Here is a 288,358-nt window from a genome sequence, read left to right on the forward strand (position 1 = left end):
ATATAGATCAACTACATGTTCAGTCACACATGATCCCAGACACAGAAAGATGTGGCACATAGCAGAATCAGGATTCTGGGAAGGCCATAGATCATGATGGTTAAGAGCTTAGGTTCAAATCCTTATTCTGCCATGTTTTTAGACTCATGATCTTAGGAAAGGTGCTAACTACTTCAGGTTTCAATTTCCTCCTTTGTAAAATGGGAATGATTATAGTACCATAAGATTATTGCAATAATGATAATAATCACATAAAACACAGCACCATAGGAAGCTTTCAATAAATGTTAGCCAGTGTTACAGTTAGCACTTAGGGGCCTGGAGTCTAAAGCTTTCAATATCAAATATGCTGCTCTACAGGTTTCCCAGGTGGCACTAGTGGTAAAGAATCTGCCTGCCAATGCAGGAGACATAAGAGACGTGATTTTGATCTCTGGGTAGGGAAGATCCCCTGGAGGAGGAAATGGCAACCCACTCCAGTATTATTGCTTGGAAAATCTCATGGACAAAGAAGCCTGGTGGGCTACAGTCCATAGAGTTGCAAAAAGTTGGACACGACTGAAGCAACTTAGCAGTCTGCATGCTCTAGTACTCCTGCTGCTGCTGCTGCTAAGTCACTTCAGTCGTGTCCGACTCTGTGCGACCCCATAGATGGAAGCCCACCAGGCTCCCCCGTCCCTGGGATTCTCCAGGCAAGAACACTAGTACTCCTAGGCTCCCACTGAATAAAAGAACTGGAGTCAGATTTCCTGGGTTTGAATCCCTGCTCTCCCACATAATAGCTCTGTGACTTTTATCAGATTACTTAAACTCTCTGTGTTTCAGTGTCCTCATTTCTAAAATCAGATCAGAAAGACCCTTACAACGTTATTGTGAGTAGATGCATTAATGTAAGCAAAGCTCTTATAATAGTGCCCTTCCCATACTAAGTAGCCGGTCCCTGAAATGATAAGCGGAGAAGGCAATGGCAAGCCACTCCAGTACTCTTGCCTGGAAAGTCCCATGGATGGAGGAGCCTGGTAGGCTGAGGTCCGAGGGGTCGCTAGGTGTCGGACAGGACTGGGCGACTTCACTTTCACTTTTCACTTTCACACATTGGAGAAGGAAATGGCAACCCACTCCAGTGTTCTTGCCTGGAGAATCCCAGGGACAGGGAGGGGAGCCTGGTGGGCTTCCGTTTATGGGGTCACACAGAGTCAGACACGACTGAAGTGACTCAGCAGCAGCAGCAGCAATGATAAAACTTAAATTTTTGTTAAGGAAACAGACAAAAGCAACAAAGAGACAATTAAACAAAATTACAAATTGTGATAAGTGCTGCTTATCACAGAACAGGAACATAGGAACAGAAGACACAATGGCCAGAAGAGGATTTCAAATTGAATTCCTAATGATATCCACAATCATAACATTGCTTAACATAAATATGTTATGTTTACAGAAACATGATATAAAATTATGTATGATGAGATATGAGAACATGTGCCAAATACACACGACTGAACCTTGCTGGGCACTTCCTTATGTGTGCTACAGTGTGTACTTGAGCTAAGTGTGCCACAGTGCCCTACTAAAGTGCACCATTTTATGTAAGAGAACATGTGTAGATCTGAATTTTTATAAAAGACTGATGCAAACCTAAGCCTGCCTAATTAATAATCATTTAAGACATCCAAATAAAAGTACAGAAGAGGCAGGAGGATTCTTATTCCCAGGTTTTCACAAAACCAGATTTACCTGGCAGCACAAGCTGATGATGATTTGTTTCCAGTGTGTTCACAATTTTGATAGGCAACATGTGTGCCTGTGTGCAAGTTGTATTTTAGCAAAGCCTTTTAAATAGTTAGGAAATATATACATATTTAAATGAAGAAATGTCTGTGGAACCCCTACGTGTCACAGAACAGTTTCAACAATATTCCAGGTGGGAAACACTTTATCACTGCTCTCCACTGTCTACTTTTATTCATTCATTCATTCGCACATTTATTAAGCTCTGTGCTGGTTATTCTTCAACCTCTGCCCCCTTCCTGCTCTAACCTGTTTAGCCTCCACATTCCTCTGTGCTACTCAGGGCTCTGGAAGGTGCATCACTCAGCATCCCTTGCCCTTAGGCTTTGGGTTCCTTGCAGTTGGTGGGAGCGGAGCTGGAGATCAAAGGCGAGTTCTCTCTCTGCTTGGCTCCTGGTTCTGGAGGCAGCTGGGTCCCTCTGTAACTAGCGGTGGTGTTCGTCACTGAGTTGCGTCCAACTCTGTGTGACCCCATGAACTGCAGCCTGCAGGCTCCTCTGTCCATGGAATTCTCCAGCCAAGAATACTGGAGTGGGTAACCATTCTTTTCTCCAGGGGATCTTCCCGACCCAGGGATAGAACCTGGGTCTCCAGCACTGCAGGTGGACTCTTTACTGTCTAAGCCACCAGGGATGCTAAGTGAGCCTAAGAGCACTTCTGGTGATCACCAACTCTAGTAACATCATTTTCTCCCCTTCTTTTGTAGACTGAGTTTTAACTGCTCCCCTCTGTTGCCAGGCTCTTGGTGCTTTGGCCTCTTTTGTGGATTTCTTTAACCTGCCCACACTTTTGTACACTGTCCCTTAACATCTCTTCAAAATCCAAACTGAGTATATCTTCTTCTTTTTCTTGCTAAAACTCTGACTTGAAAAAACCACTGCTATGTTCCAGACCAATGTTCCTGTCCAACTGAAATATAATTTTAAACTTTTTAAAAGTAAAAAGAAACATAAAATTCTAGTAATCTATTTAACTCATATCCAAAATATTATCATTTTAATGGGTAACCAATACAAAAACTTATGAGCTATTTTACATTCTTTTATTCATATGTCAAAGTCTGAAGTGTATTTTACATGTCTCAATTTTAGTTAGCCACATTTTCCATGCTCAACATCCACATGTGGCTAGTGGTCCCTGTACTGGATAATACAATTCGAGATATTGGGTTGGGACTAGAGATACGGATATGAAAATTTTTTAGCCTTCCCATCATGGAGTGCATGGCCCAGCAAGAAAGGTAGACAAGCAAACTGTTACAAAACAATGTAGTAAATCCATAATCTGTGTTATGCACAAGATGCTATGGAAACAGAGCTCTCTCCAGCAGTGGGGTTTAGAGAGAGAAGATAACAGGAGACATGTGAGGGAATCCTGAACACTGATTAGGATTCTACCAAGGAAAGGAGGGTAGAGAAAGCAATGCAGATAGTCCTCACCTTTTCATCTGCCCTGGCTGTGTCTGGTCTTTTTGGACTGACATAGACAGTCCAAAAAAAATGGACCTGAAATAGACATGCTGACCACTCAGGGCACGCTTGAATCTCCATAGTTATTCTGGTACAGATTTGGGTAGACCCCTTAGTCTTAGGCTCTGGGATAAAAAGTTTTCAGAGGAAACTCAACTAGGCAAAAATGGGGAGGGTGCTGGTGAGACATGTGTGTGGGGAGAATGTCTATACACAGACACTGAGAGAACCTGGATCCATTTTCAAAGGTAACAAACCTGGCCACTGATTAGCTTAGTTGGTTCAGGTTCCTGGGCACAGAACCCAGATTTATTTTCCTTATCTGTTCCCTTTGCTGTAAGAGTTGTCACCAGACAGATATTAAAACTCATTGTTTCTATCTTTTGGAGATGCTTTTTTTGCTGTTATTGTTTTTCATTATGAATCTCACTTCTTCTTCAGGACTAAAGGCCCAAAATCAACATGCCTTAAGTCTGTGTCTCATATGAAAATCCTACTGCCTTTTGCTAAACATATCTTTCTTTTTCCATTTCAAAATGCAGACTCCCTTGGAAGTGAAACTGAAAGTCGCTCAGTCCTGTCTGATTCTTTGCAACCCCATGGACTGTAGTCCATCAGTCTCCTCCATCCATGGGAGTTCCCAGGCAAGAATATTGGAATGGGTAGCCATTCCCTTCTCCAGGGGATCTTCCCCAACCAGGGATCAAACTTCTGAGTCACCAGGGAAGCCCAGACTCCCTCTGGGAAAGCTCTGAAAGTTTGTATTTCCTATCTGAGAGACACTGCTGGTTCTTTGCAGTGTCTTTATTCTTTATATCCTTTATTCTTCAAATAAAGGATATAACTTAAGGGACAGTAAGGAATGACCACATCTTTCCTGCCTCAGCATACTTTATCAGATATTTTTGTAAAAGGAGAAAGATTTACACAACCTGAAGAGAAATCAAAATGTGATCATGAGATATTTTTGGAAGACTCACCTGACTCTCCTGAATTCACCAACTTGTTTTCTAGCATAAAAATATCTCAGAGACTTCCTTGGTGGTCCAATGGCTAAGGCTCCATGCTCCCAATACAGGGGGCCTGGGTTTGAGCCCTGGTCAGGGAACTAGATCCACATGCCACAAGTAAGACCTAGTGCAACCAAATAAATAAAAAAGTATTTTACATGTGTAACAATTACAAAATAGAGCTGCTCACCTTTCAAGCCTAGGGCCTCGTGCAATGTTCCTCTGATCCTGTTTGGTAATAAGCACCCCACATATCTCCGGGTGATTCCACAATGCTTAATAGCTGGTAAGGATTCTTAAGGTTACCCAAAGAGTAATGAGAGAGGAAAGGAGGATAACTATTCTTAGATACTAAAAAAGAAGTATCCACTTAACTCAGACAAACATTCTGGCGCCTTTCTGTGTGAGCAGAGCTCTGATTTCCAAGAGGTTGGAGAGCTATGGCTGTTTATACATCCTTTGTCTGCAGCAGTCAGAAGGTATATATACTGTAGCCTTATTTTCCTTGTCTCCTCCTTAAGTCAACCATAAATCATTTTCAATACGGAGTTTTCCACAAAAATTCCCTGTGGTTTCTTTCGTTCTCACACTCCAACTATCATGTTGCGATTTCCTTTGGCAATAATGTCAGCATCTGTTCTCCATATTGGCGCTATTTGCAAATACTTTGAGACCAAGTCCTTGATTACTACTCAAAAGTTCAACTTCTGTCTTCTCAGAGCCAAAACACATACTGTATTATCCAGTTTAAATAGTTTCCAATCCTCATTCGTGCAGTGGGCTTCTTCAGTTCCTCCCACTACTATGTTCCTGTTTTTAAATTTCTCTTTATCCTTTTCTTTCAATTCATTCACTGTGTAGATGATTAACTTGGGTCTTGAACATGGCTAACTCTGCTCTTCTGAGCTCCCTATATCCCTTCTGAATTCCTTCCCTAAGGATTTCTTCCATCCATGCTGTTGTGAACTGAGTTCTCATACTCCCAAAGGCGATTTATTGATGCTGCTTTTTTGTTTTTCCTCTGAGTGGTCTATTTCAGATCTCAGTGTGCCAGGAATCAGGCAATGACTGCACACGGAGAATCAATTACTCTTAAAGAGAAACTTCCATGGCTTACATCTGGCTATTTTCTCTGGCTTAAAACCTTCACAGTTTTATTTGTAATGTGCATGTATTTACATGGCTTGTTTTTGATTTTGGTTTTATAAGTGAGTGTATGTATGCAGTTTGATTTCACTTCTGGTTTTGTTTATTTGTTATTTTTCTAAATGACTTGGTTGAACAGTTCTTCAACTGAGCTGGGTGTGCCATTCTAAGCACTGTCTGCAATCAACATTTTTATGAGCTGTCCCTTTTGCACAGATACTGTGTCTGGATTTGTGAAAAAGTACATTCTCATATGCCTGTGTGTATACACATACACATGTAAAACTAATGCAGAAATTAAAACAAGAAACAGGAAACTACCAAACCCAGCAGGCCAAAAAAGTTACATCAATATTACATAAACAGGTTGCCCATTAATATATCAGAGATAAGTATGCATTTATACAAGGACTAGAATAAATATTTTAATTATTGATATAAATTATAGAGAAAATCACTATATCTATTAGATAACTAATACCAATGCTACTACTAGCTCTAATTCTAACATTTTTTTTTAAAGGTCCTCTATGTATCAGGTACTATTCTATATGCTTTACATTTAGAAACCCATTTAATCCAACATCAACTCTATAGAAAGGTACTATTAATTATTAGTCTGTTTACAAATAAGAAAACAGAGCCACAGAGAGGTTAAGTGACTCATCCACAGTTGCACAGCCAGATAAATGGAAAAAGGTACAATTAGACACTACACAATTCGCTTCTTCTTCAGCTGAAGAAGCTGAAATTGAACGGTTCTATGAAGACCTACAAGACCTTCTAGAATGAACACCAAAAAATGACGTCCTTTTCATTATAGGGGACTGGAATGCAAAAGTAGGAAGTCAAGAAACACCTGGTGTAACAGGCAAATTTGGCCTTGGACTACAGAATGAAGCAGGAAAAAGGCTAATACAGTTCTGCCAAGAGAATGCACTGGTCATAGCAAACACCCTCTTCCAACAACACAAGAGAAGACTCTACACATGGACATCACCGGATGGTCAACACTGAAATCACACTGATTATATTCTTTGCAGCCAACAATGGAGAAGCTGTATACAGTCAGCAAAAACAAGACCGGGAGCTGACTGTGGCTCAGATCATGAACTCCTTATAACCCAATTCAGACTTAAATTGAAGAAAGTGGGGAAAACCACTAGACCATTCAGGTATGACCTAAATCAAATCCCTTATGACTATACAGTGGAAATGATAAATAGATTTAAGGGACTAGATCTGATAGACAGAGTGCCTAATGAACTATGGATGGAGGTTCATGATATTGTACAGGAGACAGGAATCAAGACCATCCCCAAGAAAAAGAAATGCAAAAAAGCAAAATGGCGGTCTGAGGAGGTCTTACAAATAGCTGTGAAGAGAAGAGAAGCAAAAAGCAAAGGAGAAAAGGAAAGATATACCCATTTGAATGCAGAGTTCCAAAGAGTAGCAAGGAGAGATAAGAAAGCTTTTCTCAGTGATCAATGCAAAGAAATAGAGGAAAACAATAGAATGGGAAAGACTAGAGATCTCTTCAAGAAAATTAGAGATACCAAGGGAACATTTCATGCAAAGATGGGCTTAATAAAGGACAGAAACGGTATGGACCTAACAGAAGCAGAAAATATTAAGAAGAGGTGGCAAGAATACACAGAACTCTAGACAAAAAAAGATCTTCACAACCCAGATAATTAGGATGGTGTCATCACTCACACTCACCTAGAGCCAGACATCCTGGAATGTGAAGTCAAATGGGCCTTTAATGGGCCTTAGGAAGCATCACTACAAACAAAGCTAGTGGAGGTGATGGAATTCCAGTTGAGCTGTTTCAAATCCTGAACGATAATGCTGTGAAAATGCTGCACTCAATATGTCAGCAAATTTGGAAAACTCAGCAGTGGCCCCAGGACTGGAAAAGGTCAGTTTTCATTCCAATCCCAAAGAAAGGCAATGCCAAAGAATGCTCAAACTACCGCACAGTTGCACTCATCTCACATGCTAGCAAAGTAATGCTCAAAATTCTCCAAGCCAGGCTTCAGCAGTACCTGTACCGTGAAGTTCCAGATGTTCAAGCTGGTTTTAGGAAACGCAGAGGAACCAGAGATCAAATTGCCAACATCCGCTGGATCATGGAAAAAGCAAGAGAGTTCCAGAAAAACATCTATTTCTGCTTTATTGACTATGCCTAAGTCTTTGACTGTGTGGATCACAATAAACTGTGGAAAATTCTGAAAGAGATGGGAATACCAGACCACCTGACCTGCCTCTTGAGAAATCTGTATGCAGGTCAGGAAGAAACAGTTAGAACTGGACATGGAACAACAGACTGGTTCCAAATAGGAAAAGGAGTACGTCAAGGCTGTATATTGTCACCCTGCTTATTTAACTTATATGCAGAATACATCATGAGAAATGCTAGGCTGGAGGAAGCACAAGCTGGAATCAAGATTGCTGGGAGAAATATCAATAACCTCAGATATGCAGATGACACCACCTTTATGGTAGAAAGTGAAGAACTAAAGAGCCTCTTGATGAAAGAGGACAGTGAAAAAGTTGGCTTAAAGCTCAACTTTCAGAAAACTAAGATCATGGCATCTGGTCCCATCACTTCATGGCAAATAGATGGGGAAACAGCGGAAACAGTGGCTGACTTTATTTTTCTGGGCTCCAGAATCACTGCAGATGGTGGTTGCAGCCATGAAATTAATAGACGCTTACTCCTTGGAAGGAAAGTTATGACCAACCTAGATAGCATATTAAAAAGCAGAGACATTGCTTTGCCAACAAAGGTCCATCTACTCCAGGCTATGGTTTTACCAGTAGTTACATATGGATGTGAGAGTTGGACTGTGAAGAAAGCTGAGCGTCAAAGAATCGATGCTTTTGAACTGTGGTGTTGGACAAGACTTTTGAGAGTCCCTTGGACTGCAAGGAGATCCAACCACTCCATCCTAAAGGAGATCAGTCCTGGGTGTTCATTGGAAGGACTGATGGTGAAGCTGAAACTCTAATATTTGTCCACCTGATGCAAAGAGCTTATTCATTTGAAAAGACCCTGATGCTGGGAAAGAGTGAGGGCAGGAGGAGAAGGGGATGACAAAGGATGAGATGGTTGGATGGCATCACCAACTCAATGGACATGGGTTTGAGTAAACTCCAGGAGTTGGTGATGGACAGGGAGGCCTGGCGTGATACGGTTCATGGGGTCACAGAGTCGGACATGACTGAGAGACTGAACTGAACTGAGACACTTCACAGAAGCTAAAATGCAATCACAAATGGAAAAATGTTCAAGATTGCCTGTAATCAAAGAAATGTACATTGACATTAGTGTCATTTCATACCATACATTTGGTGAGACTTTGGTTAAACTGTCACTCTCAGATATGGTGGAAATAATGTAAATCATTGTAAAGTTTTAGGAAAGCCACTTGTCATTGCTTATAAGCAATTGTAAAGAGACTCTCTTGAACTCAGTACTCATATCTCTAGAATTTATTCTTAGAAAATTATTCAAAAGAAGATTCATATGAATACAAAGTTTGCTTCAGCATTTATCAAACATTAAAAGCAATCTAAATTTACAAATATAGAAATACTTACACTATGGTACATTAATGAAATGAAATATTATGTGGCCACTTAAACTATAATTGTGAGTGATAATGATAATATAATAATGTTAGATAATGTTGAGTAAGGTAAGTCAAATATAAAATTTTACCTATTTGCAATTATATAAAACTATATATCCATATATTCAAGGACCAGAATGGAACATAAGAAAATACTTTCAAATGTTGGGAGAGTAGAATTTTTCTGATTTTTAATTGATTTTATTTCTGTTATTTTCTACATGATGCGAAACCCGGAGCTGGAAAAAATAGAAGGTGTTGTCTTTGCCTTTTGATAATACATACTTTAACTGAGAATTTATAGAATCACTGACATGTAGAGCTGAAAGGGACCTTATTGGACTCTTGGTTCAACATCCTGATTTTACAAATAAATACTTTGAGGCAGAAAAAGATTGACTTGTTCAATTGCTCATATTTAATTAAGAGCTAGAAATTACAACCTCAAAATGACTCACTATAATTTAGGGTACATTTGTTGCAGAGAAATTAAGTTGTTAGGACCCTATCTTGAAATATATCATATCCACAAAAAATGACTATTTTACTAATTCTACTTTCTTATCTGCATTATCAACTGCCTCCTTCCCCACCTGAAATAAGCTTTATGCCAAAGCAAGAGCTCTAATTCTCGACTGTATGGTACATATCATGCATATTTTTGGCATTTCAAAGCATGTCAAAATATTTGTCAAGAAGATGAGTATTTCAATAACAATGGAGAAGCTGCTAGTCATTTTCCCCTGATGGTAACAGCAGGGATTCAATTAAGATTTGATAAATCAATTAAATTGAATTTCACTTTAAAGCACTTAAATATGTTTTCTAACACTGATTTTAAAAAATCTATTTAAATATCTTAAAACTAATTCCTGGGCTAGGAATGAAGAGTATAGGTGAATATATGTTTACATAGCGGAGAAGGCAATGGCAAGCCACTCCAGTACTCTTGCCTAGAAAATCCCATGGACGGAGGAGCCTGGTGGGCTGTAGTTCGTGGGGTTGCTAAGGGTCGGACACGACTGAGCAACTTCACTTTCACTTTTCACTTTCACACATTGGAGAAGGAAATGGCAACCCACTCCAGTATTCTTGCCTGGAGAATCCTAGGGACGGGGGAGACTGCTGGGCTTCCGTCTATGGGGTCACAGAGAGTCGGACACGACTGAAGTGACTTAGCAACAGCATGTTTACATAGGCCTTGCAAAGAGGCCCCCATCTACTTACCCATGACCACAAAAGAAAAGCATATCTTCAGGAAAAGTAGACCCACCTTGCAGGTTAAGTTCTCTGCTCTTAAACCCATTTAGATGATGATCAATTTGGACTGGGCTCTCTGAAAGGACAAATAAAAATCAAAACACATGGGAAGAGGCTAAAGAAATTTTGGAAGCTGTAGGTTGGTGTGGTGACACTAAAATTGTTTGTGTGTATGTGTTGAATGGTTGTGTTGAGCCCCCACAGCTGACTTGCAAGAAGTGTATATGAGGACGTTTGAGGCCACAAGGTCTTCACTGCTGGGATTCTAGGATGCCTGAGCAGTGTGCATTAGTACAGTTTCTGGAGTATTCAAACAAATAGAACCAGCAGCCAAACTGATAGTGCTGACTGCTCCCACCAGTACTTTGTATCTGAGCCCTTGACGGCGGCACCGGCTTTGGTCCCTGGACAGGAGCATGGACTTGGTGGAAAGCCCTGGATGCTGTTTAATGGAAGAAAGCCTTTGAGACACTCTAATGAGAAGACAGTGAGACACAAATAAGGAATAAGTGTGTGTGTGTGCTTAATTGTTCAGTCATGTTCAACTCTCTGCAGCCCAGTGGACTGTGACCTGCCAGTCTCCTCTGTCCATGGAATTTTCCAGGCAAGAATACTGGAGTGAGTTGCCATTTCCTATTCTAGGGGATCTTCCCAACCCAGGGATCGAGCCCATGTCTCTTGTATCTCCTGGATTGGCAAGTGGATTCTTTACCACTAGTGCCACTTGAGAAGCTCAGGAAAAACAGAGAAAGATTTTAAAAGTCGCTTATACATACAATTTCTAATTTCAAGTTAATATTCATATATTTAGATTCAAAACCTATTTACACTTTACAGTCTGACTCTACTGTTTTGCAGCATCAAATCAGTTCAAAAGTGGAACTTTTGGAATTCTCTGTGATATTTTAAGTCATACTCTCAGTGGTTCTCCACCCTGGCTAGGCATCAAAATCTCTGAGAATGGAAAATGAACACCAACGCTCACAGTCCCCATGAATAGATGAAATCAGAATAAAGTTGTAGGACCAAACGATCAATATGTTTTAAGAGCTTTCCAGGTGTGTCTAAGGCACAGCCCATGTGGAGATTCATTGCTCCAATAGGAGCAGCTAGAGGCTTTCTAGAACAGTTGTTCTAATATCCATATGAATTACCTGGAGATCTTATTAAAATATAGATCCTGATTCAAAGCATCTGGGGTGGGGACAAATTTTGTATTTCCAACAGACTCCTCTGGTGGGCAGAGATAGTAACAAAATAATATACATTTTTAATAAAAAAGGGCAAAACAGAAAGTGTATATGGCTCCATTTTATATGACCAAAACTTTTAACTTGGTCACCTAAATATTCTTTAAAGTCAAGAAGATACTGAGTTTGATAGCATGTACATTTCTATATTGCTTCCTCCCTCCCAGGTATGCCATGTATGTCATTTGTGACACTCATTATGACCAAGCCTTAGGGAGCACATTTGAAAGGGATCTTTAGGTTGAAATAGCAGGGAAGCCAAGGTAATGGGTAAGAAGATGAACATGAACTCTGAAGGGAGATGGAAGATCAGGAAAAGGGAAATGAACATTTTGGTCTGAAGGCAGGCGATGGAGAGCTGGAGTAGAGGCAGTGCCTAAAATTCTCATGAAGACCCTCAACAAATGCCAGGGTAGCTTTTTTCCTGTTGTGCCTGCACACTGTGTGGGGAAACTCGATGTAACACCTTTGCTTTAAACGCTCTCTGTTTATCCATTACTTCCAGCCACAAGGGTTGGTGGAAGGTCTGAGATTGTTCCAGGTCTGCTTGGTGAAGGGTTTGATGATTCTAGAGTATTCCAGAGTATTCGGAGAAGGCAATGGCAAGCCACTCCAGTACTATTGCCTAGAAAATCCCATGGAAAGAGGAGCCTGGTAGGCTGCAGTCCATGGGGTTGCTAAGGGTCGGACACGACTGAGCGACTTCACTTTCCCTTTTCACTTTCACACATTGGAGAAGGAAATGGCAACCCACTCCAGTGTTCTTGCCTGGAGAATCCCAGAGATGGGGGAGCCTGGTGGGCTGCCGTCTATGGGGTCACACAGAGTCGGACACAACTGACGTGACTTAGCAGCAGCTTAGCAGCAGCAGAGTATTCTTAGTGGTGGGCATTATGAGAAGGTACTGTGGTGGTGGGAGCCCAGGATCTCTTGTACTTAACTCCTCTCTCCATGGAATGGGCGACGAGAGTGTGTACAAAGTGCCAGGCTGAGTCCAAGAGGGCTGGGAATAGTGAACAACAGTGGTAGACAGGGTGATGTGTGTGGAAAGTGGGTGGGAAGAACAGAGCTAGCGACAGAAGACCACAAATTCATGATTTGGGAAGGCCAGGCTCAGCACAAGGGCTGGTTTTTGTTTTTAACTGCGGTAAAAATACACATAAAATTTACCATCAACCATTTTTAGTGTACAGCTCAGTAGCATTACATACATTCACACTGTATTACCATCACCACCATCCATCTACACAACACTTTGCATCTTGCAAAACTAAAACCCTGGTAGCTCCAGCCTACTTACTGTCTATGTAAATCTGAATATGGTGTCATACTCTAAGAAATCATTGCTGTATCCAGTCATGAAGCTTTTCTGTTTCTATGAATTACATGTACCTGTCAGTGGAATCATACCTTGTCCTTTCGTGACTGGCTTATTTCAGCTAGCATAATGTCCTCAAGGTTTCTCCATGTTGTAGCGTGTGTCAGAATTTTCTTCCTTTTGAAGACTGAATAACATCCCTTTGTATGTAGATACCATGTTTTGTTTACCCACTCATTGCTGATGAATGCTTAGGTTGCTTCCACCTTTCAGTTATTATGAATAATGCTTCTATGAATATATACCACTTTGGGTCCCCACTTCTAATTCTTTTGGATATATATCCAGAAGTGGGGCTGCTGGCTTACATGGTAATTCTACCTTAAACTTTTTGAGGAACCACCATACTGTTTTCCATAGGTGGCTGCGCTGTTTTTCATTCCTACTAACAGGGCACAAATGTTCCAATTTCTCCACATTCTTGCCAACACTTGTTATCTTGTTTTTTAATAGTGCCATCCTAATGGGTGTCAGGTGCTGTGCCATTGTGGTTTTGATTAGTGATGTTGAACATCTTTTCATATGCTAACTGGCCATTTTTCATACCTTCTTTGGAGAAACATCTATTTAATTCCTGTGTTCATTTTTTAAATTGATTTGGTGTTGCTGAGTTGTAGGAGTTCTTGCTATATTCTGGATATTAACCCCTTGTCAAATATAATGATTGCAGATACTTTCTCCTGTTTTGTGGGTTGCACTTTCACTCTGTTGTGTCTTTTGATGTACAAAAGTTTTAAATTTTGATGTGTTCCAGTTGATCATTTTTCTGTTATTGTAGCCTATACTTTTGGTATCATAATCCAAGAAATCATTACTAAATTTAATGTCTTGAAACTTTTCTCATATGTTTTCTTCTAAGAGTTTTATAGTTTTAGGTTTTACACTTGGGCTTTTTAAAAAATTCACCTTGAATTAATTTTTCTGTGTGATCGAAAGTTAGGGTCTAACTTAATTCTTTTGAGTGTGGAAATCCAGTCTTTTCAACATAATTTATTGGAAATACTGTCCTTTCCCCACTGAATGGTCACGACACCCTTTGGAAAAATCACTTAAGCATATATGCAAGGGTTTATTTCTGGCCTCCACAGAGGCTAGTTTTTTCTTAATTTGTGTGATCAGGTGATGACTATAGCAAGAGATGAGTTAAATCAGGTTCTTTGGTTGGATGACCAGCTCAGATGAATCATTTTTTATAAGGTGGGGTTTTGTAGCACTAACAGAGGAATATAGTTCTCTTGAAGGCAGCTCAGACCTCATCCAATTGTGACAGGTTGGATGGATTGAGGTAATGCAGGAATGGTACTGAGAGGTATTTAACTGGAAGCCCTAAACGCTGTGGCAGGAGGAGATCTGTGTAGAGGTATTCAGTTCAGTTCAGTTCAGTTGCTCAGTCGTGTCCGACTCTTTGCGACCCCATGAATCACAGCACGCCAGACCTCCCTGTCCATCACCAACTCCCAGAGTTCACTCAAACTCACGTCCATAGGGTCGGTGATGCCATCCAGCCATCTCATTCTCTGTCGTCCCCGTCTCCTCCCACCCGCAATCCCTCCCAGCATCAGAGTCTTTTCCAGTGAGTCAACTCGTTGTATGAGGTGGCCAAAGTACTGCAGTTTCAGCTTTAGCATCAGTCCTTCCAATGAACACCCAGGATTGATCTCCTTTAGAATGGACTGGTTGGATCTCCTTGCAGTCCAAGGGACTCTCAAGAGTCTTCTCCAGCACCACAGTTCAAAAGCATCAATTCTTCAGTGATCAGCTTTCTTCACAGTCCAAACCTCACATCCATACATGACCACTGGAAAAACCATAGCCTTGACTAGATGGACCTTGGTTGGCAAAGTAATGTGTCTGCTTTTTAATATGCTATCTAGGTTGGTCATAACTTTCCTTCCAAGGAGTAAGCGTCTTTTAATTTCATGGCTGCAACCAGCATCTGCAGTGATTTTGGAGCCCAAAGAAGTAAAGTCTGACACTGTTTCCACTGTTTCCCCATCTATTTCCCATGAAGTGATGGGACCAGATGCCATGATCTTTGTTTTCTGAATGTTGAGCTTCAAGCCAAACTTTTCACTCTCCTCTTTCACTTTCATCAAGAGGCCTTGGAGTTCCTCTTCACTTTCTGCCATAAGAGTGGTGTCATCTGCATATCTGAGGTTATTGATATTTCTCCCAGCAATCTTGATTCCAGCTTCTGCTTCTTCCAGCCCAGCGTTCCTCATGATGTACTCTGCATATAAATTAAATAAGCAGGATGACAATATACAACCTTGATGTACTCCTTTTCCTATTTGGAACCAGTCTATTGTTCCATGTCCACTTCTGACTGTTGCTTCCTGACCTGCATACAGGTTTCTCAAGAGGCAGGTCAGGTGGTCTGGTATTCCCATCTCTTTCAGAATGTTCCATAGTTTATTGTGATCCACACAGTCAAAGGCTTTGGCATAGTCAATGAAGCAGAAATAGATGTTTTTCTGGAACTCTCTTGCTTTTTCCATCATCCAGCGGAAGTTCCTCTGCCTTTTCTAAAACCTGCTTGAACATCTGGGAGTTCACGGTACAGGTACTGCTGAAGCCTGGAGTGTAGAATTTTGAGCATGACTTTACTAGCATGTGAGATGAGTGCAATTGTGCAGTAGTTTGAGCATTCTTTGGCATTGCCTTTCTTTGGGATTGGAATGAAGACTGACCTTTTCCAGTCCTGTGGCCACTGCTGAGTTTTCCAAATTTGCTGGCATATTGAGTGCAGCACTTTCACAGCATCATCTTTCAAGATTTGAAATAGCTCAACTGGAATTCCATCACCTCCACTAGCTTTGTTCGTAGTGATGCCCTCTAAGGCCCACTTGACTTCACATTCCAAGAAGTCTGGTTCCAGGTGAGTGATCACGCCATCGTGATTATCTTCGTCGTGAAGATCTTTTTTGTACAGTTCTTCTGTGTATTCTTGCCACCTCTTCTTAATATTTTCTGCTTCTGTTAGGTCCATACCATTTCTGTCCTTTATCGAGCCCATCTTTGCATGAAATGTTCCCTTGGAATCTCTGATTTTCTTGAAAAGATCTCTTGTTTTTCCTATTCTGTTGTTTTCCTCTATTTCTTTGCATTGATCGCTGAGGAAGGCTTTCTCATCTCTCCTAGCTATTCTTTGGAACTCTGCATTCAGATGCTTATATTTTTCCTTTTCTCCTTTGCTTTTCGCTTCTCTTCTTTTCACAGCTATTTGTAAGGCCTCCTCAGACAGCCATTTTGCTTTTTTGCATTTCTTTTCCATGGGGATGGCCTTGGTCCCTGTCTCCTGTACAATGTCACGAACCTCTGTCCAGAGTTCATCAGGCACTCTATCTATCAGATCTAGTCCCTTAAATCTATTTCTCACTTCCACTGTATAATCATAAGGGATTTGATTTAGGTCATATCTGAATGGTCTAGTAGTTTTCCCTAATTTCTTCAATTTCAGTCTGAATTTGGCAATAAGGAGTTCATGATCTGAGCCACAGTCAGCTCCTGGTCTTGTTTTTGCTAACTGTATAGAGATTCTCCATCTTTGGCTGCAAAGAATATAATCAATCTGATTTCGGTGTTGACCACCTGGTGATGTCCATGTGTAGAGTCTTCTCTTGTATTGTTGGAAGAGGGTGTATGCTATGACCAGTGTGTTCGCTATGACCAGTGTGTTCTCTTGGCAAAACTCTATTAGCCTTTTCCCTGCTTCATTCCGTGCTCCAAGGCCAAATTTGCCTGTTACTCCAGATGTTTCTTGACTTCCTACTTTTGCATTCTGGTCCCCTATAATGAAAAGGACATCTTTTTTGGGTGTTAGTTCTAAAAGGTCTTGTAGGTCTTCATAGAACTGTTCAACTTCGGCTTCTTCAGCATTCCTGGTTGGGGCATGGATTTGTACTACTGTAATATTGAATGGTTTGCCCTGGAAACGAACAGAAATCGTTCTGTTATTTTTAAGACTGCATCCAAGTACTGCATTTCAGACTCTTGTTGACCATGATGGCTACTCCATTTCTTCTAAGGGATTCCTGCCCACAGTAGTAGATATAATGGTCATCTGAGTTAAATTCACCCATTCCAGTCCATTTTAGTTCACTGATTCCTAGAATGTCAATGTTCACTCTTGCCATCTCCTGTTTGACCACGTCCAATTTGCCTTGATTCATGGACCTAACATTCCAGGTTCCTATGCAATATTGCTCTTTACAGCATCGGACCTTGCTTCTATCACCAGTCACATCCACAACTGGGTAGTTGTTTCGCTTTGGCTCCATCCCTTCATTCTTTCTGGAGTTACTTCTCCACTGATCTCCAGCAGCATACTGGGCACCTACCGACCTGGGGAATTCCTCATTCAGTATCCTATCATTTTGCCCTTTGATACTGTTCATGGGGTTCTCAAGGCAAGTATACTGAAGTGGTTTGCCATTCTCTTCTCCAGTGGACCACATTCTATCAGACCTCTCCACCATGACCCGTCCGTCTTGGGTGGCCCCACACGGCATGGCTTAGTTTCATTGAGTTAGACAGGGCTGTGGTAGAGGTATAGGTAGCATTATTAAAAGTGACTTGGAACTTCTCTAGAGATCCAGTTGCTAAGACTCCACTCTCCCAATCCTGGGGGCCTGGGTTCAATCCATGGTCAGGGAACTAGATCCCACATGCTGCAGTTAAAAGATCCTGTATGCTGCAATGAAGAGTGAAGATCCCATGAGCTGCAATGGGAGACCTGACTCAGCCAAATAAATATTAAAAAAATGTTTGTTTTAAAGAACTTGGACAACAGAGGGTATGTGACACAGAGGCTACATCTTGAGGACTTGTTTTACATGCTGTTTGGTTTTTGCTGGGTAGCACATGACTAGATTTATTCATGGAGGGCTTTGAAAAGTGTCTGAAAAATTAGGATGCTAATTGGTATTATTTGGGTTGGGTGGACTATGGTGGTCAAATGGTAGTGGCCAGCTAAAGCCAAGAGACTTTAAGTAGGAGATCCACATCTCAAACAGATGGGCATCCATCCTAAGCTGTGGGCATCTAAAGAGCAAGGGCCAAGTCTTACTCATTCCAGGATGCTGTGTCCAGCAGTTTCTGGCACATGGTGGACAGATGCTTAATACATGCTTGAAATGAACTGAATGTAAGCCAAGGAGACAGCAATAATTTGAAGTAAGAAAACTCAACTCTTTATAGTTCGGAAAAGTTTCTTATGCCTAATTTACAATATTTATATTACAGGAAGAGTACATTTCTCCTCCTTTCAAAAAGATAAAGACTTGATCACCATCCTTTGTTTTAAAAAAATCTATTAATTACCACTATTAAGGACCAATTATCTCCAGGCATCATGCCTTTGACTTGATGTGCATTATATTTAGTCCTTGCAACAGTCTTCAGGTACGCAATATGATCTCCAGTTACTGAGGCTCTTGTTTAAGGTTACACAACCAGCAGGAGCACAGCTAGGATTTATATCTAAACAGGTCCCATGTTTCTTCTCTGAGAACTCTGTTTCTACCTGGGAGCTATCATTCTCATCTTCTACTGTGATATTCTTCCAGGGTTAATAAACACATTTTCTTCAGCCTCTCTAATCATGGCTATTAAAAAAATTATTAATAATATTTTATCTGTCTCTGGCCTTCCCCCAAGTTCTCCATGTTCTTTGAGTTTAGCATCAACCCAGCATTTAAATACTATTGAGTGGGGGGAAAATATCACAGGTTTTGATTTCAACAAAAGAACTGAATCATCTCTCTTTCCATTTTACATCAGCACAGAAAGTACTTTGCACTGATTCACATATTCACAAAAAAGTCAAAAATTTAAAAAGTGAACCAATAAAAACCATATGTAAAATAGATAGCCAACAGGAATTTGCTGTATGGCTCAGGAAACTCAAACAGGGATTCTGTATCAACCCAGAGGGATGGGATGGGGAGGGAGATGGGAAGGAGGTTCAAAAGGAAGGAGATATATGTATACCTAAGGCTGATTCATGTTGAGGTTTGACAGAAAACAGCAAAATTCTGTAAAGCAATTATCCTTCAATAAATTAAAAAAAAAAAAAAAGAACCCTGGTGACAGCAGGGTGGTGAGGTGTGGTTTTGTTTACTTTACACAGACAACTTGATGAGAAAGATAGTAGCAAAAATCACTGAGCACTGGACCAAACATTTCTAGGTGCAGGAGCCTAGGACCTGGCACAGTACACTCTGAGGTAAAGAGAGACAACAGGGTTCAGGAGGCAGAGTCAGACAAATACTCTGACGTAAGTTTTTAGTCTCCCTGTGGCTTATTATTTATTTTTCGGCCATGCCACACGGCATGCAGGATCTTGGTTCCCTGACTAGCGATTGAACCTGCGCCCCCTGCAGAGGAAGCGTGGAATCTTAACCGCTGGACCTCCAGGGAAGTCCCCTCCCTATGGTTTACAGCAGAGCAGGTCAAGGGATGGGTTGTGACGCGGTCCTGATGTTTCCTTCCTGGTTCCTGATGGGGTGGGCAGGGAGATTGAGTAAATTTGTATCTATGGAATCTAATGAAAATCTTGGGCTTTCCTAACTTTACCTTTTCCTGTTCATCCCTTCATTCCCCATACCAAGAGGAATGCCTGACATGTAACCGGTACACATTGGCTATAGTTGTTCTTGGTTGTTCAGTCGCTAAGTCATGTCCAACTCTTTGAGACCCTACAGAGTGCAGCCCGCCAGGCTCCTCTGTCCATGGGACTTCCCAGGCAAGAATACTGGGGTGGGCTGCTACTTCCTTCTCCAGGAGATCGTCCTGACTCAGAGATTGAACCCACAATCTCCTACATTGGCAGGCAGATTCTTCACCACTAAGCAGGGAAGCCCCACACACTGAATGGGATAACAAGGAGATTGTGGGGAGAGGGCAGGAACCAGGAAACAATGCCAGGAACTAGAGTAATTTTCTTTTTCCTATTTACTGTTATTGAGTTTTATGAAACTATTGATCTGGGACATGTGGAAATTGGTAAAATAAAACAAAAAGCAACCAGTGGTACTTCACCTCGAATAGTTTTGAGAAGTGCTGGTGTACAGTGGGTCAGTGTAGTAGTGCTGCTTGGCAGAGTTGTGAGACCTCCTGGCCATTTATTTAGCAAAATCAAGGCAATGGCACCCCATTCCAATACTCTTGCCTGGAAAATCCCATGGACGGAGGAGCCTGGTAGGCTGCAGTCCATGGGATCGCGAAGAGTCAGACACGACTGAGCGACTTCACTTTCACTTTTCACTTTCATGCATTGGAGAAGGAAATGGCAACCCACTCCAGTGTTCTTGCCTAGAGAATCCCAGGGACGGCGGAGCCTGGTGGGCTGCCATCTATGGGGTCGCACAGAGTCGGACACGACTGAAGCGACTTAGCAGCAGCAGTAAAGATTTAAGTGTAGTGGGGTTCTCAGAATAAGTCACTAGTTGTCACTTTGGAAATTCATTTTGTTTGCAGTTCCTAGTATTCTAACCATGTACAGGTGCCAGAGCATACTGTGCAGATTCTACCCATCACTAAGGCAGATGCTTACAGACCAGGTAAGCTGCCACAGGCTTACATGTAAATGCTGAGCAGATGACTCAGCAAGTGACAAAACGACAAAGTAGAGTCCACTCCACACTGTCCTAGTCTCAGTAGATGTGAGGTATGTTTTAACCCAGCACTTAAAAGACGTTGGGGCAATTTCCACTCTTGTTTCTTGCCATGTGGAGGGACAGCTAACTGTATCTTGAGTCCTGTCTTCCTCATTCTTGGGAGAGGTGAAGTGACTTAGATGAAAAGTCAATCTGGAAAGTGAATTAGGCACGTTTAACCTAGTCCTTTTTCACTCTCTTGGAAGCCAGGTACGCTATAAAAGGTTGGGGGCATTCACTCATGGGTAGATTCTCCCGGCCCGGCTGTCCAGCTGCGGGTTTTGATTCTGGGGTTCAGTACTAAGGGAACAACTATTCCCATGCACCCTGAGCCATTCTTTCCAGGATCAGCTTCACGTTTTAATTTTCATCTTTTGGCACCTTGGTCTTTCTCAGTTGGTTTAAAATGTGGGCAAGCAACCCAGGGATACTCTGGGGGCCTCCTGAACTTTCCCAGATGGGGGTGACTACATATTGTGGTGTTGTATCATAGGCTATTCTGGCCTGTATTCACCTGCCCTCATTTCCTTGCAGAAGGCCAACACATCTTAATCATTTGGTGACTCTATTATACTGATACCTAATATGTTCCCTTCTGCAAAGTGGGAGCTAGACTTTCCTCTGTCACACTGGGAAATAAGGACAATCTTCTGGCTTGGCCAACATCCCCTTCTGCCTGCATCTTTCTGGGTGTGTTTATCCTAAAGCTGCACCCCGTCTTTCCAGACTTATGGATATCAATATACTCATACTTTGTGAAAACAAACACAAGGCTCTGAAATCAAAAGTAAGAATCAGATAAAAGCAAGTGTTTGCTCTTCTAAAACATATGAAGAACAAAATGTCTTAATGGCCATTTCAGGTAAACAGAAAAACAGCTCATGGCCTCTGAAGCCTTTGGTTCTTCCTGGGCCAGGCTAGGAGGCATTTGCAGTCTAGTTCTCTAAAGTTCGATTACAAGTCACTCTTGAACAATCTTCCCTGACCTTGCATTTTACTTTGGGTCACTGGAACAGTATTTGGCTACTCTGCCTGTGAACACTGCCTACTTTCTCTAGGCCAGAGTGCCAGCTGCTTCTACTGGTAGCCTTTCACAGTGGTGACTGTATGTGCCTGACCCTAGATTCCTTGTCATCATACTGACGTGGTATGCTTCCTTAACTGCACCTTGTCTAAGCCAATAACTTTATCCGTAACTCCCTCCCCATATGGAGAAGGCAATGGCAACCCACTCTAGTACTCTTGCCTGGAAAATCCCATGGGCGGAGGAGCCTGGTGGGCTGCAGTCCATGAGGTCGCAAAGAGTCGGACACGACTTCACTTTCACTTTCACTTTTCACTTTTATGCATTGGAGAAGGAAATGGCAACCTACTCCAGTGTTCTTGCCTGGAGAATCCCAGGGATGGGGGAGCCTGGTGGGCTGCCGTCTATGGGGTCACACAAAGTCGGACACGACCGAAGCTACTTAGCAGCAGCAGCAGCAGCCCTCCCCATATGGTATTTTATTTGCCATATTATTTTATATTATAGATTAAGTCCTTAAAGACAACACCCACCCAATGTAGTGAAGACCTTTATCAGTCAAGGTTTTCTATTTTTATCATTCAACTATCCTAGTTTAAACATCTTTTAATTTTAAAATGCATCAGTATATTTAAAGTATAGGCTCCAGGTTTAGAAAGTTACTGACACCTCATAACTATGGATAAATTCCCCATGGTAGAATGAATGAAGAGTAACTTATATATAACCGTAACTCTAGTACAGATAAAGATGCACAACTAGAATCAAACTTAACATAAATGCTCCAAGAGAAGAAAGCACAAGATTTACAAAGCTTACATGAAATAAGAAAATGTAACTGGGTGATAACCAAAGCTTCGTTAACTCGGCAATCTTGCGGAGTTAGAAAGGGAGGTGGCTCAAGCCAGATTCTTTGGGTGTCACAGCTGCTTCTTTCCCAGGCCAGGCAGTTGGGTATGGAACTGTATGCAGTAGGGATAAACACTGCATGTGTTGTACATCATTTTCATTGTAGGTAAAAAACCGCAAACAGGGAATTCTTCATTCTTGAGTGTTTCCTTGTACCCATGATCAGCTTCTGAATGCACTTGGAGGAGAAACAATCCTATTAAAATGTCTCTCAAAAGCCAAAGCTAAATGACTAAACATCAAAACTTTGAGGAATGGAAAAAAAATCTATGAGGAAAGCATCAGCTTGCTTATCCAGGGAATGAGTAGAATTTTAATTCTCATTCCAGCATGGGGCCGCTGGGCATCAAGTTCCTTTCACTCTGGGTAGAAAACAAATCCCCAGGTTGCTACTGAGCCAAACTTTAAAGGCCAGTCAGGAAATAAGCAGCACTCCCCCAAATGGGAAAGCCTGGATCAGTGTTTTTTTTCTAAAGTAAACAAAAGATCTGCAGAAGTATTTCCTTGCGCTATTTGGCAAGAGAAAGAAGCACCTGGAGAGTGAGTTAGGAAGAGAAAGCCTGTAAGACATGGGAGTAGAACAAGGATGGTTATAATGAAGCTTTGTCTCACTAATCTCCAGAGTGTTCTATTACGAAACAAAGCAGCAAATGAAGAGACGCTCAGAAAGACTGGTTGATTAAGAATACATTCACGACAGGATAAATAGATGCCTTTCTGGATCCTGAATTTCATCTTTCATTTGGATTTTTAAAAAAAACCTTTAAAAAATATCTTCCAGAGAGTCAAAGTGGAATATATACATTAAAATAAATGAGGGCTGTGAAGGAAGATGTATGAGCAAGGAGAAAAGCTATTATCCTCGGAGGCAGAAATTTCCTTGCTTCAATGCGGCATGTGACGCTGGCAATTTCAGCCATTCTCTTTCAGGCAATTTTCAGGGCAAGTTCCAATGCTGCTTAAGGGGACGCTGTCTCAGTTCACCTGAAGGAGGGGGGCATAACTAAAGATGTATGGAGAGCTATAACATTCTGTTCAGCAGGACAGACTCAGGAGAAAGACAAGTTTCTCTCAAGAGGCTGGAGGTGAGAGAAATGAGGCAGCAACCATAGTTGCTTTTGTTAAGTACACAGCATTAAAACAAAACAAAACACGACTGAGCGACTGAACAACAAACTAATGCAAGAGACTCAACAACGTCTCATTAATGTCAGGAAGTTACACAGTTTTAGAGCTTTTTACCAATGATAAAGACTTGAAGGGTGATTGTCCTTCCCCAAAGTGTTCTGAAACAACCAACAACTGATATCTAAAGATTACGTAAAGAAAAAAATTAACTTCTGCTTTTCCTGCAAAAAACTAGACATCTCATGTAAAGGAGCAATGGGTTGAAAACACTGCCAAAGAATCTGTGTTAAGGATAATAAAACTCAATAGATTTCTTGAGTAGGCCCAAGTAGGAGAGATGTTTGGGCCTTTTGTAGGAGGCAATCAATAGCTCACCTAATTTGGCAGGTAACACCTGATAGAAAAGCATATATTTTCTGGAGTCCAGGCTCTACTTAGTGCCTATCTGCTGAAAAAAATCAAAGAGGACGACACAAACCACAGGGATGCCAAGGACACTGCTAACCAAACACTCTGTGTGACTATTTGACATCTATGTGCTCTTAAATATCCTTTTTTGCTCCTTATGTAATGTTAACATTATTTATCTCTTCACCTGCCTCTAGCTCTTCGTGACTGCAGGTTAAGTGGCTGTGAAACCACATGCACCGTAGAATCCAAAGCACCTGTTTTAAACCCTTGGCTAGTGGTGGTGCCTTGTAGTGTGCTTTTGACGAGCTCTGGGAGCAGCTGAGGGTGGGCTGCTTTGAGCCATCTGGAGGTTTTAATGTGCCCCATGCAGCTCATGCCAACCTGGCTTGCCAGAGTCAGGGTCACTGTGCCCTGAGACACTTCAGAATGGTGCTCAAGGGAGCCCTGCTCTGCCACCACCTGGGCCCTCTCGCAGATGAACTTGCACTTTCAATTTGATGCTGTTTTTCTTACCCTCTGCAGGCACTCACACGCAGAACTATTATTACTTGCTTGTTACTGCATGTTGCTGATTCATACGCAGAGGAAAATGTAATTTTGTCTTAACACCTCTTCCCTGTCATTTAAGGCATATGTTAATGAAAGACAGATTTTGGCATTCACTCTCCTCTGCAGCTTTGAGGCCACAGTATATATTCATTATAAATGAAGATGCAACTGTTATTTTATTTCTATTTATATTTATAACTACACCAAAGCCATCTTGCAGGTATCTTTGTGCCTCTCAAATCCCAAACCATATTCCAAGAAATGCTCAACATTTCATGCTTGAATTGGCATTAATGTGGCATTCATGTACATACAATGTTTTAAATAAAGATGTTTTCACTCATATTTTATTATTGACACTCTCTGATCACATATTTTAGATTATGCTGGAGCTGAGCCCTTGAGGACACTTTAAGAATTTTTCTTTCCACTTGCAGTACAGACTGATTTTTTTTTTTTAAGTGAGGAGTATGCAAGTGATGGGTGCTCTGCTTGTTTGGAGGGGGGCCAAAGAGAAGTCTGAAGCCCCAAGGGGGTGGGGCCAGAGCAGAAGTAAACACATGCAGAATGTTGAAAAGAGCTGACTGCAAGCTTCTGCTTTGTCATTCCTCTCCCTTTCCTTCTCTTCCTTTCCAGTGTGTAACGTGGATAAGTGCTACCTACTTATTTCATAGAATCACTGGATCTAGAAGGAGCTGTCTCCTTGAAGATCGTCTGATCCACACTCCCACCCACTGTGGTAATTCTCCGTTTGATTCAGGAGCTCTGTTTCTTCTCCAGCAGCTTTCCCGAACAGCACTGTAGTCTATCAATTAAAAGTGGACTGGTGAGAGGCAGAGTTTTTGGAATCAAGACAGTTCTGGGTCCACACTGTGTTTCTGCCACTGACTCATGGTGATATCCTAGGCAAATTACCCAATACCTCAGAGTTCTAGTTTTATCTGTTAAATGATTACAATAAAGGTTAATTTGTAGGAGTTTGAGGATCAAATGAAGGAATAATGTGCTATATAAAGGTATAGTATATAAAAGACTTAGCACTCAGAACTAAATTAAGAGCAGCTAAATGGTTCAATAGGAACCAGTACCCATGTTTCCTGTCTGACAGGCAATACTTTTCCACACATTTTACTGTCTTTCTCACAAGGTCTCGTAAAACCATCGAAAACGTTTCTGTTGCTGGAGTACTCTGTATGCTGCCTTGTAGACTGTTGCTGCTGCTGCTGCTGCTAAGTCACTTCAGTCGTGTCCGACTCTGTGTGACCCCATAGACAGAAGCCCAACAGGCTCCCCCATCCCTGGGATTCTCCAGGCAAGAACACTGGAGTAGACTGTAGATGCTGTTATTAGTAACAACATCTCACACATATTCAGCACTTTAGCTTTTACAGTGCACTTTCACAAGCGGGGAGGTGAATAACCATGCCAACACGTCTACTGATGACTAATAGAGGCAGGAAGCAGAAGGAGCAGAGGCTCAGAAAGAAGTTATTAATGACGCAAATGTGAAGTTATCTGCACTTGTGAGAAGCATAATAAACATTAACACCAACTGGAAGTAACAGTGCATGATATATTCTGGCTTCAGAACTTGGCTTTGATGAGTTAGAAAACCAGAGGAATACAGCATAGGAGTTTGGGGGCAAGAATTTAAGTTACCTGAAATTTAATGGTCTAAATGCTTCAGATGTCCAGGTGGGCAGCTCTTCACACATGGGTGAATAATTTTCACGTACAAATGAGTATAGCAATGATTTAGACTGTTGATGGTAGAAACCTCGATGTGTTCATAATTTAGAGACAAAGCATATGGAACTGAGACAAGCAAAACAAATAAGTTCTCAGAAGTCAGCATTAACTGGGTGTTTCAATACTACAAATGTGTCTTACTGAAATGCAAAACTTTTAATAATAGAAACTGTTACCTTGGCTTTCTCACAACCTTCTGAAACAGTACTTCATGTGCGTGAGAATTTTTACATTTGGAAAATGTTCAAAAGTGAATTTTTAGAAATGGAGGAAAATGGAGGGTGCATTTTTAATATAGCATATTTCATTGTTTCTGTATTATAAAATGAATGAATACATCTTTTTGTTAGAAAGAAAATGGTCCTTCTGAAATTCAGCTCCCTGAGCAGATGAATTTTTAAATATCAAACTCTGCCTAACTTGTCCTACCTCTATGGATATGAGGGAAAAATGAGAATTTCATGCAGCTATCAATTATTTTAAACTAATACCCAAGCAGATACATTTGCAACATTTCATGATTTCTTAATATCTATAGGCAATATTCCAAATCAGATATTTCTTTCTTTTTCCCTCTGCCAAAAATCTATATTTTGTCTGGCGGCAAAGGGGGTTGATTCAGGTAGGCTAAGGGAGAGAAAGCAGAAGACACTGATAGAAATGGCCCGATGAGCAGCCATGTGGAATAGGAGGTCTATGCTAGACAGAGCCCGAAAGAGCCCAGTTTGTGTCTCACAGTCCAAATTTGGTTTGATGTATTTTTGAAGTTTCTAAAGGTTAACTACATGCTGTAATACATTATAGAAAGACACGAAGCAGAATTTTACTGTGCCAGTCAAGAAGCTGGCTTGAATCTGCTATTTAGGACTGAGAGAGACAGTACAATTTACATGTGTGAGAATGTGGGAATAATTTTACCTTCTGTTGTTTTTAAAACCACCTTGGGCCATGATTTTTAAATTGAGACACAAGAAGATATGCGGGCGGGTGGGGGAGGGTGGTGGTGGAGGGAGGTTCCCATAGCAACATTAACTTATCTAACTGCCCTTGTTGTATGTAATACTTTCAATACTAGTTTGGCTTTAAAATACATACTTTAATTAGGAGAAACAACTGACTTAAGAGGCTCAGGCAAATTGTGACTTTTACTGCATGTTTAAATGGAAACCTTGATATTGTACTTCTGAGGATTTGCTACCAAGGCAAATGTATGCACATACCTTTCCTGATTTTCCTTGCCCCTATCTCTGACCTCACTGCATTCCATTCTATTGATGACTCCTCGATCAATCTCTCTAAATATATTTAAAGCACGCTGTGGCTAGGATAAAACAGAAACAAACCAACCTTGCATGGCTCCGGTCCAGAGGTGAGAACCCAACGCACCCTCTTATTTAAGGCTGTCTACAAGCTGATGCCCTCTCCATCTTTTTCCCACTATTCTGAATCATGAACAGCCCTATCAAACATAGTTGTCTTCTCACCATCTTCTGAGAACATACATTCTGGGACTAGTCTGAGACCTACCTCCTCCCACAGCCCTAATTCTTTCCTTCCATCCCACAGCTCATCTTTCTCTCTTCAGAACATTATCACTACTGCTACCACCACACGATGTCTGACTGGGCAGCATCCCTCCCCTCTCTTTTGATCACGGTGTCCTTCCTCATTTTCCTTTGAGGAACTTTTCTCTATTCACTATGGTCTGGTGGAACCAGCAAATAACCTGCCCTGACTCAGTCTGTCAAGAGAAGAATCCATGACCCAGCGTGGATTAATCACATCCTGCCAGGAAGCTGAATTTTAAGTGAGTTCAAAAAGGAAAAATAGTTGGAATGATCATTCTAGGTCCTTTCAAGAGACTGTCCATGTCTTTCAGATTTCTGTGGCTCATAATCAAAGTCTTTTAGCTGAAAAGCTCCCTATTTGAGTACTTGCTCATATATTATCTTGGTCATGATTTAGAGGCTTGGGATGCACATATTTTGCTTTGCCAGCTAAAGTCTACTTACGCTCTCAAAAGACAGGGCTGGAACTTTATTTATTGTATTATTCCATACAATTCAGCACAAAGTAAGTACTCAGTATACATTGTGTAACAAATCAAAGACCAGTCTTAGAAACTCCATTTTTACCAGATGCAATTTGCAAGCCAATTTATATATTTTTTGAGGCAAAGTGGTAAATACATTTTTATTTTTCTGGATGCACTGGGTCTCTGATGCAGCCCTTGGGCACTTCACTGCTGTGCGAAGGCTTTCTCTAGTTGCACTGAGCTGGGGCTGCTCTCTAGTTGTGGAGCCTGGGCTTCTCATTGTGGTGGCTTCTTCTTCTTGTGGAGCACTAGGGTGTGCAGGTCTAGTTGCCCCATATCATATGGGATCTTAGTTCCTGGATCAGGGATTGAACTCATGTCCCCTGCATTGGTAGGCAGATTCTTAACTACTGGACCACCAGAAAATAGTAAAAACTTTTTATTTGCTACAATTTAAGAATTTTCCTGGGTAAATAGTCTTCTTAAAGAAGGCTTCCGACTTGTACACCAAAGAATAGCCTGAAAATAATGTTAGCATTAGTCATACTTCCCTAATTTTAGGAAAGGAAAGAGAAATGAAAATTCTTTTCAGACATTAGTCTCTAAATTAAAAAAAAAAATGTTTGGGGATGGACAACAGACAATAACAAAACAAAAAAATAGGCTTTTGCCTTGACTTTCCTTGGAAACAAGGTGAGCTGATTCTGCTATCAGTTAATAATGGAGGAGAATTCAACTGTGTTCAACTAATGTATAAATAAAGAAGATGGTTTTTTTCACTTCTAAAAAATGGCAGGCTTTGGTTTCTTGGAATCATCTGACTTATATCAGTAATTTACTTAAATGCTTTTAAAACTCAGAGAACAAACAAAATGGTTGCTGCTGCTGCTAAGTCACTTCAGTCATGTCCGACTGTGTGACCCCATAGACGGAAGCCCACCAGGCTCCCCCGTCCCTGGGATTCTCCAGGCAAGAACACTGGAGTGGGTTGCCATTTCCTTCTCCAATGTGTGAAAGTGGAAAGTGAAAAGTGAAAGTGAAGTCGCTCAGTCGTGTCCGACCCTTAGCGACCCCACGGACTGCAGCCTACCAGGCTCCCCCATCCATGGGATTTTCTAGGCAATAGTACTGGAGTGGCTTGCCATTGCCTTCTCCAAACAAAATGGTTAAGACATAATAAATCCAAACAAGCTTGAGCATATTAAGTTTTGAAAACACAGAAAGTTGTGCTCTCTTCCAAGTCACTTCTGTGTGCTTAAAATGCACAAAACAGTCCATCCATGATAAACAGCAGGATACATAAATTCTCTTCTTCTGACTGTCTTTTCAAAAATGAAAGATTTACCGCAGACTTTGAATAGTGTAATCCTCCGGTTTGTACTTTGACATGATACACAGTTCAGCCACGAGAAAGGACCGAAAATACCACATTGGAGCTTTTTTGAGTCAAGTGTAATGGCTTCTGGAATTTGCCTTGAACCCACACTCGGTGCATTTTCACTTTTTTTTTCCTATTAACTTGTAAGCGACGATCAACCAGATTTTGCTTCTCATCTAACCCAGCCTTACAGAACATATTGTGCACTTCCCCTGTGAGACAAAAATGGCAATCAAATATACGACACGTGACTTGTGGGGGGAGGGGCAGTCAGGAACAACGGAACATTAATGGAATGATTGACCATATGAATTTCATTTATACCAAGAAACAGTTTCTAGTACACATTGATGAAGGAAACCTATGACACCAAGTAGGTTTCCTCTACTTCACACAAACACATCAAGTATAAACAGCTGAACACAGCAGGTATAAATAGATACACAACACTACTGGTTGCAGCTTTCAATATTTTGAGACATGCCCTAGGTCTGAATTCTTGCCGGTTTGCAGAGATCCCAAATGGCATATTATAAAAGTACTCCCAGGGACGGAGGAACCTGGTGGGCTGCCGTCTATGGGGTCGCACAGAGTCTGACACGACTGAAACGACTTAGCAGCAGCAGCAGCAGCATGTAAGTTTGGGGAAAGTACTTGAATGCAGAATTCATTTTAAATGCTTTTTTTAAAATGAGAAATTGACAAGGGATAAGTAATTTTCTATGGACTCTTAAAATCAAACTCCCTCTTTTGACTGTGGCATGTCATCAATTTTTAAATATCTGGACTAATGGTACCTCCAAAATGGAAACTTCATTTGGGCATGAGCATGAAAACAAGTGATTCCTTTAAGCAGTTTCAGTTGGAAAGAGATTAAAAGGCAAAAGACCATTTTCAAGCTTTTACACACAACAGTTATAATCACTAAAGTGTAAAGACATCTAATGTTTAATCAGCTCCTGAAGCCTCATTTTAGAGCTTTTGAGTTTCTCCCTGCAAATACCCAAGAAAAGTTTCTATAGCTAATTATTTCCTCTTATAGATATGCATACCTTTTGTAAAGAAATATGCTCTGGTGCCATCTCCTCGAACATAAAAATTTTCAGATAAACAATGTCCTAAAAGAAATTGTGACAAGAGAAACTTAGTATTCCTTAAAAAAACCACCACCCACAATAAAACTGACATAAAATGTAAATACAGCATTATTTAAAACACATGAAAATAATTACAAACGGAATATATCATTACCCCTTTTAAAACGAAGCTGGGTCTTATCATATCGTCCATAATCCCGAAATAACAGCATTCCCCCAGGTTTCAGTAACTTGGACAGTCGGTTTATAACACCTTGCATCCTTTGAGAACAAAGCAGGAGACTGTGGAAGTCTTGTTTTCTACACCACATTTAACATTGTTAATGATAAAATAAGCATAGCTTGATAAGGCCAAAGAAATCTAAGCCACAAACATAAGGGCACCAAAAACAAAAGTATTTTGTATAGAAAGAAAAAAGGATACCAATTTGTTCAATAATCAGATTCAAAAAGTCTAGAATATCAAGAAATCACCCAAATGACTAGAATGGCAACTTCACATAGCTTGATGTATGATGTCAAAACTGAACTGCAAAACCAGACAGACATTGCTGATATTTACAGCAAATTAAGGTAGTTATAAGGCAGAAAAAACCAAAGTTGTTTCATTTTCCTTGTGTGACAAAAAATATGCCAGAGCTGTCCCAAAGCTTTTCCTCCTGACTTCTTTATTTAGTTCAAAGGTACCATCATTCACTGAAGTGTAACACCTCAGAAAAATCTTTGACCTCTTTTACTTTTCTCTTTTCCCACTATACTCTTCACAACTATTCAGTCATCAAATTGTATGTCTTTTTATTATCGTTATTACATATTTGGTATTTTCTCTCTCTTTTGTTTCCATTAGTACTCCTTTAGTACAAACTCCAACGTTCTCTGGCTGGAAAGAGAATTGCTTCCTAACTAGCTTTATTATTTTCTCTGCCAATCCTTCCTGTATATTATTGATGAGTTATTCTGCTTAAAATGATGGTTTTCTCAAATCATCCCTTTGCTCAAATTTTCATGATATTAATTCATAGGATAAAAATCTTAGTTCTCTTAGTTTCTTAGTTGAATCCTTAAGATCACCTACAACTGGCCTCAATTAATCTTTCCAACATCTTTTCCACTGCTTCTTAATCTGAAGCATCGCTAGCCAAACTGTTACATGCTTGGTTCTGAGCCGCGCATGCCTGTGCTCACGTGGCTTCCCCTGAAAGAATTCTCTCCTTACTCTCTGCCTATTTAAATTCTAGTCACACTCTAAGCCCCAGCTCAATACTGGGAAGCCTTTTTTTCTTTTACTGTTTATTTTACCCATCTGGCTCCCAATCAGACATGACCTCTTGTGACTGCTCTTGATTTAATGTTTTTTGGTTAAGTGTTTCAAAGCCTTATGTGTGATTATGGTACAGAGATGGCAAAGATTTCAGATCTCATAACAAGCCAAGTGACTGACACTGGCTGCCAACAGAGCTCTATTAAGAAGGACTCAAGACTTGCTGGGAATGACAATCTACAAAATCAGTTATCAATGTCGGCCCTGGGCAGAGAATGGTAAATGGCAGCCTGTGTAGTAAGTCCTTTCTGTCTCTGCTTTATCCAAGCTACTTAAAGCTTCTGAGCATGTCTTATTTTAAAAATGAAAGGTTTGGATCACATAATCTATAAATTCCTTCCAATTAAAACACTGTTCAGTGGAATAACGGGATGAAAGAGTATGCCAGGTAATGAAGCGGGTAGTGAGAAACTGAAAGTAACTATGAAAATAAGAGACAAAAAAAGTGGCAGGACTAGGAGAAAATCTCATTTAAACAAATTGCAACATAAGTACATGAAAAAGAAAACTATTTTTCCTTGTTTATTTTATTACAGGTTATTTTCACACTGTGCTTATATCCTTAGGATCTGACAATTAAAACCATATCTAAAGCTTAAAATATTCACTTTGAGGATAAATGGTTTATGTTACAGAGAAAAATCTCTTTCTGCAATTATTAGCAAGACAAGCATGAAATGAAAACACAGAAAAGCAAAGAGTCAAATACTTCAAAATGTAGCCTCCTTTTGCATACCCTTTGCTCCCAACTGACCTTTAAAGTCTGCAATGTGGGTCAAGGCAAGGGGCGGGGAACTGCTTCTCTTATCAGTCCATCTTGGCTCTTGGTGCAATTCCAGAGCCAGTTCCTGAGAAATGCAGGTGGAAGTGGGTTGGGGATGAGAGGGACAAGACAAGAATAGGGAAAGCCTCTTTTCTCTTTTTTCATCTGACTTGGGCCAACTCTGCTATCCTCACCTATCTTTGGAAGGAGGAAGATGAGAAAGAAAAGAGATTTTTTTAAAAAGTGTTTATTGACAATCTCTGTGTAGATCTTTAGAAAAGATATTATATTTTTATTTCAATGATAAGAATGACAGTTACGTCTTGTTTTGTAGCCTTCTATGGTTTACTCCCATTTAAGCTGGGACCCCCCAGACACAAGGGCTTGCTGAACTGCTTTTCCAAGCTGGCCAGAAGTCACTTTTCTAGAATTTTCCTGGGGCTAAATCTACTATCACAGTGCTAGATGACCTGAAAGATACTGCCTCACTTTTCACTATTATCCAACTTCTACTCACTTACCTCATTTTTAGATCATTTCCATGAAGGTAAGAAAGTAGCTATGTAATGTACTGACATGATACATCTGAATCTATTTTATAATAAACAGAATGAATATATTTACTATAAAAACAATATTTTCAAGACATTTGCTTCCCCTTCTCCTTTCCAGTCAATTCAAATCATGAAGAAACACATAATCGAAACTTACAGCCTTTTTGAGGGTTTATTTTGAATTTAAACATTTCCTATTATACATGTTAGACAGAAAATCTTGTTCATTATCTACCTCCTCTATCTTTTTAGCTGTGAAACAAAATATAGATGACATCTTTATACTAGTACCTAAATAATGCCAATAGCCTAAACAGGTTAGCAGAAATAGGTTACAGAAACTGGGAGGAAGTAACTTCATACATCTCATCAGGTGCAATTACATATTTCATTCATTATTTGGAAATCTAATTTTTTTTTCTACAAGTAATCAAAGTGAACATCTCTGAATGAGAAGTAAAAGGCCTGTAAAGGATCCTAGTTATCTTGTAGCAAAGAAAGAAGTACACAATGATTGATTTCTCTGGGAAAGAGTAACACTCACCAAAGTGGTCGATGTCAAGTCTGCATCTACTAACCAGAAAACCCAATTTTAAGACACATTCTGAAGGGACAACCCCAGACATTTAGCACATATGTGTCTTAATACATACAAAGTGGAAACATTTTAAGAAAAGTGATCATTTTAATTGCTGTAATATCTCTTTGTGCTTCCTCTTTGGAGAAAAGCTATATTTATTATTTCAGAACACTATGTGAACAAAAATATTTGAGTCATAAATACTTAAATGATGGCACTAGACCAACCTTAGATTATAAAGGTCCAAGGTTAATCTGGAAAATCTTGATAAACCCTAATTCCCTAGTGGGCTTCCTTAAAACAAATATTTTAAAGACCTATGTGAAGCCAGATTCACAGCCCACATCATTACAAACATTCAGCAAGAAGCTAAATCAAAGATGTTTGTTTCTGATCACCAAGTACAATTTCCCTCTTGGGAGTCTATTAGGCTGTTCTGAATTTGTAATTTTCTTGAAGCACTGTCACTTTTAATAGGTATGTGTCTTGCCAGAAGATGCTCACTTCTTTCTGACACTGACAGAAAGCTTACTAATGAAACAGTTTGGCCAGTTTCTTTCTAAAAGTCTGAAGAAAGGAAAAACTGCATTTAAAATGCTGCATATTACATGCAATGTAGTTCACTAAATAATAAATTCAAGAATTGTCATTTTTGCTTTGATAGATCTGAAAGCCACTCCTGATAAAGGGGCTGTACATATTCGCTCTGCCCTTTCGTCATCCTTTACCTGTCAGGATGAATAGAAGACAGCACAAAGATGAGGAGAATGACATCCAGGGTCCCATCCGGAAAAGGGTAGGGTAAGCCATGGTCACAAACGTCATGAACAAAGGCACAGCACTGGGCTGCTCTGTATGATGCATGAGACTGTCATGATGAAGGAATGAAAAGACAAAGTTTTCAGCAGACTTCTATTATTTTGTTTTCAAATCAAAAAGGTTAATTTAATTTCTCCCAAAGGCCTTTCTTCTATAAATCTGATTTTCTCATTAGGTGTTCTGTTATCTTATTTCAAGCTGTCATAAAAAATTAAGTCTAGCACTTGGACTTGATAACAAATATTCTTTTGCAACCCTTCTTTAGCTTTAAAAGTGGAGTAGGGCAGTCTTTCTGGGTCAGCAGGCAGCAATGCTGGAAGCTCACCCTATGTTACTTTGCAGGCACTGAGATGGTCCTCTGCGCTCTCTCTCACTGCTTGTTCCATGCCTCCTTTGGCTTTATAAGTAAATATCCTATAGTATGTAATCAACATCAGGCAATGGTGATGACTGTACTACTCTGTAAATATACTGAAAAAAATCACTGGATTGTATACTTTTAAAAGGTGAATTTTATGGTATATGAACTATATCTCTCTAAAGATGCTATTTTTAAAATGCATTAGAGTACACACATACTATTTGCCTAAAAAACAATACTAAAAGAATATATACCAAAATTCTGAGTCACTCTAGGACTCCAGCAAGCATGACTATAGATAAATTTTATTTTTCCCTTTAGGCTTTTCAGTATTTTAGAAAATGTCTACAATGAAAAACTAGTAACCCTTATTACCAGAAATTATGTTCCATGTGTTTACCAAACATTTTTGTTAGCAGAATTTCCATTCTTTTTCCATTTTCTAAAATTACCTCTTTTTGCTATGCTAATGCTTACTAGAATTTGGGGATTGGTCAAATAAGACCAAGTTCCAACTGTTTTCCTTATAGTCAAGGACATTTTAGTTTTGTGATAATGCCTTTTCAGACCTTTTTTTTTTTGCAGAATTTTTAATTTAATGAGTGCCTACCATGTGGCAGCCTATGTATAAAGCTCTAGGGACATAAATATAAATATCACCCTGTAGGAGCCACTCCCCTGAATTCTAAGTTAAGTCCCAAACAACTTCAACTGTTTTGATGATATGATTTGCAAAATAGTAAAAACTCAGTTAAAAATGGTCACAGATGTGCTTCCCTGGTGGTCCAGTGGTTAAGAGTCGGCCTTACAATACGGGTTCAATCCCTGGTCATGGAAGATCCCACGTGCCATGGGGCAACTAAGCCTGTGCACCACACTACTGAACATGTGCTCTAGAGCCTGGGAGCCGCAGCTACTGAAGCCTGTGTAGCCTAGAGCCTGTGTTCTGTAACAAGAGAAACCACCACAATAAGAAGCCCCCGTGCTGCAGCTAGAGTATCCCCCGCTCTCCATAACTAGAGAAAGCACATGTGCACAGCAACAAAGGCCCCGTGCAGCCAAAAATAAACAAATAAATGTAAAAAAAAGTGACACATCTCAAAAAAAAAAATGGTCACAGATAACATTTGATGCAGTTACATTAAAAAAAATCACTTCAACAGTAAATAAATTAGATTTTTTTAAAATACAGCTCTCTTTAAAGAAAATATAAGGCATACCTTTACTAGCTCCACAGCTCCAGAAGCAAAATCACAACAATAAAGAAAGAACTCTGGCACATTCCTATGAAAAAGGAAGAAATATTTAAATCTAGAGTTCAGATAAGCTGAAGCCACACAAGAAAGAAACCGTAAGTTGGAACTTGTTAGTAAGTACTTCTTTAACAGAATTTTGGATGACACTTGGCTTGTTGCTTCTTTTTTCAAGGTACTGTTCTCTATAGTGGTGTGTGAGTGCCTTCATGCTGTTTCTGAACCAACACAGTCTCAAAACACATATCAATTACAGGGTAACTTTCAAGTTCCTGATCTGGTTTTAAGGCCCTCTTTCTTGGGCCTACTTGCCCTATATTCCAGTATACTCTCCCATGAGAAACCTCCAAAGCCATCCAGTTCTATTCTCTCCAAGGACCCTCAACCCCATGTCTGTTGGCACCTCATTCCTTTCCCTGTGTGTACACTCATTTGTTCCTGGGCCTCTCACAGAGGCTCTGATGCTCCGATGATGATGTATATACATATGAAAATATATATACATATATTTTAGAAGTTGTAGTTACATGCTATTAAATATGTTTATATTAATACCACATACACACAACTTCTAAAAATAATAAAACATTCATATATTAATTTTTGTTATCTTTTCAAATGATTTTCAAACTTTTACTGAGCCCCATATACGGACCAAGCATTAGAATACAAAGTAGTAAATGAAACTGTCTAATAAAATAGTAAGAGTAAAGGATTTGGGAGCCAATTACACGTGTTTTTAAATCCTGAATTTGCCACTGATTAACACGAAATTAGACTTAACGTCTCCAAGACTCAGTTGCTTTATTTGCAATGTGCAAAGAAAGTAAGTAAATTAAGGATTTTATTTTTTGAGGGGGGATGTTTATCCATATGAAAATCTTGACTAATTTTAATTGGCCTCCACTGAACTTAGATAAGTCTTTTACCTGAAATTCAGTAACGACAGCTGAGCCATGGTTACTAACAGGTGGCACATATATCTGACCCTTAAACAATGCACGTTTGAACTTCTAGGTCAATTACACATGGATATTGTTCAACAGTAAATACTAAGTACTATATGATCTGTGACTGGCTGAATCTACAGATATGGAGGAACCACAAAGGGTTGACTATAAATTTTTGTGGATTAATCATCTGCAGTGTTCAACAGTCAACTGTACTTTGAATTTTGTGGGTCAGTACTCTTCCTGATCACATCTTACATGCTATTATCAAAAGAATTCTCGAATCATCTTGCTTAGTACTGTGTCTGAATGACAAGAGATTAGTATGTCCTTAAACAGTAATTACAAGTATGTTATTGGTTTTTGTGGATTTTGTAGCCTAGCTGGGGACATAATTTCCATAGAAGTGTGGATAAGGCAGGCACTGTCAGGCCAAAGTTTAAGAATTTTGAAGAGGGAGGATGGCATTGCTAAGTGGGAAGAGGGGAAAGGGTTTACAGGTGGGAGTCACATGCCAGGGATGAGAAGCAGAGGTGATTTAGAATATGAGGAAGGATATATGGGCTTTGAAGGACATAATTAGAACTTCTAATCTGATTCAGGAGGCATATTAGGCAAGGAGGATTTCTAAATAAATATGGAATACAAGCCCAAACATGCATTTAGCAAAATCTCACCCAGACTGGCATTACTCTCTTAAAGGCTACTCACTGATGAATACTATATTAACATATAGCATTCTCATATACAGTACAGTATTCACATACACTGCCACTCTGTGGCACTAGGAATTTTAATTCAAATTAAGATCTGTCCAAATAAATGAACATATGATGAATAGGATTTGGTTATGAAAAGTTAACCAATACTGAATCAAAGTTAAAACTTGTGCTGCTTTTCTTTTTCATTCAACCCATTTAAAAATGCCTCCCTGGTGGCTCAGACAGTAGAGTCTGCCAGCAGTACAGTAGACCCAAGTTCGATTCCTGGGTCAGGAAGATCCCCTGGAGAAGGAAACGACAATCCCCTTCAGTATCCCTGCGTGGAAAATTCCATGGACGAACGAGACTGGCAGGCTACAGTCCACGGTGTTGCAAAGAGTTGAACACGACTGAGTGACTTCACATATAAAATTAGTGCTTTATTGCAGCATGCACCCTTATTGTTTCCAATGAAATCCATATATTTGTGACTCGTAATTTCTTGGGTGGTCACACATGTTTGAAATGTCTCAGTAAACACTCAGATACATATATTATTAGTACTACATGATATGCTGGCTAAGGGCAAGGGCTCTGAAACCAGACTGCCTAGGGTTGAATCCCAGCTCTACCACTTAGTTGGGTAACCATGGATGAGTTTACCTAAGCTCTCTGTAATTGGTGTCCTTATCTTTATTTTTTAAATTATTTTATATTTGAGTATAGTTGATTAACAATGCTGTTAGTTTCAAGTGTATAGCAAGGTGATTCAGCTATACACATACATGTATATATTCTTTTTCAAATTCTTTCCCCATTTAGGTTGTTACAGAACATTGAGCAGAGTTCTTTGCACTATACAGTAAGTCCTTGTTAGCTATTTTAAATATAGTAGTAATACATATGTCAATCCCAAACTCCTAACAGAGATAAAATATGGCATCTAAGTTGGTTGTGAGGATAGAATGGACTCAGATAGGTAAAGTTTATAGAAAAATGCCTGACTCAGAGTAAGCACCTAATAAATGTTAAAAAAATGTAATTTTTATTATTCTTGCTATCATCATCACAGTCTTCATCATCAAAGGAATATCTGTCTCTGCCTTCCAGGAACTTAAAAACGTAAGAACTTAATATGCTTTTGTAAAAACTTCCATATAGCTCAAAATGTTTCTCGGGACACTGGCACATCTAGCTCATTACGAAAGGCACGCAGTCTACCCTTGTGCAGAGATTATTAAACAACCACAAGACACAGAACAGTCTAGTAGCTAAAGGAAAGCTTGTGCCATTTGCCATGCGTCTTACCAGACGGCAACATGACCTCTGAGACTGAATTCCCACTGCATCAGCAGCCCAAGTTGGTCTTGTGACCACTCAATGATTTTCCAGGGCTTTTCTTTAAAATCAGCTGACTGTCTTGGCCCTTCTCCCAGGAAACAGGTGTAAATATCACTACTACTACCACACCATCAAGCACTCTCTTGGCAGGAGGTTTAAGAATTAAATGATCCTTGGAGAATGATATGACCTCTCAATTCCGGAGGTCTAATTATGGTAAAATATTCTGAAAATGTAAAATATTAATTCCATGATCTCCAAAAGTAATAAAACATAATTTCTTTGGTGGGGAAAAAAAGTTTAATCCTCCCTTTGGAAGGCTAATCACTAGTTGCCTTTTAAAGATGAATTAATTATCTCAGGTTACTGAGTTACAGTGATTTCTAAAATGTGAATATGAGGCCAAAAAAAGACCCAGTCAAAAAGAAAGAGTCAGGGGGTGAGGAGACAAGAGCCTACAATTATTAGTCAGATGGAGAAGTAGAAGGGGGAAAAAATACAACAAGTGGGGAATCAGAGATATTAACCAGTCAGTATGAACCGAGCTCTGTCTAACTATCTATATTATATTGTTAGGCTACCTGGAAAACCAAATTAGAATACATTATGCTCTCTACCTCAAGAAATATATAAATAGTAGCTGAAGAAAGAAGATATAAGGAAATGATATGCTAAATAATAATTTGAGATGAGTCATAGAGTAACACATAATCAACTACCAATGTAGTAGATTTACATGTACTACAAGTTCAGAGAACACCAGGGTGAAGGAATCTGGCTATGTGGTATAAGAACAGGAAATTTTGGCCTAGAAATGGGAAAAGGAAAACAAAGAAAATAAATCCTGAAAGAAAAAGGCTATTCAGAACTGCAAATTGGCCAGTATCACTTTTGGCCAGACACTTTAACTGGTAATTTGATGATATTATGGAATTACTTTTTATTATGTTAGGTTTACAATAGCAAGTAGGAATGTCTTGCTTTTTGGAGATCCATCATAAGTTCATAAATATAATGTGTGATGATGGTGGCCTTACCTAAGTAACTGCTGAAACAAGGTGGTGGCTATATGAGAATTTACTGTGTTACTCAAATTTTCTGAATACGTTTACATTTTCACAATGGAAAGTTAAAAAAAAGACTAATAAATTTTAAAATATGCATAGTAAATTCTGTTAACAGCTATGTTTTGATGTTTTGATGGTGGGAATAATAGGTGATTCCTTCCCACCCACTTTTCCTCTAATGGGAAAGCTCTACAATGTGCTTATGTTAATTTTATAATGGAAAAATGACAATTAGAAAGCTATTGTGTAAACTTAAAAAAAAAAGGCACTTGACAGACCAGCCACAGGTAAAAGGTGTAAAAGTTTTGTAAGATGTGTCTTCTTCATCACCTACTAAAACACATTGGTGAGGTGGTGAACAGGAAGGGCAAGTCAGGAGAACATCTCTGCTCCTATCACAGACTTCTCCCTTTATGAATCTTAGGGTTAGGTGTTATAACTCCAAAAATTTCAACTTTAGAGAGTCATTTCAACTCTATAGGAAGGTTTTATCCTGGGTGTGACTCCAGAAGTGATGACAAAATAAAATGAGTTAAAAGCTTACACAAAATAAAAGTGTAAGCTTTAAACTCAATTCTCTATGTGTAAAATGACACCTAAGTAACCTGGAGGAGTAAATAAATCTCTAAAGTTCAGCATTCCAAGCTTAGCAGAAGGATCAAATCTCTTGCTCATTTTTTACTTTCTCATCTACATAAGCACAATCTTAAAAAATTACTTCAACTCATGGTGGACAACCTATGTCTGTGAAACATTATTTCCAGAGTAATTCTCAGTTCACATGAAATTAGATACTAACACCAAGCCACTTCTTTTGAAATTTGGTTTAGTCATTGTTTATATGGGAACAAGAACAGTATTGGTATATATATGACAACATTTTCCAAGAATTTCTCAATATCCCATACATATGCAGAATTTTGTAGGAGAAAATTCTAAAACTCACTGCAAAGTGTTCAGAATTGGAAAAACACTATTCCCAGCACCACAGCCAACCTAAAATCAAAGAATAAACAAGTATTATGAAAATAAAGTTAAATTTTCCTCACCAATGTCAGATTTTACTTAAAAAAAGTAAAAGAAATGTTCTGAATCTTTGTCTATAGAAGAGTTGTCTAAGCTCAAAATGGAATAAATCACAAAAATAATATGTACTGAGAAATTTTATTTAAAATTTTTACATACCAAAACCCCAAATGAACCAAATTAAAAGGTGACAAACACACTGTGAAAAAAATATCTGAATTAAATATGATAAAGGGCAGAGCTCATTAAAAACACACAACCTAATAAATAAAGGAAATAAGTAGATGACAGAAGAAATGGTTTCTAAACATCTGAAGAATTATATGACCTATTTAACAATCAGAGGAATGCAAATTAAAATACAGCTTTTGTCTAACAAAACAGAAAGCACTAAAAATAAGATTATTCCAATCAATGAGGGTGTGACGAGACAGACCTGCATTGCTGTAAACGGGTATTAGTACAACTTCTTAGAAAGCAATTTGGCAATATATTTTAACAATATTAAAAATTTTTAATAAGTTATGAACAAGTCAATTGAACCCAAATAATAAAAGAAAATACAGAAAAATCTATACCTGAAGACACTTGCTGTACAAAACCTGAAAACAATTTAAATGTCCAGTCAAGTGCAAACAGATAAGTAGAATCATAGTATTTCACTTAGTATAGTATTTTTCAGCCATGAAAACGCTTAAAGAGAATTTTTAAAAATAGGGAAAACTGCTTATGTCATAATGTTAAATACAAACAAAGAAAAACCCTAAAATGCAGATATGGTATACTCAACTATATAAAACAGTATGAACAAAAGGAGAAAAAAGTTAAATGTTAACAGTGGTTAAATCCTTTGTTTATGGGATTGTTTATTCTTTCTCTTTACTAAATTCTTTGTAATCAGCATTTACTATGTTTATAATCAGAAGGAAAAGTTTTTTTTTTCTAAAATAGAAAATCAAGGTCTACACCAGATTATAGCAAATTACAAACTTCACTTATTTCTATTTCACCTACAAGTGGGTAATAACACAGAGAAGGAAATTGAGGCTAAACTTCACTGGTATTTAAAACTGCCTTCAAGGTAGAAATTAAAGCAGACAAACTTAAGAAAAGTTTTAAATCACAAACTTAAAACCTGACTGATTAAAGATATGAGTCCCTTAAGTAATTTTTATGCACAAAAGTACACAAATAGTTATTTGATCATTTTCCCTCTAAAGAAGCTGGATCATTAATAAAGTAATATGTGAAGTACATTAAAAAAATTTTCCCCTGTAGTACCCTACCTCAAGGATTCTGAAAGTAGCATTGCTACCAGGAAACAATTCAGTCTTCAGAGGTCTTTTTCTGTATTCTTCAGAGTCCAGTTTAGAAAAGTCAGATCCTGCTTTGCTTTGACCATCTGATGAGCCAGAAATTTCTTTATAATGATTTTTTTCTTCAGGCATAGTAGGGCAGTGCATTTTTGAGAAAAAACTCTCAGCATTAATTTTTACATGATTCCATGCTAATTCTTTCACCTTCTCTTCAGTTTTCTGACCAACTGGAAGAATTTCAGGAAATTCCCTCAATAGCCAATTACGATCTTTGAAAAACTTATTCTTATGAATCTTATAAAACGTGTCCCAATATTTATTGGCTTCACTCTCATACTTAACTAAAATAAAGAGAAAAGAAAAGATTAATTTTATTATGAATTATATGTATTATTAGTTATTATTTTAATAACTAAATATTATTTAATAACTAAATATATTAAGGTTGCTCTGTCGTAACTGACTCTCGGTGGCCCCATGGACTGTGACCCGCCGGGCTCCTTTGTCTATGGAATTTTCCAGGCAGGAGTGGTGGAGTGGGTTGCCATTTCCCCGGGGGGTCTTCCTGACCCAGGGATCGAACCTGCGTCTCTTGCATCTCCTGCACTGGCAGGTGGATTCTTTACCGCGAGCGCCATCTGGGAAGCATTTAATAATTAAATACTATTGAATATATTACATATACTATCCATTTATAACAATTATATTTACTATTGAATAATATTACAGTAATTTTTACTTATCTGATTTTTTTTGAACCTCTTAAAGGTTAAAACTACAGAGTATTAATCCTCTCAAAATGTGTCAATGTGTGGGGTATTTGGGCTTTTCCTGGTAAATCTGCTTCTGGCTCAGTTGTTTAGCTGATAAATTTTTGTGAGGAATATAATAATTGCAAACTGCTTTCTAGAGTCTAATCTTGAAATCTTAATAATCACATTTTTATCAATAACCCTGTTAGTCTCTTTATTTTCTTGGAGAAATGATAACCTCATTTTTATGTCGCTATAAATGTAGTTTCAACATAACAAATGTCTGTGCAAATTGGTAATCAAACAGGAAACTGTGGAATAATAAATGATGTAATCTTGAGCTAGAATGGTGCACCAAAATAATCTACTCCAACCTCTTTGTTTTGCATTTGAAGTAAGGACACATAGAGAGATGAACCCACTTGTCTGGGTCCTGGAGCCCTGTCATAGCAGAACCAGGACCACACGTCCTGACTCCTGGGGTTTAGGGGTCATCCCACAACTCCATTCTTCACCCACCTCCAGAGGCATCTCTTCATATTGACATCTCCTAATATGAATCCTTTGTTGGCAAAGTAATGTCTCTGCTTTTTAATACACTATCTAGGTTGGTCATAACTTTCCTTCCAAGGAGTAAGCGTCTTTTAATTTCACGGCTGCAATCAGCATCCACAGTGATTCTGGAGCCCAAAAAAATAAAGTTTGAGAGTTGGACTGTGAAGAAGGCTGATCGCCGAAGAATTGATGCTTTTGAACTGTGGTGCTGGAGAAGACTCTTGAGAGTCCTTTGGACTGCAAGGAGATCCAACCAGTCCATTCTAAAGGGGATCAGTCCTGGGTGTTCATTGGAAGGACTGACGCTGAAGCTGAAACTCCAATACTTTGGCCACCTCATGCAACGAGTTGACTCACTGGAAAAGACTCTGATGCTGGGAAGGATTGGGGGCGGGAGGAGAAGGGGATGACAGAGAATGAGATGGCTGGATGGCATCACTGACTCGATGGACGCGAGTTTGAGTGAACTCCGGGAGTTGGTTATGGACAGGGAGGCCTGGCGTGCTGTGATTCATGGGGTCGCAAAGAGTCGGACACAACTGAGCAACTGAACTGAACTGAATATGAATCCTTAAAGAGAATTTCTGATGCAATTTAAAAGGAGATATGCATTTTGTGATGTCATTCCTTAGATTAACCTTGGGTCCCAGCATCAGGGTCAGGTCAACAGTCTCAGACCTTCCAGTAATTCTTAGCTTTGTGCCTCTTTCTATCTGTATGTTAAATTAACATAATCACTAATTCACTCACTTTCTCACTCACTCATTCAAGAAACATTTCTTGGATACTATTATGTACCAGACCTAAACCCTGGCTTAAGAATTACTTTCAATCAGTGCAGCAGCCATGAAATTAAAAGACGCTTGCTCCTTGGAAGAAAAGCTATGACCACCCTAGACAGAATATTAAAAAGCAGAGACATTACTTTGCCAACAAAGGTCCATCTAGTCAAGCTATGGTTTTTCAAGTAGTCACATATGGATGTGAGAGTTGGACCATAAAAAAAGCTGAGCACTGAAGAACTGATGCTTTTGAACTGTGGTATTGGAGAAGACTCTTGAGAGTCCCTTGGACTGCAAGGAGATCCAACCAGTCCATCCTAAAGGAAATCAGTCCTGAATATTCATTGGAAGGACTGATGCTGAAGTGGAAACTCCAATACTTTGGCCACCTGATGCAAAGAACCGACTCATTGGAAAAGACCCTGATGCTGGGAAAGATTGAAGGCAGGAGAAGAAGGGGATGACAGAGGATGAGATGGTTGGATGGCATCACTGACTCAATGAACATGAGTTTGAGCAAGCTCCGGGAGTTGGTGATGGTCAGCGAAGCCTGGCATGCTGCAGTCCATGGGGTTGCAGAGTTGGACACAACTGAGCAACTGAACTGAACTGAGACACATGACATTTTTAAAGTGCTTTCAATTTTTTTTTTAAATGTTCCATTGTTATAGAATAATTTCCAAGACTTAATGTTATGCGAGAAAGCAAAATGTAGAACAGTATGTATATGATGCTATTTTTTAGGGGAAAAAAAAACTATTTTTTAGGAAAAAAAGGAGGAAAAACACACGTGTTACATGAACAGAAGTCTTTGGGCAGGATAATCACAACTGGTTGCCTCTCAAGAGTAGAACTGAGTGGTTGGGGACCAGGGTTTCAGAAAGAATTTTCATTTGAATTTTTTTTTAAATTTTTATTTAATAAATGGTACAAAGCACAATGCCAAAAACATTAACAGTTAAAATTTCACCAAATGAAAAAATACTGTAGAACACACAGTTGCAAAAAGCTACATTAAGTTACTTTACAACTGCCTCAAGCTGCAAAAAGAAAAATTTTGATCCATGTAAATTTTTATTATCTATTCCCAACACCCCCCAAAAAGTTAAAACTAAAAACAACACTCTTTTCTTTCTTAATTTTAAAGAAGCCCCTATCCTGAGAACAAGCAGTTGCCTACAGTTTTGTCTTTGTTACAGAACCCTGTCCTGAAACCCTTATAGTTTTCCTTTTCTTTCCACTTTTATCTTTATGGCCTTGTACCATGGACCTCCACCCATTTAGCCACAAGACTTCCTTCCCATCAAGGCTGAATTGTATCTGGCAGCAGGACTGCTTGAAAGACAGAAACTCCTATCTTTATTTAAGGTCTGAGAAATGAAAGTAGATCTCTGTAACAAAAGAATTATGTGATGTTGAAGTCCAAAACATGCTCGCTCACATCTGTACCAACGGGTGGTGGTGGTGGTTTAGTCGCTAATTCGTGTCCGAATAATGGGAGGAAGGCTATTTATGGTCAATCTAAAAATGTTGTGTATTTTTAAAACAGTTCTATCTCAACTCAAAAAAATTGGGAGTGTGCCTAATATACTGTGTAAGAAAACAAAACAACATTCTGAAAATCAGACTCAGGAGGAATTAGGAAACTGTCCAATTCCCCAGTATTCTCACATCTTCTCTTCCTTTTATCTTAGAACCTCTCTCTGTAACTCCCTCTGTGCGGGTAAAAGATTCTTCTGTTTCATAAAAAGCAACCCACCTAAGAAGACCTATATTTAGTCAAATCTCTAGTATCTGAGTTTCTAATACCAAGCTACTTCTGAAATGAGTTTGAACCTAACTATTAGTAACTAGAATGTTAACACTCCAAGTGATTAATCTGTGGCACTCTCCCCCTTGGAATTAACTGGCAGAGGAAGAGACAGACAGCAGGGGAGTAACTGGAAAGAAAAGATGTTCCTAGCAGTACTACTTATAAGCAAAAATGGGAAATAACTCAAACAGCCTCAACACTGGAATGATCAAGCAAACCATGCATGTCAAAACAGAGTAATCTTATGCGGCAATTAAAATTTAAAGGATAATAATATTAAGAGAAAAACTTCACACAGAATGGTCTGCAACTTTAAAATTGCACTGACTACAACTTTAAAATTTATATTCATTAATAACCATCAGATGGAAATCTGGAGTGTTAAACTGTTAAAATAATTTAACAATTATTAGGTAGTTCTTCTTTGGCAAAGGTTTTTTTTTTTTTGGCTTTTTAAATTGGAGTATAGTTGCTTTACACTGCTGTGTCAGTTTCTGTTGTACAGCAAAGTGAATCAGCCATATGAATACATATATCCCCTCTTTTGGATTTCCTTTCCATTTAGGTCACTACAGAACACTGAGTAGAGTTCCCTGTGCTATACAGTAGGTTCTCATTAGCTATCTATTTTATGCATAATAGTATATATATGTCAATCCCAACCTCTCAATTCATCCCATGCCCCCCACCCTTTCCTGCTTGGTATCCATGTCTGTTTCCTATGTCTGTGTCTCCATTTCTGCTTTGCAAGTAAAATTATGTATACCATTTTCTAGATCCCACATATATGCATTAATATATGATATTTTTCTCTTTCTGACTTACTTCACTGTGTATGTCAGTCTCTAGGCCTATCCATGTCTCTACAAATGACACAATTTCATTCCTTTTTATGGCTGAGTAATATGGGCTTCCCTGGTGGCTCAGAGGTTAAAGCGTCTGCCTCCAATGCGGGAGACCCGGGTTCGATCCCTGGGTTGGGAAGATCCCCTGGAGAAGGAAACGGTAACCCACTCCAGTATTCTTGCCTGGAGAATCTCATGGACGAAGAAGCCTGGTAAGCTACAGTCCACGGGGTCGCATAGAGTTGGACGCGACAGAACAGAACGGAATATGTACAAAGTTTTATCTGCATCTTACACAAAGATAAAAAATCTTGGTTGAATTCTTCATTCTACTTTCCTAAAGGATATCTCTATGTTCAAGTTCTAAAAAGTCTATGTACTTTCCTATTAAATCCCATGAATTTATGGAGAACATTAACAAATGGTCACCCACTCCAGTATTCTTGCCTGGAGAATCCCATGGACAGAGGAGCCTGAGGGGGCTACAGGCCGTGGGGTCACACAGAGTTGGACACGACTTAGCAACTAAACAACAAACATTATACAAATGGCAAAATCTTGGATCAGACTGTTGTCATAAATATGAGCTTGTACTACTGTTTAATTTCTACAGTTTATCATGAAAATGAACCTGCAGTGAGGTGACTAGAATCTGGTTCAGATACCAAATATATCAAGCACCTAAATTCAACCCGAGCTTATCCAATCTTTACCAAGGATCTGATTACTATTAAAAGATGATGGTCACGGTCTGCTAATATATACACTTTCAAGCTTTTTCAAGTATTTCCCACTCAGGAATTAAGAGAAAACAAACAATAACATAAATCATTGTACCGATAACAGCAGCATTAAAAATAACAATAGTATATAATGTTTATTTTGTGCCAGGCACTATGTCAAATGCCTTGGATTTTTTTTCCCCATTTAATCCTAACAATACCTCTCAGACATACATATTATTACAGACAAAGTTCAAGGTTAGAGGGGATAAAAAATCTGCCCAAGGTCATCCACCAGAGCTAGGACCTGAACTAAGTCTATCAGACTTTATGCTGTTAACCATTATATTGCCTTCTAACACAAAATCAAGGTTAACCTCCTCCAAAATACCTCTGAAAATAATCTGTTTTCCTGATTTTGTTCTTTCCTCTTATTATGAAGCATCAAGTTGAAGTTAAAACCTCAGTATGACTTATAATCAGTATAACAGAACAGTAAAAATAATGCTGATTGGAGTGAACCTACATAAAGGCAGATCAGAAATACAGAATTAATTAAACTCCATTTGAATTATATAAACAATAAACTATGCAAGGTTGCATGATGAAATTATAATGAGCAACGGGAACATAAAATGTTCTATGAGAATAGATGGGTTTGTGGGACAGCAACAAAACAGAAACAAAACAGAATGGGCTGGGATAAAGGCTAATGGACTGGAACTGGGTTTTTTGGGTGTTGTTTTTTGCTTTCTCAAGTTGTGCTTTCAGCAGTACCTTCAATCAATGCTGACAATTCCACAGTTCCCAGCAATGTATAACAGCTTCTGAGACCCCAAGGAAGCTCAATCAAACTCATAATTATGGCTGTGAGACAAGGTAAACACATCCACCATTTAATTTAATTTTGTGAACTGCGAGAGTATCTGTGCTATCAGGGGAACTGAATGAGCGACTTTTCTGACCATGAGAGAAAAGTTTAGTTTAAAGCTCTGTTTCGCTCACGGTCAATCCAATAATGATGAGAGAATACCATGTGGAGAAATCAGCCCTGTCTTTATCTTGTCCAGCTGACTTTCTAAACAGGTATATCAATTTTTCCTGGAGGAAAAAAATTTCCGTTTACTTTCCTAGGTTACCAACTCAGAGTTAATTGCTCTATGCCAACGGCGATAAAAGGGGTGTAGTGATCTGTTTAACCACAGTCAGATGAAACAACTTCTCAATTGTTCATTTATTAAATTCAATACTGCTGAGGGGAGGAAAGACTATGACACACTAACCATACTTAAATGTCCAGGATTCACTCTGAATCACACTGAATATCACAACTAAAAAACTGAATTAAACCATCTATGTATCTGACATATTAGTACAAATTACGAAAATTTATTCTAAGTTGTAACAAAAGTCATTTTAAAGCTATTTTTGTACATCAATTACACAAACAACTAAGCTCTCAAAGTTGGAAATTAATTGTCTAATAAAATAAAACTCCTTTTTAAAAAGTTATGAAATTTAAAGTCTGCACACAGTATGAAATTAACAACCAAAGCTGACCTATAAACAAGTACTCTAAATTCATCAGCACACAAAACTTTAAGCTACTCTATTTTTTTTCTCACAAAGGACACTCTCAAGTGGCAAGGTATTCACAAAGGAAGGTATAGTGGGATTCTTTTACTATTTTTCTTGACATAGCTAACTCACCCTAGGTAGACAGTTATTTACAAGGGTATTTTAAAGTAAAAATAGCAGCTGCATTTGTTAAGTTTAAAAAACCCATTACATTTGCTAAATTACCAGCCGAGATATAACACACTGGAAATGTTTTTAGGAAATTAAAAATATAATCATATTAACTCAAAAACTGCCAAATGTATCTTTCTCATTTCTCTGAATTAATCTGCTTTAAAAAGAAATCTGAGCTATTACAAAATTTAAAATAAATTACCAAAAGGAAATGTGGAATCACAAATCATTAATCTGAGCACCTAATTGAAAGAAATATTGCTAATGTTAGCCTAGATGCTTTACACTTTAAACACAGGAATGAAAATGTCAGCCACTGTACAGCAAAAGGCTGTCTCACTTGTGACAGATAAGTTCTTATTTTCAGAATTGTGAGGGTGTTTCCGGACTTCAGTTCTCACTAACAGCTGAGACAATAGATGAGAAATGGGAAATGGGAGTGACAGGAGAGACTGACACACACAGAGACCAAAAGGAAGGTGCCAGAGAGCTGGTCAGCATGGGAGAACAACCAGTACCTCCTCCTAGTGGCATTAAAATAAGTAAGAGAAAATCAATAAACAAGGCTCATGCTATATACTATTCTGTAAGCAAAATACTTTGCGATGAGAGAAAATTGACTTTTTCAAAGATTTAGGACCCTCCTGGATAAGAAGAGATGGTAGGGACTTCCCTGGTGGTCCAGTGGCTAAGACTCTGTGCTCCCAATGCAGGGGGCCTGGGTTTGATCTCTGGTTGGGGAATAAGATCCCACATGCCACAACTACGAACCCATGCAGCCAAACAAATAAAAATTAATATATATAAAAAAGAGAGAAACAGTGGTTAACAGGGGCAGTGGGAGCAGAACCAGGTCACAGCTTCCTTTGGGTTTTCACAACGTTTGGGAATAGAGCTTTTAAATGGATCTCTTCACCTTGACCTATATTCATCAGAGACATTAAATATCCAATTAGGAGCCTCACCAAGGGCTTCTACAGACCTGCAGGTTGATGATTCCTGGTGGAGACCGGAGTGGGTGGCTGGGTATGTATCTGGCCTCACTGTAATGTCCTGTCACTCAACATGGTTCCTCAGGACAGCAGTTTTCTTTCTTTGCCACCCTCAGCAGCTGCCTTGGTTGCTGCTCTGTGCAACCTTGCTTAAGTGTGATGTAATGGTCACCCTCTTGGTGGGTTCCTCTCCTTGCATCAATTCTCTGACATGTATAAAGTCCACTGCACTGAGCAGTGTTATGGGGGTAGGGACCCAACAGAAGCCTCGATCACTGGGAGGCATTTTTAAATGAATTCTTTTGTTCTGTGTCTCCACAGCAGCCAGAAAACTTGCTCAGAAAGAGACTGGACATGCTAATAAGCAAACCAAATGCTTCAAAGGAGTATCATCAGTCCTCTCCAGCTTGCTTTTCCTGCTTCTATAGAGAAAGGCCAGTCACCACCTTTCTATTTCAGTCACATTATGGTTCTGTGGGAACTGTCATTTTCCTTTACTGCGGTTTCCAAGGCCCGAAAATAACCTCCTCATTAGCTTCACTCAAGTTCATTGTTAACATAAATAGGCCAAAATAGGCAGCCACATATAGAGCACTTTAAGGGAACATTATCAGCACTGCTCATCTATTTATGTTCTAAACAGAAATACTCAAAAGAGCATGAAAAAAATCCTTGGTTTTTCATATTCTCAGGAAATAAACTATGGATAATTTTTAACTTCCTAGAAAAGAATTAAGATGACTGATATCTTTTAATTCTGTTTAGACTTGATTCCCTCTGTCATATCCAGGTGGCCACTAGCAGAAGCTTGAGTAATGTGGAAAATATGTCTGTGCAGCTGCTGGCAAAGAAGCAAAATTATACTTCCTCAGAAACAGTGTGACAGAGTTCCTGCAAAGGAATGCAATGTTGGCTGATTTGTAAGCAGAACTGCCACTGGTATGCACTCTCAAATCCAACCCCAACACTCCCTGGCCACATCCCATTCTGGGACTGCATGGCTGGAGCTCATAAAAATAGAATGGTTCCACTGTTGATCAGGTGCTCTTCTTTCCTGTTCATCCTTCAGGACACATTCATGCTTACAGTAAGGAAGGAACACTGGCTCTGAGGGACAGCAAATGATACCAGAGGATAAGATAGGGCCACACTGCCCCCTTCACAGGTAAAGGGCAGTTAATGAGGGCTGTTTCACTCGCTCAGTTTCAACAGCACCCTTTGCTTCAAACTTTAGCCTCAAGTGTAGACTAAAGTCACCAGAACAATAGTTAACTACCAGTGGGGTTAGTGATTTTTACTATAATTGGTTTGAACAGAGGAGGAATGCAAACATTTTTCCCTGGGCAGTTTCAGGACAGCTGATCAATGTGGAAACAAAATTCTATCTCAGGGGTTGGCAAACTTTTTCTGTAAAGGGCCAGATAATAAGTAGTCTGTGTGGGCTACATGGAATCTTTTGCAACTATTCAACTCTTGAGATACACCTCTAAAGCAGCCATGGGCAATGTTAACAAATGAGTATGTGCTCCAATAAAACTTTATTTATAAAAACAGGCAGTGGGCTGGATTTGGCCCATGGACAGTTTGCTGCCTCCTGTTCTAACAGGTACACTGACATTGCTACATGAGTGATTGAGAAACGATGATGACCAGAACCAGGCTGCTCTGGAAAAACTAATTTATGATATTAGTAGCCAGAATAGTGGGTGCTCTTTGTGGAGTCTTAGGGGTTTAGGAAAGTAATTGGGACACAGCATGAGGAAGTTTCTGGATTACTGAAAATTTTCTGTTTCTTAAGAAGGGTATTGGGAAAATTCACTGAGTTTTGTGAAAACTCATTTATAAATTGTGTTAATTTCTGTGGGCATTTGGTGTATCAATAAACTGTATTTTTTTTTTTAAGAAAACAAAACAAAACAACCTGTTTTAAAGGAGAAATCATTAAAAAAAAAAAAAAAAAGGCAGAAAATCCTCGCTAGAAGAGTGCAAGGGTTAAGCCGACTGTCTGTGGGTTCCCAGCTACTCAGTGAGAAGGACAGAGGCAAAATTTTTTTAGTATCTTTAAAAAAAAAAGTGGTAAAAAAACACATAACACTCACCATCCTAACCATTTTTAAGTGAACAGTCCAGCAGTGTTAAGTGTATTTACATTGCTGTGAAACAGATGCCCATAACTTTTTCATCCTGCAGATCCAAAACTCTATATTCACTAAACAACAACTCTGTTTCCCATTCTTCTAAGCCCTTGCTAACCACCATGCAACTTTCTGTTTCTATGAACCTGACTACTTTAGATACCTCATATTAGTGGACTCATATAGTATTTGCCTTTTTAGTGACTAGCTTATTTCACCTAACACAGTGTCCTCAAAGTTCATCCAGATTATATGGCATGTGACAGGGATTCCATTTCTTTTTATGGCTGAATAATATTCCATATGAATAGACCACATTTTGTTTATCAATTTATCTGCTGAACATCTGCGCTGTTTCTACCTTTTGCCTACTGTGAATAGTGTTGCTATGAACATAGGTATGCAAATATTCCTTCAAGACCTTTTGGGTATCTCTTCCAATTCTTTAGGCTATATATCCAGAGTTGAGGCTGCCAGATCATATGGTAGTTCCATTTTTAATTTTTGGAGGAACTTAAATACTGTTTTCAGTAGAGGTTGTACCATTTTATAATTACACCAATAGTGCACAAGGGTTTCATTTCTCATCTTCACCCATACTTATTATTTTCTGCCTTGGTGATTACACAATAGGGCAATATTTTAGAGACCATTTTTGAAAGTTGGCAAGGCCTTACCTAAATTAAACTCTAAATATCAAAGGCCTGTAAGAAAAATAGCGTAAATTATTATTGAAACTCTGCATTCATCTTAAAAGACTTTACCTTCTTTGCTCAAAGTTTTTGAATTCACTGAATATTCCCAGCAGTTGAAATGCACAATAGCATACTAAAAGATGCATAACAACAAGGAAAGTTTTTAAATTGTGTTCTCCTATCTTGTTTGAAATGCCACCTTCACCTATCTCCCAGATAAAGCAATAATATGACTATCAAAAGAGCAAGTACGTATAGGGTGAGTACGTAATTTATTTCATTAACTTCAGTTTCACTACACTGAAATGACTCGGCATTCTCCTAAAAGAACAAGTAAATTAGCATAGGCAGAAGCTAAGAACTCTCTAAAATGGTGACACAATTAGAAGGAAAAGAGACTAAGGTGTGAACTGAATCACTGGGAGGTCAAACAGAAAAGCCAGGCTCCAGGAGCTAGATATAGCTGCTTACCTTGTTCTTCCAAAAGGACTCGCACAGCTGAGTTTTCCTCTACTTTTCTTCTGGCTGCTGCTTCTTCTTCTTTTGACCATTGCATGTGATCCCTTTCAAAAAAATAAAGATTATAAAACGGGTTTTATAACTGAAGAAGAGAGAAAAAGAGTGCCAAGGGATACATCTTTCATTCTAGATTAGTCAAAAGATACAAACAAATTCCATATCAAATGAATATATTTTGCGTCAGATGTTCCTTCTGATAGTGCTGGTATAATCCTGTAACTCCTACAGTTCTTCTGTTTAAATTTGGTTGTGTTGCAAGCCCCAGCCACCTTTTGGAAATGATTTGCTGAAGTAATGTCCCAGGAGCACTATGGTGCCTATTTATCTGGGAACTGGTATGGTTTCCTGCGTTTTATTCTAAAGCTTAATCTTTTTGTTAATTTATGAACAGGGCATTCTTTAAAGGTTTTTTTAATATTCCTTTTACACTTTTCTTATTAACTGCTTTAATTTCTGTGTATGGATTTACTTATGTTTAAATGATAGACTACTTGACACAGCATATTAGAAGGTCATCCTTCTAAGATCTGGCACTTTCTAGAAATAAGTATTTTCAGGTTCATAATTTACTCTATATGAGAGAATATTATTTTCTGCTACCAAAATACCTTTCTTGAAATAGAAGTAACTTTATACAAAAAAAGTGATTTTTTGTTTTGTTTTTACAAAATCTGCATTTCTTTTTTTTGGCAATAGGTAGGACTATAAGTTGGAGAAGGAAATGGCAACCCACTCCAGTGTTCTTGCCTGGAGAATCCCAGGGACGGGAGAGCCTGGTGGGCTGCCGTCTATGGGGTCACACAGAGTCGGACACGACTGAAGTGACTTAGCAGCAGCAGCAGGACTATAAGTAAGTGACGCAGTTTCCTGGAATAAACCACTTTTCTAAACAATAAAATTACACACGTAAAATTCAAGTCTGTCGCAGTGTTGGTATAGGAAGAATGAGTCTCAGGACTAAGGTGGTGGCAATGGAAAACAGAAAGGAAGAGCAGAGGGAGTTATGATCTAGAGATTAACTAAACATTGAGGGGAGAGAAGACTGAGAGTCCGGAATGATTCTAAGGTGTTAAAACTGAGTACTGAGGAAAGTGGGGGCAACAATGACAGAATAAGGGGTTGCTTAGGGTGGAATGATGACAAGCTTGGTACTATTTTAAGTCATGCTTATGCAATCAGATATGACAGGGTATATTCTAGTGACCTGGTTATAAATACACCAGGGAATGGTAAGAAATTACTTATTAGACAAATCAGAACCAATATACTGATGTTCCTAGGAAAAGTATATGATAATGTAAAAATCAGAGTTTCACAGATGTTATTTCAAAAACCCAGTTTTTACAAACCAAATAATCAATAAACAGCTTTATCACTTGCCTTAATGAATGAGATTGGAACAAATTTTTCCTTTGACTTATTTTAACATATGTGAGCAATCACATATATAACTTGGAGTTGATAAGTACATTTTATATTCTGTACATAAAAATTACAGAGAATATTATTAGATGACAGTTACGAATTTAAAGGCAAGAAATTATTTGTTGAAAAAAGAGTATTATTAAAGCTGGGGATAAGTTTCTCATCCATAAATTTCTAAAAAAAATATAAGAAGGAAAATAGAACAGTCCATTTTCCTGTTAAAAAAAATCAAGCTCTGAGACAAAGACAGTATATGTGGTTTTTAGCTTTACACATTTGTTTTAAATTGTAAAAGTTGCTTCTTCCTGAGTATTTAATAGATTCAGTTATTTCTTAAATTGCTCTAACTTCCTTACACTGTTTTTTATGTTGCTTCATTTTCTTAACTGCTAAGTGAGGAGAATATTATACCCTAAGCCCCAACAGAACAGATTTTCCACTATATAGTTACAGAATCCCCTCAGAAACCTATAAAATGTTTCTACTGTATTTATGGGGACTTCCTCCAGACCTGCTGCTTTATGGCTGTTCTTATATTAGAAGAGTCTGATTCATGTATACCCAAGCCCAACAGACAGCAGTAAGAATCATTCAGGTTTGTAATAAATACAATTATAATAGAATTTAAGCATAGAGACAGCTAACAAACTAACAAACAAATAAACTGAAAATAATCAGGTATTTAACAACCACCACCACCACCACCACCACAACTGAAGGAAGAAAATGGTTTATACTGTTTGACTTGCAAATTATACTTCTGGGAATTTATTGTAACGAAGCCACTAAAACAGAAAAGTACCTGTACAACAGTATTCACTGGAATACCAAATATAATAGCAAAAAATTGTAAACAACCTCAGTGATAGGATAATGGAAAAATTATTGTAACTCAAAGGAATATTATGTAGACATTTAAAATGATACATATGAAAGTTATTTAACAAAATGGAAAAGTGTATATGAAATAGCATGAGGTTAAAATGCAGGTCCCCAAACTGTATATGTATTATAATCACAAGTATACACACACACACACACACACACACTGGATAAAATAAAAACAATTATAGTAGAATTATGGAATTAAGAGTAACTGGCTTACAGCCTGGATGGGAGGAGAGTTTGGGGGAGAATGGACATATGTATACATATGGGTGAGTTTCTTCACTGTTCACCTGAAATTATCACAACATTGTGCCGGGAGCCAGCGAGGGAATCCTACCCGTGGCAAAGGTCAATTGGGGAAGAGGCCTGACAGGCAAAGGATAATCAGGACTCGAGGAACCCCCTGGACTTACCTGAGCATCTACCCCAAAGAAAACCGGAGTCTGACTGCCTTACTATCTTACACCTCTTACCAAGTCCTCTAATACTTATGGGGGCTTCCCCCCAACCACCTTTCTCTGAAAACATTAATTCAGAGCTGTAGTTTAAAAGTTCTCCTCGGCTTAATAGGAGTGTTCCAATCCAAGCCCCTCTGATAGCTTTCTAACTTGCGTGACAAGTTTGTCCGGCCTCTTACAACTACGAATGTGACTGTTTATAGCCTCCCAGCCATGCAAGGACAGAAAGCCTAATATTCTAAAATACAGAAATCTGTTGAAGAAGTTAAAATCATTAGAAAAGTACTAAAAAAGATTTCATTGTTGAATCAATGCTTGCTGCAAAGTTTCCTCTATCTATTGTATCCTTGGAAATATATTAATCACATATAGAGAATATAAGTAGTAGCCTTTGATTTAACCACATCAGATCTTAATAAATTCCTTTCTTGTAGCTCACTACACCGGTGCCTTATAGGAATGTAACTTTGTTATGTGTCTAGCACCTGGCTTTAGGAAAGTCACCTTAAAAGAATATAAGCCTTTTACTTGCTAACTAACCTATTGTTAGGAGAGAGGGCCATAAACTGTTAGCAGGCCCCCTGGCCAGAAGATGATGTAAACCACCTAAAACTTTTATCACGAGACACACAAAAATAAGCCCTGATCCTGATAAGGGTCAAGACTGCTGACCCCACGTGATTTTGGCGTGACTCTATACCTCCCTTTCTCTGTTTCTTATGCGCATAACTGAGGGTATAAAAGCAGCACTGGAAAATAGTTTTGGGCCTTGCTCACTGAAGCTTGGTCTCCCTGTGTCGTTCTTTCTCTTTTTCCATCCTTTTCTCTATTCTCCTTTTTCTGGTTGAGATCCTTGAAGCGCTGGGCCCTCTGAGTTTACTTATCTGCCTGGGCTTCTAAGACCCACTCGAGGGGGAGCCCTGGTGGGGTGCCTCCAGTGATTCGAGAGGGCGCCTGCGGCCTACGTAAACAGAGCAAACCCCGTGCTGGGGTTTTATTGGTTTCCAGCGTAAACCAAGGAATCATCAGCCCCTGTCTCTCTCTTTCTCTCTCTCTCTCTGACGCCGACGCCGTTCATCCCGAGGATACCCTGGGCCGTATCGAGGCTGGTCCCCAATAACATTGCTATTTGGTTACATCCCAATACAAAATAAAAAGTTAAAAAAAAGAGTAACTGCCTTAAAATTTCCTTAATATTTTAAAGCTGCTTCAATTAGAGATAATTTTTAAAAATCTATAAAAAAAACTATACTGTATGTTTAAGATATATAACAATGGTCATTAAAATTTTACACTATCCTTTGGGGGAAAACCCAGCAATCTTTATAATAAAAAAGAATATATGTTTTCCTAAAAAAGAGAATTGAGAAGAAAATATAAAATACATTGAATATTTTTCCTGAAAACTTGAATTTGAGAAAAAAAATCTTAGAAAGGATTTTTAAAAAGAAAATTTTCACAACATGGCTAGTAGAATAATATCATAATTTTGGAGTAGTCATAAGTCCTATGAGTTCAGTTCATATGTGTGCGATTTTATATTCCTTCTATATACATAGTACAAAGCCTTTGACTATGTGGATCACAACAAACTGCAGAAAATTCTGAAAGAGATGGGAATACCAGACCACTTGACCTGCATCCTGGGAAATCTGTATGCAGGTCAAGAAACAACAGTTAGAACTGGACATGGAACAATGGATTGGTTCCAAATTGGGAAAGGAGTATGTCAAGCCTGTATATTGTCACCCTGCTTATTTAACTTATATGCAGAATGAATCATGCGAAATGCCAGACTGGATGAAGCACAAGCTGGAATCAAGATTGCTGGGAGAAATATCAATAACCTCAGATATGCAGATGACACCACCCTTACCGCAGAAAGCAAAGAAGCACTAAAGAGCCTCTTGATGAAAGTGAAAAAGGAGAGTGAAAAAGTTGGCTTAAAACTCAACATTCAGAAAGCTAAGATCATGGCATCTGGTCACATCACTTCATGGCAAATAGATGGAGAAACAATGGAAACAGTGTCAGACTTTACTTTCTTGGGCTCTAAAATGGTGACTGCAGCCATGAAATTAAAAGATGCTCGCTTCTTGAAAGAAAAGCAATGACCAACCTACACAACATATTAAAAAGCAAGATATTACTTTGCTGACAAAGGTCTATCTCCTCAAAGCTATGGTTTTTCCAGTGGTCATGTATGGATATGAGAGTTGGACTATAAAGAAAGCTGAGTGCCAAAGAATTGATACTTTTGAACTGTGGTGTTGGAGAAGACTTTTGAGAGTCCCCTGGACCGCAAGGAGATTAAACCAGTCAATCCTAAAGGAAATCAACCTTCAATATTCATTGGAAGGACTGATGCTGAAGTGGAAACTCCAATACTTTGGCCACCTGATGCAAAGAACCGACTCACTGGAAAAGACCGAAGGTGGGAAAAGAAGGGGATGACAGAGGATGAGATGGTTGGGTGGTTGGTCCGACTCAGTGGACATGAGTCTGAGTAGGCTCCCTAAGTTGGTGATGGATAGGGAAACCTGGTGTGCTGCAGTCCATCGGGTCGCAAAGAGTTGGACACGACTGAGTGGCTGAACTGAACTGATACATAGTACAAGTGAATGATGGTCCTTGCTTAGCTTTAAGTTGATGGCAATAACAGTCTAAATTATCGTGCATTTGGTTTGGTTTCAAAAAGTTAAAACACACACGCTCTCCATAGTCACTTAGCTTGGGTACTAATGTTTTTGAGGATCCTACTTATAGAAAACTCTGCTGAATGTGGTGCCACTTCCTATTATAATTTTTAACAATCAGTTAGATATAAAACAAAGTACCCAGTGTAAGCTATGCATATAAAATGTTTTTGTCTTTGTCATTTACTGTGTATGTTAAAGTGTTATTACAGAATAGAATTTAAAGATAAATTTAAGGAATGTATTAAGTGCCTAGTGAAATTAAAAATAAAATATTCTAAAGTATAAGGAAGAAATAAAGTTAAATAGTTTCAGCCTAAAACTATTTCAATAATCTTTAATTCCATGACAAAGTCGTTTTTATTACATGGTCACAATTATAGTAACAGAAAAATCTGAAGTCTGACCTTTTGTTTAAATATCCTAATTAACAATTCTTAATTTTTCAAGTTCCCTTCCTGTATGTTTGGATACACACACACAAACACTTTTCTAAATAGCTACAAAATCTTCATAATTATTAACAGGACTTAAAACTGTCATATAGGATCTGTGATTTGGACCATGACAGAGTACCTAGAAATAGGCTTATGTTTCTGCCATAAACTATAATAAATCTGGATAAAATAGTATATAAAGCAACTCTTTTTAGGCACTGGACTACACTTCAGACAGTACAGGACTGTGATCCTTAAAAGAAGAGAAACACAAAAGGTCATTCCCCAATTTACTCTGGCTTTCTGTCTAGGACATATTCTAGACTGTGGTGCAGAGGGGAGTCCAAGAAGAGCCTGGCTGTCTCACTGAGCGACAGCTTTTTGAGTCAAGAAGGCAGAAATCAGGGTTCAGAGCCACTGAGATGGTGAGGCTCTGTGTGGTGGAATACTGAAGAAGAGAGGGCTGGACAAGGAGGAGGGCCACTGAAGTCTGCACAGATTGTGCAGTGCAGTGCTCAGTGCTCAGAGATGCTAGAGTTCTGGCTAAGCCAGAGACCACTCTGAACACACTGGGTACTCAGTTAAGACCCCCAAAATGCCACGCTATAGAAATAAGAACCACACTAGATTCAGAACAGATTTAGAAAACAAACTTTTATGGTTACCGGGGGGGAAAAGGGAGAAGGGATAAACTGGGAGACTGACACATACATACCACTGTATATAAAATAGATATCTAATATATTAGGACCTACTATACAGCACAGGGAACTCTACTCAATACTCTGTAATGACCTATATGGGAAGAACCTAAAAAAGAATGGATATATGTATATGTATAACTGATTCACTTTGCTGTATACCTGAAACTAGCACAAAACTGTAAATCAATTATACTCCAACAAAAAAAAAAGAAAAAAACCTGTCAACCTTGATTTCTATATGCAGTGAAGATACCCTTCAAAATTTAAAAACAGAGATATCTTCAGGTATATAAAACTTGAGAGAATTTGTTACCAGCAGAATCTACATGACAAGAAATTTTTTCAGACTAAAGGAGAATGGTACCACATAGACACTGAGGTAGACTAAAGAGACCACAAGCGATAAATATGTGACTAACTATAAAAGACAATATTTTTAAAAAGTCTTTCTTAATTTCTCTTAAAAATTACTAACTATATACAGCAAAAATAATGAATTACAAAGTTTATAACATGTATAGAAGTAAAAGTATGTGTTAGTTGCTCAGCTGTGTCTGATGCTTTGCGAGCCCATGGACTGTAGCCCCCCAGGCTCCTCTGTCCATAAGATTCTCCAGGCAAGAATACTGGAGTGGGTAGCCATTCCCTTCTTCAGGGGATCTTCCTGACCCAGGGATTGAACCCACATCTCCTGCATGGCAGGCAGATTCTTTACCATCTGAGCCACTTCAGTTCAGTTCAGTTCAGTCGCTTAGTCATGTCCGACTCTTTGCGACCCCATGATTGTCACCCTGCTTATTTAACTTATATGCAGAGTACATCATGAGGAACACTGGGCTGGAAGAAGCACAAGCTGGAATCAAGATTGCCGGGAGAAATATCAATAACCTCAGATCTGAGCCACTGGAGGGCTACAGAAGTAAATTCCGTCCGTCCATCCATCCCGTTGCTCAGTCGTGTCCGACTCTTTGCGACCCCGTGGACTGTAGCCTACCAGGCTTCTCCGTCCATGGGATTCTCCAGGCAAGAATACTGGAGTGGGTTACCGTTTCCTTCTCCAACATAACCACAATAAAGCAAACACTGCATGAATAAGTAGAATCACACTGTCGTAAGGTTTTTACATTTTACTGACATATAATGTTGTAAAAACATTAATTCTGAGTGGACTTGTGTGAAGTTGAGGAAGCACACTGTAATGTCTAGAACTGTGGTTCTCCAAGTGTGATCCATTTTCAGGTAGTTCATTAAGTCAAAACTATTTTCGTAATAATACTGTCATATGCATTTTTCACTGTGCAACATTTGCATTGATGGTATAAGAGCAATGATGGGTAAAACTGCAACTGCTCAAGTATGAAACGAGGCAGTAGCACCAAAGTGTATAGATGATCTCTGATTTATGATGGTTCAATTTGTGATTTTTCAACTTTATGATGGTGCAAAAGTGATATGCATATAGTAGACATCGTACTTGGAATCGTGACCTTTTTCTGGGCTAATCATAGTTGTATAATACTGTCTCATGATGCTAGGCACTGGCAATGACCTGAAGCTCCCAGTCAGCTGTGCGATCACAAAGATAAACAATCAATACACTTACAATCATTCTGTACAAATACAACCTTCTGTTTTTCACTTTCAGTACAGCCTTCAATACATTACACAAGATACTCAACAATTTATTAAAAAATATGTGTTGTATTAGATGATATTGCCCAATTCTAGGCTAATGTAAATGTGCTGAGCATGTTTAAGGTGGGACAGGCTAAATTCTGTTTGGTAGGCTAGATATATTAATTGCATTTTTGACTTACAATATTTTCAACTTATTTGTACATAACCCCATTGTAAGTTAAGGAAGATCTGTACTAGCAGTCATCAATTCTATACCACCAGCCAGTGGATGATAAAGAATGTACCAGTTTTTGTTTTAAAACATTAGATTCACTGGAGAATGTGTTGGGAAGCATGCAAAAAGCTGCACACTGAAGACAGATGACTGAGTTACATAAAAGCACTTGTACGATTGTTTGCATTGTGAACTGTATTAGGTGCTTTTTTCATGGAATGCTATTTTTACTTGAAAGAGCAACTGTAGACAAACTACAGCTATTCGGACTTGAGTATTTGGCATCACAAAAGTAAATGAAATGAGTCTATCTATCACTTTAAGGAAAAAAAAATGACAGTATTTGATGTCAAAGATAAATTTTGTGCTTTCAAACAAAAATTTGAATCTTGGAAAAACTGTGTCCACCACCATGAGTTTGATAGCTTTCAATACTTAAGAGATTTTTCCTGATGGGAATAATGGTATATTAATAAATGTGATTTCTGATTATTAATGAAATGTGTCATTTGGATCTACATAAAACAGGGAACTAAACTTTCCAAATTATCCATGTGTGATATTATAAAATGATACCTAGGTTTAAAAAAAGATTCATTCAAAGTATAAGGTGCAACAATGGTTTATAATATAGCAGAATATAAAAAGTTCCCTGATATGGTTTCATATTCCGTATTTGTAACTAAGAAACTGCTACTAAACTTATAAACTTATAAAAGGCTATTATAAAACTCTTCTCCTTTACAAGTACATATTTGTGTGAGACCAAATTTTCTTTATATAATTCAACCTAAACAGCATGACATAACAGATTGAATGAAGAAGCAGATATAAGAATCCATCTTTTTCCATTGTTAGATATTAAAGAGACTCTCAAATATTTAAAACAATGCCATTTGAACTACATTTTTTGGGAGCACACAGATATTTTCATTAAAATATGTAATTCATACGAACATATAATGAATTTATTATTGTTTTAAAATGAATTAATACTTTTAATGTTCAGTTTCTATCTCTAATATAGAACATATCAATATATACAGTCCACATAAATAAAAAGTTTTGGGGTCCTCAATGATTTACAGTGTACAGGGGTCCTAAGACCACAGTGTTTGAAACTATTGCTCTAAAATAACATCTGAAAAATAATTTTAAGATGTATAGTCAAAAAGTTAGTAGAGAAAAATAAAAGAACAGATGAGTCAAAAAATAAACAGAAATATAACCAGATTGTATTAACTTACAAAGCTACCAGGATTAGGTGTTACCTTAAATTTCTCGCTCTTTTTCTTTCATTTATGGCATTATTTTAGTAGATCTAAAAAGGTACCAAATTGTTTTGATTTGTATTTCTTTTACTGTTGCATATTTTCCCATATGTTCACATGTACTTCTTTCTGGGTCAACTTTCTATTTCTGTTGCCAATTTATCCACATAACAAAAGGTTTTCATGCTTTTCTAACAATATAACAAATACTCAAATGTTAATCTTGATGCATGGCAGTGGAGAGTAATTTAGATTTTCTGTGTCTCTCAGTTTTAGTATTAGTAAAATAAGTGTTCAGTTCAGTTGCTCAGTCATGTCCAACTCTTTGCGACACCATGAATCACAGCACACCAGGCCTCCCTGTCCATCACCAACTCCCAGAGTTCACCCAAACTCATGTCCATCGAGTCAGTGATGCCATCCAGCATCTCAAAACAGTATACAACTAAGATTATGTACTTTGAAATTATAATTATCCTATTTCATCAAATCTAAGATACCATTATTTTCTGTACCAGTAGGAAAGAAAAAAAAAGCACTTCCAATTACAATGGTAAGATGGTATCAATTTTAAGAAATATCTTGATTTTAGAGATGTTAATCGGTGAAAAAAATGTCTCGGGTGGACAAAATATAGCTGTTATAGATATATCAGACAATAACTGAATTAACTTCAATCAAATCTTTTCTACTATTGACACTAATTTATATTTCTGACTCCTGGACTTCTACTTATCTTTTTGGCTGTAATAAACATTTAAATTGATTGCTTTTATTAATAGGTCAGTTTCTCACTTAGGAAGGTATGACTTACAAAAGATATACAAAAGAACCAATGCCTTCCCATTTCTGCATAAAATGTAATAGAGCTCACAGTTGCTGGAAAAAAAAATTCACTTCTCTCATTAAACATTTATTGACAAACTATATCTATTAGCCTGTGAACTGGGGATTTGAAGATGAAGATTTGGTATAATTCAGAATTGTTAAGATGAGGAGCTATAATTGATTAAAGAACAAAGACTATAAGACAGTAAGATGGGAAAAGGTATATGGGGGACATTCTTTTTAAAAAATCAAAATGCAAATAATACTAACGCTTATAAAGTTTCATCTCTACCCTCTTAACCCCATGCCCATCCCCGAGATAAACACCATTATCAGTATGAAGTGGACCTTTATAGACATTTCTCTGAGTATATAAAAACAAAGATATGAATATACATGTAGTACACATATAGAAATTCCTTAATAAAAATGAGGCCATACTAGAGATACCTTTCTGCAATTTGTTCCTGTTTAATGACATATTACAGCCAACTCTTGATATCAATGCACATGGATCTTTCTTATTTTTATTAACTGCTACATTATTTTCCAATGTATGGATATAAACCATATTTTTAAAGGCCTTATTGAGATACAACTGACATACAGCATATATTTAAAGTGTACGATTTGATAAGTTTTGACAAATGTAATCTTCATGAAACCATCTCCACAACCTAGATAATGACTATTACCCATCACCCTCAAAAGTTTCCTTGTGCCCTTTTGTAATTCCTCCTTTCCACACTTCCCCTTCTCATCACACCCACCTGCTGCTTCACCAACAACCACTGATCTGTCGTCTGCCTCTACAGATTAGTTTGTACTTTCTAGTCTAGTAAAAGTAAAGTACACATTCTTTATTTCGAGCTTCTTCCACTCAATGCCCTCCTCCAGGGGATTTTCCCAACCCAGAGATCGAACCCAGGTCTCCCACATTGCAGGAGATTCTCTACCATCTATTACAATTTGTTTATCCATTTACTTACTGATGGATATTTGCATTGCTTCCAAATTTGGTTATTACAAATAAAGCTGCTATGAACAATCATGTAAAACTATCTGTATGGATATATGCTTTCTTTTCTCTTGGATAAATATCTAGGAATGGAATGGCTAAATCATATACAGGGTACCTGTTTAATTTTTAAAGAAGCCACCAAGCTGTTTTCTAAAGTGATTATATTGTTTTATGTTCCCACAGCAGTGTATGAAAATTCCAGTTCCTCTACATCTTCACCAACACTATTGGTACAGTATTTTGAATTTTAGTTATTCTAATAAAAATGTATTTCACTGTGATTTTAATTTGCACTTCCCTAATGACTAATGGTGTTTGAGTATCTTTTCATATGCCTGTTACCTGTGTATGTTCTTAGGTACAGTGTCTGTTCAATATTTTGCCCATTTTTATAAGGTTGTTTGTTTACTGAATTTTGAGGACTTTTTATACATTCTGATTTTATTAGCCATTAAATGAACAAACTATTGATATGTGCAACAACATGTATAAATCTACAAATATTATCCCTAGTAAAAGAGGCCAGACAAAAAAAAAAGAGCATATATCGTGATTCCCTCTACATAAAATACTGGAAAATGCAAACTAATAAATAATGCATGCTATGTTCTTTCTCTTTCATTCCTTCTTTCCTTTCTGTTTTGTTGGCAGATAAATTCTCTTTTATCTTTCTCAGTAAGCTTCAGTTTGAAGGCTGGGTATTATGTATTTTCTGCACTTTTCTGGTAATCTGAGGGTGTCAGAGGTGGGGGAGAAGGGGAAACTCTACTGAGCCGTGGGCAGACTTTATGAAGGTCTGGGTCTGCTTTTTTCTTTTTTGAGATTAAGTCCTATGCTAGGTTTTACTTACCTAGTTAGGATGTGCCCTGTTTCTAAGGGGGTTTCCCCTGGTCTTTGGACAGTTTCCTCAATTCAGCATGGAACTCTGGAAAACGGTGAGCCCCTGATTTCCCCTACTCTGCAAAGACCTCAAATTCTTCTCTAATAGGTAAGAATATTTATTTTCAAGGATTTTTTCTCAACTTTGCCAGGGTTGCCTAGTGAATATTAGTAATGATTTGTCAGCTGATCCTTCAGTAGTACTGCTTCTGAGGGATAGAGCTAGGCTTAGGAGCCACTCTGAGCCACATACGAATCTGCAGTTTCCTTCCTTGGTCACTAATGGTCCATGTTCCTGAACTCTTACAGTTGCTGTTGGTATAGTTTTTGCTTGTTTTTACTATTTCTTACTCATTTTGTTGGAGGAGAAATACTTTGGTTTTCAAATTCAACCAATTTCCTCTCCTGAAGGACTCACGCTTATTCATGAAAACAGACTAGAGCTCCTTTAGACATCATCTCCTACTCCTCTCCTGAGTACTCCTTAGAATCTAACCCAGTGATGGGAACATGTGAATATTAAAAAAATGAGGAAGAAAGATACCACTTCATGTTTTAGAATGGTAACTCTAAGTGTCCTGAACAACAGAGCTTGATTTAGTCTCATAAAATACTTCTTTTGTCACACCATTTACCCAGTTTCAAAATGTGAAACCTCTCTTCCAAGTGGGCTGGTCTATTTTTTACTTTGAAAAACACCTTGTGTACAAGACAGATCTTTGCTCGTGCTAATGTCTAGAACAAAAGGTTTTTCACTGTTTAAATCTTCCTCCTTTGGTGCCCAGGGCAAATCCTACCTACTCTATCAAGTCTTATTGACTTTTACATATCCTCATCTCAAAAATCTCTTCCAGTTCTTAAGACTACGCCTATGATCTTTACTGTCTTCACTATATGACCCTGCATAGTCCTCTATGCTGTTTATGTATTCATTGGTATATATCTCAATTCTTATAATCATATCAAGAATGATGCCTTTCAATGAGCACTTCCTCCTACTAAGTGTTTTATATATTTATTTCCTTTAACACTCACAACACTTCATGAAAAAAACTTGCTCAAATTCCTATAGCTGGAAAGGGTAGATTCAGGACTTAAATTGAGATTTTTTTTTTTTTATTCTAAAGCCCATGTTTAGCTACAAAATTAACTCTTGCACTAGCTGTAAACTTCAAGTAGACATGAACTGGATCTCTTATTTCTCTACATTGATTCACTTATTCAAATATACTTATTAAGTGCCTATAATATAGAGAATATAGCAATGGGACAGATAGAAGCTAAGATCTTCTCTGATGAGTCATCTAATAATGAAGATGAAACAAACATATAAGTAACTAAAGTGCATGTTAGGAAACAGTAATAACAATAATATAGTTAATTCTTATGTGCTGCTTACTTGTTATGCATATCCAACTACATACTAGATTCAATCCTCACAATGACTCTATGAGGGAAATATTACTATTATTATCCCATTTTAGAGGTGAGGAAACTGAGGCATAGATTGAGTAACTCTCTAAAGTCAGACATGGAGACTGTCTCTTTTAACATCTAGATTGCCTCTCATGATAAATTACCGTATAAGGAAAATTCAGACTACATAATAAGAATTTTTGATATCTAAACTCTACTGAGATTCCAGAAACAGTCAATTATTTAAATGAGTTTTATAATAGAAATTCATGTTGCAGGATATAGATCCTACGTTGGACCTATAGAGAATTATTTAGTTCAGTGTTTTAAACTAAAGGTCATGACACTTGTAGTCAGTCATGAAACCAATTTAGTCTGCTGCTGCTAAGTCACTTCAGTCGTGTCTGACTCTGTGTGACCCCATAGACGGAAGCCCACCAGGCTCCCCCGTCGCTGGGATTCTCCAGGTAAGAACACTGGAGTGGGTTGCCATTTCCTTCTCCAATGTGTGAAAGTGAAAAGTGAAGTCGCTCAGTCGTGTCCGACCCTTAGTGACCCCACGGACTGCAGCCTACCAGGCTCCTCCATCCATGGGATTAAAAGAGAAATAAACAGAAATGGAGTAGAAAAGAATAAATGGAAACTATAAGTACATGGTAAAACTGTAAAGGAAACTTCTGTTCCTGTTTCATACATGTGCATGTGTTACATGTACATTTACCTGCCCATGATGTAAACTGTTCTCCTTACACTGGATCATGCCAAAAACCTTGAAAGCTGTTGGACTAGCTGATTTAGTTATATGAAAATACAAGTGCTTACTGCTTCCTTATAAATTTTAGGGACCCCCTGAAAAGTTCCTAAGCCCTTAAACCAGGAATAGCATGGAATAAGAAATGATTTTTCCAAGTAACTATAAGTTGCTCAATATAGACAGATGTATGAGCCAAGTCTCACAAGCAATGTGAATATAGTTTCATGTCAGTTCAGTTCAGTCGCTCAGTCGTGTCCAACTCTCCGCGACCCCATGAATCACAGCACGCCAGGCCTCCCTGTCCATCACCAACTCCCGGAGTTCACTCAAACTCATGTCCATAGAGTCGATAATGCCACCAGCCATCTCATTCTCTGTCGTCCCCTTCTCCTCCCACCCCCAACCTTTCTCAGCATCAGAGTCTTTTCCAGTGAGTCAACTCGTCGCATGAGGTGGCCAAAGTATTGCAGTTTCAGCTTTAGCATCAGTCCTTCCAATGAACACCCAGGATTGATCTCCTTTAGAATGGACTGGTTGGATCTCCTTGCAGTACAAGGGACTCTCAAGAGTCTTCTCCAACACCACAGTTCAAAAGCATCAATTCTTCGGCGATCAGCCTTCTTCACAGTCCAACTCTCACATCCATACATGACCACGGGAAAAACCATAGCCTTGACTAGACGGACCTTTGTTGGCAAAGTGATGTCTCTGCTTTTTAATATACTATCAAGGTTGGTCATAACTTTCCTTCCAAGGAGTAAGCGTCTTTTAATTTCATGGCTTCAATCAGCATCTGCAGTGATTTTGGAGCCCAAAAAAATAAAGTCTGACACTGTTTCTACTGTTTTTCCATCTATGTCCCATGAAGTGATGGGACCAGATGCCATGATCTTTGTTTTCTGAATGTTGAGCTTCAAGCCAACCTTTTCACTCTCCTCTTTCACTTTCATCAAGAGGCTTTTGAGTTCCTCTTCACTTTCTGCCATAGGGGTAGTGTCATCTGCATATCTGAGGTGATTGATATTTCTCCCGGCAATCTTGATTCCAGCTTGTGCTTCTTCCAGCCCAGCGTTCCTCATGATGTGCTCTGCATATAAGTTAAATAAGCAAGGTGACAATATACAACCTTGACGTACTCCTTTTCCTATTTGGAACCAGTCTGTTGTTCTATGTACAGTTCTGACTGTTGCTTCCTAACCTGCATACAGGTTTCTCAAGAGGCAGCTCCCAAATGGATAAATGTAATAAATACAATTAAAAGACTATAAGCAGAGTATAAAATGGTTTAGTCACTGTGGAAAAGTTTGGTCGTTCCTCAAAATTTAAATACAGAATTACCACATGACCCCACAATTCCATTCCTAGGTATTTATCTCTAAGACTTGAAAATAAAGACTCAAACAAGGACGTGTACACACGTGTTCATAGCAGCCCTATTCACAAAAGCCAAAAGGTAGAAACAATTTAAATGCCCATCAGTAAATGAATGGATAAACCATTTGCGGTGTATGTGGAATATTATTCTGTCATAAAAAGGAATGAGGTACTAATACATGCTACAATATGGATGAACCTCCAAGATTTTATGCTAAGGGAAAGAAGATGGACCCAAAAGACCACTTGTCGTATGATCTCATTTATATGAAATATCCAGAAGAGGTAATTCCGTAGAGACAAAACACAGATTGGTGGTTGCCAGGGGCTGGGAACTGTAGCAAAAGTTGCTTAATGAATAAGGAATTTTACTTTAGAGTGATGGAAATGTTTTGGAACTAGATAGAGATGCTTGTTGCACAAAATCGTGAACGTAATTTATGCCACTGAACTGTTCCCCTTAAAATGGTTAACTTTGTGTTATGTGAAATTCACTTAACTATTAATAATTAAGAACCTATAGGCAGATGCAAATACTAGTTATACAAATTCTAGATCTGGAGGGCAAATATTACCAGGATATAGAAACTGAAAAAAAAAGGGTTATTTTCATTTTGTCTCAAAAAAATTTTTAAAAGAGGTTCATATATAGAGTAAATAGTTCTTATTAACTAAATCAGAAGCTAGAGGAAAAAATAAACTGTACACAATTCTGAGCAACATCTCTGAGAGAAAACCAACATGTATTTTTAAAGAAAACTCATAAAAGGACTTCCCTGGTGGTCCAGCGGCTAAAACTCCAAGCTCCCAGTGCAGAGAGGCCTGGGTTCGATCCCTGGTTGGGGAACTATAATCCCACATGCTGCGACTAAGACCTGGCACAGCCAAACAAATAAATTCTTAAATCTTAAAAAAATAAAAAACCAGCATGAGGAAACATTATTCTTAAATATAAAGAAGGAAATAAGGAAGGGAGAACTTTCAGACAGAACTTTGTACTTAAAGTAAGGAGAAAGTAAACCAGTCTTCTGGTTTTCAGTTTAATTTACGCATCTTCTCTTCAAGCAAAAAAAGGTAGTGGGGGCTCAGGGAGAGGTAGGGAGATGACGTGAAGCAACTACTTCTGTCTTCCCTTGGAGGAAATTATTATTATTTTTTTATTACAATACGTATCTATCTTCGGAGAGAGTTCACTAGAGTATCCTGGCACAGGCAGGATAACCTCTTTCAGGGGTATGCTATGGAGGAGGATGGCTGTAGAGACCAGATCAAGGTTTTTCAAACTTTCTCTAGGCTGCTAGAGTGAGGGAGAGGTGGGAGAGGAAAGGGGAGATGGAGCTGTTGATGTCCCAAGCCTCTATGCCCACTTCACTCAGAAGAGGTTTGTTTTTTACCTTTTAAATATTGGGATTTTACATTAAGATTTCACTTGGGAAAAAAAATTCTGCTGCTAAAGAAATATATGAAAACCACTGGATTGGATCAAGGATTCCTAAAGCTGGTAGCTCAAAAGAATGACGAAAAGAGCTTTTTCAAATTACAAATTTTGGGGCCATACCTGCAGACCTAGTGAAATAACTCCCAAGGGATTCCTGTGCAGTTGCCCTAAGCTAGCCCATAGTGTTTGCGAGGCACTGAACCAGATGACCTTTGCTTCCCTGAGAGCCTATGACAAAACAGAACTTAAATGGGCAGGCGGGAATCTTGGGCAAAAGAGCTGATGGTAGCAAACAGAAAATGAGATGTAGACAACTAAATGACTAGAGTCTACTGACAAACATGAACAAATACAAACAACCCAAAACATCTGGCAAACAAAGAGCTTGCCTAGGACCAGAAGTTCCTCTGGAGGTTTAACTGCTTGGCAATTATCTCATAGCCTATTCAGTTCAGTTCAGTTCAGTCGCTTAGTCGTGTCCGACTCTTTGCGACCCCATGAACCACAGCACGCCAGGCCTCCCTGTCCATCACCAACTCCCGGAGTTCACTCAAACTCATGTCCACAGAGTTGGTGATGCCATCCAGCCATCTTATTCTCTGTCGTCCCCTTCTCCTCCCGCCCCCAACCTTTCTCAGCATCAGAGTCTTTTCCAGTGAGTCAACTCGTCGCATGAGGTGGCCAAAGTATATAGAAGGTAGCTAAATTTGTTTCCATTTTGAATAACTTCAGAGTTCAGTTCAGTCACTCAGTCGTGTCCGACTGCTCGACCCCATGCATCACAGCACGCCAGGCCTCTCTGTCCATCACCAACTCCCGGAGTTCACTCTGGTGATGACAGTCAAAATGGTTTAACTCAGCAACAAGAAAGTATAATGTCAGCCAAATATATAATTTAAAATTTTCTAGTAGTCAGATTAAAAAAAGTGAAAAGAAATAAAATTAATTTAAATAATATACTTTAGCTCAATATATCCAAAATAATATCATTTTAACATTTAATTAAGTATAAAAATTACCAATGATATATTTCACAATTTATTTGTATTCAGTCTTCAAAATGTAACAGCACATCTCAATTCAGACTTACTAGGTTTCAAATGCTCAACCACTACATGTGGGTAGTGGCCACCATATTGCATAATGCAGGACTAATTAGTAAAAAGTCAATCTATTTCTTTTTAAAATTGATATTCTGTTTCAATATAGAAAGTCCATTAATTAGCTTCCCAGCCTTAGAGGTCCTGAACCCAAGGGTGAGGTAACAATTTTGTCTGTAGATGTTATACCCAGCCTCTTAACTTCAGACTTGACCCCTCTTTCTCCTCCTAGCAGAGGAATCTGTGTTCTGGACATTTTTCTCAGAATGTCTAGCTCCCAAAACCTATTCAAAATATCTAAAACTAAATGCAATATCTTTATTCCAAAATAAAAAATCAATTTACTGTTATTTTGTCAAATTCCTCTATCCGTTATGAGTATTCATATGTGGACATGCTTCCCTTTATTCTGGTAAATACCTGGGAGTGGATGGAATTTCTGTGTCATAGAATTAAGTAAGTGTATATTTAACTTTATAAGAAACCACCCATTTGATATAGAGAACAAACTAGTGTTCTAGTTGGGGAGTGGTTACCAGGGGGAAGACAGAAGGAGGAGGATGATTAACAGGTACAAACTATTATGTATAAAGTGAGCTACAAGGATATATTGTACAACACAGAATAGAGCCAATATTTTATAACTATAAATGGAGGATAACCTTTAAAAATTGTGAATTGCTATATTTTACACCTGTAACATATAATATTGCACATCAACTATACTTCAATTAAAAAAAAGAAAACAGTAGTTTTCTGGTAGAGTCTTTAGGGTTTTCTGTGTATAGGATCATGTCATCAGCAAACAGTGAAAGTTTTACTTCTTCTTTTTGAATTTGGATTCCTTTTATGTCTTTTTCTGCTCTGATTGCTGTGGCCAAAACTTCCAGAACTATGTTGAACAGTAGTGGTGAGAGTGGGCATCCTTGTCTTGTTCCTGACTTTAGGGGAAATGCTTTCAGTTTTTCACCATTGAGGATAATGTTTGCTGTGGGTTTGTCATATATAGCTTTTATTATGTTGAGGTATGTCCCTTCTATTCCCACTTTCTGGAGGGTTTTTATCATAAATGGATGTTGAATTTTGTCGAAGGCTTTCTCTGCATCTATTGGGATAATCATATGATTTTTATTTTTCAGTTTGTTAATGTAGTGTATTACATTGATTTGCGGATATTGAGGAATCCTTGCATTCCTGGGATAAAGCCCACTTGGTCATGACGTATGATCTTCTTAATGTGTTGTTGGATTCTGATTGCTAGAATTTTGTTAAGGATTTTTGCATCTATGTTCATCAGTGATACTGGCCTGTAGTTTTCTTTTTTTGTGGGATCTTTACCAGGTTTTGGGATTAGGGTGATGGTGGCCTCATAGAATGAGTTTGGAAGTTTCCTTTCCTCAGCAATTTTCTGGAAGAGTTGGAGTTGAATAGGTGTTAGCTCTTCTCTCAATTTTTGGAAGAATTCAGCTGTGAAGCCGTCTGGACGTGGGTTTTTGTTTGCTGGAAGATTTCTGATTATAGTTTCAATTTCCATGCTTGTGATGGGTCTGTTAAGATTTTCTATTTCTTCCTGGTTCAGTTTTGGAAAGTTGTACTTTTCTAAGAATTTGTCCATTTCTTTCAAGTTATCCATTTTATTGCCATGTAATTGCTGACAGTATTCTCTAATAATCCTTTGTATTTCTGCGTTGTTGGTTGTGATCTCTCCATTTTCATTTCTAATTTTATTGATTTGGTTCTTCTCCCTTTGTTTCTTGATAAGTCTGGCTAGTGGTTTGTTGATTTTATTTACCTTCTCAAAGAACCAGCTTTTGACTACCAGAAAACTACTAGAGCTAATCAATGAATACAGTGAAGTTGCAGGATATAAAATCAACACACAGAAATCCCTTGCATTCCTATACACTAATAATGAGAAAATAGAAAGAGAAATTAAGGAAACTATACCATTCACTGTTGCAACAAAAAGAATTAAATACTTAGGAATATATCTACCTAAGGAAACGAAAGATCTGTACACAGAAAACTATAAAACACTGCTGAAAGTAATCAAAGAGGACACTAATAGATGGAGAAATATACCGTGTTCGTGGATTGGAAGAATAAATATTGTGAAAATGAGTACACTACCCAAAGTAATTTATATATTCAATGCAATCCCTATCAAGCTACCAACGATATTTTTCACACAGCTAGAGCAAATAATCTCACAATTTGTATGGAAATACAAAAAACCTCGAATAGCCAAAGCAATCTTGAGGAAGAAGAATGGAACTGGGGGAATCAACCTGCCGGACTTCAGGCTCTACTACAAAGCCACAGTCATCAAGACGGTACGGTACTGGCATAAAGACAGAAATATAGATCAATGGAACAAAATAGAAAGCCCAGAGATAAATCCACGCACCTATGGACACCTTATCTTTGACAAAGGAGGCAAGAATATAAAATGAAGAAAAGATAGTCTCTTTAACAAGTGCTGCTGGGAAAACTGGTCAGCCACTTGTAAAAGAATGAAACTAGATCACTTCCTAACACCATACACAAAAATAAACTCAAAATGGATTAAAGATCTAAATGTAAGACCAGAAACTATAAAACTCATAGAGGAGAACATAGGCAAAACACTCTCCGACATAAATCACAGCAGGATCCTCCATGACCCACCTCCCAGAATATTGGAAATAAAAGCAAAAATCAACAAATGGGACCTAACTAAAATTAAAAGCTTCTGCACAGCAAAGGAAACTATAAGCAAGGTGAAAAGACAGCCTTCAGAATGGGAGAAAATAATAGCAAATGAAACAACTGACAAAGAATTAATCTCCAAAATATACAAGCAGCTCCTGCTGCATCTCAATTCCAGAAAAATAAACGACCCAATCAAAAAATGGGCCAAAGAACTAAACAGACATTTCTCCAAAGAAGACATACAGATGGCTAACAAACACATGAAAAAATGCTCAACATCCCTCATAATCAGAGAAATGCAAATCAAAACCACAATGAGATACCATTTCACACCAGTCAGAATGGCTGCTATCCAAAAGTCTACATGCAATAAATGCTGGAGAGGGTGTGGAGAGAAAGGAACCCTCTTACACTGTTGGTGGGAATGCAAACTAGTACAGCCACTATGGAGAACAGTGTGGAGATTCCTCAAAAAACTGGAAATACAACTGCCATATGATCCAGCAATCGCACTCCTGGGCGTACACACCGAGGAAACCAGAATTGAAAGAAACATATGTACTCCAATGTTCATTGCAGCACTGTTTATAATAGCAAGGACATGGAAGCAACCTAGATGTCCAACTGCAGACGAATGAATAAGAAAGCTTTGGTACATATACACAATGGAGTATTATTCAGCCATTAAAAAGAATGCATTTGAATCAGTTCTAATGAGGTGGATGAAACTGGAGCCTATTATACAGAGTGAAATAAGCCAGAAAGAAAAACACCAACACAGTATAATAACGCATATATACGGAATTTAGAAAGATGGTAACCTTAACCCTGTATACGAGACAGCAAAAAGAGACACAGGTATATAGAACAGTCTTTAGGACTCTGTGGGAGAAGGTGAGGGTGGGATGATTTGGGAGAATGGCATTGAAACATGTATATTATCATATGTGAAATGAATCACCAGTCCAGGCTCGACGCACGATACACTGGGATGAACCAAAGGACGGGATGGGGAGGGAGGTGGGAGGGGGGTTCAAGATGGGAACGCATGTACACCTGGGGCAGATTCATGTCAATGTATGGCAAAACCAACCAATATAATATTGTAAAGTAATTAGCCTCCAATAAAAAAATAAAAAATAAAATAAAATATAAAAAAAGAAAATAAACCACTTTTCTTCTTCTATTATATATATATATTTTTTTTAGAAATCAATTTACCTCTTGAATTCCCTATTTCTGTTAGTCATTTGGGATCAAACCTTCAGAGTCAAATGTTTCCTTTTCCTTTATTACAGAAGCACCAAGTTCTACTTTTTATTTCCTTACAATCTCTCATTGGCCCTTTTTGCTTCCAGTTATACCTGCTGATCTCTGTTACATGTAATAGTATATACTGCTAACCAAATACTTAATATACCATGTATAATGAATGCCATTTCTCTTCAGTGATTCTGTCATACCTTTCACGTCAGGTGTGAATTTAAGACCACACAATCTTGCTCCCACCCCTACATCTGGTCTATTATCATTCCAACTTTATCTTTTTCCAATCTCCTAAAAAAGCCTTTATTTTAGGCAAACTATCCTGTTCTCCTAAATAGGCCTTATACTTCCTCATCTAGGTGGGTATGGCTTTCCACCCACCTGGAATGACCTTACTCCAGCTTTACATTAAGTCATTATTCCACAAATATTTATGTGCCTGGCACTGTACTGGTTACTGGAGAAAGAACAAATATCTCAGTTTCTCCAATTAAAACTTCCTTAATATGTCAATTATACCTCAATAAAGCTAAAACTAAAAAAAACTGGAAAAAAAAAAATCTTCCTGACTATGCCAAAACAGAAGTGATTCTGCACTGTTGAGTTGTTCTTATATGGAACTAGGCCTTTTAAGAATACATTAAGCCCTTATAATTTGCTGCTTTGTAGTCCCAACTATCAGTTTTTCCTATAAATACCAGTCTATCATCACAAATAGAGGAGTGGATTTCCTAAAAGCACAAATTAAGGTCAAATCAGTGTGTTCTCCCTGGTGCTTAGATGAAAAAGAGACAAGTGGAGGGCTCTACATAGAAAAGAAGCCCCTTCAGTGATATGCTGCAAAATCAGGATCATAAGTGAGCAGGGAGGGCGTGCAAAAACCAAAAGAAATTCAGAACTGGCAACACTTAAGTAAGGATCCAGATCCTTACTTGCACTAGTGGTAAAAGAACCCAACTGACAATGCAGGAGATGCAGGTTCAATCCCTGTGTCAGGAAGAACCCCTGGAGGAGGGCCTGGCAACCTACTCCAGTATTCTTGCCCGGAAAATCCCACACACAGAGGAGCCTGGCAGGCTACTGTCCATAGAGTCGCAAAGAGTCCGATACAACTGAAGTGACCTGGCAAACATATAAGTAAGGATGAATTACCCTGGCTTTTAGACTTCAACAACATAGGGTTGAGTTTTAAAAATCTTTTTCTGGCACTAAATGAAAATAATAACACTGGTGTCAATGTATTTACATTATATCACACCTAAAAAGATAACTCACCACATGTTGTGTTCAAAAACTTTTGTTGGATCAGTTAAAATCCTTGATCCCAGAGGGGCCACTGGGTGACAATCACTTTGGTATCTGTGAGGTACTTTTCTTATCCTTGGACAGGAAATATAATTTCTCCAAATCACATTCATCCTAATCAGTACCTGGAAAATTTCAAACAATTAATTAGTCAATACTGATTAAACAATGTATTATTTTACCTAAGAGCCAAAAAATGGTGGAAAAGAATGACAAACTGAGAAAGAACATGAAAACTAACCACTTTTAAATGAAAGATGGGCATGGTAGCTTCTCTCCTGAAGTATTTAGACTTAAGAGAAAGGAAAAGAGTATCTGGAGTGTACAACACTGTCTGGCATTCTTTACAAGTCACAGCCTTGACCAACTTCGCTTTGCTTGGTATTTGCTTATATAATTCTTAGCACATGGCCAAAGCATGAAAGCCCAGAATCTGGATTTTGTACATTAAAAAGTTTTTTAAAGTTATTATTTTGCTTTGGGAATTCTATGCTAATTATTTCTGGGAAATATTTGATGACCACCAGACCAAAAGTCCGGGAGAAGGCAATGGCAAGCCACTCTAGTACTCTTGCCTAGAAAATCGCATGGACAGAGGAGCCTGGTGGGCTGCAGTCCATGGGGTCGCTACTAGTCAGACATGACTGAGCGACTTCACTTTCACTTTTCACTTTCACACATTGGAGAAGGAAATGGCAACCCACTCCAGTGTTCTTGCCTGGAGAATCCCAGGGACAGCGGAGCCTGGTCGGCTGCCGTCTATGGGGCTGCACAGAGTTGGACATGACTGAAGCGACTTAGCAGCAGCAGCAGACCCAAAACCCAAGTAGAAGAGCAAAATAAGAAAACAAACTTACTAATCTCATTCTCTGGATTGAGCTGAATAATATAAATACTGGTAAAATAAACAAATGAATACTATATTAAGATCCCATCAGTTAATTCTAACAATCATAAAACATATATACATTTTTAAAGAATAATAATCAATCCACCAGCAAAACAGATTTCCCTGTACAAAAAGCATGCTTAAATCCCAGTTCAAAAGGAGAATAATCATTTGATTAGCCAAATCTATCTCCATTTCTGTAGAATAACTTAAACATTTAAAAAATACGTTATTTTTATTATGTACCAGCATATATGTCAGCTTAAAATCTTTATGGAAAAGTATTAAAATAAGCTCTAGAGAGCTTATATTTTCTAGTAAGAATCCACTGTAATACTGCTTGGCATTTCACCCTCCTTCAGTTGTTCATTGCAACATTCAGTCTAATGCTGTAAGCTGTCAGAAATAGATGCTAAAAGGTGTGTATTCATAATATGCATGAGACACTATCCAAAGTGTTATTAGGCATAAAAATGACATGTATTGTACACCCTTTACCACCTTATGAAAGTCAACAGGTTTTAATACTGTAAATTCCAAAACAAACTGCAGAATGTCAAAAACATCTCATTGTGCTTTTAAACATAAAATTCAAGATATTCTTTCCAGAAAAAAAAAAAGCCTTAGTTATACACACCAAAAAGACTGCAATGATTCCATTTAAATGTGACTAACAGTGATGGGAAATGAAACATTCAATAGCTAGTGCAGATTTTCTGTTTCTTATTTGTTTTTCCTTCTCCTCTAAATACAAGCTCTTTGGTGGAGGCAAATGAAATCAAATGCCCCGCCTACCACTACCTTTCCTCTGCTGTGCCTTTGTTCTTTTCTCCTGCCACTGCTCTACAGAAGACTAACAAAACCCTACCAGCACAATTATTTTTAGAGCTCTCTTTCTGCACTGAAAATTATTCATAAAATCTTCCATATGCTGAAGAGTAGAAATGGATTACACCTAGAAAAAGAGGCAATTCATGTTCAAAAGTATAAAATGATGTAAATGTTTTCTGCCCAGGAAAGCAAAATCAAAATGAAATTTCAATCCTTCAGATAATCATGTGATACTTATCTGTATCTACTATATATAGAAAAGGAAGAGGGGGGAAAAAAGATATGAGTTTCTCTCACTATAAATGACCAGGAACCTCTACAGACAGCTGGAGACAAAAAGCCATACCCAGATTGGGTATTAGGCAATTTAGGAAAATGTCAGAGAAGCGTGTGCCTTGCAGACAGCTAGTCCATAGAAAAAACATGATGTGGCCAGCGCCTAAACATGTGGCAATTTGTCCTGCTTAGGCAGCTGTTTCTCTACTTAACCACACAAAAATCTATTTCATTTATGTATTATCTGCAACAAGCTTGCATTGCTCTTTATCTTTATTATATATATACTGTGCATGCATGTGCGTGCTGTCACTTCAGTCGTGTCTGACTCCTTGTGACTTGATGGGCCACGGCCAGCCAGGTTCCTCTGTCCAAGGGATTCTCCTACCTCCTTGGGATACTGGAGTGTGTTGTCATACCCTCCTCCAGGGGATCTTTTCAACCCAGTGATCGAACCTGTGTCTTTTACTTCTCCTGTACTGGGAGGCGGTTCTTTACCACTAGAGCCACCTGCTGCTGCTGCTGCTGCTAAGTTGCTTCAGTCGTGCCCGACTCTGTGCGACCCCATAGATGGCAGCCTACCAGTCTCCGCCGTCCCTGGGATTCTCCAGGCAAGAACACTGGAGTGGGTTGCCATTTCCTTCTCCAATGCATGAAAGTGAAAAGTGAAAGTGAAGTCGCTCAGTTGTGTCTGACTCTTCGCAACCCCATGGACTGCAGCCTACCAGGCTCCTCCGTCCATGGGATTTTCCAGGCAAGAGTATTGGAGTGGGTTGCCATTGCCTTCTCCGACTAAAGCCACCCAGGAAGCCCTAAATATATAGTAAATTTATATAATAAACATAAATACATAATAAAATTACATAAATGCTTTCTCAACTAAACTGCAAATTTCTAAGGGTGGTATCCCAGTCCATTCTAAAGGAGATCAATCCTGGGTGTTCATTAGAAGGACTGATGCTAAAGATGAAACTCCAATACTCTGGCCACCTCATGTGACGAGTTGACTCACTGTCTCTGATGTTGGGAGGGATTGGGGGCGGGAGGAGACGGGGACGACAGAGAATGAGATGGCTGGATGGCATCACTGACTCAATGGACATGAGTTTGAGTGAACTCTGGGAGTTGGTGATGGACAGGGAGGCCTGTGTGCTGTGATTCATGGGGTTGCAAAGAGTCGGACACGGCTGAGCGACTGAACTGAACTGAACTGAAGGGCGGTATCAAGCTTCTCACAAATTACTTGTTTGATTACACAAAACTGATGCTTGTCTGACACAAATTTAATTGGAAGAAAGTTACTTCATATTTCTCAAGGTGGCTCCTTATATCCTAATAGAGAGGAAGAAGGAAGTGACTGAAGAGTATGACAGTATACAGGCTATACTCTAGTTAGAGTCACTGCAATGATAAATAAATATGTACTTTATGTCTTGACTATTGTGTTAGCTTAACATTTACTGAATAATGGTTCCATTTTGTGATGGAAAAGAAGGGCAGGGTCAGGTTCCAAAAGAATTTTGGTAGAGAACGTTGGTTTCTGCCACCAGAGAGTCCCACTCTCATTATGTACCCTCTATTAACTCTCTTTTGGCGTACCCTAAATTGAATACAAGTTTAACTAAGATATTATATGCATAATGAAATTATATGGATAAGTGGTATTTTATTTGAAGTAGCACAAAGAAGCACAGCTAAAAATATTCTAATCACCCAAAAGAAGTCAGGAAAGGAAGGAGAAACTAAAGATGGGGTCAGTTTGTGGATGATGGAATTGAGTTAAATCGGACCAAATTGGAATGTGAATCTGCATGTACAGAAGCATATTCCCAATCTGATGAGCAATATGCTTGCCATCTTGGTTGCCAGAATCAGCTGCCATACGCAGAACTGAGACAAGAACAACTCATGTCCCTGATGCCAAAAATGCATCTACTCTTCCCTCTAACTCTGGTAAGATCATTCTGGAGTGATATGGTGGACTCTGCACAGAGCTTCATAACCTCTTCGTGGACTTTTTATCTTCAAGCTGATGATGGAAAAATAGTTATATTCCAGTCTAAGCCAGAAATCCAGTATGCACCACAGTTGGAGCAGGAGCCTACAAATTTGAAAGAATCGTCACTAAGCAAAATGTCCTCAGATCTGCAAATGAGAAGTTCACAAGCACATAGGAACTATCCTGAAGATGGAGAAAGTGATGGCTTTTTAAGATGCTTGTCTCTTAACTCTGGCTGGATTTTGACCACGACTCTTGTCCTCTCCGTGATGGTGCTGCTCTGGATTTGTTGTGCAACTGTGGCTACGGCTGTGGAGCAGTACGTTCCTTCCGAGAAGCTGAGTATCTATGGTGACTTGGAATTTATGAATGAACAAAAGCTAAACAGATATCCAGCTTCTTCTCTTGTGGTTGTTAGATCTAAAGCTGAAGATCATGAAGAAGCAGGGCCTCTACCTGCAAAAGTGAATCTTGCTCAGTCAGAAATTTAAGCTTCTTTTTTTTTTTTTTTAAGAAAAATGGAAGAGACATCTAAATTTCCATTCCTCATAGAGCTTTTTAAAATGGTTTCATTGGATACAGGGCTTAAAAATCACTATTAAATGCAAATAAAGTTACCCAAATTTGTGGAAAAAAAAAATAAACTAAAGATGGAACAATTAAAAAAAAAAAACAAATAGCAAGTTGCCATATTTAAATCCAACCATATCTGTAATTATATTAAGTGTAAATGGACTCCAGTTAAAAGACAAAGGTTCTTCACTTGGATGAAAAAGCAAGACTCAACCATATACCAGAGAAGGCAATGGCACCCCACTCCAGTACTCTAGCCTGGAAAATCCCATGGACGGGGGAGCCTGGTAGGCTGCAATCCATGGGGTCGCTGAGAGTTGGACAAGACTGAGCGACTTCACTTTCACTTTCACTCATGCATTGGAGAAGGAAATGGCAACCCACTCCAGTGTTCTTGCCTGGAGAATCCCAGGGACAGGGGAGCCTGGTGGGCTGCCATCTATGGGGTCGCACAGAGTTGGACACAACTGAAGTGACATAGCAGCAGCAGCAACCATATACAGGTTTCCTCCACTATCCGAAAGTGGAGCATTCCTGTGAAACCTTCTGTAAGCCAAAATGGCGTAAAGCAAAAAAGCAATTAGCACACATCTTGCTAATAGATGCACAAAATAAATCAAGGTAAAGCACGGTGCTCAAAGTTATGGTGGCTTGATGCTGAGTGTAGTTCCCAGGGAAGGAGCTCAGAGGCGCCACTCTCGATGGCTTGAGTTTGCACTGCCTCTCTGGGACAGCTCACTGCAAAACAAACACTGAAAGCTATCTCCACTTTTCACCTCTTTTTGTAAAAGTGAAAATCCTCTTCAAGTTTCTTTCATTTAGTGAAAACAGGTACCAATGTAGGTCTCTCATCAAAGTGAAGTAGGTAAAGCAAACTTTCAAAAAGCAGGGCATACCTGTACTGTCCATAAGAGAAGCACTTTAAAGATACAAACAAAGTACAATTAAAAAAGAGATACCATGCAAACACTGCATGAAAAATTCCGGTGGAGGAATAATAACAGACAAAGTAGATTTTAAGAAAGACTAGTACACTTAATAATGATGAGCCAATTCATCAAGGCATAACAATCCTAAATGTGCATGTATTTGATAACAGGGCTTCAGAATACATGAAGCAAAAAATAGAAATTTTAAAAGGAAAAATTAATTCCAGAGCCATACTTGAGACTTTAAAAATTTTGAGTATAATTGCTTTACAATACTGTGTTAACTTCTGCTCTACCACAACGTGAATCAGCTGTAAGTATACACATACCCCCGCCTCCAGAGCCTCCTTCCCACACCCACCTCCGTCCCACCCTCTGGGTCATCACAGAGCACGGAGCTGAGTTCCCTGGGCTACATAGCAGCTTCCAGATAGCTAGCTACTTCACGCATGGTAGTGTAGATAGGCCAATGCTGCTTTCTCATCCCCACCCTCTTCCTCCTCCTCTGAGTTCACAAGTTCGTTCTTTACATCTGTGTCTCTGTTTCTGCCCTGCAAATAGGCTCACAAGTACATTTTTTGAGATTCCACATATATGTGTTAAAATACAACATTTGTTTTTCTCTTTCTGACATACTTCAATCTGTATGACAGACTCTAGGTTAGGTTAATAGCCCTCTCTCAGTAATAAACAGAACAGCACTCAGAAACAAATTATCAAAAAATCAATAAGGACACAGAAGATTTGAACATTAGCAACTTGACCTGAATGACATTTATAGAAAGAGCAATACAACTAATAAAAGCAGAAAACACATTCTTTCAAGTGAACATGGAACATTTGCAAAGGCAGACCATATATGCTGGGGTATAAAAAAAGTCCTAATAAATTCCAATGTATTAAAATCATACAAACTATGCCTTCTGACTACAGCAGCAATATAAAATATTAATATTTTTGATGAACTGATTCATTAATACTCATTAATAAATATCCCTCCTTATATCGAGTAACAGTTATTTTCTTGAAGTCTATTTTGTCTAGTATTAATATAACCCCATCAGCTGTCTTGTGCAGTGTTGTGTAGGGTATATCTTTTACAAATAGTCTGTGTTTACATTTCAAAGAAGGAGCAGATTATTGATTCTTGCTTTTTTATCCAAACATATCTAGAAAAGTTCTCAAATGTTTTAAGTTAAGCAGTGTACTTCTATACAACCTATGAGTCTAAGATGTACATGAGTTAGTAAATCTTAAGGCAAATCAGAAAGTATACTGAACTGAATTATAATAAAATCTTAAAATATCAAATTTTATGAGATGTATCTAAAGCAATGTTTAGAGAAAATTTTATAGTTTTAAATGCTTTTGTTGGAAAGGAAGAAAGATCTCAAATCAGTGATCTCACCTTCAATTTCAAGAAGCTGGAAAAACAGTAAATCTGATGAAATGTAAGAATGAAGGAAATAATCAAAAATAAAAACAGAAATCAATGAAATAGAAAATGGACAAAACAGGGAAGATCAGGGTAAATTTTGATTCTTTGAAAACATGAATAAAACTGATAAACCTCTGGCAAGACTGATACCAAACATTTGTGTTTCAGAAAATATAAATTTCTAATAACAGGAAGGAAAGAGGAGACATCACCATAGACCCTACAGACTGGGAAAAAGGTAACAGGGAGATATGGTGAACAATTTTATTTTCTTTATTAAATGGGATTAACACCTTGAAAAATACAGTTTACCAATAATAACTTACATAGTACAAGAAAAAATCGAAATAGCCCTAAATTTATTAAGTAAATTAAATTTATAATTAAAAGCAAACAAACATCACACCCATTAGAATGGGTATACGGGTTGCAGTCCATGGGGTTCGAAGAGTAGGACCCAACTTAGTGACTAAACAAAAACACATTTTAAAAAGCTCAGAGATTAACAAGTGTTGGTAAGGATATGGAGAAACTGGAGTCCCTGTGAGTTGCTGGTGGGAATGTAAAATGGTACAATTGCTGTAGTACAACAATTCCTCAAAATATTAAATATGAAATTACCATACAATCTACCAATTTTACTTCTGGATATATACCTAAACAAAGTGAAAGTGGGGACTCAAAGAGATAACGATACACCATGTTTATAGCAACATTACTGACAATAGACAAAAGGTGGAAACGATCCAAATATCCATCAAAGATGAATGGGGACATCCTTTTATGATATACACATAAAACAGAATATTACTCAGGCTTTAAAAAGAAGGGAATTTGGAACATGCTGCAACATGGATAAGTCTTGAAGGCATTATGACAAGTGAAGTACGCCAACTGCAAAAAGACAAATGTTTTATCATTCCTTTTATACCAAGTTCCTAGAATGATCAAAAGTTCACAGAGACATAAAGAAGAATGGTGTTGTCAAGCACTGGGAAGAGGAGAAAAAGAGGAGTTCAGTGTTTAATGGATATAAAGCTTTAGTTGGGGGAAGATGAAAAAGTTCTGGAGATGACTGGTTGTGATGTTTGTACAACAGTGTGAATAAGCTGAATGCCACTGAGCTGCACACCTAAAAATAGCTAACATGGTAAATTTTATGTATATTTTACCACAATATAAACAAACCAAAAAAACCTTCCTAGAAAAGAAAACTGGAAGCTCTGATGGCTTCACTAATAAAATATCAAACGTTTAAGGAAGAAATAACACCAATCTTACACAGACTCTTTCAGAAAAGAAAGGAGAAAACACTTCGCAGTTTATGAGACCAGCATAATGCGGTGGAAAAACAGTACACTTGTATGAAATAAGGTTTTGAATAATGGCAACGTTGTTACAATTCAGTTTTCCCACAGACTTAGGACGTCTCGTTATAGTTCTGAGATCCAACCAGTCCATCCTAAAGGAGATCAGTCCTGGGTGTTCACTGGAAGGACTGATGCTAAAGCTGAAACTCCAATAGTTTGGCCACCTGATTCGAAGAGCTGACTCATTTGAAAAGACCCTGATGCTGGAAAGATTGAGGGCAGGAGGAGAAGGGGACGACAGAGGATGAGATGGTTGGATGGCATCACCGACTCAATGGACATGGGTTTGGGTGGACTCCGGGAGTTGGTGATGGACAGGAAGGCCTGGTGTGCTGTGGTTCATGGGGTCACAAAGAGTCAGACACGACTGAGCGACTGAACTGAACTGAACTGATCTAGTGTTTGTCAGGAATAAAACTTGCAGACATTCAAAAGGGGGAAGCCTGGTAAGAGTTTTCTAGGCATGTCTTGGTGTGCAATTTTAATTGCTAAGGCTTATATTTAGTTTGAGTTACAAAAGTCCAGAGCAGAGAAATACAAAGGTAACAAGAATCTGCACAAATCCTTGTCAGGTGTTTGAGAGTGCTTTTATTTACTCTTGGAAGCCCTCGAAAAGGTTTGTGATCCTGACCTTTCACTTCACTTCGCTCAAACTAATTCTGCCATACCAAATTCTTGGCCATATATGATCAAGTGGTATGTCTTTGACGTACTTTGCCTGTAGGTTCTCACGTTCAGCTTACCATCCTATGACAGTTCTTCCTCTCAAGTCCTGTCAAGGTCAAAATGAAACACAATCAAGAAAGAACACGGCTTTAGGGCCACGGTCCTCTGAGATCTCAACATCACGACTCAAGCTTGAATAGTTAAGTGGCTAAAGCAATTACTAAGGAATAGATCCAGAAAGGAACTGAAGCTCATATGGGTATCAGAGTGACAGAATCTCATTATCAATGGCATTTATTATGCTATAACTACATTGGTATGCCATGAAGAGCTGACAGACTTCCTGCCAGCTATTAGATGCAGGTAAGTCTAGTCAAGGCAATGGTTTTTCCCGTGGTCATGTATGGATGTGAGAGTTGGACTGTGAAGAAGGCTGATCCCCGAAGAATCGATGCTTTTGAACTGTGGTGTTGGAGAAGACTCTTGAGAGTCCCTTGGACTGCAAGGAGATCCAACCAGTCCATTCTAAAGGAGATCAATCCTGGATGTTCATTGGAGGGACTGATGCTAAAGCTGAAACTGCAATACTTTGGCCACCTCATGCGACGAGTTGCCTCACTGGAAAAGACTCTAATGCTGGGAAAGGTTGGGGGCGGGAGGAGAAGGGGACAACGGAGAATGAGATGGCTGGATGGCGTCACCGATTCTGTGGACATGAGTTTGAGTGTACTCCGGGAGTTGGTGATGGACAGGGAGGCCTGGCGTGCTGTGATTCATGGGGTCGCGGAGAGTCGGACACGACTGAGCGACTGAACTGAACTGAACTGAAGGATGGGAATACCAGACCACCTGATCTGCCTCTTGAGAAACCTGTATGCAGGTCAGGAAGCAACAGTCAGAACTGGACATGGAACAACAGACTGGTTCCAGGTAGGAAAAGGAGTACGTCAAGGCTGTATATTGTCACCTTGCTTATTTAACTTGTATGCAGAGTACATCATGAGGAACTCTGGGCTGGAAGAAGCACAAGCTGGAATCAAGATTGCCGGGAGAAATATCAATAACCTCAGATATGCAGATGACACCACCCTTATGGCAGAAAGTGAAGAGGAACTCAAAAGCCTCTTGATGAAAGTGAAAGAGGAGAGTGAAAAGGTTGGCTTGAAGCTCAACATTCAGAAAACAAAGATCATGGCATCTGGTCCCATCACTTCATGGGACATAGATGGAAAAACAGTGGAAACAGTGTCAGACTTTATTTTTTTGGGCTCCAAAATCACTGCAGATGCTGATTGCAGCCATGAAATTAAAAGACGCTTACTCCTTGGAAGGAAAGTTATGACCAACCTAGATAGTATATTAAAAAGCAGAGACATCACTTTGCCAACAAAGGTCCGTCTAGTCAAGGCTATGGTTTTTCCCATGGTCATGTATGGATGTGAGAGTTGGACTGTGAAGAAAGCTGATCGCCGAAGAATCGATGCTTTTGAACTGTGGTGTTGGAGAAGACTCTTGAGAGTCTCTTGTACTGCAAGGAGATCCAACCAGTCCATTCTAAGGGAGATCAATCCTGGATGTTCATTGGAGGGACTGATGCTAAAGCTGAAACTGCAATACTTTCTTTGGCCACCTCATGCGACGAGTTGACTCACTGGAAAAGACTCTGATGCTGGGAAAGGTTGGGGGCGGGAGGAAAAGGGGACAACAGAGAATGAGATGGCTGGATGGCATCACCGACTCTGTGGACATGAGTTTGAGTGAACTCCGGGAGTTGGTGATGGACAGGGAGGCCTGGGGTGCTGTGATTCATGGGGTTGCGGAGAGTTGGACACGACTGAGCAACTGAACTGAACTGAAGGGTGCACTCATTTTAGAATACAAGGAAATGACCAAACAAATAAAATGACTTGGATTCCACATATATATGACATGCCAAGAAGGTGGTTTTAATATAAGTTTTCTGAGTTCACCATTAACACCATATTACACTTGCAGCAAAAGCAAGTACAGAGAAGAGATCTCTGCCCTACCTCCAAATTTTGGCTAAATGCTTTTGCTTTCCACTAAAATGGAGCCCTTTCCACAAAGACTGACAGTCCTTACTGTACCAACAAACTATATCATATTCTTGCAGTTAAGTAAGATGTACACAGGATATTTCATGTTACAAACATGAAAAAGTGTCTAAGTACTTGAAAATATTATTTTTGTAGAGTTATTAAGTACTTTTTAAATAAAGAAGATGATTTTGGTAAAGGGAAATACTCCATATCATACTTTTCAATTTGAACAAATATTTGAGGAGGTAAACTAGCAATCCCCATTTATCTTTCATTTAAATATTAATATTAAAAAGTTAAGCATTTACCATGCTTGAGGCCCTGTTCTAAGCATTTAGTATTATCTTACTTAATCTCTATTTCCCTATCAAAGGAGTTCTTTTATATTCATATTGCAGAGGAAAACCTCACACAGAATGAAATAAATCAACATGCTTAAAGTTACCCCACCAAAAACTAACAAGCCTTCAACTTGAACCCAAGCAGATGAATGAGAGAGCCTATACTCCACTTTTATTTTTTAAAATCTTTATTATGCATATACATACAATACGCATCCTAGTTTTGTATACTACACATGCAAGAAGCATCACAGTACTCATTCCCCAGTCTTTATTGGGGTTGCTAATTTGATGTACTTGACATAAGGAAGCCCAGACTGTCTTCCCTCCATCTTTCTCACTTCTGTTTTTTCTCTTGGGCTTTAATCAAATAGCAAGCAATGCCACTGCCAAACACCAGTCCCCTGATGTAGGAAGGCAGAGTCATTCTCTTTTCAGTACTCAAATCTCAAGATACAGGCAAAGAACGTTTATATCACCTAAATAACGTAAGTTTGTAACACCCAGTTCTTTTCACTGACCCTCTACTTTTACACAGCTGAGGAGTAGAAGCAAAGAAGGGCTTATTTCCCTTGCTATTAGGCTTCAGCCTAAGATGGCTTTCTCACATCTCAATACTACTGGAAGGGCGCCAAAGAACTAGAGCAAATAGTACTGCTATTTGTGTGACTCTGTAATGATTATCCTTGGAGCACTTGGCTGACTCTGAGCTGCTTTCCTAAGAATGATTCCCTGTAGTCTCAGCTCAGTGAAATCTCAAGGAAAGAAACTGCCGTTAATCATACACTAAATGCTTGCCCTTTGTTTAAAAGTTAGCTTCCCTTGGATGTGTCCTGGGTTCTGAGCATCCTTTAAATGAATAAATTAGTGAGACATTCATGTTTTTACCTCTGTAACTATTTAGCTTTTCTTCTCAGCTGGGAAGCTGGTACAAAGGTTTCATTCAGAGGAACAAACATCATCTAGACAAACATGCATTAACATTACCTGAGAGGCTACCATTAATGAAAGCAAATTAAAAGTGCTATTGCTGTACTCTTTTAAATAGTGAAAGCCTACAGGTAAGAAACATTTAAGTATCAACTATACCTGAGTGAAAACTGAAGCTTCAATTAACTCTGGAAATTTCAGGGAACTCTTGAGTGTGACCATCTGTAAGGCAAAGAGCTCAGGCAACACATACATCTTGTTTTAATCTTTCTTTGGATGATTATAATTTCAAAGTATAAATAAGGTTATTAGCAAGAATGGAACAATTACAGTAAGTATTTGCAGAGCACTTTGATCACACTATGACGTCAGTCACGCTGCAGCTTCAAAATGGGAATCTCATGCTGTGTTTGCTCTGCACGACCACCCTTGAAGGTGTCACTAAGCACACGCTCACACACAAAGAGGTTATGGGACTCGCACATTATATGAGGAATTTCACGTAAACCCATCTCAAAGCTGCCCTTATACTCAATATCTGAAGGACATACTGTTCTAATTGCTCTGGAATTTATCTCCCAAAACATTATGTTGGACCAGAATGAAATCTGTTTTAACTTACCCGCCTGGCATTTCACTTTTTGCACTACAGTAACTTCTGGCAGTAGTAATCAGACTTGGTGGACTGAGAAAAGGTATTAAGTTACATGCATACTTTGTGTGTTACCAATCCTTACAATTTCTAGTAAAAAACCCACATGGATGAAGTTAATGGAATTCTACTCCTAAAGAGGCTTCTCCTTTCTGATTCATTGCAAATGTCTCTAACCCTAAGGACACTGGATAGCTGCTGCTGCTGCTAAGTCACTTCAGTTGTGTCCGACTCTGTGTGACCCCATAGATAGAAGCCCACCAGGCTCCCCCATCCCCGGGATTCTCCAGGCAAGAACACTGGAGTGGGTTGCCATTTCCTTCTCCAATGTGTGAAAGGGAAAAGTGAAAGTGAAGTCGCTCAGTCGTGTCCAACCCTTAGCTACCCCACGGACTGCAGCCTACCAGGCTCCTCCATCCATGGGATTTTCTAGGCAAGAGTACTGGAGTGGCTTGCAATTGCCTTCTCCGACACTGGATAGCAGGAGATGCTTATACCTGTAGGAAAGATTTACCCAGTCACGTTTGGACTAATGTATCAATAAGGCTGTCCTGGCACAAAATGGAGTATTATAAAGAATTCAAGTCATAAGTGACTGTTGTCCATAAAAAAAAAATCTGAACTGTAATAGTGAATAATCAGCACCCAAATGAATGTATTTCCGTAATTTCAAAGGAGTGTAGGGTTGAGGTAGGCAAAGATTACAGCCACTATGTAAATTCTACCTTCAGTTCAGTTCAGTCGCGTCTGACTCTTTGCGACCCCATGAACCACAGCACGCCAGGCCTCCCTGTCAGAACTATAATTGCTATAACTTGCAAAAAATCAAGGCAAAATGCACCATGACCTATCAGGTAAAATTGTGACTGTCACATCATAGGAGGCATGACACAGTCAGAAAAGGTGCCAGAGAATGGAAAGTAAAATTCACAAGAATGATGCAACTTCTACATGAAAACAGAAAAGCTGAAAGTTTCCAGGGAGCAATACAGAATGCTATAGAGTGGGTGGACAGAGTACGTTAGATTCCTCAAGTTAAATGTTGCTCCCACTGGGATCACCCCCTTTTCTCCTTTTGTTTTCAAAAGTCTTCTCAGCCTGGTCTTCTTCTACCCTCAGGCCTTTTATCCAACAGGAAACAGATCCCTGATTTCCTTGTAGCCTTGTGATTACCTGGAGCTTAATTCCTACATCTTTTCTTACTGAAAAGATTAGCCTTCCTAAAAACTCACCATCTCATCTTTTCTTGCAGTTTTGTTCTAGATGACAGAAATCTGTTAAATGGCAAAAGTCTTCACTTCCATACAGAAGAGAAAGGAGTTGAAGGATAGCTTCCTGGCACCCTCAACTCTGCCTTTTCCCTGAAAAGAAAGTGATGCTGTGTATAGGGGAGAGAAAGGGCCTAGTTCTTTTTTTTTTTTTTTTTTAGGGCCTAGTTCTTGATGGTATCATTGAACAGGGAAACCAATGATAGTTTTGACTTTCCTCTGGATTTTCTACTAGATGAGAAAAATAAATCCGTATATATTTTAGCCACTATTAGGTTTTCTGTAATTATCACCCAAGAGGAGCTAAACATAACATCCATTACTGGATCCATTAGAAATCCAGGGACAAGTCTACTTGGTTCCTGTCCTCAAGAATCCTACTACCATGTGAAGAAGAAAGAGATTCAAGCAGAGTCCTGCTAAATGCGCAATAGAGGTGAGTATAAAGTGCTATGAGAGAACAGAGGAATGAGTGATTAAGTCTCTTGCTTGTGGTTAGGGAAAGCTTCTTGGTGGCGTCAACATCTGTACTGGGTCTAGAAGAGTGAGCGGCAACATTCCAGGGACATAAGGATAAAAGCCAGGGCACCTCAGACAGAGGGACTAGCAGGAATAAAGACAAAGAAGTGTGAAAATACGTGGTATTACATATTCATGGAATCAAAATAATTTGAAAAAAGATGCTAAGTCAGTCTGGAAATGAGCTGAATCTGTTACACTAAGGGCAGTATGAAGAAGCTACAGTACAAATATACTGGAATTGAACTATTAAGAAATAGATGGTAGGAACCAGGTTTCTCACCAGGAGTGAAAGGTTACAGATAAGAGGGGAGAAAACTAGAATAATTCACATGGTGATGAATTAAAATTGGGAGTCATCAGTATGAATTCATATTTAGGTTAATCTACCTGTATGCAGGTCAGGAAGCAACAGTTAGAACTGGACATGGAACAACAGACTGGTTCCAAATAGGAAAAGGTGTACGTCAAGGTTGTATATTGTCACCTTGCTTATTTAACTTATATGCAGAGTACATCATGAGGAATGCTGGGCTGGAAGAAGCACAAGCTGGAATCAAGATTGCTGGGAGAAATATCAATAACCTCAGATATGCAGATGACACTACCCTTATGGCAGAAAGTGAAGAGGAACTCAAAAGCCTCTTGATGAAAGTGAAAGAGGAGAGTGAAAAAGTTGGTTTGAAGCTCAACATTCAGAAAACAAAGATCATGGCATCTGGTCCCATCACTTCATGGGAAATAGATGGAAAAACAGTGGAAACAGTGTCAGACTTTGTTTTTTTGGGCTCCAAAATCACTGCAGATGCTGATTGCAGCCATGAAATTAAAAGACGCTTGCTCCTTGGAAGGAAAGTTATGACCAACCTTGATAGTATATTAAAAAGCAGAGACATTACTTTGCCAACCAAGGTCCGTCTAGTCAAGGCTATGGTTTTTCCCGTGGTCATGTATGGATGTGAGAGTTGGACTGTGAAGAAGGCTGATCGCCGAAGAATCGATGCTTTTGAACTGTGGTGCTGGAGAAGACTCTTGAGAGTCCCTTATACTGCAAGGAGATCCAACCAGTCCATTCTAAAGGAGATCAATCCTGGATGTTCATTGGAGGGACTGATGCTAAAGCTGAAACTGCAATACTTTGGCCACCTCATGCGACGAGTTGACTCACTGGAAAAGACTCTGATGCTGGGAAAGGTTGGGGGTGGGAGGAGAAGGGGACGACGGAGAATGAGATGGCTGGATGGCATCACCGACTCTGTGGACATGAGTTTGAGTGTACTCCGGGAGTTGGTGATGGACAGGGAGGCCTGGCGTGCTGTGATTCATGGGGTCGCGGAGAGTCGGACACGACTGAGCGACTGAACTGAACTGAACTGAACTGAACATACAGATGTTACACACAGAACTATTTGGAGATTTGTGTATAAACATGGGTTAGTACATATATTTCCTTATTCTGCTAGTTCTGAAGCAACAAGCACACCAGGGACCCAGATCTTGGTTTCTAATACCATTCTCTAATAAAAGGAATCAGGGCTCCTTGGAGAAAATAGCTGATGCTAGGATTGGGGCAGGGAATATATAAAATGAGCCTGTAGCATGGTGCCACAAAGTAAGGAACTGTTCAAACACAAACAAAAAAACAACCCACCACAAAAAGGATCTGTCAAAGGGACACATAAGCCACCTGAAAGTGCTCCCAACGGCCAAAGCTGAAATAATTTTGAGCAACGAAATAATTTTGGCTTATAACCCAAAGTATAAAATAAATACCCATGTGTTCATATTAATAGAAATGGTTGAATAAATAAGTAAATGGGGAAGAAGAGACAAACCTTCCAAGGCTTTCAAAATAACTGATGTAGACATCCCACTCTCAAGGAGGTGGAATGTAACTCCTCACCCCTTAAATGTGGGCTGTGCACAGTTACCTCCTCTAAAGTGCACAGTGTGGGCTGTTGGGGAGTGACTCTGCAGTGGAAAAACTGGACAGCCACTACCCCAGTCAAGGGATCAAAGCCAACATCAACATAAGTCAGGTTGATAGGATATGTTCTTTATATGGGGCTTCCCAGGTGGTGCTAGTGGGAAAGAACCCGCCTGCCAATGCATAAGTTTGATCCTTGGGTTGGGAAGATCCCCTGGGAAAGGACATGGCAACCCACTCCAGTATTCTTGCCTGGAGAATGCCATGGGCAGAGGAAAGAGCCTGGCAGGCTACAGGCCATAGCGTCTTAGAGAGTCAGACATGACTGAAGCGACTTAGCACACACACATTCTTCACATGATATGATGAGAACAGCACTTTGCCTCCAACCTGAGAAAAACATCAGACAAAGCCCAACTGAGGAACACTGTACCAAATAGCTGACCATATTCCCCCAAGCTGTCAAGGTCATCAAAAACAAGTTGAATCTGAAAAACTGCCAGAGCCACAGTGTCTGAAGAGACATGATGACTAAATGTAATGAATGTATCTTCGATGGGATCCTATGATGAAGAAGGATAGTAGGTAAAATGTTTTTAAAAACCTGAATAAACAATGGAGGTAGACAGAAGAGTATCTGTTAAGACACAAAGAATGCCAAGCATCTTAGTAGGATGAGAGAAAAATAATCCAGTATTTGAAATAAAACAGACTGGAAGATACTAAAAAGAGATGAATTGCTAACAAACAAGTTTCAAGACGGGGGAGGCAGGGAGGGGAAGTACACAGAAAACAAGTTACCCATGAAAGGTGTCAAGCACATTCTCATCTTCCGATGAGTGACAACCGGTGTGTTTGTAGTGGAAGGGCAGATTGTTAAAAGAGCCCTTTCCCAAAGCTCTCTTCTCTGTGAAGGAAGAGGCTACAAGGTATGGGACTTGAGAAAAGAAGGAACAGGAAAAAAAGAGAAAGGAAACTAACAACACTTGAGTAAAGCAATGTCAGCAACATAACTGGCCCATATGGAGTCTCAACTCAAATTATGATGATTTATAGTCTGCTTCCTGAGTACTCACTCCCCAATTCCAAGAGCTCATGGACTTGGGATCTATGAGTTTGCAGAGAAGCCACAGTTGACCTATCGAAGCCAGAGATGGACTGCACAACCTACACTAAGCCAAGCGGTACATTCCAAACTTGTGAGCATTGAGGCTGGTTCAGAGGTCAGCATGAAGTCTGACCAACAGAGTGCATCTTTTAGGTCTAGTTCTAGAGCTTTCAGAACAAAGATGATTTCTCATACCTGTTACACATAAAAGAGGAAGCATGAACCCCAGGAGCTCTTGAAAGCTGTATTAGTCAGCTCAGCCTGCCTTAAAAAAGTACCAGACTGATTTTGTTTAAACAACAGAAATTCACTTTCTCACAGTTCTAGAAGCTAGAAGTCCAAGATCAAGGTGGCATCAGGGGTGATTTCTGGTGAGGTCCTTCTTGCTGTTTTCTTGCTGTGTCCTTACACGGCCTTCCATCTTGCATGCTTGTGGAGAGATCTCCAATATCTCGACTCTTCTTACAAGGATAGGGTTCTATTGGATTAGGGCTCTACCCTTATGACCTCAACTTTTATTTCCTCTGTAAAGGTCCTATCTCCAAATAGAGTCACATGGCGGGGGTGGATCTTCAACATCTGAATTTGAGGGGAGAGAACACAATTCAGTAGATAACAAAAGCTATCTTGAAGTTATGTGGCCTAAGGATGATGGCATGGTACAAATTTAGGATGAAGCCAACTCTGAAGAAGGAAAACTGGGAAAATTGAAAGAAGTTAGGTTCCACTGTTAGTTAGAACAAGTTTCATTTGAAGCCAGTCCCACATCTGGCTTTTTCAGTTATTAAGCCAATACATTCCCTTAATTGTTTAGGCCAGTCTGAATTTTCTGTTATCTCCAACCAACAGTAACCTAAATAATAGAGCAGTTGTGTGATTTCCTCTACCACCAGGTGGTCTGAGGGAAAATACTCCATTTTACCTATATTAGGCCTAAGCTGTTAGTATAGAAAGCAGTGGTGATTTAGGATGTGGAATTGAGGAAGCCTATAACTGAAGACCATAAAGTAAGTCCAAAATGACTGGAAATTTAAAAATAAAGAGAGAGGAACGACTAGGGGTAGGGGAAGGTTGATGGACTTGATGTGGCTGAAGTCTGGGTTTAACAGGAAACAAGGGGAAGCAAAGACAGACAGAAGGTACTGGTTAGTAATTAGGCCTTCTGAGTTTGTTAACCGGTATCACACCAGTAACACTGTAACCAGGAGATGGAAATCTTGCTTTGAATGAGAGATTCTTACAGTGTGGGAGAAGCACAAGGTCATGAACACCTAGGGAAAAGAAAAACTTTTTAGCATGGACAAAAAAGCTGAAATACAGACTCCTATCCACTATCTCATTTTAATATTTAGCAGGTCATTATAACAAATCTCCATACTTTGCTCCTCAGGATCAAACCCCCACTAGACACATCTAAGATTCTATGACAAGTTTTTAAATTGTATATTATGATAACCCCAAAATAAAATCCATACGAGCAAATGTGTAAAAGCAACTTGATTTCAGGGCTTGTATGTGCATTTATGATCTTGTTGCAACAGGCAACACAGATAGAAATGATGCATCTGAGTACACAGCACACTGTAAAAAGATTCTGCAGTTTTCAGAATTGAGACAAGTGGTGAGGGAATTAAGAATACACACAGCACACACAGTACAGACAGGCTGAAGTCACCACCTATGTGGTGGTGATCAGTACCTTGTGTATAATGAGAGCTGCAATTTAGTTTTGGTAAAACATCAGCAGTCACATTAAAATGTTGCTAACTTGAATTTTATTGGCTTGGTGGTTGTATCTGTGCTTATTTTGACTTTACAGTTGAATAGGAGCTCTGCATAAGGAACTTATATCCATATTTATGCAAGACATCAACTCATAGAGAATATTTTTCCTTTAAACGGAGGTTTATATATTTTTCAGCATTGAGTAACACAGTATTAGAAGATTCTGTTCCAGAAAATTCTTCTCCCACTTCTCCTTAACAGCAGAAATGCTCCAAGTCAGGCAGAATCACCTCAATTCTCCTTTGAAAACAATTTCAGAGGACGAGAAAAAGGGTTTGGATTAAGTTGAATCCAGGCTCTGCCACTTATTACCACATAGCCTCTGACATGATACTTAATTTTGTTAACCTCAATTTCCTCAATAATATGTGACTAATAAGTTTACTGCAAAATATGAGAAGGTTAATCAATTGGAAAAGTAAATGGCAACCCATCCAGTATTCTGGGAAATCCCACGAACAGAGAAGCCTGGCAGGCTACAGTCCATGGGGTCCGGAAAGAGTTCCACACAACTTAGCAACTAAATAACAACACAGGAGGTGATGTATCTAGCATACATGTAGCACACTGCTGGGTGCAAGGGAAGTGCTCAATAGTTGACATTACTGTTGTTGCCATTAGTCTGGCTCTTCTTACAGTCTCCACAGGGCTTTATGAATACTACAGGGCCAAGTCTTCCACTAAGTGAAAGACCCGGTGAAGACCCGGTGGGTAGTAGAGTATAAAGTGCTGAACTGAGAACAGAAGAAGCCTCAAGTTTAAATCAGAGTCCAGCCAATCCATTAATTATGATTTTGGGGAAAGTCACATACTTTGCCTAAGGCTCATTTGTAAGATGGAGACAATTCCTAATTCACAAAGTTTATACAAAGAATAGTAAAAACTATACTGTGTTTCACAAATGTAAAGTCAAATTACTATTCAGTGAATTCCAGAAACATTTCTGAAGGGCAACCCTTAAAGCTTAAAAAGGAAAGAAAAAATAACAAAATAACAAATTAGGAACACCATTCCCACTTCCCACTGTGAAGCAGTCAGGTATTGAGGTGATCCATTAGGACAGACAAACTCAAAGTAACAATCAAGCCTTTTACTTACTGTAAAATGGCAACCCACTCCAGTGTTCTTGCCTGGAGAATCCCAGGGACAGGGGAGCCTGGTGGGCTTCCGTCTATGGGGTCACACAGAGTCGGACACGACTGAAGTGACTTAGCAGCAGCAGCAACAATGCAAGCAAGAGGAAAAGGAGGCCCTAACTTCATTCCCAGTGTTCCATTCTCCTGAGGAATGGCACTAGGGAAGGATCAAGTGGGTGCAACATGATGGGAGAAACTGTCTCACTGCCCAGGACCCCTTAAAAAGAGACTAATGCCTTTCTGTGGGCCCATGGACAGTGAGGGGGTGGGTTAGGAAGACGGAAAGAGCCAAAGTGGCTCCCCTGCTGCTGCTGCTAAGTCACTTCAGTCGTGTCTGACTCTTTGTGACCCCATGGACTGCAGCCTACCAGGCTCCTCCGTCCATGGGATTTTCCAGGCAAGAGTACTGGAGTGGGCTGCCATTGCCTTCTGCGGTGTTTCCTCTGAGGCTCCCAGTAAGGAGTCCTCTGAATGCAGGCATCTGGTCTAGGAATTGTCAAATGAAAAAAACTAAAACAATTCAGCAATGACATTGATGTCTTTTTTCAAGGGAAAATCATACACGGATTGGGGTGTACAGTGTCTCACAAGCAGTGGAACACTCTTCCCAAGTTGTTCTGGGCAAGAGCTGGTTTTATAGTACATTGCTAAGTCACTTCAGTCGTGTCCGACTCTGTGTGAACCCATAGACGGAAGCCCACCAGGCTCCCCTGTCCCTGGGATTCTCCAGGCAAGAACACTGGAGTGGGTTGCCATTTCCTTCTCCAATGTGTGAAAGTGAAAAGTGAAAGTGAAATCGCTCAGTCGTGTCCGACCCATAGCGACCCCACGGACTGCAGCCTACCAGGCTCCTCCATCCATGGGATTTTCTAGGCAAGAGTACTGGAGTGGCTTGCCATTGCCTTCTCCGTTATAGTACATTAGAAGGGGCAATATGGAAACAGGGCATGATTGCCTAGGAGGTCAGGGATTTTGTTACAAGGCTAGCAGGTTCTGTCTTCTAGTGTACAGCAAGCTAGGTAAAATTCAATGCAATTCAATTCAGTTCACTCAGCTGTGTCCGACTCTTTGCGACCCCATGGACTGCAGCACACCAGGCTTCCCTGTCCATCACCAACTCCTGGAGTTTGCTTAAACTCATGTCCTTTGAGTTGGTGATGCCATCCAACCATCTCATCCTCTGTCATCCCCTTCTCCTCCTGCCTTCAATCTTGCCCAGCATCAGGGTCTTTTCCAATGAATCCATTCTTTGAATCAGGTGACCAAAGTATTCAGCTTCAGCATCAGTCCTTCCAAAGAATATTCAGGACTGATTTCCTTTAGGATTGACTGGTTTGGTTTCCATGCTGTCCAAGGGACTCTCAAGAGTCTTCTCCAACACCACAGTTCAAAAGCATCAATTCTTTGGCTTTCAGCTTTCTTCATAGTCCAACTCTCACATCCATATATGACTACTAGAAAACCATAGCTTCGATTAGAGGGACCTTTGTTGGCAAGCTAAAATTAGGTTGGAGGATTGTGATTGGAGTATGTTTCCTCAACAGGTGTTTCCCATAAGTGTAGGCTGACTAAGGTTTAGAAACGTGACCTTAACTAGGCCACTGAAGCACATCCATTTTGTGAGTCCCCATATATGAATCAACTTTATCAGAATGCAGATGTACATAAGACAATGGCTACACACAGGAGGTGAGTCGGGGGACAGAGGGAAGGAGGTCTTGACTGAAATCCCTCCAGAAAATGGCAATGCACTGGTTGGGTACTGATTCTGGTGTGCACACTGGTATGTACCAATTCTTTCAAAGAGGCCTTGCAGGAAAAGATTTATAATTGCTTACAGTCAGGTCTGAAAGATCACACATCCAATTCCAACCTAGAGTCAGACTCCTCACCCCCCCAAAGGGAAAAAAAAAAGAATACAAGCATTATTTACTTAACATATAATAAACTTATTCCAAGAAATTATATATAAACTAAAACATCAATACAGGGACTTCCCTGGCAGGTCAATGATTAAGATTCCACGCTGTCAATGCAGGGGGTGTCGGTCTGATCCCTGGTCAGGGAAGTAAGATCTCAGATGCCAGGAGGGTGCAGCCAAGAAAAGAAAAAAATCGATACATTTAAGAATGATTAAAACAAACAGTCCATGAATAATAATGCCACAGCAAGTTGCTTAAGAATAATTGAGAATGTTAATTATAGTCTTAACTTTCAAGGACCACAACATGTAGAGAAACCTCGGTCATCTTCAATATACAAAAGGTCTTATTTCTAAGACCATCTCCAAGTCAGCTGTTATGAGCTCAGAATCACATTTTCTACAGGAGCATTTTAATTGATGATTAAGATACCAGGTTAGACTACACATGCTTTTGAAATCCATAATGTGGATGAAAAGAAATTTGTTTACTTTAAATGATCTTAGAAAACTGGCAAATTCCAAATTCCATTTTCCAAACAGCTGAAACATTGCCAATCCATAATGCCTGGGGCAACTGAATCTTATTTAATACAGAAAAACAATCTGATTAAATGATTCTTTTACAACAACAGCAGCAGCAAACACATAAAACCTGTCAACCATCTCTCTGACACCTGATAACATAAGGCATATCTACAAAGTTATGTTGCTTAACTAAAAATTACAACTCTACATCAAAATAAAGGTTGTCCTTTCAAATAAATCATGTTAAGAGATTACTATTTATTCCAGTAACAGTAAAATATCTTTGAAAACATTATTTTCAGATAACGTCCTCATAGCAAGCTAATTAATTCTTTTTCATATTTTCAGTGGTGGTAATTTTTTTTTAAAGAATATATATCCTTTGTTGTCTTTAGAGTAAAGTGTTCTTGCTGTCATAAATGTTTAGATTTCCAACATAACCAGCTTGGAAGGATCATATTCATTAACATATAGTTTCTGGTATGTTCTGTTTCCTTAAACAATCTTCAACAGTCAGACCTCATAAATCACATAGTACACACTATATTACCACAAATGACAGTATTCTTTCTGTTTATTCTGTTTTGAGAAGCCAAAACTATTTGGAAATATTGAGCTAGATTTAAGGGGTTTTTTTAAATTGATAATCAAAACAAAATATACAGGGGGAAAGATCCTTCTTCCGATTGTGACAAAAAAATATGAAATATCTAGGAATAAATTTATCCAGAAATGTACAGGACTGATAAGAAGGAAGCTCTACAACTCTACAGAGGGGCATGTAAGATAATTAAAAGGAATACAGTGGGTTTTTGGAACTGAATACTCAATATTGTGAAAAATGTAAATTCTGGTCAAAATTAAAGTAATTCCAATCAAAGTTCCAAAAATGTTTGGGGAACCTAAACAAATAATTTAAAGTTCATCTGGAAGAACAGACATATAGGAAGAATCAGGAAAATATTGGAGGGAAAATGAGTGTTGTTGATTGTAGTCGGGTAGGGTTAGGGAGGATGGGAGGAGTCCTTGTCCTTTCAGACATCACAAAACTATATGAAGCAAAATGTCCTGGCCATGTCTATAGTGCCAGGATACACAGTCAAAGCACTGGACGAGAACAGAAAGTCCAAAAACTAGTCAGAATTTGTTGTTCAGTTGCCAAGTCATGTCTGACTCTTTGAGACCCCAAGGACTGCAGAACGCCAGGCTTCCCTGTCTCTAATATATAAGAATTCCATTTGAAATAAAGCTAGTATTTCAAATCAGTAGGTTAAGGTTGGCCTATTCAAAAAAGTACATTAAGAAAAGGGGCTACCTGGGCTTCCCTGGTGACTCAGACGGTAAAGAATCTGCTTGCAATTCAGGAGACTAAGGGATTGAACCAGGAAGATCCTTTGGAGAAGCAAATGGCTACCCACTTCAGTGTCCTTGCCTGGGAAACCCCACGGACAGAGGAGACTGGTGGGATACAGTCCATGGGATCACAAAAAGTCAGACACAACTGAGTGACTAACACATACACCCCCACACATTTAGAAAAAATAAAGTTATATCCTTACTCCATCTAATACCAAAATCAATTCCAGATGAATTAAAGTTTTCAATGTAAAAATACTTTTTAATAGACCTAGAAAAAATATATGTGAATACTTACAAAAAAGAGGGGTAGAAAAGACTCTTTTAAACATGATACCAAAGCCAACATAAAGTGTAAAAGAAAAAAGACTAATTGATTGCTTACAAGAATGACATACTATGCAAGACATTCGTGGATATAAATATAAAATGTTACAATGTGTTAATATGATTAATATGGAAGGAATGTTTAGAAAATAATTAAAAATGACCTCTGTAGAAAATGTGCTAATACCATCAATAAGCATTCACAAAAGAAATGCAAATGGCCACTAAAAATGTTAATTTTTGACACTTAAAAATGTTCATCACTAATAAATATTAATACCTTCTGGGGATGCTTTTGACTGCAAGTAACAGAAGACACTATTCAAACTTATTCAAATAATAAGAGAATATTGTCTCTTTTAACTGTAAGTCCAGAGGTTGGGCAAGTTCTAGGTATGGCTTCAGTTCTATCATATCATCAAGGACCCAGGTTCATGTCATTTCTCCATCTTGCTCTAAACGGTATCACCTTCATTCTAAGGCTAGTTGGCTTTGTCAATTACAAAATAGTTGCAGTGGTTCCAGGCATCACACTGGCATGGCAAGATCCACAGGAAGAAAAGGACCATCTCTTTCTTATGTCTCTTTTTAGCAATGAAGAAACTTTTTCACAAGCTCTTCGAAAGACTTGCTCTTAGATTTCACTGGCCAGAATTGGATCACAGACTATTTCTAAAGTAGTCTCTGGTAAGCAAGAGTTCCTATGACTAGTACCTTAGACCAGAGGTTCTCAGAATGTGGTCCTCAGATCCCAAGTGGCTCCCAAGACACTTTAAGGGGGTCTGCAAAAAGTCAGAAATATTTTCATAATACCATCAACATGTTATTTGCATTTTTTACTGTGGTGACATTTGCACTAACGGTGTATAGGCAATGGTAGATAAAACCGCTAGTACCTTGGTCAGAATCAAGGGAATAGCACCAAACTTTAGGGGAGGTCATGCATTTTTCACCAACCATACATTTGAAGAAAAAAAATCAAAAGGCCAATTTTACTTAAGCGTATCCTTGATGAAGCAATAAAGACTGTTTTCATGAACACCATTTTTACTTTGGCATTTTCTCAGAAACAAAGTAAGCCTGTCAAGAAAACAATGGACAGCATTTGTTGCCACTGATAAAATTCAAACTTTCAAACAAAAATTAGAATTTTGTAAACCCTATGTCCACCACTTTAAGCTTAAGAGCTTACTGACACTTAAACACTGTTCTTATGAGAATAAAGTATTTTTGATATCGTATAATGAAACGTGTCAACATTTGGAAGACCTGACAAATCAGTGAACCAGTATTTTCCAGACGACCAACATAGGATGCATGGGTAAAAGATCCAAAATGCAAGGTAGACCATGGATTTTAATGTAACAGAGTATTAAAGAAAAATGCAGGGGTATGATTTCAAATATTATATTGCAATTAACATTTAAGAAACTACCACTTACTGGGATCAGTAGAGGATCAAGGGAGATTCTTCACACTTATCTGAATAGACTATTCAAGCACGCCTTTCTTTACTAGAAAATTATAGATCTGTGTGAGATCAGATTTTCTTCATATATATCAATCAGAACAACATATCATAACAGATTTAATGCAAAAGCAAATATAAGAATCTAATCATCTTCTTTTAAGCCATATGTTAAGATTTGCAAAAATATAAAACCATGCTACTCTTCTAATTTTCTTCTTTTGAAAAAAATAGGTACTTTTCATAAAAAGGGTATTCATGCTAATATGTAACAGGTTTATTATTGCTATTTTAAAATGACTTAAATATTTACATTTTTTCTTAGGTTTAATTTCTAATATAGGAAATAATGATAACTATGATCCACATAAACAAAAGCTCTTGGAGGTCCTCTATAATTTTTCAGAGTGTCAAGGGGTCCTGTGACCAAAAAACTTGAGAACTACTGCCTTAATTTTCTGGAGTGACGTGGAGAGTGGAAAGTCCACCAATTTTTTAAAAATGGTGCAATGGGTTATTCACTATCATTCTGGCAAAGGTGAAATGTTGTTATCAGTAGTGTGCAATAAAAAGCATCCTCAAACACTGTCAGGGAGACTGCACCAAGAGACCTTTCCTGAGGGAACTGTGGCAACACGTGAACATTTTTTAATAAGAAATCTGATAGACACTCTACTTCTAGAAATATATCTTGAGAATATAATCAGAAGAATATATTAAGGATTTATCACAGCATTATACTGCAAAGTTGCAAACAATCCAAATACTCATCTTTAGAGGGCTGACTATGTAGTTACTTAAAATGTTGGTAAAAACCTAAATTTGTTGATACAGAAAGAAGTCCATGACTTATTAGGTAGGGCTAAAAAGGTACAAAACAGTACCTATGGTATAATCTCTTTAAAAAATTAATATATATTAATCAATGTGTGTGTATATATATATGTATACACACCAATATATACACATATATATGCACAGAAAAAGTCTGGAAGAGTTTACAGGAGTTCCCTCTGATTGAAAGGCTCAAGGATATCCTTACATTTTCCTAATGCTTCTAAATATTCTTTTATAAGAGAACTCAAAGTACTTTTATAATCAGAATAAAAACCATTAAGAATATACATGTGCTTCCCTCATAGCTCAGTTGATAAAGAATCCGCCTGCAATGCAGGAGACCCCAGTTCGTTTCCTGGGTCAGGGCGATCCCCTGGAGAAGGGATAGGCTACCCCCTCCAGTATTCTTGGGCTCAGCTGGTAAAGAATCTGACTGCAATGCAGGAGACCTGGGTTCGATCCCTGAGTTGGGAAGATCCCCAGGAGAAGGGAAAAGCTACCCACTCCATTATTCTGGCCTGGAGAATTCCATGGACTGTAGTCCATGGGGTTGCAAAAAGTCGGACACAACTGAGCAACTTTCACTTTCACTTTCAAGTATATACATTCTATGTACTATCACTGCTTGGGAAGGAAGAGGAGAAAAGATGATACGGGCAGTGAAGTAACACTAAAAAGTTAATAAATTTTCTGATGGTCACTCATTTCCATGGAGGAAAAGATGCCACGGAGTCTGTAAGAGTTTGGTTAGAGGGACCCTGACAGGATGCTGTAGCTGACTAGATTCAGGACCCAAATACCTTAGGGTCAAAGAAGTCCAGGGAAAGGTTACTTTTTAAAAACCCCAAATTGTTAGACCAGGTGAGGCAGATAATTACAGATGGTGAGAAGATGAGGCAAAGAACCTGGAAAGAGAAAGAAGTTATGAAATGACAAACAGTAGCAGGAGGTGCCAATCAGACAAATAACCCACCTTAGAATGTCAAATTCCAATTATCCAGAAACTTCCTATTCACCAACTAGGGCAGGTACTTCCTACACTGCTGTGTGACATTATGGCTGCTGTCTCTTTCCATTTGGTAACTGTGTTTCTGATGTGCTAGAACCTTTTCATTTATAGTACTTGTTAATCATCACACAGATGGCTCCAGTCAGGTCTGCCCAGCCTAGCTTCTGGGAAAGCTCGTGCACCCTCTGCTGGTCAGCTCCACATCAGGATGAGAAGGTCTCTATCTGTAGAAGACAACTTCCTAAATCACAGGGACACACATTTGTGTTCTCTATATAGCCAATTTCAGTGAAGAGTTTGGAAATCACTTCCTCAAACTGCCACCTTTAAGAGACAACTCCAGATTAAAATAATGCCTTCCTTTGTTAGACCAAAGAAAAACATCATAAAAACTAAAGTCCTGTGTGAGAAAATATACCATCTAAAGCATTTTAAAATCAAATGATTTCAGTTTATTACATAATAAGTAAGTAAAGGTATATACATGACCGCCAACATTTAATATGACTATCAAGGTCCATTAGAGTTGAACTCTGGTTGAAAACCTGAGATTATTATAGCAAATAATACTTGTACAGGTTTTACAACTTACAGAAGCTCTCACATTCATTTTCACACCTAATCCTTAAAACAATTCTATAAGCTAGGGAGGAAGGCAGGACGCATTCCTGTTATCACTGTTTTACAGATGGGACCAGAGGCTCAAAGGGATTAATGAGCTTCCTTGATCACACAGCTACAAGAACCCACATTCCAAGTTGGTCTCCTGATTCCAAATTCTATGTTCTACTCAAAACTCTATTCTACCTGAACTGCTGATCTACAAGGGGTTTTCTGAAGAGTTGGTATGTATTCTAGGCAGAGAAGTAAAAGGCCTAAAAACATGTTTCTATAATACATACATTCCATTCTGTTTCAAATATTACCAAAATTTTAGGCGCCGAAGCCTAAATCTAGGGGTCTGTGGTGTGGGCAGTGCTTTGTAAAACACCAGTTTAACAAGGGAAATGGATATTTTAATAAGGAATCTTACCATCTTGATGATTTCCCCCTTACAAACTATGAATACTGTTTTGTCAGAATGCCAAGCTAAAACTCAGTATGCTGAAGGATAGTCAGTGAAATTCAGCTATAATCAGAAATGCCCCAAACTGAAAAGAAGTAATGAAATTAATAAATATACTCAATTATATAGTGCTGAATGTGTATGGCATTACTCTAAGTGCTTTACATACATTAACTCATTTAGTCCTCTGAAGACTCTAACTGATAAGTAAATTGAGGCATATAGAGATTAAGTGCTGCTGCTGTTAAGTCACTTCAGTCGTGTCCGACTCTGTGTGACCCCATAGACGGAAGCCCACCAGGCTCCCCCATCCCTGGGATTCTCCAGGCAAGAACACCGGAGTGGGTTGCCATTTCCTTCTCCAATGTGTGAAAGTGGAAAGTGAAAGTGAAGTCGCTCAGTCGTGTCCGACCCATAGCGACCCCACGGACTGCAGCCTACCAAGCTTCTCCATCCACGGGATTTTCTAGGCAAGAGCATTGGAGTGGCTTGCCATTAAGTAGTTCGAGTTAATTAGGGTAACCCGGTTCACATAGTTAATGAGTAGTGAGACTGAGATCTGAACCCAGGCAGACTGGTACCTGAGCGCATCTTCTTAACCACTAAAGCAAGGCTGCCTCTATTCAGTGGTATCTACCATAGTCCTGTTGCATTTTTAAAGTAAACTTTCAGTTTTAGAACGATTTTTGATTTATAGAAAAGTTGCAGATAGTACAAAGAATTCCCATATAGCTGACACAGTTTCCCCTATTATTAAAATGTTACATTAGTATAGTGTATTTGTTACCATTAACAAGTCAATATTAATACATAATTATGAACTTAAGTTCATAGCTTATTCAGATTTCCTTCATTTTACTCTAACATCCTTCTTCTCTTCCAGGTTACCATCCACGACACCACATGACACTTTGTCATTAGGTCTCCTTAGGCTCCTCTTTGGCTCTAAAAGTTTCTCACACTTTCTTTGTTTTTGAAAACCTTGAGTTTTGAGAAGTATTGATCAGTTATCTTCAGACTGCCTCCCAGTTATCTTTAGAAAAACATCATCAGATATTTTTCCTCATGATTAGACTGAGGTTATGGGCTTTAGGGAGGAAAAAGTGTCATTCTTATCACATCATATCAAGGGTACATGATATGAACATGACTTACCACTGCTGACGTTAACCTTGATAAAGTGGTGAGTTAGTGACTGACAGGTCTCTACTGTCAAGTTCCTTCCCCCACTTTCCATACCATACTCTTAGGCAGGAAGTTACTATGCACAGCCAACCTTTAAGGAGGAGAGAGTTATGCTCCACCTTCTTATGGGTGGAGTGTCTACATAAGTTGTTTGGAAATTTTTTGCACAGATTTGTTACTTCTTCCCCATTTATTTAATTCAACCACTTGATTATATCAGTACGGACTCACAGATATTTACTTTAAACTTTGGGTTATAGCCCATTACTATTTAATTTTGTTGTTCAAACTTGCCTGCTGTGGCCATTAAAAACCTCTTTCAGTTGCCTCCTATATCCGTTTGACACATTCTCATCAGTGTGTTTTCAAGCACTTCCTCACTTCCTGGCACTACAAGATGTTGCCAACTCCTGTATACTCCTTGGCCCAGTCCTGGAATCAGCCATTTCTCTAGAGTGTTTGTCCCTTTTACTGGAGAATGCTCTGGGCGCTGGGTGTACTCTTTGCTATTAGGCTTTCCTCACTTCCAAGCCCTCTCAACTGACAAAGCAAGGAAATGTGTGTGTATACTGCACCATGCACATACAAATATCTTCATCTACAAATGTTTCCACATATATCCATCTGTATCTACAGTTAAGCTAGAGTTTACACTTATGTCTCCAGCCCTAATCCATTACCACCTGATCATACTAGCCTGCCACTCCTGGTTGTCTATAATCGCCCACACCAACAGTAAGAAACCTGGCTGCCATCATCCACCAGACAGTTATTAACTGTTCAATTCCAGTACACATGTGAAATAGTTTCAGAATTATTAACCCATATCGGTGGGAAACTTTTATCGACTAGAGTACAGTACTTAGGTATAGTTCCTACTTTTAGTCTCACAGTCTCAGAGTTACTTAGGCCAGCAACTTTCCCTGACCCCTTTCAGTGAGGTCACCGCATACTTTTGTAAGAGTTAGATTCTTTTGTCTCAGTCTGCATTATATCCGGGAACCCCCTCTGCCTCTTGTTTTTAACATTTTTCATACATTAAATTTTACTCTTTGTGCTGTAAAGTTATGTTGTTGTTGCTGTTTAATTGCTAAGTCATGTCCTACTCTTTTGTGATCCTATGGACTGTAGCCTGCCAGGCTTCTCTGTCCGTGGAATTCTCCAGGTAAGACACTGAAGTGGGTAGCCAATTCCCTCTCTAAGAGATCTTTCCAACTCAGGGATCAAACCAGCATCTCCTGCAGTGGCAGGTGTATTCTTTACTGCTGAGCCACCAGGGAAGCCCACTGTTAAGCTATATGAGTTTTACTAAATGCTTGGTGTGGGACTTCCCTGGCAGTCCACAGTTAAGACTCCACACTACCACTGCAGGGGGCACAGGTTCAGTTCCTAAGATCCTGCAAGCCATGTGCGGCACAACTGGAAAAAAGGAAACGCATCGTGTCATGTATCCACCATTACAGTATCACACGAAATCTCCACCCTAAAAATCCCCTGTGCTACTTAATCAACACTTTCTCCTCCCTAAACTCTCTACAACAATGTGTTCATGTTTATAAATCTGTGCGATTCTCACTTCAATCCTGTTTTCACCTTGCAGGTGACTGAAGGAAATTCAGAGAGTCAGGGGCTTGGTCAGGATTTCAGTAACTGATGCTGCTGGTGCTGCAATTAGAGCCTTTTGACCCCTGATGTGAGGTTCTTTCTACCATACAATTCTAATTCCTTGTTTTCAGCAAAGAGGAGCATGACTGTGCACACAGACAAGAAGAGAAGACTGAAATGGTGGCAGGTGATCACATTTTACATCAATGGAAGCTTTACACTAACAATGTGAGGAAGTGCAATTCTAGTTCTGGTAATTTGGTGAACCTGATACCTCCAAAATCTTTCTGCTATAAAATATTCCTAAAAGGCTGGACAAGTACATTAAATACACCAGTAAACCAGCTAGATAGAGAAACCCTTAGAGCCAGCAAAGGTCCAAGGAGCCAAGAGAGCAACGAAGCCAGTAGTTGCCCAACTCCCACAGTGTTTAAAAAACAAAATACATCACAAACACCTATCTAAACCCAAGTTTGGTTTGACATTAGAAAATATATTCATGTAATTACGACATTATCAGACTACAGGAAAAAACTATATCATCACCTCAGCAGTTACAGAGAAAGCTTCTGACAAAATTCAACACCCATTCATATTTAAAAATAAAACGAACAAGACTTTTAGCAAATATGGAATGGATGAGAATTTCATTAACCTGACAAAATGCAGCTATCGAAACCCTATGATGTCATCCTCAATGGTGAAATATTAGAGGTATTCCATTTATAAACATGAATAAGACAAGGAGGTCCACTATCACTGGTTCTATTCAACACTGCACTGGAGGTCCTGGCCAACACAGCAAAAAAAAAAAAAAAAGAAAAAAAAGAGGAAAGAAGGTAAAAGAATTGAGAAGGAAGTAACAAAACTGTCACAGTTTCCAGAGGACATGATTGGTTATGTAGAAAAATCCCCCAAACCTTACAAATGACAATTATTGCTATTAAAGATAAACATTAGCAAGCAAAAGATCAATATATAAGAACAATGTTGCTAAATATAAGGTCAATATACATACAGACAACTGCATGTTTATATGCTATCAAAAATTTAGTTAGAAAACCTAAACTTAAAAATATACCATTTACAACACTGACCAAAAATACACTATACTTAGAAAGTTGCAAATTATGCAATCCCGTATTATAAAATTTCATTAGTGAAAATCACTCAGTCGTGTCCAACTCTTTGTGACCCCATGGACTATACAGTCCAAGGAATTCTCCAGGCCAGAATACTGGAATAGGTAGCCTTTCCCTTCTCCAGGGGATCCTCCCAAACCAGGTCTCCCACATTGCAGGCGGATTCTTTACCAGCTGAGCCACAAGGGAGGCCCAAGAATATTAGAGTGGGTAGCCTATCCCTTCTCCAGGGGATCGTCCCAACCCAGGAATTGAATCGGGGTATCCTGCACTGCAGGCGGATTCTTTACCAACTGAGCTAAGACACTAAAAAAGATCCAAATAAATGGAAATATATACTGTTTTCAGAGATAGGATAATTTGATATATGGTAAAGATGTCAGTTCTCCTTAAATTGACAGGTAAATTTAATGTCATCCCAACCAAAATTTCAATAATGTTTCTGTAGAACTTAAATGGATTTAAAAATATATATGAAAGGGCAAGTGCAAATGCCCCCCCCCCCAAAAAAAGTAACACCCTCCTAAAGAAAAGCAATAGAGGTCTGGCTCTACTAGCTCAAAAGCCTTATTATAAAAGTGGTCAGGTATTCATTAACCAGGGGATAGAAAAACAGACCAGAAAATAGAACCTAGAAATAGACTATGAATGTAAACTTGATAAACAGCACTACAGATCTGTAGAGAAATGAGGACCCCTTCGATAAATGATACTGACAAGTAGTTATCGGTGTTATTGAAAAAAGAGAGACAATAATCGGTGTTAGTTAAGGTGCTTAGTTTGGGGTAATTTGCTACATAACAATAGAAAATGAACACCTTCTTTAACGTGTGTACCAAAAGACAGGTTTAAGGTCTATAACAGCACTTTTCCAGGAATAAAAAGCCCAAAAGAAACAAAAGCCCAGCCAGTAGAAAATGGATAAATAACCTATATAAAATTCACACAATGAACTGTTATATATTGGTAAAAATAAATGAAATTAACCCACAGGTACTTTGTCAAGTATAACGCTGAAGAAAAAAAAAAAACCTGTATAAGAGTACATATAAGCACTATGATATGATTCAATTTACAGAATGCTCAAAAACATTCAAATCTTAATGTTTTATTTATATTAAAAGAAAAGAGGGATTCAAGAACCAGGATTGGTACATAGATGTCAAATTTTAGGTAATGTTCTGTTTTATTAAGGTTAATGATAACTACCTGGTTATTCATTTTATTATTTATATGTTTTGCCATGTTAGCTATACATATTCTTTTTAATAAGTAAAATACTTTGAAAAATAAATTGCTTGCAAACTTTACTACCAATCCTGTAAACCTAAATCTTTCTGGATTTTGCATATGAATGAATGTACTACATATTTGTACTACAATGTAGTACCTCATTAAATGTACATTTAATGATACTACATATCATTAAAATATACAGAGAAAAATAAAAGAACCAAATTTACAGTTAAAAGCCTCAATTAATTTCAAAATAGATTTCCAAAAATGACTCACTCTCACCCAAACTACACAATTAACCTGCTAACTGGTCTGCTTCATTCTTGCCCTGATGCTGGATGCAACTATCTCTTAAAGGGAATGTCACATCACTGTATAGAGATTTTTTTCCATCACATTGCCATGGACCAACAAGCTCTGACCCCTGCCTATTTCTGGCCTGATTTTATTCCTCTCTTCCCACATGCCCCAGCCATAGAATAGATCCTAACATTCTCCAGCATTAATGTCTATAATGCTAATGTATTAATAAAATCTTTGTTTCCTTCATTGACAGCACATCAAGTATTTCCCTGCTTTCCTTTTCTTGGGAGTTTGGAATGTTTATTTGTGGTTCTGCTTGCTGAAGCTGAAACTCCAATACTCTGGCCACTTGATGTGAAGAACTGACTCACTGGAAAAGACCCTGATGCTGAGAAATACTGAAGGGAGGAGGAGAAGGAGACAACAGAGAATGACATGGTTGGATGGCATCACCATCTCAATGGACATGAGTGTGAGCAACCTCTGGGAGCTGGTGATGGACAGGGAAGCCTGGCGTGCTGCAGTCCATGGGGTTGCAAAGAGTCGGACGTGACTGAGTGACTGAACTGAATTTGACTTTTTATTTAGTATCTTTAATATTTTTTATTTAATACCTTTAATATTCAAATCATCAGAAGTCCTGTCAATTCTACTTTTAATATAAATATATCCTGAATCTGTTCCCTTCTTTCCATCTCTCTAGCTCATTTACCATCTCTTATCTGGACCAGTGCAATAGCCACCTTGTTTCCATTCTAGTGCCACTGAAGTCTATTTTCTACACTGTAGCCACAATGATCTTATTAAAACATATTAGATCATGTTACTTTCCTTCTTCAGAGTGTCCTATGGCTTCCCTTCACCACAGAATAAAATCCAAAATTCCTTACTCCCAACAAGGCATACTAGCCTCCTGATAGTTTTAGAATAATCCAGCGTTGTTATTGCCCTGGAGATCCTGCGTTGGAACATTCTTCTGCCTGACCTACTCTAACTTTAGTTCTGTCCATATTGGCTCATCCTCATTCAAAGATCAGTTCAAAACTCCACTCTTCAGAAAGGCCTTTTCCTGACCATTCTGGGTACAGCAGGGCTCCCAACCACTCACTATCAAGCACATCCCCCTGTTTTATCTTCTTCACAGTACTTTATCACTACCTGAAAATATTTAAAAAATCTATTTACTGTCTATCTCCCTGGACATATGAGGATCTTGTTCCCTGATCAGTTAAAGCCTATGCCAAAATAGTTCCCAGCACATTGTAGATGAAAATAATTACATGTTGAATGAATGACCTCTTGCAGCCATGGTTCAAATTTTTTTTTGTTTCTGAGCAAATGTTTCGGTTTAATAACCAGAGTGCTTTATATATTTATTGTTATCCCTCTTTAAACAAAATATATGAACAAAAAGCATTTTATTAACTTCTGAACTCTTATCTCCTCTTCTTCATCTTGAAAGTATCAAGGCAAGGATGGTTAAGTATTTTCAAAGCATCATATAGACACAGAATGAAAAAAAAAGAATGTTTGTTCTATGCCCCAAATTAAGAGAAGTCATTTTCAAATCTTAATCTAGGGGTTGATGCCATTTTACCTTCAACAAGAAAATATCTACGTTACAGGGAGAACTGTTAGGGATAAAAGTTTTCTTAAAAGTTATTTCTTCTTATTGGCTGGGTTTCCCTGTTGGCTAAGTGTAAAGAATCCTTCTGCAGCGCAGGAGACACAGGTTCGATCCCTGGGTCAGGAAGATCCCTTGGAGAAGGAAATGGCAATCCACTCCAGTATTCTTGCCTGGGAAATCCCATAGACAGAGGAGCCTGGTGGGCTAGTCCACGGGGTTGCAAAAGAGGCAGACACAATTCAGCAAAAAAACCAATTTCTTCTTATTAATATTGTGGTTTCCTACATTTAAAGAATAAAGACTAAATATAGTTCTATGTTAAAAGTACTTAGTTAATGATAATAGAATCTATACATACATTGTTTTTAGAAGAGCCCATTCATTCGATATGGGCTTCCCTGGTAGCTCAGATGGTAAAGAAACTGCCTGCAATGCAGAATATTTGGGTTCGATCCCTGGGTTGGGAAGGTCCCCTGGAGAAGGAAATAGCAACCGACTCCAGGATTCTTGCCAAGAGAATCCCATGAACAGAGCCTGGTGGACGACAGTCCATGGGGGTCACAAAGAGTTGGACATGACTGAGTGACTAACATTCATTCAACATACACATGCCTCCATAGCATAGTGCCTAAAATGTGGTTAATGCGTATGGATGCTGAATGAATGAATGAATGGACCTCTCTAAACAAACGCTGGGAAGACAGACAGACAATTCTGATACAGTGCTACAGCCAGTGAATGCAGAGTAACATGAGGGAAGAGGCAAGGTTATCACTAAGATGGAAGGGTCAGGAAAAGTGTCTCAGAGGAGCTGAGACACCTGACATGAGTCTTGAGATAAATGCATAAGAGGAGAGGAAGGGAGCTCCAGATAAATGTTTAAATGTAAAAGGACCCTGGCGTGAGCACGGAGGAAACCTGTCCGAACCACAGGAGCAAATGTGAAGGATGGGCAAAGATGAGGCTGAAAATGTGGGCAAGACACAGATAACAAGTGCCCTGCATACCACACCGAGACTTACAGACTCTGTCCTATAAAGCACCTATACAGACCTTGAGGGATTGGTACATGTAGTCTCAAGACGATGAGACTTCCCTAGGGATACTTTTTATTTTCAATTTGATAAAAATCTAAACAAAATTTTTTTGAACAAAAGGATACTCTAGATCATCCCTTTGATTGGTTAGTCACAATCAAATTTGATTGATTTAAAATCACGTTTGTGTTTACAACTGCACTGGCTAACAAGTGGGGCTATTTGTCATTGGCACAGGTTAATGAGAGACTATTTTATGTAAATGATGTTTGTCAAGTGAAGGTCAAATGAAATCTTGACACAAGGAACAAAGGAAGGTTTTTACAGTGGTTTAAATATAGAAAAAAGGTGAAGTCACTGGGTAATCTCTTAACCAAGGGCAGTAAGGACAGGTCTTTCTGTAAGGAATTTATGCCCCCAGGAACAGTGAAGCATGACAGGTCCGGCAAACAGCCTCACTGGTATCAACGAATAAGCATTCATCAGAATTTGTTTCATAGTTTTGCTTCATTTAATGTATAACTGTTTGAGCATTATAGTTGTTCAAATGATACAACATAAGGAGTTTATATATGGTTTTGTATTTGCATATATCTAACGTACTGAACATATTTTAAGTTCACCATAGAAAATCCTAGGTATCTACTTCAGTTCAGTTCAGTTCAGTCGCTCAGTCGTGTCCGACTCTTTGCGACCCCATGAATCACAGCACGCCAGGCCTCCCTGTCCATCACCAACTCCCTGAGTTCACTCAAACTCATGTCCATAGAGTCGGTGATGCCATCCAGCCGGTTTGAGAAATTCTGCTCTGGGTGACTGGAAGCAACTGAAAGATTTAATAGGGAAATGACAGATTTGAGCTTTGGAAAAATCACTGGCAGCAGTGTGGAGGGGTGGAATTGGAAGTATTTAAGTAAGGCAGAGAGGAGGCTACTTAACGTAATAATGTGAAAAAAATGGTGAGGCCCTAAATTACTTGGGGGGTGGGGATACCGAGAGGAGATGGATAACAGAATCAAAAGTACTTGGTTGAAGGTGATGGAAAAGAGGGCAGCTAGGACGACTGTCCCTTGGATGACTTGTTTGTGAGGCCACTGAAAGACAAGCAAATGGGGGTGAAGGGAAAGGAGAAAAAAAAGATGAATTCAATTCAGCAATGATTTGAATTTAATTTCAGCCAAAGAAAATCCAGTTATCTTTTCTGGGTCTGTTTTCTCAGTGACAGCTGCATTCATGAATTACCAAATTAACTATTATAGCACTCTCTAAAAATATACAAAGCACTCCACAGTATGCTGTAAATAAGTCATGAAAAAATCAGCAAAATTCCAGGTCCCAAAGGAAATTCAGCAGGGTTAAAAAGTTTCATCCTAAACGCTTAAAAACAGCGCACTCACAGAGTACTGTACTTTTTGCCCTGTCAGTCCGAAGCAATCACACCCTAGCCCATGTCTGAACAAGAGGCCACGTGGGAGACGCAAAGGCACCACGCTCAAGGGACTTGCAGGCAAAGCAATGGGTCTCGTCTGGGACATGCTTACTGAAAACTCAGTGTGGTGGGAATGGCATATCCTCAAGTGACACAGCTCCTGAAGATATGACAGGAAACTTGACCCGACCGGGATGGCCACTCACAGTTATCTTAAAGAATCAACGTGGAACATCTTAGGCAGTCTAACAACAATATAAATATTTCATATTTCATTCCCCAATAAAGAGGAGGGGGGAAAAGGCGAGAGGAAGGAAAATGGAGCAATTATCGCAAAACCAGCCTGAGTCTCCACCGGCCATGGAGGGGCGGGCCTCTAGAAAAGAGTAATTCAACTCTACTTTGGTAGTAATGCCAGCATTTTCACCACTAACTCCTAATTACAAAGCATAGTGTTCAAGGACTTAAAGTGTTTAACCATCCACAACATCCAACGTTATGACTGAGGGGAAAGCCGAGGGCGTACCTTTCTTTTCACAGGACGCTGCCTTGTTGGGGGCGGGGGAGGGGTGGTCGCACACGACACAGCCCCCCTCTCGGCGCCCAGCCAGGGCTCCCAGAGCGAAAGTCGGGGACTGAGAAGCGTGGGGGTACAGGGGCGGCAAGGGACGGACCCCTGAGTGCGCGGAGCGAACACGGAACAGAGACCAAGAGGCTGCAGCACAGCGCCCCCACAATCCTCCCCAGGCGTCGCGAACAGAGCCGGAAAGCCACGCCAACCCTATGGCGCAGCCTCCGTCCAGCCAGAAGAGGCGGGGCCAGGCGAGGCCGTGGCGGGCGGGAGGCGGGGCCGCGGCGGGTTGGAGGCGGGGCCTGGGCAAGGGCTCGTTGCCCGCTGCCTGATGGGGATTGTAGTTCTGGGTACAAGTCAGGATCCCTCTGCGGACACTGGGAACTACGTTTCCCGGCAAGTGAACGGCTTCGGCCGGCCGCGCGTTGAGTACGTTGCAGTGTCTGCCGCTGGGTCCGGAGCTGGGGAGCGTTTGCCGGGCCAGCCCGGGAGGGGGCTTGTTTTCTTGCCCAATCTCCGCTCTCCGGCGGCGCCGGCTCTGTCTTCCCTCGCCCCACAGCTGTGCGCTTCCGCTTCAGTTTTTCTGGGCTCCTCGAGGCGTTGGGGCCAGGAGGTTCGCAGATAGTGGCCGCTTCCCGGCGCGGGTGTACGGGGCGCGCCCCTCTTCCGCGCGCCGGGCCCGCGCCTCCATGGGCCCAAACCAGAAGCCCAACGTGTGCGGCCGGCTCAGCCGCCGGGCGCTGGGCTTTTTCTCGCGCGACGCGGGCATGGTGCAGAGGACGAACCTGGGCATCCTGCGGGCGCTGGTGTGCCAGGTGACCGCCTGCCGGCCGGGAGGGGAACGCAGGGCAGCGGGGCGACGGGGGTGGGGGGCGTAGGGGAGGGTCAAGGTTACCGCTGCGCTGCAGTTTTTACGCAGTTAATTCCCTTTTAAGAAGATCGCCAAGTGACGGGCGAGGTGATCGCGGCCTTGAAACTGGGGGACCGTCACATGCTTTTAGTTTTACCGTTTTTATGTCTTGCAAACGATTTTTCTAAAAATTAATTACCCCACTTAAGCCGAAATGTGAGGGCAGAGTGAGGAAGAATTGAACATACTATTTTTAAAGAACGTACATGAAGTTATTTTGAAAACTGTAAATTTAAATATCCAATTTGAGATTGGTGCACAGTAGAAACTTATGAGTTATTTCCTAAACCGAAATTCCTTGTGTTTTTCAGGAAAGTACTAAATTTAAGAATGTTTGGACAACTCATTCCAAATCACCTATAGCCTATGAGAGAGGAAGAATATATTTTAACAATTATCGGTGCTGTGTCAGCAGGTATCTTGGTGAAAATTTTTGATGAAATTCATTTGACTGTTGACCTTTAATTTTTATAGAAACACATGCCTCCATTAGTGCTTAGTGTAACAGAATGGAAAAATGGTTTCAAAATAAGGGTAGGGTATAAAATGCATGTAATTTAACATCTTGTTAAACCTAAAGGCTGAGGTTTCATCTGTGTAAATACCAATTTAAAGAGAATTTATAATGCAGGCAAAATGACAGATTGCTAAGTACACTGTGGTATTTTATTCTGCCTAAGGGATACCAGATGTCAGGAGATCAGGTACCTACTAATTAGATGCTGTTTTAGAGAAGAATTTCTGTATTTTGTTTTGAAAGTACTTGCCTTTGTTTTAAAAGAAAACTTTCAGACTTGCTCATGTAGTATATATAGTATATATATAAATAGTATAGTGAACCCCCATACATTCATTACCTAGACTCAGAAAGGATCAAGATTTTGCCACATTTGCTTATCTGTCCCCATCTCCTTTTCCTTTATACCTTTGCTAAATATTTTAAAGCATATTCCAAACATGTCATACTTAAGTCTGCTCCTCTAAAAAAGTAGGGTTATTTTCTTTTTTAACAGCTTAATAATTTACCCATTTAAAGCATACAATTCAATTTTTACATCCTTGAAATTCATATTCAGTGAAAATGATTTGATGAACCATTGATGGTTCATATAGGCAACCATCACTACAGTTAATTTTAAAGTATCTTCATTACCTCACAAAAACCCCCAAACACTGTACCCTTTAACTGTCACCACCATACCTTCACCACCTCAGCCATATTGCACCTGCTAGTCTACTTTGTTTCTATAGGTTCACCCATTGTGGACATTTCCAAAAAATTGAATCATATAATAGTTGATTTTTGTCTGTGTGTGATTTTGTTTTGGTGACTGGCTTCTTAGTAGATTACCCGTTTATTATAAAACTTTATAACACAGGAACAGCAAGATGGAAGAGTTGCATAGGGGAAGGTCTGTGGGAAAGAGCTCAGAAATCCTATGCCCTTTGAGCATGTCACTCTTCCTGAATCTTCACGTGTTCACCAGCCCAGAAGCGTTTCTCCTTTTCTAAAGTATATATTAAATGCCATACATTTCCCTCTAAGCACTGTTTTTCCTGCATCTCACAAATGTTGAAACATTGTATATTCGATTTAAAGTTTCTCCAGACTTTCTTCTACTTTTTCCTTTGTGCGTGCTCAGCCCCTGAGTTGTGCTCAGTCTGTTCAGCCATGTCCGGCTATGCAAGAATACCGGAGGGGGTTGCCATTTTCTACTCCAGGGGATCTTCCCTACCCAGGGATCAAACCTGTGTCTCCTTCATTGGCAGTGGATTCTTTACCACTAAGCCAGACCCCTGTGTAAATTAGAAATGTGTCATTTAAGCTCCAAATATTTTGAGATTTTACAGCTCTCTGTTATTGGTATCTAACCTAAATCCATTGTGATCTGAGACCATATTTTATATTTTTTTCTAGTCTTTTAAATTCTAGTATTTCATGACCCAGAGTGTAGTCTGTCATGGTGAACTCTTCACATGGGCTTGAGAAGAATGTATTGTTACTGAAGTAGTCTAAAGATGTCAGTTTGAGCCACCTGATTGTCGGTACTGGTCAGTTCAACTATATTCTTAGCGACTCTACTTGTTGGATCTGTCAGATACTGACAGGTTGTTTTGAAGTCTCTAACTATAATGGTGGATTTGTCTGTTTCTCCTGTCTCAATATTTTGACATTCTGTTGTTATATGCATTCACATTATACAATTCTACTCTTTATCCCTGATAATTTTCAGTGCGGAAGTCTACTTTGTCTGAAATTAATATGGCTACTCCAGCTTGCTTTCTCTTTTTTTTCTTAAGTTAGTATTTGCATGGTATATCTTTCTCCATCCCTTTGCTTTTAATGTATCTGTGTCTTTATATTTAAAGTGGGTTACTTGTGTATAACATATATTCAAGTCTTGTTTTTTATTGACTCTTATCAGTTTGTCTTCTGACAGGTGTATTTTAGACCATTCACATTTAAAGTGATCATTGATATAATTGGTTTGATACTCCCACATTTGTTTTGTTCTCTTTCTTCTTTTGGTATTCTCATTATATGTACATTACACATTTTCTAATTATCCCACAGTCCTTAGATGTTCTGTTCTTTTTTTTTTTAATTCTTTTTTCTTTCTGGTTTGGGAAGTTTCCTTTTTTATCTTTTTCATCTACTAGTTTTCTACTACTAGTTGGAAGAAAGGAACTCTTTAACTAATTTTCATTTCACAATGTTGGAATAACAGATTATGAAGGTGGAATTCAACAGAGATATTGTTGTAAATGTTAAAAGGCAAAGAAACAATTGAATATGCTCTAATTTTGGAAAATGATCTGTAGGTGGGATAAGTGTATAAAGAAAAAGAATGAAATGAGCCAAAATAATAACTGAACTAAAATATTAATATTAGATAGTTTTGTGCTATTATAATTTATTACATATTTGATTTTTTTCTATGAATGTGTATTATGAATTTTGTGATTAAAAAATAATGTTGACATTAATTAGTTAAGAAGAGGAAAGCAAAGCAGCAAGTTGTAGTTTTGGTGTTCCAAATCTCTGATCTAAAAAAATAACTGAAATCCAGGCAAACACTATCTTATTTATGAAGAAGAATAATCTTTTCTCCCCCCTAGTGTTGCATCAGAGCCACGAAAACTTTATGAAATGCCAAAATGTTCCAAATTAGAAAAAATAGAAGATGCTTTATTATGGGAATGCCCAGTGGTAAGATTTGCTTTTGTAGCATGTTTCTAAAGCATTTGTAGTCTAGAAGAACTGCTTATTGTTAATATATTGTATAAAGAAATAAAACGTTTAAGTATCATAGTGATTCTTAAACCTTGAAAGGAAGCAAAAAGAGCATATTTTTTTATTTTTATTTTTCCTCATGAAGTAACTTCTGTCTTAAAAAATTATGTTAATACTGTAAATATACTTTTAACTTTTAATACCATTTTTTTAATCTTGAAAACTAGAAAATGTTATGAACTGATTAAAGGTTTCATAAACAATATAAGCAAGTTTGTAGTTATTCTCTGTGTTTAAGAGATTATTCTACTTAATGTATTGAGACAGTAAAATATTTAGGGCAGCAGTTATGTTTCATGACTCTGAAAGTGGATTCTTATGTGTTTCCTCTGTTAATCTTCTTAGGAAATAATAAGATAAAAATGAAAAATAAAATAACAGATAAGCTCATTCCAGCATATCCGTATTGCCCCTGTGTGTATTTTTCAGAACACTTTTTTCATAAGATATTAACATCTTATCCTTGCTAGAGGAGTTGGGAAACAAATTTATTTGTAGAATTACCTCACAGAGCCTTTAATACTATTCATACTTATAATAATACTAATGTGCATCGTTATTGTCAAACCATTTTCCCAACTCTTTTGATCATAGAACTTCCTATTTTGAGTTCTATTTCTACATATTAATTTTCCATGGGATCAGTGTTGTAAGAAACATTTGAGTACTGCAGAAGGCAATGGCACCCCACTCCAGTACTCTTGCCTGGAAAACCCCATGGATGGTGGAGCCTGGTAGGCCGCAGTCCATGGGGTCGCTAAGAGTCGGACACGACTGAGCAACTTCACTTTCACTTTTCACTTTCATGCATTGGAGAAGGAAATGGCAACCCACTCCAGTGTTCTTGCCTGGAGAATCCCAGGGATGGGGGAGCCTGGTGGGCCTCTGTCTATGGTGTCGCACAGTGTCGGACACGACTGAAGCGACTTAGCAGCAGCAGCAAGTTAATCCAGTCTTTCAATCTGGCTGTTTTGTTTTTTAGGAAAAATAGAATATATGACCAAAAATAATGTTTAAAGTTAATAGACTATGTTTTGCATTTATTATTAAAATTCTTTAAAATGAAAAAAAAAAGACTTGTTTGTACATAAAATTGTAGTTTTCCCTGGACAGTTACTCTCTTTTCATTGAAGTTTCCTTTTTAAAAATAAGAAGTTTTAAATCTACATTTTCTTCCCCAATTCCTTATTGAAAGTTAAAAATAACTATTTTGCTCCAACATCTAAAGCCTTCTAAATCCACTTTCACTGATGAGGGGAAGAGGATGACAGATTTCTTAATTGAGAAAAATTTTGAAAGACGTCAATGCGAAGCAATTTACGCAATTTATTGCAATTTAGAGCAATCTTTACAAAAATAAAGTTTCTAGTAACCTAATTCCTAATCTCACTTCTCTTTGAACATTTTGGTCTTCTTATTTGAAGTGAACTAAGATTTTCCATTGAGAAAAACAACAAAGCATATAGTATTGTTGTTAATATACTCATTGTGAAACTAAATTTAAACTAGCACCGTTCTCTTCTGAGACGGTGTGTGAAATATAACTTTTAGTTTAGGAAAACAGCTCAAACCTATTACGTTTGCTACCCAATTTTTTTTAATAGGCACGATATAGCTGATACATTTTTTAAAACTTTAAAAATTCCTTGAAATAATATTTAAAGTAAGACATCAAAGAATAAAAAAATTTACTTCATTGTATGATTTTAGTGTAAGACTTAAGTAGCTAATAAGTTTAAACACACACACACAACCAAGAAACAAACACACCCAAAAACCTTGTTTCTTAACATTTGAAAGAGGAGACAAATCTTAAGGCATATAAGTAAAATAAATGTGCCTGCTTTCTTTTCTATTCACTTTTCAGCCTAAGCAACATTAGATTAATTTTAACTTCTCTATTCTTAACTTTCATCTTTGAACTTCCTTTTTATTCTACAAATCAAAGTAGAACCCTTGGCTTCTCTTTCTCTTCCTGCCTTAGACTTCCACCCCAAGGCAGCTCCTCAGTGGCAGATGTGCCCTTTTGGGGGGTAGTTCATTGGAGTCAAGGATTATTTAAAACTAGGTCCATCTCTGTTCTTCTTCGGCTGCTTTGATTCTGAATGTTAGCTTTCCATTTGGAGTCAGAGTAGAGCCACAGTGACTAGTGGGATAAATTGCTTTTTTCCCATTTTAACGTCTATCAATAGGAAAACAAGTCTTGGAATAAAGAAACATCTGTTCTAGGAAATGACTCTTAATTGCTTATGCTATCTGATGTTATACTTGGTTTTAAGAACTGTTATTGTTATCATAGCAGTATCATTAGTATTACTTGTATTACGGTTGTTATGATGATGATGATTGGCTATCATTTGTTGAATACTTAATGATTAATAAGTAATAATTATTTCTGGAGAAGGAAATGGCAACCCATCCAGTACTCTTGCCTGGAAAATCCCATGGAAAGAGGAGCCTGGCAGGCTATGGTCCATGGGGTCACAAAAGAGGCACAATTTTGGCGACTAAATGAAAAGATAATTATTTCAGGTACTGCTTAAGCACTCTTTGTGAATAAGCTGACTTAATAAATTAATAATGAAAATAATTTCTCACTATTTTAATCTTTCCTCATTTTTGCATTAATATTTCTTTTTAAAATTAACTTGACTATTTGTTTAGCTGTTTTCTTTGGATATGGATTACTGTAGATTGTTCATGATCAAGCAGCTTCAGTTTTATCTCTTTTAAGGGAGAAATGCTTCCCAATCCATCAGATTATAAATCCTCACTCATAGCACTGACAGCTCATAATTGGCTACTTCGTATATCAGCAACTACGGGAAAAGTCCTTGAGAAAATATATCTTGCTTCATATTGCAAATTCAGGTATTAACTGTGACTCTGTTGTTTAAAATTTGATTATGAAAAATTGAGACTTATGGCCTAGGATATTTCAAGATTTTTTTTTTAAGTTTTCCATTGTGTATGTGGATCTCAGTTTATAAATCTATTTATCTCTCATCACGACTGCTTTTGAAGGTCTAAGGATGGAGACCCTTTGTCATTTATCTTTGTATTCCTCATAAGTAGCTAACCTCTAGTAGTTGTCAGATACCCTTTTGAAAAAAAAATTTACTTTTTACAAATAGTATTTTTTATGTGGGATGTATTTTTTGGTAGATTTTTCTGAAAGCTAGTCTGTTGCAGTTAAATTACCTGCAAAGTATAATCTAAGAACTGTTGCTGATAAATTCATAGTTTTATAAATTAGATGTAAATTTTTATTAGATGTAAATGAATATAAGCATGCAAAATGTGAGTGTAACATTTTTAATGTTTTTTGTAACTTCTGTTTTACATCAGGGATGATTTTTGGTTTTCTAAGTTTTGAATATTGACAGATCAAGCACAATTTTTATTCATTGAGACTCCAGAAGTATTAAAATTATGTATATATATATATATATAAATAGTAATAAATCATATGAGGATCTTCAGGGAATCCTTTTATTTTTTTAATAAATTACTTTTATAATTTAAGTAACTAAAAAACTGTTCACTTATAAAATATCTATTATATTTTGATCTGAAGTATAAGGAAACTGACCCAAGTGAGTAAACTTCTCTTTATTCTTTTAAAAGATACTTGAGCTGGGACACTCCTCAAGAAGTCATTGCTGTCAAGTCAGCTCAGAACAAAGGTTCAACATTGGCCCGGCAGGTAGACATCTTTAAAAATTCAGTAATTTGTTTCCAGAGGAACTTGTCTGAAAATTTGTTATGAGAGAACTAATGATCTTTGATTTCTAAAGCATGCTATCAAAATTGTTTACCACAAATTTAAAATATTCTCTTCAAGCCACTCTAGGGAAGTACAACAGATTACTTTCCATTCCATAGCAGAAAAATATTCATTAAACCTTATTCTTCAAAGTAAAGAACCTACCTTCTTCAAGCAGAGAAATCACTCCAGTTTTAACTGTTGATGTTTTTTCTATTTCATTTAGCCATATTAGTGTAATGCTAAATGATATGACCATGATAATGCTGTGTCTTTTGATTAGGCTGTTGATGATTAGAATTCCAATTATAATATAAGTTAAATTGTGTTATAATATAATCCAATATATTAATTTATATTATAGCATGATCTATTACATAGTACATACATACATTTTGTTATATGTAATGTAAAGTATATTTTTTACAAAGTATATTGTGTTGTTAAGAAATGCTTACTGTTATGCTTGCTTTAATAGATTTTTGTGTGTATGTGTATTTTGTAGTGTTTGAATGGCTAAAGGTTTAGTGGACGTATTTTGAACATGTAGACATTCCTGTTTAAGTAGCTTTTCAATTTGATAGAGGGTGGTTTTCAATTCATGAAAATAGAGTGTTTTTATTTTTTTAATTAAAATTTTTTATAAAAAGTTTTCATAGAAGTATAGTTGTTGTACAGTATTGTGTCCATTATAGGTATACAATATAATGATTCATGATTTTTCAAGGTTATACTCCATTTATGTGCTCAAACTCTCAGTTGTATCCGATTGTTTGTGATCCCATAGATTGTTTAGCCCCACAGGGGCCTCTGTCTATGGGATTCTCCTGGCAAGAATATTGGAGTGGGTTGCCATTTCCTCCTGCAGGGGCTCTTCCCCACCCAGGGACTGAATCCGCATCTCTTAGTCTCCTGCATTGGCAGGCAGATTCTTTACCCTAGTGCCACCTGGGAAGCCCATACTCCATCTATAGTTACAAAATACTGGGTTATTCCCTGTGTTGTACAGTATATCCTTGTAGCTTGTTTTATACACAGTAGCTTGTACCTCTTACTGCCCTAATTCTTGTATTATCCCTTGCCCGTTCCCTTTTCCCACTGGTAACCACTAGGAAAATAGTGGTTTTAATATACTCTTGAGAGCCGTCTGTAATTTTAGTCTTTGCTTTTAGGCAGGCGTTCAACATCCTGTTTTGCTGTACCTTGCAGTGTTCCATGTACTCCCTTTTTCACTCATAGGGATTCTGGAGATCAACAAAAAGGTAAGAACTCATTTCTGATTTAATTATAATATTAATTTTTTGACATTAAGGTGTGATATTATTGTTTAATTGTTCATTAGGTATTTGGTAAAGTTTTTAATTAGGAAGTTAAAAGCAGCTGCCCAAATCCTAAAGCAGTAAATGGAGAAACTGGAATTTGAACTTATATTTGACTCCAGAGATTAAATCAAATTTTAAAATAGAGTGGCTACTTTATTTTAGCATTCATTATTTGAAAATACATTTGAATTACACAAATCCTTCTTCACAAAGTGGGGAACAAGGATCGGGGAATAGAAAGTCATGGGCTAGTCAAAAACAAAGCCAACCGTAATTATCCTTTTAAGAGATGACAAAGGACACAACTCATGAATGCGTTTGCTCTCTTTGTGCCTGTGGATTAGGCAATTGTGTATGCTTATTACAGTCTACAACAGGAATGTAGTGATGAATTGTTTCTATTTATTCTTACATGTTCAAGATAATCATCTGAGGGATTTGATTTTGATGGTGGTTATTTGAAACGAAAGTACATCTTTCATTTACCATGCATAATAAGACTACCCAGGGGCCAGGTTCAGAATGTACTTTAAGCTCTTTGGTGGGGTAGTAAACCTTTACTAAGTGATTTATCTTGAGTAGAAACAGAAACAGATTTTCACTTAATTTCTACTTGTTCTTTCCTTGCTGTGAATATTTGTCTATGTTGGTTGGCTTTGTTAAATAGTGGAAGAGGCACAGAATCAAGTTCTTTATCAGAGCTCTGTGGAGCATCATAACAGGATCCAGTGCACAGAATAGAGACAGAGGGAACAAGGTGCCAAAGCCTTACTCAAGATCAGCTAGGTTAAATGTCTCTGTGTATATTTGGTCTTTAACATGTTTGGTTTTTATACGACTAAAAAATCAAATAGTATTAGATGTTTAAAGAACAAGGTAATGATAAAATTCTCGAGTTGGCTATTTTTTATTAGAATTACTTTCTTAGATCCAAATCTTTTCACAACTAGCTTAAAAAGTTCCCTTTATAAATAATATTTTTTAAAGAATAGGTCCCGGTATTTATTCAGCCGTGTAAATGTTGCATGGTAGAATTAAATGGGCTCAGTTTATGCCTATTTTCATAAGGAAAGGGGTTTGTTATTAAAAGATTTTGACAAAACTGAAATAAATGAAAGCTGCTTCATCATTTTGAATCATATATTAAATTGCCATTAGTACTTCAGTTTGAGACCTGGGGGTTAATCACTCACCCCTGATAATACCTTAGCTGCAAGTTCCTAAATTATAATGAAGTTGGATTGTTAGGCAGCAGTATTGTAGTGGTAAACTGAATATTAAACAGATACATATACCACAGTGAAAACTCAGAGGATTGGCCTTCTGGTCTTTTCTCAGGTGATGTCTGCCTTTCCCCTCAGATTTTCGGGAACGTCACAGATGCCACCTTGTCTCATGGAATACTGATTGTGATGTACAGCTCGGGACTGGTCAGACTTTATAGCTTCCAAGCCATCACCAAGCAGGTAGAGAAAATTCAAATTTGCCATATTCAGATTAACTTGAGGTTTGGATGGAGGTATGATTTTTTTTTAATGAGATATTTTTAACGTAAGGCTCTAGTGTAGATTTCAGCTCTACACAGCTGTACAAATGCAGAAAGGCAAAGTAACCTTTAAAAGAGGGGTGGGAAGATAAATAGAAAGGCCCTTAAATAAATAAAGACATTTCCTCTGTCATATACATGTGAATTTGATTTTTTTTTCTCTCTCCGGACAGCAAATAAGTAGGTGCTAAAGCCACCATTTTTGTTTTGTTTTGTTTTTAGTTCATGCAACAGAAACTTGACTTAGGGTGTGCATGCAGATGGGGTGGGACTACTGGAACTGTAGGAGAGGCCCCCTTTGGCATTCCTTGTAATATTAAAATCACAGGTATGGCTACAATATAGTACTTTTTTCACCTTAAACATTAAGCGGTCGTATTGATAGTGATTAATTGTAATCATCCAAATGTTTTTTTCCTAAATTCAATTCATTTTGCTCCTGTGCAGAGTATTCCTTGCTTTTGCATAAGTGTTCACAGACATCTGTTATTCATTGAAATAAAGGCCTGGGGATGCTGGGCCTTGCTTGGCCAGAGATCTGTAACCTTTGGCAAGTGACTTTACCTTTTTGGTCTTGATTTCCTTATCTATAGAATAATAAGTTGCAGCAAATGATAATACCGTAGCTCTTTTAGAACTTCAAATTTTACAATTCTGTGAAATTTATCCAACTTAAAGATCAATAAGGCACAAAAAAGAAAATTATATACAATTTTATAAATATAATAAAAATGTTCTGCATTTCATTAGCTTATCAAATTCAGCAGTTTGTTGAAAAGAAAACTGCTACAAAATTGAGCAATGTATGTCAGATAAACCAAAACTGACCAGAGTTCATCTCATCGATATAAGGATTACTTAATGCAGATAGATGTAAAAATCATGAGTAAATTTAAAAGAAAATATATTTTGTTATCCTAATATTTGTTTATCTTCTTAGTTCATTAAAAAAATTTTTTTATCATGTTGCAGACATTTACTTCTAACCAATAAACATAACATATTTAGGTAAAACTCTAAAGGTTTTTCTAATATGGGTCAAAATACAATTTTTTTCTATTGTTATATAACATTACATCATCAACAGATCGAGAAACAAATGAAAGACTTAATTGTGAGAAAGGAAATGTTCTTTTTGTTAGTGAATAACAAAGTTTGAGGACTGAGAGAGTTCAGTATAGCCAATTATCCAAGAAGCTCAAAATAAAATTTAAAAGTTACTCAAATTTTTAGGCACCTTGGGCAAGCTGAATTAGGCAGTTTTGTGAAAACTCAGTAATAGCAATACCTCCTGTGTGTGCTCAGTCACTCAGTGATGTCTGACCCTCTTATGACCCCATGGACTGCAGCCCACCAGTCTCCTTTGTCTATGGGATTTCCCAGGGAAGAATACTAGAGTGGATTGCCGTTTCCTGCTATATTTGATACAAATACAGAAGGCAGGAATCTGTTAAGAATTTGAAAACTACAGACTCCTGTGATAACTAATATGTATTATTTTGAAGAGAGTTTCCCTAAATGGTAGCATTGGTCTCTTTGAAATGCAGATAATAAGCAAAACGAAGAACAGGGTGATAAAAAAAGTTCATGGAGCCTCTGACTGCGCTGTGATTTTGGTCCATGTTTATAGAGAGAAGACTGGATTTGGGATCACAAGCTTGGTCTGCTCCTATGAGAATGAAATTCCACTACTAATTGGTGGTATGGTAGTGAGCAATTACTTAACCTGTATGGGCCTCATTTTTATCAGCTTTAAAATAGTAACATTTGAAAATATGATCTGTGAAATCATGTGCCATTGTAAAACAATACAATGATTGTTAGACATTTAGCTTATAAGAGTAGCGTATTATATTGGAAACTTTGTGTATTTTTTCAGACTGTGTTGACCGAAATCCAGTTTATTTCTCTAGATTTGTTTTTCAGTAAACCTATACAAAATAATACTCATTTTAACTTTATGTAACTTTTTAAAGACAAAGCAGTTCATTTTCATTATAGAAGAATTAGGAAATAATGATAAGATAGAGAAAGTTTAGAAAGTTTAAAACATTCACAGTCATCCTGCATGGCATTAGTTGTTATCACCTCTGTTTTTTGGGTAATCTTATGATGTGTATATACCTAAAACCAAAAAAGAATCATGCTGTGAACACTGTTTCGTAACTTGCTTTTTCAAAAATCAACTCTGTTGAAGTGTAATTTACATGCACTTAAATGCAGCCATTTAAACTGTACAATTTAAGTTTTGCCAAATATTTATATCCATGAAACCACTCCTACAATCAAGATTTAGAATACTTTAATCACTCCAAAATGTTCCCCAGTGTCCTTTCCAGTCAGTTCCCTTCCATCCCCAGCCTTCAGCAACCAGTGAATATACTTTCTTTCACTCTAGATTTCTAGAGTGTTGTATAAATGGAAGCGTATGACATGTAATTTTTGTCTGGCATCTTTCGCTCACCATACAATTTTTGAGATTGATTGCATATAGCTATCTGTAGCCTAACCCACTTTTAAATATTAATATATTACAAATGTTAATTTCCATTGGGGTTATTTAATAGATGGTCTTGTGAAAGCAATAAAGTTGGAGTACTGTCTCTACATCTGAAGAAACAATAGGTGGATCAAGGATTTTAAAGTTCTGTTAGAAAACTTAGAGAATCCTTTTATCGCAGAATTGAGAAGACAAGCACAGAGCCATTAAAGAAGAGATTGCTAAATTTGGCTACATAAAGATAAAGTGCTTCATGCTAAAAGTAAAAATAAAAGTAATTAAAAGCACACACACAAACCAAAATTCAAACAACAAATAGGAGACATATTTGCAACATATAGTATAAAGGGGTAATTGCCTCACTATATATGAGTTCTGCAGGCCAATAAGAAAAAATAACAACGTAGCAACAACACAAAATCTGCAAAGGATATTGTGCAGAAGAAGAGGAATATAAGGGACTTAATTAGGAGAGGACAAAGCCCAGTGTCACTGATAAGAGAAGTGCAAGTTAACACTGCTGTGAGATACTTCTTTTTAGATTCTCAAATATCAGAAAGTTAGGAAACAGGATTGGTGAAAGTATAGAAGAGACACTGTTGTTTATTGGAGTCCCACGTGGAGGACAATTTGTCAATATATTTCAAAAATTTTAATGCATGTATTCCTTGACCAATTCCATCTTTAGAAATTTATCCCAGATATATTCACATGTGTACAAAATGGCAAACATATAATATAACATTTTTCTAACAACAAAAGATTGGAAGCAGTGTATATATTGATAGGTGACATTGGTATTCTTTCATTGTTTGGCTATGTCATAAACTTAATTATTAAAAAGAAATAGGAATTCTTTTTGCACCTTTATAGAGAAGTTTCCAATATATGTTAGTAAGTGAGAAAAGGAATGCAAAGCTATGTGTATAAAAAACCTCATTTGTGTTAAGTATTCATATGCATATGTTAAAAATATAGATGTGAGCACATGCTTTCAGGATTGCTTGAAATATCTGGAAGGACACGCAGAAAAATGATAAGTGATAGTTACTTCTGAGGGAATCAGATGGAAGGAAAACTTAGTGTTTGTTATATTTTTTTCTGATTCTTTTTGAATGCGGTGCTCGTATTATCTTTGCCGAAGAGTAGTCCTCTGTATATGTGTGCACACGCTAATTAAGCTCCTTGAGGTTTTAAGAACTTGATTTATGTACCATTTTATGTATAACTTTCCCTTGTGGCTCAGCTGGTAAAGAATCTGTCTGCAATTCAGGAGACCTGGGTTCAGTCCCTGGGTTGGGGAACTCCCCTGGAGAAGGGAAAAGCTACCCACTCCAGTATTCTGGGCCAGAGAATTCTATAGACTATATAGTCCATGGGATCACAAAGAGTTGGACACGACTGAGCGACTTTCACTTTCATATGCATAAACTGTACATTTATTTAACGTTTACTATGGACATTTAGGTTTTTAAAATTTTCTGTGCTTATAAAATAGTACAATATTCCTGTAATTATTAATAATACTGAGATTTCCTCATCACAAGGTGTGAAATCAGCCATTCTTCGCAAACTCCTAGGCCCTTTCAATTGAGAATAGAATTAGAGATCAAAATTTGGGATCTTGGGGCTAATGGTGACACACCAGAGTTGTAGTGAGCCAAGTCCTGATGCTACTTTGGGGCCATTTTTAGCAACTTCTGGGAAAAATATTTCTTCTAATATCTTTTTGCATTAATTTTTTTCCATTATGAGTTTCTATTTTATATTCTCTACAACTTCCTTACTGAAATTTTTAACCCCCAATTCAAACTCTAGTTATACTTTTTTCTCTTCTTAATTCTTTTCCTCATCCACCATCATTTGGTAGCCACCATCTTATCACATATGATGTTTATATATCCTTCATAATTTACTGACTGGTGTCCTTTGCCCATTTGTCTGTTGGGGTGTCAATAGTTTTCTTATTGCTCAAAAAAGACCTCTTTATATATTCAGAATATCACCCTTTTCTTGAAAGGTTTCTTCAAGGGCATTTTAAATGTACTTGATTTGTCTGTATCTGTTCTTTCTCCTGACGACGTTTGTGAACTCACGTTTGATTATTTGTTTTTCTCCTTTGTATAGCTTTAAGTAGTAAGTTGCCCTTATGCAGAGGCCTAATCAGGCACACACTTCCATATGTAACATGTGACCTTGTAGTGAATGCTATCCCTAAGACAAGTCCCTTTACAGACGGTGGTGGCGTCATAAACCAAAGATTAGACTCTGAAGTTAGAGAGAAAAAAAGGACTCAGATTAGCCACCTTCCCAAACAAGCCAAGCAGTATCCTCATAAGGGCTGTCCCCAAAGAATTCTGGTCTTCAGAAGCAGCAGCACCTTCTGTTTATGCCTGTCTCCAAAAGTAAGTCTGTTACATTCTGTATAAAATTAAGTATCATCAAAGAAGAGGACTAGAAAGCACTAACAGATAGTCCTTTTGTGGTGTCAACCTCCAAAAGACAGTGGCTGACAAAATATATCCAAATTACCTTAAAATTAACTTGTCTAATACTAGTAGTAGTGGCTCTTCTTTGATAAAACTTCCACTATGACAAGACCCATCCTAAGTGGTTATTTTCATTATGACTAATATCACTTCTACTGCATAAACTTAAGCAATGCTTCTCTTACAAAGTTTGCTAGATATAATCTGTTAGTCTAGAATATGAAAGATCTCTTCCTCACATTTGAAGGAATTATTAGACCTAATACCTGGTTGGATTGTTATGAGAGTTGGAAATAGTATCTAACCGAGGTACTTATTAAATGGCAACTGCTTTTATTAGGTGTACCTTGTCATTTTTTTGCCATCATAGGCACCTTCAACCTACTTTATCACCCTCCAGCTGCATGTCACACATATCCTGAAAATGGATGTCTAGAAAGTTGACTCATAACCTAACAGCTGTTTCCTACTTGCCTTTTCTTATCAGTAAACCTCTTTCCAGATTGTATTTTATTTCCTTGAACATAGTCGTTTTTCATTGGTAGAAATTAATAGATGATACATGCAAAGAAAGGTTGAATTCAGTTAATGAATGTTCCAAAGCTACCAGAACAAAGAAGCTAATAAATTTCTTTTTCCCATCTCTGCAGATACACCGCCACTGCTCTTTGAGGTGTCCTCGCTGGAGAATGCTTTTCAGATTGGAGGCCATCCTTGGCACTACATCATTACACCTAATAAGAAGAAACAGAAAGGAGTTTTCCATATTTGTGCCCTAAAGGACAATTCCTTGGTAAATCATGGTGGTCAGGCTTTAGTAGTAAATTAATATCAGAAATTCTTTATTCTCTCCTTCTCGTGGCTCAGAGGGTAAAGCATCTGCCTGCAATGCGGGATACCCCGGTTCAGTCCCTAGGTCGGGAAAATCCCCTGGAGAAGGAAATGGCAACCCATTCCAGTACTCTTGCCTGGAAGATCCCATGGATGGAGAAACCTGTAAGCTACAGTCTGTGGGGTTGCAAAGAGTTGGACCCGACTGAGCAATTTCACTTTTCACTTTCTCTAATTGGTCTACATTCCCAGGAGTTACTTTTCAATTTGTATCAGTAATTTGTAAACTGTGTAAAGTACAGGAGAACACAAAGAATACAGCAAGCACTTGTGTGTACTACCGAGAATTTAAAACATTTAACATTTGAAAATTCTCAGGGCACCAGAGATGTATTAGTTTTTCTTCTTATCGTCTCCTTGACCTTATGTAAAGCGTCTCAGAAGCTCCATAGTGGGAATCATTGGTGGAATGTGTTCAGGCTGCCCCTGAAATTACTGGTGGAATGTGTTGTTGGTTCTGCTTCTTCACAGTTTGTTGCTCTTGGTTTTTCAGAGCAGAATTAGATAGTATTTTGTTGGTCACAGTATAACCATTGAAACACCAAGTTTTCAAGGATATTTTAAAGTTATATATGGCATAATAGGAAGAAAGGGTATATAGCAAGGCAATATAAATTTTTACCCTTTGAATTAATTTTATTTTCTTGTTAGAAATGATTTCGGCATTGATTTCTCATTTAGTAAACATTATTGAGGACCTACTATGTGCCCAACTTGGCTGGAGACAGCCCCTTCTCACAAGTTGCTTATACTCTCAAAAGAAAGCAGATACGTAGATTAAGTAAAATGCAGTCCATTCAGTACAGTGGTTGAGATGAGTGCGGAGGAGGGAGTGCACAGAGGAGGGGGTTTTATATTGTTGTTTGTATATCCTTGTCTTACATTGTTGACTTACTTTAGTTCTGGAACCTCTTGAGACATCACAGTAACTTTTTGTGAGACAGACTTGGCTTATTCCACACCTTCTCTTCCAGAATCTTTCTCAGCCAGTCTCTGTTGGACCCAGTGGCTTTGAGGGTCACCGGTCACCTTTCACCAGCCTAAAGATTTGCACAGTCTTGGGTCTATTTATCTATTTCCCTTTAGATCATGGCCACCAGGAAACATTGTGTATAGTATTTTTGAATTTTTTTTTTTGCAGAAGCATTCTTCCCTTCCATTTTCTCATCAGCCTGTCACATGTGGCACCTCCTGTTTGGCCCAGCCCAGTGACATCCTCTTTTCCAGTGGGTTCTGGGGACTGTTTACCGCAAGTTTGTGGTTTGGTTATTGGCTTCCCAGCAGTGGACATCCTTCAACCACCAAGGACTCTGTCATATTGTTTTTTGTTGAAATTTCTATCCAGTCAAACCCTGCATAGTTCATATTCTTCCTAAATAAGAACTGATAATATATTCTTTTATGTGTGTGTATAAAATGGCCTTCAACATCTACAGCAAGCATGCCTATCAATACTTATGTAATTACTAATTGTAGCATTTAGTCAGATCTGTATTTTAGCATATTCATAAATAATTGCTGAATCCAGGGGAGTTTTCAGTACTTCGCTGGACAACTTCATTGCAGTGACATTACCTTAATGATGCATGTGTGCATTACTTCCACACCTGTCAGTCAGAAAAGTTGGAAACCCAAAAACATATGTGCAGGGAAACTGAAGAATTCAGAAAATGACCTGTAACTTTCTGACCTATAAACTGAGCCTTAAACTAGCATTCGAGCAAATAATAACTCTAGAAGCTGATAGTAATGCTGCCTAGTATTTAGCATAAAGAGAGAGAATGTTTCTTTCACATGTTGTATTTAGATATTATAATAAAGAGAATAGTGTCCTAAAGAAAGATATGGGTTATGTGTGCATGTTTATGTGTGTGTTTTATTTTAAAAAAACATTAAAAAGTTTTATGTTACACGAAGGAGCATTTGGAGCTAATGCCAAAATGGACACAAACTCACACCCCCTGCAGTGGAAGCACAGAGTCAGACTCACAGGGATCAAACTCACACCCCCTGCAGTGGAATCACAGAGTCTTAACCACTGGACCATTAGGGAAGTCAGTGGTTGCAACCAAGATGTTTAATTTCATTGATGTTCTTACACGTAAAATGCAATAATACAACCATTTCTCTTAGAAATCGTTAGGTTCTTGAAAAATTAAAATAACCTGTGCTAATTTGATATATAAAATGTGCTAAATTCCAGTGTTTAAAAAAGCACGGCATACAAAGCACTTGTGATGTAGCCCTTGCCTGCCTCTCCAGTCCCATGACGGGACACTGCTTCTCGGTTTAATTTTGTCTGCTACTCATGTTTTTGCACATGCATGCTATATGGACGAACACATCTGTGCTTTTGATTGTGCTATCTCTTCTTTCAAGCCACTTTCTCATTTTAAGGCAGAGTTCAAGCTCCTGAAATTCTGCTTACCTGGTTTGGGTGCTCGATAATCATATCCTGTGTATGGTTTGACTACTTTATTTTCTCCACTGCCTTATTCTGTTTCTGTCTTTGTTCTTGAATATGAGCTCCTGGATAACAGAGATTATGTTTAGTGCGTGTCAGGTATGAACACCTAGTGTCATACCTTGAACATAGTGTCCTGTGAGTATATGCTGTGGAATTAATACTTTCATATGTCAAAAACTTTGAGTATCTAATAAAAAAGAAGGTGTTATTTCATTTTACATTGGAGAAATTAAATGACTTGGATAAAGCCAGTAAAGTTAATGTATCCATGATGGTATTAGTCCCCAGTGCTCCTGTGTGTAATGTAAAACATGTGTTATATATGTGATCCATATGGCAGTATCTTTCTCTTTATTTTAATGTTTAAATATACTAGTGTGAAATAAAGCTCTCTACTTACCTTAAGTGCTAGGTAGTATCAGACCATTTCCTTGGCATTAGTTTAATATCTGACTGACACAGGGAGACTGTCCGACCTGTTTCACTGCATGTTTATTTGTGTGCTATCTACTCTTCTGATTGACAATTTGTTGAGGATAGGAAAGGGAGAAAGAAGTTGCGGGAGACTGCAGGTACATAATTATGACAGTTAAATAAGGGAAAATCCATGCACCTTGAAGGCTAGTCTGCTGTTTATTAGTAGTAGGTGCAGAACATTGTGCAAATGATTTTTCCTCTTTGTGCATCAGTTTCCTCATGCATACGATGAGAATAGCAATATATGCTTCAAGAAATGCTGAGATCAAAAGAAATAATGAGTGGAAAACATGTAACGCAGTGCCAGACACAAATTAGATGCTTGAGATATAGTAACTTACTATTTGTGAGGCATAATACATGGTGCATGGTACATCTGTGAAATTTCTGTATTTAAATGTTGTGGATTTCTCAAGCTTGAGTATCCTAATTTATCCCTAATATACATCCCAGTTCAGCTGGTTAATATTTTCTCTTCACTTACCTTTAACTTACTGACCTATCACTGATACTGGCTTTCAAAATTATTTAATTTTCCTTTAATTTTTATTTTCAATATTTTGCCCTAACTTCAGGCAAAAAATGGGATCCAAGAAATGGAATGTTGTTCTTTAGAATCTGATTGGATTTACTTCCATCCTGATGCTTCTGGCAGAATAATACACGTTGGCCCAAATCAGGTCAAGTGAGTATTTTCCTTAGTTACTTTAAAGTTAAAAGTAGCTTTTGGAAGTATTTATTGGCAACTTTTTTTTTGCCAGCTAACTGCTGAGCCAACTGTGAAAATTATTAACTGCTTGTAGGGTGCTTCCTCAGAGAATGGCATCTGGAAAATGTTACTTTATACTTTCAACCTTGTTGTTACTGTCTGTAAATACTACATTTGTGTAAGTTCTTTGATGGATAAGTGATGATATATGAAGGAAAGGATATCACAGATTGGTTCCTTCACATCAGGTCTTAATTCATTTCTCCAAGATTAATGAGGGATGATTTATCTTTGTTCTAAAAGACAGTCTTACTGCTGGAGAAGTAGCAGCTTGTTTGAAGCAAACCTTATTTTATTTAGTTTACCCACATCTTTCATACAATCAAAACACTCTTCATTTAGCTTCCCTGACACCACAGCGCTCCTGAATATTTTCCTCCCTCTCTAATCTTTCTTAATATCCTTTCATGTTCTTCCTCTTCTAACCCAGACTTTAGTTGTTAGATGTCCTCAGGATTAGACCCTCTTTCCCCTCTTTTTTGTTCCCTTTCTGCTTGATTCTTCTGTTTATTCCCTTGGCTTCGAAGATCATGTATACACCAAAACTCTAAAAAATTTGTATGTTTGCCTAAACCTTTCATCTAAGCTTATGTCATAAGTCCGGACTCATTCTTAACACTTTCTTACCTTCTTGTTTTTCATCAGTTTACATGTACTTAAACACTCAGTTGCATTTGCCTGTTTGCTCTCTCTCTCTCTCACACACACACACCCCATATATCCCATCAATCCAGTTTATTTTGCTACTAATATTTATTTTGTTAACATTTCTTAAATCTGCCTCTTTCTGCCCTTGGCCACTGTCACCATCTTGGCTAGACCACTGTCATCACTATCCTAGACTACAGTAATATCTTCTTACCAGACTCCAAGAGTCTACTTTTTACTCTTTAATTCTGTTTTCTTCTTAGCAGCTAGAGTGATTTTTAGAAACATTAACAAACACAGAAACCTAATCATGTGAATTCTGCTTTAAACTTTTTATGGCTTCCTGTTGCACTTAGGATAAAAGACCAACATCGTGAGCCAATCTAAAAGAGTCCTCCCACTCAGTTTACTTCAGTCATGCTGTCTTTTCAGAAAGCTGAGGACCTATTCACTCTGCTTGGAGTCTGTTTCCCTTATCAGCCTAATTTCTGTTCATCTTTTATGGCCCTTTAAATGTCCCTTTTTCAAAGAGTCCTTCCCTGGTACCCTTCATTAGATTAGCTCCCCCATCATATTTTCACTGTGTTCACTATGTAATCTTCTTCTGTAGTACTTATAGAAGTTTAATTATTTGTTTGGCTTTCTGTTTAAACATCTTGCTTTGGAATCATGAACTCCATAATAACAGGGAAAGAGTCTGTCTTGCTGACACCTGTAACCCTGGCATGGAGCACAGGTCTCAGTGCAGAGTAGGTACCTGCTCAATGAGTATCTATTGAATAAGAAGGGCATTTCGTATGCCTCATGATAATTAGTCTACTCTGGATCAGTTTATAGGAGGATGAAGGAACTTAATGAAAAAAGATTACTAACTTTTACAGAATGTCATAAAAAATATAGTTCAGCTTTAGTAAATCTTACTCTTCCTGTTTGTTACCACCCATCTTTTATATTAGTTTGAGTTTAAGGAAATAAGTTTCACAAAGAGTGTTGTCCTTTTGCCAGGTTTTAAAAGATAGGCACTCTTAAATATCAGCACTAATTAAGACAACTAATTAAGAAGTTTAAATATAATCTGATTTCTTTGTCTCCAGCAAAACTCAAAGGCGTTCAGCTCTCCTTGGCCACAGGGACTGCTCCTCCCTGCTCTCTCTTCACTTGCACTTGAGACTCTAAGCTTTGAGGACATTGTGCTTTTGATGCTTGTTAATGCTGTGAAAAGATTTGTGTGGGTGGTGAGAAAATTATTTTATTTTCACTTGCTTAACAAGCTTGATCTATGAGGCCATTTACACTCAGAAAACCCAAATCTTTAAATATAATGCTAAGACAAAGTATTAACTCATTTGCAGTTTTAAAATATTACTCTATCATGAAAACTTAGACTAAGTTGCTAATGCAGTCTATATTATATTTAACATTTAGTGTTGTTCATTGATAACTAATTCTATCTTCGGAAATAAAAATGTAAGTATCTACTATAATGCCACTGTTAAAGCTGAAACATTAAAGACCACTCCAGTGTTCTTGCCTGGAGAATCCCCGGGATGGGGGAGCCTGGTGGGCTTCCGTCTATGGGGTCACACAGAGTCGGACACGACTGAAGCGATTTAGCAGCAGCAGGATGCAGAGAGGAGGTTCTTTAGAATGACTTTCAGCGTGGAAGCTAGTGTAAGCCTCAACAGGCTGCTTCAGTAGCACCTGTTGTCACAAGTCCAGTGGTTTTTTTCTTTGTTTTGTTTAACAAAATCCCTAAATTTGAAGAAAGTTGTGGACACTTAAGTTTTCAGATATTAATATTTTGGAGTAATGAGAAGAAGAGACTCAGGGTTGTTCGTATAAGTTTCATTTGTTCAGTTTCTTTTCAGTAGTTCAGCTTTGACACTTTGATGCTGTGTTGATGTCTTAGGTTCTTAGAATCCTTTTTACCTTTTCAGAGTTTTAAAGCTAAGTGAAGTAGAAAATAATAGTGCCCAGCATCAGATCTCTGAAGATTTTGTCATTTTGGCCAACAGAGAGAAGAACAAAGTAAGTCAGCAGTACTTTAAAATCCTTTGTATATCACTGTCTATAGGAGAATATAATGTGCAAATGTGTTTGCCTTTTAGCGTGGCTGAAAAGAACAACACAATCCTGTAAAAGTCTGTTCATTTTGTTTATATGGGCAGCCAGTCTTAGCCCCATGTACCTATGAGATTTGAAAAGAGTCAATTATATTGACTTTATCTTTTGCTTATTTCTGTTTCCTTTCTGGTTTCTCTTTAAATTTTTTTGATAAGTTATTGACCTCTGGGTTTAATTAATTGTGCAAACCTAGGGTAAATTGTGTTAAAAAAATCACACACCATTCTTTAATTCCAAATGATTCTTTTTCTTTAGCATACAAATTAAGAACATGAAGAAAATCATGCAGAGAAAAAAAGCAGATCCACTCTTTTATTTGCTGTACTGTACTAAGGCAGAAATCAGAAGGGCAAGTCACATACTAAATCTGTAACCTCTGTGTTTATTTTTACCTATTTTGGTATTTTATTCTTTAGAAATTTTATTGTAATAAAGTATTTTTACTAATTGGAGGATCTGGAACCTGATTCAGAATTTTCTCAACTGAGGAAAGACTTAGGGAACTTGGATGTTGGAGAAGGGTTGGTTAGTTTTAACAAATTTGTTTAGTCTCGCCATCAGCTACATATAACTACTTGTCAAAGCTTTTTATTTCTCTCCATGTGATAGAATGAAAACCTACCCACTGTTACAGCTTCTGGACGGGTGGTAAAAAGAAGTTTTAACATTCTGGATGATGATCCAGAACAAGAGGTATGACTTTTTTTTTTTTTCTTAAGTCGCTTCAGTTGTGTCTGACTCTGTGCGACCCCATAGACAGCAGCTGACCAGGCTCTGCCGTCCCTGGGATTCTCCAGGCAAGAACACTGGAGTGGGTATGACTTTAGCCAGAAATAATAAACCAAACTAGGATGAACTTGCCCTGGGTTAGAGGTTGGGAAGCTCCATGCAACCTTAGTCAGTAGAATTGTGCAAGCTGTTTGAACCAGGGCATCCCCATCATCCTCTCCTTTCAGACTGAAATTATTCATGAGATTTTGCTTGTAGAAGTGTTCATAGGACCAAAATAATTTGAAAAAACAATTATTAGTTTTTTTTTGTTGTTGTGTTGATGTGCACGCTTCCTAGGGAAATCTCTTCTAAGAAAATTATTCAGTTATATTCTCATGATTGTGACTTTTGCCTTATGTTTCACTTACTAGACTTAGATGTGTTTGTTAATATTCATGGCCCAGAGGAAGAAGGTGTTAGAGATACATTTCTACCTATGCTCCCACCCATTCATTTTTCTTTCTATATAGTTTTATGTTAGAATAGTTAAGCCACAACTGTAGAAATAATCAAAACTGGATTTTGCCCCTCTTTTATTTTACTTTGTCTTCTGTTCCCTAAGACTTTCAAAATTGTCGACTATGAAGATGAGTTGGATTTGCTTTCTGTGGTAGCTGTTACTCAAATAGATGCTGAAGGAAAAGCTCACCTGGATTTCCACTGTAATGAATATGGAACTTTACTTAAAAGTATTCCACTCATGGAGTCATGGGATGTGGTGAGTAGAGTCCACAGAATACAAAATTGTAAGAGTTTTCTTTATAGGTAACTTTTATTGGAACAGATGTCACTGTGTTCGTATCAGTCCAGGTTCACCTACACCAATGACCATGTGAAAGAGATTTTCCTACACACATGACAAAATGAGTTCTTTAGCCTTTCTTCCCTAAAAAGTAGAGGATGCCTGCTTACCAATGGTCTTAAAGATAACGCTTCATGTTTTCTCCTGAGACATGCTATCTGACCACAGTCTGATTTTCTCCCATTTTACAAGTTTGGTAATGTTTTGAAAAATAAAAATTCTGTTTTCTCTATTGAATCCCCACAGTTACTTAATAGAAACTTCTAATCATGTGGGGTTTTCAAGCACTCTTGGAAACGTTTGTCTCTTTTGAGTAATATGGAACATAAAAGTTGTAAGGAACAGTAGATGTTACTTTATCCAATCATTGTTTTCTCAGTGGAGAATGTGAAAGATTTAGCAACTTGCCCACAGTCACAAGTGAAATAACAATGTTGGCAATAGAATCTGGGTTCAGACACCTCTAAGTCCAGGACTCTTCATTCTTAATATTTTGTATAATGCTTTTCTCATACGTCATCTGCATATCCACAAATAATGAAAAATAAAATATTTCTGGCAACTCTTTTGCCTTCAAGTATATATTTGAGCATCCCTGAAGATGCTGTGACATCTTAATGAAACAGTACTGAACGTGGTTATATGAAGAGGAAATCCTGTTTGCCTGTGTTTTCATTACAGACATACAGCCATGAAGTCTACTTTGACAGAGACTTGGTACTACACATAGAGCAGAAACCCAGCAGGGTCTTCAGCTGCTATGTTTACCAAATGGTATGCGACCCTGGGGAAGAAGAAGAAACCACAGACAGAAGGAATAAAACAGATCACAATAATTTTAAATTTTGAGATGTAATTTATGAGACTTCTAGCCAAACACCCCAGGAGCCATGTCCAGTCCTCTTTTTTATCATCTGCGTAGTATATTCTCCAGTTTTTTCCAGAAAAGGTCTTGTGTTGACTTCAGACGATTGTGACTTCTGTTTTAAACTCTGGCCGTACAAGGTGGTGAGGACTTCACTTTATATAAATGTTTTTACAATAACATCCCAAGAAGCCTAGCATTTTGTAGTTTTTTAGGTGGGTGGTGATGCAAATATAAAATAGTGAAGATCAGAGAAGGAAAGTTAATTCTAATTATTTGGAGGTCATTGATTAGGGGGTGTTTCGCATGGTTATTAAAGGATGGCATGGAATTTTGACTGGCGAAACTAGGAGGAAGAGACAGAAGGATACCAAACATACAGAAGGAGATCCTATATCCTGTCAATCAGACTTGAAGGATGGAAGATGAGATCTATAATATGAAAGCATACTTGGAAACAAAATTGTGTCATCATGGTTTTTAAAAAATATATATATGTATACATGTTTTATATATAGTAGCAGAAGTTGACTTTTCCATGGTTTTTTTTCTCTTTGATGTTCCCATTGGTTTTTTGTGTTTCTGTTAGACTAATCTAAAAGATTTCAAGCAAGCTTTAAGTGATTTTTTTCCCTCATATATAGCCTGTTCAGCTGTTAATACATCTAAGAATATTGTATGTATTTCACCATTCTGTTTATTTGGTGAATCTGCCAGTTCTGCTTAGGCAATATTTTTATACCTAAGTGGTAAGATAAAGGTATCCCAGGTTATACTAGCTCTGCTCCCCGTGGGAAGAATAGATAAAGTCCCAGGAGTTCTTATTAGCTTGGAAACTGACTGACAGCTAGAAAAAGCTTTTGGTTCTATCTTAATTGTTAAATGAGTATTTTTTTTCTTCTTTGTTAGAACCGATGGAAATATGATCCTTGAACTCAGATAATCATTCTTAAGAATGTTAAATAAAAGCAGCCTAAGTAAAGGGAGAAAATGTTTCTTTGTGCTTCCTACTTGAGAAATCCAGTTGCCTGCAAGACACATGTTTCGCACATTCTCTGATTCAGACTTTAAAAAAAAAAAAGTGGTAAAAATAGAAAGGGAGAAAACAGCAGTAAAAATCATTGCTGATTCACATGTAAAGTTAAAATATGGGATTTTAGCTTGGATGATTTATATTAAAATTATCCAGTTCTTCCTTCAGTTTTGGCTTGGTATGTTAAGAACAGTGTGAATTCTGCCCTCCCCTTGATGTTTGCAGATAAATTTTAAGCTTATTATGCTCAACAGGGCTGATGAGAGAAAGGTGTTAGCTATTCAAAAAGTCAAGATATTAGTACAAGAGTCTATAAACTTAAAACTATCATTTGTGCAATAGAAAAGAAGATTGCCAACATTTTAGAATATTTATATATTGGCTAAAAATAAATCTTGCCAAATCTGCTCCTATGTATAATAACCATTTGGGAAAGTAGAAGTGATTACCTCGTGAGCAAGATAATAAAACTATCTTCATCTATTAAATTCTGATCATTTTATATCTACTAGTTGAAAAATTCATTCTAAATAGCATATGTAGTAGTACTATTTAATATGTGAAGCTTTCAGAGTATTTTGGAGATATAGTTGTGATTACTAAGAAGTTAGATAGTTATAACGTGCTAGAATATTGCCCCAAACTTCCAACTAAAACAGGAACTATATCTAAACAGTCCTCTCCAGTGAATTTATATCTTGAAAAACAAATCCGATAAGAGGAAATAGATTAAAAAAAAATCAGAGAAAAGAAAGACTGGTGTGTGTGGGTTTTAAAGCAGGTGCAGTGCTATGTAAAAGCAGAAAGCCTGCTCTCCATTTCCAAAAGTATTTCAGAAAAGGATGTCTTAAGATTTCAGTCTGGTCAGATTTTTTTAAAAAGAGGTTTGTTGAGTTTCCCCTTTGCTTAAGTCAGTGCCTTCTTTTGAGGAAGTGATAGAAACTCATCTGTTCACAAAGGCATCTGAGAACTATCTTAAGATGATATGCTCTATTTAAACAAATTAAGGTATTCTACGTTTTCCATCAGTTGAATGTTTTGTTTCTTGTACATACGTTATTCTTAATGATAACAAATTTACTGAGTGTTTTCTGTCAGTTGGGCTTCCCTTGTGGGTCAGCTGGTAAAGAATCTGCCTGCAATGTGGGAGACCTGGATTCTATCCCTGGGTTGGGAAGATCCCCTGGAGAAGGGAAAGGCTACCCACTCCAGTATTCTGGCCTGGAGAGTTCCCTGGACTGTACAGTCCGTGGGGTCCCGAAGAGTCAGACATGACTGAGCAACTTCCACTGTCACTTTCTGTTCCGTTCCGTTCATTCCGTTCTGTCGCTCAGTCATGTCCGACTCTTTGCAACCCCGTGGACTGTAGCCTACCAGGCTTCTCCATCCATGGGATTCTCCAGGCAAGAATACTGGAGTGGGTTACCGTTTACTGTTAGTCACTGTGATACATGTAAAATGAATTGTCTCAGATTAACCATGTGAGGTATGACCTGTATTATCCTTCCTCATGTTACAAATGAGGAAACTGAGGCTCACAGAAGTTAATTTGCCCAAAGTCCTGCAGAGATGGGAAATGCATTCCGATTTGTTTGATGCAACCTTACGCTGAATTTCCTCTCAAGCTCTCCAAAGGCAAAGGATGTTATTTTATCCCATATATAGCATGTTAACAATGATAATATTAGGTATATAGGAAAATGCTCAAAAGTCTTTTTTAAAATGATGATTAGATATCCAAATTCTGGACAAAGTTGGTCACTTTGGCCTATATTGTTGTTCAGATGCTTAGTAGTGTCTGCTTCTTTGCGACCCCATGGATTGCAGCATGCCAGGTTTCCCTGTCATTCACCATCTCCCGGAACTTGCTCAAATTCATGTCCATTGAGTCAGTGATGCCATCCGACTATCTCATCCACTGTCATCCCTTTCTCTTCCTGCCTTCAATCTTTCCCATCATCAGGGTCTTTTCTGATGACTCAGCTCTTTGCATCAGGTGGCCAAAATACTGGAGGTTCAATCTTCAGCATCAGTGCCTCCAATGAATATTCAGGGTTGATTTCCTTTAGGAAATTCATATATATAACTTGACATAAAAGATAGCTCTTCCTGCAATGGTTGAAAAAAGTCAGTTTTTTAAAAAGAACAAAAAATAATACTCTCATGTTAATTTTGTGGTGATAATAAACACCAGTATTGGTATTTACTCTTAATGTAACTTGGCTTCCTTTTCAATAATTATTGTATTTTCTTACCTTTCTTAAAATGTTTACATATATGATTTACCTTTTAGAGTCCCAGAAAGTATGCAGGGGCTAATTTCTGGTCCCTAAGTTTCTATAGAGTTTCTATCCTATGGAAAGAATAATTTATTCCAGGCCAAGGGTATATAATAGGAAGATAAGACCTGGGGATTTTCCCCCATCATTTTATTATAAAAATGTTCAAACATATAGCAAAATTAACAGAATTTTATAGTAAATACCCAAATAACCAACCACATGGATTATTCATTTTATTCTACATGTTTTATTACTTATCCATCCATGTTATTTTTATGGTGCATTTAAAATAAATTGCAGACATCAGTATACATCCCCCTTCATCACTTCAAGGGAAATAGATGGGGAAACAGTGGAAACAGTGTCAGACTTTATTTTGGGGGGCTCCAAAATCACTGCAGATGGAGATTGCAGCCATGAAATTAAAAGATGCTTACTCCTTGGAAGGAGTTATGACCAACCTAGATAGCATATTAAAAAGCAGAGACATTACTTTGCCAACCAAGGTCCGTCTAGTCAAGGCTATGGTTTTTCCCGTGGTCATGTATGGATGTGAGAGTTGGACTAAGAGTTGACTCGTTGGAAAAGACTCTGATGCTGGGAGGGATTGGGGGCAGGAGGAGAAGGGGTCGACAGAGGATGAGATGGCTGGATGGCATCCCTGACTCGATGCATGTGAGTTTGGGTGAACTCCAGGAGTTGGTAATGGACAGAGAGGCTTGGCGTATTGCAGTTCATGGGGTTGCAAAGAGTCGGACGCAACTGAACTGAACTGAACTGAATACTTCAAAATGCATATCATTAAGTAGAGTTTATTATAGTTTAGTTTTTAAATCTTTCAGTGTACATTTCCATGAAATGTAATGCACAAATATTTGGTATATAAATTTGCTGATTTTTTTCACAAATACATATACCTCATGTAACCCAAACCCTATCCAAAATTTAGAACAGTGCAATCATGCCAGAGAGTCTCCTCATGCCCCTACCAAGGCAGTCCCCACCTCCCTCTCATATATAATCACTGTTCTGATTATTTTGCCTCACGGATTAAATTTGCCTGTTCTAAAACTTCATATAAATGAAATTATACAAAGTATAATGCTTCTTTCACTTAGCATGTCTTTGAGATTAATTCATATTGCTTGAATCAGTGGTTCATTTCTTTTCATTGCTGAGTATTGTCTTTTTTTTCATTTTCCTGTTGATGGATACCTGGGCTGTTTCCTTTATATATATATAAATTGAGTAAACATCTAAGTATGAAATCATTAGGTCCTTGATTAGGTGTATGTTTAGTTTCATAAAAAACTGCCAGACCTTTTTCCCAAAGGATTGTACCATTTTACATGCCTGCAACCATGGAGACTTCCAGTTGCTCCACATTTTCTCCAACCTTTCTGCTTGTTAGTCTTTTTCATCTTAGTATTTGTGGTGGGTGTATTATTTCCAGTTGATACTTTGACTATTTCTACTTGTGCCTAGTAGCCCTCTTGTCAGATCTACCCTTTTATCCTTTTTAACACCACCTCCTGCTAGGAACTGCTGAAAACATTCTTTCTTTTTGCTAATAGTTAAGAAACCCAAAACTCAGCTTGAGTTATTCTTTCTCAAACATGGAATACATCACTCACCAAGGAACTCTTTTTCCTGTAATGAAGACCAACATCTAAGAAAAAACCTGAGTTGCTGAAGAGATGTTTTAGACTCTTCCACATGACTGCTGGTACTGGTCAGAATGGCACCAAAACACGGTAATAAAACAGAATATGAACTTTTCCTGTAACAGTTACCAGTTCATGTTATTTCTAAGTCAGGTGAATTTTTGATGCTAACATGAAAGCATATTAAACAAGCTGTATGCTTTCTCCAACAGCTATATTTGGTGTGGTTTAATTCATATTTCCTAATTAATTCATGATAGTAAGCACATTTTCATATGTTTGCTCATGTGTAAAGTTTTAATTTTCTAAACAAAATTATTGTATAATGTATGTACAATAAATTATAATATTTAAAGTGTACAATTTGATAATTTTTACATGTACACACCAATGAAACCATCACCACAATGAACATAATGAATACATCTATCACCTCAGAAAGTCTCATCTTGCTTCTTTGTAATCCTTCCCTTCTGCTTCTCTGTGCCCCCTCTCCCTTCCAAGGCAACCGCTAATCTATTTCTGTCCCTTGAGATTAGTTTGAATTTTTGGAATTTTATTTAGAAGTTCCATGGTAAGTACTTTTTTTTTCTGTTCTTTCACTCAGTATTGCTATTTTGATATCCATTTGTGTTGCATGTATCAATAGTTTATTTCTTTTTGTTGCTAAGCAGTACTCTTGCCTGGAAAATCCCATGGACAGAGGAGCCTGGTAGGCTACAGTCCATGGGGTCGCTGGGGGTCTGACACAACTGAGCGACTTCACTTTCACTTTTCACTTTCATGCATTGGAGAAGGAAATGGCAACCCACTCCAGTACTCTTGCCTGGAGAATCCCAGGGATGGGGGAGCCTGGTGGGCTGCCATCTATGGGGTCACACAGAGTCAGACACGACTGAAGTGACTTAGCAGCAGCAGCACTCCATTATACTTATATAATCAAAACTTGTTAATATATTTACCTGCTAATGTACATTTGAGTTGTTACCATTTTTTGGCTACTACAAATAAAGTTACTATGAGCATTTGCAGACAGATTTATATGGACATATGTGTTGTTTCTGTTTGCTAAATACTAAGGAAGGAATGGCTGAGTCATATATTAGGTATATGCTTAACTTTTTAAGAAGCTTCCAGACTTTTTCCTAAATGGCCAGACAAAATTATTCTGCATAATATGATAAATGCTCTATCTAGAGAACCCTAAAAACTCCAGCACACAACACTATTACAAATAATAAATGAATTCAGAAAAGTAGCAGGATACAAGGATAATATACAGAAATCTGTTATATTGCTTTATACTAACAATGAAATATCAGAAAGAGGAAGTTTCAAAAAAATTCTGTTTAAAATTGCATCAAGAAAAAAAAGCGTGAGAATAAATTTAACCAAGGAGATGAAGGGCTTCCCTTGTAGCTTAGTTGGTAAAGAATCTGCAATGCAGGAGACCTGGGTTCAATCCCTGGGTTGGGAAGATCCCTTGGAGAAGGAAATGGCAACCCACTCCAGTATTCTTGCCTGGAGAAGCCCATAGACAGGAGCCTAGTGGGCTACAGTCCATGGGGTCACAGGAGTTGAACGCAACTTATGACTAAACCAAGGCGATGAAAGACCTGTACACTGAAAACTATAAAACGTTGATCAGAGAAATGTAAGATGATTTAAAGGAATGGAAAGGTATCCCATGCTCTCAGATTGGGAGAATTAATATAGTAAAATGACCATACTACCCAAAGCACTCTACAGATTTTATGTGACCCCTATCAAAATATCTGGGACAAACTACTTCACATAGAGCAAATAATCCTAAAATGTGGAACCACAAAAAACCCAGAATTGCCAGAGCAATCCTGAAGAAGAAAGCTAGAGGCATAACTAACTCTCAGACTTCACATTATACTACAAAGCCACGGTTATTGCTGGCTGGAGGTGAAGGCGACGTCGCAAGTGATGGCGGGCAGAATGTGGCACCTGGGAGCAGCTTCAGAAGACAGTCAGAAAGGAAACATTGACCTCAGTTCTACAACTGCAAGAAAACCCTGAGCTTTTCTTAGAACTTACGTACTTTAGAATTTAACTTGGAAGCGGACTTTGTCTGGCATCTCCAAGTTGCTGCTCCTCCACTGCTCGGCGTGAGGTGTTGCCCAGCGCGCACACTCTCCACCCTGGCCCAACAGCAGTGACCTGGAGGTGGTTCCAGGGAGGTGGACCAGTCCAGAGGCTATCATGACCAGCCTGATTCATTTCAGGCAAAGCTGAGCAGCTTTTTTGGAAAGATAATCTGCCTGAGCAGAAGCCGGCGTCATTTGAAACAAATCCCTGAAGTCACAGACTGTCAGTTGCTGAAAAAAATCAGACGTGACTGTAGCCCACCAGGCTCCTCTGTCCATGGAATTCTCCAGATAAATCTGATGGAAGTGTGAGAAGAGAGAAGAAATCCAGCTCCAACCACCAGAACACCGACACAAGCTTCCCTAACAAGGGAACCTTGACAAGTCACCCGTCCAACCCCACCCATAGCAAGGAAACTCCACCATAAAGAAAACTCCACAAACTGCCAGAAGACAGGCCATCCCAAACACAGCAATATAAGCAAGATGAAGAGGCAGAGAAATACCTAGCAAGTAAAGGAACAGGATAAATGCCCACCAATCCAAACAAAAGAGGAAGAGATAGGGAACCTACCTGATAAAGAATTCTGAATAATGATAGTGAAAATGATCCAAAATCTTGAAAACAAATTGGGAGTTACAGATAACCTGGAGACAAGGATTGAAAAGATGCAAGAAAGGTTTAACAAGGATCTGGAAGAAATAAAAAAGAGTCAATATACAATGAATAATGCAATCAGTTCAGTTGAGTTCAGTCGCTTAGTCGTGTCCGACTCTTTGTGACCCCGTGAATCACAGCACGCCAGGCCTCCCTGTCCATCACCAACTCCCGGAGTTCACTCAAACTCACGTCCATCGAGTCGGTGATGCCATCCAGCCATCTCATTCTCTGTAGTGCCCATCTCCCCCCACCCCCAATCCCTCCCAGCATCAGAGTCTTTTCCAGTGAGTGAACTCATCGCATGAGGTGGCCAAAGTATTGGAGTTTCAGCTTTAGCATCAGTCCTTCCAATGAACACCCAGGATTGATCTCCTTTAGAATGGACTGGTTGGATCTCCTTGCAGTCCAAGGGACTCTCAAATGAGATCAAAAACACTCTGGAGGGAAACAACAGTAGAATAATGGAGGCGGAAGACAGGATAAGCGAGCTAGAAGGTAAAATAGAAATAAATGAAACAGGAAAAAAGAAAAACGAATTAAAAGAAATGACAATCTCAGAGACCTCTGGGACAATGTTAAATGCCCCAACATCCGAATCATAGGAGTCCCAGAAGAAGAAGACAAAAGGAAAGACCATGAGAATATACTTGAGGAGATAATAGTTGAAAATTTCCCTAAAATGGGGAAGGAAATAATCACCCAAGTTCAAGAAACCCAGAGAGTCCCAAACAGGATAAACCCAAGACAAAATACCCCAAGACACATATTAATCAAATTAACAAGGATCAAACACAGAGAACAAATATTAAAAGCAGCAAGGGAAAAACAACAAATAACACACAAGGGGATTCCCATAAGGATAATAGCTGATCTTTCAATAGAAACTCTTCAGGCCAGGAGGGAATGGCAGGGCATACTTAAAGTGATGAAAGAAAATAACCTACAGCCCAGATTACTGTACCCAGCAAGGATCTCATTCAAATATGAAGGAGAAATCAAAAGCTTTACAGACAAGCAAAAGCTGAGAGAATTCAGCATCACCAAACCAACTCTTCTACAAATGCTAAAGGACCTTCTCTAGACAGGAAACACAGAAAGAGTGTATAAACTCGAACCCAAAACAATAAAGTAAATGGCAACGGGATCATACTTATCAATAATCACCTTAAACGTGAATGGGTTGAATGCCCCAACCAAAAGACAAAGGCTGGCTGAATGGATACAAAAACAAGACCCCCATATATGTTGTCTACAAGAGACCCACCTCAAATCGAGGGACACATACAGACTGAAAGTGAAGAGCTGGAAAAAGATATTCCACGCAAATAGAGACCAAAAGAAAGCAGGAGTAGCAATACTCATATCAGATAAAATAGACTTTAAAACAAAGGCTGTGAAAAGAGACAAAGAAGGAAACTACATAATGATCAAAGGATCAATCCAAGAAGAAGATATAACAATTATAAATATTTATGTACCCAACATAGGAGCACCGCAATATGTAAGACAATTACTAACAAGTATGAAAGGGGAAATTAACAATAATGCAATAATAGTGGGAGACTTTAATACCCCACTTACATCTATGGATAGATCAACTAAACAGAAAATTAACAAGGAAACACAAACATTAAATGATACAATAGACCAGTTAGACCTAACAGGTATCTGTAGGACATTTCACCCCAAAACAATGAATTTCACCTTCTTCTCAAGCGCACCTGGGACCTTCTCCAGGATAGATCACATCCTGGGCCATAAATCTAGCCTTGGTAAATTCAAATAATTGAAATCATTCCAAGCATCTTTTCTGACCACAATGCAGTAAGACTAGATCTCAATTACAAGAGAAAAACTGTTAAAAATTCCAACATATGGAGGCTGAACAACACGCTGCTGAATAACCAACAAATCATGAAGAAATCAAAATATACATAGAAATGAATGAAAATGAAAACACAACAACCCAAAACCTCTGGGACACTGTAAAAGCAGTGCTAAGGGGAAGGTTCATAGCAATACAGGCATACCTCAAGAAACAAGAAAAAAGTCAACTAAATAATCTAACTCTATACCTAAAGCAACTAGAAAAGGAAGAAATGAAGAACCCCAGGGTTAGAAGAAGGAGAGAAATCTTAAAAATTAGGGCAGAAATAAATGCAAAAGAAACAAAAGAGACCATAGCAAAAATCAACAAAGCCAAAAGCTGGTTCTTTGAGAGGGTAAGTAAAATTGACAAACCACTATCCAGACTCATCAAGAAACAAAGGGAGAAGAACCAAATCAATAAAATTAGAAATGAAAATGGAGAGATCACAACAGACAACACAGAAAAACAAAGGATCATAAGAGACTACTATCAGCAATTATATGGCAATAAAATGGACAACTTGGAAGAAATGGACAAATTCTTAGAAAAGTACAACTTTCCAAAACTGAACCAGGAAGAAATAGAAAATCTTAATAGACCCATCACAAGCATGGAAATTGAAACTGTAGTCAGAAATCTCCAGCAAACAAAAGCCCAGGTCCAGAGAGCTTCACAGCTGAATTCTACCAAAAATTTGAAGAGCTAACACCTATCCTACTCAAACTCTTCCAGAAAATTGCAGAGGAAGGTAAACTTCAAAACTCATTCTATGAGACCACCATCACCTTAATCCCTAAACCTGACAAAGATGCCACGAAAAAAGAAAACTACAGGCCAATATCACTGATGAATATAGATGCAAAAATCCTTAACAAAATTCTAGCAATCAGAATCCAACAACACATTAAAAAGATCATACATCATGACCAAGTGGGCTTTAACCCAGGAATGCAAGGATTCTTCAATATCTGCAAATCAATCAATGTAATACACCACATTAACAAAATGAAAAATAAAAACCATATGATTATCTCAATAGATGCAGAGAAAGCCTTTGACAAAATTCAACACCCATTTATGATAAAAAAAAAAACCTCCAGAAGGCGGGAATAGAAGGAACATTTCTCAACATAATAAAAGCTATATATGACAAACCCACAGCAAACATTATCCTCAGTGGTGAAAAATTGAAAGCATTTCTCCTAAATTCAGGAACAAGACAAGGGTGCCCACTCTCACCACTACTATTCAACATAGTTTTGGCCACAGCAATCAGAGCAGAAAAAGACATAAAAGGAATCCAAATTGGAAAAGAAGAAGTAAAACTCTCACTGTTTGCAGATGACATGATCCTCTACACAGAAAACCCTAAAGACTACCAGAAAATTACTAGAGCTAATCAATGAATATAGTGAAGTTGCAGGATATAAAATCAACACACAGAAATCCCTTGCATTCCTATACACTAATAATGAGAAAATAGAGAAATTAAGGAAACAACTCCATTCACTGTTGCAACGAAAAGAATTAAATACTTAGGAATATATCTACCTAAAGGAACAAAAGACCTATATATAGAAAACTAGAAAACACTGGTGAAAGAAATCAGAGGGGACACTAATAGAAGGAGAAATATACCGTGTTCGTGGATTGGAAGAATAAATATTGTGAAAATGAGTATACTACCCAAAATAATTTATAGATTCAGTGCAATCCCTATCAAGCTACCAACGGTATTTTTCACAGAGCTAGAACAAATAATTTCACAGTTTGTATGGAAATACAAAAAACCTTGAATAGCCAAAGCAATCTTGAGAAAGAAGAATGGAACTGGTGGAATCAACCTGCTGGACTTCAGGCTCTACTACAAAGCCACAGTCATCAAGACAGTATGGTACTGCCATAAAGACAGAAATATAGATCAATGGAACAAAATAGGAAGCCCAGAGAAAAATCCACATACTTATGGACACCTTATCTTTGACAAAGGAAGCAAGAATATTCAATGGAGAAAACTGGTCAACCACTTGTAAAAGAATGAAACTAGAACACTCCCTAACACCATACACAAAAACAAACTCAAAATGGATTAAAGATCTAAATATAAGACCAGAAACTATAAAACTCATAGAGGAGAACATAGGCAAAACATTCTCTGACATAAATCACAGCAGAATCCTCCATGACCCACCTCCAAGAATACTGGAAATAAAAGCGAAAATAAACAAATGGGACCTAATTAAAATTAAAAGCTTCTGCACAGCAAAGGAAACTGTAAGCAAGGTGAAAAGACAGCCTTCAGAATGGGAGAAAATAATAGCAAATGAAGCAACTGATAAAGGATTAATCTCCAAAATATACAAGCAACTCCTGCAGCTCAATTCCAGAAAAATAAACGACCCAATCAAAAAATGGGCCAAAGAACTAAACAGACATTTCTCCAAAGAAGACATACAGATGGCTAACAAACACATGAAAAGATGCTCAACATCACTCGTAATCAGAGAAATGCAAATCAAAACCACAATGAGGTACCATTTCATGCCAGCCAGAATGGCTGCTATCCAAAAGTCTACAAGCAATAAATGCTGGAGAGGGTGTGGAGAGAAGGGAACCCTCTTACACTGTTGGTGGGAATGCAAACTAGTACAGCCACTATGGAGAACAGTGTGGCAATTCCTCAAAAAAATGGAAATAGAACTGCCATATGATCCAGCAATCGCACTCCTGGGCATACACACCGAGGAAACCAGAATTGAAAGAGACACATGTACTCCAATGTTCATTGCATCTCTGTTTATAATAGTGAGGATGTGGAAGCAACCTAGATGTCCATCAGCAGACGAATGGATAAGAAAGCTTTGGTACATATACACAATGGAGTATTCAGTTCAGTTCAGTTCAGTCGCTCAGTCGTGTCCGACTCTCCGCGACCCCATGAACCACAGCACGCCAGGCCTCCCTGTCCATCACCAACTCCCGGAGTTCACTCAAACTCATGTCCACGGAGTCGGTGATGCCATCCAGCCATCTCATTCTCCGTCGTCCCCTTCTCCTCCCGCCCCCAACCTTTCCCAGCATCAGAGTCTTTTCCAGTGAGTCAACTCGTCGCATGAGGTGGCCAAAGTATTACTCAGCCATTAAAAAGAATACATTTGAATCAGTTCTAATGAGGTGGATGAAACTGGAGCCTATTATACAGAGTGAAGTAAGCCAGAAAGAAAAACACCAATACAGTAAACTAATGCATATATATGGAATTTAGAAAGATGGTAACAATAGCCCTGCATACAAGACAACTAATCTTCAAGTGTATAGGCATAGTTTTGTTTCTATTATTTATATTCTTAACGCTTCTATAAGTAATTCCCATTTTGAGTATTGTTTATTTGCAAGATTTTTCTTGTTGATTATTGTTACCTGATGTTTCCCTTTTTGGAGAAGCTTTTTAAGGCAGCTTTGACTCTGTTTAGTCTCTCAATTTTATCTTTATTGCATTAATACTTGGTATGTATTAATTGCTTTCTTTTCTTTATGATTATTCTGTTTATTTTGCTAACTTCTAAAACTGGCCGTATACTTGTATACTCATTGTTTTTCCTTTTTATGTAAAGTCTACTACATTTAAGGCTTCAGTGGATCATGTTTTCCATATCCCGTAGCTTTTAAGATTTTGTATTTTTGTTATCTTTCTGTAATGATGTTGCTTTTAAATGCCATGTACTCAGTGAGTGATGTAAACACATTGTAAATTTCAGTTTTCTAAAAAAAATTTTGAAAATTAAAAAAAAAAAAAGCTACAGTTATCAAACAGCATTCTATTGGCACAAAAACAGACATAGGGATCAATGGAACAGAATAAACAGCCCAGAAATAAACCCACACGCCTATGGCCAATTAATCTACAACAAAGGAGGCAAGAAAATGCAATGTAGAAAAAAGTCTCTTCAGCAAGTGGTATTTGGAAAACTGGACCAGCTACGCATAAATCAATGAAATTAGAAAGCTTCCTCACACCATCTAAAAAATAAATTCAACCTGGCTCAAAGACCTAAATATAAGATGTGACACCATAAAAAAAAAAAAGATGTGACACCATAAAACTCTTAGAAAAACATAGGCAAAGCATTCTCAGACATAATTTGTAGCAATATTGTCCCAAGGCAATATAAATAAAAGCAAAAATAAACAAGTGGGACCTAATCAATTTAAAAGCTTTTGCACAGTGAAGGAAACCATCAAAAAAAAAAAAAAAAACAACAACGAAAAGGCAACCTATGGAATGGAGAAAATATTTGCAATGATGCAACTGATGGGTTAATATTCAAAGTACACACAACTCATACAAATCTGTATCAGAAAACCCAACCAAAACATAGGCAGAAGACCTAAGTAGACATTTCTCCAAAGAAGACATCCAGATGGCCAATAGGCACATGAATAGATGCTTAACATGCCTAGTTATTAGAGAAATGCAAATCAAAACCACAATGAGGTATCACCTCACACCTGTCATAATGGCTATTATTAAAAAGCCTACAAATAAATGCTGGAGAGAGAGTGAAGAAAAGTTAACTCTTCTATACTGTTGGTGAGAATATAGATTGGTGCAGCCACTGTGGAAAGCAATATAGAGGTTCCTTAAAAAACTAAAATAGAGTTACCATATGATTCAGCAGTCTCGCTCCTGGGCATATACCTGGAAAAGATGAAAACTCTTAATTTGTGAAGAGTATCCCAGTGTTCATAGCAGCAGTTCAGTTCAGTTCAGTTCAGTTCAGTTCAGTCGCTCAGTCGTGTCCGACTCTCCGCGACCCCATGAATCACAGCACGCCAGGCCTCCCTGTCCATCACCAACTCCCGGAGTACACTCAAACTCATGTCCATAGAGTCGGTGATGCCATCCAGCCATCTCATTCTCGGTCGTCCCCTTCTCCTCCCGCCCCCAACCTTTCCCAGCATCAGAGTCTTTTCCAGTGAGTCAGCTCGTCGCATGAGGTGGCCAAAGTATTGGAGTTTCAGCTTTAGCATCAGTCCCTCCAATGAACATCCAGGATTGATCTCCTTTAGAATGGACTGGTTGGATCTCCTTGCAGTATAAGGGACTCTCAAGAGTCTTCTCCAACACCACAGTTCAAAAGCATCGATTCTTCGGCGATCAGCTTTCTTCACAGTCCAGCTCTCACATCCATACATGACCACGGGAAAAACCATTGCCTTGACTAGACGGACCTTGGTTGGCAAAGTAATGTCTCTGCTTTTTAATACATGATCCAGGTTGGTCATAACCTTCCTTCCAAGGAGCAAGCGTCTTTTAATTTCATGGCTGCAATCAGCATCTGCAGTGATTTTGGAGCCCAAAAAAACAAAGTCTGACACTGTTTCCACTTTTTTTCCATCTATTTCCCATGAAGTGATGGGACCAGATGCCATGATCTTTGTTTTCTGAATGTTGAGCTTCAAGCCAACCTTTTCACTGTTCATAGCAGCACTATTTACAATAACAAGACATCAACAGTTGGTTTAAGAAGATATAGGAAGCATACAATGGAATACTACTCAGCCATAAAAAAGAATGGAAAACTGCCTTTTGCAGCAACATGGATAGACCTAGAGGATATCATACTAAGTAAAGTAACTCCAACAGAGAAAGACAAATATGTAATATCCCTTATATGTGGAATCTAAAAAATAATACAAATGAGTCAATAAACAAAACACACAGACTTACAAACAAGCGTATGGTTACCAAAGGGAAGAAGGAGATTAGGAGTATGGGATTAATACATACAAACTGCTGCTGCTACTACTGCTAAGTCACTTCAGTCATGTCCGACTCTGTGCGACCCCATGGACGGCAGCCCACAAGGCTCCCCTGTCCCTGGGATTCTCCAGGCAAGAACACTGGAGTGGGTTGCCATTTCCTTATCCAGCGCATGAAAGTGAAAAGTTAAAGTGAAGTCACTCAGTCGTGTCCGACTCTTCGCAACCCCATGGACTGCAGCCTACCAGGCTCCTCCATCCATGGGATTTTCCAGGCAAGAGTACTGGAGTGGGTTGCCGTTGCCTTCTCCAACATAAAACTACTACACATAAAATCAATAAACAACAAGGATTTGTTGTACAACACAGGGAACTATATTCAAAATCTTGGAATAATATATAATTGAAAATAATCTGAAAAAAATAGATATCTATCACTGAATCACTTTGCTGTACACCTGAAACCAGACACCTGAACCGGACATGGAACAACTGACTGGTTTAAAATTGGGCAAGGAGTATGACAAGGCTATATACTGTCACCTTGCTTATTTAACTTATATGCAGAGAGCATGTGCATGCTAAGTTGCTTCAGTCGTGTCTGGCTCGGTGTGACCCTCTGGCATGTAGCCTGCCAGGCTCCTCTGTCCATGGGATTCTCCAGGCAAGAATACTGGAGTGAATTGCCATGCTCTTCTCCAGGGGATCTCCCTAACCCAGGGACTGAACCCAGATCTCCTGCACTGCAGGCAGATTCTTTACTATCTGAGCCACTAGGGAAGCCCTATATGCAGAACACATCATGTGAAATGCTGGACTGGATGAATCACAGGCTAGAATAAAGATTTCTGGAAGAAATATCAACATCAAATATCCAGATACCACTCTAATTGCAGAAAGCAAAGAGGAACTGAAGAGCCTCTTGATAAAAGTGAAAGGGGAGAGTGAAAAAGTTGGCTTGAAACTCAACATTCAAAAAACTAAGATCATGGCATCTTGTCCTATCACTTCATGGCAAATAGAAGGGAAAAAGTGGAAGCTGTGACAGATTCTATTTTCTTGGGTTCCAAAATCACTGCAGACACCAATTGAGACCATGAAATTAAAAGACACTTGCTCCTTAGAAGGAAATTTATGACAAAACTAGACAGTGTATTAGAAAACAGAGACATCATTTTGCTGACAAAGATCTATGTAGTCAAAGTTGTGTTTTTTTTCCAGTTAGTCATGTACGGATATAAGAGGTGGACCATAAGAAAGACTGAGCGCTGAAGAATTGATCCTTTTGAACTGTGGTGCTAGAGAAGACTATTGAGAGTCCTTTGGACTGTAAGAAGATCCAACCAGTCAATCCTAAAGGAAATCAACCCTGAATAGTCATTGGAGGGACTGATGCTGATGCTGAAGCTCCAATATTTTGGCCACCCAATATGAAGAGCTGACTCATTGGAAAATACCCTCATGCTGGGAAAGATTGAAGGCAAAAGGAGAAAGAGGTGACAGAGGATGAGATGGTTGTATAGCATTACTGACTCAATGGACATGAATTTGAGCAAATTCTAGGAGATAGTGAAGGACAGAGGAAGCTGGTATGTGCAATCCATGGGGGTCACAAAGAGACACAACTTAGTGACTGAACAACACCTGAAACTAACACAATATTATAAATCAACTATAGTTTTTTAAAATGTAATTTCTGTGGACAAAAATGAAAAAAATTAATCATGACTGCTTTCCGGCATATTCATGGGTACACCTACCAAGGGCCAACTCTTTCTAAACCTCATTTTGTCAGCTATGTGTGTTACTGTCATTACATAGTTTATTTATTAAATTAATCCATGAAACATGAGAATGAAAAAGGAAAGTTTGGTTTTACTATTAAAAAGGTTATATACTTTCAAAAGACTTGCTGTAATCAGGTCACTAAAAATTACTATCAAATAAGGAGTAGATACAGTAGCTATGAAAGATTGAGAGATGTCTTAGCCTTCAGTTCAGTTCAGTTCAGTCGCTCAGTCGTGTCCGACTCTTTGCGACCCCATGAATCGCAGCACACCAGGCCTCCCTGTCCATCACCAACTCCTGGAGTTCACTCAAACTCATGTCCATCGAGTCGGTGATGCCATCCAGCCATCTCATTCTCTTTCGTCCCAGTCTCCTCCCACCCCCAATCCTTCCCAGCATCAGACTCTTTTCCAGTGAGTCAACTCTTCTCATGAGGTGGCCAAAGTATTGGAGTTTCAGCTTTAGCATCAGTCCTTCCAATGAAAACCCAGGATTGATCTCCTTTAGAATGGACTGGTTGGATCTCCTTGCAGTCCAAGGGACTCTCAAGAGTCTTCTCCAACACCACAGTTCAAAAGCATCGATTCTTCGGCGATCAGCTTTCTTCACAGTCCAACTCTCACATCCATACATGACCACGGGAAAAACCATAGCCTTGACTAGACGGATCTTTGTTGGCAAAGTAATGTCTCTGCTTTTTAATATGCTGTCTAGGTTGGTCATAACTTTCCTTCCAAGGAGTAAGCGTCTTTTAATTTCCTGGCTACAATCAGCATCTGCAGTGATTTTGGAGCCCAAAAACATAAAGTCTGACACTGTTTCCACTGTTTTTCCATCTATTTCCCATGAAGTGATGGGACCAGAAGCCATGATCTTCGTTTTCTGAATGTTGAGCTTCAAGCCAACTTTTTCACTATCCTCTTTCACTTTCATCAGGAGACTATTGAGTTCCTCTTCACTTTCTGCCATAAGGGTGGTGTCATCTGCATATCTGAGGTTATTGACATTTCTCCCAGCAATCTTGATTCCAGCTTGTGCTTCTTCCAGCCCAGCGTTCCTCATGATGTACTCTGCATATAAATTAAATAAGCAGGGTGACAATATACAACCTTGACGTACTCCTTTTCCTATTTGGAACCAGTCTGTGGTTCCATGTCCAGTTCTAACTGTTGCTTCCTGACCTGTGTACAGGTTTCTCAAGAGGCAGGTCAGGTGGTCTGGTATTCCCATCTCTTTCAGAATGTTCCACAGTTTGTTGTGATCCACACAGTCAAAGGCTTTGGCATAGTCAATAAAGCAGAAATAGATGCTTTTCTGGAACTCTCTTGCTTTCTCCATGATCCAGCAGATGTTGGCAATTTGATCTCTGGTTCCTCTGCCTTTTCTAAAACCTGCTTGAACATCTGGAAGTTCACGGTTCACATATTGCTGAAGCCTGGCTTGGAGAATTTTGAGCATGACTTTACTAGCGTGGTCTTAGGTTCCCTCAAAAATAGAGCCTGGGGCTTCCCAGGTGGCTCAGTGATAAAAAATTTTGCCTGCCAGTGCAGGAGATGGGTTCAATCCCTTATCAGGTAAGTCCCCACCTGGCACAGAACAACTAAGTCTGTGCACCACAAGTACTGGAGCCCGTGCTCTAGAGCCCATGTTCCACAATAAGAAAAGCACTGCAGTGAGAAGCCTATGCACCACAACTAGAGAAGAGTTGACACAGCGACAAAGACCCAGCTCAGCCAAAGATGACTGAATAAATGCTTTTAAAAAAACAGAGCTTGAAACAAAGCTTATGTGCTGCTTCTGTGATAAGGACTGACATCCCTGCAGCAATGAGGGGTAGGAGGAATGAAGAAGATACAGAAAGAAACCTAATATCAAGCAGGCTAAGTGCAACTAAATGCTTAATCTCATGAATCAACTTCTGAGAAGCCACAGAAAACCCTGAGGCAGTATGTTTGGGACGAGATGGGGGAAAATGAATAATAATTTATCCTCCCAATTCTTATCATCTGCTACTCTTCAAAACCCACACTCAGCACATAATTCCCATGAGTTTCCAGACTGCACAAGGCTGAGTTCACCTTGACATCATTGGGCAGGAAGCAAGGGAACTCAGAGCAACATGATATGAGTGAGGCTGTTAGGCAGGTTGTGCCAGCACAAAGTTTGCAAGAGTCCATCCACACAGTTAACAAAAACAAGACCAGGAGCTGACTCCGGCTCAGATCATGAACTCATTATTGCCAAATTCAGACCTAAATTGAAGAAAGTAGGGAAAACCACTAGACCATTCAGATATGACCTAAATCAAATCCCTTATGATTATACGTGGAGGTGAAAAATAGATTTAAGGACTAGACCTGATAGATAGAGTGCCTGATGAACTATGGTCAGAGGTTCGTTATATTGCACAGGAGACAGGGACCAAGACCATCCCCACGGAAAAGAAATGCAAAAAAGCAAAATGGCTGTCTGAGGAGGCCTTACAAATAGCTGTGAAAAGAAGAGACACGAAAAGCAAAGGAGAAAAGGAAAGAAAGCATCTGAATGCAGAGTTCCAAAGAATGGCAAGGAGAGATAAGAAAGCCTTCCTCAGCGATCAGTACAAAGAAATAAAGGAAAACAACAGAATAGGAAAAACAAGAGGTCTCTTCAAGAAAATTAGAGATTCCAAGGGAACATTTCATGCAAAGATGGGCTCGATAAAGGACAGAAATGGTATGGACCTAACAGAAGCAGAAGATATTAAGAAGAGGTGGCAAGAATACACAGAAGAACTGTACAAAAAAGATCTTCACGACCAAGGTAATCACGATGGCGTGATCACTGACTTAGAGCCAGACATCTTGGAATGTGAAGTCAAGTGGGCCTTAGAGAGCATCACTACGAACAAAGCTAGTGGAGGTGATGGAATTCCAATTGAGCTATTTCAAATCCTGAAAGATGATGCTGTGAAAGTGCTGCACTCAATATGCCAGCAAATTTGGAAAACTCAGCAGTGGTCACAGGACTGAAAAAGATCAGTCTTCATTCCAATCCCAAAGAAAGGCAATGCCAAAGAATGCTCAAACTACCACACAATTGCACTCATCTCACACACTAGTAAAGTCATGCTCAAAATTCTCCAAGCCAGGCTTCAGCAATACGTGAACCATGAACTTCCAGATGTTCAAGCAGGTTTTAGAAAAGGCAGAGGAACCAGAGATCAAATTGCCAACATCTGCTGGATCATGGGAAAAGCAAGAGAGTGCCAGAAAAACATCTGCTTCATTGACTATGCCAAAGCCTTTGACTGTGTGGATCACAACAAACTGTGGAACATTCTGAAAGAGATGGGAATACCAGACCACCTGACCTGCCTCTTGAGAAATCTGTATGCAGGTCAGGAAGCAACAGTTAGTACTGGACATGGAACAGAAGACTGGTTCCAAATAGGAAAAGGAGTACGTCAAGGTTGTATATTGTCACCCTGCTTATTTAACTTATATGCAGAGTACATCATGAGGAACGCTGGGCTGGAAGAAGAACAGGCCGGAATCAAGATTGCTGGGAGAAATAACCTCAGATATGCAGATGACACCACCACCCTTATGGCAGAAAGTGAAGAGGAACTCAAAAGCCTCTTGATGAAAGTGAAAGAGGAGAGTGAAAAGGTTGGCTTGAAGCTCAACATTCAGAAAACGAAGATCATGGCATCTGGTCCCATCACTTCATGGGAAATAGATGGGGAAACAGTGGAAACAGTGTCAGACTTTATGTTTTTGGGCTCCAAAATCACTGCAGATGCTAATTGCAGCCATGAAATTTGGACTGTGAAGAAAGCTGATCACCAAAGAATCGATGCTTTTGAACTGTGGTGTTGGAGAAGACTCTTGAGAGTCCCTTGGACTGCAAGGAGATCCAACCAGTCCATTCTAAAGGAGATCAATCCTGGGTGTTCATTGGAGGGACTGATGCTAAAGCTGAAACTGCAATACTTTGGCCACCTCATGCGATGAGTTGACTCACTGGAAATGACTCTGATGCTGGGAAAGGTTGGGGGTGGGAGGAGAAGGGGACGACGGAGAATGAGATGGCTGGATGGCATCACCGACTCGATGGACATGAGTTTGAGTGAACTCCAGGAGTTGGTGATGGAAAGGGAGGCCTGGCTTGCAACTAGTCGGACATGGGGTCGCAACTAGTTGGACATGGGTTCGCAACTAGTCGGACACAACTGAGCCACTGTACTGAACTGAACTGGACTGATCCACACAGAATGGTTATGGTAGCAGTGGCTGGAACAAGAGAGGAGTGAGGCCAAGAGAATCTGATTTTGCATTGAGTGTCTTTCTAAAGGGGGAACTGAAAAAAATGGAAGGGTTCTGAACTCAGATTTCTTCACGTGTGTCTCTGAGTTTCGGTCTGCTTTAAAAATACCATTCTGGAATTTGAGTCGGTTTATAGGGAGATGTATGAACCTAAAGCCCATTACACAGAGTGAAATAACTCAGAAAGAGAAAAATATCATATATTAGCACACATATTTGGAATCTAGAAAAATAGTACTGATTAACCTATTTACAGAGAAGAAACAGAGACACAGACATAGAGAACAGCCTTGTGGACAGAGCAGGGGAAGGAGAGGTCAGGAGAAACTGAGAAAGCTGCATTGACATGTGCACACTATTTGTGTAAAATAAATAACTAGCAGGAAGCTGCTACATAACACAGGGAGCCCATCGATGACATAGAGGGATGGAATGGGGAAGGAGGGAGGCTCCAGAGGAAGGGGATATATGTATAATTATGACTGATTCGTGTCGATGTATGACAGAGACCACCACAACATTGTAAAGCAATCATCCTCCAATAAAAAATAAAAATAAATAAAAATACCAATTCTGGAAATGATATCTGTGAGTGTGGTCTACTTCCGAAAGATAGCAGAGAACACCAATTAGTAAAATCAAACCAAAAGGAAACTTCTTGGCCTTATATAAAAGATAGTTAAATGAATGTGTATCCTTTTATGTTTTAACTGGAATAAAATGTTTACAAATTGTGTAGATATCTTTATACAATGAATTCCTTTTTACTTAACAGACCAGTCTTCCTCAATAATGTCAGATAACAGAACTTATTTATTCTTTCTAAAAGATTAAGCCTTGATTAATTTTTAATTAATTGATTTAATTTAATTAGGATTGAGTTTTGGATAGTTCTTTGATTTTTACAGTTGGGAGATACTGATTTTTTTTAAAAATTGAAGTATTGATTGACATTGTTGTGTCAGTTTCAGGTGTACAGCAAATTGACTTAGTTACACATACATGTTCTTTTTCAGATTCTTTTCCATTACAGGTTATTATAAGATACCTAATATAGTTCCCTGTGTAGCACAGAGGATATTGATCTTTTAATAACAGTTTTATTATGCTATAATTCACATACTATAAAATACACTCTTTGAGGGACTTCCCCTGTGGTCCACTGGCTAAGACTCCGCACTCCCAATGCAGAGGGCCCAGGTTTGATCCCTGGTCAGGAAACTAGATCCTGCATGCCAGGAAACTAAAACCTAGTGTAGCCAAATAATCTTTTTAAAAAATCACTCTTTGAAAGTGTACAAGTCAGTGATTTTTAGTATATTTACAAAATTGTGCAACCATCATCACTATGTAATTCAAGAACATTTCATCACCCCAAAGAGAAACTCTGTCTACATTGGCAGTAATTCCCGTTCTCCCTTTCACCCAGTCCCTGGTGATTACTGCTCTACTTTCTGTCTCCATGGAGTTCCCTGTTCTGGACTCTAATAGGTGATGGCAAAATAGTGCCTGTGATAGAGGCTTGTATGGCTTTCTGAGCAATTATTAACTTTTTCTGTCTCAGAATCTATCTTAGAATTTTGATAATGTGTTATGATAGATAACTGTTACCCATTTTAAACTTAGTAAACTACACAGACATGTCTAAAAATGCTTTTGAGTCATTACAGGGACGTGCCTGCTAAATAAGGACTGAAACATTTAGATGTAGCAACTTTTGTGGCTATCTCCTAAGTTTGATCATTGAACTCATTAGGCACTCTGTCTTCAAAGAACAGCATTGTCAACTGTGCTTTTACTTGCTAGAAGAAACGTATGTTAGACAAGGCAGTGTAGTTAGTAATAAAACGTCCATGTCAATGAATAATAAAATTACATACAGATTAATGAAATAAGACTTTGTGTATCTGCTGATACTAATCTAAAATTCTGATGAGGGGAAATGCTATGTTTAGGTGAATTCAAGAGTGAATATTCACTGACAGTCATTCTAATAAACAGTATCATTTGGCATATAGTACTACAGTTAATACCTAGGACATTTACTCACCTTTGAAGTTTTCAAAAATACACTGGTGATCCAAGGATAATCAACAGATTAAATATTAGGAAGGAGGAGAATTTGCCAAGTTCTTTTTTTTTTAGCAGCAAAATAGTACAGACTCATGAAAGAGGAGTAGGGAATGTCCTTAATGGAGTAGGATCCAAGGTGTTGGAAGCAGCTGGAAATGTCCCATTTGGGATAGGACTGTGTTAGTATATGACTGAGGAGAAGAAACCTGGGAATCACAGTTCACTGAAGCTCCTGGGTCTCAAAGTCCTCATCACAAAGGAAGGAACTTATTTTGAAGTGGTTTCTGAAGGTGTCTCTCCCAAGTTTGGGTCTGTATTTCAAGAAAGGAGTCTAGATCTCAGCATCACTTAGATGTGTTATAAGAGGGTAACTACCTCACTGTCCCACTGCAGGCACAAAAGTTTAAAAAGGTTCAAAAGTATGAAGTAAATCTCTCATCCACTTTCTGAGTCTGTTTCCGGACTGTCTCTTTCTAATCCTTATCTTTTATGTTTGAAGCTACAATCAACATGGAATTGATTTTTGCTTATGGTGTGAGATGGCAGGGTGTTTTCTTTCCCTTTTCATAGGAAAATCTAATCCATCACCACTTTTGCAGTGACACCTTTGTCATAAATCAGGTGTCTATATATGAACTCTACTCCATTCTCTAATCTATTTGTCAATGTTTTCACCAATATCATACTGTATTAATTAGATTTACATCTTAATATTCAGTAGAGTTTGTCCTCACACATTTTTCTTGGGCGTGCATGGTTATTCTTGACCCTTGACATATTCTTTATCCTTCCACTTCAGAAAAAGTGAAAGTCGCTCAATCATGTCTGACTCTTTGTGACCCCATGGACTATACAGTCCATGGAACTCTCCAGGCCAGAATACTGGAGTGGGTAGCCTTTCCCTTCTCCAGGAGATCTTCCCAACCCAGGGATTGAACCCAAGTCTCTGGCATTGCATGCAGATTCCTTACCAGCTGAGCCACCAGGGAAGCCCAAGCATACTGGAGTGGGTAGCCTATCCCTTCTCCAGTGGATTTTCTTGACCCAGGAATCAAACTAGGGTCTCCTGCATTGCAGGTGGATTCTTTACCAACTGAGCTATCAGGGAAGCCCATTCCACTTCAGAATGTACCTGTCAATTCCACAAAAAATTAATTCATTGCAATTTTGATTGGGACTATATTGACTCTATAGTACAGATAAACCTAGGGAGGAATGACATCTTTACTAATTTGAATCTTCTAATACATCAACAGAGTATATCTCTATTTATTTAGATCATTTTCAATTTCCCTAAAAATGTTTTTAGGTTTTCTGTATAGAGGTATTCCGCATCTTTCTTTAGATTTATTGTAGGTGATTGGTATGTTTTAATCCTATAGTAAATGGTATCTTTTTAGATTTCATTTTTTAATGGTTTGATGCTCAACAAGGACAATTTCATTGACTTTTGCATGGTAGTCTGTATCCTGTAAATTTGTTAACTCACCTAATAAATCTTTTTATTTATTTATTTTTATTTTTGGCTGTGCTGAATCTTCACTGCTGTGTGCTGGCCTTTCTCTAGTTGCAGAGAGCAGGGATTGAGCTTTATTGCAGTGCATGGGTTTCAGTAGTTTTGGCCCCCAAACTGTAGAGTGCTGGCTCAATAGTTGTGGCACTCAGGCTTAGCTGTTCTGCAGCATGTTGGGTCTTCCTGGACCATGGATTGAACCCCCATGCCTCCTGGACTGGCAGATAGATTCTTAACCACTAGACCACCAGGGACGCCCTCACCTAATAATTCTAGTATCAATCTGTGGATTTAATTTTCTAAGAGTGCAAAGGATTCAATTTTATTTCCTCTACCTTTAACCCTGTTATCTATTTTTCGTGCCTTATTTTATTAGGTAGGACTTTCAGTATAGTCCTTGTTTCAGAGTGAAATATTTCACTATTAAGTACTGTTTCCTGTAGTTTCGTTTTTCCATAAATGTGTACTTACATGCTAAGTTGCTTTAGTTGTGTCCGACTCTCTGTTACCCTATGGACTGTAGCCCACCAGGCTTCTCTGTCCATGGGATTCTCCAGTCAAGAATACTGGAGGGGGTTTTCATGCCCTCCTCCAGGGGATCTTCCCAACCCAGGGATCAAACCCGCATCTCCTGTGACTACTGCCTTGTAGGTGGATTCTTTATCACTGAGCCACCAGGGAAGTCCCTTTTCCATAAATACCCTTTAACAACTTAAAGATGTTTCCTTCTATCTATAGTTTGCTAAGAGTTTTTTTATGACTACATATAGAATTTTATCAATGCTTACATTATTTAAATAATCATAAATTTTCCTCATTTCTCCTGTTAACATGGTGAATGACATTGATTAATTTTTTATGTTGAAACAGTCATATTCCTGAAATAGAGTCAACTTGGTTGTTATATATCCTTTTCTTTTTGCTGGATTCAGTTAATTTGTTTAATAAAAACCTTAACTTCTAGGTAGGGTATATTAATTTGCAGTATCCCAATGTTTTTGTTGCAACAAGTAGAAAATAAAATGGATAAATGGCAATTTTATATTTGAAAAGCTATCAGAGAGTTGAGGAGCAAAGAGGAATGGGTAAACTAAAATTCCACAACAGTAAGAACCCATCCTAGGTGAACTAGTGATTGTCTTTTTTTTCCTCTGGTGGGCTTGATTTAGACAGGGAGACTGTACTAGAAGAAAAAGAAGCCAGCAGAATCTTTGACAGTCACACAGAGCTGGTGTGACCAATTAGAAACTAGAAAAGCCCAAATGCGAGGCTAATTTTTCCCCTGTGATGTGAGGCTGGGCACTGGTCAGAAAGGCAGGTTTTCATCTCCATTGTCTTATGGTGCTTAGGGGAAAAAATCCTACTAGAGGCTTTCACAGATTCACAAGTAGGCTCTCCCTCAGGTTTATGTCCATGGGTGTATAGCTTGCTGTGCTTAGTCTTCAGTCACATCTGACTCTTTGCAACCCTTTGGACTGTAGCCCACAAGGCTCTGCTCTCCATGATATTTCCCAGGCAAGAATACTGAAGTGGGGTGCCATTTCTTTCTCCAGGGAATCTTCCTGACCCAGGAAAGAACCCCTGTCTCCTGTGTCTCCTGCTGAGCCATTGGGGAAGCTCAGTAAGATTGCTAAGTGCTGCCATGACAGACTAGCCCAGACTGGGTAGTCTAGAAAAGTTTATTTTCTCGCAATTCTGGAAGCTCGATGTTCAAGATCAAAGTGTTAGCAGGGTTAGTTTTTTATAATGTCCATTTCCTTGGCTTATGGATGGTGGTCTCCCTGTGTCTTCACACGGTCTTCTTTCTGTATTTGTGTCTGTGTCCTAATCTCTTCTTATAAGGACATCCATCACATTGCATTAGGGCTCACCCTGATGAACTCATTTTAACCTCTTTGAAGACCCTCTCTCCAAATATGGTCACATGCTGATGACTGAGGGTTAGGACTTCAGCATAAGAATTTGTGGGGGGTGGTCGGGCGAGGCGGGCACAATTTAGTCTCTAACAATGGGGTTGGATACTAAAGAGCTAAATTCAAACATCTGAAGGACAGAGCTGCAGGGCTGAGGAAACAGATTATACAAACTCTCAGTTAAAAGCTCTGAATCAATTCAATCACTGATTGGATTGAGGTGATCTGTTCTTCAATTTATCTGCCTAAGGAAGGTATCAGCTGGAGCCTTCTTTTATATACAAAGTCTGTCATATAATAAAACACTATTAGACATGTAAAGAAGGAAAAGGTGACCAATGACAAAGACAAAATACTAATAATAGAAGCAAACCCTTCCTTTCATTGAGAAGGTTTTAAATTGCAGATGCAATTTGCGTTATTGAATTATCTGGTTTCTTCTTGTATCAATTTTGGAGAACTGATCCTTAATAGAAATTTGTTCCTTTCATATAATTTTTCAAAGTTATCAAGTCTCATAATCCTTTTGAGATCTTTTAATATCTAAAAGATTTGTAATAATGGTAACCACAGGTAAAGCACCAAAAAGTTCAGTTCGCAGCTGATCCAAGCTGTGATAAGATGAGATGTTTTCTGTTTTTTTCCTGTTCACTCTCATAAGAAGCTTATTATGGTCATTCAGTTCAGTTCAGTTCAGTTCAGTCACTCAGTCGTGTCCGACTCTTTGCTTAGCTTTTTTCAAAGAACTATCTTTTAGCTGGGACTTCCTAGGTGGCATTAGTGGTAAAGAACCAGCCTGCCAATGCAGGAGACATAAGAGATGCAGGTTCTATCATTGGGTCAGGAAGATTCCCTGGAGGAGGTCATGGCAACCCACTCCAGTTGCCTGGAGAATCCCATGGACAGAGAAGCCTGGTGGGTTACAGTCCATAGGGCTGCAAAGAGTCGGACACAGCTGAAGGGACTTGCCACACAGCACACATCTTTAAGCTGTGTTGATTTTTTTCCATCAAATGTATGTTTTTATTGCATGAATTTCTGCTTTATCTTTATTTTATCCTTCTTCCACTTTCTTTGGGTTTTATTTCTGCTATTTTTCTTTCTTTCTTTGTTTCCAGGTGCTCAAACTTTTAATTCTTATAAAATACCATAGAAATGAACCCAAACTAAACAGATATATACATGAATGTATGTACAAAATTTTACTTCTGAAAAGAAAACTTAAAATAGGCAGTTTTAAAAAAAAGATTTAAAACCAGTACTATGAAATTGATTTTTATAAAGTAATTTTAATTTACTGATTGTAGTTGGTTTTCTAGGCTTATTTATATATTTTATTCTGGTCAGATGCATAAAAGAGTTTTTTTTATTTTAGAATATCTTTGGTTTCATTTTATTTCATCAAATAGTCCTGAATTTTTTTCCCTTTGCAAATCTTTCAACATGAGGACACGGCATCTAAGTTACAAATCAACTTTTATCGTGTTCCTGTTGAGTTACAGGTGAGAAAGGCAATGTGATTTATCCTCTTTCAGGATCAGACATTCAAAGAATTCTCAGTCTGTCAGTTTACTTGACAGACGTGAGCTTGTGTTTTGAGGGGTAAGCAAGATAAATTGAAACACTGGGAATCTGCTGTTTTGAGTATCGTATTCATTATGTTCTTTGGTTAAATGTATCATGTAGAACATCAGACTTGTCCAGGCATCTGAAAGGAGATTCAGCAATGGACTACAGGGAAAGAATGAAACAAGCCATGGGAAAAACAAAAACAAAAACATTCACCTCTGGACAAGGCCTTGCTGTTATTGAAAGGAACGTTGTTTCTCTCCCCAGGTGGAACTGATACAGTAACAATGTCATTCTTTTGGACAAAATTCATTTTTCTGTAAATAGGCTGGCTGAGATAAATTGTCAAAGTACAATTTGTATTGCAAAGACCTTCTAAATTATTGATGTGCTTTTATCTATGAGTTCTTGTTTCTTCTAGTAATTTAATAAACCTTTCAAAAGTCCTTACATTATTACCTAGATCAAGATATGTTTCTCATGCTTCTCAGTACTGCCTCATTATTTCCTCTTGAGCTCCAAAACTAGCATGTTCAGCCTGTATCTTTTGTCTTAATCTTAATCTATTCATTTCTTTGCCTAAACGGTTTTCTTTTTCTTTCAGATTTCAGCCTATGTTTTACTATGATTTAGATTTTCCAAAAAGAACAAAATTATACAGAGTAAAAACTCAGGTATCAGAAAGACTCAAAAGGCTGTTTTTCATTTTGTTCAAGTTTTGTTGCTAGGCATTGTGTCACAGAGTTGTTGCCATTGTTTTCCAAATGTCCGACGTGTGCTATGACTGACAACTACTTTCCTCTGGGTTTGATCAATTTTGTAGTAGACCATTTTAATTCTTACCGCATCAATAACAAATGCTTCAACATCATCAGCTCCAATTTGAAGCTCTTGTTGCATTGTGTCAAAAGAAATTTCTTTATTTTCCACCGCCATTCCCATAAAAGTAAGCAGTCTCATTTTTGCCATATTCTGTTCATGTAGTAGGCCAACTGAATCAATGAAGTCTTTATTATTCTGAGGAAACGACATATGATGCCAATTTAGCACTCACAAAAATGGTTAAAAGATCATGCATGAGCTTGCCTTCCAAAAACTTGACTGGTTTCAAAGTAGGAAGATGATCAGAAAGGAATGCATTTGGATCTTTCAGTGCTTGCACAATATACCTGTGGGCATCAACTTGAGTCTGGGAAGCATTGTCCTCCATGTAACTGCCTAACAATTCCACAATAACTTTTGATGCAGCATCACTTTTCTTACAAGCCATAAGTGCCTCATAATGTAGTCTTAAAAGGGTGTTGTTTTTTTTAACTGGTGAGGTTCCAGTCAGAAATACATTTTCTAACTTTATCCAGTTCAGTTGTAATATACTGGATGGCCCCACAAGAGGCCGCCACTTTAGTGAGGCTGTATATCTTACAGGAGTATTCTTATCCATCCCATGGAAAAGATTGCTTAGCAACTGTAGTCTCAGAGATGGATGTTCACCTTCCTGAAATCTGACCAGTTTCTCACACAGGCTTTGAGTCAGAGCTTACTGCTTATGTGGTTCCAGGATCAACAGGAGGGATACCACGTTGTTCATCACACTTTCAAGGACTTTATCATCTTCCTTCAGACATACATCACTGGCTTCAATAATTTGAGCTAAATCTACATGAAGTCCACTTTCAGAGTTCTGTTCTGAAATTTCAGCTCCTTTAGATTTCAAATAAGGGCGAAACTCAGCCACCTGATCCTCCTCACTGATGTCGATGAACTCAGGGACATTCATGGTGAAAGCCCGCACACCATGGACATTCTGCTGGCTAACCACGACAACTGGAGAAGGCGATGGCACCCCACTCCAGTACTCTTGCCTGGAAAATCCCATGGACGGAGGAGCCTGGTGGGCTGCAGTCCATGTGGTCAGGAAGAGTCGGACACGACTGAGTGACTTCACTTTCACTTTTCACTTTCATGCATTGGAGAAGGAAATGGCAACCCACTCCAGTGTTCTTGCCTGGAGGATCCCAGGGACGGCGAAGCCTGGTGGGCTGCCGTCTATGTGATCGCACAGAATCGGACACGACTGAAGCGACTTAGCAGCAGCAGCAGCAGCAACCACGACAACAGCTAAACTTTTTTTCTTCTATTTTTTCTGGGCAAATTTACCTTCTTTTTTGTGACATTTTCTCCTCTAGTTCTTTTTCTTTCCTATCTAGTTTTCACTTATTTTTATTTAAAGTATCCAGGGACTTCCCTGGCGGGCCAGTGGTTGACTTTGTTTTCCAGTGCAGGGGATGTGGTGTCAATCCCTGGCCAGGGAGCTAAAAATCTCACATACCTTGAGGCCAAAAAACCAAAATGTAAAACAGAAGCAATATTGTAACAAATTCAATAAAGACTTTCAAAATAATCCACATTGAAAAAAACCTTTAAAAATATTTTATGTATCCAAACATTTTTTTTTGTTTTGCTTCACAATGCCATTTCTGTTGTTTTTGGTTAGCCACTTCAGAATCAGCAAGGTTTAATTCATCTTGAAGTGGATCTGCTACTGTTTAATTTTCAGTTTAATTACAACATACTTGTTTTCTGCTTCTTATTTCAGACTTTTAAGAGGCTCCATGATAGCATATTAAAAAGCAGAGCCGTTACTTTGCCAACCAAGGTCCGCCTAGTCAAGGCTATGGTTTTTCCCATGGTCATGTATGGATGTGAGAGTTGGACTGTGAAGAAAGCTGATTGCCGAAGAATTGATGCTTTTGAACTGTGGTGCTGGAGAAGACTCTTGAGAGTCCCTTGGACTGCAAGGAGATCCAACCAGTCCATTCTAAAGGAGATCAATCCTGGGTATTCATTGGAAGGACTGATGCTAAAGCTGAAATTCCAATACTTTGGCCACCTCATGCGACGAGTTGACTCACTGGAAAAGACTTTGATGCTGGGAGGGATTGCGGGCAGGAGGAGACGGGGACGACAGAGAATGAGATGGCAGGATGGCATCACTGACTCGATGGTCATGAGTTTGAGTGAACTCCGGGAGTTGGTGATGGACAGGGAGACCTGGCGTGCTGTGATTCACGGGGTCGCAGAGTCGGACACGACTGAGCGACTGAACTGAACTGAACTGATGCTTTCTTTTGTTGTTCCATATTTTTCTCAACAATTTTCATTTTCATTTTATTTTCTTGCACCTCATCTTCCAAGGTTTCAACATCTACAGACTAGGATTCTTTTATATTCTCAAGTTCCTACATTTTAGAAAGAGTTTTTCTTAATTTCATCTTAACACTTTATAACGTAGTTGGCAACTTCTAAGAAAATTTTCATTGTGTTTAATATACTCTTCAAGAATAGACAAGTGTTGCTGAAAATTTGTTATCTGGGCTTATGTATTTTCAGCCTTCTTCTCTAAGTCAGTTTGAAATAAATCCACATTTCTGCTTAGAAACTCAAGTCTTATTTTCAGTAAATAATAACATCCCACAAAGACTTAATCACCATCAGCAGTAAAAGCTACAATTCTTGGGTAGCTTTGGGATTGCATTACAGCACAAGCTACACAATTATTTTTGATTAGTAGCACTGTCTCTATGTCTCTCATGTCAGTTAGGCTATTTGTAACAACTACACTTTCTATTTCTAAAGCTGTCAGAACTGTTGGAAACTGGATGATAAGCAGCTCTATCTAACACCATACGTCTTATTCCAAAACTCAGAAACTATTATCTGTGGCTGTGAGGTCCCTAGTGAATAAAACCTTTTCATCCTTGCCTGAAGCATTCTTTCCTCAGCATGATTATGGCAACAATAGGCTTGCAGAAGTCCTTTTAAGCAAGATTCAATAGCCAGAGCAAGCTCAGTGTCCCCAAGAAGAATGAAAGAGCCTGAAGAGCCTACAGGTTTATAGGTAAAATGTTCACATCAATAAGCATCATCTCTGGGTTCAAGAAGGGTTGGAACATGAGGGCCAAATCCTTTTAGTCAACCGTTATTACTTTCTTTCAGTTGCCTCTGATTATATAGTTCAGTATATACTTCACATCTCATTCTTCTCCCTAAATTCTGGTGTGTTTCCTTTGGCTTGCTGAAACTGTTCCATCTCTTGGTTGACTGAACTTCTTTGAACCTATAAGGCCTTTACACTCTTTTCTTATATATATAATTTTTATTCAAATATAGTTGATTTAAAATGCTGTATTAGCTTCTATATCCACTTTTTTTTTTAGATTCTTTTCCCATACAAGTCATTTTGGGGTTTTGAGAAGAATTCCCTGTGTTGTTCAGTAGGTCCTTGTTAGTTATCTATTTTATATATAGCAGTGTATATATGTCGGTCTCGATCTCCCAGTTTATCCTTCCTCTGTTTCCCCCCAGTAACTGTAAATATGTTTTCTACATCTGTGACTCTATTTCTGTTTTGTAAATGAGTTCACTTGTACCATTTTTTTAGATTCCTCATATAAGCGATGTCATATGATATTTGTCTTTCTCTGTCTGATTTACTTGACTCAGTATGACTAGGTTACACTCTTTTTTTAACCAAGGTAATTTTTTTGCCTTTCAGCTCAAGTTCCAAAGATTGATTTACCTTTTTTTTTTTTTTCAGTTCTTCAATTGTTTTGAAAAGCTGCTCATCATCTTTCTTTAATGTTCTATACGGATTTGGATTTTTTTTAGGGAATGATTGTATAAAACTTCAGTTTCATTATAGGCTCTTTTCTTAGGAATAACATCTATCTGCTTTCAATGCCATACATTCTGGTACTCATGCATTTGTCTCTTCACTAATCTTTTCTGTTTTATCTTGAATATCGTTGTATTTTTTTTTCTGCTTCATTAAGTTTGACCTGCTGTTCTTCATTTTCCTGTCAAGTCTAGCATCAGGATCTTCTCTAATTTTTATATTATCTCTCATAGCATTCCATTGTTTTTCTGTTTCATTGACCACTGCCTAAACCATTTCATGTTTCAAGAATCTAAAATTAGCCTTCAATGTACTTAAACTAGCAGTACTTTGAAAATACTCTTCTTTCTCTAAATACTGGTGGTTTAGTTCAATAAATTACTCTTCCTTGATCTATCTACTCCTTGTTCTTTCTTTTGTTTCCATAATGTATAAATAACCTTCCTTCATCTGCTCAAGTTGGGTTGCTCTCATGGAGAATTTATATTTGTTTCCCTCAATTTAGACAGCTATAACTGGTTGCCCATCTCTTGTGGTAAACTGAAACGAGATTATCCACCTGTATGTTGAAATGATCAAGAACTACAATCAGTTCTTCTTTCCTAGTAGAAACCACAGTTCGTGTTTCACTTTTCAGTTTGTAAGACTGACTTTCTGTCCATGCTGCTGGGATGTTGCCCAGCTAGAGTCGCCAAACACATTTGGCATCACCTCCACTGTTTCTTAACGTTATTGATAGAGGTGCTGAGTTCCATTGTTGCCAACAATAAAGTTGATATTAGAACCAAATTTCAAAGGGTCTAAGTATCAAACGACACTTGAAGTTTCTTAGCTGAATACTCTCAATTATCCTAATTTCTGCTGCAAAGTAGAAGTGTCATTAGTGAGAGAAACTGTACAGTCATCTTCCTCACTTTATGTAAATCCCCCAACTCTTGTCTCAGTCTTTTAGCATTTTTAAGAGAGAAGAAATTTTCTTCCTCTCTAGGCCATCAAGTCTCAGACAAGTTAAAGTGTCCTCAAGGAACCGATAGGAGGGACTGTGGTGGTGCAACCAGACATGAAGGCCACCCTGAGGATGTCTGGGTCTTGCCTGGCCACTTCTGGCCCACAAAGAACCACATGCCTGCTACACGCTGCTCTGTACCTGCCTCTGCTGTTTTTCTAATCTCATGAGAGATTTTTAGATCATAAGTTTTTCCATCTTCCTTCTTTCCTAATATGTGCATTTTATATGCTGTAAATATCCCTCTCAACCTCACAACTTGTGGCAGATGGTATTTTCAGTGTTACTCCATTTAAAATATTTTCTAGCATCCTTAATGATTTTTTGCTTGAACAATGGACCATTTAGAGATGTGTTTCTTAATTTACAAATGTGTGAATTTTCTACTGATAATTTTATTTCTAGCTTAATTCCACTGTGTTCAGAGAATATGCTCAGTATTATTTCACTTTGAAATTTGTTGAGACTTGTGTTGTGGTCCAGCATTTGGTCAGTTTTGTCTTAATTTTCCTTGTATACTTGAAAAGTTCTACTTTCCCCTGGAATTTGCCTATTCATTCCTGGTACTTTCTTGTGGCTTGTTTATCTTAGTGGTGATTTCCTTTAGTTTCTTTTTTGAAATATTAAACTGAAGTATAACATGCATTGTGGGGGAAAAAGCACAACCACATAACTCATCCTCCAGGTCAGGAAATAGAATATTATCAGCACTCAAGGAGCCCACATGTGTGTGCCTTTCTGATCACAGTTCTATCACAGGATGTAACCATTATCCAATTACTTACAGTAATTTCCCTGCTGTTCTTTATAAATGTACTACCTTACTACCTCACTACCTCTGTGTGCATTTTCAAACAAAAGGACTTACTTTTGCCTCTTTTTAAAGTATATAATCACATTGAATGTACTGTTTTGTATCCTACTTTTTTTTTTAACTCAACATTAGGTATGTAAGATTTGTTTATGTATCTCCAGCTTATTCCTTTTGTCTGCATTTTAGTTGATATTTATTAATATATGTATAATATTCAGTTGTACCAAAATTTTATTTATCCATTCTGCTGTTGGTGGGCTTTTGGGTTATTTCCAGTTTGGTCCAATTAATAACAATACTCCTGTGAACATTCTTATACATATATTCAGATGCACATCTGCATGTATTTCTCTAAGGTATAGATCTTGAATTTAAATTGTTGGGCTGGGGGTACAAATATGTTCAACTTTATTGGATGCCACATGATATTTTCAGAAAGATGATACTAATTTACATCTCACCAGCACTGAAGTGACTTAGCAGCAGCAGCGGCAGCATTGTTTGGATGTTCCTGTTGTCCCAGTTTTCTCTCCAACACTTAATATTGTCAGACTTTTAATTTTTTTCCAGTCTGATAGATGGGCAGCCCATTGTAGTTTTAATGTGTACTTCCCTAGTTACTAAGGAGAATGTTTATTGACCATTTGGGTATCACCTTTTGTATAGTACCTGTTAAATAAGTCTAACCCATTTTTCTATTTGACTGTTTCTGCTACCAGTTTGTAATAATAATGCTCACTAGGCTTTGCTGATTATGCGTACTGCAAATACCTTCTCATGACCTTTCTTTTTTTATTCTAATAATACCTAACAATGACTAAAAATACAGTCTTTTGAGGAACAAAAGTCCTTAATCTTAATGTGGTTAAATTTATCAATCTTTATTTCGTACTTGCAATTGTTTGCATCGTCTTTTATAAATTCTTTACTGTCTGGGGGCTGTGATATACTCTTCTCCATTCTTCTAAGAGCATTATAGTTCTGTCTTTCTCATTTAGGTTTTAATCCACCTGGAACTTATTTTTGGGTAGCCAAAGAAACCATCATTCTGGAGTCACTTCAGGGTCTTGGCTCAGTTCGTTCTTTTCAATCTTCTACTGGCCAAAGCTTCAGTATCCCAATAACAGTGTTACTACTATCATCATTTACCTCAGAACAACTCTAGTTTTATTTTGATTTTTGGAACAAGAGGGCCTTCAGAGACTTCCCCGATCTCTTGAGAGACCAACAATGCCTCAAAGAGTTGGGTCCTATCTAAGGTCTAGTTGTTTCTTAGCAGAAGGGCGCCTCTGCACACCTAATCAGTCATAACACCATTTGGAAGTCCTTAATAATATGTTTGCATATTGCTCCAGATACATATAAAGCATTTTCATTCTTTTAAAAGGCTGCGTAAGGATCTATTATATGAAATTTATTTAACTGGTCACCAAAGATGGACCTTTAAATTCGATCCAATTATTTGTCATTACAATACTGTAGTGTCATTTCACACCTGAGTATATCTGTATTATAAACTCCTAGAGATTGAACTACTAGATCATATGCCCTCCCCCAACTCCTAGCATAGAGTTTGTATCCATTTAAACTCCAGAACTGTAGGAACATGCCTATATTTTCACATTCTCACCAAATGCATTTATACTTATCTATCTGATAGTTGAAAATAATATCTCATAATTTCAATTTGTATCTTTTACTAAGGGTAGGACAATGCCTTTTATACATCTAAGAGAAATTTGTGTTTCCTTTTCCTGGAACTATTATGATCTTGTGCTGTGCTATGCTGTGCTTAGTTGCTCAGTTATGTCTGACTCTTTGTGACCCCATGGACACTAACCCACCAGGATCCTCTGTCCATGGGGATTCTCCAAGCAAGCATACTGGAGTGGGTTGCCATGCCCTCCTTCAGGGAATCTTCCCAACTCAGGGATTGAATCCAGGTCTTCCGCATTGCTGGTGGATTCTTTACCATCTGAGCCACCAGAGAAGCCATATTCTGATCTTGGTCTTTGCCTTGTTTTCCAGGTGGTTTTTAAGAATCCCAAAGTTTGCAAGGTCTTTGTGCTTTACCGCCATGCTTCTATTCAAAAGAATACTGTTTATAAATAATGAAATGTTCATAGAATATTTGCTTTATGCAACTTAAAGGAAATATACTATAATTTTTTTGGACAAAGTATAGATGCAGTGTTGCAATTTAGATATTTTACCAGACTCATTAAAAAGAAGATTTTATGGGGTTTGGAGAAAAACTAGAACTTTGTAAATACACATGGAATATTAAGCTAAACTGGTTTTCAACTCTCCCATGTGTTATTCTTTACATATGAAAGACTGTCTTGTTTTTCTTTCTCTATCAAGAACCAAACTTTATAAAGATTTATTGCTGCCAAAATTTTAATCTACTCAATTAATTTGTGAATCATTTATTGTAAATTAATTTAAGTAACTATGCAAGCCTGAAGTTCTTTAATATTAATAGATTAGATGTCATGGTACACAGCTAAAATGAGCAACAGATTACATTATCTTAATTCCTCTGCACTTTAAACTAATAGTACTCTACAATGATATTTTTCTGATAGAAAGTTAGCCCAGCTTCTTTAGGATTCATAAACTTTAAAATAGCTGAACCTTAAGAACATAAATCATTAACGTGCATGTGTACATATGCTCGGTCATATCCAATTCTTTGCTACCCCATGTACTGTAGCCCGCCAGGTTCCTCTGTCCCTGGGATTTTCCAGGCAAGAATACTAGAATGGGTTGCCATTTCCTACTCCATAGGATCTTCCCAAAACCAGGGATCAAACCCATGTCTCTTTTGTCTCCTGTATTTGCAGGCGGATTCTTTACCACTGTGCCACCTGGGAAGGCTAATCATTAACTTAGTACATTGTTAATTGAAACTGAACTCTGTTCTTGTTTTAAAATTATAGTAGTAAATTCCTTTGGAAGCAAACAAGGGAAAATGATTTTTCACATCATTCAGGTTTTCTAATTCAGGACACTAACATATCAAATGCAGAATATTTTCAAAGTAAAACAAATCACACTCTCACATTACTTCAAAGACTTTTAATGTCTTTGGGGATTAGATAATTTATGTATATTTGACCAGCTGAATATATTCTTATACTATTTATGTTTGAGCCATTGGGACAAGTATTTGACTATTATCCTATAGAATATATCCACACTAAACCTATAGCCTTAACACTATGTTAGAAAATCTGATAATTAAAGTTATTGACTTTGAAATGTATGTACTCTTTAGCACTTGCCCTTGAAAACACTAACCAGACATTTTACATATTTGGGCCACAGATGAATACCATTTTTATTATTTTTTTTTATTATTATTTTTTTTCCATTTTTAAAGATTAAGTTATTTTAGTATTGGAGGAATTATAAAGAATATCTGGTTTAAATCCCTACTTTATCCTAAATAAAAAGTGAAACACAGGAAAATTGTGCCTTGCTCCCATGGATAAAAGCAGCTCATATGCACAAAACATTCTGATTAAATCTGCTTCCAACACATCAATAGAATTATCATTCTAAGTTTCACTTTTGGTGTATTAAAGATGCCAGTGGTGGAAACCATCCAAAGAAAATATCCCCTCAGTCTTTGGAGCTGGATTTTAGTGATAAGGAGAACATTCTGAACAACTAAAATAGTCATTCTAACACTTACAGAGAAGCATCACTTAAAAGACTTCCTCCCCAATTTTATGGTTGATGTCTAATATCCTTGTCCCCCAAATCATACCACTCTAGAATCAATGTATAGTGTTCTAAGTTTAATCTTGGAAAACTATTTAAAGACAAAGTATATGGAGTTATTCTTCTCAGTTTTTTATTTTTGTAATTTATTTATTTATTGGCTGTACTGGGTCCTCTTTGCTGCACAGGCTCTTTGTCTAGCTGTGGTGGGTAGGAATACTCTCTAGCTGCAGTGCACAGGCTTCTCACTGAAGCGGCTTCTCTTGTTGCAAAGCACAAGTTCTAGGGCACACAGCTTCAGTTGTTGCAGCACCTAGGCTCAGTTGTTGCAGCTTCTGAACTCTAAAGCACAACCTCAGTAGCTGTGGTACATGGGCGTAGCTGCTCCCCGCCATGTAGTTATCTTACCAAATCAGGGACTGAACCCGCGTCTCCTGAATTGACAGATTATTTACCACTGAGCCACCAGGTAAACCCTCTTCTCAGTTTTAATGTCCATGTCAAACTACAGTGCTTAGGCTGGACTTCCAGATCATTATACATTTCCATAAAACACTTTCCCATGAGTTTAGCCTGGGTGAATCATGCAAATTAAAAAAAATCCCCAGTACCTAATTGTTCCCAAATAAAGACTGTTCCCACAAAGATAGAAATGGGGAGATGTGAGTCAGTGCAAACATGAGAAACATGAAAAATAAATACTATAACTCATTTCATAGTTGGTACGTACAACTGAAATATCTTTGCCAGAAATTATTATTATAGTGGAGATAGCCAAATCAAAGTCCTCAAACCAATGGTTTTTATGACTCTGTACATAAGCAAGGAAAGCCTTTACAATGTCACTGAAGGGGAGGCAGGTTACTAGAATCTTGTTTTAGCACTTTAGACTTACATAATCATCTTGACACAGCTCAAATAGAAATTTATCACCTAACAGATGGATTTAGAGGAGTTTCTAGAAGCTAAGTTTGTCATAGCTTGGAACACAGTTGTACCTGGAGTGATCTAACCCACAGTGGTCTGGGATGTGCTGATTTTATAGTTACTGGTTCCTAGAGTTAATCTGCCTTCCTGGGTGGGGAAGACACTGAGGGAATGGACCTAACTTATGATGGCCATGGATGAATGTCCAGCCAGCAGACAGATCACGGTATCCAAAAGCTATGGCCACAAACAATAGAAAAATAAAGTCAGCAACAGGGATACAACCTGGGGTAACTTAAAATTCATGAATATAGTCGTACAGATCAAGTGCTGCTGAAACCGAGATGATGCCATTTATGTCAATGGTATGTCCCAGCAGGTGAATCAAACACAGATGGTGGGAAGGCAGGAAGCGTAGGTAAATGTTTGTCCAAATAGGTAAATGGAGTAAGTTGGAGCAAGCAAAGTCTACCAATAGTTAAGAATTCACAGACAGGACTCCAGCCTAAGAAGGCAGACCATAAAGGAAATATTCATGTCTCTTACAGAAAAGAGAATCTTAAAGGTTTTGTCACCTTGGAGTGCTATCAACGGGTGATTCAGCAAGTGAGTCTGACCACCTCCTTTTGAATTTCATCTCCTCTAGATTCTTGCTACTGCTATGCGCACCCTGGCCCAGGGGTCCAATGCTTTGCCGTTAAAATTCGGGTGCAAGTGTGGACAAAAACACCTTGCTTTGAGTCTTCCTAGTAGAGTAGAAACAAACTAGAACTTTTCCAAAAAAGATTTCACTAAATAAAACACATGAACAAAAAAAGAAATATTTAGGGAATGTACTATCTCCTCCCAGATTTCTAGGAATTTATCCAAAAAGAATAGTTATGAATGAGTATCAATTAGGGTTTGATCAGAGAAGCAGAACCACTTATGAGTGATAGAGAGAGATCTGTGTAGAGATTAGAGCTTCCACAGTTGCGGGAGCTGGTTGTGCCGTTTGTGTAAGACTGTGGCTCTCCATCCGGTGCTAGGCCTACAGTGAGCAGGGCGGCAGTTAGAAAGGGAAGACGCGTGTGAAGCGGGAGAGAATGAGGACAGCCCGGAACACGCAGGATGAGCTAACACTGCAAGAACAGAAGGAGAACTTGCATTTGCCTCTCAAACTTCCAAACATCCTACTCAGTGGTGAGGAAGACTTCCAGAAGTTCTAGTGCATGTTTCCACAGGGCACACGTTCACCTGGGTCGGTACACGGAGAAGCTGAAAGGGAAGATCTGGCGGGAGCTGATTGGTTAGGCCCGGGCACTGTCCCGTGAAGAACCGACTGGAGTTGCCACAGGCTGCTGGCCCTTCTAACAAGATGAACTAGCAGAGCCACGACAACATGCTGGAGCTGCGACAGTGTCTGGCCCTACACCAGTCTTCCAGGCATACGTGTGACTGCTGCTTCATTTCTACCATCTAGATCTCATGCAATAAAACAATTGTTTTACGACTTTTATTAACTCAAAACCATGCAGGGAAAGGGGTCCCGGGAAATGTAAGAGCAACTTACTTGACACAATACAAAAGTCATCAGAGAATGTGTGCCAAAATTAAATAGAGATGTTCACTGCAGTGTTCTTTATGATAAACAATAGGATATGACTTAACTGTCCAACAATACAGAAATTGTTAAACATGGTATACCAATATATTGTTGTTTAGTTGCTAAGTCATATCTGACTTTTCTGTGAGCCTATAGACTGTAGCCCACCAGGTTCCTCTGTCCATGGGATTTTCCAGGCAGGAATACTGAATGGGGTTGCCATTCCCCTGTCCAGGGGATTTTCCCAACCAGGGATTGAACTTGTGCTCCCTGCATTAGCAGGTGTATTCTTTACCACTGAGCCACCAGGGAAGCCAACTCCTTACCCATTAGAACAAAATATATTACAAAAGATGTAAAAGAATATTTCTGTCCATAAACCTATGTTCACCACAGAATTATTATCGTATCTGGTTGCATAAATACAATATATTACAAAAGATGTAAAAGAATATTTATGTCCATACACCAATGTTCACCACACAATTATTATCGTATCTGGTTGTATAAATACAAAGTTTTGACTGAAACACTATGATAGGCTGACTAACAACCTCCCACAAATGTTCACATCCCAACACTCAGAACCCGTGAATATGTTACCTTACCTTACATGGCAAAGGAGAATTGAGGTTGCCAATAGACAGGGAGGCCTGGCGTGCTGCAGTCCATAGGGTCGCAGAGTCGGACATGACTGAGCAACTGAACTGAACTGAACTGAATAGAGTTAAGGTTGACAACAAAGCTACCTTAAAACTGGGAGATTATTTTCAATTATCCAGATAGGAGATTTAAGGGTGCTTAAAAGTAGAAGCAAAGTCCGATGCTGTAAAGAGCAATATTGCATAGGAACCTAGAATGTTAGGTCCATGAATCAAGGTAAATTGGAAGTGGTCAAACAGGAGATGACAAGAGTGAACGTCGACATTCTAGGAATCAGTGAACTAAAATGGACTGGAATGGGTGAATTTAACTCAGATGACCATTAAATCTACTACTGTGGGCAGGAATCCCTTAGAAGAAATGGAGTAGCCATCATGGTCAATAAAAGAATCCGAAATGCAGTACTTGGATGCAATCTTAAAAACGGCAGAATGATTTCTGTTCATTTCCAAGGCAAACCTTTCAATATTACAGTAATCCAAGTCTATGCCCCAACCAGTAATGCTGAAGAAGCCAAAGTTGAACGGTTCTATGAAGACCTACAAGACCTTTTAGAACTAACACCCAGAAATGATGTCCTTTTCATTATAGGGGACTGGAATGCAAAAGTAGGAAGTCAAGAAACACCTGGAGTAACAGGCAAATTTGGTCTTGGAGCATGAAATGAAGCAGGACAAACGCTAATAGAGTTTTGCAAGAGAACACACTGGTCATAGCAAACACCCTCTTCCAACAATACAAGAGAAGACTCTACACATGGACATCACCAGATGGTCAACACAGAAATCAGATTGATTATATTCTTTGCAGCCAAAGATGGAGAATCTCTATACAGTTAGCAAAAACAAGACCAGGAGCTGACTGTGGCTCAGATCATGAACTCCTTATTGCCAAATTCAGACTGAAATTGAAGAAAGTAGGGAAAACCCCTAGACCATTCAGATATGACCTAAATCAAATCCCTTATGATTATACAGTGGAAGTAAGAAATAGATTTAAGGGATTAGATCTGATAGATAGAGTGCCTGATGAACTCTGGACGGAGGTTCGTGACATTGTACAGGAGACAGGGACCAAGACCATCCCCATGGAAAAGAAATGCAAAAAAGCAAAATGGCTGTCTGAGGAGACCTTACAACTAGCTGTGAAAAGAAGAGAAGCGAAAAGCAAAGGGAAAAAAGAAAGATATAAGCATCTGAATGCAGAGTTCCAAAGAATAGCTAGGAGAGATAAGAAAGCCTTCCTCAGCGATCAATGCAAAGAACTGAGGAAAACAACAGAACAGGAAAAACAAGAGATCTTTTCAAGAAAATTAGAGATATCAAGGGAACATTTCATGCAAAGATGGGCTCGATAAAGGACAGAAATGGTATGGACCTAACAGAAGCAGAAGATATTAAGAAGAGGTGGCAAGAATACATAGAAGAACTGTACAAAAAAGATCTTCACAACGAAGATAATCACGATGGTGTGATCACTCACCTGGAACCAGACATCTTGGAATGTGAAGTCAAGTGGGCCTTAGAGAGCATCACTACAAACAAAGCTAGTGGAGGTGATGGAATTCCAATTGAGCTGTTTCAAATCCTGAAAGATGATGCTGTGAAAGTGCTGCACTCAATATGCCAGCAAATTTGGAAAACTCAGCAGTGGCCACAGGACTGGAAGAGGTCAGTCTTCATTCCAATCCCAAAGAAAGGGAATGCCAAAGAATGCTCAAACTACCGCACAATTGCACTCATCTCACACGCTAGTAAAGTCATGCTCAAAATTCTCCAAGCCAGGCTTCAGCAATATGTGAACCATGAACTTCCAGATGTTCAAGCAGGTTTTAGAAAAGGCAGATGCACCAGAGATCAAATTGCCAACATCTGCTGGATCATGGAGAAAGCAAGAGAGTTCCAGAAAAGCATCTATTTCTGCTTCATTGACTATGCCAAAGCCTTTGACTGTGTGGATCACAATAAACTGTGGAACATTCTGAAAGAGATGGGAATACCAGACCACCTGACCTGCCTCTTGAGAAACCTGTATGCAGGTCAGGAAGCAACAGTTAGAACTGGACATGGAACCACAGACTGGTTCCAAATAGAAAAAGGAGTGCGTCAAGGCTGTATATTGTCACCCTGCTTATTTAATTTATATGCAGAGTACATCATGAGGAACGCTGGGCTGGAGGAAGCACAAGCTGGAGTCAAGATTGCTGGGAGAAATATCAATAACCTCAGATATGCAGATGACACCACCCTTATGGCAGAAAGTAAAGAGGAACTCAAAGGCCTCTTGATGAAAGTGAAAGAGGAGAGTGAAAAGGTTGGCTTGAAGCTCAACATTCAGAAAATGAAGATCATGGCATCTGGTCCCATCACTTCATGGGAAATAGATGGGGAAACAGTGGAAACAGTGTCAGACTTTATTTTTGGGGCTCCAAAATCACTGCAGATGCTGATTGCAGCCAGGAAATTAAAAGACACTTACTCCTTGGAAGGAAAGTTATGACCAACCTAGATAGTATATTGAAAAGCAGAGACATTACTTTGCCAACCAAGGTCCGTCTAGTCAAGGCTATGGTTTTTCCTGTGGTCATGTATGGATGTGAGAGTTGGACTGTGAAGAAAGCTGATCACTGAAGAATTGATGCTTTTGAACTGTGGTGTTGGAGAAGACTCTTGAGAGTCCCTTGGACTGCAAGGAGATCCAACCAGTCCATTCTAAAGGAGATCAATCCTGGGTGTTCATTGGAAGGACTGATGCTGAAGCTGAAACTCCAATACTTTGGCCACCTCATGCGATGAGTTGACTCACTGGAAAAGAGTCTGATGCTGGGAGGGATTGGGGGTGGGAGGAGACAGGGACGACAGAGAATGAGATGGCTGGATGGCATCACCGACTCGATGGCCATGAGTTGGAGTGAATTCCGGGAGTTGGTTATGGACATGGAGGCCTGGCGTGCTGTGATTCATGGGGTCGCAAAGAGTCGGACACAACTGGGCGACTGAACTGACCTGAACTGAACTGAAATGTAGAAGAGGAAGGCAGAAGAAGAGGGTCAGAGAAAGAAATGTGGTGGTGGAAGAAAAGCACAGAGAGACATATGACTTTGCTTACTTTGAAGATGGAGGAGGGCGCCATAGCCAAGGAATCTGAGGAGTGGGTAGAAGCTCGAAATGGCAGGAAGGGTGTAGGGAAAGAGCAAAGTAGCCAAGATGGCCCTCTAGCCCCCACGGCCTCTTGCTCTCACCCCATGTTTTGTAGACACATGGTCATGCATCAGCTGAAATCATTTATAGCACCACGCATGTGCAATGACCTATGTAAGCAGCACCTGAAAAGCTCTTGTAGTCGAGTCCAGTCGCATTGAGTGGTGTGGAGTTACAGCTGTGTCCACTGGGTCAGTCACTAGAGAAGACAGCATGTCTGCTGCAGCTGCCTTGCTTCTGTGCCAGCCAGGAGAGTGTAAACATGTTGGCAGTTTCTATGGCTCCTCACATCTTCTTCCAGCTTTCTAGCTTGCACCTTGCCTACCCTGGGTTCAGCAAACAAGACAGAGGGAATCCTCCCCTAAAATCTCCAGAAAGAAATGTGACCCTTTAATTTTAGGCCAGCAAGACCAATATCAGCCTTCTATCCCACAGAATAGCAATATAATAAATTTGTGTTGGTTAAGCTGCTAAGAGTGTGGTGATTCTTTGCAGCAGCAGTGGAAAATGAATACCAGCTCCATAAAATAGAAGATGTGAAAAATCCAAAGTGTGGTGCCAGAGACATCAAAGTAGGTGACCTAGGACATGTTATACAGCTCAAAAACCCACCCACAAGGAAGCTGTACAAAGATCGTGGAAAGTGAAGAGAGACCATTTTATGAGGAAGCTTTCTTTGGACAGAGCTGGGCAAAACTTGCTCTCTCCTTTTACAAGGAGAGGCAGAAGGATACTGTCCCTTCACTTCAAGGTTAGTTAGAAGGGCTTAGAGAGCTTGATGTAAAGAAGCTTAGAGAGCTTCGTGACTTTAGGCCCACAAAGGACTGAGTCTAACTGCAGCTCAGGAAACTTAAAGAGCAAGAGAGATGAGTCGGTGACCGGCTTTGGTTTCAGAGGATGAAGAACTGCTGTTGCAATGGAATCAGTCTGTTGTCCCAGACTTTTTCCTCCAAAATAAACAAATATTATTTGTGCAATTTAAAAATTAAAACTGTGGAAAGAACGCAAGGAAAAAAAAGTCACCCAGGTTTATATAATAATGATCCTACCTGTCTTACCACTTGGGTTCACGAGCCTTGTTCCAATCCATTATGTAGCTTTCTAGGTGCATGACCCAGATTCCTTACTCTCTAGCCTCTGCTCTGTGCCCACATGGAGGGTGCTGTCTTGTGCCCTGCCAGAGGGCAGATGGACGCCAACACAGTCTCTTTAATTATGACATCGCCTGCTTGGGACAGCCTTGCAGCTCTAACTCCGGGCTTCGATCCTGAGGTATTTGGCAGGAACATGGGTATTAACATATTTCACTCTTTAGGAGAAACCTGTATTCCCCCAATCTCCATCAACTAGAACGTAAGCTTTAAGAGAGCACTGGTCTTTTTCTTTTCTTTTCTTTTTGGTTCACTGATGTGGTCCTAAGGTCTTGGCACATAATATACTCTTAGAACATTGAACAAATTTTTTTTTTCCTGTATAGCAAATGTCTTAGTCTTTTCTAGGCAACACAGAAATCTCTTATTTTTAAATTCTAGACAAGGACATCTGTGATTCCTCTCTCAACCTTCCTCTTTACCGCCTCCCCTAGGAGAAGTTGCTGACTGGTTAGACAGATACCCAACAATGACTAGGCTGAGTTTCTAGGAACAGAGGTTTCAGATGTTAAAATCTCAGTAAAATATCAGTTTTTGAGGAAATAATCCTTCCTCAAGTATCTTCCTTTTACATTTTTACCCTGCGGCTCCATCCCCCTGCTGCCATAAGCAGGCACTGGATCTACCTTTCCTCAGATCTGAACTGATTTCAGGTCCAGGATTCAAGTTTAGAACTTGGAGAGGACTGTGAGTTCGATGAGGGTAGAGATCTTGTCAGTTTTTGCCTAATTATATTCTCAGCATCTAACACAGCGTCTGGCATTTCTATTATAGATAGATAGGTAGATAAACAGAGAGATAGGTAGATACAGATAGAGACACACAGAGAGAGAATCTCTACATATTTCTATAGAAAGGTTGTTTTGATTGAATGAATGTGGAAACATAGCACTCAGAGCATACTTTGGCTAATTTAGGAAAAAAGAACCTTTCAAATCATCTAGCTCAGCATACCAGATTTCTGCTTTGAACTGTCAGGTTATAATCAGCTCATTGCAAAATGCCACTGTACCTTCTGTGTGTTGGTCATTGTCCTGTGCATATATTTGCATCAAGAACCTTAACATTTCTCTGGTGATTCTCTGGTGATAAACTCGGAACCCCAAATCTCACCCTGTTTTCCAACATAAGTCAATTTTTTAAAAAAAGCCATAGTATTTATGAAATTAATTAACCATGAAATTAAGCTATGAAATTAAAAGACACTTACTCCTTCAAAGAAAAGTTATGACCAACCTAGACAGCATATTAAAATGCAGAGACATTACTTTGCCAACAAAGGTCTGTCTAGTCAAGGCTATTGTTTTTCCAGTGGTCATGTATGGATGTGAGAGTTGGACTGTAAAGAAAGCTGAGCGCCAAAGTATTGATGCTTTTGAACTGTGGTGCTGGAGAAGACTCTTGTGAGTCCCTTGGACTGCAAGGAGATCCAACCAGTCCATCCTAAAGGAAATCAGTCCTGAATATTCATTGGAAGGACTGATGTTGAAGCTGAAACTCCAATACTTTGGCCACCATGATGCGAAGAGCTGACTCATTGGAAAAGACCCTGATGCTGGGAAAGATTGAAGGTGGGAGGAGAAGGGGATGACAGAGGATGAGATGGTTGTATGGCATCACCGACTCAATGGACATGAGTTTGAGTAAACTCCGGTAGCTGGTGATGGACAAGGAGGCCTGGCATGCTGCTGTCCATGGGGTCACAAAGAGTCGGACACGACTGAGAATTGAACTGATAGTATTTATACAAGAATTATACAGAGGCTTCTTAGAGGAAGCCTATCAGGATAACTGCTAGCCTTCCAAAAATCTCACTGATTTGAGATACGAATCCTTGCAGAAACACAGACCCCTGTACCTGGCACTAGATGAGCATCTGGGAAGGTCACAGCTGACCAGACTGTGGTCATTAGGTTGTGATTATCAGGTGTTAAACTCCTCGAAGTGGTGCTTTTCTCCTAAAGTAGCACTTCTCAAACTTAAATTGCTTGCTAATCACCTGAGAAGCTTATTAAAATGCAGATTATGATTCAGGAAGATTGCATTGGAACCTGAAGTTCTACATTTCTCACAAGCTGATCCAAGGACCACGTTTTGAGTCGCAAGGACCTAGGACACTGGCCATCTCTTCTTTCCACATGCTGGAGGTGCTTTTGTCCCATGATAGTGGAGCAAAGGGCTTCCAAGGTGGTCCTAGGGGTAAAGAACTTGCCTGCCAATGCAGGAGACATGAGACATGATCCCTGGGTGGGGGAAGATACTCTGGAAGAGGGCATGGCAACCCACTCCAGTATTCTTGTCTGGAGAATCCATGGACAGAGGAGCCTGGTGGGCTACAGTTAGTGTTGCAAAGAGTTGGACATGACTGAAGCAACTGAACTTGCAAGCAGAATCAAACTATTACATATAGAGTGGATAAACAACAAGATCCTATTATATATCACATAAATTCAATATTCTGTGATAAACCATAATGGAAGATTATGAACAAGAATGTATATGTGTGTATGTGTATAACTGAACCACTGCTGTACAGCAGAAGTTAACACAATATTGTAAATCAACTATACTTCAATTTTTAAAGTCATTTGCACATAATTTTATCTTTATTAGGAGTTCTAATTCTATGTGTTCAAAATAAAGGTGGAAAACTGAAAAATAAAGAAGGATTAGGTTTATACCAAATAACGTGAAGCGTCTTCCTTATAGTATTTATAGCCACTACTGGCCTTCTCAATCGACGTTTGAGTAACAGCTCAATTTTGTTGCCTGGAGCCCATTTCACGCAGAGGTTGTGTGCGTGCCTGCATGCTCAGTCGCTCAGTCAAGTCCTACTCTTTGTGGCCCCGTGGGCTATAGCCCACCAGATACCTCTGTCTATGGAATTTTCCAGGGAAGAATACTGGAGTGTGTTGCCATGCCCTCCTCCAGGGGATCTTCCTGACCCAGGCATTGAACCTGCGTCTTTTACGTCTCCTGCATTGGCAGCCAGATTCTTTACCACTAGCAACACCTGGGAAGCCCCTTTAAATTACCTACTCCCCAAATTCTAGGGGTTCCCAGGCAGTTTATCTCTCACCAAATACTTTAGCAGCAGCCCTGTGGGGCTACTGTGGTCTTCCACTAGGCTTATACTACTGCCTGGAGTCCGGACTGCACCAAACCTGCCCTCAGAAATGAGCTGTTCAGGTGGCTGCTAAGTGCCCTGGAAAGACAGGTCTTATTCACTTTGTATCGCGACACTCCATGCTCTCCACAGAGCTCAAACAGAAGTCTTCTGGGGCCTGGAAACTAATCTACACAGAGAGATTTTGCTACCCAGGATCCCTCCTGACAGCCAATGCTTTGTCCTCTACCACCAGGCTCCACAGTCATGTGTGCAGAAAGATTTTTAATTAAAATAATCACCATATTGTTGATAGGTGGGGAGACCCATGGCGTGAGTCTGGAGTCCCTGCAGTTGGCCGAGAGCACAGGGGGCGGGAGGCTGCTGATCCCCATCGTGCCCGGCGTGGACAGCCTGAATTCAGCCATGGCTGCGAGCATCCTGCTCTTTGAAGGCAAAAGACAGCTGCGGGTGAGGGTGGAACAGTTGAGCAGGGACAGGCATTAACACTGAGAGGAGGGCGTGTGGAAGCCATCCTCAGCTTGAAGTTGTCTCTGTGGTTATTGGAAAAATAAGAACTTCCAAGACTTTCTGCTCAGCCTCAAAAATAAGGAAGGTCAAAATTCCTCCTGAGGTCTCCCATCTTGCCATGGATTTTTATATGTGTGTCTGGGTGGGTAAGAGACAAAAGAAGTAAGTGCTCCTCATGGCTCTTATGTTTTTAAAAATTGTCCACCAAAGAGCACCTTTGTGCCCAGAAAGTTGCTGAAGGCATCATCTTGGGCAGGAGGACCCCTTCCTCCACAGCTGCAGGTGTTTGCAGTCAGGGAGGGCTGGTTAGAGTGACCAGGCTTGGTCACTTACTCCTCTGATCATTGGTCAATGGAAAGTAAGCCCCTGTGAAGTGCAGACCAGTAGATTATGTTCAAATGCTTTATTTATTTCAGTGTGGTCAGTGGGTCTCAACGCGCATCTTTTCATCTTTGGCCTAGTGGTGAGGACATTGCTGAGAGATTAATGATCCAGGAAGCTAAGGGTACAGGTGATGGCATTCGGTAGTATTAATTGTGGTTCTTCTGGCTCGGCTGTGTTAATCTCTTTGATTATTCATTCAGGCCTTGACTTAGACACTGGTTATGTATGACACATTTTTTTTCCCATTCCTGGTGAAACAGCTGATTTTATCAGTTGGTATTATACCTTCTTAGTATCTCTGCAGATATCTTTTTGAAGACTCTTGGTTCAGAAAAGGAAAAAACAGTTTTTAAATCTTCAGCTTAACCCTGCATCTCTCAACAAAGCCATACTCTTTGTCATAGGTTCCTGCTGTTAGTCCTGCTTTGTGTAACCCTTTTGGTTAAATGGAATGACTTGTTTCCATTAACCCCTCGTCCAGCATAAACAGAACACCAGTGTTCTTGGCACTGTGTGAACAGAGGCTCCTGCATGGGAGAGAGGCGGACGTTCTGAGGATGAACACTCGGGGCCCTCGAGCCCACAGCTCGGCAGCAAGACCCTGCTGTTCTCTTAAACCAGGGCAGGCTGATCCTTCCTGAGCACCAGCGGGATGTAGCCAGGGACATGAGGGCAGAGGCAGGTGGTGATCGCTGAGTCACTATGGGAAGCGGGGGCTGCGACTGGAGTACGGGACTGATTTTCAAGCAGTGTTTTTGCAGCCACGGAGAATATGGGTGAAGACTGAGATGCTGGCAGTGTAGTGTCAGCACCTCCCTTCCATATGCTGGCTCCTGCCTTGATCGGGGTTCCTTGGGAGCCCCTCAGCTGCTCATCACGGGAAGGTCCAATGAGTTACAGCATGCCCCAGAGAAACTGGGGATCTCTTCCAACCCCTTCACCTGGCCCAGATCCCTGGTAAAACCAAAAGGTCATGCATGGCTGTGCCTAAGTGGCCCCGGTGGTACTGCTTTGTTATGTTGGAGAGGAGTGGGTTTTGCAGGAACAATCTTTTTGGTTGGCTGTGCTCTCTCAGGCTGACAGGCTGGAAGCTGCTCTGGTCTGGACCTGTCCAGGGCCCCACATAAATGTTGGGTGACAGCGGCCCCTGGAATGTTCTTGAGAGCGTCTATTCCCGTCAGCCTTTAGAAACTAGAAGAGCCCACAGCCTTTGTACTGTGCTGAGCCCACAAAGGCTGCGTGTGGCCTCCTCTGCCAGCTTCACAGCCACAATGCCTGCAGGTGAAATGGTGGGCGGTGGGGGTGGGGGTGGGGGGGGCGGGCTGGGCAACCCAGAGAACAATACCACTCTCCTGACAGTCTCCCAACGCCTTGGAAAAGTGCTAAAGAAACATACATCAGTGAAAAGAGGCTCCATGCCTCTTCAGCATGAAACCAGCCTCCTCTTATTTTTATCCCTGGGTTTTTGTCCCTGCTTATTTTTGTCTCAAAATAAAAACCAATGAAAGAACAAAAAAATAAAAAGTAAATAAAATAATCACCACATTGTGAAGAAGTTACTTTTTCTAGATTTATATTTCCCCTCTATGAATCTGAAAATACGTAGGATGCAGTTAACTGACCAAAATATGACCAACAAACCAAACTCAGAAATGTCAGCTCAATATATATTATGCAACCACCCAGGAGCAGAGTGATTTAAATATATATGTATATATATATATATATATGTCCCTTCTTCTGCAGATACCTGGTTTTGAAATCTTAATCTACTTAATTATCCCAAGTTTCCATCATAAAGATAATATAAACCCAAACCTGTGAGAAACTGGAATGTTATTTCTTTATTTCTGAGTTTGGGGTGAGCACCATGCATATTAAGCAAGGAATCTGATTTGAGATTAAAGGACTTTTTTCTCTCAGCACTATTTTTATCATGCTTCTCTTTTCTCTTTTCAATATTATTTCATCATTCTTATAATCATTTTTTGTTTGTCAAATTGATTTTATTGACCAAAAAAAATCTGAAAACTCATCTCAGTTTTTTCCTTGATTATTTTACTACAGGCCTGAGAACTATAATTTTACAATGGCAACAAACATAATTATATTTGCAAAAGATTCCTGAGTCAATATTAATGGCTTTTTCTGATTTGCAACTTCCTAGGCTGGACTGAGTCATAATGCAGACGAGGGGGTCATATGGCTGCCAAATCCTACTCTGCAGCAGCAGTGCATACAAAGGCAAGATCAGAAAGTAAGGGAGAAAACGGCATTTGTGGGGCACCAAATAATTTAGGATGATGGCAGCAGAGATTCCTGGAGGAGTGGAGAGAGTTGAAACTGGGAGGATGGACAAGCAGGGGCTGGGTCAGAAAGGCCTTGCATGTCATGCCAAACTGCCAAACCTGGAGCCACTGGAAGACTTTTAATCAGGGGAATGTGCTGAGGTGGGCATTTTTGGATTATCTTCTGACGAAATGTGAGAAATGCACTGTGTGGAAGAGATAGAAACAAGAAAACCAATTGGATGGTTGTTTGCTGATCTAGGCTTGATATGAAGGTGACTGGAACTAGAGTAACAGTGAAATGGAGAGAAATGAATGGCTTTCTAAGGGGGTAGATGGAGAAGGAAATGGTAACCCACTCCAGTATTCGTGCCTGGAGAATCCCATGGACGGAGAAGCCTGGTAGGCTACAGTCCACGGGGTCGCAAAGAGTCGGACACGACTGAGCGACTGAACGGAACGGAACGGAAGGGGGTAGAACAGACCCATTAATTGGATGTAGGGTCTAACATGGGGAGAGAACCTCAAAAAACAGGTAAGTAACCCTCACCCCAGTGATTTCTGAAGCATATGGAAAACAGATCTGTACGGTGTGCAGTCTGAGGTGCTGTGGCCGAGTGTGAGTTCAGGTAGTATGGGTAACGGGAATCATTTTTTGTTGTTCACTCAGTTGTGTCGGACTCTTTGCAACCCTGTGGACTGAAGCGCACCAGGCTTCCCTGTCCTTAGTCATATCCCAGAATTTGCTGTAACTCGTGTCCATTGAGTCAATGATGTCATTCAACCATCTCATCCTCTGTCACCCCCTTCTCCTCCTGCCCTCTATCTTTCCCAGCATCAGGGTCTTTTCCAATGAGTCAAGTCTTCGCATCAGGTGGCCAAAGTATTGGAGCTTCAGTTTCAGCATCAGTCCTTTCAGTGAATATTCAGGGTTGATTTCCTTCAGGATGAACTGGTTTGATCTCCTTGCAGTCCAAAGGACTCTCAAGAGACACATGTGATTCTCAAAATCATATGTGTGCTAAAAAGTTACAACATATAAGGAAAGTGAGAACAGAAATGTGCTTAGTAGGAAATTATTTTTCCTGTTTTCTTCAATCCAGGATTGCAATCAGAAGAAAGGAGCTTGAGAATCTTAAGGACAAGAGAGGAACAGTGTTTCCCTGCTCAAACCAGAAGGTACTCAGAAAGAGCTGAGAATGCTGTTGATGACTTAAAGAAACCCAGATAATCCCCTAGGTCTCACCACCCTAAAACATTGTCAGATGTTGCAGAATCTCAGTCTTCTCATGCTCAGTGAAGAACTAACATTCTTTTTCTCCCCCGTTCAGGTATGCATGTATTCTGTACATGTATATTTAAACTGAAATATAGTTGATTTACAGTATCATTAGTTTCAAGTGTTCAATGTCATATTAATTTCAGGGGTACAACATAGTGATTCAGTGTTTTTACAGACTAAAATCAAGGCAAAATGTTAGTCAATCAGTCGCATCCAACTCCTTGCGACCCATGGACTGTAGTTTGCCAGGTTCCTCTGTCTGTGGGATTTCCCAGGCAAGAATACTGGCCTGAGTTGCCATTTCCTTCTCTAGAGCATCTTTCCAACTCAGGGATAGAACCCGAGTCTCCTGCATCTCCTGCATTGCAGGTGGATTCTTTATACTGAGTCACATGGGAAGCCTCATAGGCAAATGCATGATCATATGTTGCTGCTACTAAGTCACTTCAGTCGTGTCCGACTCTGTGCAACCCCATAGATGGAAGCCCACCAGGCTCCCCCGTCCCTGAGATTCTCCAGGCAAGAACACTGGAGTGGGTTGCCATTTCCTTCTCCAATGCATGAAAGTGAAAAGTGAAAGTGAAGTAGCTCAGTCGTGTCTGACTCTTAGTGACCCCATGGATTGCAGTCTACCAGGCTCCTCCGTCCATGGGATTTTCCAGGCAAGAGTACTGGAGTGGGTTGCCATTTTTTTAAACCCCCTTTCAGTATGGGGGCTTCCCTTGTGGCTCAGCTGGTAAAGAATCTGCCTGCAATGTGGAAGACGTGGGTTTGATCCCTGGGTTGGGAAGATCCCCTGAAGAAGGGAAAAACGTTTTTGTCAAAAAAGACAGAATGATCTCTGTTCATTTCCAAGGCAAACCATTCAATATCACAGTAATCCAAGTCTATACCCTGACCAGTAATGCTGAAGAAGCTGAAGTTAAATGGTTCTATGAAGACCTACAAGACCTTCTAGAACTAACACCCAAAAAAGATGTCCTTTTCATTATAGGGGACAGGAATGCAAAAGTAGGAAGTCAAGAAACACCTGGAGTAACAGGAAATTTGGCCTTGGAGTACAGAATGAAGCAGGGCAAAGGCTAACATGATCATATAGTTCTGATCAAATTAGTATAATCTTTTATGAAGAAGGTTGGCATTTTTTAAAAATTAACCTAGCAGTTTAACTTTTAGAAATTTACCCTTAAGAAACAACCAGAAATGTATAAAATTATTTCTTTATAGAGACATTCATTCATATTCTAGTAGTGAAAAACTATAAGCAACATAAATATTAATATCAACAAATGGGGAATTTGTTAAATTATGGCACTTTAGCACAGTATCTCTGAGTGAGGGCTGCAGCATCACATTACTTGAGTTTGAAACCCAAGCCTCTCCTTCCATGCCATGGACACTTGTGCAGGTAGCTTACATTCTGAGTTGCTCAGTTTTCCCATCTATAAAATAGGGCTGTTGTAAAAATTATTAAGTGTCTGGAGAGTTCACAGAACTGTGCCTGGCACACACTAAGTAATCATAGAATTAATAATTTTCATGGTTAGTATGATCAAAAGCCATCAATATTTAGCATGAAAGAGACCTGTACTCAACTCCATATTGACGTTCAGTTCAGTTCAGTCGCTCAGTCGTGTCCGACTCTTTGTGACACCATGAACTGCAGCACACCAGGCCTCCCTGTCCATCCCAACTCCAAGAGTCCACCCAAACCCACGCCCATTGTGTCGGTGATGCCATCCAACCATCTCATCCTCTGTCGTCCCCTTCTCCTCCTGCCCTCAATCTCTCCCAGCATCAGGGTCTTTTCCAATGAGTCAGCTTTTTGCATCAGGTGGCCAAAGTATTGGAGTTTCAGCTTCAACATCAGTCCTTCCAATGAACACCCAGGACTGATCTCCTTTAGAATGGACTGGTTGGATCTCCCTGCAGCCCAAGGGACTCTCAAGAGTCTTCTCCAACACCACAGTTCAAAAGCATCAATTCTTTGGCGATCAGCTTTCTTTATCGTCCAACTCTCACATCCATACATGACCATGGGAAAAACCATAGCCTTGACTAGAAGGACCTTTGTTGACAAAGTAATGTCTCTGCTTTTTAATATGCTGTCTAGGTTGGTCATAACTTTCATTTCAAGGTGTAAGTGCCTTTTAATTTCCTGGCTGCAATCACCATCTGCAGTGATTTTGGAGTCAAAAATAATAAAGTCTGACACTATTTCCACTGTTTCCCCATCTATTTCCATGAAGTGATGGGACTGGATGCCATGATCTTAGTTTTCTGAATGTTGAGCTTTAAGCCAACTTTTTCACTCTCCTCTTTCACTTTCATCAAGAGGCTCTTTACTTCTTCACTTTCTGCCATAAGGGTGGTGTCATCTGCATATCTTTGGTTATTGATATTTCTCCTGGCAATCTTGATTCCAGCTTGTGTTTCCTCCAGCCCAGCATTTCTCATGATGGACTCTGCATATAAGTTAAATAAGCAGAGTGACAATATACAGCTTTGACGTACTCCTTTTCCTATTTGGAACCAGTCTGTTATTCCATGTCCAGTTCTAAACTGTTTGCTTTCTGACCTGCATACAGGTTTCTCAAGAGGCAGGTCAGGTGATCTGGTATTCCCATCTCTTTCAGAATGTTCCACAGTTTATTGTGATCCACATAGTCAAAGGCTTTGGCATAGTCAATAAAGCAGAAATAGATGTTTTTCTGGAACTTCCTTGCTTTTTCGATGGTCCAGAGGATATCGGCAATTTTATCTCTGGTTCCTCTGCCTTTTCTAAAACCAGCTTGAACATCTGGAAGTTCACAGTTCATGTATTGCTGAAGCCTGGCTTGGAGAATTTTGAGCATGACTTTACCACCATGTGAGATGAGTGCAATTGTGCAGTAGTTTGAGCATTCTTTGGCATTGCCTTTCTTTGGGATTGGAATGAAAACTGACCTTTTCCAGTCCTGTGGCCACTGCTGAGTTTTCCAAATTTGCTGACATATTGAGTACAGCACTTTCAAGCATCATCTTTTAGGATCTGAAATAGCTCAACTGGAATTCCATCACCTCCACTAGCTTTGTTTGTAGTGATGCTTCCTAAGGCCCACTTGACTTCACATTCCAGGATGTCTGGCTCTAGGTGAGTGATCACACCTTCATGATTATCTGAGTCATGAAGATCTTTTTTGTACAGTTCTTCTGTGTATTCTTGCCACCTCTTCTTAATATCTTCTGGTTCTGTTAGGTCCTTACCATTTCTGTCCTTTATTGTGCCCATCTTTGCATGAAATGTTCCCTTGGTATCTCTAATTTTCTTGAAGAGATCTCTAGTCTTTCCCATTCTATTGTTTTCCTCTATTTCTTTGCATTGATCACTGAGAAAAGCTTTCTTATCTCTCCTTGCTATTCTTTGGAACTCTGCATTCAAATGGGTATATCTTTCCTTTTCTCTTTTGCCTCTCTTCTTTTCACAGCTATTTGTAAGGCCTCCTCAGACAGCCATTTTGCTTTTTTGCATTTCTTTTTCTTGGGGATGGTCTTGCTCCCTGTCTCCTGTCACAAACCTCCGTCCATAGTTCATCAGGCACTCTATCAGATCTAGTCCCTTGAATCTATTTCTCACTTCCACTGTATAGTCATAAGGGATTTGATTTAGGTCATACCTGAATGGTCTAGTGGTTTTCCCCACTTTCTTCCATTTAAGTCTGAATTTGGCAATAAGGAGTTCATGATCTGAGCCACAGTCTGCTCCCGGTCTTGTTTTTGCTGACTATATAGAGTGTCTCCATCTTTGGCTACAAAGAATATAATCAATCTGATTTTGGTGTTGACCATCTGGTGATGTCCATGTGTAGTCTTCTCTTATGTTTTTGGAAGAGGGTGTTTGATATGACTAGTGCGTTCTCTTGGCAGAACTCTGTTAGCCTTTGCCCTGCTTCATTCTGTACTCCAAGGCCAAATTTTCCTGTTACTCCAAGTGTTTCTTGACTTCCTACTTTTGCATTCCAGTCCCCTATAATGAAAAGGACATCTTTTTTGGGTGTTAGTTCTAGAAGGTCTTGTAGGTCTTCATAGAACCATTTAACTTCAGCTTCTTCAGCATTACTGGTCAGGGTATAGACTTGGATTACTGTGATATTGAATGGTTTGCCTTGGAAATGAACAGAGATCATTCTGTCTTTTTTGACAAAAACGTTTTTCCCTTCTCCAGGGGATCCTCCCAACCCAGGGATCAAACCCACGTCTTCCACATTGCAGGCAGATTCTTTACCAGCTGAGCCACAAGGGAAGCCCCCATACTGAAAGGGGGTTAAAAAAAAAAGAGAAAAAGGTCAAGTCTTCATCTGGCACCTTAACAGTAGTAGGCAGGTCTGAGTATTAGGTGTTCTTGTACAAAATGTAGCTACTGGGAAGGAGAACAGCCAAAGTAGGGGAGAAAGGTATATATAAGATGTAACAGGGTACTCATGGGCTTCCCAAGTGGCTCAGTGGTAAAGAACCCACCTGCCAATGCAGGAGACGTAGGTTTGATTCCCTGGTTGGGAAAATCCCCTGGAGAAGGAAATGGCAACCCACTCCAGTATTCTTGCCTGGAAAATCCCACAGACAGAGGAGCCTGGTGGGTCGCAAAAGAGTCGGACATGACTTATCCACTAAACAACAACAACAGGATACTCATAACAAACAGGGCCTGCCTGACACTCTTGCCTGACCTGGTTATGCTTATGGAACATATTTACCAGACCATCAATATGTAATGTAATCAAGAGACAGACTTTTATTCTTGAGGAAGTATGACATTCAGGACAACTTGGCATTTAACAATAGCTCTGGATTAAGAAGATATAAGATTTTTCTAGGTGTATTTTCCAAGAGATATATCGAGTTCTTCAAGGGTTGTTTTTTTGTATTCCTATCACGAAAAGATGGTGACTGCACTTTGTATGATGTGAGGTTGATTTAATTGATAGCCTTCCGCTGGCTTTCTGAATCCAACTATTCAAAATATAGATTTAAGGGCAGGCATAAACCTTAGAGGAGATGGCAATGGCACCCCACTCCAGTACTCTTGCCTGGAAAATCCCATGGACAAAGGAGCCTGGTAGGCTGCAGTCACGGGGTCGCTAAGAGTCGGACACGACTGAGTGACTTCCCTTTTACTTTTCACTTTCATGCATTGGAGAAGGAAATGGCAACCCACTCCAGTGTTCTTGCCTGGAGAATCCCAGGGACAGGGAAGCCTGGTGGGCTGCCGTCTATGGGGTCGCACAGAGTCGGATACAACTGAAGTGACTTAGCAGCAGCAGCAGCAGCATAAGCCTTAGAGGTCATTTACCTTAGGGATTCTAACCTCTGTGTGCCATGGACTCCTTTAAAAGGCCTAATAAGATCTGTGGACCTCTCCTCCAAATATTGTTTTAAAATGCATAAGTATTTTTAAACATGGGATTACCAAGGAAACCAGTCACATTGAAGTGGGGTTATCAAAATTAAAAAGGAAACCATTTGTGATACAACACTCTAGGTGCTTCATTATTAATGCATTATAAGAGCTAGCCACAGGTTTAATAACTGCTGTTATTCCAAGAGTGCTGAGCACAAGTGCTGAGCTGAGATGCCTGCAACGGCACTCCATGGGATGGGAGAGGAGCAGCGGTTTCCATTGGCGACAAAATCACAGTCACTGTGAATGCTAATGGAGCTTGCCGTCTGCATTTATAATGAGATGAATTGCTGAATTTCACTTAGAAATGAATGAAAATAAAGGTATAATTTTTCTTCCATTCATATTTTATCCATAGACATGAGGTTAAGAATCCTGATCTAGCCTGAAACTATCCTGTCACAGATGAGCAAACTGTCTCCCAGCTTTTGACCCATGTAAATTGTCTGATTACACAGCAGATTGAAGTCCTGGGACAGTGTATGTTCCCTCATTCCAAAATGCTTCATGTTGACTGGAATTTCAAGGATTGAGACTTGGAGCAATATATAAATGACTGAAGCCATACTAAATTATTCTGGAACAAAAGTAAAATTTGGCTTTACACCACTTGGGTTTTTCTCTCTAAAATAGAGCTTTACCTGCTTCCAGAAATTGTAATCAAGGCTTTCCATGATTCAGTGAGGTCTGTCTAAGCTATTTGTAGATAAAATTTATTTAGTCAAATATTTGGTCAATTGAAAAAAATCTGTCTGATCTGCTTTCAGAGTTTTGTTTTGAACAAGTATGATCCCTTCATGTTTTAATAAAATCTTGACATCTGTGAGCCAAAACTCTGGAAATATGTTTCTGAGACACTCCATCTGTGAACACCCTTTAAAAGATGCATCAATGGGAGAGAAGCCTATAATTAGAGCACTTATCCCTGTTATTACAAAGCCAAACAACGAAGCGTCTTATAGAGTTTTCCAAAAGTCAACAATGTTTTTACCTCCTCGTTAATAATCATATAACCTGGTTCTTCACATACTATAAAGTCCCATCCAAATAGTCCAATGTGCTTATAAAATTTGATTTATGTGGAAGAAAGCTTGGTCATAAGTGTTCCAGAGCATTCTTTCCTTCGCTAATTCTCTGACTTGATTTTAGGCTCTCTATCCTAACCTTGTCAGTCTGTCCAGGAGTGTGTCTTTAAACACGTTTTCTCTGTATTAACTATATTTTCTTCTTTTCCATATTCTTTTTTCCTTCCAGTTTTACTGAGATATAATTGATGTATAGCACTGTGTAAGTTCAAGGTGTACAGCACAATGATTTGACTTCCATACATCATGAAATGATTATGTCTAGTGAATACCCATCATCTTGTATAGATCTAAAATTAAATAAACAGAAAATTTTTTTTTCTTGTGCTGAGAACTCAGGATTTGCTCTCTTAAAACTTTCATATATAATATACAGCAGTGTTAATTATACATTACAGTCCTAGTACTTCTCCATCCTATAACTGGAAGTTTACAGTCTTTATTTTTTATTAAAGTTCATTTATGATGTTGTGTTAATTTCTACTGTACAGCCAAGTAACTCAGTTTCACACCTATATACATTCTTTTTCTCCATTATGATTTATCCCAGGATATTAAATTTAGTTTCCTGTGTTATACATTAAGACTTTGTTGTTTATCCATTCTATAGGTAATAGCGTCTGTCAACCCTAAACTTCCAGTCCATTCCTTTGCTCTCCCCCTACCCCTTGGCAACCACAAGTTTGTTCTCTATGTCTATGAGTCTGTTTCATAGACAGGTTCATTTGTGTCATATTTTAGATTCCACATATAAGTGATAATATGGTATCTGTCTTTCTCTTTCTGACTTACTTCATTTAGTACGATAATTTCTAGATGCATCCATGTTGCTGCAAATGGCATTATTTCATTCTTTTTATGGCTGAGTAGTATTCCATTGTATCTGTAGACACCACATCTTCTTTATCCATTCATCTGTTGATGAACATTTAGGTTGTTTCCAAGTCTTGGCTATTGTGAATAGTGATACTATGAACACAGCGGTGCATTTATCTTTGGGAATTATAGTTTTGTCTTACTGATTTTAGTTTTCTGAGGAACCTCCACACTGTTTTCCATAGTGGCTGCACCAACTTACATTTCTACCAACAGTGTTGGAGGGTTCCCTTTTCGCCACATTCTCTCCATCATCCACTATTTGTTGACTTTTTAATGATAGCCATTCTAATCAGTGTGGAGTAGTACCTCACTGTAGTTTTGATTTTCATTTCTCTAATAATTAGCCATATTGAGCAGCTTTTATTTTCTCTATTCTTAATTCACTGGCATTTGGGTCCTTGCAGACTGGAAACCACCCCTCCCAGGGTTAACTAATTCCTGGAGATAATTTGCCTGCCAGCAGGCAGGCAATTTGACTGCCTTTTGTGCAGACTGATTACTTTGAAGTCCATCTCCCAGTCCCCAGCTCCTTTTATCAAATTCAAAGACTAAGTGAAGGGTAAGGCAGATTTAGGGCTTCCTAAGTAGATTTTTTTACTAGTGGTAAAGAATTTGCCTGCCAGTGCAGGAGAGTAAGAGATGCAGGTTCGATCCCTGAGTCAGGAAGATGCCCTGGAGAAGGAAATAGCAACGGACTCTAATATTCTTGCCTGGGAAATCCCATGGACAGAGGAGCTTGACAGGCTACGGTACATGGAGGTGCAAAGAGTCAGACACGACTGAGCAACTGAACACACACACTTTGTAAGGTAGATCTTACAAAGCAGTGGAGAGTGGAAGCAATGCCTTGGTTCAACCTACATCCCCTCCCCTGACATGGGGAAGAAGCTCTCTGGAGCTGAGCCTTTCCTTGGGCACCTCTCAAGGTGCTCTCCTCACTCCCTGCTCTCCCCACACATCTTGCTCTTCTCCTGGGTCTGCTTCCTCGGGAAGAGTTCCTTTCTGCCTCCTCCCACACTGGGGCTCCTTCGGCTGTGCCAGATACAGATGAAGTCCTTCCTTGCTGCCCTCTGAGTGCAGGTGGACTCTGGGAGCTTCAGCTGAGGAAGGTGACAGGGGCCGGCTCCACTGCCAGAGCCAGGGCCAATCTCCTCAGCAGTTCCCTCAGAAACGCCTCAGAAAAGCAGACCTTTGGTTTTTGCCCTGAAGACAACACAGGAGGAAAGTATATTCCTCCCATTAACATGGATTTGACTGTGTTCCTTTCGAAACTGCAACCCTAGTTTTCTTTCGCTAAGGAGCCTTTGACCATTACCTGGGCTTGGGTTATACCATGAGTCACTGTGTCAGCTGTGAGTCACTCTATTTTAGTCATCCGAGACAGCTTTTTGATTCCCAAATCTCTCGCCTAGAAGGAGAAGAGAGAGGAAGATGTGGGAGTTCACTTCTCCTGCTTGTGATTTTTCTTCTTGCTTCACATAGTACTCCATCTTTAATATTTCCTAAGAAGGCACAGGCAGGAAGGCTGGGGAAACAGGAGTATTAGACAAGAGTGTTTTCCACCGTCTCTGTCATGGTCCTGCAGGAAACAGCTGGTTTGCAGTCTTTCATCGAGAGAGAGACTTGAATTAACACAGGCACTATTTACAGGGGGTAAATAGCAAGCAGACGCTTCAGTCTGTTTAGGTTAAGAACCCCACAGGAATGGTGAAGACCAGGAACAAGCACAAGCGCATGCAGGCCTGTAGACGCAAGGGGACATGGTGTTACTGTCCTGGGAGAGCTGTAGTTGGGGAAGGCAGCCAAAAGGAACACAACCACTGTAAAAACCATGGTCCAGCAAGGGGGCATGCTGGGATGAATGGTTGATGACCCCTCTTTCCTCCTGCCCTCTGATCTTCCAGCGCCACCAAAGTCAGCTGGAAGGAAGCCAGCGGGCCAGGAGCCTCTTGGGGCACAGGGCGAGGCCAAGAAAGGTGGGGGGGTAGAGGGATAAACAGAGAGCAACCAACACATCATCAACATCTGGAAGTTTAAAAAAATGGTCCACTTATTCCACAAAGCAAGCTACTGCTTGTAGTAAGCAAATAGCTTATTATATTGTCCATTAGAATACCAGACTTCTGTACACACCACAAAACTGCAACACTGCCTCGCAGAAGATCAGCACATACATGGCAGACAGGGCGCTGGTTCCTGATCTCTTTGCTGAGTGGGGTTTAGGTTTCCTCTCCCTGGCCCTCCACACCTCTCCTCACTCTGTCAGGGACAATACAAATCTGTGCCAATATGTACATGTTTCTAGAATCTCAGGTTTTTTGCAAGGCTGTCTTGTTCATGCCCCACCCCATCTCCCACACATCAGGAAGGCCTTTCACAGCACTGGTGTAAAAGTACTTGCACCATCTTTGGTGGCACTAATGGTAAAGAATCCATCTGCCAGATGACTGGATAAGGAAATTGTGGTACATATACACAATGGAATATTACTCAGCTATTAAAAGGAATGCATTTGAGTCAGTTCTAATAAGATGGATGAAATTGGAACCTATTAAACAGAGTGAAGTAAGTCAGAAAGAGAAACACCAATACATGTTATTAATATATATTAATATGTGTATAATAATATATACACACTATATATTAACGCATATATATGGAATTTAGAAAGACGGTAATGACGATCCTATATACAAGGCAGCAAAAGAGACACAGATGTAAAGAACAGATTTTGGACTATGTAGGAGAATGTGAGGGTGGGATGACTTGAGAGAATAGCATAGAAACATGTATATTACCATATGTAAGGCAGATGACCAGTGCAAGTTCGATGCATGAAGCAGAGCACTCAAAGCCGGTGCCCTGGGACAACCTAGAGGGATGGGGTAGGGAGGGAGTTGGGGTGGTTCAGGATAGGGGGACGCATGTGCACCCATGGCTGATTCATGTCAAGATATGGCAAAAACCATCACAATATTGTAAAGTAATTATCCTCCAATTGAAATAAATTAATTTTTTTTTAAAGATAGAAAAAAGAAGAATCTGTCTGCCAATGCAGAAGATAACAGAGGTGTGGGTTTGACGCCTGGGAAGATCGCCTGGAGAAGGAAATAACACCCCACTCCAGTATTCTTGCAAGGAAAATCTCATGGACAGAGGAGCCTGGTGAGCTACAGTCCACGGGGGTCACAAAGAGTTGGACGCTACGTGTCTGAGCACACAAAATAACTTTATAAAGTACTTCACAAAGTATTTGAGTAAGTAGTTTGGTGGCAAACTGTTTACTCACCCCTGAGGGAAACTTATACGACAACTCTGTTTTTAAAAGTTATTCATACCAAGCCACAACAATCTTTTTATTTAAAAGTTTCCTCTTCAAAGTGACAAGTTTTATCAAAGTTAGGTCTTTAAAGGACAGCTTAAAAGTTGAAAGTTTTCTCAGTTTAGCTGGTAACTTCAACGTGATTCAACATCATCCATATTACTTGGCCATGTTTTCATTCTCCTGAGGTGTTTTGTTAAATGGAGTCTGGAATTCTTTGCTGCTGCTGCAGAGTAAAAGCAAATCAAGAGTGGAGTGAAGGTGCTGGGCTAAGGGTGTGAAGAAGTTACCTGGGGACAAGAACTAGATACTTTTAGGGAGAAGAATAGGGACACAGTGATATTGTTGTTAAAGAAGTACTAGTTAAAGGTCGAAGAGGAAGAGAAACAGTATAAAATTAAACAGGGAATCTTTGTAGCACTCAGGAACCCAAATGTCTGAAAAAATAAAACCAGAAGGTGCGGCGATGGTTTCTGTTTATTCCTGTGCAGCCACTCTCATCTTTCTCCACTCTGCTGTGTCCTGAAGACTGACCTGTATGTGCTACATCATCTTTCTTCTGGGTTTCAGATTAGCTTCTGTCATTTGGGACCAGGCAGGAGACTGGAGGGGAAGAAAATAAGGCTGGAATATTCATGCCCCCTCTCATTCTTCCTCCCTGTGGGGTCCCTGCAGGCTGGCTGCATCCCTCAGCTCAAGACCATGGCCCCAGTATGGCTGCCCTTTTTACACTATTCTCGTGTGTATGTGTGTGTGTGTGTCTTTTCTGTCTTTGTCTCTTTCTCTCTCTGGATTTCAGTAACCCTCTCCCATTCTGGTCTGGGCACTGCAAACCCCTTGTGGTTTCCCACACCCTGCCCACAACTTTGTAAGTAGCCCTGTTCATTATTAAATTGCCCAACTGGAATGATCCGTTTTCTTCCTGACAGCACCCTGACTGACACAGTCAGTCCCATTCTTCTCCCAACATTTACTGTGTAGCTACTATATGTCAAGTGTGTGTTCGTCACTCAGTCGTGTCTGACTCTTTGAGACCCCAAGGACTGTAGCCCGCCAGGCTCATCTGTCCATGGGATTCTCCAGGCAAGAATACTGGAGTGGGTTGCCATTTCCTTCTCCCATGATATGTCAAGGAAGGATAAAATGATAAATTAGACAGTTGGTACTCTCAAGGGGGCTGTCTGGGGAGTGGAGACAGCCACAGGAATAGATAGGTGTATCACCCCTTGGTAAGTGATGCAGAGAAGCACTGGATGGGGAGGTGGTTGTGTGCATGCATGCTAAGTCTCTTTAGTCCAACTCTTTGCGACCCTATGGACTGTTGCCCTCCAGACTCCTCCGTCCATGTATAAGATAGGGGTATAGGCAGACACAGGTATGGTTTCTTGGTGGAGATGGTGTTAGGCAATTTCAGAGGCAGAGACATGGGTAGGAAGTGGTCAGGAACTGGATAGAGAAGCCATGGACAGCAGGGCCAGACAATAGAGAGCCTTACACTGTGGGTGTTGTTAAGTCACATCTGACTCTTTCGTGACTCCATGGACTACAGCCCACCAGGCTCCTCTGTCTATGGGATTTTCCAGGCAAGAATACTGGAGTGGGTTGCCATTTCCTTCTCCAGGGGATGTTCCACACCCAGGAATCAAACCTGCATCTCCTGCATTGGCTGGCAGATTCTTTACCACTGAGCCACAGGTGAAGCCCCATACTGTGATTCAGTTCAGTTCAGTTCAGTTCAGTCGCTCAGTCGTGTCCGACTCTGCAACCCCATGAATCACAGCACGCCAGGCCTCCCTGTCCATCAGTTCACTCAAACTCATGTCCATCGAGGCGGTGATGCCATCCAGCCATCTTATTCTCTGTCGTCCCCTTCTCCTCCTGTCCCCAACCCCTCCCAGCATCAGAGTCTTTTCCAGTGAGTCAACTCTTCGCATGAGGTGGCCAAAGGATTGGAGTTTCAGCTTTAGCATCAGTCCCTCCAATGAACACCCAGGATTGATCTCCTTTAGAATGGACTGGTTGGATCTCCTTGCAGTCCAAGGGACTCTCAAGAGTCTTCTCCAGCACCACAGTTCAAAAGCATCAATTCTTCGGCGATCAGCTTTCTTCACAGTCCAACTCTCACATCCATACATGACCACGGGAAAAACCATAGCCTTGACTAGATGGACCTTTGTTGGCAAAGTAATGTCTCTGCTTTTTAATGCGCTATCTAGGTTGGTCATAACTTTCCTTCCAAGGAGTAAGCGTCTTTTAATTTCCTGGCTGCAATCAGCATCTGCAGTGATTTTGGAGCCCAAAAAAACAAAGTCTGACACTGCTTCCACTGTTTCCCCATCTATTTCCCATGAAGTGATGGGACCAGATGCCATGATCTTTGTTTTCTGAATGTTGAGCTTCAAGCCAACTTTTTCACTATCCTCTTTCACTTTCATCAAGAGGCTTTTGAGTTCCTCTTCACTCTCTGCCATAAGGGTGGTGTCATCTGCATATCTGAAGTGATTGATATTTCTCCCGGCAATCTTGATTCCAGCTTGTGCTTCTTCCAGTCCAGCGTTCCTCATGATGTACTCTGCATATAAGTTAAATAAGCAGGGTGACAATATACAACCTTGACGTACTCCTTTTCCTATTTGGAACCAGTCTGTTGTTCCATGTCCAGTTCTAACTGTTGCTTCCTGACCTGCATACAGGTTTCTCAAGAGGCAGGTCAGGTGGTCTGGTACTTAGGGGTCCTTTTTTTTTCCATTTATTTACTCTCTTTTTCTTCCTTTCTTTTTACCATCAAGGGAAAACTAGTGACAGCAGTGAGGCCTGTAGCCTCTAACTCTTAGACATCAATCTTGGACCACTACCAGTGCGTGACACTCCTACTTCCTTGCCTAAAACCTGTCTTTTCCACTGAAAATCAGGCCCATACACCTCCTACAGATTCTAAGGGCTTTCACAGTGGCAACAAGACAATACGGTAAACAATTAATAGTCTTTGGAGATGAGCCACAGAAGGAGCTAGAAGTGAAGGTTCCCAAATGGATTCGAGGAGACCTTGCAGCCACAGCTCTGCTTTCTTTAACAGCAACGGTAATTCTGTCACTTTTCTTGTCCAGTGGAGAAGGGTGAACTGAATGTTGCAAAGAGGGCAGAGAGTGAGTAAGCTGAGGCTCTAGTCCAAATACGTTTGAACAGGTGGCATTTTTAAGATCCATTTTTACCACATATGGGGAAGTCGAGGGTCCAAGAGGTGTCTGCTTTCTCTGTTAGGTGCACACTGCCAATAGTTTCCTTGCTAGATGAGACCAGGTACACAGTGTCTCACAGGTTCCTCCTTGGCATCAAAGACAGCTCTAGGTCTGCAGCTTAGGAGGTTTCCTAAGTCAAAATCACACACTCAAAGCCACCCGACGGACCCCTCTGTTCTGTTAACCGATTGTGCGTACCACTGCCTTACTCAGTCTCCTCTCAGAGAAGGAAGAGACACGGGAAAAGTTAAAAGAAAGTGGTGGGTGTGGGACCTTCGGGACTCTTGCTCTCAGCAACTAACCAGATCAGTTACTCAAGCTCAGACGCCGACCACGAGATGGCCAGGGTGGGGCTCGTCTCGGAGCTGAGGGCCAGCTGCCCCCGCCCCGAGGCCCCGCAGCCCAGGCAGGCCCGCGCAAAGCCCCTCCCCGGGGCGGAGACAGCTCCTGAAGTCGACGCCGCGTCCCGCCGCAGGCCAGGACCCAGGGGCCGCCGCCTCGCCCAGCTCCTTCGCCGCCAGCGCGCGGAGTATGGGGCGCTGAGGGCCATGGAGGGCTACAGGGGCTTCTTGGCGCTGCTGGTGTCGGCGCTGCTCGTCGGCTTCCTGTCTGTGATCTTCACCCTCATCTGGGTCCTCCACTACCGAGAGGGGCTCGGCTGGGACGGGACCGCGCTCGAGTTTAACTGGCACCCGGTGCTCCTGGTCACCGGCTTCGTCTTCATCCTGGGCATCGGTACTGGCAGCTCCCGGGAGGCGGCGGGGGAGGCGGGGCCGGCGTTCCCCACCGAGTTCCAGCCGCGTGAGGCCGGGCGCGGGGAGGCGTGCAGGAGCAGCGGGGGCCCGGGAGCCCGTCGGCAGCGCCGAGGGAGGCGGCGGGCCGGGCGGACTCGGGCGAGCGCGGGAGCCGCGGCGGCGGGGCGGGGCGCGCCAGACTCGGGTTCGCTGGAGGACGCGTAGCTGGGCCGACCGACCCGGCTAGTTAACTGTTTGCTGCGAGTGGCTGGGACGCTACACCGAGCCTGGGAGCAGAGGGCGGATGCAGGAGCGCGGTGCGGCCAGGCAGCCCGCGGGCCCCCCGAAAATCGCCCCCTGCGGGACCAAGCCTGCGCAGTCAGGGGCGCGGAGGTCTCTTTCCGTGAGGCCTGTCGTGGAACTTGCTTTGAAAGGCTGCGGGTTAGGAGAGGGAGGCAACGGTGGTGGTGGTGGGGCGGGAGAGGAATGGAGTGGGGAGAATTGGCCTCATCGTGTCTCATCTTCTCTAATTTTCTCTAAAGCCCTAAGCGAAGGGGCCGGTCAGCGGGTGGCCTCACGGGTGAGTGAAGGAAGCATCAACTCTGGTTTCACTCCTAGAGCGTTAAACTCAGTCGAGCCCAAGAAGCTGCCAGGATTCAAAACGGTGTTTCGCCGCATCTTCAGGTTACAGGACAGTCTTGAGCCCGACTTGTTTTTGTGGCTGCAGACTGGCGACAGTTCCCCTGCGGGGCTTCCTGTTGGGCACTGGCCCGGATCATGGGGCCAGAGATGCCCGCAGGGGCTCCGTGGCTGCCTGGCTGAGTGAGACAGATGCTTATGCTTGGGACTTCTTTGGGGTTTGCTGCCTCGGCCTGCATTCTTTGGGATAAGGCTGGCACGGAGGGAGGGCGCAGTAGATGGTTGTTTTTGTTTTGAGCTATAATTGACATATTCGTTTCAGGTGTATAACATGATTATATATGGAAATACCTATTACTAATTAACATCCATCACCTCACATAGTTACAATTTTTTCCCCTTTGAGATGGGATGAGAACTAGATCTTATCTCACTTAGCATTTCTAACATTGTTAATCTAGTCTCTTTAGCATTATTCAGATCTACAATATATTATTATTACTTGTCACCACCGTTCTGCCACATTACATCCCTTTAGAACTGGAGGGTTGTACCTTTTGACCACCTTCACTGTTTCCCCGCCTACCTCCTCTCTCCCTCAGTGGCAGACCTTGTTGTCTTTGTATGGTACTACTCACAATGTCCTGACAGCTTTTTCTTTCAGCTGCTGTCGGGCTGGAGGAACTTCTGGCTAGTGGTGCAAGCACTATTTATTTGTAACCACTTTCCAAAAAGTTAAGTCAAGGCCTTGGCAGAGAAAGCATTTAGAAAAAGGCAGAAGTAGTGGACTGGGGTTATGTCAGAGAGAGGAAAGGAGAGGAGAGGAAAAGACTGGGAAACAGATGCCCACCAACTGAAACCACTAGCCTTGCCTCTGAGCAGGCTGCCTTTTCTCCACAAGTATTTAACTTTCCCCAACAAACAGAGAACAAAAAAGCACCGACCTCATTCCTAAAGAAAAGATTTTTGTTTCCGTTTAAAACTTGGGCAGCAGCCTTGGCCGGTGTGGCTGGATAAGTGGCATCCTCCCACTCTGGGAGGTAGAGGAAGCTGCTGCCAGTGTCCAGCTGTGGAGACTTCCCCGGTGTGAGATTGGCATCCACCCGGGTGTGAATACCACTGGTTGGCTGAGTCGTTCGTTGCGTAAGTCTCAGTTATTTTGCCACTAAACTAAAATGAGAAAAACATACTCGAGTTCCAAAGTCACTGTTGGCAGAAGTACTGTTTCCTTCCTGGTGGAGCCCTCAAGTTTGGCCAGAGCTGTCAAAACCTTCTGTTTGCTCAAAGCAGTAGAAACACTGTCTTCATCTCTTCCAACCCAGTCCTCTGAGCAGCGCCTAATACTAAGAAACTTTACCGAGGGGCTACAATATTTTCTCATAATTTAAGGTAGTGGAAACAGGTGGTAATACTTGTTTCTTGACTTCTAAAAAGGAGATGGCCCATTGTTTATTGAGTGCCTCTGTGCACCCACTCAGGGCATTAATTCACAGATATATAGAAGCGTAAACTGAGGCACGGAGCAGGTAAGTAGTTTGCCCGTAGAAGTAGTATACATGTTTTCAGTGGCTTTATTTTCAAGGTTCGTTTCTCTACTCTTAAGGCAATATGCTTCTTTTCTGTAAAATACCCTTTTTAGAGAAGCAAAAAGCTTCATCTAAAAAACACTTTGAAACTCCTTGTTCATGATAGAGTCTATTACAGTTTTCCTAAAAGAATTTATAGTTTGTCTAAACTTTGGGCTTTTAAAAGTCTGTTTACATTCACTTTGCGGCAAAAGTATGAACATGGATATTTTGGAAATTTTCATCTGCTGCCTTCATTTAAGCATAACTCCTGTATTTGCATTAGTTTTGGAATGTTTGTCCTATCAACATTACCCATCCTGTTTACTATCTGGATTCCAGGCATGCAAAGCACTTTAATCAAATGACGCATTTATTTTTATTTTTAAAATTTATTCTGTTGAAGTATAGTTGACTTAAAATGTTGTGTTAATTTCTCTACAGCAAAATGATTCAGTAATACATATATACATTATTTTTCACATTCTTTTTCATGGTTTATCATAGGATGTTGAATACAGTTCCATATGCTATACAGTAGGACCTTATTGTTTATCCATTCTATATGTAATAGTTTGCATTTGCTAATCCCAAACTCCCAATCCATCCCTCCCCACCCCCTGCCCCTTGGCAACCACAAGTCTGTTCTTTATGTAGATGACACATTTAATTGACATGAATGTAAACTTTCTCATACATATAGGTGCATGCATAGACCTCATGAATTCTTGCAAGTTTTGGCCCACCTGCTCTTCCTCACATCCAGCAGAATGAGTAGGAGTGAAAAGTTAACTCTATAGGCTGGGGGGGTGGTAGTTGGGGACACACATGTTATAGAACATCTGTGTTATAAAAGCCTTTTGTACTGTGTGTAATTGCCTCAAGGAGCAAATTTTTAGGCTGTGTTATTTCAGCTCTCTAATAGTGAACATGACGTAACTGAGTTCTGTGATACACAGATGTTTAGAGATGAGAAAAGTGAAGTCGCTCAGTCGTGTCTGACTCTTTGCAACCCTTATACAGTCCATGGAATTCTCCAGGCCAGAATACTGAAGTGGGTAACCTTTCTTTTCTCCAGGGGATCTTCCCAACCCAGGGATCAACCCCAGGTCTCCCACATTGCAGGCAGATTCTTTACCAGCTGAGTCACAAGGGAAGCCCAAGAGATTAGAGATGAGAAGGGAAAGCCAAAGTAGATTTATTACTCTAAACATAAAATGCTTCACAAATACAAACAGCAAACAGTATTTAAAAGTGTATGAGAACTGGTATATGTCCTTTGAAACACTTGTAAGAAGTAAGCTCTGAAGAAAGCAAGGGTAATACAAAAGTTACAAAATAAATGTCTGTGTGTGTCTTTTGGAAAATATATGTGTTCTAAAATAAAGTATAACAGACTATAGGATATTTAAAGCTGAAATAGAATTTTAAACTAGTAGGAAATCTAGCAAACATGAATGAGGAAGTTTCAAAGAGACCTTTAGTAGAGCTTTGTGCTTCTCTGAAAGGAATGTTTCCCATGAAATAAGTATACTGCCAGGAAATCAGAGAAACAAAACTTGAAAAGGCCACAGAAAAGACTGAAACAAATAAGTGCTCTCAAAGTGGCTGTTGACCTTTTAAAAGGTTCAGCAAGGTAGAATGTGTTTTTTAGAAAAAGGTAGAAAATTCAGGTATATAAATGTAGTGAAAAGTCTCAGCAATCCTATACTTCTTAGTTCTCCATGCGTAGAACTCTTTTGACTATATAAACTGAGGGAAGAGAAATTCAATAGTGTAGTGATCTCAAGTTGGTTCATTTAAGTCACATTTAAAAGATTAACAAGACGAAATTGAGTAGTTCTTAAAAGGCAAGTGCGATATGCTATCAACGTACCTAAAAGTGACCAAACTCCAAGACCACTTAAATATACTTGGAAAGGCTCTTGGGGTAAAACCTGGCAGAGAGTGGAGAAAGTGCCTCAGATACCTATTCCAAAACCAGCCTTTGGGACACCATAGATAATAAAGCCTATCACTCATAAAGAAATGGGGCTTTTTACAAGGCATAAAGACTCAATTCAAGACAACCCCAAACACATTTTTCTTTTTTGTTAAAAATAAGTACATACAGATCTCTTTGTAATGTAACTAATAAAAATGTTTCAGACATGAATATTTCACTGTTATGTCCCCAGTGTCTAGAGTAACACCTAGAACTGGCACAAAGTAGGCCAATAAATAGTTGTTGAATGATGATTCTCAGTACCATTGTTAATTGTAACAATGCGCTTTTACAGCCACTCATTTGTGGAGATAGTAATGCGTTGTTGGGTGTGTGTGTTCAGTCATGTTCGACTCTTTGAGACCCCATGGACTGTAGCCTGCCAGGCTCCTCTGTCTGAGGGATTTTCCAGGCGAGAATACTGGAGCAGGTTGCCATTTTCTACTCCAGGGGATCTTCCCAACCCAGGGATTGAACCCTCGACACAGTCTCTTGTGTCTCCTGCGTTGGCAGGCAGGTTCTTTACCAGTGCACCACCTGGGAAATCAGGGATAATAATAGTAGCATCTAAAGGAGAAGTGCCCTCCCTTCTCAGTGATTCTGCTGTTTGTAGCTTTTTTGGAAGCACTGATTAAGTCAGCCTCAGGGGAGAATGGCATGATGGTATATTGGAATTGCATGTCTACTGTAAAGGCCTTGAGCTTATTAGAGTGTTACTGCCTGCACCTCTTCACTCCAGCAGTTCTCCCTTTTTCCTTGTGCATCAAGTTCCCGCCCCATTGGATTATTTCCAATGTGTTTAATGTCTGTTATCTTAAAAACAACCACACTCTTGACCCCATATTCCACTTTCAGCTACTTCCTCAAATCTCTGCTTGCCTTATCACAGAACTTTTAGGAATATTTGTCAATACCTGCAGTCTCCAGTTCCTCTCCTATTGTCTCTTGACCCCATTCCAATCAGGCTTCCTCTCTACTGCTGCACCAAAATTGCTCTTAACATAACCAGTTGCCTCCACATTGCTAATTCCAGCCGTCATCAATTCTCAGCCCTCATCTTGCTTGACCAAAAAGCGACATTTGGCCCAACTGACCCACTATTCCTCCTTGGGGCACTTCTTCACTTGGGCTTCCAGGATACCTGACTCTCTTGGCTCTTCTCTCCTCACTGCCTACTCCTTTCAGTGTCCTCTGCTGGCACCTCCTCATCTCCCTGATCCATTAAGGTTAGAGAGCCTGAGCTTCAGTCTTCTGACCACTTCTCCTTTCCTGATCCACTCATAATCTTGGTCATCTCATCTAGTCTTGTGGCTTGTATCCCCTTGAATTCTCCTATATTTATGTTCCACATGGACCTCTCCCCTGAACTCCAGACTCAAATATCCATCTACTCAAACTCTCAACTTGTATGTCAAATGACATGTCCAAATCTCAACTCTCCGTCTTCCTCATACCCCCCAAACATCTCCTCCTGTAGGCTTCCCCATCTCATTAAATGGCAACTTCATCCTTCTAGATGTATGTTCATGTCAGAACTATATAGTCATCCTTGATGCCTCTGCTTCTTCCATACTTCTCATCCAGCCCATCATAAAATCATATCAATTCAAAATATAATATTAACCAAATTCTGACCACTGACTATCTTCTCCCTCCCTCCCTACTTCTCTTCCTCCCTTTCTTTCTTATCTTCCATTTGAATGTAAGCTCCCTTGTCTGTTTTCTTCACTTCTGTATCCATGGTGGGCAGAAAATTACCTAACATGTAATTGGCATTGAATAAATATTCACTAAATTAATGAAAATTTGGCCAGTCCTTTACACCGGGGGTCATACATACGAGGATGGCATATAAAGTGAATAGGTGAAGTGGGTTGGGTGTGTAGCACCCACCAGAGTGTCTTCCTGGCTTTAACTAAACATTCAAACACACAAATTCCACACCGGACACCAGTCTCTGCGGGAGGAATGTAGGACAGGAACCGGAGTTTGCTGTCAGGGCAGTGACAGGTGCTCCTTAGTGGGCATCCTTGCAGCGTAAATCCCTCCATAAGCTCTCCTGTCCCCAGGTGACTGTCCAGACATCAGGAGATGAGATCTCCATTGATGGGATCAGGGCTTAAGGTCTCCACGGCCCGCAGGAACCAAAATCTCTTGTAAATACTCTATGGACCTGGTTTCTAGTGCCCCTGAAAACAATACATGGTGAGTTGAACACTGACTTCCAAAAAATATGTCCAAGTCCTAATCTCAATGACCTCTGAAAGGGGCTTAGCATCTTTGCAGGTGTAACATTTTTATATAATTTTGTTCTTTTACTTATCTTTGGCTGTGCTGGGTCTTCGTTACCGTGTAGGCTTTTCTCTAGTTGTAAGTGGGGGTCTCTGCTCTAGCTTTGGCGCATGGGCTTCTCACTGCAGTGGCTTCCCTCCTTGTGGATCATGGGCTGCCGGGCACAGGCTCAATAACGGTGGCACATGGACTTCGTTGCCCTGTGGCATGTGGGATCGTCTCGGAGCAGGGATCGAAGCCATGTCCCCTGCATTGGCAGGGGATTCTTTACCACTGAGCCACCAGGGAAGCCCTTTACAGATGTAATTAGGGATCTCAAGGTTAGATCAGCCTGGGTTTAGGATGGGCCCTAAACCCAGTAACTGGGTTCTCCTTTTAAGAGAAAAGAAAAGGAAATTTGAGGCACAGACACACAGAGGGGAGGGCCTTGTGAGAATGGAGGCAGAGATTGGAGTCATCTATGTACAAGTCAGGGGAACACCAAGAATTGCCAGCAGCTGCCAGAAGCTAAGGGAGAGGAATGGAATGGATTCTCAGAGCCTCCTGAAGGAACCAGTCTTGCCAGCAACTTGATCTTAGACTTCTGGCCTCCAGAATTGTGAGGGAATACCTTTCTGTTGTTTGAAGTCTCTCAGTTTTTGGTACTTTGTTACGGCAGCCCTAGGAAACCAATGCAGGATATGACAGTCACACTGCCCTCCGGGAAGCCCAAAGTATAGCATTTTCTTCAGGTATTTGTAGACTTTTCATTGTTCTTCTCGGTCTAGACACAGTTTACCAATCAGTGGTCCATTTTATTATAAGCAGTGTTGCCTAATAGCACTGGGAGAAGCCACTCTGTTTACTAGCACAGTTAACCAAAGTTCAGATCCTTGTGCCACAGGGTATAGATACGCGCTTTGTGTGAGGGGTGGGAACTGTAGGGAACTAGAGAGGTTCTGGCAAAATAGAAAGCTCTTAGCTCCAGCAGGTTGGGGCAACATGGGGATCCTCTCAGAGGTCAGAGCTTCTCACTATCCAAGAGAATCCAGATTTATAAAAAAACTGGTTCAGTCTAAAAGTAAACCAGCCACAGAACCAAAACCCCCACATCAGCATGCTGATCAAACAAAACATTTCTGTGGACCAAATCCAGTCTCTATCTTTCAGTGACCTCTAAAGTTTTCTGTCTTGACTTAGTGGGCTTTTCAGCTTTTGCCTTAAAAAGGAGAACAATCTTCCCTTTTAAGAAAAATAGACCAGAAATCTTTGTTATAACTATTTTTTTCCTATAGAAGCTTTCTTAAAAAGTCAAAACAGGCTTCAAAATGGTTGCAGACTTCAGCTGTATCTTTCTAAGTCTGTTTATTCATTCATTCAATTTAACATATTATCCTATTTATTTAACTAGCATACATTATTTAAGCACTTACTGTATGCCAGGCACTGTGTAAAACAAATGAGTAAGATGTAGTCCTATCTCTAAGCTATTCTCATTTGAGTTTGTTAGAGCTGAGCTATGGTTTTCTTTTAGAAAACCTGGGCCCTAAATGTTTAGAGCTGTCTAAGACTTGAAGTTCAACTCCTAATTTTAGAGGTCAAATGCCTGACCAGGGTTAAACTTACCACCAGTGATATCAGAGCCAATACTATTTCTAATCTGTCATAATATTGATATGAGGCACAAGAAAATATAGCTGGTGTTTTTAATAATGCAAAATTTCTGGATATTTGTAAATGTCTAGCCAATTAATTGAATTTTTCTCTTTTCATACACTATTTGGTACCACGAAGGTGCCTTTATGAGGATTTTAGTCACTTCAAAGAGATGCTTCTAGTGCCAAGATGCTGAAACAAATCTTCCAAATCACCCAGATCACTTCCTTCATTTTGATTCTCCAGAGGTTTTCAGTTTCATGATATTCATGCTGTGAGACAGTCTGAGTACACAAGCATGTTTCAGAGCTCAGATTCTCTTTGATAGTCGCTGTAGGAATCTTTTCAGGAAGCGTATTTAAAGGGGGTTCTCTGCTTGTACATTTAAACTTGAGGTCCTTTGGATTGAGTCTGGTACATTCTGGGGTACACAAGGAAATAAGTTATAAATTTTGATAGTCCTGTTCGAAACATTCTACCAAGGAGGTCAAAATAATACTTTATTCAAAGAGTTAAGAAAAGTGTGATGGGCACACTGTATTTAAGCAGAGTTTATAAAGGTCTTCAAATTCCAGTGTACTTCACTTTCAGTAACTTACTCTTGTTTTATTTTGCGGTTCACTTAAAGCTTATCTAAAGCTTTTAAGTGGGTCCAAGGGCAGAATATGTTTTACTGATTTGAAAGGACCATTTGGTTTTATATGAGCTAACACTTGGGTCAGCAGTTAGGTCTGACTGCCTTTCCTAGAGAAGAAAATGGCAACCCACTCCAGTATTCTTGCCTGGAAAATCCCACGGACAAAGGCGCCTGGCAGGCTCCAGTCATGGGGTCTCAAAGAATCAGACACGAGTGAACATGCACACACAACACTTGGGTCAGCCATTGAAGTTTTGGTTTGTACATTTTAAAAGAGAATCTGCTCATTTTCTGGGAAATAATAAATTACTGTACTTTGTTAAGATTTATATATTCAACACATACTTATTGAATTTCTGTTACGTGCTAGGCTCTGTGAGCTCTGTGCTAAATGCTGGGATCTGACCGTGACCTAGACAGATGTGCTCCTATCTTTGTAAATCACAGGATTTAAACACAGAACTAGAGTCAAATTGTTTTCTGTGAATGGGGACATTTCTCTCCCTCCAAGTGCCCTTCTCCCCACATTCACTTTGACCAATTCTACATTTGCATTGTCTGCTGTAAGACAAATTTGTGTATGTGGATAGTTCTGTAATGGTATATGGATGGAAAGCTGGTGTCAAACCAGAGATTACATCTTGGAGAATATGTGTTTCACATATCCCTGAGTTGATTACGCTGCTTAGGAACTGAGAAAATTTCTAATAAGTAAATACAATTCAAGTTACTGCGTTTCCCTCATCATTGTTGAAAGAATAATTGTACACAGGTCTTCCTCCCTCCCTCCCTTCTTGCCTTTCTTCCTTCCCTCCTTCCTTTTCAAGTTTATCACAACAGCATGTTCCACCATCCGCCAGCCTGGATGGGAGGGGGGTTTGGAGGAGAATGGATACATGTAAGTGTATGACTGAGTCCCTTTGCTGTTCACCTGAAACTATCACAGCATTGTTAATCAGCTGTACCCCAATACAAAATTAGAAGTTTAAAGTTAAAAAGAATTTAAAACGTATTTTTCACATACGTGTGTTCATGTTTCCCCTCCTTTTCTTGCCCCAAATGGTTTTGCCATCTCAGGCCTGTAACAGAAAACCCTTGTTTCAGTCACAAGTAGCTGTTTTATAGCATTTCCCCTCCTCATGGGCTTCTGAGACCTTTTTCTTCCTTCTCACTGAACCTCAGGAATGGTGTCTAGGTAAGTGCCAAGTCAGAGAAGCAAGAAATATTTAAATTCCACTCTACAGGCAGTTTTTACTGCTGTTGAAAAAAGCTTCTTGTTGAAGAAATGTGGTTGATTTGTTAAGGTTGCCCTTTCTCCTGAAGTCCATTGTATTTGGGTTATTTATGCATTTTAAAAGGCACATAAACACATTTTGCAAATGCATCACTTTGGAGTTCTCCTCCATTTATCCAGAGAGCATTTGAAACTTAGTCAGCTACCCTGAAGAACTTCTCTATCACCAGGACAGGTGCTGAAAACTCCGTGCCTCCCTCCTACGAGAGAGCCACTGAGGTTTCCACAAGCTTCCTACTTAGAAGGTGAGACTAATTGCCTATTAGGTTTGCAGGCTTCTAGAAATTTTATTCATGAACTCTTTCAACCATACAGAAAATAATATAACAGATCCTCATGTATTCACCATCCATATTTAACAGATGTTAAAAGAGTTTTGCCATCCTAAAAATTTATCAACTAGAACTTAAAGCTGGTAGGAATAATAGATAATGCAGGCTGATGAGAGGAGAGGTTGGAGGCAAGCACCCTAACCTGGGCAAGAAACTAAAAGAGGAGATAGAAAATTCTAAAACTAGACTCAAGGACTAGAGAAAACAAAAACATAATTATCTGGGCCCACTTGGGTCAGAGGTAAGTACCTCTCCTGCTTCATAGTAATAGGACAGTATGTTTTACTGATAACCCCAAACCATCAATAAAAGATTAGATTGTGTTCCACGCATGCTATTGCTAGAAAGAAAGCTAATAGGCAACCAACTTGAAAAAACATTTGAGTAAATGTGAAAAGTTTAAAAATCAAGTTTTGACACTCAAAGAGGGTAGATTTTCAGTTTTGTGGAAAATTTGACACATTTTTCTGGGGTTCTTGTGGTATTGAGAAGAGTGAAAGTTCTTTACTGGGAACATAGTTGTCTTTGAATTTTGGACATTTTTAAGGTACTTTTTTTTCAAGAACCACATACATGCAGAAAAGTACCTACATCATAAGGGACGTGTTTTCATCGCATGAGCATACTCATGCTTGCATCATGAAACAACATTCCAGGCACCCCAGAATCCCCCCCCGTAACCCTTGAACTCTCCTCAGCCTTGATAACTATTCCCGATTTCTAACATCTGAGCTTAGTTTTGATTTTGGGTATAATATGACCCAGATTAGAGAGGAAAAGCTGTCATGATTCGTGGCTCATAATTTGCTTTTCAGGGAAACATCCTGAGTATTTATTTCCCTTATGCATGTGGATGCATCCATTCAAGTCCTGCAATCTAAGAGTCCTTCCCCTGGGTGGTGCCTGGAGGATATGATGATGGTGACGATGATGGTGATAACAATAATATTAACTTAAAAACACATTGATAATGAGCAAACTACTTCACCTCTCCGTGCCTCCACTTCCCCTTCTGTGTAGTGGTAATAATAACTATGCCTTCCTCACAGAGTTGACGTGAGCATAATGTAAGCAAGTAAAGCACTTAGCATGGTGCCTACCACCTTGCAAGGGCTCAGGGTTTTGTGTGTGTGTCTGTGTGCCCTCATACTTCTGCCCTCAAAGACGTTGAAGTAGGGATGAGAAAGGATATTGAACTAGCTTTTATTTTTTATATTTCATTTATTTTTTCAGCCATGCCTTACAGCTTGTGGGATCTCAGTTCCCTGACCGAGAATTGAACCTGGGCCACAACAGTGAAAGCCTGGAATCCTAACCACTAGGCTGCCAGGGAACTTCCTGAACTAGCCTTTAAAAGCATACCTTTTGGGAATTCCCTGGTGGACCTGGACCAGTGACCGGGATTTGGTGCTTTCACTGTCAGGCCTGGGTTCAATCCCTGGTTGGGGAACTAGGATCCTGAAAGCTACAGGGCAAAGCACCCCCTAAGCATATACCTTTTAAGGTGTTGTATTAAATGGTTTGAAAAGATTTATTGACTATAGAAGTGATTACCTTCAAAGTTTCTATGTCCTCAAGGAAATATTGATCAATCAACATTTATAAGATAGCCATATATGCACTAAAATGAGTAGGTAGTCAACCTTCAGAATTTGAATTAGATAAAAGGAATCTGTCCTAACTGTGATGCCTGCCTCTCAAGTGTTAGAATGGAACCAAAGAATAGGAAGATGGACATCTTGTGCTGAAAGCTTTAAAGTGGCTGAATTCACATCTATTGGAAGGACTGATGCTAAAGCTGAAACTCCAATACTTTGGCCGCCTCACGCGAAGAGTTGACTCACTGGAAAAGACTCTGATGCTGGGAGGGATTGGGGGCAGGAGGAGAAGGGGACAGCAGAGAAGGAGATGACTGGATGGCATCACTGACTCGATGCACATGAGTTTGAGTGAACTCCAGGAGTTGGTGATGGACAGGGAGGCCTGGCGTGCTGTGATTCATGGGGTCGCAAAGAGTCGGACATGACTGAGCGACTGAACTGAACTGAACTGAATATCTTTGTAGGTTTTTTGTGTTTCTGCCTGAAAATGGACAAGATAATCTTTTACATTTTATGATCCAATTAAGTTTCTTATACTCAAAATATAAATGTCTTTGAAGGGAAAAGGCAGCAGCTTCTGCTTCTACTTCTTTTCTGGAATTAAGAAATTTATGTGACCCATTGCTAATATAATGGAACCCATTTACCAAGAGAGTATACTTTAAACTTCTTCAACCTGCCATACATTTCCAGATATTTAAATTTTCCCTGAAATGAGCATAAGGAGTGGGATGACGGTAGGTTGGGGCAGGATATTGCCTTCCGAACAAAATTAATTGCATGCTGGATAGGGTGGCCATATAATCTATTGATTAAGCCAGAACACTAAGAAAAGGCTTCTCAAGAATCTTTTTGCTGAAGTTTACATGTGGAAAAGCATATGTATAAATGTATAGCTTAAAGCATCTTCCCTCAGTGACTGATTGCCTGTGTAACCAGCACCGAGACTGAAAATCAGATTATTAGCAGGAGCCCAGAGATCGCCCGGGCACTCCTTTCCAGTTGCTATACCCTTTCTTCACAAGGGAAACCACTATCTTGAGTGCTCTATTTTTTGAATCTTTTATTTATTTTTTAAAAGTTTCTGGCAATTAATTAATTAGGTTTTGGCCACCTGGGGGGTCTTAGTTCCCTGACCAGGAATCAAACCCATGTCCCTTGCATTGGAAGCATGGAGTCTTAACCACTAGATTGCCAGAGAAGTTCCTGTCTTGATTTTTCTTATTGCAAAGATGCGTGTTGCCTATTTTTACATTTCATATCAATTGAATCATACAGTATATATTTGTTTATGTCTAGTTTCTTGGCATTGACATTATAGATTGATCCATATCATTGGGTGAAGTTCTAGTTTTAGATCATTCATGCCATGATATGAATATATCACAATTTATTTATTCAGTCTCTTAATGATGAACATTTGGGAATTTCCCAGGTTTTGGCCACAACAAATAGTGCTATAATACTACTCTTAATACATGTCTTTTGGTGAACATATGTATATATTTCTTTGGGGCATATGCCCAGGAGCAGAACTAATAGATCATAATGGCTCAGTGGTAAAGAATCCACCTGTCAGTGCAGGAGACATGGGTTTGATCCCTGGGTTGGGAAGATTCCCTGGAGAAAGAAATGGCAACCTACTCCAGTATTGTTGCCTGGGAAATCCCATGGACAGGGGAGCCTGGTGGGCTACTGTCCATGGGGTTGCAAAAGAGTTAGACATGACTTAGCAACTAAATAACAACAAAAGGTATGCATAAGTTTAGCTTAAGTAGATACTGCTAGTTTTCCAAAGTGTTCGTTCTCATTTAAACTCTTAGCCGCAGAGCGTGAGAGTTCTTGTTGTTTCATAGCCTCTCCAGTACTCAGTATTCTCCGTGTTCAGCCATTCAGACATGTGATAGAGGTATTCTCATTTCTCCGTTGACCAATGAAGTTGATATCTTTATTATGTTTACTAGTCACTTGGATATACTCTTTTATGAAATACTTAGATATACATACTCTTTCATTTATTTAAATCTTTGCACTTATATCTTCTATTCTTAACCTGTCTTTTTCTTGTCAAATTAAGGCACTTCATGCAATGAGTTGACTCATTGGAAAAGAGTCTGATGCTGGGAGGGATTGGGGGCGGGAGGAGACGGGGACGACAGAGAATGAGATGGCTGGATGGCATCACTGACTCGATGGACATGAGTTTGAGTGAACTCCGGGAGTTGGTGATGGACAGGGAGGCCTGGCGTGCTGTGATTCATGGGGTCGCAAAGAGTCGGTCACGACTGAGCGACTGAACTGAACTGATATGAAGAAATCAGACCATAAGATTAAGAATTTAGTTTTGGACAGGTTGAATTAGAGATATTTGAGAGGCATCTATGTGGAGATGTCAAGAAGCCATTGGAATATGTAGGTCTGGAGTTCAGAAGAAAGTTCTGGGCTGGAGATGAGAATTTTGGAGTCCCAACCATGGAGGTGGCATTTTAGTGAGAGACTGAATGAGATCGCCCACAGAGAGAGGAAAAAATCCTAAGACTGAGCCTGAGAGGCATCAAGGTTCATTCGAAGCTGGGAGTAAAGAAGATGCCAGCAAAGAGCTCAAGAAGGAACCACTGAGAGGCAGGGAAGAGAGAAGAAGCAGGAGTTAACAGAAAAGGGTTTCATAGGAGGGAGTGTTCACTGTGTCACAATGTTCATCTCGTGTTGGTTAAAAGAACAGCAACACTACATTCTGTGCCCTTTTTTCTCTCTTCAGCCATCATTGTATACAGACTGCCATGGACCTGGAAATGCAGCAAGCTGCTGATGAAATCCATCCATGCGGGTCTCAACACTGTTGCTGCCATTCTTGCAGTTATTTCCCTGGTGGCTGTGTTTGATTTCCACAATGCCAAGAAGATCCCCAACATGTACAGCCTGCACAGCTGGGTTGGGCTGACAGCTGTCATTCTCTACATCTTACAGGTCAGTATCTCAGCGTGATTCTGAACAAGATACAAGAAGTAGAACAATCCAGATACTGTCGATGTTTTCTGCTCATTCATAGTTTCTTGGAAATCATTTCATTTCCACTAGTCCTCATTCAGTTTGTTTCCATTATAAGTATTTCCCCTCGAGGGGGCACCAGAATTCAGTTTTGAGCATGATTGTGAGGTTTGAAATATGGACATGTGTATGTTGAGAAAGTGCTATCTTTCTAGGCAGCCATTTCTAGGCTGCCATCATTTGCACTTTAAATTCCATGTGCTGGATGAACTAGCACAGGCAAGAGCTCTATATTTCTTTCCCACATTCCCTGTCATTTCTGTTTTCTAAGTTTATGAGTGAAGAGATGAATTTTTACATCTTTGTTAGATTTTGAAGGCTCGGTGATTGTTTTATTTTCATTTCACTTATTAAATGTCTTTATTTGTTAAAAACACATACTCTTGGGGGCACTATTTTTAAACATGTTAATAGAGTGAGATAGGAATTTGGCTGTTCAAGGTCACAAAAGTAAAGTTTGATTTTTAAAGTTTTTGGTGTTAACCATTTTGTTGAAAAATCTTTGTAAACTGCTGCTAAGTCACATCAGTCGTGTCCGACTCTGTGTGACCCCATAGACGGAAGCCCACCAGGCTCCCCCATCCCTGGGACTCTCCAGGCAAGAACACTGGAGTGGGCTGCCATTTCCTTCTCCAGTGTGTGAAAGTGAAAAGGGAAAGTGAAGTCGCTCAGTCGTGTCCGACCCTCAGCGACCCCACAGACTGCAGCCTACCAGGCTCCTCCATCCATGGGACTTTCTAGGCAATAGTACTGGAGTGGCTTGCCAAAACTATGTCAATTCATTTCCCTTCCTTAGTACATATATCCAACTCCTGATTGGCACATCATTGTGAACTTACTTTCCTGTGAATATAGAAGAAACGGGAGTGAGTTTGTAAAACTTCAAGGCATAACTTAGAATATATGAATGTATGACCTCTTTAAATAGGATCTCTTAGAAGACATTTATTGTCATTTTTCGTCGTCTTAAAGTAAGGATTTTAAAGCCTTAAGTCTTCTTTAATTTTAACTAAATAGAAGTTGATAGCTATATGGACACTATTATTTAATTTGGATTAGCACGCCAAGAGATAAGGATCAGGGGATTGAAAGGTGCCAGACAAGAGGGGCACACAGGGAAAATCCTGTATCAAACATGATCTTCCTTATCAAGAAGGAACAAGGAAAAGATCCCATACTGGAATGCCGAGCTGAGCCCAGATCTCCTGCCCTCAAAGTTGATTTTCCCTCAGTATTCTCATCTGGGAGACGGTGTCCTCCTCTGCTGCAGCCGGTGGGCCCTTTCCCTTCAGAGTAGGATGGTACCAGCAGGGGACATCCCCCAGTCTCTTTGGGGGTCCCCTTGGCCTACTAGCATCTTTTCGGGAATTTCTCAGCTCGCTGTTCTGCTTTCAGCTGTCTGTTCCCCTCACTTTTCCTCACCTCCTGTGGGCCACACCAGAATGCAGTAAACGAGAGCCAGAGTGCATTCTGCAGATGATATTCTGCGTGTTAAGCAGATAGCATTCTGCTTACCTCCTGTAATCCCTTAAGTGAGATAACCTTTATGGTTGCTGAGGAAGAACAGGTGACAGAGCTAGGACTCAGGTCCTGGTCTTCCCAATCCTGAGCCCTCCCCACTTTTTTCTGCTGCCTCCACAACATCCCCATCATCACTCACCTGTGTTTGAATCCTCAGTGGAGGGCCGTGTCTCTGAGGAGCTGAATGGAAACCACCCACCCCAACTCCATGTAGCTTCCCTGTGAGAGGGTTCTGTGGTTCTGAGTACAAAGTTAAAATGGATTAGATGAAATGCCTTTACTAAGTTAGTTATATGCCAAAGCATTCTCTGAACACTTACAGAGATGTATCAGAATGTTAATGGTGATGATCTCTAGGTGGCTGGATTCTAGTTGATTATTTTTCTTTTCACTTTCTGTATCTTCTAAATATACATGCATTTCTTGTATAAAAATAAAAAGCTTTTAAAATAAAACAAAGTTTCTTATACTAGATCTTTTAAGCTGGAATTTCTGAAAACCAATTTTATGCTGTGCTCTATATCTTAATATGTAAGATCAAGAAGTATATAGGAATTAGCAAAAAAGAGAATATTTATTCTAAAATTTATGGGTCTTAGATAAAATGGTTCTCAGAGGAATATAGGCTTACATATGTTTATTTATTGGAAAGAAAAACTTAAAATATATAAATGAAGTATTCACTTAAGAAAATAAAAGATTGATTATATCTCAGTAAAACAAGAAGGGAAAATAAGAAAAGCAAAGTATACAAGGAATAGTAAAGACCCCCTCCCTCCCATCCAAAAAAAAATCTGTGAACAGTTGTGTTGTTTTCTGTTGTTGCCATAACAATTTACCACAAACATGGGGGCTTAAAACAACACAAATATATTACCTCACAGTTTCTGTACATCAGAAATCCATGTTGGCTGGGCTGGTTTCTCTGCTCAGGGTCTCACAAGGCCAAAATCAAGGTGTTAGCTGGCCTGGGCTTTTATAGAAAGACTCTAGGGTAGAATCAACTTGCAAAATAGTTCGGGTTGTTGGCAGAATCTAGTTCCTTTTGCTTGTAAGACTGAGGTCCCAGTCTCTCACTGGCTGTTAGCTCAGGGTTGTTCTTAGCTTCTCACTCTGTTCGTTGCACATAGCCCCCCTCCATCAAACTAGCTCGAAATCTCTCTGACTTCTCTTTATCTCTTCTTCCTCAAGCCAAAATTCTCTGCTTTTGAAAGGGTTTATGTGATTAGGTTGGGCTGCCATGTAATCCAAGGTTTTCCCCCAATCAGAAGCATTCATTACCTTAATTACATCAGGAAAGTGTCTTTTGCTGTGTAGCATAATGTATTCACAGCTTGCAGGGATTAAGTTGTAGACATCTTTCGGAAAGGGCATGATTTAGCCTATCAGAACCATAAATTAAAAAAAAAAAAAATTATAGATAAAATGAAAAGCTGGTTCTTTAAAACAAGTAGAGTAAAATAAATGTGCATGCATGCAAATTGCTTCAGTTGTGTCCAACTCTTTGCGACTATGGACTGTAGCCCATCAGGCTTCTCTGTCCATCGTGTTTTCCAGGCAAGAATCCTGAAGTGAGTTGCCATGTCCTGCTCCAGGGGATCCTCCCAGCCCAGGGATTAAACTCACATCTCCTATGCCTACTGCCTTGCCAGGTGTGTTCTTTATCACTAGCACCACCTGGGAAGCCCAGGATAAAAATAGATAAACCACTGCAAATCTGATTGAGAAAAAGCACAATATACACATTGTTCAGAATTTTAAAAATATAATCACAGATAGAAATAATATGTTAAAATTAGGACAGTTTATTAAATTTTAATAATATGGTAATATTCTTAAAAATCTTAAAAAATGATTATTTTCTTGCCAAGTATAAGCTAACAATTTGACCCAAGAGGAATTAGAAAACCTAAGCAGACCAATAACATTATAAGCAATTGGTAAGGTCATTTGAAATCTATCATTTAAAAAAGACATTAGTTCCAGATTGTTTTGTACTTTGACCTACAAGGAACTAATACTTTAAACTGATCCAGTACACTGGGAGGAAACAAGCTCCTCTTCGATGTGGCCCCGTGGTGTACTGCATACTTCATATCTAAGGAGGCAGCTTTAATAATAAACACCTTTACCAACATCTAACAGCAAACATAAGCTGAAACTCTGAAATACTGAAGACATTTCCATTAAATAAATAAAACACTGATGTTTGCAACCTTTGTATTCAATTTCATTTTAAAGGTTTTAGCTAATGTACAGCTAATAAAAAATACATATAAATAATAGAAAATTTTTTACCTTTTTCCTGTTTTCAGATCATATGAATATCTAGAAATCCAAGAGATGACTAAATTATGAAAGAATTTGCAAAGGTATCTGGATAAAAGATAGCCAACAGAATCCAATACCTTTTCTCTATACTAGAAATAACCACTTAGACTAGGAAGTAGAATCCTGTAAATCTTACAGTGCAGTACTATAAAATTTTACCAAAAAACAGAAAATATGGTATGAAGAGAGGAATACCATGATACTGAGAGAATTTAATATAGAAACATTCTTCCCTCTTCAACTGTAGTTTTATTTATTATAATTTTAAACCCAATGGGAGTTTTAAACTTTATGCAAAAGAATAAGTACTCAAGGATCACCAAGAAAATTTTGAAGAAATGCAGGGAGACCTGCTTTATTCAAAATAAGGTATTCCCACAGGAATAAACAAAATATATTCATGCAAGAACACAGAGGACAGACAGTATATATAATAACTTTTTCTATGACATTATAGTATTTTAATTTACCAGGGAAAGAATGCTTATTTAATCAATGTTATCATTATAACTGTCCATTTGAAGGAAATCAAACAAAAAGACTATGTACATCACACAAAAGAAAAAAAGATTCCAGATACAATAGATTAAAGATATGGATATAAAAAAATCCAAAATCAAAAGAGAAAAAGAAAATTAAAAAGCATGTAATCTGTATAATGCTGAGGTAGCGGAGGCTTTAAGGTTGACAAGAAATCTAGAAGGAAAAGAAAGACATATATGGCTACATACATTTTTTAAAAAATTATTTTCATCTCTTAGTATCTTTGAGGGATTGGTTCCAGGACCCTCTCAGATACCAAATTCCAAAGATGCTCAAGCTTCTTATATAAATGGGTGTGGTATTTGCATATAGGACTTCCCTGGTGGCTCAGATGGTAAAGAATCAGCCTGCAATGAGGGAGACCTGGGTTCGATCCCTAGGTTGGGAAGATCCCTTGCAGGAGGGCATGGCAACCTACTCCAGTATTCTTGCCTGGAGTATCCCCATGGACAGAGGAGCCTGACAGGCTACAGTCCATGGGGTTGCAAAGAGTTGGACTCGACTGAGTGACTAAGCACACATTTGCATATAACCTATATGCATTTTCCCATATACTTTAAATCATCAGTAGATTGCTTACAATACCTAATACAATGTAAATGCTATGTGAATACAATGTAAATCCTATCTAAATATTTCCTGGTCTATGGCAAATTCAAGTTTTGCTTTTTGGAACTTTCTGCAGTTATTTTTCTGAACCATCTTTTAGATCTGTGGTTGGTGGAATTTATGGATTCTGAACCTGGGGCTATAGAGGACTGACTGTATATGTGACAAAAGATAATAAAGTTGGCAGGAACTGCACAAGGAGATATGGGGAATAATCTTGTCATGTGTTAAGGGTTAATGTGTTTAATATACAAAAAAACTCCTAAAAATTAATGATTAAAAAGTCAACCTAATAGAACTATGAACAAAAGATTTGAACAGACAGTTCAGATAAGAAAGAATTAAATCACCAATAAGCATATGAGAAAATGTCCAACTTCACTAAGAAATTAGGGAAGGAGAGTGAAAAAGTTGGCTTGAAGCTCAACATTCAGAAAACTAAGATCATGGCATCTGGTCCCATCGCTTCATGGGAAATAGATGGAGAAACAGTGGAAACAGTGTCAGACTTTATTTTTGGGGGCTCCAAAATCACTGCAGATGCTGATTGCATCCAGGAAATTAAAAGACGCTTACTCCTTGGAAAGAAAGTTATGACCAACCTAGACAGCATATTAAAAAGCAGAGACATTACTTTGCCAACCAAGGTCCGTCTAGTCAAGGCTATGGTTTTTCCAGTGGTCATGTATGGATGTGAAAGTTGGACTGTGAAGAAAGCTGATCACCGAAGAATTGATGCTTTTGAACTGTGGTGCTGGAGAAGACTCTTGAGAGTCCCGTGGACTGCAAGGAGATCCAACCAGTCCATTCTAAAGGAGATCAGTCCTGGGTGTTCACTGGAAGGACTGATGCTAAAGCTGAAACTGCAATCCTTTGGCCACCTCATGCGAAGAGTTGACTCACTGGAAAAGACTGATGCTGGGAGGGATTGGGGGTAGGAGGAGACGGGGACGACAGAGAATGAGATGGCTGGATGGCATCACCGACTCGATGGACATGAGTTTGAGTGAACTCTGGGAGTTGGTGATGGACAGGGAGGCCTGGCGTGCTGTGATTCATGGGGTTGCAAAGAGTCGGAGACTACTGAGCGACTGAACCGAACTGAACTGAAGTTAAAATAACAATAAAATATCATTTATATCCATTGCTGGCATAGAGGTGAGGTAAGGGTACTCTCCTACATTGCTCATGGAAAAGTGGCAACCAAATTAGGGAAGTAGTTTGTTAATATCTATTATTTTTTAAAATATATATATACTTACTCTTACACAACATTGTAACATATATACTTACTCTTTAACCTAGCAGTCCCACATTTGGGGAGATCAGAAATAAAATGCTGTCACAAAAGGAACTCTATAAAGGATTTTTAGTGCAGCAGAGCTTGCAGGAAATGGGAAGCAAACTAAATGACCATCAATAAGAACTTGTGGTAAATCTGTTGAATATGACACAGCTATTACAAAGAATGTAGTTCTGTCTACTGTGTGGTATGTGTGCATGCTCAGTTGTATCTCTTTGTGACCCCATGGACTGTAGCCTGCCAGGCTCCTCTGTCCATGGGATTCTCCAGGCAAGAATACTGGAGTGGGTTGCCATTTCCTTCTCCAGGGGATCTTCCTGACCCTGGGATTGAACCTGGCCTCTCTTGCATCTCCTGCATTGGCAGGCAGATTCTTTATCAGTGAACTACCTGGGAAGCCCCTATGTCTACTGAGTAGAATTATATGTTCTTCAGTGTAAAAAAATACTGAAGAATAATGTGTATCGTAAAGTGTCATTTGAGAAAGGGGGAGGAAAGAAAGAAAGGAAAAAAAGCATTTATGTGTAGATGAGTAAAGAAAGTTATGGGAGAATATACCAGAATACCATTGTGGGGTTGTTTGTTGCAGAATTATTTGTTCTGGGGGAGGGTATTAAATTTTTAATGCATCTTGTTTTTCTTGCTTGAACTTGTGGCTCTTTTGTCTTAAATATAAGTAAATCACATGTCACAAAAGATCATATATACACAGTTTTTAAAACTAAACAAGCAAGCAGTGTCCCCTCAATCAGGTTGTGAATATTCATGTCATGTGTGGTAACTTCTGGTTGTTTGTTTTGAAACCAGATGAACCATTTCCTTCCTATTCCTTTTCTGGGAAAGATGACTACATTCCAACTTTATTCAGTTATTGCATCCAAGCTGTTTTTAAATTACTTGCATTGCTTCCCTGAAGAAGTGACAGAAGAGATCACCCAGATGTTCTCAGGAAGACATTAAATGACAGAATATTTCCTTTCTCCATGGAAAGAAACCAATTCTAAGCTTGCTTTCTTCACATTTGATAGGAGCGAACCCTCTTTCTTAGGCTTCCCTGGTGGCTCAGACAGTAAAGCGTCTGTCTGCAATGCAGGAAACCTGGGTTCGATCCCTGGGGTTGGGAAGACCCCCTGGAGAAGGAAATAGCAGCCCGCTCCAGTACTCTTGCCTGGAAAATCCCATGGATGAGGAACCTGGTAGGCTACAGTCCACGGGGTCGCAAAGAGTTGGACAGGACTGAGCAACTTCACTTTTACTTTCAAGCCTCTTTCTTATTAAGATTTACAAAGATTCCTCCTGATTCTTAGTTGTAAAAATTCATGAACCATGAAAACATGCTTTGACAGAGATGTGCCTCTTTGAGATTAAGTTAGAAGTAAAAAGGGGAAGCATTTTCTCTGTGAATCAGGCCGAACTCTCCCTAAGTGGAGGTTCTTGGAGCTGCCACTTGTAGGTGGAGAACAGGAAGTCCCACCCTCTTGGAGCAGCTACAGCAGCCTGCTTGCTGCTCTCTTGCACAGCCGCCAACTGTTGTGCACTTCAGTTGCAAAGTATAATTGTGTGCAGGCCATTCATCCAAGTTTGTGAGGTCAGTTTGCATTCCTCCTAAGACCAACTCAAGAAACAAACCTACCAGAGTATGAAGAGCATGGGAGAGATTGTCAAGAGATTACCATAGCGATCTTGAGCTTTGGTTTAACCACTTTATAAAGTCAGGATTTACCGGCCAAATCAAGCCAGGGTCCAGGCTGTTTCAATAAATGAAAGGAGGAAGAAAGGGGACTAGCAACAAAGCAATACAACCAAAACAAGCTGAAAAGCCTTCACACTTCCTGTGTTTGTCTATGAATTGCAAAGCATTTCAAGTTGTAGGCATTTTTTTTCTACTTGTGACATCTAGCCTCTGGGGGATTTAAAAAAAACAAGCCAACGTGTGTGTGTAGAAGTTATGAATCATAATAAAATTAACTCTCATAATTCCACCATCCACCTTAATTTAGAAAACATAGAACCCCTCTCCCCCCCAACTTGATCCCACATTTTTCTACCTATCCCAACTCCTGCAGGTAACCATTCTCCAGAAGATTTTCCTCTTTCCTGTTTTTCTTTATAATTTTACCACATGCTGTAAATTCCCAAACAATCTGTTGTTTAGTTTGTATTTTTTATTTTTTAAAAACCAGTATCAAAAGTATTCAATTACAATTTTTTTCATTCTATCAATTCAGCTGTATTGATTCCTCTGCTGCTGCTGCTGCTGCTAAGTTACTTCAGTCATGTCCGACTCTGTGTGACCCCATAGACAGCAGCCCACCAGGCTCCCCCGTCCCTGGGATTCTCCAGGCAAGAACACTGGAGTGGGTTGCCATTTCCTTCTCCAATGTGTGAAAGTGAAGTCGCTCAGTCATGTCCGACTAGTAGTGACCCCATGGACTGTAGCCCACCAGGCTCCTCTGTCCATGAGATTTTCTAGGCAAGAGTACTGGAGTGGCTTGCCATTGCCTTCTCCGATTGATTCCTCTAGCTGTAGTTTAATCATTTCTACTTTTGTATTCTGCTACATAAATAGGCCACACATTTACTTATCTATTCTCCTGCCAGTACACATTTAGACGATTTTGAGTTGTTTTCTGTTTCTGACAGTGCTGAATTGAACATTCACATACACATCTCTTGGCCCTCATATGCAAAAGTTTCTCTGGCGGTATTCTTACAATAGCGGTTGTATCAGTTCAGTTCAGTCGCGTCCGACTCTCCGCGACCCCATGAATCACAGCACGCCAGGCCTCCCTGTCCATCACCAACTCCCGGAGTTCACTCAAACTCATGTCCACAGAGTCGGTGATGCCATCCAGCCATCTCATTCTCTGTCGTCCCCTTCTCCTCCCGCCCCCAACCTTTCCCAGCATCAGAGTCTTTTCCAGTGAGTCAACTCGTCGCATGAGGTGGCCAAAGTATTGCAGCTTCAGCTTTAGCATCAGTCCCTCCAATGAACATCCAGGATTGATCTCCTCTAGAATGGACTGGTTGGATCTCCTTGCAGTATAAGGGACTCTCAAGAGTCTTCTCCAGCACCACAGTTCAAAAGCATCGATTCTTCGGCGATCAGCTTTCTTCACAGTCCAACTCTCACGTCCATACATGACCACGGGAAAAACCATTGCCTTGACTAGACGGACCTTGGTTGGCAAAGTATACTCAGTCTAAAATAGTGTCAACTTGTTTTCCAAAGTGTTTCCCATTATGTTCCTGTCAGCAGCAAATAAGAGCTCACATATGGCACATTGTTGCCAACATTCATCCTCTTCAAACTTTTTAAAATATTGCCAAAGTGGTGGATATAAAATGATGTCTTGTGATTTTCTTGTTTATTTCACTGGTTACTCATGGTTCATCTCTAAAAAAAAAAATACCTGTTCGTGTCTTTTGTGCATTTAAACAATGAGTTTGTTTTCCTTTTTCTTAAAGATTTGTAGGCATTCTGTGTCAGATTCCTTTTCATTTGTATGTATTATATATATCTTCAAGCATTAAGGCTTCTATTTTCTCTTTTCATAGCATTTTTTGACGAAAAGAAATTCTTAATTTTAATGAAACAAATTGATCATCTTTTCCTTTAAGCTTATCATTTTTGTTTTGTTTTGATGACCTGTTTATGAAATCCTTCTGTACCCTGAGGTCAGAACAAACCAGTTCTCAAGTTCTACTCCAGACCTCCTAGATCAGAAACTCACAATGGAGGGTGGGGGAGGGGGAAGGTGGGTGGGCCCAGCAATATGTGCTTTCATAGTCCCTGCAAGTGACTCAGATACACACTAATATTTGAGAACAGCTGGTCAAAGAGAAAAATCTATGAATAGCCAAGAGGTTACATTACAATAATATTATTGGAAATATTAATTTATTTTATGTTTTCTATTAAGAGTATTAAATTTTGTCTTTGATGTGAAGTACTTAATTCATCTAGAATTAAGTTAGTTCATGAGGAGATATTGTTATCTAACTTCATTTTTTCTCCATATTGATAAACTCTTTCACCAGCACCACTTATTGAATTGTCCCGATCTTCGCCATTTATCTGCACTGCCAGTTTTGTCTCTTTTTCTCTGCATCCAAGCCAGTGGAATGGAAGAGTATAGAAGTATTAAAGTATATTTTTGTTGTTGTTTAGTCATTAAGTTGTGTCCAACTCTTTTGCGATGCTATGGACTGTAGCCCATGGGATTTTCCAGGTAATACTGGGTTGGATTTCCATTTCCTTCTCCAGGGGATCTTCCTGACCCAGGGATCAAACTCACATCTCCTGCATTGGCAGGCGGATTCTTTACAACTAAGCCGCCAGGGAAGCCTGTTGAAGTACACAGAAGTATATAGAATTATTTACAGGGTATAATAAGAATCTTTGAACTGTTCTTTTTTTGAAGAGGATACGTCTAACATTTCTAACACTATTCAGTACAGATGCTTCACATTTTCTCTTATTCCAGTTTGTGAATTGGTTTGTTTTTCTTTTGAAATCATGAAAGTGAAAATCGCTCAGTCATGTCTGAGTCTTAGCAACCCCATGGACTATATAGTCTATGGAATTCTCCAGGCCAGAATGCTTTAGTGGGTAGCGGTTCCCTTCTCCAGGGGATCTTCCCAACCCAGGGATTGAACCCCCGTCTCCCACATTGCAGGCAGATTCTTTTACCATCTGAGCCACCAGGGAAGACCTGAAATCATGAATGAATGTAGAATTTTATTGGATGTTTTTTGTGTATGTTGAGATGTGACTTCAGTTTTTCCTCTTTAATTTGTTAATGTAGTCAGTTACATCAATGGATCTTCTAATAGTTCAGTTCAGTTCAGTCGCTCAGTTGTGTCCGACTCTCTACGACCCCATGAATCACAGCACGCCAGGCCTCCATGTCCATTACCAACTCCCGGAGTTCACTCAAACTCATGTCCACAGAGTCGGTGATGCCATCCAGCCATCTCATTCTCTGTCGTTCCCTTCTCCTCCTGCCCCCAACCTTTTGCAGCATCGGAGTCTTTTCCAGTGAGTCAACGTAAACTTGGGTAAATTGAAAATATTTTTAATTGTTTCAAGATTCTCTTTTGCTCTCTGAAATATTCAGATTCTTATCTCTTATTGTTTTATCTGTGTACTAACTAGGCTTCTCAGAAATGTCATGTCACAACTTTATAACTTTTGTTTAGCAGGAGAAAATGTTATCCCTGACTTTTTCCTTGCTTACATCCAAAGAGCTGGTAGTATTTATGAACACAGGACTTGGAATCTGGAAGACCTCAGTTTGAATCAGTTTCATTCATTTGTAATTTGTGACCTTTGGACTTGTTATTGAACTTTTCTGGGCTTAGTTTGCTCACTTAGAAATTAAGACTTTCATACGTCCTTCACAACATCATAGGAACCAAGGACAAATAATGCATTGAAAGGCTCAGCCTAGGGCTTAGCATACTAGAATGATACAAATCAACTGTTATTAAAAGTAGAAGCCCTGTGGTAGGCTCCTTTACAACCTGAAGATGACATTTTTCATTTCAACTATATATCATTAACACCTTCACGGTTGAGAGTATCATTTTATGTCATTGAAATTTTATTCATGACTTACCCATGGAAATATATTTTTTCCATATTTTTATTCTCCTGCCTCGTCTGAGATTCCTAAGATTCTTGTTGTTTTGAATGATTCTTACTGTTTTCTCTTATTTCTTTCAGGATTTATCTTGTCTCTTATAATCCCTTCAAGCTCAATGATATAAGTAGATGGGACATCAGAAATTTGCTTACAGGACCCCATTTAACTCCATTGAAAAATACTTATCCATTTTTCAACAGAATTAAATACCTATTATGCATTGGATACCTGTCTAGCTTGTGGGGGATACATTGTTCCACAAGACAAGCATGGGCCCAAAGAGACATGCTTAGAAATCAAAGGAAATAAAGAATGATTAAACTATAAATCTTTATGCTATAAATTTGCATAATGTGAAACACTTTTAATCAAAGATAAGCATCCTGTAATTTTTTTTTTCTTTCCTTTTTAAAATAACTTGATGTTGAAAAAAATGTTTTCATAGCAAAAGTAAGACTTAGGAGAGCAAAACCACCCTGGAGTCCTGTAAGTCTGATGTCCCATCTACTTAGATCATTGAGCTTTATGGGATTATAAGAGACACAGAAGATAAATCCTGAAAGAAAAAAGAGAAAACAGTAAGAATCATTTAAAACAATAAGAATCTTGGGAATTTCAGAAGAGGCAGGAGAATAGGAATATGGAAGAATATGTATTTCCGTGGATTAGTTACAGAAAAGATAGTGTGACTTACTCATAGAAATATATTTGTCCTAAATCCTTGGCAGTCACTCACCTGAGCCCCATTTTTGTAGAAATGTACCACCTACACATTAGGATGCTTGCCCTTTGATATTACTACTAAAAGAATCACTAAAGAGCACTGCAGGAGGATTAGGAACACTCTGAACCACCAAGGAGGACTCTCTGAACCATTTCTAATATATTCAGGCATTTGTGGCGTTAATGAAAAATAAAGTGTGCAAACCAGCCTATAAAATGCATTTTCAGTTACTTTCCATTCATTATTATTGCCTTTATGCTGATTCTCAATGTGTTTTGGGGCGTCAGACCCCTTCTGTTTCATTCCTCTCTATCCCCCTTTGACCTCAACCAGGAAGAATGAACAGCAATGCTGGTGTTTCTCCTCATTCTCCTCTCTTCTCATAGTTGTTTTGTTAGGGTGGTAGATCCCAAAGAGATAGCTGAAAAAAAATACCCCTCTAAACTCAGTGGTCATTAAGTCATCTTTATTTTCTGGAGGAGAAGTGATTACTTAATGGGCAGGGGTGTGGGACAACAAAACAAATTGTGAAAGCATTAACAGACTTCAGTTTCTGTAAGACTCTTATTGTCTTCACTGCAGAGAAATATCCCAATAAGGATTTAATTATTGAGGAGATGGAGAGAATTTTCTGCAGAACTCACTTCTTCCTCATTAAAAAAAAATTGTCATGTTTTTTCCACATAGCTTTCTTTAGGTTGTACTGACAATATTTGTCCTGTTGTGCTTAGATTTAGTGACTTAAAAATCTTTTACTTCCCCTCCTACTTGGCAATCTTACAGAAACTGATAAGAACAATTAAGTATCAGAATGTTCACTGTAGCCTTTTTTTTTTTTTAATATTTATTTATTTATTTTGGCTGTACCAGGTCTTAGTTGCAGCTTGGAAACTCTTAGCTTCAGCATGTGGGATCTAGTTCCCTGACCAGGGATTGATCCTGGGTGCCCTACATTGGGAGCACAGAGTCTTAGCCGCTGGACCACCAGGGAAGTCCCTGTAGCCTTATTAATGGCAGTAAAAAACTGGAAACAGAAATGTCCATTAATAGGGAACTGAATAATTTGTTAGTCTTAAAATATTAGCCATTAAAAAGAATAAAGTAGATAAACATGAGTTGATATGAAAAGATCTCCAAGATTTACTGTTAAGAGAAAAAAGCAATATGCAGAACAAATATGTACAAAAAAACCCCACTTACATTTTTAAAAACTCCCTCTTTCTCACTCTTTCTAAAAAAATTTGTATTGAAATATAGTTGATTTACATTGATTTACAATGTTGTGTTAGTTTCAGGTATACAGAAAGATGATTCAGTTATATGTAAATATATATGTGTGTGTGTGTGTGTATATACAGCACGTGCTGTGCTGTGCTAAGTCACTTCAGTCGTGTCCAACTCTCTGCGACCCTATGGACTGTAGCCCACCAGGCTCCTTTGTCCATGGGATTCTCGAGGCAAGAATACTGGAGTGGGTTGCCATGCCCTTCTCCAGGGAGTCTTCCTGATCCAGGGATCAAACCCACATCTCTTACATCTCCTGTATTGGCAAGTGGGTTTTTTACCACTAGCGCCACCTGGCGAGACACACACGCGCGCGCACACACGCGCACACACACACACACACATTCTTTTTTAGATTCGTTCCATTTTAGGTTATTACAAGATATTGAGTATAATTCCCTGTGCTATACAATAGGTCTTTGTTGGTTATCTATCTATGTACAGTAGGGAGTATGTTTTAATCCCAACCTCTTAATTTATTCCTCCCCCCCCGCTTTAATCTTTGGTAACCATAAGTTTGTTTTCTATGTCTGACTCACTTTCTCTTTAAACACACACACACACATATGCTTGTTTAGTCATAGAAATTTTGTGAAAAGATGCTTGAGAAAGTGATAGTAGGTGTCACTTTTGAGTGGAACTAGAATGGGGAAACTTCATTTTATGCCCTTGGTTCTAAATGAAATGTTTTCTCATTGTGCACATATTGCTTCTCTAACAATAATTTTAAAACAGTTAAAACTTACAATTAATTGATAACCTCTGAATTTTTTGATGTTTAGCTTCTCCTAGGTTTTTTTGTCTTTCTGCTTCCTTGGGCTCCACTCTCTCTCCGAGCACTTCTCATGCCCATACACGTTTATTCCGGACTCCTCATCTTTGGAACAGTGATTGCAACTGTACTTATGGGATTGACTGAGAAACTGATTTTTGCCCTGTAAGTTTCATAGTTTTCCTAACTGCAATTCTTCAGCTACAAAATATTAAATACTTGTTCATTGGACAAATATAAATGTGACAAAATTTTTTAAATGGTGAAAATAAAAAATTTGTTTATTTTTAAAAATGTGTTGCACATGTAATATAGCATTAATAATGCTTGGAAGAAAAACCAAGCAGTCCAGCAAATTGTACCACTCTTACAAAGCAACCTTTGAAGTTATACATGCCCTTTCAATTGTTTTCATATACATGTTTTTATATTAACTGTAATTATGATATACCTACATTTTTGTATCATCCTTTTTTCAATTTTAAGAGGTACAGGTGTTTTAGATGCTATATTATTTTCATAATTTATGAAATTTTTAACAGTTTCGTACTAATCCACTGAGTGAACTATATGAATTTCTTAATACCAAGCTTTAAGGGAATTTAGGTTGAATTTACACACACTGTACCAGTGTGCCTTTTGAGCAAATAAATTCAAGACTGTTTGGCATGTTGCAGTATCAAGCTGTTTGTAACTGTACATACTGTCTCTTTTTCTATAGGAAAAGTCCTTCATACAGTTCATTGCCACCAGAAGGTATTTTCACAAACACCCTCGGCCTTCTGATTCTGGTGTTTGGGGCTCTCATTTTTTGGATAGTCACCAGACCACAATGGAAACGTCCTAAAGAACCAAATTCTGTCCTTCTTCAGCCAAACGGAGGTGCTCCAGAGGGAGTGGAAAGTTCCATGGCAATGAACTTTGGCAACGTGGACAAATCAGATTCGGAGTTAAACAGTGAAGCAGCAGCAAGGAAAAGAAACATCACCCTTGATGAGGCTGGACAGAGATCCACCATGTAAAATGGGGTAGCAATGTAGCCTTATAACTCCAGTTTAAAAAACTAGCTCTCCAGTTTAGCGTCTCCTGTTTACCCATGAGATGATTGAGGTTCACAGAGTCAATATTTATTCCAATCAAAAAATAGGATGTCTTGAAAGTGTTTATATTGATTGAGGCTTATGAACTTACCCAAATTGAAAGGGAGATGATCAATGTAAATATTAATAACAGTAGATATAAATTGTGCTTATATTACCTCTTTCTCCTTGAGGACCAAAGCATTTAGCACAGTGCCTTGCATAGAACAAATGATCAAAATATGTCTACGGTTGGTAAATCTGATAAACTGGCAGCTTCTCTGGCCTCTTATTATGTAGCCATTTTCTGTTTTTTCTGGGAATCCAGTTATAAAGTTTTGGAATCAGATCATGAATATCTGGGACAGAGATAATGCTACACAGGTATCATGACTACAGCCCAGAAAATAAATGTAGAAAGGAACTGGCTCCCTTTCCCCTGTACCTGCCCTTTGCTCCCTCCCCAGCTGGTTTATCCTTAGATTGGCCCTGGAGACCAGGGTTTATTTTAGGGCACTTTGGAGCAGTGACAGGACTGTAGGTAGCTGAAGATCTCCTCTGGCCGGACCTACAAGTTTTTCAAAATTGATTTAATCCCAAGGCTTCCTTGGGTTTGGTGTACTTTATGATCCGTATTCCAAACCTAATTATGATGAGAATATACCTGAATACATAAGCAGTATAAACTGCTCTACAAACCTCAAAGAACACTTTCCCCCAAGTTTCTGGTTTTTTTAAATGTGGAACTTACAAAGTGCCAGTACTATCCTAAGCACTTTATAAATCTTAGCTCATTCAATCCCCAGATATAACTTTTGCAGTAGGCACCATTAAAATCTTCATTTTACAGATGAGAGATCTGAGAGAGGATAGTAACCCGCCGGAAGGTCACACAGCTAATGAGTAGTGAAACTGAGACTCCAGAACTGGCATTTTGGCACCGAAGGTCAGTCCAGGATTCTCTATGTTGTCATCTTCATGCGTGCATCCAAGTTGCTCAGTCATGTCTCTGCGACCCTATAGACTGTAGCCTGCCTGGCTTCTCTGTCCTTGCAGTTCTCCAGACAAGAATCCTGGAGTGGGTTGTCATTTCTTTCTCCAGGGGATCTTCCCGACCCAGGGAGCAAACCCAGATCTCTGCATTGCAGGTGGATTCCATACTGTCTGAGCCACTAGGGAAGCCCATGCTAATTTATACCAGTTTGACCCACCCCAGGATAAAATTCATTTGGTGGGATACAGTAGAGTTTTTAAAATTTACCTTCTGGCTCTGTTTACAAGGCAGATTCCTCAAATAAACAAGGAAGAGGGCCTACCCTTACCTGAAGATTCACCATGGGCACCCTGCCACTGCCAACAAGCTGTGGCTTACCTTGATGCCCCTTTGATCTTCAAATTGTATCTTGGTAATAAAGAGATGTTTTTCTGGAACTCTCTTGCTTTTTCCATGATACAGCAGATGTTGGCAGTTTGATCTCTGGTGCCTCTGCCTTTTCTAAAACCTGCTTGAACATCTGGGAGTTCACGGTTTACATACTGCTGAAGCCTGGCTTGGAGAATTTTGAGCATGACTTTACTAGCGTGTGAGATGAGTGCAATTGTGCGGTAGTTTGAGCATTCTTTGGCATTGCCTTTCTTTGGGATTGAAATGAAGACTGACCTTTTCCAGTCCCATGGCCACTGCTGAGTTTTCCAAATTTGCTGGCATATTGAGTGCAGCACTTTCACAGCATCATCTTTCAAGATCTGAAATAGCTCAACTGGAATTCCATCACCTCCACTAGCTTTGTTCGTAGTGATGCTTTCTAAGGCCCACTTGACTTCACATTCCAAGATGTCTGGCTCTAGGTCAGTGATCACGTTATCGTGATTATCTTGGTCCTGAAGATCTTTTTTGTACAGTTCTTCTGTGTATTCTTGCCACCTCTTCTTAATATCTTCTGCTTCTGTTAGGTCCATACCATTTCTGTCCTTTATCGAGCCCATCTTTGCATGAAATATTCCCTTGGAATCTCTAATTTTCTTGCAGAGATCTCTTGTTTTTCCCATTCTGTTGTTTTCCTCTATTTCTTTGCACTGATCACTGAGGAAGGCTTTCTTATCTCTCCTTGCTATTCTTTGGAACTCTGCATTCAGATGCTTATATCTTTCCTTTTCTCCTTCACTTTTCGCTTCTCTTCTTTTCATAGCTATTTGTAAGGCCTCCTCAGACAGCCATTTTGCTCTTTTGCATTTCTTTTCCATGGGGATGGTCTTGGTCCCTGTCTCCTGTACAATGTCACGAACCTCCGTCCAGAGTTCATCAGGCACTCTATCTATCAGATCTAGTCCCTTAAATCTATTTCTCACTTCCACTGTATAATCATAAGGGATTTGATTTAGGTCATATCTGAATGGTCTAGTGGTTTTCCCTACTTTCTTCAATTTCAGTCTGAATTTGGCAATAAGGAGTTCATGATCTGAGCCACAGTCGGCTCCTGGTCTTGTTTTTGCTGACTGTATAGAGCTTCTCCATCTTTGGCTGCAAAGAATATAATCAATCTGATTTTGGTGTTGACCGTCTGGTGATGTTCAAGCAGGTTTTAGAAAAGGCAGAGGCACCAGAGATCAAATTGCCAACATCCGCTGTATCATGGAGAAAGCAAGAGAGTTCCAGAAAAACATCTATTTCTGCTTCATTGACTATGCCAAAGCCTTTGACTGTGTGGATCACAATAAACTGTGAAAAATTCTGAAAGAGATGGGAATACCAGACCACCTGACCTGCCTCTTGAGAAACCTGTATGCAGGTCAGGAAGCAACAGTCAGAACTGTACATGGAACAACAGACTGGTTCCAAATAGGAAAAGGAGTACATCAAGGCTGTATATTGTCACCCTGCTTATTTAACTTATATGCAGAGTACATCATGAGGAACGCTGGGCTGGAAGAAGCACCAGCTGGAATCAAGATTGCTGGGAGAAATATCAGTAACCTCAGATATGCAGATGACACCACCCTTATGGCAGAAAGTGAAGAGGAACTCAAAAGCCTCTTGATGAAAGTGAAAGAGGAGAGTGAAAAGGTTGGCTTGAAGCTCAACATTCAGAAAACAAAGATCTTGGCATCTGGTCCCATCACTTCATGGGAAATAGATGGAAAAACAGTGAAAGCAGTGTCAGACTTTATTTTTTGGGGCTCCAAAATTACTGCAGATGCTGATTGCAGCCATGAAATTAAAAGACACTTACTCCTTGGAAGGAAAGTTATGACCAACCTTGATAGTATATTAAAAAGCAGAGACATTACTTTGCCAACCAAGGTCCGTCTAGTCAAGGCTATGGTTTTTCCCATGGTCATGTATGGATGTGAGAGTTGGACTGTGAAGAAAGCTGATCGCCGAAGAATTGATGCTTTTGAACTGTGGTGCTGGAGAAGACTCTTGAGAGTCCCTTGGACTGCAAGGAGATCCAACCAGTCCATTCTAGAGGAGATCAATCCTGGGTGTTCATTGGAGGGACTGATGCTAAAGCTGAAACTGCAATACTTTGGCCACCTCATGCGACGAGTTGACTCACTGGAAAAGACTCTGATGCTGGGAAAGGTTGGGGGCGGGAGGAGAAGGGGACGACGGAGAATGAGATGGCTGGATGGCATCACCGACTCTGTGGACATGAGTTTGAGTGTACTCCGGGAGTTGGTGATAGACAGGGAGGCCTGGCGTGCTGTGATTCATGGGGTCGCGGAGAGTCAGACACGACTGAACTGAACTGAATAAAGAGAGATTTGGAGAAGGAAATGGCAACCCACTCCAGTACTCTTGCCTGGATAATTCCATGGACTGAGGAGCCTGGTAGGTTACAGTCCATGTGGTCGCAAAGAGTCGGACATGACTGAGCGACTTAATAAAGAGAGGTTTAGGCAAGAACATCTATAGCTTTCAAAGTTCATCAATTATAATTTTGGTTCTTCAGAATCTTAGCTGCTAAACAGCTTTGGGTTTGGAGGTAGGAGAGATGAACTTCATGGAGAGATGAACTTTGTGGTCTACCCTTCCCCGGGGGCAAAAGCTATGGTCCTTCCTGATTTGGGTGGAATTCTAGTGGGTATCTTGTGTTTGGGGTTCTCAGTAGTGAATTAAGACTCAGATGACAGTTTTCATGTGTGAGATCTCTGTCTAGGCTCTGGGCTGACTTAAAACCTAGAGTGGTGCCTATGCTGAAACAATGCATTTTATCTGAGGGTTGATTTTTGGTTTCCCTGCAATTTTAAACCATTTCTACCAAATAAACTTAACGCTTTTGGTGGTTAGTGAATTTCCTTTTAGGGTAACTGGTGATTATGTCCATAGACTGAATACGAGCTCCTCTCCATCACATCCCTGAAGTCTGATGATAATCATTCGAGTCTCTCGCCGAAACACTGTTGTCTTCTTCATTCTGTTTCCAAAATTTTGGCAATAGTCATAGGGATGCCCAGTGCCTGGCATATATGTATGCAATATGCACATAAATTCAGTAGAAGTAGAGCCTGCTGCAACTTGGGTCCTAAGTGGAAAGAGGAATTGAATTGTCAGACAGAAACATATTTTGGTAAATGGATGTTTCATTACATAGAGGTGCACAAAATTCCAGGTATTTTGGGGGGCAAGGGGTTAATGACCACCCCAAGGATTGAAGCTGCCATTCCATTTCATACAGGCCAGGAAACAGGTTATCAATGAAAAGTTAATTATGGGTTTGGTACTAGACTGCGCTGCTCCATTGAGAAGTATTGGAGCACTCCTCATCTCAGCCCTTTAGTTTATCCCTCTTGTGGGCTAATGTGAGGTTCATCTTACAGATATTATAAGAACTTTTTTCTTTCTTTCTCAACCTTTGTGAAAACAATGCATAGTAAAATATATCTAGAAAACCTTTCTGTTTGAGATTCTTCTTTTAATGGACCTTTTAGTCTAATGATAATTATACCTTTATCTTTCAAAAGCTGGTATTTCCTACCTAAAGCATCTCCCCCCAGAATATCTCATTAAAAAGTCCACAAAAAGAACACGGGAGAAGAAAGCCTTAGGTATCAATTCCAAAACAGTGATTGAAATCTTCCCAAATAATTATAGCTTATATCATCTACAGAGAGAGTCTGGCTTGCCTTACCCCATAATCTAATTTCAGGGAAAAAAGCTATATTTTAACACACATCTAAATCAACACTAAAGCCTTTTGTCTTGAAGGGTTTATTGAGAAACTCAGACAATTATACTTTTTGAATTAATGTTATCAAAAGTGTACAGCTTCCTGTGCTCATTGTGTCAAACTGAATCCACCCTCCAAAGTACCTTCCTCTCTTTTCTCTCCTGGTTTCATTTAAGCTGTGTGGGCTAGAAACAGTATCTCAGACTTTATGATCAAATGACAAAGGAGGTAATCGCACTTTTTAAGGAATACTGACAAGTGATTTTTATTTTCTAAAGGACAAAATAAAAGAGGATGTCTTGCTTTTAATTAGGCTCTTTCCCTGCTGAGTTGGAAATTCCAGCGCAAAACTGATTGACCGCAGCTGCCAAATCTGAAAGCCTGAAGTAAAGCTTTTTGCTAATTTTATTGCAGCATAATGGAATTTTTGTCTTTGTATGTCCTTTTTTAGATAACTCTGACAAAAAACTGTAACTGCTATGTCTTCGAGCTACACATAGGAAAGTATAGAAGAATGGAAACTTCTTTATTCCCTACAAAGTACCTGAAAACTTTAAGTGGAAAAGATTTCTCTGTTTAAATCTACCTTTTTAATCTCAATACATTTATGCAAAAATGTTAAATAGCCTGAATATTTTATAATTTTGTAGAAAAAATATGCATCTATTTTTTTCTTGTTTTTATATAGCAATAAAAGTTATTTTGGAAGCTATTTGTGTATATTACGATTTATCTAGACAAGAAATTGTAGACATTGTTCTGAAAGTCTCTTTCCCAGGTTTTTTTGTTAGTTTTTCAATGGGGAAGAATTTTTTTTTTTAAGTTTTGTGAAATGGAGTATCAGTAAACAAGGATGTAACAGCCATCAGCAATTTCGGGCCTCCAAATGTGAATGAAGGCTCCCAAGGGGGAAAACAATACCTACAATCCAGCACATGCCATCATGCCCCCTATGGTGACTGCCAAGGAGCTGGGTGGGAGTGGGGAAGAGGGGCAGAGAGAAGTCAAAAAACAGATAGCTGAGATGCATATGAAAGGAATGACTTCAAAAATCCCAGACTCCTGCTTCTTCTCATACGTAGAAGAATGCTAAATTCCTTACCTTGCTATCTGGTTTTCCTTCCTTAACAATAATCTTTGATGTTCAAACCGCCTGCCCGCTTTGTTACAAACTTGTATGTAGCCTGACTCCCTCCTTGGAGCAGTCTCTCAGGTCTACCTGAGATCCTGTCTCCCAGACTTGAAGTCCTAAGATTTTCCCACCGAATAGGACACTCTCTGCTTTCAGGTTGTAAACTAATTTTTTAGTCGACAGTTTGTTTATTATTGAAAATGCTGTCAGATTTCTCTATACCATGTACTCTGAGTACCATACCTTTATATTGCCAGAAGGATCAGAGACTGTTTCAAAACTGTCATGGTGTTTCCCTCCATATAGGATCTGAGCTAGCACCATACTCTGTACTATAGAAGGGAACCAAAATTTAGGCAATCAAAGCAGACGCAATGTAAGTTAGAAAAAGAACCAGTTAAGAGACTTCCTTTGGTGGTCCAGTGGCTAAGACTCCAAGCTCCCAATGCTGGGGGGCCTGGGTTCAATCCTTGATCAGGGAACTAGATCTCACATTTCACAACTACAGATCCTGCTTACCCCTGCTAAGACCCCTGGCTCAGTCAAATAAATAAATATTTTAAAAAATAATAAAATGCTAGTTATTACAGAACTCTGTATTTATAGTAACTGATTCTTGAGAAAGCCTTCCCAGGTGGCACTAGTGGTAAAGAACCTACCTCCCAATACAGGAGACACAAGAGACACAGGTTTGATCCCTGGGGGAGGAAATGGCAATCTGCTCTAGTATTCTTGCCCAGAGGATCCCATGAACAGAGGAGCCAGGTGGGCTATCATCCACGGGGTCACAAAGGGTTCAGACATGACTGACCAACTGAACACACACACACAATATTTGAGAAAACACATAATTCATTATGGATGAATGGTTGGAATTTTTTTTCCACACAAAAGAAGATAATTAGCATCTGAGCAATGTCAATATTCATTGAATCTTAATTTAACTGCTCATTTAGTCTTTTTCACCTACTTTTTGTCTCCTGGGAAACGTTAATGGTATTTTATGTTGTGTAGGTGTAATAACACTATAATTGTGAATGTCCTATTATATAATAGAGCCATGATATTGTGTAAATTGAATTTGTATAAGTTACATATTTTGTCACTGATTTATATTATCAATTTCAGGCGGACCATATTTCATTTCAGATTGATCTTAATTGGCAAGTACTTTTGACATTTTTTAAAATATATGACTCAAGCACACTGTCATGTAATTTTATATATATTTGCTCATTCAGTTTAATTTGTAAGTGGTCTAGAAATGTCACAGGGCCTACTATGCCCTGGCCCCTCCAGGCAGCTCCATTTTACTGACCACACACAACCTGCATTTCCTCTGTCACAGTTAATTATACATATTATTCATAAGTCCACAATATAATGTTAACAGTTTTGTTTTATATAATCATAAGTATTTTAAAGAAATGAAGATGAACTACATTCATGTTGCTTAGACTATATTTCAAATTAAAAATCTTATGAAAGAAAGAAAGAAATGCACAAGTAGTTTTCTAGTGTTCATCATCCTCTCCTGAAGTCTAAGTTTCCATCTGGCATCATTTATTTCATCCTTAAGAACTTCCTTTAGTAATTCTTTAGTGCGGGTCTGCTGATGATAAATTCTTGTTTTCATTTTTCTAAAAATAGTCCATATAATTTTCATTTTTGAAAGCTATATTCCGTGGGCATAGAATTCTGGGTTGACAGATTTTTAATTTTGACACCCTTCAAGATGTTATTCTACTGTGTTTTGGCCTCAATAACTTATGATGTTTAGACAGTAGTTAGGGGAGTTCCCTGGTGGTCCAGTGGTTAGGACTCGGCCCTCTTGCTGCTGGAGTTGGGTTTCAACCCTGGGAACTAAGATCCTGCACATTGCATAATAGAGCAAAAAAAAAGAAGATAGTAGTCAGGAGTAGTCAGTTGTATTATTGTTTCCTTGTATATAATGTGTTTTTTTGTTTCTGGCCATTTTCAAGATTTTCTCTTTATCTTTGGTTTTGGCAGTTTAATTATGATATACTCAAGTGTATGCTTTTTTTAAAAAGTTGTACTTTAGGCTTACTGAGCCTCTTGAATCTATCAGCTTATGTCTTCTACCAAACTTGGGGTATTTTTAGCCATTGTGTCTCCAAATATTTTTCTGCCCCATTCTCTATTCTCTTTCTGGAACTCCATTTACAATGTGTTTGAACTTTTGATATTGCTCACAGGTCACTGAGGCTCTGTTCATTTTTTAAAATTATATATATTTTAATAAGTAAGAATTCAAGTCATTGAACATTTCTGTATTTTATATTCCCTCTTCTTCTACTAAAAAAAAACAACTTGTAGTTTTGAAATAATATAGACTTATAGGAAGTTGCAAAGATGGTACAGATGTATCATGTACTTTTGACCCAGTATGCCCCAATGATTATATCATGCATAAATATATGTGCGTGCATGCCTGCTAAGTCGGTTTAGTCATGCCCAACTCTTTGCAACCCTATGGACTGCAGCCCACCAGGTTCCTCTGCCCATGGGATTCTCCAGGCAAAAATTCCTGAGTGGGATGCCATACCCCCCTCCAGGGGATCTTCCCAACCCAGGGATCACACCCAGGTCTCCTGTGGCTCCTGCACTGCAGGCAGATTCTTTACCACTGAGCCATACTTGCCTAAGTATGCTGATGCTACTGCTAAGTCGCTTCAGTCGTGTCCGACTCTGTGCGACCCCATAGACGGCATCCCACCAGGCTCCCCTGTCCCTGGGATTCTCCAGGCAAGAACACTGGAGTGGGTTGCCATTTCCTTCTCCAATGCATGAAAGTGTAAGTCGCTCTCCTAGCGACCCCATGGACTGCAGCCTACCAGGCTCCTCTGTCCATGGGATTTTCCAGGCAATAGTAATGGAGTTGGTTGCCATTAAGTATAGTATAATATAAAACTGGCAATGGTGCAGTGCGAGTTTATAGTTCTCTGCCACTTTATCATGTATAGATTCATGATACCACCCCCATAATCAAGATCCAGAAGTACTTCATTACCACAAAGTTCTGTCACAAAGCTCTTATATTCATATTTACTTCCTCTCCCCCATACCATATATATTCTCTTCCCCCACCCACCAAATTTTATTATGGTTGTCTTAAGTATTTCCTCTGCCTATTGAGAATCACATCAGATAGTATATAATTTTTGATTCAACCATCCAAACAAAGTTTAGAAGACTCAAGATCAGGAAGAAATCTATTGCATTTTCCATATATATTAATATTTACTCTCTCCTTTGTTATTCCTTCCTTTGCAATGTTCCAAGATTTCTTTCTTTTTAGGAAACACTCTGTATCCATTCTCTTAGGGCAGGTCTTCTCACAACACATTCTCTTAGTTTTTATCTTAGAATGACTTTATTTCCTCTTCATTCTTGAAGGATATTCTCAATGAATATTGAATTCTGTGTTCACAGTTTTTTCTTTCAGCACTTGGAGAATGTTAGCCCATTCATTTCTGGCCTCTGTGGTTTCTGATGAGAAATCTGTGGTCATTTAAATAGTTTTTCCCTTATAGGTAAGGTAACTTTCTTTCTCATTGTTTTCAAGACTTTTCCTTTGTTTTTTGTTTTTGGGAATTTGGTTGTGATCTGTATGGGCATGAATTTCTGTGTCCATTCATTTCAAGCATGTTTCCATTTCTGGAAACATTTCTGAGGACAGCTGCTTTATAATTTTTGTCTACTGATACCAGTGTCTTGATCATTTTGAGATGAGTTCCCATTGATTGCCTTTTCTCTTGAATGTGGATTGCATTTGTATTTTTTAGTATGTCTACCAAATTTTATTGTATCCTAGACACTGTTAATGGTTGAAGAGACTCTGGGTTATATTCTTCTAAAGCAGGGGTCCCCAAACACGGGATCTAATGCCTAATGATCTGAGGTGGAGCTGATGTAATAATAACAGAAATAAAGTGTGCAACAAATGTTACGTGCTTGAGTCATCCTGCAGCCACCCCCTCCCACTCCTCATGTCATGTAAAAATTGTCTTCAATGAAACTGGTCTCTGGTACCGGAAATGTTGGGGACTGCTGCTCTAAGGAGTATTGACCTTTTGTTTTAGTAGGCAGTAAACTTGGTCAGACTGACAAGCAAGCAGCAGCTGAAGTTTCTGTTTAGTTCTTTTAGCATCTGCTCATGCAATGGCAACCCACTCCAGTATCCTTGCCTGGAGAATCTCATGGATGGAGGAGCCTGGTAGGCTGCAGTCCACGGGGGTTGCAAAGAGTTGGACTCTACTGAGCTACTTCACTTTCACACGCATATATAATTCAAGGGCAGCCAAAGGTGTGATTAGAGTTTATGTGCGGAATTTAAAGCTCTTCCTTAGAGTCTCTCTTCTGCCTAGGATTCTCTCCATTCTTTCAAGCTGCTGTGGTCACTCTGAACTTTGTCCTTTGGTTCTTCAAGCAGATAAAGCCTGGAATTTTCTATTGAATTTCAGCCTCCTTGCTTTACAGAGATCGGAGCCTCTCTCCAGCAGAAAAACTAAAGATGGAAACTTACCTAGTGCCAATCCCTTCTTCCAAATGTAGGCTCTACTCCAATTTCTGCCTGCTTTTCATTGTTTTCTAGTGTCATCAGGTAGTTTAAACAAAATTTTTTTCCAGAATTTTTAGTTGTTGTCTGTGGAAGGGCTTGTCTAAGAGAAGTTACTCCTCCATTACTAGAAGCCAGAACTTCACAACACTTTTCATTGCTCTGCTGTGTGCTTTGCCTAGTCGCTCAGTCATGTCCAACTCTTTGCAACCCCATGGACTGTAGCCTGCCAGGTTCCTCTGTCCATGGGGATTCTCCAGGCAAGAACACTGGAATGGGTGGCCTAATCCTTCTCCATGGAATCTTCCCAATAAAGGAATCAAACCGGGGTCTCCTGCATTGCAAGCAGATTCTTTACCAGCTGAGCTATCAGGGAAGCCCTTTCATTGCTAATGATATGAATTAGCATATCATTAGAAAGTGAAGTCGCTCAGTCTTGTCCAACTCTTTGCGAACACTATGGACACCAGGCTCCTCTGTCCATGGGATTTTCTAGGCAAGAGTACCGGAGTGGGTTGCCATTTCCTTATCCAGGGAGTCTTCCTGACCCAGGGATCAAACCCAGGTCTCCCGCATTGTAGACAGACGCTTTACCGTCTGAGCCACCAGGGAAGTCCCAGCATATCATTATAACATGCTTATATGATGTGAATCTACAAGGCAGAGTATATAATATGCAGTGTTTACTGATTTTGACCAGAAAGATCTTTTTTGTTTGTTTTAATGGAATAGCTGCAGAATGACTGCTTTGCTTTGGGAAAAGCTGATCAGAGGACAACCTTATTCAAGGTGTCCTTACAACTTCTTGCCAAAACCAGATCTTGCTTATTATCCACTTAGATTTAATTCTCACTTAACTAAATGCTGCAGAAAACACCCGTTTTAAATAGCCTGCAATTAAGGTGAGAGTTTGACCTTTGTTGTAAGGTAAGAACTGTAAGGGAATATAAAGTGATTGTGATCTCCATTTAAAACTGTCTGAGCATCTAGGTTTGTGTTACTGGACAAGAGAAATTTTCTGAATATGAGATCTTATTCCGATAGCTTGACACTTTGAGATGGGAATACAGACAAAACAAATACATGCAAGGATAGGTTACTTGAGGGGGTATGCACCATGTGAAAGCAAAGGCATTTTTTACTTGGTTTCTGAAAGGAGTTTGCTGCTGCTGCTGCTAAGTCACCTCAGTCGTGTCCGACTCTATGCGACCCCATAGACAGCAGCCCACCAGGCTCCCCCATCCCTGGGATTCTCCAGGCAAGAACACTGGACTGGGTTGCCATTTCCTTCTCCAATGCATGAAAGTGAAAAGTGAAAGTGAAGTCGTTCAGTCGTGTCCGACTCTTCGCGACCCCATGGACTGCAGAAAGGAGTCTTACTGACCAATTCAGTTCTTTGTTCCAAGTGAGCAACCCAACTTTTTATTTTGTAATTTTAAATTGATCTTTTCCCAGGTGATATCTTTGGCATAAGTTAATTTTAGTACAGAAATCATATCTCTTTTTAGAATAAAAAGATTGTGAAGAAGAAGAGGAAAAACAGATGGGAAAATCTCGTGAAGATAATACTAGTTACTAATTTATAAAGTACACATAGTACCTGAAGTCCTATTGTGTAGCATAATCTCTGCAACTCTATTCCAGTTTACAATACTACCTTGATATGGCAGATTAACTGCTTTAAGTAGTGGTTCCTTTCTAGGCTTAGCACCAACCACCTCCCTGAAATAGCTTACAAGATGGTCAAGATCTGGTAAAAGAGACCAAACATCACCCCACCTTCTGTGCCTTGATAATTCAGCATCTCCTCTAAAACCTGAGTCAGACATCACTCAGGGAATCCCCACTCTGGCTCCTGCTCCTCTCCTATGCCCCTGTGCCCACCACCCCTTGGTCTGGGTGGAGTATTTCTCCTCAGAGGGTTCATAGAACCCTGCTCCTGCCACAAGCCCAGCTTATCAAATCATACCTGTTGCTTTTTAGCTCTCTGAAGAATCCCCCCTGCAATGCAGGAGACCCCAGTTCAATCCCTGGGTTGGGAAGATCCCCTGGAGGAGGAAATGGCAACCCACTCCAGTATTCTTGCCTGGATAATTCCATGGACAAAGGAGCCTGGCAAGCTAAGTCCATGGGGTCACAAAGAGTTAGACACAACTGAGCGACTTTCACTTTTCCTGATTTCTTTAAGTGTTGGGGAGTTGCAATTTGCAACCCCCAGGCTTATGGTAGGGTCAAATAGATAGATAGATGTTGACTGTTTATGAAAAGTTAATCACAAAGATAGCAGATAGCAAGAGAGACAGCTGGTGGTGGGGAAGAGAAGCTGGCATGGGAGCAGGATTCCCGAGAGTTGCTCCCTCCGTGCCTGGACAGTGGGGGTTGTGGGGCTGAATTAAACCTCCCTTCCCATTTTACTGGCCTTTTTTCTCCGTGTCTTGCCTGTCTCATCTCTTAATGGCCTCTCATTTCTATTTTTCTCTTATCAAAAGCCATTCTCACTAACTTGTGGCAAGATGGGGACAGAGAAGAGGGCACTTCAATTTGAAAGAAACTTCTCGGACCATTTACAGAACTTGACTCCCCTGGACCTTGGGGAACACAAGGAGTCTTGTCTTTGCAAATGCAAAGAGTGCAGAGATGAATTAGCCGGCTGCTCAAATGGTGGAAGTAAAGGAGAGACTGGACTGCACTGGGCTAGGAGGACTGCTGCTCCAGAGGCTGTTGGGCAAATATATATATATATCTCCAGTCAGCTAGGCACTTCCTCTGTCCTTAGCAAGCACCTAGAAATCTGGTGACGCCTACAGCGTTTACACCTTTTTTGGTAGCCCTCCCAGTCAAGACCCAAGATGATTCTCTCTGTGTGCCTCCTCGAGTCCATATCTCTTCTTACTGAGATGTGGACTTTCTTCCTTGATTATCAGTGTCATAAAGAGCACACCTGGAGCCCAGGGTATAAATCTTTAATTACAGAACATTAGACTTTAGGCAGCTAGGAAAGAAGATAAGAGAGAGCATGCTGAAAAAGGGCTCCCTTCACTTACCACAGAGGCACAGCCCATAAGACCACCCACTTGAAGGACAGGCAAATTTGGGTGGAGAGAATGCTGGATAAGTGAAAGATCTTGGACCCAACAATCTGCCCACGTTTATTCATGTTGGATGGAGCCTGGCATGCTAATTTATATTGCAAATCTGGATAAGAGTATACTTGTGTTTTGTCAGAAAGACAAAGAACACCTATAAAATTACCTTGTTCAGTTATTAAATCGTGTTCGACTCTGCGACCCCATGGACTACAGCACACCAGGTTTCACCAGCTCCTAGAGTTTGATAAAATTCATGTCCATAGAGTCAGTGATGCCATCCAAAAATTTCATCTCTGCCACTCTCTTCTCCTTTTGCCTTCAATCTTTCCCAACATCAGGGTCTTTTCTAAGGAGTCAGTTCTTGCCATCAGGTGGTCAAAGCATTGGAGCTTCAGCATCAGTCCTTACAATGAATATTCAGGACTGATTTCCTTTTGTTTGATCTCCTTGACTTCAAGGGACTCTCAAGAATCTTCTCCAGCACCACAGGTCAAAAGCATCAATTCTTTGGCGCTCAGCTTTCTTTATGGTCCAACTCTCACATCTATACATGACCACTAGAAAAACTCTAGCTTTGACTATACAGACCTTTGCCAGCAAAGTGATGTCTTTGCTTTTTAATACACTGTGTAAGTTTGTCATAGCTTTCCTTCCAAGTCTGTTTATTCAGATCTTACTATAGGATGGGAGTCAGCTACCATCATTTCCTCCTAGTCAGGACTCAAAGATGTGTGAAAAGGGAGTGAGGTATATAGAGTAAAAGAAGGACATCTTATGATGGATTTGATTGGTAAGTGTGTCATTGGGGTGGATTTTTGGAAATGGGAGAGGCTTTCTGGTTGACTTTCCAGTAGATAGTGATTAGTTCACTATCTACTGGTACATAACTGGGAGTTTTCCAGTCTGAGTGGGGTCATAGGTTTTCCTATTTCAGTTAGAAAGAAATATGGCCCTCAGCTTCAGGATTAGACTCTTGAATAACAATTTCCTCCACTTGGTAAATATTAAAATTGAAATTTGGGCTTCCCTGGTAGCTCAGCTGGTAAAGCATCAACCTGCAATGCAGGAAACCCTGATTTGATTCCTGGGTTGGGAAGAACTCCTGGAGAAGGGATAGGCTACCCAATCCAGTATTCTTGTGCTTCCCTGGTGGTTCAGATGGTAATGAACATGCTTTCTATGTGGGAGACCTAGGTTCGATCCCTGGGTCGGGAAGATCCCCTGGAGAAGAGCATGGCAACCCACTCCAGTATTCTTGCCTGGTGAATCCCCATGGACAGAGGAGCCTGGGAGCTATAGTCCATGGGGTCGCAAAGAGTCAGACATGACTGAGCAACTAAACACAATGACAGAAGGACAAGATTGACATCTAGCCTGAAGCCTAGTCCAAATCAGTGTCTAATATGTGCTTATAGCTATTTATATGAACCTATCACACTGAGGCTAAACTGAGACTTGTCACCAATATCCTTCATGTAGAATGAAAGTAAAAAAAGAAACATAAGCATTGGATGAACTTTGTGCTGGATTAGGTCTGAGATTTCCCTAATGTTAAGATTCTGAGGTGATGGTCCCTGCTCTGTGGCTCAGGGACTGGAAGGACTTTGAAACTGGACTGGATCGACTCCAGGGGGCCAGCCCCCAGCTTAGCCCTGGCAACCCAGGCAAGCTGGTGTCCAGGGGCCACTGAATGGTTTTCCATCCTCTACCGGGGCCCAGCCAGGGTGCAGGCAGAGAGCTGGAAGAAGCCTTGCCCTTCTCAGCCCAACCCTCTTCTATCAGAGCTCAGATTTCCCCTCAAATCTCTAGCTAAGGGACCTTTGAACAGACAGACTGGAAGATTCTGGGCCCGATGAACTTACCTAGAACATCCAAATGGAAGAAGGAAAGTAACAGAGAGCTGAGGTAAGGGGAGTAGTGACAACTTTTATTTTTGTTTCATTTTCTTTCTGCACCTGCATTGGCCAGCTCTGTTTGATTGTTTGTCTTGGCTGCTCCACAAAGCATGTGGGATCTTAGTTCCCCAACCAGGGACTGAGTCCATGCCCCTTGCATTGGGAGTGTAAAGTCTCAACCACTAGACTTCCAGGGAAGTCCTGGTAGTAACAACTTTCAAGTGTAACTTTATCCCAGGGGAGCAAAAGTACAAATGTAACTCAAATGTGTTCATGAGTGTGGAGTAATGATTATGATTCAGTTCCCATGGGGTAGAAAATCATTCCTTTTTTACCTAGCCTCTGCTCCCATTTTATGTCTGTGTGTGTGTGTCTCTCTCTGACAAACACACACACACACACACACACACCCATGTCCTTCCTAACCTGCAGTTTGTCATTTTAAATCAGCATGGAGAACTGCCTACATATTCCTTTGCTTCATTAAAAAGACTTTAAAAGTTCTATTTCCACCCTCCATAATTATATTAAATGTATGAAGTTGTTCTTCTCAGTCCCCATTCAGCTCCCGGGTCCCTGTGCAGGGTTTCCCAAGTGCAAACACTTGAGTGATTTCAAGAAGGAAACCCACAGGAGCTGCAGGTTGTGAAAATCTTTGATCTTCCTTCAGGGAGGAAGAAAAGAGGGCCCAGAGGATGGGATGGTCAAGAGCTGTTTTCCTCAGACCGTCTGCTAGACCCTTCCTTAGGCAACCCAGTGCATGCCGCCCTGCGGTCTCTTATTTCCAGAGCACTAGCTTGCAAGCAAGTGGGAACTGAGAATCATTCTTGCCCTGTCTGTACGCAAATCATCTTTAAAGTTTTCTTGTCTTTGGAAACAATGTCCAGTAGGCTGGACAAATACAATGTTATGCTATAAAAAAATCATGTCATCAAAAATTATGTTGTAGGTGAGTACTTAATATGGAAAAATATGGAAAAATATTCTGAAGTAAAATAAATATATAAAAGAATTCTAAATGTAAATGTGCATATATGTATGTGTGTGTGTGTGTATAAATGCATATATATTAGTACATAACCAAAAGCATAATATACCAAATAGTTAATTAGTTGATGATAGTTCTCTTTGGGGCAGAGTAGGATAATGAGCAGGCTTCCCAGCTGGCGCTAGTGGTAAAGAACCCGCCTGCCAAAGCAGGAGACATAAGGGACTCGGGTTTGATCTCTGGGTCAGGAAGATTCCCTGGAGGAGGGCATGGCAACCCACTCCAGTATTCTTACCTGGAGAATCCCTTGAACAGAGGAGCTTGGTGGGCTATGGTCCAAAGGGTAGCAAAAAGTCAAACATGCTTGAACGCAGGCACACATGGGCATTTAAATTTTACCTATTTTTATTTCACTTGTATTTCCTATAATTAACATTCACGGCTTTTGTACTAAGATTAACATTTACAAGTACTTAAAATTATGTATTATCAGAAATCCATCTCCCTGGTTGACATTATCCAAATCTTGGTTTAATCTATTTAACCAGAAATCAGAGACAATATTTTTAAAAGTAAAATAAATGATTTCTTAACCCCAGGAAAGAGGACCAAAGCATCCCCTTAGAGCCCAACTTGGTCAGACATCAGACTGGCCCGTGGGTCCTCTTGCTTTGTAGCACGTTGACCCCCAAGTCCCCAGGGCATAAACATTCATAAGTTTGCAAAGGTAATGCAAATTACTAGAAGCTGGGTAATGTAGAAGTGTAAGAACTGGATAAAACAGGATGATCTGAATTCTGGTAAGAACTCTAACATTGTCCCTGAGTGTAGCCTCAAACAAGTCACTTGATCTCTCCATTCTCTCCCAAAACAGGTCCTTCTTATTCACTCACCGATTGCTTATTGAAGACCTCCTCTGTGCACAGACATTGCCCTAGGCTCAAGCTAAAATGCTGTGAGTCTCTGTTATTTTACAAACCGGACTCTATTTATATCACCATTTCCATCTTTCTGTAGCAGAATCATCTAGAATGCTCAAGGCTTAAGCGTGGAGTAAAACTTTGTAATCTAGGTATTGAGGACTCTAGAAATGAGACAAAGTGAGTGGTCCTTGTAAAGGTGACAGAAAAGATAAAACTAGGGTAAGGAATAAATGGAGGAAAGAGTTAGAGATGGACCAGAACCAAATCCATGTGGCTCAGAACAGCTTGGAGGAAGGGAGCAAAAGGGAGAAACCCTGAGCCAAAGCAATGGGGAAAATAGTAGATCCCAGTGATAAATTCCTAAGCAAGATTGTCTAAATGCCTTACTTTCCTCGAAGTACAATACATTATTCTTTTCAGGCAACCACAATCTGAACCAAACAATGTTGATTGTGTTTGCTATTGCTGTGGGAGAGGGAGAGATTAAGTTAAACATCTTTGTCCTTGGAGATTTAATACTGTACCTAATGGTTAAGATTGTAGATTTTGACCAATTTAGGAAATATGAGCCAAAATCAATAAGCACTGGTGTTTTGTTCCAGAAAAACTACACAGACTAAACATGATCATTAAGGACATAATAGTGTCAGGGAAAGTTATTTTTACACTTCTCAGAAGCTTTTTAGTTACATTGCTGGACACAGCACTTTATTTTGTTTTTAATATATCATCATTTGATTGTTTTTCCTCATTGCAAAACAACAGGCTTGCCAAGAAAATTCAAAGGCCTATCAGCAATAAACACCTGAGAAACTAGCTGGAACACGCTCACAATAAGGACGTGCGCTATGTTCAAATGCAAACACACAGACAAAGGTAAATGCCATTTAAGAAAAAGAAACACGAAGTATTTGACAAGGAAAACTGATCACTCATCAAAATTTAACTTTGAGACCAAGAATAGCTATGAGCAAAAGTTGGTGAGCATATTCCCTCTTTATGAGAATCCAAAAAGCCCAATATCATGTTATATTAAAGGGCTCCCCTGTGTTCAGTTACTTAGACAAATGTGGAGTCAGTGCATTTCAAACTCGAGAGTGGTTGATAGAAGTGTAGAACTTCAGTGCTCTGAAGTCAGGACTGAAGATATTTTTGGCCATTATGACAGTTTGATTCTCTAAAAGAACAATTTTAACATGTCATTAAAAGAAGCCCACCAGGGGTAGAGAATTCACCTGCCAGTACAGGAGACATGGGTTTGATCCCCGGTCCAGGGAGATCCCACATGCCTTGGAGCAGCTAAGACTGTTTGCCACAATTATTGAGCCTGCGCTCTGGAGCCTGGGAGCCGCAGCTACTGAAATTCCAGCACTCCAAAGCCCATGCCCCACAACAACAGAAGTCACCGCAACGAGAAGCCCAAGCGTCGCAAGGAGAGAGTAGCCGCCACTTGCCACAACTAGAGAAGCGTCCATGCAGCAATGAAGGCCCAGCACAGCCGAAAATAACTTTCTAAATAAAGAATAATTGTATTAGAAAAGAACACTAACAGCAGAATAATTTCTTGTTTCATTACACACAAGAAATAATCAAGTTCCTTGATTCATAACCCATATGGTGGGTGGGTTATTGTCCTTGTGTTAAGAAGCTAGAAAAGTTCAATTGAAATCATCTTAGTGTTCACTCAATTAACAACGGAAATCATATGAATCCAGAAATGTGCCATTTGAGAATTTTTGCAGACATTACATGTGTGAACTAGTGCTCTGTGTACATTCTGACATTATTGGAGTATTTTATGTGTGCAGAGGCCTCCTAGAAAGTTTCTGCCATGGCCTCCCTCTCCTTCACACATCTACAGCTCTGCTTTCCTAGGTGAAACGTAGCGTTTTAGCACTTTACAGATTGTACATGAGATATTTTGTAATGTCTATGGAGAGTACACGCTCTGCTTCTAAACTTTATCACTTACTCATTGTAAGACCTTCAGCAAATCAGTCTCTGAAGTCTCTTTTGCCTCTGCAAAATGGTGCTAAGAATGCCATTTTATAGGTGGTTTTAAAACAAGTCCTCAAATTCTTTGACACTCCTCCCAGCAATGGGTGGGCTTCCCTGCTGGCTCAGACAGTGAAGAATCTGCCTGCAATGCGGAAGACTCAGGTTCAATCCCTGGGTCGGGAAGATCTCTTGGAGAAGGGAATAGTTAACCACTCCAGTATTCTTACCTAGAAAATCCCATGGACAGAGGAGCCTGACAGGCTATAGTCCATGGGTTGCAAACAGTCAGACACGACTGTGCAACTAACTCTACTTTTCCAGGAATAGGTGAAGCCCAATTCCCCTCCACTTACACATGGGCCAGACTCAGTGACTCACGTATAAAGAATGGAATGTGGCAGAAATAATACTAAGTGACTTCGGAGACAAGTTTTCCTCTGCCTCCCTCTGTTGGAATGCTTGTTCTTGGATAGCTTCACAATTTACTGACAAAGCCAAGCTGTTGCAGGGAAAGTTCATGCGCAGGTCACACGTTGTCAAGTGTAGGTATTCCAACAACGGTTAGCAATGAGCTCCCAGCAGGCAGCCAGTGTTAGCCCCCAGACATGTCAGTGAGTGGGTTTTCGGATCATCTAGCCACTAGCTCTTGAGGTGGCCCAGCTGACACTGAGAACAGCAGAGAGAAACTATCCTAAGTTCTTCCAAAATCGTAGATTAATGAGGAAACAAATGTCACTGCTGTTTTAAGTCACAAAAGGTTTGGGTGGTTTGTTTTGTAGCAACAGATAACTCGAACGGGTTTTGGTAGCATGACCAAAAAAGGTGAAAATATATGGCAACAACTTAGAGACCAGGCAGGAATTTGGGAGGGTCTTCAAGAGACCATTCACGGGAGCCTCATGGTTCTTGAAGATATTATTGGTTAGGGCTGACAGGAAAGTGAGGAAATGTTACTGGTAGGAAATGTCGTATACTGACTGTAAGTTTGGCGACACTTATGGTAACGTGGAAGATAGAAAATGCACCAAATTACCTGAATGACCTAAGGGGATTTTCAGGAAGAGAACTGAAGGTGCTGCCTGGTTGTTCTTACTGACTACAATGAAATGCAAGAGGAGAGAGAAACTAAAGAAAGAACTGTTAAGTATCTAGCAAACAGGAATTGCTGGGTTAACAGTTTCTTCTTCATCACCTCTCCTTTTAGCAAAAGAAGTGGTTTCCTATGAAGATCAAATCCGGAGCATAGTCATGAAACACGGCCGGAGATAAGCCAGGGGTGTGACTGTGGAACTCTTTGTTAAGACTTTAGGCAGTTGTTTTGTTTTTTTTTTTTTGGAGATTTGCGAGTTAAGTTTTATTTGGGGAAAAATGAGGACTGCAGCCTGGGAGGCAGCACCTCAGATAGCTCTGAGAGATTGCTCCAAAAAGGCAGTCAGGTAAAGACCTCAAGTAGTTTTAAGGTGTTGCTTCATACATACTTTCAAGTGTACAAAAGACCTGCAGACCGTAAGGATGTTCTCAGACAGCAGTTTGGGATACACTAAGGTGGGAAATAGCTGGGGAAACAGTGGAAACAGTGTCAGACTTTGTTTTTTGGGGCACCAAAATCACTGCAGATTTTATATAATCACTGCAGTCATGAAATTAAAAGACGCTTACTCCTTGGAAGGAAAGTTATGACCAACCTAGATAGCATATTAAAAAGCAGAGACATTACTTTGCCAACAAAGGTCCATCTAGTCAAGGCTATGGTTTTTCCCGTGATCATGTGTGGATGTGAGAGTTGGACTGTGAAGAAAGCTGATCACCGAAGAATTGATGCTTTTGAACTGTGGTGCTGGAGAAGACTCTTGAGAGTCCCTTGGACTGCAAGGAGATCCAACCAGTCCATTCTAAAGGAGATCAGTCCTGGGTGTTCATTGGAAGGACTGATGCTGAAGCTGAAACTCCAATACTTTGGCCACCTCATGCGAAGAGTTGACTCACTGGAAAAGAGTCTGATGCTGGGAGGGATTGGGGGTGGGAGGAGACAGGGACGACAGAGAATGAGATGGCTGGATGGCATCACCGACTCGATGGAGGTGGGTTTGAGTGAACTCTGGGAGTTGGTGATGGACAGGGAGGCCTGGCGTGCTGTGATTCATGGGGTCGCAGAGAGTCGGACACGACTGAGAGACTGAACTGAACTGAAGGTAGAGACAGGTGAAATCAGATTTGTGGGTATGGCTTTTGCTAAGTGGAGTTGGTTATAAATTGATTGATAAGAAGCCTACAACAGCAGAGACTTGGATGTGTGGAGCAGTCTTTTGGACTCTGTGGGAGAGGGCGAGGGTGGGATAATTTGGGAGAATGGATTGAAACATTATATTATCATATGTGGAATGAATCTGACATGGTTGGGGGCTCCCCACCTCAATACTCTGTAGATTTAAGAGGCCATTCCTTCCGGAAGTGTAGAAATTAGCCTGGGATAGAACCTGCACGGTGAATTTACTAATTAAGAAATGAGAAACCAGAACTATAAAGGTGGCATAGAAATACAAGAAACTATTCTTAAGTAATCTTTTAAAACTTTGAACAGAGTTACAGATTTTGCCATTTGTTATAAACTGGTATACGTAATTTAACCAGAACCATGAGAAAGTAGGTATTGTGTGAATTCTGAGGCACTTTCGACATGTCGTAGGAGTGATGTGGACTTTCTTGAGTTTTACACATTCACAAGTGAATGATCTGTATCTCGTGCCTTCGTTGGCTTTCTGTGAGCTGTAGTTTCTGGGAAATGAGCAGCTCTCATTCCTGTAACTCTTGTACCCCAGTCATTCGTGTGCCTCCTTCATGAGGATCCAGTGCGGCTGTGGTGCTGTTGTCCCTCTGATAGGAACTCTAACTCAGTGTAAAGCCCCAAAGATCTGTTACTTATTTTTATTTTATACTATATTTTATTTACAGTGTTGTGTTTGTTTCAGGTGTATAGCAAAGTGATACAGTCATATATATATATATATATGAATTAACAAAAGCAGTTCCCGTCTTTTGATGGGGAGCTCGTGGTTTATAATATAAATGGCATTATTTTGAGAGAGGGATAACTTAGGTATGGCATTGGGTTTTTTTTCTTTTTGTAGCTTGAGGCAGTTGTAAAATAACTTAATGTAGCTTTTTGCAACTGTGTATTCTATAGTATTTTTTTCATTTGGTAACATTTTAACTGTTAATGTTTTTGGCATTGTGCTTTGTACCATTTATTAAATAAAAATAAATAAAAAAAAAGAAGCCTACATTTAAAAAAAATTTATAATCAGTTTAGGCCAAAAGAGACATTCAGGCCTTCGAATCCTCAAAGGTTAAGAAGCAGTCTAGGAGGAGACTTCCCTGGTAGTCCTGGTGAAAAATCTGCCTGCTAAGGCAGGGGACACAGGTTGGATCCCTGGTCTGGGAAGATCCCGCATGCCACCAGACAACTAAGCCTGTGCACCACAGCTTCGGGGCCCACTCTCTAGAGCTACTGCTCTGCAACAAGAGAAGCTCCAGCCGTGAGAAGCCTGTGCACCGCAGCAAACAGTAGCCTCCGCTCGCAGAAAGGAAGACCAAAATAAAATAAATGAATAGACTTTTTAAAAAATGAAGAAGCTGTCTAAGAGAACTGTTCAACTGCAAAGATGGACTAAAATAATGACTCAGAGGGTGGAACTGAGTCCAGCTATAGTGAACGACCTCTAGGAAGTAAGACTGAGGGAACTGGCAGCTCAGGCTCATGTGATTTCAGAATGGCTGTGGCCAGGGACTGCTGTGTGCGTGCCATTTTGAATGTCAGTGTCCGTAGCTTGACCCACCTCTGTGTATTGGGTGTGGTGGGCAGACAGCTTTTCTCTTGGTTCACAGATCTTCAGACTGGGTGGAATTACACTCAGGGGACTGAACCCAAAGAGCCTCAACCATCCTGGGACCTGATCATGGACCCAAAACCTGATGCTACCTAGGGACAATGTTTGAAGGATCTGGAAAGAGGGGAGGGAATATATCTTACATGTAGGGGGAAATGTAAATAATTCATGTCCAATGGGCAGATTGTGAGGTCTTAAAACATGTTTACAAATTCTTTAATATCCTTCCCAACCAAAGATAGAGCCTAATTCCCCTTCTCTTGAAAATGGCTGGCCTCTATGACTTGGTTCCAACAAATGTTAATACAACATGGCAGAAGTGATCCTGTATGACTTCTCAAGATCACAAAAGGGGAGGCAGTTTTGCCTTGTTTCTTTTCATGTTTGCCTTTGGAACCCAGCTCCCAGTGTGGGAGGCGGCCAAGCAGCCACAGGGAAGGGCTGTGTGGAGGTGTTCTGGTCACAGCTCAGCTGTGGTCCCAGCTCCCAGCCAGCATCACCTGGCAACCTGTGACTAAGCAAGTCTGCAGGTGGTCCCACCACCAGTCTAGCCATCCCCAGATATGCCACGGGAAACAAAGACAAACTGTCCTTGCCAAGCCCTACCCAAATTACAAATCCACGAGGAAAATAAAAGCAACCATTGTTTAAAGGCACTAAGTTTTGAGGTACTTTGCTATGTGGCCACAGACAACTGGAAGTTGTTGTATAAATGTTACTGGATGGTTACTAGAAATATCTGCATATGTGAATATAACTTTGTACCAATTACAGGGTTTTAGGCGCTATAAATTACAATTTCTTTATGGTCCTCAGCTTTATCATTTACTAACTGTGGGATCTTTAGTAAGTCAGTCTCCTGACCTTCAGTTTCTGCAACTATAAAATGGAGATGAAAATACTTGTCTTTAAAAAAATTATTTATGAAGATTATATAGCAACAAAGAAAATGATATATTACTATAAGCTGTAAAATTAGATTCAAATGATTACAACTGTAAAACTGTGCATATGAGAAATAGATTAGAGTAGTGGGCTTAAAAGTAATTTTCCCTTACATTTTCAAATTTCCATAAGATTATTTACTTTAGTAACAAAAAAGGAAAGTGTAAGTATTTTTAAAAATCCCACTCTGCACTTCAAGTTCAAACTTAGGGAGTGAGCCAGTAGCTATTTCTTCTCAACCTCCCTGCCAGTTAAATCAGGTAAATGGTTTGGAAGAGGAACAGGAACAAAACGCTTTCCTGTCCCTTGGAGTTTGGGGGGTCAAGAGAGGATTGACTGGGGCTTCCCAGGTGGCACTAGTGGTAAAGAATCTGCCTGCCAGTGCAGGAGATGTAAGAGACATGGTTCGATCCCTGGGTCAGGAAAATCCCCTGGAGGAGAGCATGGCAACCCACTGCAGTATTCTTGCCTGGAGAATCCCACGGACAGAGGAGTCTGGTGGGCTGCAGTCCATAGGGTCGCAAAGAGTCGGATGCGACTGAAGTGGCCCTGCAGGCATGCATGCAAAGGACTGACTCCAGAACTCAGATTTCTTGCCTCCCCAGCCAGTGTGCCATTTCTTCCACCTGTAACCTCGCAAGACTAGTTTTCACCTATTCGGGCTTAGCTTTAGAACCAATGCCACACAAAATGCCTTTTATTTAAATAACCAGAAGCCCCAGCCACCTGAGTTTAGAGACATGTAATCCAACTATCAGAGGAGTTAGTCAAAATGTGTGGGTTGGAAACCTGCCTCCACCACATAATATCTGGAGGCTTTGCATATGTAGGTAATGATCTTGAGAGAAGATCATCCTGAATTATGGGGATTGGTCCTAAATCCAATGACACAGACATAGGACAGAAGGCCATGTGAAGGTGGAAACAGAGACAGCAGTGATGGAGCCACAAACCAAGGAGTGTCTGAAGCTGTTAGAAGCTGGAAGAGGCAGGGAATTAACAGATTCTTCCTTTGTGTCCTGAGGGAGGAAAAGCCCTGAGGATACCTTGATTACAACTTCTAGCTCCCAGAAATGTGAGAGAAAGAATTTATGTTGTTTTAAGACCCCAAGTTTATGGCAACTTGTTACAGTAGCCCTAGGAAAGTAATGCAATGGCTGGATCTCACAAATCATAACATTGAAGGAAAAAAGATTCAAGTTACAGAAAAAAAGCCATTTAAACAAAGTTTTTAAAACATGAAAACACACTATATATGTATATATACGTGTATAGAAAACACTATACATCTCTCTATATATACAAAGCATGAAGAGACAAACAAGAAGGACAAACACCAATTTCAGGGGTCCACAGGAGTGGAAAGTGTGAAGTGGTGGGAAGGAAGAGCACGCAGTGGTGGTTCACAGAGGGTCCCCTGTATTGAGTACATTGTGTTTCTCAAGCTGTGGCCCTGGTGGCTCAGAGGGTAAAGAGTCTGCCTGCAATGTGGGAGACCCAGGTTTGATCCCTGGGTCGGGAAGATGCCCTGGAGAAGGAAATGGCAACCCACTCCAGTCTTCTTGTCTGGAGAATTCCTACGGACAGAGGAGCCTAGTGGGCTTTAGTCCATGGGGGTCTCAAAGAGTCGGACACGACTAAACGACTTCACTTCACTTCACTTCTTAAGCTGAGTGGTGGGGTCAGTCATGATCAATTTCATATTTTATTGTGTAGGACTTAACTATTTAATAATAATTAAAATTTAAATAAAATTTAAAAGGAAAAAAGAAAAAGAATAGGAAGGAATTTCCATGATGGCACCTTGAAGGTGGAAATTTCTTTCTTGAATAACACATAACCTTTCAAATGTCAGCTAGGACATGATTTGTTGCATATGTATCTCTGGATATTTAATAAGCAGATGAAAATCACTTTGTTAATATTCAGTGTTCTGATGTCATTTATAAATAATTCCAATGGTAATCTTTTTCATTGGAAAAACACCTGTACAGTGCCGACTCTGATTACTCCCTGTGGATATTTCTTAGCTAAAAATTAATATATCATACTTTCTAGAATGACAGACTATGAGCTAGAATAAGAGAAAATAGTAATTTGTAAGATGGAGTAATTACTGGAGGATCCAGGTACTATTTACTGACTTTCTTCCTTGTTCCCAAGCCAACAAAATTATTGAGTCCACATTCCCAGAGACTTTTATTAGCCTTAATCTTAGGTTGTCTATCAAAAACAATAGCGTTGTGGATTAATAAACACCACAAACCCATAATAAACCACACAGGCCTTTCGGCTTCCAACGTAGTAAGTGAGCTCAGCTGAAGCATTATAAAAGTGTCAGTGACTAGCTGGGTTGTGGAGCGCTTGCTCCCTTGAGTGGCCAAGGCGGCCTCCCTGGCTGCACTATCTGAACCGCCCACGAGGTGGCAGCAACTGTACGGCTGTCAACCTGCAGACTCCAAGGGCAACCAAGGCCGCCATTGACTACTCACCACCAACAGGAAGGTTGTGGTTTCAGTTAGAGTTGGTTGTTTCTTTTAGTGCTGGGATTTAGAAAAACATTGTAACCATTTTCCATTAAAAATTATTCAGATTTAATCACACGTAACATAAACAATAGTTGGATATCTAGTACAAATAGCCTCATATTCTTTTCGTCCCTCTTTCTTCTTTATTCAATACACTTGGTGAAATGCTTTTTTATTTTAAAACCATGCCTATTTCCCAGAGTGTACTAGGCATTTGAACGATTCCAGATAATAAGACATACATTTACACTGTGAAGGTACAGAGGAAGTCAACAGCTAAAATATTCAGAGAAATAGTCTTTTAAACAATTTGCATTTTAGTAGCTCAGTGGATAAAGAATCTGCCTGCAATTCAGGAGACCCAGGTTCAATCCCTGGATTGGGAAGATTCCCTGGAAAAGGAAATGGCAACCCACTCCAGTATTCTTGCCTGGAGAGTCCCATGGACAGAGGAGCCTGGCAGGATATAGTCCATAGGGTCGCAAGAGTCAGACACGACTTAGCGGCTAAGCTACCAGAATTGTTTGACAGTAAGTAAATTACAGCTGGTTCCAGTGGGCTCTTCTTGTAGGACACTATTGCTAAAATCCAAATTCAGCTGGGATACGTCACACCAAGTCTCTGGTTTTCTTACTCAGAAGTTCTGAACCTCTTAGCACCTAAGCCCCTCAAAGTGTTACCAATTTTAAGTCTTGTGGACCCTGCTCAGACCCTAGTCTGGCCATGGCCCTCTGCCTGTGTGGGGAAGTTTCTTTTCCTGTTAGGGTTGGTGCAGCTGAAAATAAAACCAAAGCTGAGACTGAAGCAGTGCAAGCTGTATTCAATGGCCAGAGAATGGAGAAATGGGAACTTGGTTCACAAATGAACTTCTCACACTCCTGGCAAGAAGGATTTGATTTTAAAGAGTGAAGACACAGGGAGGAGGAGTGAAGCTAATGAGGAGGAGGCACACACAGCAGATTCCCAGGGAAGGGGCAGGGCTCTCTGAGGAAGAGGGGTGCCACCCTCTTTTTATCCTTTTTAGGTCCTTTACTTCCAGTTCCGGTACCGCGCCCTGAAGCGTGTCATTTAACGCACTAATGTAGTGAAATCAGCATGTAATGAGACTCAGGATCTGTTGAGGGTTAGATTCATTGCCATCTTGGTTCCAGCTGGTTCTGTGTGGTTTTTGTTTTTCCCTTCCTATAGCTTCCTTTCTTATTTTCAGACTCTCTGACTTAGAAATTTATATTGGCTCCTGCATTATACAGGAGATAGGGACCAAGACGATCCCCATGGAAAAGAAATGAAAAAAAGCAAAATGGCTGTCTGAGGAGGCCTTACAAATAGCTGTGAAGAGAAGAGAAGCAAAAAGCAAAGGAGAAAAGGAAAGATATAAGCATCTGAATGCAGAGTTCCAAAGAATACCTAGGAGAGATAAGAAAGCCTTCCTCAGCGATCAATGCAATGAAATAGAGGAAAGCAACAGAATAGGAAAAACAAGAGATCTTTTCAAGAAAATTAGAGATACCAAGGGAACATTTCATGCAAAGATGGGCTCGATAAAGGACAGAAATGGGATGGACCTAACAGAAGCAGAAGATATTAAGAAGAGGTGGCAAGAATACACAGAACTGTACAAAAAAGATCTTCGTGAAGAAGATAATCACAATGGCGAGATCATTCACCTGGAGCCAGACATCTTGGAATGTGAAGTCAAGTGGGCCTTAGAGAGCATCACTATGAACAAAGCTAGTGGAGGTGATGGAATTCCAATTGAGCTATTTCAAATCCTGAAAGATGATACTGTGAAAGTGCTGCACTCAATATGCCAGCAAATTTGGAAAACTCAGCGGTGGCCAAAGGATGGGAAAATGTCAGTTTTCATTCCAATCCCAAAGAAAGGCAATGCCAAAGAATGCTCAAACTATCGCACAATTGCACTCATCTCACACGCTAGTAAAGTCATGCTCAAAATTCTCCAAGCCAGGCTTCAGCAATATGTGAACCGTGAACTTCCAGATGTTCAAGCAGGTTTTAGAAAAAGCAGAGGAACCAGAGATCAAATCGCCAATATCTGCTGGATCATGGAGAAAGCAAGAGAGTTCAGGAGAAACATCTATTTCTGCTTCATTGACTATGCCAAAGTCTTTGACTGTGTGGATCACAATAAACTGTGGAAAATTCTGAAAGAGATGGGAATACCAGACCACCTGACCTGCCTCTTGAGAAACCTGTATGCAGGTCAGGAAGCAACAGTTAGAACTCGACATGGAACAACAGACTGGTTCCAAATAGGAAAAGGAGTTCGTCAAGGTTGTATATTGTCACCCTGCTTATTTAACTTATATGCAGAGTACATCATGAGGAACGCTGGGCTGGAAGAAGCACAAGCTGGAATCAAGATTGCTGGGAGAAATATCAATAACCTCAGATATGCAGATGACACCACCCTTATGGCAGAAAGTGAAGAGGAACTCAAAAGCCTCTTGATGAAAGTGAAAGAGGAGAGTGAAAAGGTTGGCTTGAAGCTCAACATTCAGAAAACGAAGATCATGGCATCTGGCCCCATCACTTCATGGAAAATAGATGGGAAGCAGTGGAAACAGTGTCAGACTTTATTTTTTGGGGCTCCAAAATCACTGCAGATGCTGATTGCAGCCAGGAAATTAAAAGACGCTTACTCCTTGGAAGGAAAGTTATGACCAACCTAGATAGCATATTAAAAAGCAGAGACATTACTTTGCCAACCAAGGTCCATCTAGTCAAGGCTATGGTTTTTCCCGTGGTCATGTGTGGATGTGAGAGTTGGACTGTGAAGAAAGCTGATCGCTGAAGAATTGATGCTTTTGAACTGTGGTGCTGGAGAAGACTCTTGAGAGTCCCTTGGACTGCAAGGAGATCCAACCAGTCCATTCTAAAGAAGATCAGTCCTGGGTGTTCATTGGAAGGACTGATGCTGAAGCTGAAACTCCAATACTTTGGCCACCTCATGCGACGAGTTGACTCGCTGGAAAAGACTCTGATGCTGGGAGGGGTTGGGGGTGGGAGGAGACGGGGACGACAGAGAATGAGATGGCTGGATGGCATCACCGACTTGATGGAGGTGGGTTTGAGTGAACTCCGGGAGTTGGTGATGGACAGGGAGGCCTGGCGTGCTGTGATTCATGGAGTCGCAGAGAGTCGGACACGACTGAGCAACTGAAATGAACTGAACTGAAAGATGGGGGTTGGTGAGTTTTGAGCAAGGATCTGGTGACAGCTCTGGCAACAAAATGATGATCATGACAGTGGTCCTCAGAAATCTCTGAGCTGACAGTACTTAATGTTCAATGTAAAGGAAGATTCTTGCACACCCCTCAGATATAAACTAAGTATGCTTGAGCTGTGTTTAAAGAAAAAGAACCATGAAGTAGAAAAATGCCTTCTCAAAGCTGAACATAAATTTGGAACACTAGGAACCATGTGGTTATGGAAGGAAGAACAATGGCTTCAGCTTCTGGAAATCCAGATGTGAGCCCTCTCCCTAAAGAACTATGAGATCTGAGCCATCCCCTCCATGTGATGGACTTAATACTTCTCCGACTGACCTTCTGGGTTACTGTGGGACTCACAGGGAACAAAATAGTCTAGATGTTCAGTAAATGTTTGTTGCATATTGTTAAAATGATAGTGGGAGGATTTTAAAAAACATACTTTAATAAATAACCTAAAATATATAACCATAGGGTTTCATAACTAAAACACATAACGTAGTAAATTGTTTTCAGAATTGAGCTAACCATGAATATCCTTCCATCTAGTTGAGTGGTTCTCAACTCTGAGGAGCCTTTTAAAATTCCAAGTCCCAAGGGGTTTTGGGGCAGAAACCAGTTCTTTTTTGTTGTTGTTTGTTTTGAAGCTCCCCAGGTGACAACAATATGTAGCCAGGATGAAAACCCATGGCTCTTGTGCAAAAGTAAGTCAGTGTCAATATTGAATATTGGCTCTAGTTGATTCAAAGTAGAAATGAGTGTCTACTTGAAAAAATAATTCTATTGTTTATAGCCAGAAATACAGGGTTGTGTCCTTTGGTTATAACACTTACTCTTTCTCTTTGTACAAAATGAACATTGCTTTGATGCAGAAAATGTGAAAAGTGCAGTGAAAAAAAATCACTTTAAATCTGTAACCATTGCTAACACATTGGAGTATGTTCTTTCAGTTTTTCTTGTTGTGCATATATGTATATTTAAAACATGAAAATGGAATCAGGCCATATTTTGTAGCCAGCTTAGTTCATTCAGGAATATGATGTGGGTATTTTCCCAAGCCAATAAACTTTCTCCTGTGACATGATTTTTAATGGCTACTTTGCAGCTATTAGATGCACCATAATTTCTTTAATTTCTTGTTGATTAACATTAAATTCTTTTCAATTATTATTAAAAATATTACAATGAATTTCTGAAATATGGGGGAGTTGCAAAAAGCTCTGATAATTTCTTTGAACAATTACCCAACCTTTCATCTTTATTCCTGAGTGGTTTGGACAGGCTTTTTTAGATGAATCAACAAAGATGAGCTTCTTGGAAGTGCTGGTACAATGACTGACCTCCACATTCCATAAGTGCTTCCCAAACAACTGGATCTCTTAGCCAATACCATCAGATAGGGCAGCTCAGAAAGAGCTGAACATTCAATAGATCAGTGGTTCTTAAGGTTAAATGTGCCTACAAATCACCTATCACATGCAGAGCCTGTCAAAATGCAGATCTAGAGTAGAGGTTGAGATCTTGCTTATCAAATAGCCTCCCAGGTAACTGGTCAGGGGACAACACTTGAGTTGCAAAGACCAATATTACATCCCCAACACCTGTGTCTTGTTTGGGGGCTTCCCAATTGTTGGCTCAGATAGAAAGAATCTGCCTGGAATGCAGGAGACCTGAGTTCCATCCCTGGGTTGGGAAGATCCCCTGGAGAAGGAAATGGCTACGCACTCTAGTATCTTTGCCTGGGAAATCCCATGGACAGAGGAACCTGGTGGGCTACAGTCAATGGGGTCACAGAGAGTCAAACATGGGGTCAAAGTGAGTGACTAACACTTTCATTTTCACTTTCAATTACACAAAATGGGCTTCTCTGGTGGCTCAGTGGTAAAGAACCTGCCTGCCAATGCAGAAGCCACCAGTTCAATCCCTGGGTCAGGAAAATCCCCTGGAGAATGGAATGTCTACACACTGCAGTGTTCTTGCCTGGGAAATCATGTGGACAGAGGAGCCTGGTGGGCTACAGTCCATGGGATCACACAAAAGTCAGACATGACTTTGCAACTAAACAATAGCAAATTGCGTAAAACAATGACCTCCACAAATAAAGGGCAAGGTTAACGTGTGGTATCTACTTTCAATAATCTGTTTATTCAAGCCAGTTTGTGTGGACTGTGCTTTTGGAAAAAAAAAAAATTGTTCTTTTAGTGCTCTCTTGAATTTTCAGGTGACTGTTAAGCAGCTCTTCTTTCAAGACTAGTTGTTATATTAAAGAGAAAATTCAAGCTTGTATACCTGAGACTGATGAGATACTGTGGATCTCAAAAGAGACTGAAGTAGTGTACATTTTGTCCACTGATTTTATGACTTTTTCCACCTTCTTGGGGACTTCTCTTCAAAACGTGACATGTGAAGAACATGCTTAGTTGCTGATAGGGCTTTTCAAGATCCATACCTTTTTTTTTTTTTGCCAGCAAAAAGTAAGTAAAGGATTCATGGTTTTTGTTTTAACAAGGTAAAGTAACCCACCATCTATCTACTTGGAACACTGACAACACTTAGCATTTAAACAATTTTTATTAAGAAAGAACAATGCATGTTCATTGTAGGAAATTTAGGCAAGTTAAAAAGTGGGGAAAAAAATTACCTCCAAATCCCATCACCCAGAGATAACCATTGATAACAATCTATTACAAACCTCCCCAAGTACCTCAGCAAGTTAGGAAAATCCTTGTTTCCGCTCTGGTTCATAAAACCCCTCCAGATACATTGCTTCCGTTCCTTTTGCTGAGAGGTAGGGACAGTAAACTTGAGACACTTAGGACTATTTCTTTTTCACATCCTTCATCATTCATATTAAATGTTTTATTTGGGGAAAATTTTTATTAGATCATCTAAAATTTTATGATATTTATTTTCATAGTGGAAAATCTCCACTTGTTTTTACAAGTAGAAATTCAATTGTTTAATGATTTTAGTTTTTTTCCAACGTCAATTTAGTAACCCTTACTTGAGTCAGCCGCCCACACTACGACAAGCTAATGACAGTAACTCTTGAATGTCAGCTCACGTACTGTATTCAATCACTTAAAATATCATCGGGCACTGCAGAGTAATTACTAGAACTACAATTTGATCAGTGTTCCAGAGTTCACAATAGGTCCATATACAGACATTTCACAGGTGTACTTTATTATGTTGTCACCATAGCAACAGTATGAAACACTGGTTTTATTTCTGTTTTATAAGTGACAAAACTCAGATTCAAAGTTGTATAAGTGATTTGCTAAAAAAATCTCATGTTTAGAGAGTGGCAAAACAGCCAATATGGTACGTTTTCTGATTTTCTACTGCAGACCAATTTTTCTTTATTTTCTTATTAAAATATTTCAGAATAAGAAAGTCTTTGTGTAAAAATATAAGATACAAATATGCAAATGTCCATGTTTCCTGCTGTGCTGTAATACATTCATTTATCTCTGAAAATAAAATTAATATAAAAGATATATATGGAAACTGCACTATCTTTTCAATTTTTCTGTAAAACTAAAACTGTTCTAAAAAGTTTATTTAAATGTAAAAAACTCATAAAATTATATATATCAAAATATATTTTGTATAAATATTTCTTTCCTAATTTCCATTTCTGTCTTCACTGCTTTACAAATTCTTTGACGTCCTGTAACCACAGACCTCTAGATCTCTTGACGCTGAAGGCTAGACTGCTGTGATTTTCCAGCCAAGAGACCACATTCTGCATAATCCAGAGGTTCTCAGTATAATGAAGCATCTTTTAGAGTATGGTCTAGAAATTCCCCCTCTAGGTTTCTAATTCTTTTAATCTCAGAATATACTAAGAGTCGGACACGACTGAGCAACTTCACTTTCACTTTTCACTTTCATGCATTGGGGAAGGAAATGGCAACCCACTCCAGTGTTCTTACGTGGAGAATCCCAGGGACGGGGGAGTCTGGTGGGCTGCCATCTATGGTGTCGCATAGAGTTGGACACGACTGAAGTGACTTAGCAGCAGCAGCAGAAATGTGCTGGGATCCAGAAACTAAATTTCACTCCTTTGGAAGATGAACATCACCAGGGATGACTGCCTTGGAACAATGGGTGCATTTCAGATCCCAGTTCAACAAGCAGGTGCCCTTCACTATCAGCTCGCAGCATCGCCTTAGTCTTCTCTGGATTTTCACAGCAATTCTTAGCAACTTTTCTGGTATTGACAGAAGCAGGACCCTAACAAGATGAGGTCACTTTGCCTGCCTGATGGTGTTATGGACGCCTCCCTTTGAGGAGTTTTTAAACAAAATCTACATGCTCAGCACCCATTTTTGTTCAAGAGGACTCCATCTTTGCCCACTGTTTGCCCTTCCATCTTCTGTCTTCCAAGGATAGATCTCCCAGACAGGTTATTGGGGGCATTTTGAAAATTGAATTTAGAGGGAAGTCTGTGGCCAAGAAGCCCTCAGGCTAGAGGTGGTGAAGAAATCTCTGCGAGAACCCCTGATTTTATCTGGGCAGGTGACCTTCCAGAATGTCTAGCTTCCTTCGCAGTTAGGTGTGGCCATGTGGTGTAGCCATGTGACTAAGTTCTGGCCAATGGGATGTGAGCCAAATTATTGTGTGCAGCTTCTGGGTTAAGCCTTTAAGAGTAAGGGGTGTGTCTACCCTTTCCCTCTTTCTACTAGCAGGGACACAGGTGGGAGAACGATCCATCCTGGTCACAAAGATGAGGGAAACATCCAAAAGATGACAGAGCAACAAGAGGGAAAAAGCTTTGCAAAGGAAAGTCACTGTACTCCACAGGAGAGAGAATCTTCTAACGCGTCAAAGCCATTGGATGCCACTTCTTGCCTGCTTGAATGGGTTTTCTCCCCATGTCAAAATCTGTCAGCCTGTGGAGGACACCGTTCAGTGCTCCCTGCCCCACTGTAATGAACCAGGGCAGGTTTGGGGTACTGCAAGGTACGATTTGTTCTACACTTTCCTTCTCTTCTCTCTCTCTCTCCTGAGGTTCTTAGATAAGTTCTCTTTGAAAAGCATTACACAATGTTCTTTCTCTCGTTCTGTTCTCTGCTCTAAGCTTTCAGTCAATCAATCAATCTTCCTCCCTCTCTCTAAGGCTCTGTTATTAAGTTCACCACCTTTGTGTTGCTGGCATCTATTAAGGCTGCAATTCTGTTGTTCTGCTTTTCATTCCCAGCTGACTTGTTGCACGGTAGAATGGGGCAATTTATCGCCTTCAGAAAACCCTACCTCCACTTGCAAGGGAAAAGGACAGGCTCTCTCACGTAAAACATCTGTGAAGATTACTTTTCTAAGAAAACAAACTTCCCACTGCCATATCTCACAACACAGCTACTCTTAGAAGAACTAACTGGATCTCAACTGGATTCAAAGACTGAAATCAACCCCATCCCGTCCCTGTGGAAAAGTTAGCAGGTGTCGGGGAGGTGGGCTGAAGGGTGGGGTGTGTGTAAGTTGTGAAGAGCTATTCACTCAAGCCAGAGAAAATTGTATCTTGAAACAGAACAATTAGTAGTCCAGGCAAACCATTGGCACCAGCAAGATGCTGCAAGAGTTACAGTGGCCTCTGTACTGGAAGGCAGAACATGGCTTTGTGAAAGCTGGAAGCAAGCTGTCTTTGGAGAACTTGGCTTGCAGCTGGCATTGCGGAGGCCTGTCAGTAGACAGCAGGACTCCAGGCAGCAGGCATAAGCTGAAGCACTCTAGAATAGTGACTCACTGGAGGTGATTTTGTCTCACCCAGGGGCATGTGGCAATGTCTGGAGATATTTTAAATTATTATAATTTGGAGACGCTAATGGCATCTAATGAGTCGAGGTCAAGGATGCTGCTAAACATTCTAGAAGGCACAGAGCAGCCCCTACACAGAGACACATGGTAGACAATTGCCCAGCATAAATGTCAATAGTGCCAACATGGAGAAACCCTGCCCTAGAGATAAACCTTTATAGGGCTGTGCCCATATCTCAGGAATGTCAGGGGTTCTGAGCTGTCTGCCAAGATGTAGGCTTGAAAAGGAAGCTAAGACCTGGCCCTGATTACCCAAGCTGTGCCCTGGCTCAGAGGAGCAGGATGGCATCCCATTTAATCGGACAGGGGCACAATGTCATAGTCAGACCAGAAGTGAAGTACATTAAGCCCAGTCTACAGGGTATCCCACTAGAACGGTTCGAACTCCTCCAGGAAACCAGGAGAAATGTTCTAGAGCAGGATTTCCAACCTTTATCTATAAACCTTTCAGAGGTTGGGGGAAGATAAAGGGATCTTGAGATTCCTCAAATTACATGCAAAATTATCTGTCTTCACATTTTCCTTGGTTAAGGATCCAAAACTTCTATCAGGTTCTAAAAGCAGGTATCAGACCTAAACATCAAAACCACTGCTGAAAGCCTAGTGTATCAGGATAAGCCTGCAGGAGGGGAATACAATGTCTTAAGTAAAGGAAGAGGCAGGATATTGTGCATGCTTAGTCGCTTCGGTGGGGTCCCACTCTTTGGGACCATATGGATTGTAGCCCTTCAGCTTCCTCTGTCCATGGGATTCTCCAGGCAAGAATACTGGAGTGGGTTGCCATTCCCTTTTCCAGGGGATCTTCCCGACCCAAGATCAAACCTGGGTCTTCCTGTTGCAGATGGATTCTTTACTGTCTGAGTCACCAGGGAAGCCCAGTATAATAGCTAGCAGAAATTAAACACTTACTATTTACCAGGTACTGTTTTGTTGCCTGACTTGGATTAACTCATTTAATCCTCATAACAATCTTATGAAGCCGACACTTTTTTAATCCCATTTTATAGATGAAGAAACCAAGACTAAACTTTCTCCAAGACAATGCTTTCCAACCTTCCTCCTATCACGGCATACACATACAAAAGCTATTACATAGAAAAATAATTAGAATAGGAGAGTCTAGTAAATTTGCCATAAATAAGATCAGTTGATAAAGTAAAATTGCACATTTGTGTTTCAGCAACAGATAATTAAAAAAAAATTTAAAGAAAGTACCAATTTTTAAAAAAAAAGTAGTCTATGAGCGATTAAAAAATGAATACACCACTATAATTATATCCAGTTACCCCATGTCAAGCAAGAGTACATTAACCCCATTTTACAGATGAATAAACTGAGGCACAGAGAGGTTAAGTAACCTTCCCAGAGTCACACAGCTAAGGGGTTCAGCCTTGGAAAAAAGATGCCAACTATAATGGCAACAAGTTCTATGGTACCATGGAATAAATCTAACAAAATTGTTCAAGATCTTCACAGAAAGATCAAAAAGCTTAAGTAACATACATCAAAGGCACAGTGGAGTAAGGGGGTGAGGATGCTTATGACCAGAGACAACCAGGCCAGAGGCTCCTACAGCCCACGTTGACTCCTCACCTAGCTTCCTTGGCCTCCTCAGGTGTGAGAGTTTAAAAATTGATTGCTATTCAGAACACGAGTTTGCTTACATGGAATACCAGACAGAACATTCTGCTATTATCATTAAAGTGATTTAATTAGTAGTAACAAAATTTCCAACAAAGTAAACATAAGGCCTCACTATTCCTAAAGGCAAGCATAGTCGAACACTCGAGACAGTTCCAATCATACATGAAATCTTGCAGAACAGAAAAATAAAGGGAATATTACCCAACTCATTACCTAAGGCTAGCACAACCTTGGTACTAAAATCAGAAAAGACCTGGGAAAAAGTTTTCAGGCCACTGTTAGATCGAAAGACAAAATATAATTGTAATCTACCCTTTAGCAATAAACATATAAAAGACACAATTAAAAGAAACATACTAGTTACAGTGGAAACAAAAAACGTAAGGCACTTGGAATAGATCTAACAAGAGATGGGCAAATCCTCTATGGAAAAAAGTCATGAAACATCAGTAAAGGACATTAGTGAGGAAGTAAATAATATTTTGCAAAAATGACCTATAGAGTTAATGATATTCTATACATAGAACATGACAAGCTGCTTCTAAGATACGGGAGAGCAAAGAGCCAAGAATGGGCAAAACGATCCTGGAGAAGAATCAGGAGAATCAGTGGTCCTACCACCAGATATGAAGATTTGTTACAAAGTAATAATTATGAACATGTTATCAGTTCAGAGATGGTTCAGCGGAACAAAACCACGTACAGAATAAGACCTATGAATCTGTTTATATAAGGAAAATTTATGTATGACATTGTGGACTAGGATGAGGAGATGGGCTATTCAATGTTAATGATTAGCCATACAAGGGAAAAAGTTAAGTGAACTATCTAACAACTGTACACAGAAATCACTTCTCCATAGAAATAGGACTTAAAGATAGAACTTTAAAACGTCAGAAGAACATGTAGAGCATTACCTTTCTTGCTTTGAAGCAACAAAGGATTTCTTAACATAAAACTGGAAGCATAAATTCAACTACATTAAAATAATAAAACTGCTTTTCCTCAAAGAATATCAATATCAAGAGAATGAAAATAGAAGTCAAAAACTGGAGGAAGATACTCATTACACATGTAGTGGACTCATGGTTAGTAACCAGACATATGACCTCCTTTGAATCAATAAGAAAAATATAAAACTCTAATATAAAAATGGACAAACATTAACATCCTTGCACAGAAGAACACATCTGTATGATAAATAAATTTCATTAGTTACTGCTGCTGCTGCTGCTAAGTTGCTTCAGTCGTGTCCAACCCTGTGCGACCCCCATAGACAGCAGCCCACCAGGCTCCTCTGTCCCTGGGATTCTCCAGGCAAGAATACTGGAGTGGGTTGCCATTTCCTTCTCCAATGCATGAGTGAAAAGTGAAAGTGAAGTCGCTCAGTCGTGTCCGACTCTTCATGGCCCCATGGACTGTAGCCTACCAGGCTCCTCCATCTATGGCATTTTCCAGGCAAGAGTAATGAAGTGGGTTGCCATTTCCTTTTCATTAGTTGCTGCTGCTGCTGCTAAGTCGCTTCAGTTATGTCCGACTCTGTGCAACCACATAAACAGCAGCCCCCCAGGTTCCCCTCTCCCTGGGATTCTCCAGACAAGAACACTGGAGTGGGTTGACATTTTCTTCTCCAATGCATGAAATTGAAAAGTGAAAGTGAAGTCGCTCAGTCGTGTCCATCTCTTCACGACCTCATGGACTGCAGCCTACCAGGCTCCTCCATCCGTGGGATTTTCCAGGCAAGAGTACTAGAGTGGGTTGCCATTGCCTTCTCTGTCGTTAGTTAGTAGAGAAATACAAATTCTTGTTTTACACCCACCAGATTGACAAAAATTTTAGTCTGACAATGGCAAGTGTTGGTGAGAATTTGTAATAATGGCAGCCATCCTGCAGCGATAGGTAGTAATCTGGATCTATTAATAGTAAAATTGAACCTGTGCATTAATGCTACCACCCAGTGATATCTCTTCCTGTGTGTTGAGGTCCTTTAATGGACCAGAACCTGGTGGTCTGGAGTCGACCAATAAGAAAGTAAAGGAGAGAGAAAGAGGCTGATACTCCTTGGTTTACGCAGAAAGCCAATAAAGTCCCTGGCATGGGGCTTGCTCTGTTCATGAAGGCCTCAGGCGCCCTCTCGATAGGGTGAAAGCACAGAGCGCCTTCTCGAGAGGGTCTTAGAAGCCCGGGCAGGAAAGTGAACCCAGAGAGCCTCTACGCTCCAGGAATTAGCCTGAAAAAGAGAGACAGGGAGAGAGAGAGAAAGCAAGACATGGGACCAAAGTTCTGATGGAACAGAGGTGTTTTATTCAACATTGTGTAGGTATTTATACTGTCTTGCTGCTGCTGCTGCTGCTAAGTTGCTTCAGCCGTGTCTGACTCTGTGCAACCCCATAGACGGCAGCCCACCAGGCTCCCCCGTCCCTGGGATTCTCCAGGCAAGAACACTGGAGTGGGTTGCCATTTCCTTCTCCAATGCATGAAAGTGAAAAGTGAAAGTGAAGTTGCTCAGTCGTGTCCAACTCTTAGCAACCCCATGGACTGCAGCCTACCAGGCTCCTCCGTCCATGGGATTCTCCAGACAAGAGTACTGGAGCGGGGTGCCATTGCCTTCTCCATTATACTGCCTTACAAGATAGCTATTTTCATCAGAGATAATATCAAAACTTACAAGTTATCAAGGAAACATGAGGTCATCTATATGAAAGAGAGAGGGTTGTAAATAGTCACTTTTACCATGTGGTTCATAAAAAGGAAGAGGGTACTTACCACTGTATAGAAAAACTAACGAAGGAAATGTCTGGATTCCTCACCCCCTGGGAGAGGCTTGCCTCTCCTCTTAATTACTGAATATTCAGGAATTAATAAGGAACAGAGAAACCCTGACAGATCCATAACAGCACACAGGAAGCCTCCTGTTAGATGCTTCCTGACACCTGTGCAGTAAGCCGACTTCTAAGCTGGCTCCCAGTGACCTCCACCTCCTGGTTTCCATAGCCATGTGCAATCCCCTCCCCTGAAGGACGACCCGCACCTAGTGATTTGCTTCTAATAGAATACAGCAAGAGGGATGGGATGCCATCCTGAGATTAGGTTTCAGAAACGGGCCTTTTGTCTAGCTCTTATTCTCTGTCTCTTCTTGTTTTCTTGCGAGAAGCAAGTTTTTTTTAATATTTATTAATTTATTTTTGCCTAAAGAGAGTACATTTTGTATTTAGAGAAATAAAATATTAGTTGTCAGGAGTTGCTTGTGGAAAATGATCCATAAAGGCCTTATCAATGGCCGGATAGTGATACCAGGGAACTTTGCCTCTTGTACACATTACTCTTCATACTTCCAGCTCCTTTAACCATAATTCAGCCTTTTCAGCTTCAATTTGAGTGACAGTTATTGTTCTTTCGGGATTCTTTTCAGGACCAGCAAAGAAAGTTTGGGCAATCCATCTTGATATACAATGCTTGAAAAGTTTCTCTGCCCATGTGCCAAGGAACCAAGGCCTGCAGAGAACACAGAAACCACGCAGACTTCAGCCCAAGAGCCTGGGGGGAACCAGTTCCCTCCACCAACCACGTGGAGTGAGTTTGGAAGTGGAATCTTCCCCAGAAGACGATTGCGGTTCCTGGCCCACCCCCAACAGCAGCCTTGTTAGATTCCCCAGCCAGAAGACCCAACTAAGCCACATCTGGATTCCTGACCCATAGAAACTGTGAGATAATAAACGAGTGCTGTTTTAAGCTGTTTAAATCGAGGCAGGGGTAGTTTTTAATGCTGCAATAGATAATTATTATATCTGAGTATAAATCTTAGCATAGCACTTTCCAGCCAGTGAAGCAGGCACACTGGTACATGGAGTGTGGATTACAAGTGAGCCCAGAAACTGCTCCTTCTATCCACAGGGATGCAAAGAACAGGTAGGTCAAGGCACACCCAGGACAAGCAGAATCCAAGAGCATGTTATCCCCAGCCAAGGGCAGTTCCATTTGTCTAGCCATGTGTCATACAATGTTATTGGGTTTTGTGCATACATGCCATGATGTACAAAAGGTAGGAAAGCACCGGATTAGAAAATAATTTCCATTTCTTCCAGAATGTGCTTGGTAATTTATATTTCCCATGACAGTGTTCTCAATGTTTCATCACCTGGGAACTTACTAAAACTGCAAATTTTCAGACTCCATCTCAGACCTAAATCAGGCACTCTAGGGAGGAGTCCTGGCAACCAGTTTTCTTAGAAAGCTTCCAGGTGATTGTGATACAAGCTGAAGCCTGAGAAACACTGTTGCAGGAGTTTGTGCGTTTCACCTGTTTTCAAATTTATTGGCAAATTATGTCCTCTTTCCAATTGCTAATGTTAGTGTTTTCTCCTCTTGGGCAACTCTGAAACTTTATCATTACTATTAGTCTTTTCAGAAGACTGTACTTAACTGTTCCCTTACTTTCTATTTATTAATTTTTTCTCTTATTATTTCCATCCTTCTGCCTTCTTAAGATTTATTCTGATATTCTGTTCCTGTTAACCAAATATTTGGGGGCACTTTTAACCAAATATTTGGCTCAGATTGATTGGGGGAGGTGGTGGATAACACTGATGGTATAAATTCTGGCCTCAAACACATGTGATGACAAACTTGTGGTCAGATATTCTCCAAGTATTTTTCTCCATTTTTACATTTTATTTAGATCTAAGGACAAAGGTAAATTCCCTCCACTCGCTCCCTTTCTAGGGCACCCCACCCTCACCACCACATCCCTGGCCAACACTCTTGAATGTATCTAGAACAACCTTTCCGGAACTCTGGCTTTGTATGGATGTTTTCCTGTCTGTCATCTCGGCTTTTTATAGGCCTCATGCTTTTGTCTGTCCTCCTCAGCCTATGGCCAGTCACCTCCTGGCAAATACCATCATCACATAGGCTTACCTCTCTGAATTTTTACTTTCTTGTTATTTATTGCAAGGATATTCCTCCTTTTCCCAACAGGCCAGCCAAGTGCTTTTAAGGATTTTGGGGGGAAGATTCCCAACTTTTTCCCTTTGGGCTTCCCTTTGGCTCAGCTGGTAAAGAATCCGCCTGCAATGCGGGAGACCTGGGTTTGATCCCTGGGTTGGGACGATCCCCTGGAGAAGGGAAAGGCTACTCCAGTATTCTGGCCTGGAGAATTCCAAGGAATGTATAGTTCATGGGGTCGCAAAGAGTAGGATGTGACTGAGCGACTGTCACTTTTCACTAAAGTTTATTTTATGCAGAATTTTTAGTTCCATAGTGGAAGACTTCTCTGGAAGTCTTCCATATAACCAGAAATGGAAGTCATCATATTTGTAACATTCTCTTTGTCTTTTCCTAACTTTTAAAGTTGAATGCTTATCTCATTCTTCAGATTTTCTTAATTTTTTGTATTTTTTAGCTATGAAATTTTCTCTGAATAGCACTTTACCACACAATAACAATTGAGTTAAAATTTTGAGTGTTTTCCATCACTATGTAACATTACTATTGCATCAGTTCAGTTCAGTTCAGTCGCTCAGTCGTGTCCGACTCTTTGTGACCCCATGAATCACAGCACACCAGGCCTCCCTGTCCATCACCAACTCCTGGAGTTCACTCAAACTCATGTCCATCGAGTCGGTGATGCCATCCAGCCATCTCTTCCTCTGTTGTCCCCTTCTCCTCCTGCCCCCAGTCCCTCCCAGCATCAGAGTCTTTTCCAGTGAGTCAGCTCGTCACAGGAGGTGGCCAAAATATTGGAGTTTCAGCTTTAGCATCATAGAGCAATGCAACATGCTCTTTGTATATAATTTCACAAAACTTAATGAGATGTGTACTATTAGTATTCCTCATTTTATCAATGAAGAAACTAAAATGAAAAATTAATCTCCCTAGGATTACAAAGGTAGGTAGCCTGCAGGGAAATAAGGATTCCAACCCAGGTCTGCCTGCATTCAAAATTAAGTTCTTGTAACTAATTCAATGTATTTTATAGGGGAAAGGTGGGGGGGGAGGGAAAAATGAAATCGTTTGGTTTACAGTGTTAGAATAAAAGTATCTCACAATTTGAATTAATGGAGAGAACAAGAAGTAGGTTATTAGGGGAATAATAACAACCCAGCCCAAATTCAGAGAACCCAGCGCAAACTGAGAGTGTGGCAAGCAGGTGTGCCTGCATAGTGGGCGGTTTCCCAGGCACTCACAGTCACCCGTCTTTCCCTGCCTAATTCAAATCGCTATTAATTTGTGCTTTCCTGGCAATATCTCAATTTGCAGAAAGAAAGAAACAAATTTTAATCCAAATGGCCATGTTTGTAATATATAGAGCCATCACTGGCAAGCATATTTTTAGCCCCAAATAAAATAGTCTCTTCTGCTAATCCCAGACCTTGGCTCCAAGCCAACTGGCTTCTTGCTTTTATTATTTGCAACAGAATCCAGGATTCAGAGGGAATAAAAGAGCCGAACAAGAATATAACTCCTGATAATATTGTCTGTGCACCTTGCGCACTTATCCTTTTTGTCTCTCCCCAGGGGAAAAGCAGTTATTCTTACTTATGCTAAATCCAGTTGTTCCCCACCGAGGCCATGTAAAACTTGGCACCAAGTACGCGGAGGAATAAAAAGTCAAGGCAGTGGGAGGTGCTCACACTAAAGCAACAGGCGGCCCCAAAGCCCCAAACTGTTCCATCCATTTTCTCCGAAAAATAAAGGGTTCTATTCATCAAAAACTTTTATATATTCCTGTGATTTTTCTTACAAAAAAAAAAGCCAACATGATAAGGAGGCAAAGAATAACAACTCCTGATTCACAAACCATGCTATCCTTTCATTTCCCAGAGTAAGCAAATAATCCAGACAGAGGACGAGTAGGAGAGGCTCAGCATTTGCTGTACTCGCCAGACAAAAAAAGTCTTCTGCAAAAAGGGATCCAACCTCAGATTAGACATCTAAATTGTTCAGTTGAAAGGAAACTGTCTCCTTTCTTTATACCCATTTAATGAAATTAATTACACAACCCATACTTCTGAGAGATGATTGAACTTTGTTTTAACGTAATTTCTAAATATCATAGATTTTTTGTCATTTTTTTCCCAGCAAGAAGAATTGACTAGTTAGAATTCACCAGGATTTAAAGGGGATTTAGACTTTATTTTTCTACTCTCTCTCCCATTACCTCTTAATCTTTAACAATGATCTTTCTGTTGTAAATCTAAATTATTTTGTACTTTAGAATGTTTCCTCTAACACAATGTTAGCTAAAAATTTTAAAGAGTTAAGACATCACAATTCCACCTCACTAAAAAGTCAGCTGGCTTCTATTTTCCAGGCTTCATTTATGCCCTGAATTTGCATGCATTCATTTTACATAGTTGTATAATGGTTTGGGTTATTTCTCTTATTCAAGTATAGTTGATTTACAATATTGTGTTAGTGTCAGGCATACAGCATAGTGATTCAGAGTGTTTGCAGATTATATTCCATTGTAGGTTATTATAAGATACTGGGTATAATTCCCTGTGCTTTACAGTATAACCTTGTTGCTTGTCTATTTTATATATCATCAGTTCAGTTCAGTTCAGTCATTCAGTCGTGTCCGACTCTTTGCGACCCCATGAATCACAGCACGCCAGGCCTCCCTGTCCATCACCAACTCCCGGAGTTCACCCAAACTCATGTCCATCGAGTTGGTGATGCCATCCAGCCATCTCATTCTCTGTCATCCCCGTCTCAGTTTGTGTCTATTAATCCCATGCTCCTAATTTGTCCCTCCCCATCCCTCTCCCCTTTGTTTACCAGAAGTTTGTTTTCTATATCTGTGAATCTCTCTGT

General features: G+C 39.6%; 3 protein-coding genes, 1 long non-coding RNA gene and 3 pseudogenes across 9 annotated transcripts; 3 read left to right on the forward strand and 4 right to left on the reverse strand.

Moving 5' to 3' along the window:
• Nucleotides 1-28,386: 28,386 nt before the first annotated feature.
• Nucleotides 28,387-117,843, reverse strand: METTL8 (methyltransferase 8, tRNA N3-cytidine). Of its 3 annotated transcripts, none has more exons than XM_055397107.2 (10): nt 117,597-117,843; nt 78,268-78,422; nt 54,447-54,538; nt 42,903-43,273; nt 41,537-41,586; nt 36,499-36,562; nt 34,827-34,966; nt 31,035-31,141; nt 30,836-30,901; nt 28,387-29,995 (listed from the first exon to the last, which is right to left on the reverse strand). In XM_055397107.2, the coding sequence occupies exons 2-10, from the start codon at nt 78,408-78,410 to the stop codon at nt 29,805-29,807; spliced, it is 1,224 nt and encodes a 407-aa protein (XP_055253082.2). In that variant the 5' UTR covers nt 78,411-78,422; nt 117,597-117,843; the 3' UTR covers nt 28,387-29,804. The 3 variants fall into 3 exon arrangements, with proteins under 3 accessions (XP_055253082.2, XP_088686173.1, XP_055253083.1); XM_088830047.1 differs by lacking the exon at nt 117,597-117,843 and adding an exon at nt 79,820-80,236 and having other exon boundaries at nt 78,268-78,411; XM_055397108.2 differs by lacking the exon at nt 78,268-78,422 and having other exon boundaries at nt 117,597-117,712.
• On the forward strand, nt 82,033-82,823 carry LOC129538516 (transmembrane protein 59 pseudogene; annotated as a pseudogene).
• Nucleotides 117,844-117,989: 146 nt separating the features above from the next.
• Nucleotides 117,990-147,833, forward strand: DCAF17 (DDB1 and CUL4 associated factor 17). Of its 4 annotated transcripts, none has more exons than XM_055397106.2 (14): nt 117,990-118,070; nt 118,863-118,966; nt 121,672-121,762; nt 124,581-124,717; nt 125,474-125,552; nt 126,785-126,874; nt 128,296-128,400; nt 128,703-128,808; nt 134,120-134,262; nt 137,880-137,989; nt 140,659-140,749; nt 141,455-141,538; nt 142,179-142,334; nt 143,100-147,832. In XM_055397106.2, the coding sequence occupies exons 3-14, from the start codon at nt 121,703-121,705 to the stop codon at nt 143,265-143,267; spliced, it is 1,329 nt and encodes a 442-aa protein (XP_055253081.2). In that variant the 5' UTR covers nt 117,990-118,070; nt 118,863-118,966; nt 121,672-121,702; the 3' UTR covers nt 143,268-147,832. The 4 variants fall into 4 exon arrangements, with proteins under 4 accessions (XP_055253081.2, XP_055253079.2, XP_088686157.1 ...); XM_055397104.2 differs by lacking the exon at nt 117,990-118,070 and adding an exon at nt 118,077-118,456; XM_088830031.1 differs by lacking the exon at nt 117,990-118,070 and adding an exon at nt 118,077-118,447.
• Nucleotides 147,834-171,734: 23,901 nt separating this feature from the next.
• LOC129538515 (structural maintenance of chromosomes protein 6-like) lies at nt 171,735-179,288 on the reverse strand (annotated as a pseudogene).
• Nucleotides 172,504-173,610, reverse strand: LOC129537913 (eukaryotic translation initiation factor 3 subunit M pseudogene; annotated as a pseudogene).
• Nucleotides 179,289-207,926: 28,638 nt separating the features above from the next.
• LOC148778590 (uncharacterized) lies at nt 207,927-213,586 on the reverse strand. The gene is made up of 3 exons (XR_016035772.1): nt 213,454-213,586; nt 208,432-208,500; nt 207,927-208,123 (listed from the first exon to the last, which is right to left on the reverse strand). It is a non-coding gene; the product is annotated as an uncharacterized LOC148778590 (long non-coding RNA).
• On the forward strand, nt 211,580-247,604 carry CYBRD1 (cytochrome b reductase 1). Its single transcript, XM_055397365.2, has 4 exons — nt 211,580-211,871; nt 226,608-226,816; nt 241,643-241,797; nt 242,354-247,604. The coding sequence occupies exons 1-4, from the start codon at nt 211,685-211,687 to the stop codon at nt 242,652-242,654; spliced, it is 852 nt and encodes a 283-aa protein (XP_055253340.2). The 5' UTR covers nt 211,580-211,684; the 3' UTR covers nt 242,655-247,604.
• Nucleotides 247,605-288,358: the final 40,754 nt, after the last annotated feature.

The sequence above is a fragment of the Moschus berezovskii genome, chromosome 2, assembly GCF_049115385.1.
Source record: "Moschus berezovskii isolate FMDL1 chromosome 2, NW_MosBer_1.0, whole genome shotgun sequence".
NCBI classification, from domain to species: domain Eukaryota; kingdom Metazoa; phylum Chordata; class Mammalia; order Artiodactyla; family Moschidae; genus Moschus; species Moschus berezovskii.

Bases quoted from the DNA above. Each gene is read 5' to 3' on its own strand.
- DCAF17 (XM_055397104.2), top strand. From the start codon at position 118,331: ATGGGCCCAAACCAGAAGCCCAACGTGTGCGGCCGGCTCAGCCGCCGG. The intron at 140,750-141,454 runs GTAAGTCAGCAG...TCCATGTGATAG, and splicing joins CCAACAGAGAGAAGAACAAA to AATGAAAACCTACCCACTGT. The intron at 142,335-143,099 runs GTGAGTAGAGTC...TTTTCATTACAG, and splicing joins TCATGGAGTCATGGGATGTG to ACATACAGCCATGAAGTCTA.
- METTL8 (XM_088830047.1), bottom strand. From the start codon at position 79,881: ATGTTTCATTTCCCATCACTGTTAGTCACATTTAAATGGAATCATTGC. The intron at 43,274-54,446 runs GTAAGCAGCTAT...TCTTTATTTTAG, and splicing joins AGTCCTTTTGGAAGAACAAG to TTAAGTATGAGAGTGAAGCC. The intron at 34,967-36,498 runs GTATGCCTTATA...TCATCATGACAG, and splicing joins GAGCTGTGGAGCTAGTAAAG to TCTCATGCATCATACAGAGC.
- CYBRD1 (XM_055397365.2), top strand. From the start codon at position 211,685: ATGGAGGGCTACAGGGGCTTCTTGGCGCTGCTGGTGTCGGCGCTGCTC. The intron at 211,872-226,607 runs GTACTGGCAGCT...TTCTCTCTTCAG, and splicing joins CGTCTTCATCCTGGGCATCG to CCATCATTGTATACAGACTG. The intron at 226,817-241,642 runs GTCAGTATCTCA...TTTGATGTTTAG, and splicing joins TCATTCTCTACATCTTACAG to CTTCTCCTAGGTTTTTTTGT.